We start from the raw sequence: 288,358 nt of genomic DNA on the forward strand, positions 1-288,358 counted from the left end.
AAGAAAAATAAATATGGGACTTTATTTATGGGAAAAGGAGTAAGGTTATGCTTTATTAAAATAAAAGACAACAAAAACAGTAGGGCCCTTGTTCTGTCTAGAAAACTATAGAATGCTAAAGAAAAGAGTATTAAGAAAAAAATGAGAGTTGTGTACTTAAGGAATGCTGTGGATGAGAACCATATAAAGTATTTCAATTCAGATACTGGGTTCGTTCATTTTCCAATTTACTAACTTATACTTTGTGTCCTGCTGTTCCAGTTAGAGAACTTAATAACAATCTGAGGTTTGGCTTGTTTTCCAAATACTGATGATGTAATTGCATTGATCCATAATCAATTTCTTTTAATGAGAAAATACGGATTTGTGAGAAAGCTGGCCAGAATGAAAGGTGAAGAAACTGACCCGTTTAGTAAGTGAAAAAGCTCCTTAGCCCTCATTAGACATAAGCCACTACCTTAGCAGACTTGAGTAAATGTCATCAAGTCACCAAAATGCCACGCAACAAGTAAAACAGTATATTCGCTAGAGCTACGTAGTAATCACGGCAACTCAGTCACAGTTTGCAAATTGAAAAATAAAAGACATTAATATAAATGTGTGGTAGAGACTACGATCACTGCTGATGAATCTTTTTTTTTTTAAGAGGATATATGCAATGCAAGGTGAAAAATGTGCAGCACTAATTATCAAGAAATCAAGAAACTGACAATTTCTTTGCACAGCCTTATTCATATTTTACAGTGGAGACCATGATGGCACGTGATCATTGATCTTGGTCATTCAGAGCTCAGCCCTCCGACCTAGCGCTGCTCTCCGCCACGTCTATATCAGAATTCTGAGAGGCACTGGCAGTTTATGCATTTTAGGCATACACCAAAAATCATATTATAATAAATATAAATGAATGAATATCAATATAATATTGACACCTTCATCAGCTCTCATTCTTTTCTTTTTTCTCAAGACAGAAAGTGGAGTATTTTTAGAGCCATGGCAATTTTAGAGTTGTTGCAAAATGCTGGTGAGCATGATAATACATATGAAGCTTTCATCAGTTTTGCTGAACGTACCAGCAATAGTGTCGTTGCTACTACCGATGATGTGAAAGGTATTGAAGTCGTTTTGCAATTATGGTGAGAGGGTAATGGGCACAGTCACTGTGTTACCTATTATCCTAGGACCCCTAGGGGAATGAGGAGCATGGGATCACAGAGTTCCTTGCCTTATGCTATTGAGGACATTGACTCAGATCTCACATAAGCAAAAAAGACAGGTGAGATAGTCCCAAAAGTACCTATGGTTAGGGTGGAATTAAAACAGAATTCTTCGATTGAGCCACTTTGTTTCAGAACGGATCTACAGGCTGTGAGTTTCCAGCTCCTTACTTTTAGAGGGGAAGCCCATTTTATATACAGTTTTACTCTAAAATGAAGCAGTTAAGCTTTTTTCTCAATTACATTTGAAATGTGTATTGTAATAGACCCAATACTCATCTAACTCCAGTATTTGAAAACACAGAAACGTTGCTCACTCAGCTTCAATGCACCATTATGAATAATTGTTTTCCCAACATGTTTCTGTGATGGCTAATGTTTGATATGCTATTCCTAAGTAAAATTTGTACAGAAATATTTGTATAATTCTACTTTCAGTCAACATATTTTATTCTAAATAAGATATAGTACTTGAGTTCATAATAATCGAGTTGGTGCTTTCACAGCCAGACTAGATTGTTAGTGGACACACAATAGTAACTAACTCTAACTTCTGACCATGAAGTTTTGAAAATAATTGACGGCTGTTGACAGTTCAGCTAAACTGCTTCCTAATGCTGCTGACTTGGCATCCATTTGGGGTTAGCCAAGTTGCCTCTGGGGACCTTGAACTGGCATTAACATTTCCCTCAAGTGTATGTCCTAGATAACAGCCCATAGAGTCACAAGGAAATACTAGTTGCCGCTATGACCCCCCCCCCCCCGACTGCCCTTGTGATAAATAATAGGCTCCCTTGTCTCCCAGGTCCTTCTCCTCACATGCCCTTAGATAAAACTGCTGGGAAGCGTACCAAAATCCTGCTCTTTTTAGCTTAGATTGACCAATCTGGCCTTAGCCAGGAACCCCAAAGTACTCCACCCTTGGGCCCTAGTAAAAGAATGTGCCTGAGTTTCTGTTCCACTCTCTCTGCCTGCACCGTGTGTTGACTTCCCCATGTGGTTCCTTGAGGCAGCCGTGTGCGTCCTCCAGAACCAGGGAGTAATAAATTCTATTTGCTTTCCCTTGGAGTCTTTTGTTGAATCACGCTCAGCACCCCACACACCATCTTTACTTAGTAAATGATAATTGAACAAAGTCACAACACAGTGGGAAGAAAAGCTGTTTTAGTGGATGGGAACTGAAATGAGTGTTGGAAGGAGGACTTTTCTATCGAATGTCATATTCATTCAGAAGTTTTTTTTTCTACTCAACAAATATGACATTCAATGAAGAAGTCTTCCTTCAACACTCATTTCAGCTCCCATCCATCAAAACAACTCTGCTTCCCACAACTCAAATGATATGACTGTACCTATGTGCATAATAAGAAATAGGGGCCCAGGGAAGTCAAATTATGGTTCAAGAGACAATATCAAAAATCACATACAACTGATGAATCACTGAACTCTACCTCTGAAATGAATAATACACTATATGTTAATTAATTGAATTTAAATAAAATAAAAATTTAAAAAATCACATAAATTACCAGTCCCATGAAGATTACAGAAAAGCAGCAAAATCAAAAGCATATGTTATGCTTATTTTTTACTTATGTTTATTTACTGTTTCTCGTATATACATATATATGTGTACACACGTGTATGTGTATGCAAATGTGTATGTGTATGCACAGAGTGCATGATGGTCTGGAATACACTCCATTCGGTAGAAACATGGAATTAATATGATAAAAGATCAGAAAAGTGAACCTAGGGCATAATTTATCTGGTTGTACCCTGGGCTTATTTCATATTTTAAAAAGTAGTTGACGATTCTATTGTAATGATTATCTGCCTAAACTACTTTACTTAATTGCGATAATAGCATGCCTCTGATGGAGAATAGGGCCTACAGGCTGTGACCACTGACAAGACAAAGTCTGCACCTCGGTGATAAGCAATCAGTAGGATTCATGCAAAATGTCTTTTTCCTTCATTTTACCTTATTTTAAACATTCTTTCTGCTTCAGAGAGAATGGTGGGATGTGTGAGCACAGTGATGCAGTGAAGGCTTTTATTGATCTTTTTAAAGCTGTGTCTATATTTAAACAATATCCTTTGATGCACATACTTTGATTCTTACAGAGAAACTAGTCTACGATATGATTTGTGAAAATCACACCAGAGTCACTGAATTTATTCTTCTCGGTTTTACGAATAACCCCGAGATGCAAGTTCCCCTCTTCATTTTGTTCCTCGTCATCTACACAGTCACTTTGTTGGGCAACTTCCTTATCATCACAGTCACCAGTGTGGATCCTGCTCTTCAAACACCCATGTACTTCTTTCTCCGAAACCTATCACTTCTTGAAGTCTGTTTTACCTTGGTCATGGTGCCGAAGATGCTGGTGGATCTCGTGTCTCCAAGGAAAACCATCTCTTTTGTAGGCTGTGGTATCCAGATGTACTTTTTCTTCTTCTTTGGCAGCTCTGAATGTTTTCTCCTGTCTATGATGGCGTATGATCGCTTCGTGGCCATTGGTAACCCTCTCCGTTATTCAGTCGTAATGAATAGGTCCCTATGCTTATGGATGGCTGTCGGCTCTTGGATGTCTGGTGTTCCTGTCTCAATGCTACAAACAGCTTGGTTGATGGCCCTTCCTTTCTGTGGACCAAATACCATAGACCATTTTTTTTGTGATGGTCCTCCAGTGCTGAAACTAGTCACTCAGGATACAACCATGTATGAAATGCAAGCACTTGCCTCCACACTACTATTTATCATGTTTCCCTTTTCCCTCATTTTGGTGTCCTACACCCGCATTATCATAACCATCCTGAGGATGTCCTCTGCTTCTGGTCGCCAGAAGGCCTTCTCCACTTGTTCATCACACCTCATTGTGGTCTCCCTTTTCTATGGAACAGCCAGCTTGACCTACCTACGGCCCAAATCCAACCAGTCCCCCGAGAGCAAGAAGCTAGTGTCATTGTCCTACACTGTCATCACTCCTATGTTAAATCCCATCATCTACAGCCTAAGGAACAATGAAGTGAAGGGGGCAGTCAAGAGGACGGTTTCCAGAAAAGTCTTGCAGAAGTTAGATGTGTTTTGAGTTCCATTGCGTAGTGTTTCTAAATGAAGTAGGGGCAGCAGAACCCATAGACGAAAGCTTAAAAGGAGTAGAAGATTTGCTCTGATTTTGTCAGTGTCACTTGCTGTGATGGGTGGATCTCAGTGTATCAGTCAGAGTCCCAGAGAGAGACAGATGGTACTCTTGGGATAATTGAGAGAATCTTTATGATAAGGGGGCTATTTACAAATTAGGGGGCAAGGCTAGATAATTGTCACACAGCTCATATGATGGAAATTCCACATGTCTTGATCCGAAGGGGCGAGGGGAAGAAGCATTACCTGGAACCTGGAGGATGCCACGACTATAAGTAAAAGCCACACAACAGGAGCTCTGTTCTTTAGCAGAAGAAGGCAGGCATCCCTGCCTTATTCTATTCTGACTCAAATCTGCTGTTGCCTGCTCTTCATCAAACCAAATCTGAGACAGAGGACAAGAATTTCTGTCAATGCGGTACATCAAGGCCAGCCCTGCGGGGCACAGATCAGAATAGAAAAGTTGTGAAACATAAATGGAAATATTCACCACAGACCCCTACATATTCTACAGCTAATATGATGCAAATATAATTTTGCAATGTGTTTTAAGTAACTTTCTAAAAGATGTATTGAAAAGTGGAGACTTGTAGTTGCCAAGAATTCATGGTGCAAATTCTTTATATAGGTTGCTGCTTTAAATGAAGTTATATAATAAGATTACCTTAGTATAAATGTTTCATAACATGGTTCTGGACTTCTTAGATCATTGGCTTAATCATCTATTAATTTTTATTTTATTTTTTAAAGATTATTTGAGGGGGGGAAGGAGGGAGAGAGAATCTCAAGCAGACTCCATGCTGAGGGCAAAGCCCGACAGGGGGCTCAATCTCATGACCGGGAAATCATGACCTGTGCCTAAACCAAGAGTCCCACGCTCAACTGACTGAGCTACCCAGGCTCCCCTATTAATTTTTATTAATAAGCTGTTACTTCTTAGAATTTAAACAAGAAATACTTGCTTGCCACTATAGTAAAAGCAAGAGTAGTGATAACAATAGCGACCACGATTTATCAAGGCACTGTCATTAATAAATGCCCTCGCGGGGTGCCTAGGTGGCTCAATCGGATGACTGTCATGATCCCAGGGTCCTTTGATCGAGTCCCATGTTGGGCTCCCTGCTTAGCGGGGAGTCTGCTTCTCCATCTCCATCTGCCCTCCCCCCACTCATGCTCTCTCTCTCTCTCTCTCTCAAATAAATAAATAAAATCTTTTAAAAAAATGCCCTTGCAACAACCCAACAAGTCTATTATACATGTATTTTTCATAAAAGATGAATTAGGATCAGAAAATTTAAGTATCTTGACAGGGAAAAGAGTTATTGAGAGGTAGCCACAAGAACTCAAATTCAGATCCTTCTGCATTCCAAATTCAATATGTTAACTTCTTAAAAATCCTAGGACATTTTCACCCTGATAAAGCACCACTTATACATGGGAATTTTGTCTTTAAGGCCATAAATGCCTTAAATCAACTAAGAGGACAAAATGAAATTGAGCCAAATATAATTTTAGAAAATTTCATATTTCCACCCTCATAAAGATATATTGCCTTTGAATATGCAATTTATACCCAGTAGTATCTGCTGCTCTAAGTCTTCTTTAGCCAATGTTTCTCTTAATTGTATAGATTTTTCTTTAAGCAGCAACTGCCCTCTATCATACTTGGTCAATACCTGAGAAAAATTCAAAATCATCACAAATTTGCAACTTGTGATGACTATTTTAATTTAATTGTGATTTCCTGAGGTTTGTATCCATTGAGCATAATGGGAGTTTGGGGTAGGAAATATCGGTACCTTTAAATCTTTCTCCTTCAATGGCCTTTTAATTGTTTAAGTTTAAGTCACATATTCCAAATTAATGTTGCTAAATTCAGTGACCATCTGGTAAGACTGTTGCAATGGTTATTTCTCTTTTCTTTTCTTCCCTTTTTTAAAAAATAGATCGATTTATTTATTTGAGAGAGAGAGAAAACGCAGTGGAGGGGTAAAGGGAGAGTGAGAAAATCTCAAGCAGACTCCCCACTGAGCATGGAGCCTGACATGGGGCTTGATCCCATGACCCTGAAATCATGACCTGAGCCGAAATCAAGAGGCAGGCACTTGACCAACTGAGCCCCTCAGGTGTCCCTGGTTTTCTACTATTTGAATGTGACTCATGAGTAGATTGTGAGATTGTAAAATCAGTTTAGTAGTGCATGTGTATGTGTTTAATAAGCTGGCATAATAAAATCTAGAATAGAATAACATAGCAGTTTATGAAAAGAGTTTATGGAAGCACCTGATACATAGTAAACACTATCTGAGTGTTTGATAGTATTGTTGTTGGAATAACAGAAAATAGAGATTGGGTCCCATATATGAAAGGGTATGCTTTACTTATGCATATATTATGTTTTGAGTGAAATGTAAAATTAATTTCTTCCTGTAAGATGCAAGCAAAAATTTTCATAAGGCATTCATTTATTGCATATCTTGTGTGATTTAAAATCCATGGCTTCTTCAGGGCATTTATAATACATTTATTATGTTTCATACAGTTTTATTAAATTTGATATATGCCACAGAACCACAAAGTCTCTGAAGAGACTTTTTTTAAGCTTGTCATCCTCAATTTACAAATTGATTTTTTCTTTAGAGTTCCAAAAGCTAATTAACAGAGTCATTGTTATATCTAAAGAGATGATTAAAAGGACTCAATTGGTGAGTTGTTCACCCCCCAAAATGCTAAAGTTTCATCACTAACAACAATTCCAGAGTTTTCTTTGGACAAATATTTTCATCACTTTTTTATGGTGATATTACTGACTTTCGGGTTTTTCTTAAGTTTACAATCCCATAGATCTCTTCAATATATATGCCCCCATATTGTTATTTAGGACCATTTCTGGAAATATTTCTTCCAAATGTCATAAGCTTGAGTGTCAGAGGATGTCTTCAAAACCCAAACCTGGTACCGCTGAAATAAGAACTGGTTAGATCAGTTACTTCACATGTTACCTAGTCCTGTCACATATATGAGAGCTGAGGTAAGAAGAGCAATCAACATGTTGATATTTCAGTGTAGCTTAAAGTCTATCTTTGTTTCATTTCAAGGGTGGTCAGGTCAAATTAGTGAATCCAATCCAATGTATAACATAGCTTTATATTATATTTAACACGTGGGAAATAACACTGTCCCAAGAGAGTTTTGATTTTGGTTAGGAGACAAACTTAAGAGCAATTAATAAAAATACAATTATATAATGAGGAGATAAAGCAAAATCCTCAATTGCCAAAATCAATGCTATAAAATGCACATACATGCACATTTATAAACTCTCAGTATAAAATAATACTGATAGTGCTGTGGATTTTCAGCTAGCAGAGTGATTAAAATGTACTTAAAAATGCTGATTCATTGTGGAGTGAAACCTACATACCTAGTAGTCAGAAAATCACTATTTTCAATTCAGGATCCAATACTCAATAACTATTTATCCCCCATGAACCATTATCTCTGCCACAGGCTTGTCGCAAAGTCATGCGAGTTTTCATTGCACTACTACAGTTCAGTATATTCAGAAAGGAGGGAACAGTGATGATTTACTGATCACTTAGCCTCTGGACTCCTCATTCTCTTAGGGAAGGCAAAAACCATTTCCCATGGAGAAAGTAAAGGCCAGTTATGTATTCTACCAGACTCCCTAAAAGCTAGTTTGTAGCTAAGCTCAACTAATCAGATTTTGAATTCAGATTTAAGCATGCAAAGAAATGGGGACAGTGGGGGTTCACGTGAGCCCAGTGGCTCCCAGTGTCCAGGGCAGCGGAGGCTGCAGTGGCAGTGGCGGTCCCCAGTGTCCAGTGCTGGTAGTGCAAGCATAACTGTGGTGTCCATGTTTTCATTGTGGCCACATCACTGTGTTTACACAACTAATCTGGATTTTCACTGTGGTCCTGACTGCTGCTAATTCTTACGTTTCCCTTCCCATTTTATATGCTGTATACTTCTCAACATCTTTTCAACATCTTTCCTGTGTAAATCACCAAAAGTCAGTTTCAGGTTTTTTTTGGTTTTCTTTGTTTTTATTTTAATGATAAAAAATATATCAAGTATGTCATTTGACTGAATTAATTTGTAAGTTCCATCAAAATGGCTTGCATAGAAGCATTATGAAAGGAACATTCTAAATCTAGAAGAAAAAATTACATATGCATATGTATATATGGTATTTATTGATATGTAGAGACAGGAACCTCTCTTCATCATAAATTAGATGGGAATAACCTTCTGTGTGTGTTTTAAGGCCATCTGGAGATGGTGCAGAAATAATTTTAAAACAGGCCTTTAGATGTGGCCTTCAAAACGATAATGATGGGCATCTGGGTGGCTCAGCTGGTTGAGTGTCTGCCTTCAGCTCAGGTCATGATCCCAGAGTCCTGGGATTGAGTCCTGCATCAGGCTCCCTGCTCAGCATGGAGTCGGCTTCTCTCTCTGTCCCTCTACCCCACTCCTGCTTGGGCTCTCCCTCCCCCCCCTCTTTCTCTCTTGCAAAAATAAATAAAATTTTTAAAAAACTATACTGATATTATTAATTTTTAGATTAGTTGGGTGTATTTTCTCTATCTACAACCATTGAAAATTTGTAGAGAAATGTTTGATAGAAAAAAATTGATATTTTGTTTAATCAGTTTTTTAATTTTAATGTGAACAAAAACCATATATGAATAAAGCAAATTCAAACATGTGGTAGAAAAAAAGTAATCTTACTTTTTAAAACCTAGATGCATATACGTCAAGTGGTATTTGATGCAGGAGCCAAGAATACTCGATGGGGAAAAGACAGTGATTTCAATAAATTGTGCTAGGAGAATTGGATATTCACAGGTAAAAGAATGAAACTAGACCCTTATCTTATACCACTCACAAAATTCAATCAGATTAAAGACTTAACTGTAAGACCTGAAACCATAAAACTCCTAGAAGAAAACAGGGAAAATGCTTCTTGACATGGGTCTTAGCAATGATTTTTGGGTATAACACCTTAGGCAAAAGCAACACAATAAAAAAAATAAATAAACAAGTGGGAGGGACTACATCAAGCTGAAAATCTTCTGCACAGCAAAAGAAACAATCAGCAAAATGCAAAACAACCTATGGAATGGGAGAATATATTTGCAAATTATAAACTTGATACAGGATTAGTAGCCAAAATATATAAGGAACTCATGCAACTCAATAGCCCAAATCCCCAAATAATCCAGTTTAAAAATGGGCAGATGACCTGAAGAGACATTTTTCCAAAGAATATATTCAGATGCCCAAGAGGTACAGGAAAAGGTGCCCAAAGCCACTAATCACTAGGGAAATGCAAATTAAAACCACAACGAAATTTCACCTTGGACTTGTTGGAGTGGCTATCATCAAAAAGACAAGCGATAACAAAAAGCGGGGAAGATGTGGAAAAAAGGGAACGCCTTTGCACTGTTGGTGGGAATATAAATTGCAACAGCCACTATGGAACATAGTATGAAGGTTCCTCAAAATAATTAAAGGGAGAACTACCACAGGTCCTAGCAATTCCACTACTGGGTATATATCCAAAGGAAACAGAATCACTGTGTCAGAGAGATATATGCACACCCACGTTCACCGCTGTATTATTTACAATGTAAAATATACTTACAACACACATATGCAATAGGTATTATTCAGCCATCAAAAAGAAGCAAATCCTGCCAGTTATGACAACACGGATGGATCCTGAGGTCATTCTAAGTAAAATAAGTCAGGCAGATAAAGACAAATGAGGTATGATCTCACTTATATGTGGAATCTAAAAAACACTCCTCGAAAAAGAGATCAGATTTGTGGTTACCAGGGGCAAGGTGTACAGGTAGGGAAGTTGGTCAAAAGGTATAGACTTCTAGTTACAAGATAAATAAGTACTGGGGCTGCAATGCACACAACATGACTACAGTTAATGCCACTCTATGGTAAACCTGAGAGTTGCTAAGAGAATAGATCCTGAAAGTTCTTATCACGGGGGAGATATTTTGTAACTATATGAGGTTATGGATGTTAACTAAACTTATGTGGTAATCATTTTGTAATAGACAGATGTCAAGACATTATACTGTGCACCTTAAGCTTATATGGTGCTGTACGTCAATTCTATCTCAATAAAATGGGAAAAAATAAAACTAGTGAAATCTGTAAATAAAATAAAAATAAAAACCTAGGTGCTATTTCTGGCTCTTTCATTAACTATCTTTTTGACCTTGGTCAAGAGAGAAACTCTTTGAGACAAACTTTGGTCATCTATAAAGGAGCAAGTAATAAAATTATATGAAACAAAAATTTGACAATAATAAATAGTAATGCACAGATTATAAATGGCAAAGTGGTTGGGAAATGGGTAGAAATTTTCATGAACTAATTTGCAAAAGAAGCTTAACTTTAAGTTGAAAAAAGAAGCCTGCCGGGGCACCTGGGTGGCTCAGTCGTTAAGCGTCTGCCTTTGGCTCAGGGCGTGATCCCAGCGTTATGGGATCGAGCCCCACATCAGGCTCCTCTGCTGGGAGCCTGCTTCTTCCTCTCCCACTCCCCCTGCCTGTGTTCCCTCTCTCGCTGGCTGTCTCTATCTGTCAAATAAATAAATAAAATCTTAAAAAAAAAGAAAAGAAAAAGAAGCCTGCCTTGTGTTTGGCAAAGGAACACAGAGAAAGGCAAAAAGAAAGGGAAGGAAGCTGTTTGCATGTTAATTGGCATTTTCTCTTTTTCTCATACACTTGTTTATAGATTGGGCTTTTATTTGTTTTTTTTTTTTTTTTAAATTACAGACATGTTTTTAATGATTATCGGCTATTTGATTTCTCTTCAGGACATTTCATACAACGTATATGAACACTGTTGTGAGTTGAATTGTGTCCTCCCAGAGATAAGTCAAACTCCTAATAGCAGATACGTGTGAATGTGACTGTATTTGGAAATAGGGCATTTTCACGTGTAATCAGTGAAGATAAGGTTACACTAGATTGGGGTGGGCCGTAAATCCAATAACTAGGGTCATTATTTAAGGAGAGATTCAGAGACACAAAGATACACAGATCCACAGGACTGACAGCCATGTCAAGATGGAGGCAGAAGCTGGAGAGATGTAGCCACAAGCCAGGAGTGCCGAAGATTGTGGGCCGGCACCAGAAGCCAGAAGAAAGGCATGCAACAGATTTTTCCTCAAAGCCACCAGACTTCTGGCCTCCTGAACTATGAAAGAATAAATTTCTGTTGTTTTAAGCCACTGGGTTGGGGTAATTTGTTATGGCAGCCCGAGGACACCAATACAGTCACCACAGCTTTCAGAGCGATTAAGCGCATTCTTACGAGCTGTGTGATGGATGGATAGGGAAATGGCCACGTCCTTTTAAATGTTACTCAGCAGCTCCACTCAGCAGGAAAATGTCTGTTTCTCATCCTTTGACTTTAGCGTAGCCAGTCCTGTGACTTGCTTTTGCAAAGAGATGTGACAGAGGAATGTTGTGCCAGTTCAGAGTGTAAGCATCAGGAAGCCAAGCATGCATCCTCTCTCCCTCTTGCACCCACACAATTCACAGGAGAACGAGCCAAGGCTAGTTTGCGGGAAGAGACACCTGTGGAAGCTGAGCTCATTCGTCCCTCCTGAAGCCATTCTAGAGGAGCTTACAGCTGGTTGATTCCCCAGGATGTGGGAGAACCCAGTCCCCATCAGCAGAACTGCCTAGCTGAACCACAGACTCAGGAACAGTAACACATGCTTGCTGTTTTAAGATGCTAAATTTTGGGGAGCTTTGTTATGTAGAAATGGCAAAGTGATAAAAGATGCATGACCAGATAATTCCTGGTTAAGGATCACATTTGTCAGATCTGTCTTGACTCTAACTAAATTGTTCCCACCATAAAGCACGGTGCAGAGAAGCTGTAAATGTTAACCCTGTGTTGTAACAGAGCCTACTTGCCTTTCTTGTTACCCGCTTGATTTATTGAACTCCCCCTGCTTTCATTGGTCTCTCTGAATATTAACTTCATCCTCAAAATTCCAATACTGTTTTCCATCTTTTCGTGGACTCTTTTACATGGTTTAGATTTCCCTTTACCTTCTGGATCATATCAATACATTGAGCTCAGCAAGAACTCTAGCTGCAGCTAGAAAATATTCCTAAGCACCCCATTAGCCCCCAGATACCACTACTCTCAGTATAGTCCTGATCAATTACCTTTTAGAAAATAAAGCATGCATTTAAACTCACTGGGGTTTATCAGAAAAGGGTGATTAAGAATAGCTATGAAAGAAAGAACAGCTATCAATAACATTTGTTATATGCTATATTTTAAAACTACAGAAAAAATGGTAATGCCATGATGTTGAGTATTTGTGGAAAATATGCAGAGGAAACAGAATATCTGAATATCTTTGTGCTTATAATGCTTAATTGGGGAAATTAGAGTGGCAGTTGGTAAAAATAGGCTGTTTATTCCTTCTTTGGAATAACACCCACATAGTTGCAAAGCTAAGACACCCTTTCCCAGTGAACTTATCTGCTATGTGAGAGCGTAGGGTGGGTTACAAGGCAAAGATTAAAAGGGGTTTGAGAACATTTTAGGGTTGGATGGGTATATTTATTTTCTTGATTGTGGTGAAGTTTTTATAGGTTTATGACATATCTCAAAACTTATCAAACTATATATTTTAACATGTAAATTCCTTATAAATCAATTATACCTCGATAGAACAGAATATCTAATTTAGACATCTAATCCGGCTTAAATGAATCCTCAACAAATATTTACTGAGCAAAGGTATCATGCTGTGGGTCCTTCTTGTAGGGAGTACACTTAAATATATATAAACACCCCGAGGTATCATAAAGAAACTGGTAGTTGCCAAACACTCCCACAGGCACATAGAGAAGCTAGTACATAAGGTCCCTCACTTACTGGAGCTTACAGTTGAGTGAGGATGCTAGACAATAAACACAAGAAAACAAAGAAATAACAAAATTTAAGCGTGGTATGAACAACAGGAGAATCTACTATGTATAAAGTATCAAGCCACTTAAAGGTTAGACAGTGATTGAGAGTGTTATCCTACGTACTATGATCAGGGAAGCTTCCCCTGAGGCATGCCCAAATCTGAGATCTCAGTGACCTGAGGGAGCTAGTCATGTGATGTTTGAAGAAAGAACATCACAGAAAGATGGAAAAGCCATGGCAAAGGCTTTGAGTTGACCATGGGCTTGCGTGACAAAGGAATAGCAAGATATCCATTCACATAAACCAAAATGAGTAAGAAAATTAGTGATAGATAAATTCTAAGAGCAATGGAATGGCAAGGAAGGCTTGGCAGGGGATTTCAATGCGCCTATATGCTCTTCGTTTCTTCTTTTTACCTGCTAATTTGATCTATGTTTGTTGGGACAGAAAGCCAGGCATTCCTGAGTATTTTGAAGCAGACAAATTCTGATGACCCAGGGACCATTTCCCAATGGGTCCTAAACCTTTATATGCTCTGATTTAGCCACAGAAGGAGCTCATTTGAAACTAAGGCAGAACCGATTCACCTGTTTGAGGTAGGAGAGGATTGGTAATGGCTGCATTAACTACAGATGTATAGTCTCTTTATTGTTTTGTCTGTTACTTTTCAGGTTTGTGTGTTGACACAACTGTGTACACTTTCTTTTTAAATAAAATTTTCATTGATCTAAGCAAATACAGATGTAAAATTCAAAATACGACAGTTTAGCATATATACAGATTTTCAGGCAGAAAATATTACACCATGCTCACAGAACAGAGCCTAAAGTAAATCAAATCGCACTTTCTTCTGTTTTTCCACGTTGCCCATTCCTTCTTGTCATGGATTCAATATTCTTAACTTTCTTCCTAAATGCTTCTTAAACTAGCAAAGAGGTTCACCACCGATGGAGGCAGAGGCTAAATATGAAAGTTATACACAATTCAGTGTAGAGATGATTTTACTTTAGGAGAATGTATTCATAATTGAAGTTATCCAGGGAAGATTGGGAAAGATTTTCCATATTCTTTTAACTACAAATAAATTTTTTTAAAGAAAAAAAGCATTGTCCTGGCAGTAAATCTTTTGAGTAAATATGTTTTTGCCAAATAAATCTTGTTTGGGTCACGTATTTATTATTTGATCATATGTACATAAGATTATGTATATATCACATTTGGTATATATATATATTACTTTTCTCGGAATAGCACTGATCTTTATTATAAAGATTATCATCTTTTATTTTGCTGAAAGCAATTTGGTTGATATAAATTTTTCTTATATAAAAACTCTCACTTTGTTCATCTTTTGTTTGGTAGATGATGTCACTTACGAATCTATAAATATTTTTACTCTCATTTTTGGACACTTGTTTATTCAGTAAAGTGTTTCTATCATGTGGGAGTCATTTACAAAGTTTTCATTTTATCAAAAAATGATGATTTAAACAATGGAAATTTCAGGATCTTAATGTTCTTTAGTGAATGCATTGCTTGAGTACTTTCCGAGTTACAATTTTCAGTCTTAATTAATAGCTAGGATCTCAAACTGAAAGACTGACATCAATATCTCTAAATTATCTGACATTAGCTATTTTCATGTAGAAACAGAATGTCATTAGCCGTTGTTCAAATCCCCGATTTATTTCAAGTAGTTGTGGCAATATTACAATGTAATGCGCTGTTTTGTCATAGTGGAAGAGGTGTGACCTAATATTTTTCTGCATATGAAATATTGTTGTAAAGCTCATTATTTGTGCATAATTTTTAATTTCCTACATTTATTTATCTGTATTCATTATAAAGTGGTCAGGATAATACATTCAGACATAGATAGCCATTATTTCAACTAACACTTAAATTTACATTCTTGGTGCATTAATCTAGTTCTCATTAACAAAACAGAATTTTTAATAACACTGGTAAGTGCATCGCATATGATGCTTTCTAAATATGGTAATATAGAGGTATTTGACAAAAGAGACAAATATCTACAAAAGCACAAATTGATTGAAGTTATGTTAGGAACCTTGAAATTTTCTAGATATAAATCTTCTAGACAATCAGCCTTCCTAAGTTGGCAAAACCGCTCTTCTGTTGTATTAAATACTTCTGGAGTTTTCACCTTGATAAGAATATATGATGGGTGATGATTGTTTACTTACCACTTTGGGAGTTTTCACCTTGCTAAGAATATATTATGTGTGACTATTACTAAGTTATTACATAGTGTAATATGAAAATATGTCAACATATGTAGTAAAACAGTTGTTAAAATGAAAAGAATTTTATAATTTTTTGAATAGAGAAAAGCATTCTTAGTAATATTTCTTTGTGTCTGATGATGAAAAATTCTGAAGAGCTGTATGTATAAGCTTACTTGGAACTTGTATTTGCATAAAAACCATAGCATTTAATAAAATAGGGCTATGAATCTAAAAAAGTCAAAAAATATTTTCCATTAAAATTTTTACCAAATCTGTATAATTTTCTGGCCTCTGTATGAAAGATATAGAGAAATAAGACTTATTCTTGTGGGTAATTTATTTATGTTAAAGCTGGGCAGATAAAGTGTACATATTTGATATAACTGGAAAATAATTGGACTTTATGACTAAGTGTTATATTGTGGTAAATTTTAATAAAGGAGAAACAATTAGGGTTGATTGAGATTGTTAGATACAACTGTATGAAGAGCTGAGCTTGAGCTGACATTTAAGGAACTGTAATTTGCTGATGGGCAGTTCCTACATACAGCAAGAAAGCACAATCAGGGAGATTATTTTGATTTAACTTTTGCCAAGTACTGACTAATGCATATATCTACATTAAATGGTGATAGCATTTATTGAACCCTTGCCATGACCAAAGAACTGTAAGTAATATGAATTCCTAGCACTTTACTAAGAATTAAGGGGAAGGGGCACCTGGGTGGCTGAGTTGGTTAAGGGTTTCCCTTTGGCTCCCGTGGTGATCCCAGGGTCCTGGGATGCAGCCCTGCCTCGGGCTCCCTGCTGAGCAGGGAGTCTGCTTCTCCCTCTCCCCCTGGTCCTGCTCTTTTCTCTCACTTGCTCACTCTCTCTGTCTCTCAAATAAATAAATTAAAAAAAAAAAAAAGAAAGAAAGAAAAAAAGATTGAAGGAAAAGTCATCAGGCTTGGGGCCAGGGCTCAGCTACCGCGAGGAGGGTGTGGGATGGGGGTGCGGGGAGGGCCGGGGCCAGAGCCAGCCATTGCCAGGTCAGTAGCTGAGCACATCCCTCCGGCAGAGCAGGGCTGCCTGCACCGTGGACCAGTGCGGCATCACCCCCTCCAAGACCCCGCTGGTGTTTCCCAGCCTTACCTTCTGGGGGCAGGTGGCATTTTATGCTGTGTGGGAGCCTAGGTCTTTATCCCTTGGGATGACCGGGACACTTCCTGGAAGACGTGTACACCCTCGTCCCCGCTGTAGTGATCCCCGCCGCAGGGGCCCTGCTGTTCCTTAGGGGCCTACTGGGCTGCTGCCCCACAGTCCGGGGAAGCCCGTGGGGACCTGCCCCGCTGGTCATCATCCTGCTCTTGGTTTGTGTCGCCGAAGTCGTCGTAGTGGGGTTGGGACACGTTACAGAGCAAAGGTGGAAAGTGAGGTGTTCGCCGCCTTCAGAAAGCGGGTAAGAGCTGCCGTGGACCCACCGGGTGCTGCGGGCCGGGCTACTGATGCCCTGCGGGGACTCACAACGCGTCAGACGGGGAAAGCACGCACTGGGTCAAAGAGACCAAACAGCAGAGTGCCCGTCTTCGCCGCTGCCCAGACACCACCGGCCACGGTCCTGGCCCGCGCTCTGACCTCGATGCGGGGGGCGCCAGGCTCCAGCTGTGCAGAAGCTCCAAGAAATCACGACGCCTGTTATCTGGGCCGCGGGCGCATTTGCAGCTGCTGGGCTGCTGGGAATGTCCTGTGCGTGTACCCTACTGTGCAGGAGGACTGGAGACCCTGCTGACGAGCTGCTCGTCCCCGGCGGAGCCTATGCGTAGTGGGAAACGCGAGCCTGAGCTCTTCAGTCTCGTGCTGACCTGCAAGGTGAATTGAGCAGGTCGACTGTGTGGGCGGCCTGAGTTCATTTCGTTACAGCACAGGCGTTGGACAAAGCAGCTTGGCTCTTCAATGAGCCCGCCTACTTCCCTCCCCACCTAGGACTTTCTTCTCTATTCTAGCTGACTCTCCATGTCCCAAGTTTTTAAGTATAGCAGTATATATTTAATTTCAGGACCATTTGCGGGTTGCATAGTGTGGGAGAATCAAAGGGGACCTATGCTGCTTCTGCTAAGTCCACGGAGTAAGGGGGCTGCTGCCAGAGTGTCACTGGGCCCTTTCAGTCTTCATGATGGACAACTCTGGGCCCAAGGTTTTTGGGGGAGGCAGGGGAAGCTGTGGTTAAAGTTAACACTAGATGGTGCCCCTTGTCAGGGTCCTTTTAAAAAACATATGCTGTAGTCCAATAAGATAGCAAATGCATAAAATTGCTAAGACAGATTTTAGAATCATTAAAAAAAAGAAATAAAGGAAAAATCGATCTAAGCTTAGAGCTTCACTAGGTACACAGAATTATTATTCAAAACGAGAAACCAAAATAAGAGAAAATATGAAACAGCAAAAAGAAGAAAACAACCAAGTTCAATTTTATTCCTATAGCTCATACCTTAATTTATGTTTGCTTTGTTGCCTAATAAATTGAGAGTTAAAAGCCTGATTTAAGAAATGTATTTCATCAAATAAAATTGACTCCCTAAGTTTGTTTTAGATTTGTCTATACACATAGGACGGCATCTAATACCTTAGAGGAAAATCAAAATAGATTAAGAAGGAAAAGATAAATGAATGAAAAAAACGGGGAAAGCAATTGACAATGTTCCAAGGAAGCAACACCTTTGTTAATTATCAAGTAAAATAAGAAAATGTGTTAATCGCTACATGTCATTATTATTTTCTGTCTGAATTTGTGTCTGAAGTCAATGACGGGAAACCGGACATCGGTGATAGAATTCATTCTTCTTGGACTGACAGATGATGCTGATCTCCAAGCTGTGCTTTTCCTTTTTCTGCTGCTAACTTACGTCTTAAGCATCCTGGGAAACGTGACCATCATCATTCTGACCCTGCTGGATTACCGCCTCCAGACGCCTATGTATTTCTTCCTCCGGAATTTTTCTTTTTTGGAAATATCTTTTACCTCTGTCTTTGTTCCCAAAATGCTGGTCAATATCGGAACTGGAGATAAGACTATCTCCTTTGCGGGGTGTTTCACTCAGTACTTTTTTGCCATCCTTCTGGGAGCCACTGAGTTTTATCTTTTAGCTGCCATGTCCTACGACCGCTACGCTGCCATTTGTAAACCCCTCCATTATATAACTTTAATGAGCAAGAGACTCTGCGTTCAACTTGTCCTGTGTTCCTGGTTCTCAGGATTTTTGGTTGTCATTGTGCCACATACGATGGCTCTCCAGCTGCCTTTCTGCGCATCCAATGTCATCAATCATTACTGCTGCGATTACACGGTACTGCTGCACCTGTCCTGCGCAGACACACGTTTCATAGAAATGATGGAGTTCATCTCTGTGGGAATTACCCTCATCTTCACCCTGGTGCTAGTGATTCTTTCCTACATGTACATCATCAGGACAATTCTGAGAATCCCCTCTGTTCAACAAAGAAAAAAAGCTTTTTCTACATGCTTCTCTCACATGATTGTGGTCTCACTTTCTTATGGAAGTTGTATCTTTATGTACATAAATCCTTCTGTTAAGGATGCAGAAACTTTTAATAAGGGAGTGGCTGTCCTAAATACCTCAGTTGCCCCTCTGCTGAACCCTTTCATCTATACTCTAAGGAACAAGCAAGTGAAAATAGCCTTCAAAGATATGGTCAGCAAGATTTCCAGAAGGTGAAACTAACTGAGGTTCGTAATAATAAATAATACGTAAATGTTTGGAACAGTGTAGATGTACATTATTATAGCATTAAAGTGTTTGTTATTATATATCGTCAATATTCCCAACTGAACACCAAAACAGTAAAACTGCTTGTTTAATGAAACCTATTTTGCCATCACTTTATTTCTTAAAATTTTACAGGCCTTGAGTGTGTGTATATGTGTGTGTCCTCTAACACTTTTGTGCTACTTTTCCTTATTTGTACCTCACTTTCAGGGAAAAGATTCGTGAGAAAGGCAGAATTGAGAATATGACTTCTAATAGTTTGTTTTTTACAATTCAGCTTTTCTTATTTTATCCACTGCCGGATGGTGTTCAATGTCTGTATTTGGTAACTGAATAACCAAATCTACACCCAGAGGAAATCTACTTTAGTTTGTTAAGAATAGCTTAAATACTGTATTACTGTATTAATATAAAGTTGCTTATTTACAAATTATATTATTCAGATTTAAATTTAGTGTTTCCACAATAATCACCACTGAAAACTTAGGCTACTCAATGTTTGAGAGAAAGAAAGTTCTGAAGAAGGGAAAATCAATATATGTTTGTTTTCAAATTGATTGCAAAATGGTTAATAATGATTTATACACACATTAAACTCTGAGTGAATCCAGGAAAGAGGTAAAGAGATGATTCAAATTTAAGTTAATTAGCAATATATCATTATAGCAAATTCATACAATTTAGTGTTGTTGCCTCGTCATTGTTCTGGTTCTCTTCTACAAGAATATGAAATAAAACTGTATGAACAGAATCTACGGTGTTAATAGTTTTGTAAGCCTTAATCATATTCTTTCTAAATTTCATACTAAACTTTAAATTTCTGTAATCTGATATTCTCCAGCAGGATGTCCATCAAAGCTGATATTTTGTGAACATTTCTTGTTCATATTAATTTTTCAAAAAACATGGGTGAGACTCATAGTATGGGTAATTTTAAAAATTAAAGAAGCCAAGAAAATTAAAAAATTATAGATGTTTTACTTTAATCTCTTCAATGTACAGATGAAGAAAACTGAGTCCTAGAGATATTAACAAACTTTTATTAAAGCATATAGTTAAGTTTGTGCTCTTGAATTATTTAGTCATCCATCTAATTATTCAGAATCTACTAATAGGAGAGATACTAAAAGAGTGCTCTGGGAAACCATGGAGGAGAAAGATGATTGAAAATGTAGAACTTGTTAGTTCATAATCACCTTGCCATAACTTCATCAGAAAAAATACCTAAATACCCGACACATAGCTGATGTTAACAAGTGAGTAAGTTAGATACTTTGTTAGTTATTTAGGTTGACAGGTAACGGACACATTAGTTCCCTTGATTAGTTGTTTTCCACATCATCAGTAGTACATCAATCATAGTCATCCAAAACATTAGGCCACATTTTGGCGGTTGCTCATTTCAAAAGACAGATCAAGCATTGATATGTAGCTGAACACTTATTTGACAGAGGTAATTACTTTTAAAACAGATAAAATTCCGTTAATCCCTGATTCAATTAAAATACAAAAGTAAATCAACCAACCAACCAACCAGAAATCTAGGAATATTATGCTGAAGTAGTTGAAATCTGCAAAAGATGGAAAAAAAAAAAAGTCAGTGTAGAGGAATCCTAGGACATCCCGGGTAATGCAAGGCAACAATAATTGAGTCTCTTAAATCAATTAGAATCTGAGTTGAGTTCAGGCTGGGTTGCAGGTTTTGTTGCTGTTTTGTTTTGTTTTCTTTTGTCTTGTTTCTTTATCTATTTTTACAATTTTATGGAGTTACAATGTATGCAAAATAAAGTGTATCCAATGAAGTTTATAACTTGAGATTTGATACATGTATACACCTGTGAAACCATTACCAAAATCAAGGTAATGAATTTCAAAAGTTTCTTTAGGCAGTCTGGCAATATATCTCTGGAGGCTTTTAATATTTCAACTTGGCTAGGCTGAACTATTTTTCTAGGATTTCCCTTCCCTGTCTCCTGTGTTGGTGGACCACCAGAGAGATTATTTGGGATATTTGGAGAATGGAGTAAAGCAGAAGCCACTTTGTAGCTCACCGGTTGTTGCTTATCTACTGGTTTATTTTGTTGGTGGGAGACACCTGGGTTTTCGCCTGGATTTTTTTTTCATTTTCTCCAACTCCAGGTCTGGTTATCTGTGTTTAGCTCCATGGCAAAGTGCCCAAGCTTTTATAGGACACCAGTAAACTCGAGCTCAGAGGATACAAGAGCCAACACAGATTTCAGTTCTTTTTCATGTGATTCTGCCCATGTTAGACACAGACTTTATGTTCATCAGAAAAATGAATTCAAAATGGAGGGTGGGCCTGTATGTACAAGGCAAATCTCTAAAACTCCTAAAAATAGTATAGAGAAAACCCTGATGACTTTGGGTTTAGCAATGATCTTTTAGATACAGTATCAAAGGCAGAATCTGTGAAAGAAATGGATAAAATGGACTTCATTAGAATTAACAACTTCTGTTCTGCAAAAGACATTGTCAAGAAAATGAGAGGACAAGCCACATTGGGAGACAATATTTGAGAAACACATTTAAATAGGTTGTCAACTCGAATACACAAAAACTCTTAGAATTCAACAACGTGAAAATGAACAAGGTTAAAAAGTGGGCCAAAGATCTTGACAGACACCTCTCCCATGATGATAGACAGGTGGCAGATCAGCACATGAAAAGATGACCCACATCATGTATAATCGGGGAAATGTAAATTAAAACAATAAGGAGAAATCACTGCACATGTATGAAGATGGCCAGTTCTGGAACATGACAACACCCAGTGCTGAGGATGTGGAACAACAGGAACTCCCATTTGTTGCTGGTAGAATGCAAAATGGTGCTGCAACTTTGGAAGACAGTTTGGTGGTTTCTTACAAAATTAAACACACTCTTCCCATACGACCCAGCAATCATCCATCTTGGTATTTACCCAAAGGAAATGGAAACATGTCTACACAAAACCTGCACACACATCCTTATAGTAGCTTTATTCATAATTGCCCAAACGTAGAGGAAGCTAAGATCCCATTTAGTAGGTCAATGGATAAACTGTGATATCTCTAGGAAATGACCTATCAAGCCATGAAAAGACATAGAGGAAACTTACGTGCATGTCACTGAGTGAAAAAGCCAATCTGAAAAAGCTACGTATTTTACGATTCCAACTATATAGCACTCTGGAAAAGGAAAAACTATGAACACAGTAAAATCAGTGGTTCTCAGGGTTTGAGGGGTGAGGAGTGATAAGTAGGCAGGGCACAGAGGATTTATATCTATATATTTATGTATCTATATATATATATATAATCAATATCTATATATTATTCATCTATATCATCTATCTACCTATGTATTTATGTCTATCAATCATTATACATTTGTACAAATCTATAGAATGTGCATTCACCAAGAGTTAACCATAATGCAAATTATTGACTTTGGGCAATTATGATATGTCGATGTAGGCTCATCAATTGTAACAAATGTAGCGCTCTGCTGGGGGATGTTGCAAATGGGGAAGTTTGTGCATGTATTGAGGTCCACGGGTATATGGGAAATCTCTGTACCTTCCTTTCAATTTTGTTGTAAACCTAAAACTGCTCTAAAATTAATGGCTTAAAAAATTATCCTCTTCTGGAAGAAATTTCTAGAAATATTTTGCCTGATGGTATTTGCATAAATATTAAGTAAAAACTTAATAGACCAAAAAATAGGGAGTAAAAGTTTTCTTTTTATTTCTCTGTCTTTCTACCTGATGACAAAGCCACCAAGGGCCAAGAGGTACATGGTGGGGTAGAGAGAAATTTAGAAGATAGGACAATTAGATAGACTCATCATGGTTATGAGAGTAGAAAATCCAACCTGAAATTCCAAGGGATGCTAGCTTTTATTATTATTGGTAACTTATTGGTATTCATATTCTCTCATTTTATTTCTTGGCTCTGCTTTTCTTTACCCTGGCTTCATAGTGAAGTAAATATGTTCTATTTAATGGATCTCTGAAAGTTCTGGGTTCATTTTTTATAGCTGTAATTATAACAGAAAAGAATATTCTCTCTAACATTTGCAAAAATTTATTGAATTGAGTTTTACTGAACTGATTTTGGTCTCATGCCCAACATTAATTGAGTTTTTGTTTGTAGAGAGAATATGATCATTTGTAAAGTCTGGGATAGAAGTGTAATCTTGCACTAATCAGGGAGTCCAAAGACCTGTTTGGCTAACTGTGGTTTCTGGACCCACATACTACTTATGGAAATCATTTTACCAAAAGGAAAAAGAAAAAAAAAAAAAAAGAAAAGGAAAGAAGAGAAGATTATTGAAATATATAGAGAAAGATGTGTGTGTGGGGGTGTGGGTGTGTGTGTATGAGTGTGTGTGTGAAAGAGAGAGAGAGAGAGAGCCAGAAGAAACAGCTAGAGAGAGGGGGAGATTATTTTGGGCATACAAAAGCAATTATCTATTTCAAGACAATTTGATTCTGTACCAGGCCATATGGTAAAACTATAAGAAACGTCCTCCAAGTACACAATTGCTATATTACAGAGCTTTCCAGATTTTTAAGTGGCATGTCACATATATAAGATGACAAAGCACTACAAAAAACTACAATACCAGGCAATGGAACCACCTTGAGAGTCTCTTACTTATTGCATCTCTACACTCAACCCCAAAACTGAAGCCATCACCATTTTGGTATACATGTAAACACTCTTTGCTACAAACTGATTGGGGAGTACTGGTACTGGATAGACATAGCCTCTGGGATCAAGCAGAAATGAATTTGAATTCTGTCTCTCTTACTAGCCATGTGCAGGTGTAACTTACTATACCTCTTTGAAGTGCATTTTTTTACAAGATAAAATCAGAATAATTTATTCTACAAGTTTTCTTTATTTTGTTTTTTAATCTGGAGTATACTTATTTTATACTTTCGTATTAGTTAAAAATATTTCAAAATAAAAAAAAACCCTGGTTATTATTATATTATAGATGCAGAGTCTAAGAAACACAGCTCCAAGACAAATAAGGAATAGCATGTAAAGCATCAAATGTGATCTCTCCAGGCTGCATTTTCTTCTTCTTCTTTTTTTTTTTTTGACCGTATCTTTGTTATTTATTTAAAGAGTAAATATAATAATTAATAATAATAATAAATTTCTCTTCTCATTTGTGCACGCTTAGCTCTGGCAATAGCTTTATTTTTTTATTATTATTATGTTCAGTTAGCCAACATATAGTACATCATTAGTTCTTGATGTAGTGTTCAATGATTCATTAGTTGCATATAACACCCATTGCTCATCACAATACGTGCCTTCCTTAATACCTATCACCCGGTTACCCCATCCTCCCAACCCGCTCCCTTCTGTAACCTTAAGTTTGTTTCCCAGAGTCCAGAGTCTCTCATGGTTTGTCTCCCTCTCTGCTTTCTTCCCATTCAGTTTTCCCTCCCTTCCCCCATGGTCTTCCATGCTATTCCTTATGTTCCACATATGAGGGAAACCATATGATAATTGTCTTTCTCTGCTTGGCTTATTTCCCTTAGCATAATCTCCTCCAGTTCCATCCATGTCAATGCAAATGGTAGGTATTCGTCTTTTTTGATGGTTAAGTAATATTCCATTGTATATATCATCACATCTTCTTTATCCATTCATCTGTTGAAGGACATCTCAGTACCTTCCACAGTATAGCTATTATGGCCATTGCTGCTATGAATATTGGGTGCATGTGCCCCTTCTTTTGACTACATCTGTATCTTTGGGGTAAATACCTAGTAGTGCAATTGCTGGGTCATAGGGTAGCTCTATTTTTAACCTTTTGAGAAACCTCCATATTGTTTTCCAAAGTGGCTCTACCAGCTTGCATTCCCACCAACAGTGTAAGAGGATTCCCCTTTCTCCATATCCTAACCAACATTTGTTGTTTCCTGTCTTGTTAATTTTTTCCATTCTAACTGGTTTAAGGTGGTATCTCATTGTGGTTTTGATTTGTATTTCCCTGACGGCTAGAGATGTTGAGCATTTTTTCATGTGTCTGTTGGCCATTTGTATGTCTTCTTTGGAGAAGTGTCTGTTCATGTCATCTGCCAATTTCTTGACTGGATTATTTGTTTTTGGGGTGTTGAGTTTCATAAATTCTTTGTAGATCTTGGATACCAGCCCTTTATCTGTAATGTCATTTGCAAATATCTTCTACGATTCCGTGGGTTGCCTCTTAGTTTCATTGACTGTTTCCTTTGCTGTGCAAAAGCTTTTTATCTTGATGAAGTCCCAAAATTTCATTTTTGCTTTTGTTTCCCTTGCCTTTAGAGACATGTCTTGAAAGAAGTCACTGTGGCCGATGTTGAAGAGGTTACTGCCTATGTTCTCCTCTAGGATTTTGGTGGATTCCTGTCTCACATTGAAGTCTTTCATTCATTATGAGTTTATCTTTGTGCATGCTGTAAGAGAATGGTCCAGCTTCATTGTTCTTCAAGTGGCTGTCCAATTTTCCCAGCACCATTTATTGAAGAGACTGTCTTTTTTCCATTGGATATTCTTTCCTGATTTGTCAAAGATTAGTTGACCATAGAGCTGAGGGTCCGTTTCTGGATTCCCTATTCTGTTCCATTGATCTATGTGTCTATTTTTGTGCCAGTACCATGCTGTCTTGATGATCACCGCTTTGTAATATAGCTTGAAGTCAGTGTGATGCCCCCAGCTTTGGTTTTCTTTTTCAACATTCCCCTGGCAATTTGGGGTCTTCTCTGGTTCCATACCAAATTTAGGATTGTTCCAGCTCTGTGACAAATGTCGATGTTACTTTGATAAGGATTGCAGTAAAAGTATAGATTGCTCTGGGCAGCATAGACATTTTAACAATGACCAATCCATGAGCATAGAATACTTTCCCATTTCTTTGCATCTTCCTCAATTTCTTTCATAAGTGTTCTGTAGACATTGACCATTGTTAGATTTTCTTGTTGGATAGACCCTTTAAGTATGGTATAGTGTCCCTCTACATCTCTTACTACAGTCTTTAGTTTAAAATCTAATTTGTCTGATATGAGGGTTGCTACCCCAGGTTTCTTTTGAGGTCCATTGTCATGGTAAATATTTCTCCATACCCTTACTTTCAATCTGGAGGTAGCTTTAGGGTCAAAATGGGTCTCTTGTAGACAGCATATGGATGGGTCCTGCTTTTTTTTTTTTTAATGATTTTTTATTATATTATGTTAGTCACCATACAGTACATCCCCAGTTTCCGATGTAAAGTTCGATGATTCATTAGCTGTGTATAACACCCAGTGCACCATGCAATATGTGCCCTCCTTACTACCCATCACCGGTCTATCCCATTCCCTCACCCCCCTCTCCTCTGAGGGGGTCCTGCTTTTTTTATCTAATCTGAAACATTGTTTCTTTTGTTGGGAACATTCAGCCCATTCACATTGATAGTAACTATTGAAAGATATGAATTTAGTGCCGTTTTATTACTTTTAAAGTCACTGCTTCAATAGATTGTCTCTGTTAATTTCTGGTCTATACTACTCTTGGGGTCTTTCTTCATTTATAGAATCCCCCTTAATATTTTTTGGAAGGCTGGCTTGGTGGTCACATATTCCTTCGGTTTCTGCCTGTCCTGGAAGCTCTTTTCCTCTCCATCCATTCTGAATGACAGCCGTGATGGGGATCAAATTCTTGGCTGCCTATTCTTCTCATTTAGTACCCTGAATATGTCTTGCCAGCCCTTGCTGGCTTGCCAGGTGTCTGTGGATAAGTCTGATTGTTCTGACGTTCTTCCCTGTCTATGTAAGAAATCTCTTCTCCCAGCTGCTCTCAGGATAGCTTTCATGGCTCTGAGATTTGCAAGTTTCACTATTATATATCAGGGTGTTGATCTATTTTTATTGATTTTGGGAGGGGACCTCTCTGCCCTTTGGACATGAGTGCTTGTTTCCTTCCCCAGATTAGGGAAGTTTTCAGCTACGATTTGGTCCAATATACCTTCTAGTCCTCTCTCCACCCTTTTGGGGATCCCACTAATTCTAACAGTGGAATGTTTCATGGCATCATTGATCTATTTTCATGGGCTACTAACTGCTTGCCCTATTTCCCTCAGTTTCCTTCCTTTCTATCAGCTTACCTTCTAGATCGCTGATTCAATCTTCTGCCTCATTTACCCTCACTGTGCGATTATCCAGTTTAGATTGCATCTCATTCATGGCATTTTTAAGTTCAGCCTGATTAGATCCCATTTATGCCTGTAGAGATACTATGTTGTCACTAATGCTTTTTTCAAGCCTTCATGATTGCTATCCTGAATTCTATTTCTGACACCTTGCTTACACCCACATCCATTAGTTCTGTGGCAGAGGACACTGTCTCTAGTTCTTTTCTTTGTCAAGGGTTCCTTCTCCTAGTCATTCTCTCGAGGGATGGTTGAACAAATGAACAGAATCCAAAATATCAACCAAGACCCAAGCAAAATGCACCCCAGAAAAAATCAGAAGTGGTAGGAAGCTACCACAGATATGCAAACAAAGCCAAGATGATCCAAAACAATAAAAAAAGGGGGGAACAGAGATTATAATTTCTCAGGGTGGACAAAGCAGGGAGATCTGCCTGCTCCTGATTGATTTTTGTTCTGTGTGTCAGAAGACACTATAATCCAAAATTACAATAAACCAGAACTTATATATATATCAAGATAAAATTGAATAGAGTGATAAATGGACTAGTATGGGGCATAAATCTATAAAATGTAGGTGTGAAAAAAATAAAAGTTAAAAAGCTACTTAAAAACATTACTTGGGAAATGACTGTACTTGAAATGGGAACAAGGTACAAAAAAAAAAAAAAAAAAGAAAAGAAAAGAAAGAAAAGAAAAGAAACAAAAAAGAAATGTAAAATTTCAGCCTGAAGTATAAATGAATCAGGAAGGAACACTAGGAGCTCCCTATATTATTTTCCCATGGTGCTGAAGTTTTACAGTCTTGTGGGAAATAACCTATGGTTCACCTGTTCTTCCAGTCTGTCTTCTGGGGGAGGGGCCTGCTGTTGGGCTTCTCAGGCATCTTTGCCTGGGTGTAGTTGCCCCACCCCTTGCCAGGGGGATGGGTTTGATGTGAGCTGGTCATCTGTTTGTTTGGCTTTTGTTCCCTGGTGGCTCTCTGCTTCTCTTTAGAGGGTCAGAGCAAATATGGCTGTGTGGGAATCTCTGGCCCAGAGTCACAAGGTAGCAGTCCCCTTTTCTCAATAAACCCTCCAGGTTAAACCTTCTCCACTTCTGTGTGTACCAAACTCCACAGACTCTCACTATTCATGCCTGCTGTAACTCTCCCAGGGGAATTCTGGGGACCCTGCAGCATCTCAAAGCTTTGTGACTTTGCAATTGCTAGTGGCCCTGGAGTTGGCTATACACCCTCTTCCTCAGCTCCCAGGTCATGGCTGGGTGTGGCCCCAGTGTTCTGAGAGCTGTTGCCCTGTCATGGGTACAAGTCATTCTATATCTCCCCTGGGGTATTAAACAGCCCACAACTTCTAGTCTTTTCATGGTGGTCAGGCAGAAAGTGGTTGCCCTATCAGCCTGGCTTGAGTTTTATGATGACTGGAGATGAGAGTCCCTTCTGGGCTCACTGACCATAACTGGTCTCCGTGCTCCATTGCGTGGGCACTTTATCAGTTCAGGCTCCCCCCATACTTTCTGAGTTTCCTGGAATCCTGAGACCACAGTGATCCACCTAGAATTCTGCCCTATTTATCCCTTCTGCCTTTTTCAGACAGGGATGTCTCTCACTGGAGCAGATTTCTAAGAGTCCTGATTTTGTGCTCTGGTGTTATATCACTTCCTGGTGGCCAGTTTATGGAGGCTCCCTCCCCTCTCCATTTATCCGATATTTCCCCCAAAGATTCAAAATGACTTTCAAAAAGTAGTCATTTTTCTGCTTGTAGAGATCCAGATAAATCTTCTTACAACGCAGGTTGAATTTGTGTGTGTTCAGCATGGTTTGATAGGTATCCAGCTAAATTTATGGGACCAGATGAAACAAGGTCCCCTTCTCTGCTGCCTTCTTCCCTAAACCCCACTGCATTTTATTCTTAATCAAAGTTATGTGATGGAGCACCAGGGTGGCTCAATAGGTTAAGTCTCTGATTCTTGATTTTGGCTTAGGTCATGATCTCAAGGTTGTGAGATCAAGCCCGGAGTCAGGCTCCACGCTCAGCATGGAACCTGCTTTCCTCTCTCGGCCTTTCCCCCTTCTTGGGCTCTGTCTCTCTCTCAAATAAATAAATGAATCTTTGAAAAAAGTTATGTGATTTAGCACATACATATGAGTCAACATTTATTTACATATTTACTTATATAACATAAAATGTAAAATAAAATAATATACAATATGATTTTTTATTACACTAGCATACTTTTTTTTCAATTCTCAAGACAAAGAAGTACATTGATATTTTAATTGCAACTTCCCACTTTTAAATATCGTTATTTAAAAACAATAGAGATTGTGTATCAGGACACAAAACGCCAGGTAAAGGTAAAATCCCAAAGAAGACATCGTATAATTGTTTTGAACTTTTCAAGATTTTACAGAAAATCAAATATAAGAACAAAATATACTACACAGATGTGGAAATAATTAAGTCTCCATGATCTAATACATAAAGTTGATTAAAATAATCTTTCAAATATTTGCTACATTTAAATGGAAGAAGAGGAGAAAGGGGTCAAATTTGAGAATTCTTACAATGGAACAGAAAAATAAAGTTTTAGTATTGAAAGGGAAGGCATTATTGAGAAACAAGAACTAATGTAACCATCATGACACTTCAGAAAGAAGTGAAAGGACAAATACGACTATATATTGGAGGCTGCAATAGTAAAATTGGGACCCAATCTAAGCACTTCCTTTGCAATTTTCCTTATTAACTTTCCTTATATATCTCATTATGATTCTATTTGAATAAAGACAGAACTCTTTGTAGCAAGTTCTTAAATGCTTGCTTTACCTGTTGGTTCCTTAGAGTATAAATGAAGGGGTTCAAAAGTGGAGCAACGGAAGTATTGAGAATTGCCACTCCCTTCATTAAGGATATCCTCTGCTTGACTGAGGGCTTCATGTACATGAAGATGCAGCTGCCATATGAGAGAGAGATGACAATCATGTGAGAAGAACAGGTGGAGAAAGCCTTTTTTCTCTGGTTGGCAGAAGGAATTTTTAGAATTGTCAGGGCAATATACATGTATGATAGAATCACTAATGCCAAAGTGACCAGCAGAGTCACCAAAGCTAAGATGAAGCTCATCATTTCCAACACGTGTGTATCGGTGCAGGAGATTTGCAAGAGGGGAGCAGTGTCACAATAGAAGTGATCAATGATATTGGAGCCACAGAAGTCCAGGCTTAAGCCTAAGATGAGTCCTGGAAAGATGATGAGGAAACCAGTGACCCAAGAGCTAAGGACTAGCTGGATACAGATTTTGCTGCTCATAATGGTTGTATAATGCAGGGGCTTGCAAATGGCAACATAACGATCATAGGACATGACAGCCAGGAGATAAAATTCGGATGCACCGAGAAGGAAGGCAAAAAATAACTGAGTTGCACAACAGTTATAGGAAATGGTTTTGTCACCGGTTGCCATGCTTACAAGCAATTTGGGGATGCAGACTGTTGTGTAAGAAATTTCTAAGAAAGAAAAATTTCGAAGAAAGAAATACATAGGGGTCTTTAGATGAGAATCCAGCAAAGTGAGGGTAATGATAACTAAGTTGCCTGAGATGCTGAGCAAGTAGGTTAGGAGTAGGAAGATAAATAGCACCATCTTCAATTTGGGGTCCTCTGTCAATCCTGCTAAGATAAACACTGTCACGGTTGTACGGTTTTCCATCGTGACCTCCTGATATGCTTCTGCTCTGGTAAAAATATCGAGGAAAAAAAATACGTATAGGTAGCAATGGTAAAATATGAAGATAACCACGTCAAAATACTAGTAATTGCTATTGATCGTACATACGAATGGGGCACTTTTTTGAAATGATTAAGGTAAGCTAAACTCTAACAAAAGCAGTTACTTTGCTTTCGAGGAAAGACAAATGTTTTCTACAAATCTGATGAAATAAAAGCTGTCTCATAAATCATCTTTATAGTCTGGCTTAGATTTATGGTAATGAGGTGAAGAAATGTGAAAACAATTATTTCCTCTTCTTTTCAGTATGTAAGCACTGAAATGTCCCAGTACTTATACTCAGCCTATTGACTATATAAATATCATTGCCTCAAGGAACTGACCGTGAGTGCAACAGAGAAATAAGATGACATATGAATGTTTAAGACGGCTGAAAACAGAAATCCGGCCTATGGTTTAAGATCACCCTGGAAGTAATCTGATGTAGCAGCTGTAGCTCTTCCGTGGCTGGGCCTGGGCCACACCTACTCAGCTACCAAACACTCTTTCTCGGTCCTATCTGAATTTTTTATTCCTATAAATCAGTGTAGTGTGTTTTGTCTCTATTCCATCTCTTCATTTCTTCACTTTTATCATCTCCTATGCTAATATTAAATTTATCTGATTGTATAGTAAAACTGACTGGAACTTCTTCGGCTTATAGTTCTGAAAACAGGAAGAGAATAGCACAGTGAAATGCAAAAGACAGTGAATAAGGATTCAGAGAAAGGGGAAATGAAATAGGGAAGAAAGAGAAGGAAGACAAAAGAAGTAGAAAAGAAGTAAGAGAGTAGGGGAAGACCATAAAGAGAAAAACTTACCATTAAGATCGGAGTTTTCTTCAGATGAGACAGTGACTGGTATTTAGTTTTTGGCTTCTTACCTGATGTGTAGAAATGAGTTACAGCAAAGCTGTAAGGAGAATACAGAGAAGAAACTCTAGCAAATTTTACCCTGATGATCGGTCACTTGGCAAGTGTTCAGACACTTGCAGGTAATACTGACTGCCCCCAAATAATATGGTAAGTCAAAAGCCGAGCCAATTCAAATGGATTGAAAATTATATAAGCTCTCATTTAAACTAAATGTCATGAAAACTCCTGGGCATAAACATTTCATCCCTTGAGGACGAGTTTCTTGTTTGATGACTTCATTATCAGTCATGCTTCTTTAAGGACTTCATTATGAATATGAAACACTTATTAAACATTTTTTTTTAGTTTCAGGGGTAGAAGTTAGTGATTCTTCAGCTGCATACAACACCCAGTGCTCATTACATCAAATGTCCTCCTTAATGCCCATCACCTAGTTACCCCATTCCCCTACCCATCTCCCCTCCAGGAATCCTCAGTTTGCTCCCTATAGTTTATAGTCTCTTATGGTTTGCCTCCAGAGTGGCTGCACCAGATTGCATTCTTCATGAACCTATAAAAATTGTTTACATTACCGCCAATGTAAACAATTGTTATAAGTTCATGGAGAATGCATTGTTGTATACTGAGGAGTCAAAGAAGTCAATGTCCCTGCCTATCGTGCTTTACCAATATATTGAAGAGACAGAATTTGTGAACGAATATAGCAAGGTACAATGTGCCATAAACTTAATGGTAGATGAGACTCATTCTTACTATGGGGCTTAGGGGTTGAGAGAGATTAATAAGAACGGACGCTTAAAAAACCCAACAAAGACGGATCCAAAGGTAAGCAGCGGAGAGGGACTAGGAAGTAGAGTACGGCATTTTAGGCAGGATAAACAGTGCGAAAAAAGTACACAAGAATGAAACTCATGAATTAATAAGAATTTATCGGGGAGAGTACAATAACAGTTTTCTCTAGGGATATTTAAGGTTCTAGAGATCCCGGCTATTAGTGCCGAAGTATAATAATATCTTCCTAGTACTTAACACACATTGTCCCAAGCCTAAGGGACAATTCCCGAGGCAACTAATTGTACTATAACGGCTCCTGTCATTTGGGTCAAAAACAAATCCATCACCCCCACAAGAATTTTATTCAAATCAGACCTAGTTTTTCTCCTGGTCCCCAACTCCCTAGATATACACTGGAACAGTGTATTATAATATGTTTAGCAAGCCAATTACTTTTATTTATGTTTACATTAAAAACTGCAAGAAAATTTTCCCTACCTTCAAAATCATGAACACATTTTTATTAAAAAATGGTGTCATTTAATAAATTAAATCAGATCCTCTGTAATTAAAATGAAATCAGAATATTTTAAATCTATTATTTTAAATAAAGTACTCAGAGTTTGAGAGATATTTATTTTAGTATATAGATTATAAATCACTCTGCAAAACACGAAAACTTACAAACTGTTATTCTTAAAGGTGTAGAAACAGAATTATACAGGCAAAGGATTTTGTTAGCTGATGTTCACATTTTTTATATTCCTGTTGCAGAATAAAGCACTTAGGTTTACTTTTTTTTCTTCTTCCCAGGCATCACACTGAAATGCATAATTCTTAAAATAAATTTTAACACTTGTGGACATTTCATGATTAGCTATTTCTAGCTCAAATCAACAATTTAAATTACCCAAGTATCTCTTTTATTCTTCATATTTAATATGTTTTTAGGTTAATACAGCACAGCACTAAAATTAGACAACTGTTATCCTATCAAATGATTATGGTTTATTTCCTGGGAATGCTCTAAACTGTGTGCTTATCTCTGCAAGGAATTCAACTCCAAAGGCAATATTTCCCTGAGGATCTTTGGCTTGTTCACTATATTAGAGATGCCAAAACAGACAGACTCCGTTCTATCTCCTTCAACTATGTTCTCAGGAGATTCTGTAGAATATATGCTATATTAACGCACCATGCACCCCCTTACCTTCGCTAATTTATTAATTCATTTATTCTTCCCTAGAATACCTACTTATTGTGTGCTTGAAATGTATCAAACACTCCTGTACGTCCAGGGCATGCATATGTCCTGAGAGCTCCCGTGCCCCCTTCTGCGATGAGAAGACCTGGCGACAGGTCTATGAAATCTATGAAGCGAGCTCTTACCAGACACCAAATCTGCTGGCACCCAGATCTTAGACTTTCTAGCCTCTAAAACTGAGAAATAAATGTTGTTCAAGGCACCCAGTTATGGTATTTTGTGACAGCAGTCTAGATAGACTAAGACAAAAATAAAAACAGAGAATTCATTGCCAACAGACTTGTCCCATAAAAAATGTTAAAGTTCTTAGGGAGAACACGAATGATATAGGTCAGAAATCTGATCTTCATCAAGAAAGTGAGAGTGCTGAGGAATGAACAAAGGGATAAGTACATTCAGGTGGATTTCCCACTAAATTGACTGACTTTCTGGTAACACCAACTGTCTATTAATTACCATTTATGAAAATTGATTACAAATCCAATGTTATTAGTATGTTTCTGTCTTTAACAAATGGCGATATTCTGAGACCCAAATTATATTATCTCTGACCACCTTCCTCCTTCACTCCCTATTTTCTTCTTTATTTCCATCATATCCTTTCCCACTTTCCTTTCTCCTTCTTTATGATTTCTTCCTTTCCTGCTTTAATCAACAGACAGTTTTAAGGGGAAACTTTATTGGACAAGATTGACAGTCGGGGTTACAGAAATTTACAGAATTCCTTCCATACTGGCAACTTGGACACGTGATAACTTTGAAGAATCAATGTTTTCAAAGTTCATACCTTTGAAAAATGACATAGATTTACAAAATCAAGAAACCAAGCTAACTCCAAGCATGACGAAATGCCTACACATCATAATCAAATTGCTACACACCAAAGACAATGAGAAAAATATGTGACCGGAGAAAAAGGGGGCATTACATACCATGAGTGTTAGAGGACAATGGCTTGAACAACTTCCGACTTCCTTTCATAAGCTAGGGAGGCCAGAAAACAGAGGGGAATCTTTATAGTGCTGAAAGAAAAACAAAAACAAAATAAAAAACAACCCAAAATGACAGCAACAAAAAACAATTGTAATTTAGAATTCTATACAGTGAAACTATCTTTCAAACATGAAAGGGAAATAAAGACATTTTCAAATAAAATAAAACTAAGAGCATTTTTCCGTAACACATCTGCACTATAAGAAATGCTGCAGGAAGTTCTTCAGCTGAAGAAAACGGACTCCAGCTGGAGCACTGGAGTTCCAGAGAAGAATTAGAAATACCAAACATTTTAAATATGGGGGTAAATATCAGAGACTAAATTTTTTCAATGAGCCTGAAATAAAATAAGAATTATTCACAAATAAATTTAAATATATGTATATTAAAAGAATTATTTTAAAATACTGTAACAAAAATGCTATTTAAAGTAAAAGTTCAGTGGGTGGGCTGAATAGCAGAAAGGTGATTATAAAACAAGAGAGTCAGTGAACTTAAAGATTACTAGAGACCACTCAATCTGAAAAACAAAAAAAGTAAATTTTATATAATTAATGAAAGAGACTCTGTGACCTGGGGACAGTATCAAAAGGCCTAACATATAAATATATGTAATTTGATAAAGAAAATGTGAGATATATATATAGAATATTATCCAACCAGAAAAAAGTGAAGTATCAATGCATGCTTCAGTGTGGATGAACCTTGATATCATGACCCTAAGTGAAAGAAGCCAGACATAAGAGGCCACAAACGGTATGATTCCACTTATATGAAATATCCAAAATTGGTAAATCCACAGAGATAGAAAACAGATTGGTATTTGCCAGAGGCGCAGGAAGAAGGGATGGGAAATGGCTGCGAAATGGGTACAGAGTTTTCTTTTGGGTGAGCAATGTTTGGAACTTAAATATGGGTGCTGGTTGCAGAACAACGGTGTGGATGGACTAAATGCCACTGAGCTATACACTTCAAAATGGTCGATTAAAAAAACTATGGCAGGGGCGCCTGGGTGGCTCAGTTGTTAAGCCTCTGCCTTCAGCTCAGGGCGTGATCCCAGCGTTCTGGGATCAAGCCCCACATCAGGCTCCTCCCCTGGGAGCCTGTTCCTTCCTCTCCCATTCCCCCTGCCTGTGTTCCGTCTCTCGCTGGCTGTCTCTGTCAAATAAATAAATAAAATCTTTAAAAAAAAAACCCAAAACAAACAAACAAAAAACTATGGCAATATCATCAAAAATATAATAAAAAGGTTAAGGAAAAAGAGTAGTAGAGAATTATATCATATAGTTAATGCAAATTGTGTTATTTTTCTGGACTTTATGATTTTAATAGCTTAATTAAACGTGTGACTGGTTATCATTGTCTTCGTCCTAAATAAATCTCATGTTTGTTCCTAATTCTGTGTTTATAAATATGCATTCATACTTTGGGGGTTGTTTTCTTAAAAGAGGGCACTACAATGTGAAGAAACTTAAATATCCTCAAACTCCAACCACACTTGGGAGTAGGAGAAAGATAGAATGCATCTCCATGTTGCCATATCGGAAACAAGCCTCCCCATACAATAGGTGTGCATCAGGCCTCGAAGACAATGAGTTCTGGTAAGGCTGGAAGGAAAAAGAGTCCAGAGACTGTTAGAGCCGAGAAAAAAGAAAACAAAAAGAGAGAGTTTGCTAAATATTTGAGTCTACTGAGGGTATAGCTGCACTTGGGGAGGCTACCTGAACAGAGAATACTGAAGAGTACAAAAATAGCTATGCAATTTTTAACAATTGGGGTATAGTTGACGTACGATATTATATTAGTTTTAGGTGTTCAACATGGTAATTTGACACTGAGATGCATTACTAAATGCTTACCACAATAAGTGTAGTTACCATCTACTAGGCAATTATTTTAGAGAAAATGAAGCCCAGTGGAAACAGAACATTGTTAAATAAAGAAACTAAATATAGGCCAAGATTTGGCTCAGATCAAAGAAAATTTTACACTGTCAAAATAATGTAAATTAGTACAAAAATCCAACTGATAATTGCAATAAAATTATTTGCAAAATTATATTAAAATTAAATATTAAAAAAGAGATGAGTGTAGGAGGGATAGGAAATGTAAGAATTTCAAATGCTCATCTTCCATATTTAGGCTAGTAACTAATTTCTAACTCAAAATATTAAGAATTAGTAATATATAAAATAGAGCAAGCAAACCTGTAAACAGCTGAGGGCTGTGGAGAATAGGAGTGAAGGTGCATGAGGGCTGGAGCAGGAGGCTGCTAATTTTCATTAATAAAATTCTAACATGCTTGACATTTTGAACTTTGAATATTGTACCTCTTTTTAAGATTTTTATTTATTTATTTGTCAGAGAGAGGGGGAGAGAGAGAGGCAAGCAGAGGGAGAAGCAGGCTCCTCACTGAGAAAGGAGCCCGATGCAGGACTCGATCCCAGGACCCTGGAATCATGACCTGAGCTGAAGGTAGATGCTTAATTGACTGAGGCACCCAGGTGTCCCAAATATGTATACCTTTAATAAAATAATAATAAATTTACTGAATTAATATTCTGAGCAATAATGAAGTCATCTGGTACACACACAATTCCTTCGGGTCATAATGAGTGGTTTTGGGGGCACTTTGTAATTTGTTTCTTTAAGACAAGGCAAGGAACTAAAGAGGAATTGAAGATCATTTTATTCAATTGGTAGTGACCCTTGCTTTATGATATAAAACTTAGATTTTTTTCTCTCATATTTCTTCTTTTTTTAAGTTAAGACTTTTACTATTATTACTATTATTATTATTATTATTATTTTAGGGCAGGTTTAGGTTCACAGTAAAATCAAGAGGGAAGTACAAGGATTTCCCAAAACATTTTCATCCACACGTGCATAGTCTCCTCCAGTATCAACAACCCCCACCAGAGTGATCCATTTGTTACAACTAATGAACTTATGCTGACTCAGCATAATCACCCAGAGTCCATAGTTTACATTACAGTTCCCTCCTGATGTACACTCTTTGGTTTCGGACAAATGTATGACATGTATCCATCATTACGGTATCACAGAGAGAATTTTTGTTGTCCTACAAATCCTATTTACATCTATTCATTCCTAACCCCTTTCTCTAACTCTTGGCAACCACTGGTCTTTTTACTATTCCCATAATTTTGCCTATCCAGAGTATCATATAGTTGGAATCATACAGTATGTACATTTTCATATTGGCTTCTTTCACTTAGTAATATGCATTTAAGATTTCCCCCGTGTCTTTTCATCGCTTGATAACTCATTGTTTTTTAACAGATATTTTTCTCATTTTAAAATATTTTATCTCATATTCAAATGCTTCCAGAGTTGCATAAGTTTGAATTATTAGTTTTCAGTGTCGATCTAAAAATTGGGAAGGATTATATCAGAATATTTTTATATAGATGACACCCTGAATTGAATATTTAAAAAATTAGCTCATCTTTATTCCCTCTCTCCACCAAATTTCTTCCAGGCTCATTTCCCAGGCTTTCTCTTATTATGCTACAACTTACTTAAAGACATTCTCTATTTCTTATTTCATCATGCTCAAAATTTCAGAATAACCATCAATCGATCTCATATCTAAATAACTCAATTTTTAAATTATTCAACACATTCAATTTCTAGTTATTTTGAGGGATACCCCAGATCCTAAGTCTATAGGGATGAAGTAATATAGCAGACAACTCTCTTCTCTGAAATGACTTAGAATTATCTAGGAGAACAGATGGATAAAAGAGAGAGTGAAAGAGAGAAGAAAGATATGTAAAAATTAATATTGATAGTGTTGTAAAGAACAAAAGACTGAGATAAAGACTATAAAGAAGGGAAAGGTCTCCTCACATATGGTCTTTTTTGAAAAATGACTTTGTGGAGATGACATTTAATTAGAGGCTTAGAATTTGGAGGTAGAGTGAGAGCATAGGTAGCGATAGAGGTGAAAAAGAGCTTGAGGAATGGAAAGAGAGTCAGTGTTACAACCGGTAACAGCAAATAAGGAAAGAGTGGAAGAGGATGAAGATGGGTGGAGGGGAACTATGCCAAGGATTCTTCCTGGCCACTCATTGTCTGCAATTCAATTAGGTTTTAGGGCATAATTTTAGCAAAGAAGTAGCATAACCTGAGTTAAATTTTAGAGAACACACTTTTATCTTCCTTACAGAAAATAGATTGGGTGAGGGAAGGAAGCAAAGATAATTTGAAGGCTTGCACAGGCTACTATTTAGAGGTGGAAGGCAGTGGTAGACTGGACAGAATGTTAGCAGCTGTAGCAGACACTATGTCTAATCACAAAATATTTCTTGCTGGACACACATCAAGACTAGACATCCTGGACATTTTGCATTTTGGTGTGTCTGTATAACGGGGTTCTTATAAATGGAAACTGAATGGAAATTAAGAAAATGACTTCCAGGCTTAGCAATAAAAATCTCCCACGTATTCACCAGTCTCTCTTCCTCTGTCTGCTGGCTGACTGTAGATAGATGTTGAAGAGGGCAGAGCCTTACAAGTCAATCTCTGAGTGATGGCGCAGAGTAGAGGAGGCACATCCCACCCTATAAAAAAACAAAATCTCTGCCATTTTTGCTGCATGTTTGACTTTAAATTTTCAGGAAATAACTTTCCATTGTATTAAATCTGGCAAAAAAAAAAAATCTGGTTCATTGAAAGTAGGAACAGTGGCTAAGCCTTGAGAGGGATAATGACCAGAAGAGGAACAAGGGAGGATTCTGTAGTTCTGGTAACATTCTGTTTCTTTAACTGAGCACTGCTTATGTGGGTATGTCGAGTTTGTGAAAAGTAACCAAGTTATACACTATGATAACTGCACATTCTGTACATACATTTCTACTTCATTGAAATAACTTTAAATATCTAACATGTACATTGCAATGATCTTACAGTTTATCTGTTATAGCAGATAGTACTAGCTTAAGTACTTAGCAGTAGAAATAAAGACAGGTAAAATGAATCGAAATAAAATTTGATGTAGCATCAACCAAATTTCCCGCAGACTGGATGTAGACATTTAGAGAGCAGGTGTAAACATTAGACTCCTATCATCTGTCTTGAGAAACTCACTTCCCTTCAGTCTAGATCTCTATGACTTTGATCCTTCCATGGTAATGTCACACACTTAATATTTCTGTTGTCAATGATGACATGTCTTGGCTTTCAGATCCTAAAACGAATTAAGTTCTTAAAGCTGCCCCTCAAGAGGATGGCCTTGAGTGCTTAACTTAGGAAACTATAATATAAGCCCCTTATTGAATCAGGATTGAAACTTTTGGTAATAATCCCCTTAAAGTCTTTTCTCCATATGGACTGGGGAGCTTCATTTTTTCTTGTGTGGAATGTATATCTGTTATGCATATGTAAGCTGTAAGTTCCAAAAACTCCTTATGCCTTACAACATATAGCTGCCTCAAAAAGAAGATTCTTTCTTGTTTTTACCTTGAGTTTATGGATTATAGAGTTTTCTGCACTTAATAAATAATTCATGTATTTTTAACATAGGTGTACAATGGTCTCCTGGGAAGTGCTTCCATCTTTTAAAAATTGTCTTGTTAGTTAATCCTCTTGAGATCAATGGCAGAGTACAGAAAAATGATTATAGTTCTTGCAACCTTAAAACTGCAGAAGAAGCAATTGTGCTTCTCCTGTAGGCCAGACACATCTCAAAGTAAGCAATGAGACTGAAATCTTTTTTTTACCTCTCCATTCTAAGTTTTTTTTTTAAGAATAATATTTATTTCATATGTAATACAAAACATGTCCTCCAAGTTTAATATAACATAAGTCAGAGATATGGCTCTTTAAAGAAAATAATAAGAAATGAAATTAGAGAAGTTTCTTGTCATGACGAAATTTTTGAGCTCACGCATGTTGAGTGTGAGATGCTGGGGTTAATGTATTTTGGCTGAGAAGGCAAAGATAAAAGTGTGTTAAAGTAATATAAAAAATATGATGGATATGCAACATTCAGAAATTGCCTCTGTTCTGGGACTCAAACCAAAAGAAGACAGTTGTGAATGAAGTTGCTAAAGACAGTAAGGTTTGGGAATTTTTAAAAAATTTAGTCATATTAACTTCATTGCATGAAGCGGGACAAAAACTTTGATTCATTTGTAAGCCATTAAAATTTATGGCATGAAGTTAGAACTTTTTTTTTTTTACAACTCAGTTGAGTTGTCTTAATAAGGAATCTTTGAACCTTCATTTTGTAGGAATCAGACTTTGAATAGGTATCCTTCATAGCTTTCAAATGAATCTCAGAAATGTATTTTATTAAACGAATGCGTTGTTTTCCTCAGATAATTATAATTACGTATGCCTTTAGTATACAATGTCAATGTGAATATTATAAAAATACAACACTGAAAAAATGAATTAGTACTAAACTTGAGAAATTTCCTCTTGTTGCATTCAATAGAATTTAAACATTTCATGAAATACCCGGTTTTCATATCCCAAAAGAATCTCCTCTCCCTTATGGATTAATTGCCAAAGTAGTTACAGAAGTCCCTGGCTTATAAAAATTGTCAGAAACAATGACTATTTTACTGCCATTCAGCAAGTATTTTATTTGGAGTTAAAAGAAAATAATGATGTCAAGTAGTTTACAATAGTTTTTTTTTTTTTTGCAATTTTGTAATTTAAGTATAGCCTGGGAGTATGCATGTATGAATTCACTTTTAACATTATAAGTTGGCACCCTGTATAATTCATCTTTTGCTGACTGATGTTTTCTTGTGCATTTGACCTTAAAAAATAGACCAACCTTAAAAAAGGAAAATAGACCAAACTTGGATTTTAAAAATCTGATTACTGAGTATATATGGTCCCTTAATTGCCAGAATGTAGACATTTTTAGAAAAAGGGTATATTAAGGCGTCAGGGGAAAGAGAGGAAAAAACATAAGAAAGGAATGAAGTAAAAGAGGGGAAAAAAGGAAAAAAAATCTTAGTCATATTGTAATTATTTATAACCATTGGAAATATCTGTACATTTTTTAACACCTGAACTGGACTGTATGAAATGTAATAGGTTTAAACTGCAATGTAACATATGACATGATATTCTTCCTAAGGAAAATATGGTCGTGCTTTAGAAAAATTTGGCGATAGACTTTTGAGATGATAAACATGAGGATGTAAGCATGGTCTGGGAAAAGACAGAAAAGAAGAATAAAAAATGAGAAGGTTAACATAATCCTGAATTTTAAGGTGCTAAGCATAAAACAAGAGAGTAAGAGAAGAGAAGGAGGAGGACATGAGTAAGGGAGAAAAGGCTACTATGGTAACAGAGGGAGCCATGCAAAGCAATGAAACTAAGACACACTACCAGGCATGAGTAGATAACATCTTTTTAAAATGGCTTTGTTTTCTAGAACCTCCTTTGTTACTGCAAAAACTGAATAAAGAATGCTAAACAACACAGTCATCATGCATGAGGATACACTTCCTATCTGCTTGGGTCCATATCAGAGGAAAGAGAATAACCAGGGTGAGTGAGACAAACGTACACCCAAGTCTTCAGGAAAAAGGGGAAAGCAGACCTAACGTGGTCATGAGGATTTCAATCCTGAGGAGTTTTCAGAAGTTTGGTGAAAGTACTGAATCCCCACTGTACACGGGCCTCAGACGTTTAGGTCAAGTTTATGTTTTTTAAAAGGCCAAGAGTCCTCAGCTGAAATCTGACTTACAGAATACTATCATAAGGAGTAATAAACAGAGAAAGAGATACATTTAGCAAAGGGGAATTGAGTCACCTGATGGTGGAAAATAACTTAGTGCAAACTAAATAGATTGGAGAAAATTGCAACTACAGATGATGCAAGTTAAAATATTATGACAATTTTTCTGTTTTTTTCTTTGTTTCTATTTTTATATGAATTTATAGGCCATATATTATCCTTTTGGAATGCCTGAATTTATGACACTTGAGAAATGAAAGTCCTAGAGTTGCACTGAGTTAGTGAGATTTTGAGTACAAATTAGAGGAGTGAATTTTGAGAGGCCGTTACTGCTGACTAGCAGAATACTGAAGGAGGTTGGGTGTCGAGAACAGCACGTATATGGACAATCTCGAACTAATAGGTATCTCATGCAGGCTTATACCCTTTACTTCTCATTTTTTCTTATTTTTTTTACTTTTTTATTATTATTCTGGTAGAAGTCAGCCATGAGAAACCACTCCACAGTAACAACCTTTATTCTTCTTGGACTGACCGATAACCCACATTTACAAGTGGTTGTTTTTCTTCTCCTTTTTTTCACCTACATGTTGAGTGTCAGTGGGAATCTAACCATAATCACCCTCACCCTCCTGGACGCGCATCTAAAGACACCCATGTATTTCTTCCTCCGAAGTTTCTCGTTTTTAGAAATCTCATTCACAACTGTCTGCATCCCCAGATTTCTTGTCAGTATGGCGACAGGTGATAAGACCATTTCTTACAACGGTTGTGCAACACAGCTGTTTTTTACTATTGTCTTGGGTTCAATTGAATTTTTTCTTCTGGCTGCCATGTCTTATGACTGCTATGTGACCATCTGCAAACCCCTGCATTACCTGACCATCATGAGTGACAGAGTCTGCAACTTGTTGGTCTTTGCTTCATGGTTGGCTGGTTTTATAGTAATTGTTCCACCACTCCTTGTGGGTCTCCAGCTAGATTTCTGTGCAGCCAACACTATAGACCATTTCTTCTGTGATTTTTCTCCTATATTACAGCTCTCTTGCACAGACACAGATGTAGTAGACTTAATGACATTTCTCTCAGCCATTTTGATCCTCCTGGTTACACTGGTATTAGTGGTTCTCTCCTATGCAAACATCATCAGGACTATCCTGAAGATACCTTCTTCTCAACAGAGGAAGAAAGCCTTTTCTACATGTTCTTCTCACATGGTGGTTGTGTCCATTTCGTATGGCAGCTGCATCTTCATGTATGTGAAACCCTCTGCTAAGGACAGAGTGTCTTTAAATAAAGGGATAGCCCTGCTCAGTACCTCTGTTGCCCCCATGTTGAATCCCTTCATTTACACACTGAGAAACAAACAAGTGCAAGATGCTTTTAAGCACATGATCAAAAAGATTGAGATTTTCTCAGCAAAGTGAACCATTTTAGTGATATTACTGAGGCTATGAGTGAAATAATTCAAGAAGGGTATAGTGTTTCACAGAACTCTTCAATGCTTGTATTCAAAATAATATTAACTATTTTTCTTGACATAATTTTCATGGTAGCCTGACTAATCTCCAAAGCCTAATTCTCTCCCTTACCTGTCCGGTTTTTGGGCTAATATAATTTCCTTTTTATTTGGTGCTTTTATCTCTTTCCTTTAAAAATCTCTCAGAGGAAGACAAAACTAGACTTTAATTTCTCCATGTTCCTTTCCACTGTTCTGGAGCTCAGAGAGTCAGTTTTACATATATTCTATATAGAGTTAATGCACCACCTAGATTTGTAAAACTTAGCTGAAAAGCACATATTTCTAGAAACCCACAAATTGTTACTGACTCAAGGCAAAATAAAAAATTGGAATTGACATCTAACTATTATAGAAATTGAATCACTAATCACCATGTCTTTAGATAATATGGAATTTTTTTGTTTCTATAAATAGAGGTCATGACAATCATTTCAAACATTTTCTAAATTTCTTTTGCTTATTATTATTATTCTTTATCATATACTCTACCAGTAAAAAAATTAAACACAAACAAAAACACTTGAATTTCACAGTGTATGTATATTTGTTTATAAATTATATATTCACTATAGTATAGAATAAACATATTAATAGAAAAATAGAAATTAAGCACGGACATTAGGAAAAAGAATCAATATATTTCATAACACAACTTTATGATATAAATTAATTTTAATATTAATGGTACAACTATTAGATTCAATTTGATGAAACATATATTATTATTTTTGCAAATATACGTTTATTATGTGATAAATTATATGAAGGTCTTATTCTAAGCCTATCTGATATTGGTACTTAGAAGGGTCTTCGTAGTTCAAAACCAATGTTTCCCAATGCATGCTGATCACATCAAAAGAAGTGAAAGTCACAATAGTTATTCTTCTGTCCTATTTGAATTTGTTTTTGATATTGAATTACTACTACTCTGCTCTATTGCTAATGTGCTGCCTAAACTTTTACTTTTATATAAATATTTTTAAAGTGCACAAAGTCTTTATTTGGAATATTTTAATAGACAATATAATAATTCTAAGTTTTCCAAATGGGTGGATGAGCATTTTCATAATTATTGACCTTATATAATCTTCAGTAACAAAAACCAAGGCAATAATTTCAAACGACCAATTCTAAATTTCTTTGGCTTATTACAGCTCTCTTTTGAAAACTGGTTACTTTTTCATAGACTGTTAAAATACAAGGCATGAAGGAGCACACATGATATGATGAGCCCTGGGTGTTTTATGCAATGGATGAATCATTGAACCCTACATCAGAAACTGATGATGTACTATATGTTGGCTAATTGAATTTAAATTAAAAAAATAAATAAAATACCATGTATTTTGGAACAGAATGGTAGAGCAATGTCTTCATGAAAGCATACTATTGATGGGTATTTGTTATCATACAAAAGAGAAAATTGGAATATGTCTATTTGTAAAATAAAATTGTATATTTCTCTTAATGTGTACTTAAAAAATACTTCACCTGAGAAGTTCTGATTCTCTGATACATTTTTAAAAAAGAAATCTTAACTTACCATTATATGCTTCCTCCATTCTCCTATCCTCCCTCCTCCCTCGACCCCTTCCTCCTTCGTCTTCTGACCCTTCAAATGTAAAAACCATTCTTAAATGAAGGCTGTACAAAAGCAGCCTGTGGGCTTGTTCTGCAGATTTTGGTTTGCTTGTCTATGGTCTAAATTATAGCAGAAGGCCAGAGATGGCCCTACAGCCAGAATGAAGGTCTGCTTTCTTATCTGTTTCAACCCACCTGTTATGTTCTATTAGTCCATAAAAGCACATTCAAAATTCAGTAACTCAGTCTTTAGTGCCAATATTGTTTTGATTTAAATCAATAAATGAGCCATAACTTAAAACACAGTTGCAATTGGTGTTACCCTTAATTCAGCCTGTGAATCTACTGTCACCCTCTAAAATTCATCTGGGGTAGGGCAGGCAAATATTTGAATTAAAGGGTATGTGGAATGGATCACCATTCCTGCATCATTTTTTAAGGTATCTGATGGTAGTACCAAGTACTGCAGCTTTGCCCGGGAAAGAGGCTTTGATTTATTATTTGTTAATGAGGGTGAACTCCATGGTTTTCTGCTTGGTCCTGAGTATATCTGTTTTAACAGTCTATTCAGGATGATTTTTCACCTGCAGTAGAATCACTGTAAACCAGACTAAGACATAACTGCCACTTATCAACAAAACTTTCTCCACCCCCGTTATCTTCCACTCTAGTAAGTGTATACCCTGACATTCTATCATCATTATAATTAAGATTAGCTCAGAGATGAGGTGAAACAATCCAGGAGAGTTCCAGATTTCACCCTCTTCAGTGGACTGTTTGCCTGACAGAACGATATATATCCTTTCAGGAAACCTGGAGGGAGAGTAAGACATTAATATCAATGCATGGCTCCTCTTCAAGGATAACTTCCTTCATGGGTTCTGGCTCTATGAACTCACTAAAGTCTTTAATTGGATAAGGAGCTCTAATACCAACCATCAGATGGCTGTACCATCCCTCCTTTCTCTCAACCTAGTGTTCTTTCAATTATATAGGTCAAATAGGAACCTAATGGATTGTCTATTTTAGCCTTAGGAGCGGCATGATGTCTTTTTCATGCTAACGCATATCATGCAATTTTGATAACCACTCTAACTTTACCAACTACTAAGGATCCACGCCCATCTTGCCAATGTCAGCTAAGTACTATGACATAGACTCTGCCTTCCCACGGTCCCATCATTTCCAGTGAACGAGGAAGCTCATTTTAATGACATTATCTCCCACTTCCATTTCAGACCAGCAATTACAATACCTTTCAATGCTGTTACTATCCCCCCATGAATCAATACCTTGTACAAAGAATTTTCTTCTGGATCTTCACCAGTCACAGAGTTAAGGGTTATATAAGCGGATTGCACATTAAAAAACTGTTCCATATTGCTGTCATTCTACATCTTTGGATTTAAATTTTTCTAATATTTCAACATTAATCAGGATAAATCATTCACAAATCCAAGTTGTTATCTAATTGAACAAAAATTGATAGCCATCATCAGAAGCTTGAACTCTTCCATTAAATCCACAATCACAACTCAGGTCTCATTCTGACCCATGATGTGCTTGTAAACTAGCTTTCTGAAAGTAAAAGCCTAATTTATAGCAAAAAAAAAAAATCAATCATTAAAAATATATCAATAAATTCACCCTTAGATAGAATTATATTTACTTTCTCTCTGGTATATCACCCTTAGAATCTATTGTCACATATATTCCCCCAGACTTTTGTCAATGTAAGTTGGTGAATTATTGCTATGGTCTTAATGTGTGCCCCGAAATTCGTATGTTGAAATTTTAACCTCCAAAGACGATGGTTTTAGTAAATAGTGCCTTTGGAAGGTGGTTAGGTTATGAGGGTTGAGCCCACTAACAGGATTAGTGCTTTTATAGAAATAACCCCAGAGAATTCTGTCTCCCTCTTTCCTCCACATAAGCCTAAAATGAGAACACAGCAAACTGGAAGAAGACCCTTACCTGATCCCAGTTTTCCGTGCTCCAGAACCGTGTGAAATATATTTCTTTGTTATATGACAAACTGTCTTCTGATATTTGTTATAGTAACCCGAATGGACTAGAACAATTACTACAATACTTTTTGGTAGGTAAGTTTTCTCTTGAGGTTCGAATGTTAGCCTCTCTACCACACTAGGCACGACTGTTTTGGTAGACTTGGTTCAAGAGGACACCTGGAATTCACTTTAAAGTTGGCTATCAGCTCTCTGGTCATTAGTATTTTAAATAAAGCAGCATCAAAGTTGTGCATAAGACATGAGGGGAAAGAAGAGGATAGCTTTTCCTGGCAGTGAATTCATGTGATTTCCATTTGGGACAATCAAAATATATCAAATATCCCAATGTACTCATTCTGATTTTCTCCTAACCCTGCCCCCTTAGTTCCAATCTATGAACTTTCACAAAAGATATCTGGTAAGGGTATAATTTCAACTGATGTTGCTATTTTTAACTCACTGCAAGATCAGAACCTATCTCTGGTGCCTATAACTAATAATGCTTTATGGCATACTTGAAAGTTTCTAAGAGAGTAAATCTTAAAAGGTCTCATCAAAAGAAAAAAATGTAACCATGTAGGGTGACAGATGGTAACTAGACTTATTGTGGTGCTGATTTTGCAGTGTATATAAATATCAAATCATGATGTTGTACACCTGAAACCACTAGTGTTACATGTCAATAACTCCTCTACTGAAAAAAAAAAAAAGATCAGAGTCTACCTTTGCTTTCTGCAACAACTGACATAAGGCTCTAAGAAATAATAAATTTCTTTAGGGTAGTCATGGGGAACTCCATGGTTTGCTGACTATAAAACAAGCTAAGAATTTAAAGCCACAAACTTGTCATTTTCTTTCTCTCTATATAGTTAGAAATAACTTTCCTGCCCTACAGCACTATAGAGACTATATTTCATGTGCTATCATTTTGCTCTGTATCATCTTCAGGTACTTTGAAAAAGATATCCTTTAATGCAAGCTTTTTCTTTCTTTCTTTCTTTCTTTCTTTCTTTCTTTCTTTCTTTCTTTCTTTCTTTCTTTCTTCTTTCTTTCTTTCTTTCTTTCTTTCTTTCTTTCTTTCTTACTTTTTTTTGAAAATTTTATTTATTTATTTGAGAGAGAGAGAAAGCACAGGCAGGGGGAGGGGGAGACGGAGAGGTAGAAGCAGACTCCCAGCTGAGCAGGGAGCCTGATGCAAGGCTCGATCCCAGGACCCTGGGTTCGTGACCTGAGCTAAAGGCAGACGCTTAACCAACGGAGCCACCCAGGTGCCCCAATACATGCTACTTTCTAAGTGATCATCTAAGTAACTCCTCAATACTTGATGCCATCTATTCTTGATATCTTCTTATGGTCATAGCACTGTCTTCAAACACTTCAAGGTCATAATTCAAAAAACCCTCCTTAAAAGGGTATTTCATGCAACTGCCTGTGCAGTCATGACTGTTGAGGGCCAATTTTCCATAGACTTTCTACATATCTTGTATTAGCTCTTGCTCTAGGTTACCTTTACAATTGTTTTTATATCATTCAGCCATAGAAATAGAGATAATTTCTCCTTCAAGGCAAGAAGGCAGATTTCTTCCTGAATAAAATTATGATAATGTCCTGTACTGTGGCACGATTGGGTGGGTTTGCTGGTAGCCTCTTTAAAATAGAGGGATTTTCCTAAGCTCAGGGTTTCTCAGTTGTGACACGTCCATGTGAGTCCTCTCTCCATAGACCTTGGTGGGGATTGGGAGGGAAGGAGAACTGTGGCAAACATGAGGTTTTTGCCACTGGCTATGCTGTGAGTAGTAATGCCTATTGTCTCTGATTCAGGAGTCTTGTGCTTTCTGCCAGAATCTATGAAACTGTGGCTGGCTGACCTATTATATCCTTCCCAGGTCTTGAAAGTTTTGTTGAAGAAGATAAATTGCTGGAAGAGATATAGCTTTCTGGAAGAGGAGGGGACAGGGGTCTTCCATGGGCAAGATTAGGAATATGAAAGATTCCTCATCCAATTGTAGATGTTCTTGCATAGGTGGTAAGGAAAGAGGTATGAGTCCCTAACCCTCCTACCTGTTAACGAGCCTGAGGGTCAGGAGGTAGGATTGAAACTAGCTACGATTAAGTGAAATTCAGCAGACTTAAAAGGCTATAAAGTGTATGATGATTGAGCTTATATGTTATTCTGGAAGAGGCAAACTTATAGAGAAAGTAAACAGACCAGTGATTGCCAGGACTTGGGAGCTGGAGGGCTGAGCAGTTGAAGCACAGTTGATCTTTTTAGGGTAGTAAAGCGATTGCATATGACACTATAAAGATGGGTATATCACTCTACAGTTGTCAAAACAAGTAGAAAGAATGTTGCAACACAAAGAATAACTCTAATTTGTGCAAATTAAAAATAAGTAAAAAAATCCAGGACCTTAAAATGGAACGCAGAAGGACTAACGATGATATGAATGTATGAAACAACTTCACTGAGGGGAACAGAGGAAATGTATTAACCTGTGTGTGGAAATGAGTGGATTAGTAAGACTCAAGTCATAAGCCCTGTACTCTAGTTGATAAAGTTGCTTCCTACTAAACATTTTTATTGGAATGGAATAATCAAGTCATCAGCACATGGTGGGAGCAATTGTTTCACTGTTGGAGTGATACATATAAGCAGGAGGACAAAGGTAGAATGGTTCATGTGATATTGGGTTAATGTTGAAGATATTAGTATGAATTCATGAGTATCTTAAAAAAGATACAGAAGGATACATATGCAAATGCATACTTGTGTTAATAGATCTTGGTAGGTATTCCCTTGTTCTGTCCACTGAGGGTATCCAGAAGAGACGCCCAGGACAAATTCCACTAACGTGAGATTCTAGAAAATGCCTGACAAGTACTTCTCAAAACTGTCTAGGTTATCAAAATAAGAAATGTCAAAGAAACTCTCACAGTCCACAGGAACGTAAGAGTACAAGTTTAATAAATTTAATGATATCACCCAATACATGTTATATCATTGCTTTAACAAACTCAAATCAGTTTGGTTTGTACACATTCTGGGTGGTAACATGGCCACAAGGGGTCTAGTACAGTCAAGCTTAATACTGGATAAATTTTATAAATTTTATAAAATTGTCCTTATCCCTCATGCACCTCACCCTTCTAGATGAAAGGTGTGAGTGTGAGTAGGGGATAACTGGAAACCAGATGAAATTACAGCTCTGGAATGGACTACTCAGATTTTGTGGAAGTGGAGAGAGAGAGAAAACCTGGTATCAGGCAAGAGGACACCTTAGACCTCAGAAGACTATTGATGATCTTTGTCACTAAGAACTGCCCTTGGAGCCTTCCTCCAGAAGACAAATACTCCAGTGCAAGAGCTTTAAATTTACTTGACTGTTAGGTATGCCATCCTCCTGTTCCATCCATAATCACATCTTCTTTATCCGTTCATCTACCAGTGGGTAACTTGGGTTGTGCTGCTTCCATAATTTGGTATGGTAAAAAGTGCTGCAGTGAACATAGGGGTACAAATATCCTTCCAAATTAGTGTTTTCATATTCTTTTAGTAAGTACCCAGTAGTGGAATTCCTGGATCATATGGTGGTTCTATTTTTAATTTTTTGTGGAATCTCCATAGTGTTTTCCACAGTGGCTGCACTGGTTTACATTCCCACTGACAGTGTACATGGTTTCCTTTTTCTCCACATCCTCACCAATATGTGTTCTTTCTTGTGCGTGTGTGGGTTTTTTTTTTTTTTTTTTGTCAGACAAAACACTTCCAAATGTCTTCCTCACTCCTATTTTAAGTCATATAGTGGAGCAGACAAATGTCATATGGCTGATGGCTTGAACAAACAGGACAGATTGGATTAAATGTACTTAAGCAGTCCCTCAGAAAACAAGTTATTGAACTGGGAGCCCTAAATCTTACCAGCCAGATGAAAGCTATGTTGGAGGTGTTACTAACCTGTAATCTGAATGATGAGGCTGCTAATCTCCAAAATTGTAAACTCTTTCTAGGAGACCTCAGGCACTCTTGGGTTTGACCTTGTGTGAGGGCTGGTCATTGGCTTGCATCCCTTTGGAGAACACTGTGACTGACATCTTGGGAGTGATGAAAGAGACCTGCAGATTGATCAGAGAGGTCAACAGAGGACCATACTTAGGTGAATTTGCAGCAGAAGCTGGGTTGGTTTAGAAAAGAGGGGTGGATTTGGTGGGAGGAAATTCTGAAACATTTCTACATGTTGTGGTAGCTTTTGTTCTGGACTCTCTATTCAAGAATATTTTTATAACAGATTTGGCAGAGTTTTCCCCTTAGCAGTATATTAAAGATACTGTTTTCCCATTCAGTTTCCCCTCCCTTTCCCTGTGGTCCTCCATGCTATTCCTTATGTTCCACATATGAGTGAAACCATCTGGCTATTGTCTTTCTCAGCTTGGCTTATTTCACTTAGAATAATTCCCTCCAGTTCCGTCCATATCATTGCACATGGTGGATATTCATCCTTTCTGAGAGCTGAGTAATATTCTATTGTATATATGGACCACATCTTTATCTATTCATCTGTTGAAGGGCATCTCCACAGTTTGGCTATTGCGGACATTGCTGCTGTGAACATTGGGGTGTATATGGCCCTTCTCTTCACTATGTCTGTATCTTTGGGGTAAATACTAGTGCTGGGTCATAAGGTAGCTCTATTTTTAGCTTTTTGAGGAACCTCCATACTGTTTTCCAAAGTGGCTGTACCAGACTGCATTCCCACCAACACTGTAAGAGGGATCCCCTTTCTCCACATCCTCTCCAACATTTGTTGTTTCCTCTCTTGTTAATTTTTGCCATTTCAACTGGTGTAGAGTGGTATCTCACTGTGGTTTTGATTGCTAACTGAACATAATAAAAAAAATACTGTATTCTAGTAGGGCAAAATTAGCCAGGTTTTTCTCTTTAAAAGACTAAGAATTTACTAATTTAGGGGTTCTTCAGCTTTAGATGTAGGTACACTGTGTAAACAACAATGTCCATTAGGGCCCTTCTCTGCAGAGAAGGGAACTGATGGGAACATGAAGCTCCTGCTTCCTGCTATATGATAAATAATAAAGTGTTCTGTCACTGACCCAATTGGCTACCTCTCTGTCAGCATCTATGAAATGATGGTGAGACGTGGTCACAACAAGTTGCAAGGAAGACTAGTTATGGACATAGACAAATATTCCATTAGTATAGAGGAAGTGGAGAGTGCGTGGGTGTTATGAAATATCAGTTTAGGGTCTATTAGATCATTTTGCAAAGACTTTTGGAGGAAAGACTAAATTCAGAACAGAAACAACATAGCATGTAGGACATAAACTGTTAGGTATTTCAGGTACAGTTTTTTTCTATAACAGGGTAATAAATTCTCCAACTAATACTGTCACTTGTTATTACCAACTAAAATAATCTTTTCTTTTTTGACTTCCAGTTTGTTATCTATGTATTTGGGATATCAAAACACATGTATGTGGAAGGGCAAACACAGATTAGGGACATCTATCCTGAAAGCTTTAGAAACATAGTAAAAGTAGTTTTGAAAAAAATATGTAATTTATTTTTTTAAGTATTTAGTGGCTGGGGAGAACTCCTGTATAATGTATAAATTTGTGACCCTTTGGGAATGGTGTTCTTGGATATCATATCTTCTGGGAACTGCTCATAACCTTTAGATATTTTCCTTTGGGGCCCAGAAAGCAGAAATACTCAAGGGAATCAAGTGTTGATGAATTTTATACGGCACTGTGAATAATACCAAGGAAAGCATTCAATACATGAATAAGTAAATTGTAGTAATGGGGAAATTTAATATACTACTCTAAGAATCTGGGGGAAAAGCTCTAAAACCATTTACAAAGTTGCTATAAATAGATAAAAAAACAATCATAGATCGTGGGGTAGAGGGAGATCCATTCAGAAAGGAATGGAATGTCAGTGTGTTTTGTTCAGCATGTTGATAAAAGAATTAAATATTAAAGCAGAGATACTTTGTCTGAACAAATCTGTTTAATATCTTCCAAAAGAGTGTTTGATTTTTAAGTGTTTTTGACAGATTGAGTTAGGACTCAAATGGATGAAAAGAATTGGTATGTCTAAAGTTTAAAAGCCATATTTCTTTTAGATATGTTTTTTTTTTAAAGATTTTATTTATTTATTTGACAGAGACAGCCAGCGAGAGAGGGAACACAAGCAGGGGGAGTGGGAGAGGAAGAAGCAGGCTCCCAGCGGAGGAGTCCGATGTGGGACTCAATCCCGGAACGCTGGGATCATGCCCTGAGCCGAAGGCAGACGCCTAAGGACTGCGTTACCCAGGCACCCCTCCTTTAGATATGTTTTAACCCATTTTATCTTATTTTTACATTATGGTATTAACCTTATTTTTTCTACCTTTAAATTGTGATGTAAGGGAAATCATGAAAAAAGACAATACAATGAAAATTTAGTATTAAAAAACATTACCTTTTAAAAATTTCACTAATATTCACAATATCTAACCTAGGTCTGACTTCTAATGGTTTTGTAATGTAACCTCGTTAATTTCTGTACAATGTGTGTTGGGGGGATGGTTGGTGTGTGTTATCTGTTGAAGTTGGACAAAGAAATAACCTGACATAATAAAACTGTGATTTAGGTGTTTTAGATATAGGCATTCCTACAGTTGTTGCCATCAGATTAACTTGTGTAAATGAAGAAAAATTTATAATTCATCGCTTCACAATTATGTGAATGTAAAAGGAATGTGGAGGAAAAACAACAGTCCTTTCTTCCATTCACTCAATTACTAACATGACTGACAACAGATCTTATTTTTTATCTTATAATCCTCCTATAAATGCCTCTAGGTATAACTGGAAACAAATTTTATTTGTACTTGTATGTTTATTTTTATTTATACGTCTTTGAAATAATAATATTATGTTTTAGAGATTGGAAATAATTATATTGATATTCTCCAAACAAAAAAACATTTTCTATCTGGGGCCCATTACTAAACCTTAGTTATTTTATGTGTTCGATAGAAGATACTGAGTAAAGAAATCTTCTTTAGAATCATTAATTTTAAAAAAAAGCACCATAAGTTGCCCTATAATCATTGGTAGGGATTGTATTTTTCAGAGGACAATTTAGGAAGAAATAGTCTTTCAAACTTAATCCTGATCTCCAATTTAATAGCTGTGCAAACCAGAATAATCTGTTTCACTTAATATATACCGTGTGTTGCAATAACTATAGTTATCTCTAGTTAATATTTATTTAATTACTTGTTAGCCAAATATTTGAATATCCTTATGATAGGGAAATACATGCCTTCTAAAATTTTGTCAACACTGTTTTGTGATTCACTGTTTGAAATTTACCAAATACTCTTCATCTCTTTTAGGCCATGCTAACCTCAAATTGTTCATCTTTCAGTCGTATTTTAGACAAAGAATAAAATGGTAAGTGTAGAGCACTGAAGTAGATGGAGAGAAACTTTATGGTAAACATTTTCTTATAATTTTTATTTACTAATACTAATTTACATATTATTAAATTTAAGATTATTACTACTTTTAAAGTTTTAATCTTTTTTTAATTTTTACTTACTAATTTACTTCTTTTAACTTTTTCCCTAAGCTCACTATTCTATTCTTTTTTTTTTTTTAAGATTTATTTATTTTTTTTTTTTTGAGAAAGAGAAAGATACAGAGAGCAGGGGAGAGGGCAGAGGGAGGGGGAGAGAAGCAGACTCCATGCTGAGCATGCAAAGCCTGATGACAATGACATGGGACTTGATCCCAGAATCCTGAGATCATGACCTGAGCCAAACTCAAGTCTGCCGCTTATCTGACTCAGGCACCCTTCACTATCCTAGTTCTAAAAATCATAGCATCTTTAGGTTTCCATTAAGTTTGTCTTTATATTTCTCCCTGCTCATGCAATTTCCTGAAACCATATTTATATATTTCTGCTTCAAAATCCATTACTCTCATTTTAATCATTTTTTCCATTCTCAGAATCATAGCTTTTAAAGGAAAACTGCACTTTTTTTATTACACACACCAACATTACCAGACTGTTCCTACTGGTTTTGGGGGGCATACAAAGTGGGAAGAGTTGGGATGGTAACCGAGATTGATGGAATAGAAAAACTACTAAGAACAGAAAATAAACTTATTCATGATAGTTCATATTTGCTTCTCTGAAATTGGATCTCGTTAGCTATGAAAGAAATGACAGACGAATCAGACATTTGAATTTGATTAGTTGAGTAAAACAGTAAGGTTATAGTAACCTGTTTATTGACGATGATAAGGTATGTGTGTATTTTATGTAAACCATTTTCTAATGTACTCTTAATGACAATAATCATTATTTTAAAGATTTTATTTATTTATTTGACAGAGAGAGACAGCCAGCGAGAGAGGGAACACAAGCAGGGGGAGTGGGAGAGGAAGAAGCAGGCGCCTAGCGGAGAAGCCTGATGTGGGACTCGATCCCAGAACGCCGGCATCAGGCCCTGAGCCCAAGGCAGACGCTTAACGACTGCACCACCCAGGTGCCGGGACAATAATCATTTTTGTTCCAGAGTGCAAACCTCTTAACTGAATAGAAAATAACATCCATTTTGACTCCTGCATAAAATCAAGAGAGAAGAAACATTTTTCCCTCCTTTAAAAGTCCCTCTAACTTCCTTCTGATAGTTCCTCTTAGATAAAAATAGTCAACAATTGCTATCATCACACAGGTAATTCTCGGGTAGAACCGCATTACAGATGAAATTTTCTGTGCAGATACTCTGGAAATACAAACCGTAGTTCGTCCTGGCGTATCCATCTTCGAAACCTGAATGAGCATTGTTATTCTACCTGAGATATCTTTTGCTGAACTTTACTTTAAACACTTAAATCACTCTTATTTTCCCCGTGGCATTATGAATTTCTTTCTTCCTTTCTTTTCTCTTAGACCTGGAACAGTCGAGGGCAGTAATGGGAAACCACACCCAAGCCATAGTGTTTATCCTGGCAGGTCTGACTGATGACCCACAGTTGAAAGTTGTGTTGTTGGTCTTCCTGCTTCTCACCTACTTGCTGAGCGTCACGGGCAATCTGACCATCATCACACTCACCCTGCTGGATACTCACCTCAAGACCCCCATGTATTTTTTCCTTCGGAATTTTCCCTTCTTAGAAATTTCCTTTACTACTACATGCATCCCCAAATTGTTGGTTACTATGGCAACTGGAGACAAAACCATTTCCTTTAATTGTTGTGCAGCTCAAGTGTTTTTTGTCTTCCTTCTTGGTGCATCTGAATTTTACTTGCTGGCCGCCATGTCCTATGACCGCTATGTGGCCATCTGTAAGCCCCTGCATTACACAACCGTCATGAACAGTAGGGTCTGCCTTCAACTTGTCTTCTGTTGTTGGCTTGCTGGATTCTTTACCATCTTTGTACCTCTCCTCTTAGGCATAAATCTTGACTTCTGTGCCTCCAAAATTGTTGATCATTTCTACTGTGATACCACTTCCCTGCTGCAGATCTCCTGCTCAGACACACGGCTTGTTGAGACCATGGGATTCATTTCTGCGTCGATGACACTCGTGGTCACGTTGGTAATGGTGATAATATCATATACCTATATTGCATTAACGATTCTAAAATTCCCTTCAGCTAATCAGAAGAAAAAGGCTTTTTCAACGTGTTCTTCTCACATGATTGTGATCTCCCTGTCTTATGGCAGCTGCATCTTCATGTATGTTAAGCCATCAGTCAAACAAAAAGTATCTTTTTCCAAGGGAATTGCAGTGCTCAGTACTTCTGTGGCTCCACTTCTGAATCCTTTCATCTACACTTTGAGGAACCAGCCAGTGCAGAAAACCTTCATGAATATGGTACACAGAGTTGTTTCTTTCTCAAGCAAATGAGTATTCTGTTGTATTTTACATAATGGAAATGAACAAAGGAACCCCTAATAATATCAATGTGTCCAGTAGTAGCTTCCAAGACACCCTTTCTTTGGGTTCCTTTTGTTTTGCTTTCATGTTTTTGATATTCGTCTTTATCTCTTCTCAAGCTTTATTTGCACAAAAATCTTTGTTCCAGAGAATTTAATTTTCTTTATGTCCTTCAAGAGATATTTTCTTCCTCTCACTTCCTTTACCTGTGAATATCTGAAAGAAATGGAGCTAAGCTTTTCAATCTGTCTCTGTTATCTTTGATTCTAGTCAAGAATATAAAGTATTTTATTTATTTTATATTTAATGTAGCATGCAATGTAAAGGCTATTACAATTCCTTATTTGTACTTAGTTACAACCTACTTAAAACTAATATTTATTTATCTTTTGTAATACTACTGAATTTTGCTACACTATTTAATGAAATGAAAAGATAACTGTGGCAGAGAATAACCATTAGTGTTGATGATCATATTAGAAAATACAGTTTATTTTTAGAAAGATCGTGGGGGCACCTGGATGGCTCAGTCAGTTAAGTGTCCATTCTTATTTCGACTCAAGTAATGATCTCATGAGTTGTGAGATCAGGCCCCATGTCAGGCTCCACACTTAGTGGGGAGTCTGCTTGAAGTTTCTCTCCCTCTGCCCCTTCCACACACTCTTGCTCTCTCATTCTCTCTTAGTTAAATAAATCTTTAAAAAAATAAAACTAAAAAAAGATTGTGCATTTGAGTATATTCCATTGAAACTAGTTGTTTAGTTTGTGTTAGAGAATTATGAGCAATTGCAAATATTTCTATTAAATGTGGGACAAATAACATACTAAGAATCATAAAAACTATTGAACATAGCTGCTTCATGAAGGGTAGAGCAGCATAATAACTTCAGCAAATGCCTAAGCTTGGTTTGGAAATCATCCTAATATGCACATCACCTTCAGATGATTTAATGAGTAAATGTGTTGAAGAAATTATAAATTATTAATCACGCACATTCCTGTATCATTTTGAAAGATGAAACTAAGGATAGCATTTTGTCTCTCTTCTATTTAGCTTTCCTATAATTGTGTTTCTTCCCATACATGGTATAGATTTAGAAAAGTATCATCTTATTTACTGAAGTTAATATCAAATGATAAGTAACTAGGTAGATTGATAGAGTTGGCAAAAAGTATGATAATGGTACAAAATAATAAATGAATGAGCTTTTTCTGTGTCGACTTTTCTAAAAGTCAAATTCAGAACCTGGATTAAAAATTAAATATGAAAGTATGGCATTAGAAAACGTGACTTAAAAATCTGTTGTTGAAGGAAGCTTTTGGAATTGGGTTATAGTTGACACTGACATTTAGAATGTACTTTAGTCATTTCTTTTTCTTTAATATCAACAGAAAGTATAAGTATAATGATTTGCATGTCCTGACTTTTTAAAATATTCATACAGTAAGGAGTCAAACTGAAAATAATCAGGTAAATTTACTTTTGGCAAATAGGAGCTATATACGTTCATAAAAAGAGAAGATCTCTGAGGATACGATAATCATAAGTTGATCTGGTAAATGATTTAGCTATCATTAATGCAGGGAAAAAATACTTGCTCGTGATAGATTCTGAAAAAGTGTCTTTCTTTGGTGTCAGCATTTTCTAAAAACTCACTTTGTCATAACGTTACAGTTTAGTAAGTTTAGCTGAATTATTTTTTATTTCAATTCTAGTTAGCATATAGAGTAAAATTGGTTTCCAGGATAGAAGTTAGTGAGCCATCACTTACATGTAACTCCCAGTGCTCATCACAAGTACCCTCCTTAATACCCATCACCCATTTAGCCCAGCCACCACCGACCTCCCTCAGTTTAACCATTTTTATTGTGCACTTTTGATAAGATTCATAGAAGAGAAATAACAATCGATCAGTGGAGATGAAGTTCATTTGGATTAGACAAACAGATGAGACATTGCTGCAAATTGTTATTTTCCTCTTTCTGTTTCTAAGGTGCCATGTTGAACACGATGGAGAATGTCACTCTGCCAAAACCTTACCTGAATATTTTAATGCATTCCTTCTGTCCAAATTGCTTCCTCTTGAAAATCTCATTCACGCTGATTTATATTCCTAAATTTCTGATAACTCCCATGACTGAAGACTAAATATTTTCCTAGAGCGTTGGTATAATTCAATCATTTTTTCTTCATCTTTTTGGGAGCTTCAGAATTGTGTGTTTGTATGTCCTATAACTACTCGATTGTGGTCTGCAACCCACTGCATCACCTGATCATTATGCCCAGAAAAATGTGCTACCAGCGTGTATCAAGTTGTACTCAGTTCGTGGGAACTAGATTCATCTCTTAACATACTTTGAGGCACAGCTCGAAGTTCATTTGATGTATTTGGATATTTACTTATTTCAGCAGGAAGTGCTCAGTACTATGCTGTATGTATAATCCCTAAAGAAGAACTCTCTGAGACGGAAAACAGAAAACACTAGCAAAAAACAATGAAGACAGAAGTCAAATCTGTAGAAGATAAATATAATTGAGATATCTCTAGTTAGATTCATCAGGGAAAAATAGAAGGCACAAATTACTGATTGATAAGATGACTTCACTAGAGATCCTACGGATCTGGAAAGAATAATGAGATATTATGAATCACTTTTTGGCAAAAATAGATCACTTATATGAAATGGATAAAATCCTTGTAAAGCAAAAACTTCCAAAGCAGCCAGAGAAATTTATAAACGGAGTACTCTATAGCAGCTAAAGTAAATGATTTGTAGTTAGAAATGCCCCCCCCCCAATCTAGGCTTAGATGGCTTCACTTAGGAATTATACCGAAAATTTCTAAAAATAACAACTATACACACGTTCTCCAAAACACTGAAGAAGGAAATACTCAATTCATCCGTAAGTCATCATTATCATGACACAAAAACACAGGCGATGCATTAAAAGAAAAAATAAATTCAGAAAATATTACTTATGAGTACATATATAGAAATTCTAAAACAATATATAAAAATTCAATCCAAAAACATGTAAAATGACAGTATACCAAAACTAAGAGTGGCTTATTTGTAAAATGCACTGTCCATTTAACATTAGAAACATACTGATAAAATCCTTAACATGCATACACAAAAGCTTCAAACAGTGTGAGGAAAAAATATAGAATTGAAAAGAGAAATAGATGAATCCACTATCATAGTTAGAAACTTCAACAACTCTATCCAAAATGGGCAGATGTAGCAGGCATAAAATTGGGAAGGACATAGCTGAACTCAACAACACCATCAACCAGCTCTATATAACTGACATAATAGACTATTTCAGCCAACAGCAGCTAAATACCTTTTCTTCCCAAGCTCACCAACACAGATCATATTCTGGGCCTTAAAAGACACTTAAAAAATTTTGAAGAATAGAACTGATACAATATCAGTTCCCAAACCATATGGTATTAAACTAGAAATCAGTAAAAAGGATGAATGAGAAATCCTAAATTATGTATAGATTAAATAACACTTCTAAATAACACATGGATCAAAGAAGAAATGTCAAGAGAAATTTAAAATTTATTTATTTTTTAAAATTATTTATTTATTTAATTTTTTTATTATGTTCAGTTACCCAACATATAGCACATCATTAGTTTTGATGTAGTGTTCAATGATTCATTAGTTGTGGAATAGCATGGAAGACCATAGGGGAAGGGAGGGAAAACTGAATGGAAAGAAATTTAAAAATTTTTAAATAAATGAAAATGAAGCAACACCTTATTAAAGTTTGTGGGATGCAGTGAAAGCAATGCTTACAGAAAAATTTATAGCATTATATGTATCTATTAGAAAAGAAGAAAAATCTATAATCAGCTACCTAAACTTTCTCTGTAGAATATGGACATTAAAAGGATAATAAGGAAGTCCTATGAACAATTCTGTGACCACAAATTTGATAACCTAAGTGAAAGTGACCATTCTTTGAAAGAAAAATTTGCCAAAACTTACATAAGAGTAATCCAAAAGGGTTTATATCTGTTAAAAATTCACTTAATAATTAATTACCTTCTAAAACAGATAGAATCAGGCATTCTATGTTCATAGTTTCTTAGACAGAATGCTATTAAGATACCACCCAAAACAATTTACAGATTTAGTTCAATCTCTGTCAAATTCCAATAGCAGTACTTTTTTCAAAAATGGAAAACAAAAAAGAAATTGGAAAAGCTGATTCCCAGATTCAAATAGAATTGCAAGGAAACCTGAATATCCAAAACCATCCTGAAAAAGAAGGAAAGAGTGAGAAGACTCACATTTCCCAATATTGAAGCACACTCTGAAGCCACAGTGATCAAAAATTGTGATATTGGCACTGGACAGATATATAGAAACATGGAATAAAGTGAAGAGTCCAGAAATAAGCCTATACATCTATCACTAATTTTCACTAGGGTATCAAGATCACTAGGGTATCAATGGAGAAAGAATAGCCTTTTTAACAAACAGTGCTGGCATAATGAGATAATCACATGTGAAAGAATAAAATTAGACCCCTACCCCACACTATACAAAAATCACCCCAAAGTACATCTATGACTTAGATGTAAAAGCAAACTATCCAAGTCTTTTAACAAGGGTGGATATATGACCTTGGATTTGAATTTGGCAACGGATTTTTAGATATGGTATGAGCAACAAAAGGATTAAATTGGGCTGCATCAAAATTGAATACTTTTGTTCATCTAAGGACATTATCAAGAAGTGAAAATACAATCTCCAGGAAGGGAGAAAAGATTTTCACATTGTATATCTTATAAGGTTCTAGTATCCAGAATATTTCGGAAAAAAGAACTATTAAAAATCAGCAACAACATAAAGGAATAACCCAATTAAAAATGTGCAAGGATTTGGGCGCTCCTGAGTGACTCGGTTGTTTAAGCAAATGACTCTTGGTTTCTGCTTGGGGCATGATCGCATGGGTCCTAGGATCAGCCCTGTGTCAGGCTCTACACTCAGTGAGGAGTCTGCTGGAAGATTCCTTTCCTCTAACCCTCCCCCAACTCGCACATTTGTGTGTGCAGGTGTACACACACACTCTCTCTCCCAACTACATAAACAAATCTTTAAAAAAATGTGCAAGGATTTGAATACAAATTTCTTGAAGTGTCCAACAAACACATGTAATGGCGCTCAATATCACTAGGCATTATGGAAATGCAAATCAGTACCATGATATACCACTTCAAACCCACTAGGATGGCTCTAATTTTTAAAATGTGGATGTAGAGTAATTGGAATGCTTTTATATTGTTAGTGAGAACATAAAATTGTGCAGTCACTACGGAAAACGGTTTGGCACTGATGTATGTGTTGTGTGTGGGCTAGAGATGTTTACGTAAACTTTGTGTTATGTTACAAGGTAAAGAGTCCACTGAAATCTGACTTACGGAACAGCAAATGCTATCACAAAGAGTAATAGAGAAATATAGGCTTTTAAAAAAGATTTTATTTATTTTTTTGACAGAGAAAGAGAACACAAGCAGGGGGAAAAGTAGAGGGAGAGGAAGCACGCTCCCCGCTGAGCGGGGATCCCGATGTGGGACTCGATCCCAGGACGCTGGGATCATGACCTGAGCCCAAGGCAAATGTTAAACCATCTGAGCCACCCAGGCGCCCCCAAATATAGGCTTTTTTGGTTTCTTTCTTTCTTTTTTTATGTGACTCTATTAATGCCATGTGTTATGCTTTTGTAAAACTAAGATTAAAAGAAAACAAATTCAGAGAGTTGGATAGACTTAGTGAAATTTTGACTAAAAATTATGAGTGAATTTTGAGAGGATATTACCGCTGACTAACAGAATATTAAAGGAGGTTGGGTGTCCATAGCAATGTGTTTATGAGGATATGAAGAGAGCAGGTATCTCTATAACCTTTCCTCTATAATTCTTTTATATTTTCCTCTTCTCCCCTTTTTCCTCCTTCTTCATAGAAGTCAGCTGTGAGAAACCACAGAACAGTGACCCCTTTTCTTCTTCTTGGGCTGCGCAATGATCCACAATTACAGGTGGCCCCTTTTCTTCTCTTTGTTTTTGTCTTTACCCACATGTGAGTGTCACTGGGAATCCAGCCATAATCACCCTCACCCCACTGGTCTCTCATCCAAAGACAATCACATATTTCTTCCTCCAAAATTTCTCGTTTTTAGAAATCTCATTCACCACTATCTGCATCCCCAAATTTCTTGTCAGCATGGCAACAGGGGATAAGGAAGTAGGAAAGCTGAAGGGACTCCATTTCAGAAAGGCCCCATCTCTGCTCTTCTCTGCGAGGCCCCGTTTACACGTGTTCCATACATCACCTCTGAACAAGCCAGAGATGCTATGTTCCCACCTCAGAGGGGAAGCAAGAAAGTTCATCATTCTCTGAGTTTTTTCCTAAGAAGAGACAGATTCCAGACAGGTTCCAGGACATTAGCTTCAAACGAACTTCTGCTGCCACCAGCATCCATACCCTTACCTTTGGTAATTTATAGAACAATACCTATTGTTCACCTGATACTCACTTTTCCCTGGACTCCTGGAGAAACATGCACCTTAGACCGTTTTCTAATATAAACCCCTGGTCCCAAAAAACAACCAAGAGACTCATTCTCCTTTTCCTTCCAAGGCTCCCAGACACTCCGTCTGCTATCTCTCACTTACGCTAGTCAATAAGCTCTGATTCTACTTGCTCTGGCTCACATTTGCTTTCTACCCAGTGTGAAGCCAAGGACCTCCTTGCTTGGTCCCGTGTGACCCTCCACTGGGTCCTCAGACCCTGTCTGCCCGCATCAATCAGACCATTTCTTGCAACAGCTGTGCAGCACAGCTCTTTTATACTGGCGTGGGTGCAATCAGATTTTTTTTCTGGTTCCTTGAGCAAATGTTTATCTTTGGACTAGTACTTCACAGACTCTGGGCACACTTCTTAAAGATCTCTGTAGTTAAACTCTTGGAATAGTGTGACCCTTACTAGTGATTAGAATGGATCAAATAAGTTTACTCATTTGATGATTGAAACAATAATCTTGTGCTCAGAAGTGTTGACCTTCCTAATTCTGAAGCTTTCAGAAAAAAATGGAAAATAGAATTATAACAGTAGAGCCTTAAAAACAATATTTTTAATGGTCTTAGAAGATTCTCAGAATCACTGAATGAAAGTAATACTAATCACACTTTCAGTAATAAATAAAATCAGCTTGTCAATTTAAAGCCAAATGAGAGTTCCCTGTTGTGATGTATTGCTCTAGAAATGCCAAAACCAAAGTTTTTTTTGCATATCAGATTCTAAAAACAGTCACCAACAGTTGAGGTCAGATGCATTTATACAGAGTTTATAAACAGATGGAAGTATTAACCTAATTACCATGAGCAAAAGGAGTGAGATAGATGAAAGATATGGTTCTATCGCTTCCCTAAGCCAAAATTAAGGGCGGATACACACAGGAAATGTAGCGTTCCTGGCTGGAAGTTTGCTGAATCTTTGAATATGGAGAGGCACACTATTGTTGCCAAAGGAAAAGAGTCTGTGCATCTTTTCTTCAGGTCAGAATTAATTAACATAATTTTGTTAGGTAGAAAACAAACTGGAATTGAGAGAAAGACTTTGGCAAGTAAACCTTATATCACGTAACGATTTAATTGACACTATGTTGCTATGGAAAATACTGAATTTATTTCATAATAATTTTAGATAACAGATGGGTAACATAGGGTATATTGGTTATATTCCAGATATAGGAATGAAAGGGGCATTTATACGTCTAGAAGACTAACAAGGTGATGCTTATACAAACGGTTCAAAATCACTAAAATACCAGGTTTAAGTCTAAAATACAATTCTGGTATACGAGTCCTTTTAACTTCTCTAGGCTTATTCCCTCTACCTTTATAACAGCATAGTATGAACGAGTAACACTGCATTCTTGAATTGTTCAATATCGACAATATCTTCTACTGAGTGCCAAAGAGTTCTAATAGCATATATTTAAGGAACTATGAGATGTGGGTTAAATTACTCCTCCTTTATATACGGAAATTCTGAGGTGCAAAAATTTCATGTATTCTGTGCAGTATTCCACGTTGCATTTGTAAGGAAACCTTTACGGAACCCAGGCTGAGTATCTCAAAAATCCTGTTTTAAGCATGAGGTATCCTAAGTCTCCAAATGCATGTGGTTATCTAATACCTCTCTGTTATTAGCATATATTGAGACCAAAGTCTTCTTTCCTGATGTATACTTTCAGCCTCAATATAATTATCACTATCCCCTAAAGTCATCTCACATCTCCATAATTACTTAGAAGCCACAGATATGCCCCATGATATTTTAATATCCCTTCATTACAACACTAATTATACACTATATATCAATACTGGAGTTATATGTCAGTCACCTTTAACCAATGCAATCTTCTTAAAGTTAAGGATTGAGCCCCTTGAAATGTCTGCAATAAGAAAGATACACTATGTATGTTCAATTAATTAGCAAATTTCATACAGCAAATTATACTTATAAAAGGCATGTTTTATTTAAAGTCATGGTTTCTAGAAGCTTCTATACAATAAAGAAATGTTATTTAAGGCTTGCAGTACAGACTTGAGAGAGTAAGTTATTGTAGCAGGGTGTTTTCATTTGGAGGAATAAAAACTAAGCATGGGACTGAACAGCAAGATTCTTCTAGAGACTGTCCTATATGACATAAGTAATGACATAGAAAAACATGATCAGAAGAAATGAATGAAACTTTTTTTGTTTTTATTGCAAGTTTGTGATTTGTAGTATTTATTACGATTGTTTTTTTGAAAAACACATCTTTTGTAACATATCCCAGAAAACTTCTTTCACCTGCTGGTTCCTTAGCGTATAAATGAAGGGATTTAGTAAAGGGACAATGGAGGTATACAGCAAAGCTACGCCTTTGGATGCACTCACCCTTTCCTTGGCAGATGGTTTAATATATATAAAGATGCAGCTTCCATAAGTCATGGAGACAACAATCATATGGGAAGAACAGGTGGAAAAAGCTTTGGTCCTTTGCTGTGCAGAAGGGAATTTCATAATGGTCTTCACAATGCAAGTGTAGGAGAGAATCACTAACACCAATGTGACCGCAAGTGTCACCACAGCAAGGATAAAAGACATCAATTCTATGACATGTGTATCTGTGCAGGATATCTGCAGGATAGGAGACGTTTCACACATAAAGTGATCAATTATTCTGGAAGCACAGAAATCCAGCTGGAGTCCCATGAGCAATGGAGGAAAGATGATCAGGAATCCCGTTAGCCAAGAGGAAAGTACAAGCTGATAGCACACTCTGCTGTTCATAATAATTGGGTAATGCAGGGGTTTACAGATGGCAGCATAGCGGTCATAGGACATGGCAGCCAGAAGGTAAAACTCTGTAACTCCCAGTAAAAGAGTAAAAAATAATTGAGCTGCACAATTATTATATGAGATGGTTTTTTCTCTAGTCACGATGGTTTTCAAGTATCTGGGAATACATACTGTTGTGAATATGATTTCTAAAAAGGAGAAATTACGGAGAAAGAAATACATTGGTGTCTTGAGGCGAGGATCCAGCAGAGTGAGGAGGATAATGATTAAGTTCCCCATGAGGCTCAACGTGTAATTAAGAAAGAGAAACACGAAAATCACAATTTGCAATTGTGGGTCATCTGTCAGTCCTAGCAGAATGAACTCCATTTCCATTGATTGGTTTTTCATTTCTCTTTTATGAGCTTTATCATATACACTTAAGAAAAGAAGAACAAAAGTTGAACGTATGTATGACTATAATATAATGTAGAGTGATAGAAATTAACCTATAAAAAATTAACCTATGAATATAAGTATATATAAAACTTAAACAAATATAAATAAGTCTAAGTGTATATAATTAACTTAAAGATATATAAATTTTATATAATTTAATAATAATATGTAAATATATGTGCTAAATAAATATATATACTAAATACGTATTTTAACTAAATATATATATTAACCCAAATACTTGCATATTTACCTAAAGCAGAAAAAGGTGTATATTCTCTAATTTATCCGTTTGCAAATGATTTCTCCAGTCTGAAAGTTTGTACACATAATTACATGCTAAAGACAACTCTAAATTCTTTACCAATCGTTAGTTCTCTTTTTTATAGTATTTCTCACAATGTTTTCTCTAGAACTTGAATATTTTCTTTGGTTAATAAGCATTTTTACCCATTCCTCCCGAGTGGACCCAACTCTGCATGCATAATCTAAATAAAAGAATGTGAGTCACCTTAGGGGCACCTGGGTGGCTCAGTTGGTTAAGCATCAGACTCTTGAGTTTGGCTCAGGTCATGATCTCAGGATCATGATGACATCAAACCCTGGGTCAGGCTCTGTGCTCAGCAGGAAGTCTGCTTGAGATAATCTCCTTCTCCCCCTGCCCCTTCCCCCATTCTCACTCTCTCTCTAAAATAAATAAATAAGTTTTAATTGAAGGAATATGTGTTATTTTAAATGTATTTTTTCTATCATTTTTATTCTACCTGTGCAAATATCCTAAGTTATTCTGTGTTTCAGAATGTGCATCAGGGGGATTTTCAAAACAAGAATTTACGTTTATATTACAATTCCTGTGATAGTTAATGACTAAAGCAGGGTGATTCCCATTAATCCGGTAAAGTGAAATTTTTTTCTGTACTCAGTGTACATAATTATTATTATCTATTTTTTGAACAGCTTTGCTATTCGTAAAAGGACAGTTGTTTCAGTATATATAACAATTATATCAAAACAAAACATGACAAAAACAGACAACATATTTTTAAGAAAAATTATTCTGTATTTCTTTTCAATTCAGCTTTTTGAGGTGTATTCCTAAATTTGTCTACATAATTTGGGTAACTTTTTTTTTAACTTTCCCAATATTCTTTGTAAAATTATTGAATACAACAGAAATTATTATAGGGAAGTAAAATCTGCCACCCCAAAATGAGTCTCTTTGGCATGAGGATGAATTTAAGCTGATTATTTTTGAGAAATGGAAGACTCAGAATGTTTTTCTTTTCACCTCCTCCTCAAATGTCTAAAAGAATTTAGATAAAGGACCTGATGCAAAAAGCCGCTATCACTGTGGATGACAACTACAGTGTAATATGAAGTAGGTTTGATAGAAAGGGAGGAACTTCGCAAAGTCTGCTTCTTAAAATTCTTCTGTAAGTCCCATTGTTTCTGGGTGGCCCAGCAAACCTTTGCTTCTCAAAGGTTTACTCTTTTTCATTTTCCTTTGAATTGTTGTCCTGTTTTTCAAAGTCCCAGACCCTCATATCCTTCTTCTTTGTTCAGAATGGCATTTAAGCCTCGATTGCCTGACTGCCTATGATTCTCATATTCTTATGGAGTCCCGCCATACGTACGGAATTAATTAGATTTTCCCCTAATCTGTCTCATGTCAATTTAATTCTTAAACCAGCCAAAAGAATCTTCAGTAGTACAGTAAAACTTTTCCTCCCCAACGTTCTATTACTACCAGTCCTTTCTAAGCATAAGAATCCGACTTATTTCTATGTTATATTTTTCCCTTTTATGTGAAACACGCTGGTCTACTTCATCGTATGAATTACCTGCAGACTTTAAAGGGAATGGTTAGCTAAAGCACTCCGTTATTTTTATTCTTTTGCATTTGGCTTCTAAATAATTGCTTTATGTTTATTAATTTTTTTAGGGGGGAAATAAAACTAAAATGTTCCATGCTTAATGTCATTTTCTGAAACAGATTTTAAGGAAGAGCTTTAATATTTTCCATGGCAATTGGAGACTTGCAGTCTTCAGCGACTAAGTGGTCACAACCGTTTATTGTAAAACTATGTTTATGTCCTTGTTATAATTCCCATCTTTGTTCTACTTCTGATTTGACAAGGTATGCTCCAGGAGTCAGTCATACAAGCTCTGATAGCATGTGGGTCCAACAGACTGTTCTAGAACTGTGCTATTTCAAATTGTAGAGAAGAGTTGCTCAGTATTTTTTCCACATCGCATTACCCAGGGCAATACTTAATTCATAAAAAGAATCAGAGAAAAGGAAAGTTAGATGCAACTATATATGAATAAAATAGATTGTAACATCTGTTATAACACAACCGTTAAATGACTGTATCATTAAAAAAAATCATAAACCGAAAATTTAGTAGTAAAGTTCAGCTCCCTGAATTACACTTGTGCATTTGACTGAAGTTCAGATTTTGAAGTCAAGTTAAAATTATAGTTGTCTCACCGTCCTGGATCTACTGTATCTAGTGTCCCCTTATGTGTACACGGCAGAGATGTATGTTAACATGATTAATCATGATTTCACTCTATCATATTTTATTATCTAACCTGGATATCTCTTATTAATGATTTTTGTTGGAGGGACCCCATACATACAGTGTTTCTGCAAAGACTTTCCACAACCCTCAAATTCATACTCACTTTGACGTTCGGAACTCAAGTATTAATAGTTTTAATGGATATCCATCTTCTCTTCCAGATGAGCTGCATTTTGTGAAAGTTTGCTGTTACAGTTGCTGTCCTTCAAAACCTCAAAATAGGTAGTTATACTTTAAAATAAAATAAGGTGAGGCGACTGAAAAAACTCAGGGCATCATCTGATGAAAGTCAAGCAACAGTTCCAAGAGAGATTTCATATTGCTCTCTATCCATTTATGAAATGCTGCAGTTTTAACATTTTCCCCTTTCTAGAGACTTAAGGATTCTATTGAAACAAAACAAAGGGGAAAAAAAACTTTTCTTTGGGGATCAGACTTCCAAAAGTACTAATGACTGGCAGTAAAAGACACCACTGTAATATACCGTTAACAAAAGCTGAAGTGAATGTATCCCAGAGGAGTATCATAAACGATTTAGAATAATGGATGAAATACTTAACAGGATTGTTAGCAGTTCACCATCGTGGGGCAACACCGAGAAATCCCAAGCTGGTTTATACAAGCCCAAGACACTGCCTTGCTTCCCATTAGCAACAGAAGCAGTTTTAGACTTTACCGTAAACCCTTTTACACTCTGACACCCGGTAGTGCATTTATTTACAGGTAACAATTAAGCATAATATTTTATCATATTAAAAGGTTGAGACCTAGGTTGGATGTTTGATGAAATTATTTTGATCCTTCGAGGGAACTGAAATTTAGCTATTAAATACATTTTATGTTAATGCCCAAATCTGGAGCTGATTCAATGTCCCTTTCCTGGTAAATAGTGTAAAAAATTGTAGCATATATATACAATGCAATAAATTATTCAAATACAAAAAAATAAAACACAATTGAATCTTTGAAATATACTAAGGGAACGAAGCCAGTTACAAGATCTACATATGCTGATACTATTTCTACAATTCTGAAAAACCCTGAACTATAATGGTAGAAGTATGACCAATGGTTTGAGGAGCTAATGGTGAGAGGACAATATAGACTACAAAGGTGGTGCGAGAAAACACTTAAATATTGGAAGTACTTTATATCTTGATTACAGTGGTGGTTTCCTGACACTATGTTTGTCAGAGGTCATTAAACTATATACCGCCCAAAAGGTGTCCTTTTTGTAGTTAAATTCTATCTCAGTAATCTAGCAAATATATTTGGATGTGACTTACCCCTTTTTTTATTGGGCTATTAATAAGATTACTTAGATGTGTGCTGTCCTATATGATAGCCACAGGCCACATGTGGATGTGTACATTTAAATTTAATGTAATAAATATTAAATTAAAAATTAAATATTCAGTTCCTCACTTGGTGGTCATGGGATGGGTTGCTGCTACTGTGTAAGATCTAAAATTACCAAAATTTACAGTAATTTAACATCCCAGGCTTCCTCTGGAAGTTACAAGCCTTCACAAGACTCTAGAGTTCTAAATTGAGTCCATCAGACAGATACTGCCAGTGAAAATGTTGTCTAGGTGGGGAGACAGAATCTGAGTGCTTCCCACTTTACCGTCTTCTGAATATTCCCTCAACGACCAACTCGTTTTTATGACAAGCTTGTAAACTCCAAGTACATAATCTACTTGACTGGAACAGATTCGTATCCAATGTCAATACACTCCCTTTTTTCCTACATTAATCAGTGTACCAGGTATCGGGTTTTAAATAACTATTCTCTAATAACTTTGAACACAATATATTGTAATGAAAGTATTCTACAAAAACTAAGGATGCACTGTATGGTGACTAACATAATATAATAAAAAATATTATTAAAAAAAGTATTCTAGTTTGTCAGATAAACTCTAATATTGATTTTTTTTATTAAAAGGAAATAAACTATATCCTTAACATATTAATTTGGTTTGGTGAAGTTTATTTTTTGTTGTTGTTTTGTTTCTTTGTTTGTTTTGTCTTATTTTACATCTGATTCATTGGGCTACAGGTACCCCTGAAAAAGAATTCCCTCTACTCATGTGAAAACAACCTCCCTGTTTTCTCACAGTCATACATTTGTCTAATTTCACATAATCTATTTAGAATTTGCAAAAAAAATGATAAATAAATGCCACTAAATAACTATTAGTTTTCAAGAAAATATGAAACAATATGACAGCCATAAATAGGCAATTTGAAAATCTTCATTTTCAATCCCAGCTCCAAACTACTAGCTCTACTGTAGCAGTGAAGTTAATTGATGATTAAAGCATTTTTTCCCTATTTGGCTAAAAGGAAATAGTAAGAGCATTTTTCTCTTACAGAGTTGTTTTAACTTTGATGAGATAATATTTGTACTGTGCATAGCACTTAGTAGTAGTCAATACATACTATAATTTGTCAATTTAATTATCAAGCTATGGAATATAAAACTAAAGAATCAGGGGCACCTGGGTGGCTCAGTCGTTAAGCGTCTGCCTTCGGCTCAGGGCGTGATCCTGGAGTTCTGGGATCGAGCCCCACGTCAGGCTCTTCTGCTGGGAGCCTGCTTCTTTCTCTCCCACTCCCCCTGCTTGTGTTCCCTCTCTCACTGGCTGTCTCTCTGTCAAATGGATAAATAAAATCTTAAAAAAAAATTAAAACTAAAGAATCAAACTTGTAGAATTACATAAACAAATTTAATACTATGAATCAGAATATATTATTTTTGAATAATTGACCTCTAAGAAAAATGATTATAAGAATTTTGAACTTTACTTCTGTCCATGATCCTGGTTACCAAATTAATCAACTCCCTCCCAGCATACTCATAAACATAAGTAACCAGACAAATGAGAATAATAAATCTGCTCGTGAGGAGATAGTGATGATAATGTAGCTGAAAGTGGTAGACTGATAATGGTTCCTGAAAATAATGAGACCTAATCCCTGGAACCTACATGTATTACCCAATTTTCAAAATGCTAAAAAAATAAAAAGTGTTTGCCAAAAAAAAGTCTTTGCCAATATGTTTAAGTTAAAGATCTTACATTGGAATAGAGAGATTATCCTTGATTAACCAAGTGGCGTTTAAAGGTAACTACACGTGTCCTTATTAAAAGAGAGGCAGAGAGATATTTGACCCAGACACCAGAGAAGGCAATCTAAACACAGACGCAGAGATTGGATAATGTGACTGCAAACCAGAGAAAGCCAGTAGCCTCTAGAAGTAGGTAGAGGCAAGGAATGGAGCCTCCCTAGTGCCTCTGGAAGAAGCCCAGCACTGCTGACACATTGATTTTGGCCCAGTGAAACTGACTTCAGATTTCAGGCCTCCAGAATTGTGAAAGAATGAGTTTTCATTGTTATCCACTTTGTCATAATTTGATAGAGTATCCACAGAAAACTAATACAATGTCCAGTAAAATAAAAGGCAATACATACCTAGTTATAGTAAAATAATAGTAATAAACGTCAAGCCTTGGGAACATAAAGAAGAGCTTGCACTTCCTACTAAATGGCAGTCAGATGTCCTTGAAGGAGCTTTCTGGTACGAAAAGCCTACAGATTCTGACACAAATTTAAAAAGAAAATGAAAAGATGAGTGGCTGAGCTCGTGGAAAAGTAAGTAAAATCTGCAATGTCTAGAAAGGAAGGAAGGGTGAACAAATCCTCAAACAGCTCATCGCAGGTAAGAGAGAGAAAACAAGTATTAGCCCAGGTACTGGATTTAAGCTGGACTTCATAGAACAGACTAACAAGACAGTTTAGTTTCCATGCACAGCGGATCGTTGTGTGGTTTGTAGACATACTGAGCCTGAACCAGGAAAAGCTATCTTTCTAAAAACACAAATAAGAAATAAAAATCTTCACCAAGGAAAGATAAGTGTGGACACTTGCCTCCTTGATTGAATATGACTGGAATAAGAAAAATACCTTCCTTTAGAATTTTTATTCTCATCCCTCCACTTAGACATATTTGCAAGTAGATTGCATACTCCCCCAGCATTTGAATACCACCAGCTCAAAATTTACTTCACAAAGATCCCAGGGATTAGCACCTAAATACACAGCAGCTACAAATTCTAATCCTCCTAGTAGAACTCAAATATACCTACAGGTGTCACTCTAAGAAATGTGACTTCACAATAAAATATCTCATAATATGTGCATGGCAGGACAACACAAGTAATCACAAGAAGAAATAATAAACTACTGAATAGACTCGAAAATTATAGAAGTGAATCACACAAAGTTTTTTAAAGAACTCATACTACTTTAAAGCAATAAAAGAGACTAAGGCACTTTTCTGTAGGGATAAGAGACTATTGAAGAAAAAGGTTTGGAAACATAGGACCTATTGAAATGAAAATTTAAATAACTGAAAAGCAATTTTATATATGGGTTAAACCACTAATTGATGTGTTCAACGAGTTAATGTGACAATAGGAAATAATTGTCAATGAATTGGTTTAAATACAGTGTAGAAAGGCAAGATAATATAAATAATAAAGAGTTCACAAAACATTGTATGTATGAGATGTTCTGACATTGATTTGATTTGATATCAAGAAGGAGAAATTACCTAGACTAGGGAAGACATTTCATTAAGAGGATGTGGCTCAAGAAGCTGGAAGTGCAGAACAGAAGGATTCTAAGCTCAACCTCATCCCATGAACACAACTAGGTAACACTGACATCATGTAAGTGATGCAGAAGGACCCAAGTCTGGCAGAATAAACTCCACAACTAAAGGTAGAGAAGAGGCCACATGGAAGAGAGGAGAAAGGGCAAAGACAGGTGGGCAATTAAACAGACCCTGGGACCCACAGGTGGGGAGAAAGGAAAGAAATAGACTATCACACTTGGGAGCCTTACAGAGGAGGAAAAAAACACCACATGGCTCTGAAAACCAGAAGGACCAAATATCATTAGTTCTTTCAACCTGGGGGACACAAAGCCTGAAATTTTAAAAATCAGTGGCTCAGTGGTGGGAGAGCATGGAAGACAGCGGAGAGCCAAGTCTCTGTCCTTACAAAGACAGCATAACTGGGGTGCCTCGGTGGCTCAGTCAGTTAAGCATCTGCCTTTGGCTCAGGTCATGATCCCAGGGTTTTGGGATCTGGACCCATGTCAGGCTCTGTGCTCAGAGGGAAGTCTACTTCTCCCTCTCCCTGTGTCTGCCACTCTGCCTGCTTGTACCTGCTCTCTCTCTCCCTCTCCTTCTCTCGCTGTCTCTGTCAAGTGAAAAAATGAAATCTTAAGGAAAGAAAGAAAGAAAGAAAGAAAGAAAGAAAGAAAGAAAGAAAGAAAAGAAAGAAAGGAAAAAGAGACAGCACAACAATCAGCCCTGCAGAGAAGTAACTCTTTGAAAAATGCCTGGGGTGGGGGCGAGTGAGGATGGTGGAGAAATACAGGGATCTGGGTTTCCCTCATCCCTGGAACACAGCAGTATTAAGCCCAGATCACTTGGTCACCCAGGAAATTGATCTGAGGATTGGAATTAGGATTTCCATGGTTGGAGGCAAATAGGATGACAGATGGTGGGTGAAGGGAAGCAAACTGGGGGAGAGGAAAGCTGCCATGCTACAGAGGGAGGGAACCATTTCCATGGGAAGAGAAAAGACAGAGAAGGAGAGAGGGGTTGAGAGAGTGCAGCTTTGGGTTCCCACAAGAAGAAAACTTGGGACCTGGGGGAACGAAGAGACACATATTTTTTGTAAACAGTTAAGTGTAGCTGAACTTTTGGAAGTGCTAGACTTTGCCCAGAGTAGAGCTGTAGCTTCCTGTCCTGGTGAGAAGGAAGGCCCTGGCCGTAGAGGGTGCACAAAGTGGTGCAGGGATCTCAGGGATTGGACTGGGAGAGACCGTTCCAATCATTAGAGTACATACATAGGGAAGGGGGTATATATCCTCTCCAAGGACAAAAGATGTTGTGAGTGTCAGCAAACAGCCTTTCACTGGCAAGGGACTAAGGCCTCTGCAGAGGGGCAGAAGGGGATATCCTGGTTGGTGCTTTTCAGGTGCCACAGCATAAAATCTGCACACCTCACAGGCATCAGACTGTTTTTCTGGGAGAAAGAGCAAGTACAAGTACATAACTAAAGAAAGCCAGTAATCCATGAGTGAAGAGAGGGCGAGAAAAAAGGAACAGAGGAGCACCACAAAAACAGAACCAAAACAGGTAACAAAATGCTAATAAGTGCAACCTATCAGTAATGACTTTGAATGTAAATGGACTACACTCTCCAATTAAAACAATTTGGGTAACAGAATTAATACAATGCAAGTCCCATCTATATGCTTCCCAAAAGAGACTCCTTTCAGACCTAAAGACACAAAAGACTTGTGCAGACTGAAATGGAAGGGATGGAGAAACATTCATCACGCAAATGGATGTGAAAAGAGTGTGGGGTAGCAATACTTATATCAGATAAAATAGACTTTAATACCAACACTGTAAAAGGAGGCAAAGGATACTAATGAATTATACCAGGAACAATCTGACAAGAAAATATAACAATTGTAAATATTTATGCACCCAACATGGGAGCACCCAAATGCATAAAGCAGTTAATAAACCTAAAGGAACTAATCAGTAGTAATACAATAATAGTAGGGGACTTTCACACCCTATTTACATCAATGGATTGATCATCCAGAGAAAGACAACAAGAGAACAGTAGCACTGATGACACATTGGACCAGATGAATTTAGCAGGTATATTCAGAATATCCCAACCTAAAACAGCAGAATACACATTCTTCTCAAGGGCACACTGACTACTCTCCATTAGACATCACAGGTTAGGACACAAAAGAAGTCTCAACAAATTCAAAAAGATCAAAGTCACACCATGCCCCTTTCTGACCACAATGCTATGAAACTAGAAATCAACCACAAGATAAACTTGGAAAGAACATAAATACATGAAGGTTAAATAACATACTACTGAACAATAAATAAAGATAGCACCCAGGAAATAAAAAAATACATGGAGACAGTGAAAAGAAAAACACAATGGTTTGAGGTGCAGCAAAGGTGGATCTAAGAGGGAAGTTTATAGCAACATAGGCCTACTCAGAAGCAAGAAAAATCTCAAACAACCTAACAGTCCATGTAAAGATACCAGAAAAAGAAGAATAAATAAAAGACAAAAACAGTGGAAGGAAGGAAATAATAAAGACAGAGAAAAGATAAACAACACAGAAACTAAAAAAGAAAAAGAAAAAAAAAAAAAGGAAAGGAAGAAATAGAAACCAGGAGCTATTTCCTTGAAAAGATCAATACAACTGATAAACCTTTAGCCAGACTTAGCAAAAAAACAGTACTCAAATGAACAGAATCACAAATTATGGAGGAGAAATAACAATTGACGCCACGGAAATTCAAAGAATTATAAGAGAATCATGTGAAAAATTATGTGCCAAAAAATTGGGTAACCTAAAAGAAATGGATAAATTCCTGGAAACATATAAAATACAAAAACTGAACAGGAAGAAGTATAAAATGTGTGCAAACCAATTACAAACAATGAAATTCAATCAATAATCAAAAAATTCCCAAAAAACAAAAGTCCACGACCAGATGTCTTCACAGTGAAATCCACCAAATATTTATAGAAGACTTAAGACCTATTCTTGTCAAACTTTTCGGAGATATAGATGAGGAAGGAAAGCTTAGAAATAATTCTGTGAGACTTACATTACTCTGGTGCCAACACCAGATAAACACACTACAAAACAGAAAACTACAGGCCAATATCTCTGATGAATATAGATGCAAAAATCCTCAACATCATATTAGCAAATCTAATGCAAAAATACGTTTAAAAAATCATTGACCACAATCAAGTGTGATTTATTCCTGAGATTCAAATGTGATTCAGTATTTTCAAAGTAATTGATGTTAAACATCACATCAACAAGAGAAAGGATGAAAATCAAATGATCATTTCAACAGAAGCAGAAAAACATTTGACTAAGTACAATATCTATTCATGATAAAACCCTCAACAAAATAGATGTAGAAGGAACATAACTCAACAAAATAAAGACCATACATGAAAAGCCCACAGCTGACATCATACTCAAAGGGGCAAAACTGAGAACTTTTCCCGTAAGGTCAGGACCAAGACAAGGCTGTCCACTCTCACCACTTTCATTCAACATACTACTAGAAGTCTTAGCCACAGCAATCAGACAAGAAAAAGGAATAAAAGTCATCTAAGTGATAAACAAAGAAGGAAAACTCACTACTTGCAGATGACAAGATACTGTCTAGAGAAATCCCTATAAATTCCACCCAAAAACTACTAGAACCAATAAATGAATTCACTAAGACCACAGGATACAAAATCAACAACATACAGAAATCTGTTGTATTTCTATACACCAGCATTGAAGCAACAGAAAGAGAAATTAGAAAACAATCCCAATTACAATTACAGCAAAAATAATAAAATGCCTAGGAACAAATCAAACCAAGGAGGTCAAAGACCTGACTCTGAGAACTGTAAAACACCAATGAAAGAAGTTGAAGATGACGCAACCAATGGCAATGTTCATGGGTTGGAAGAACAAATATTGTTAAAATGTTTATACTACCCAAAGCAATCTAATCATGTAATGCATTCCCTATCAAAATACTAACAGCATGTTTCACAAAACTAAAACGGACAACTCTAAAATTTGTTTTAGATAGGGATGCCACCAAAATCACAAACCCAAATAGTCAAAGCAAGTTGAATAAGAACAAAATTGGAGTTATCACAGTTCCAGACTTCAAGTTATATTACAAAGCTATACTAATCAAAACAGTATGGTACGGGCAGAAAAGTAAACACTTGGATCAATGGAACAGAATAAAAAGCCCAGAAATAAACCCATGGTACAATTACTCTTTGAGAATGGAGGCAAAAATATGCAGTAGGAAGACAGTCTTTTCCACCAATGGAGTTGGGAAAACTGGAAAGGAACATGCAAAAGAATGAAACTGGACCACTTTCTTATACCAAAGACAAAAATAACTTCAAAATGAATTAAAGACCTAAATGTGACACCTGAAGTCATAAAAATCCTAGAAGAGAGGATAGACAGTAATTTCTCTGACATTGGCTATAGCAACATTTTTCCTGATATGTTTCCTGAGGCAAGGAAACAAAAACAGAAATAAACTACTGGGACTTCATCAAAACAGAACAAAACAAAACAAAACAAAACAAAACAAAACAAACCAGTTCTGCCCAGAGAAAGAAAACAATCAATAAAACTAAAAGACAATCTACCAAAGGGGAGAAGATATTTGCAAATGCAGATCTGTTAAAGGGTTAGTATCCAAAGTATACACAGAACTTCTACAACTCAACACTTAAAGAAACAAACAATCCAATTAACAGATGGGAGAAGACATGAGCAGACTTTTCTCCAAAGCAGATAACCACATGGCATCAGACACATGAAAAGATGCTCAACATCACTCATCATTAGGCAAATGCGAATCAAAAGTACAATGAGATATCATCTCACTCCTGCCAGAATGGCTAAAGTCAAAAACTAAAGAAACAGTAAGTGTTGGTGAGGATGTGGAGAAAAAGGAACCCTTGTGCATTGCTGGTGGAAATGCAAACTGGTGCAGCTACTGTTGAAGACAGTGGGGAGGTTTCCTAAAAACTTAAAAATAGAGCTACCATATATGATCCATTAATTCCACTATTGGGCATTTACCCAAAGAATATGAAAACAGTAATCTGAAAAGATATGTGCACCCCTATGCTTTTGCAGCGCTATTTACAATGGCTAAAATGTAGAAGCAGCTCAAGTGTGCTTGGATAGAAGATGGATAAAGAAGATGTGATATACATATCATATATATATTTATAATACACATATCTATATATATAATGAAATATTACTTAGCCATAAGAAAGAATGAAATCTAGCCATTTGAATCAACATGGATGGATCTAGAGAGTAAAATGCAAAGCAAAATAAGTCAGAGACAGACAAATACCATTTGATTTTGCTCAGATTTGGAATTTAAGTAACAAAACAGTGGGGGGGGGGGAAGAGAGAGAGGAAAACCAAAAAACATACCTTAAGTATTGAGAACAAAGTAAGTGATGGTTACCATGGGGATGGGTGAAATAGGTGAAGGGGATTAAGATCACACTTACTTGAACAGTACTGTGTAATGTATAGAATTGATGAGTCACTATATTGCACACCTGACACTAATATAACACTGTATGTAGACTATACTGGATTTAAAATTTTTAAAAATATACTTAGAGTCAATTTAAACAGGAAAAAAAAGGAAAAAAGAGCTCTCAATCAATATTCTTAAAAGTTAAAGAAAGACTACAGAATTTTCCAACTTCAGGGAGACTAAAACATTAAGGTATGAAATTGACATGTAGTTTTTCTCTATAAAGAAATTTTTTACTCACTGATGAAACTTAAATGAAATTGGAGAAGCACATGTTAATAATGTACCAATGTTAATGCCCTGACACTAATGGTTATATCATCCTTATACAGAGGATATTCTTTTTTGTTATAAACACATCCTACGACATTGAATGGAGATGGATCATCAAAGGGTGCAGGAATAAAAGATCTTCATGGTTATTTGCTGGTTTTCTTCTTCATATTTTATATTGTTTCAAAATTTAAAAAGTAGTGAAACATTTAAGTACTGCCCTATACCTCCAATTTGGGGCATAGGTCACAAGTTAGTGAAATCCTAACATTGACTGAGGAAGCAAGAGAGACGTTTCCTTTTGGGCTAAACCCTCTTCATGTGTAGAAATGGTCATACTGTCCCGAGGCAGTGGAATATCTGAAATTCTTGTTGGCATTAAGTATAGGGTTTAAATTATTTCTAGTTCTCTTTTAGGAGGCTGTTTTGTTTTGCAGTTAAAGAAATTCGGTTTTGTGCTCACTGTAGTTTTTATTTCCTTTCTTTTTTGTTTGTTTTGGTTGTTGTTTTATTTTTCACATAACTGATATTCTTTTTTTTTTTTTTTTAGATTTTATTTATTTATTTGACAGAGAGAGAGACAGCCAGCGAGAGAGGGAACACAAGCAGGGGGAGTGGGAGAGGAAGAAGCAGGCTCTCAGCAGAGGAGTCCGATGCAGGGCTCGATCCCAGGACTCTGGGATCGAGCCCTGAGCCAAAGGCAGACGCTTAATAACTGATATTCTTGACATGAATCTCCAGGGGGCATTTCTTTTTCTTTACTTCTTCTTCTTTTTTTAAAATTAATCCCCTGTGTCTCTTATGAGCAAAGTGATAAAACTGTGCCTTTTGTTAATGTACAATTTGAAGCAAGAATTCTTTGTTACAAAATTTGGGTTCCTCTTATATGAGGGATTTCCCAATAGGTCTTCTCATTTACAGCATTACATTTTCATTTAGAATTTTTATGGAGACATTTATCTTCATCTTCATATATAAGAAAGAAGACAGAAAATGAATCTTACCCGGCCAAAAAGAAGATTCTAATTATTTGTAATGTTGGGTCCTGTCATTTTAATGAGTCTCAGTAGAAGTGAAAGTCATTAACTGATGCATCTAATTTCCAGAATGCATGTCTGGTTTTAGAGTCCTTCTGCAGAAAAGCTTTGGAATTAACTTTCCTCTTAAATTATTGAATTTTTTATAATGTTCTAAGAGGGAGAATATTCATCATTTATTTTTGACCCCTGTTTCTACCATATTCCCATAGGGGGAAATCATATGAATGTATCCTAGATATGGTAAGTCACTTAAAATTTGCAGTAAATATCTAGGTCATAAATGAAAGCATTCCCACAAGTAAAAGTCAGGTAATATCCACTGACTTTTGAACTGTCATTTACTTTTCTATTTTTCTGTACTTGTAATAGTCAAAGCTTCATGATTAAATGCAACTGATATGAGAAGACTGATATATTTGAAATGAACAAAAAATAATAAGTGAAATAAGGTAAAGGAACACTGGGGAAGTACTGCATTGGGACAAAATAATGGTATATATCAGAATATTTCAGTATAGAGAAAATATGTAACTGTCATTATTTCTATATTTCACAAATTTTTAAGTGTTTTAATGAGGTAAGAATTTTTGAAGAACATTACATATAGACATTGGTATTAATTTTCTGGATGTTATAATAAATTTTTCAATAATTTTTAAGCTATACATAGAAAATACCTTTCAGGTCAAACTTATGTTCTATTTACGACATTGAGACAGAATTCAGCTCATTTGGAAATGATCAGCTAAAATTTAAATGATCTTTCAAGTTCAAAAAGGAAAAAGAAAAAATTAAATTGTGTTGTTATCATAACTTTAAGTAGTTATGTATCTTTAAGTAGTTAAGTAGCTATGAAATTTTAAGTAGTTAAGTATCATAAAATTAAGAAGTGTTAAGTAGTTGTTGATATCATAGTATCATAACTGTTGCTTAAATGGAACCATCAGTTAGAGTGACCTAGGTTGATATACTTTTAACTATCATCTATCCTATTAAATTGGATCAATTTTTTAAACTTCTTTACATTTCTAATTACTTTTTTCTGTCTGTAGCTTTTGTAAAAATCCTCTTATTTGCAATTCTGAAATTGTTTTGCTGTGTATTTCATAAGACTCAAGTCTGAAATGAGGAATCAGTCAAGAGAGATCGAGTTCGTTCTCCTAGGATTGACTGACAACCCACAATTGCAAATTGTGATTTTCATATTTTTCTTTCTAAACTATGTGTTGAGTGTGACGGGGAACTTATCCATCATCCTTCTTACCTTGCTGGATCCCCGCCTCAAGACTCCCATGTATTTTTTCCTCCGAAATTTCTCTTTCTTGGAAGCTTCGTTGACAACAGTCTGTATTCCCAGATTCCTGATAAGCATTGTGACTAAAAACAAAATAATTTCCTACAATAGCTGTGCATCTCAGTTATTCTTTTTCCTCTTATTAGAAATTACAGAATTTTACCTACTGGCTGCCATGTCTTTGGACCGTTATGTAGCAATCTGCAAACCCCTACATTACCCCATCATTATGAACAACAAAGTGTGTTACCAACTTCTATTCAGTTCATGGACAGTTGGCTTTCTCCTTTCGTTTCCACCAGTGGCCTCTGGACTGACACTGGACTTCTGTGCTTCCAGAGTAATTGATCATTTCATGTGTGACACTTCCCCTGTGCTGCAGCTTTCCTGCACTGACACTCATTTCCTGGAATTGCTTTCCTTTGTCTTATCTCTTGTAAATCTCCTGGTCACGTTGCTGTTACTGATTCTTTCTTACACATATATTATCAAGACCATTCTAAAGATCCCCTCTGCTCAGAATAGAACAAAGGCTTTTTCTACTTGTTCTTCTCATATGATTGTAGTCTCCCTTACTTATGGGAGCTGTATCTTTAATTACATAAAGCCAACAGCAAAGGAAAGGGTGACTCTATCCAAAGGTGTAAGTGTTATTTATACCTCGGTTGCCCCTTTATTAAACCCTTTCATTTACACTCTCAGAAACCAGCAAGTGAAACAAGCCTTCAAGGACATACTCCAAAAGATTTTCTCTTTTTTCAAAAAATGAAGAAGAAACTTAATTTTAAAATCTTGGAGAAAAGAGTAAATAAAACCTTTGACTCATCTTAGAGTTTTCTTAATCTGTCCTTCAAGAAGTTCACCTCATAATATTTTTTTCAACTCACAATATTTTAACCAAACCCTTCAGCACAGAGCATCTTTTCCTTCCTACTTCTCTTTATGATCATAATTCCTTTCAGTGCTACAAGATGAGTCATCTATTAGGTTATCAACACAAACGTGAAGTTTCTTTTATTCTACAAAACATGGTACTGACCCCTCAAAAAATGATTTTAAATAGATATTCAGCATAAGAATATTATAGAATTATACACACATCAATATAGCAACATGCACTACCATGGGGACTCTAGGAAGGTCTTCAAATGTCACTCAAATGTTTTCAACAAGGCCAGAAAAAAGAGAGGCTTCAAGTCATAAAAAGCTCATATGTTGTAAAATGAAGCAGGACTTTATCTGGTAGGTCTATAGACCTGAGAATTTGGAGTGAATAAGAAGCACATAAACAGTTGGCTTGTCAAAAAACAAATCAGTGTTCTCATTCTTAAAATGTCTTTTCAATTTACTTGGAGTACAGTATAGAAACATGTATGGCAGGTGATACTAATGCAGGTGTTATTTACGAGAGTTTTCTTTTTTAATATAAAAAACCTATGTGAGCAGATTTTTATTTTATAGACATTGCTATGTTAAATGTATTGAGGATGGTTTTTGGGAGGTTGGAATCTGGGAGATAACTCAGAGGGCCAATATTTTAAGCTAAATGAGTTATTTGAGATTTGAAATGCAATAGTGTCAATGAATCTGAAGCTCCAGGAAGTGGTTCCAGAGATATTTAGGAAGACAAAGAGGAATGGTTGGACATTTGGTTATATGGGATCATTGAAAAACTATTTTAAAAAACGATTAGAGGCCCCCTTCGCCTTCCCTTCTGCCCACTCCTGCACGTGCTCACTCATACTTTTAATGCTTTTAAAGAAGGAAGTATTACTGGTATCCTGTCAGATAAAAATAAAAATAAAAATGGATCTACAAAGAAATTCATGAAATACAACAAGTTCCATATTGGATATGCTATGCTGTCAGAAAAATATGAGTGAAAAAATCCTTAAGGTATTTAATGCTGTCACTCCTACCCATGTGGCCCTTGGGAGAAAGTAATGTAAGCTCAGGTTTGTGTTCTGATTTATTTTACTAGTTTAGGCCAACACTGTTTTTTGTTTTTAAAGGTTTTATTTATTTATTTGAGAGACAGAGAGTGAGAGAGCAGCAGAAGAAGAGGGAGCCTGATGCGGGGCTTGATCCTAGGACCCTGGGATCACGACCTGAGCCAAAGGCAAATGCTTAACTGGCTGAGCCACCCAGACACCCCTTAAGCCAACACTGTTAATGGTCTTCTTTTTTCAGGCAATTACAAGGGAATAAGTTCATGTTATTATATTTCAACCATTCAAAGCTTTCCAATAAGCATTTTAAGAATTACTTGACCCTTATTAGAGTTAGTTTTTATTTTTCTCATTCTTTGGGTTGTCATTTCACTTTCCTGATAGTGTCCTTTGGTCACAAAACTTTTAATTTTGATGAAGTCAAGTTTTTCTATTTTTTAAAATTTTCTTGCTTGTGCTTCTGGTGTCATATTTAAAACATCATTGCTTAATCCAGAGTTGCAAAGATGATACCTGCTGTTTATTCTAAGAACTTCATAGTTTTATATCTTACATTTAGGTCTTTAGTTTCTATTGAGTTAATGTCTGTGTATGGTTTAAGGTAGAGATTAAACTCCACTTTTGCATAAAAATAGTTATGACAACATAATTTGTTGAAAAGCCTATTATTTCCTCATTGAATAATCTTGGCACCTGAGTTAAAAATCAATTGACCATACATGTATGGGTCTATTAGAGACTCCCCTTTCTATTCCTTTGAGCTATTGCTCAATGGCTGTGCCTGTATCACACTGTCTTTCTTGATCACTGTATCTTTGTATTAAGTTTTGAAATTGGAAAATATGACTGTTTCAACTTTGTTCCTCTTTTTCAATATTGTTTTGGCTATTCAGGGTCCCTTGCAATTCCATATGAATTTTAGAGTCAGATTGTTCATTTATGCAAAAAGAGCAGTTGAACATTTAACAAGGATTATTGGGAATTATTACCATCTTAATTAACAATATCGAGTCTACTATCAGATAATATGAGATGTCTTTTCATTTATTTAGGACTTCTTTAGTTTTTTTAAGCTTTGTTATTTTCTTGGATACAATGTTACACTTGGTTAAATTTACATAAAATAATTCCTACAACTGAATAATAAAAAAGAACAAACAATCAAAAAAATATAGGAAAAGGACTTAAAGGAGATAAAGAAACAGGAAAAAGCACATGAAAGATGCTCAAGAACAGTAGTATTTAGGAAAATGTAAGTCAAAACCACAGTGATATACCACGTTACAGCCACTGGGACAGTTATGTGTGTGTACGTGTGTGTGCCTGTGCGTGTGTGAGCACATATATGTTGGTTATATACATCACAAAAAATAGTAAGTGCTGTTGTACAGATAACAAGTCATGATGTACAGAATTAGGAACCCTCATACGCTGCTGGTGGGAACGTAAAATGTGCGGCCACTCGGAAAAGTTTGGCAGCTCATCAAGACGGTAAATATAGTTACCGTATAACCCAGACATTCTACTTCTAGGAATTGACAACATATGTTCACACAAAAACTTCAACACACATTTTCATAGACCCATCATGCATAAGAGTCAACAAGTAGAAACAACCTAAGTAATCTTCAAGTGAAGAATGGATCAACAAAATGTGGCACAGGTATATTTTATTCATTTTCATTTTATTGTGCTTTGCTTGGTCGCACTATGCATATACTGCATTCGTTACAAGTGAAGGTCTGTGGCAATCCTGCATCAAGCAAGTCTACTGGTGCCATTTTTCCAATAGCATTTGCTCATCTCTGTATTGCATTGTAGTAATTCTCACAAAATTTCAAGCTTTTTCATCATTATTATACTTGTTATGGTGATCTGTGATCGTGATCTTTGATGTTACAATTGCAATTGTTTTGGGACACATAAGCACTGCCCATATAAGACAGCAGCTATAATCAGCAAATGCTGTGTGTGTTCTGACTGCTCCCCTGACCAGCTGTTCCCCCTTCTCTCTCCTTCTCTTCTGGCCACTCTATTCCTTGACACACACCAATATTGAAATTAGGCTAAGTAATAACCCTAAAGTGGCCTGTAAGTGTTCAAGTAAAAGAAAGAATCACATGTTTCTCACTTTAAATCAAAAACTAGAAATGATTAGGCTTAATGAGGAAGGCATACAAAAAGCCAGGATAGGCCAAAACCTGGTTCTCTTGCAGTAGCTAGCCAAATTACAAATACAAAGAAAAAGTTCTTGAAGGAAATTAAAGTGCTACTTTTGTGAAAGACATGAGTGATAAGAAAGGGAAGCAGCCTTATTGCTGATAGGGAGAAATTTTTATTGGTCTGGGTAGAAGGTCAAATCAAGCACAAACTTCCCTTAAGCCAAAGCCTAAACCAGAGCAAGGCCCTAATTCTCCTCCATTCTATGAAGACTGAGAGAGGTGAGGAAGCTACAGAAAAAAAAATCTGAAGCAAGCAGAGATTGGTTCATGAGGTTTAAGGAAAGAGGCCAACTCCATCACACAAAAGTACAAGGTGAAGTAGCAAGGACTGATGGAGCCGCTGAAGTCAGTTATCCAGAAGATCTAGCTACGGTAATCAGTGAAGGTGGCTACACTAAACCACACATTTTCGGTGTAGATGAAGAAGACTTATAGTGGATGAAGATGCCATCTAGGACTTTTATAGCTACAGAAGAGTAGCCAATGCCTGGCTTCAAAGCTTCAAAGGCTAGACTGACTCTCTTGTTAAGGCTAAGGCAGCTAGTGGTTCTAAATTGAAGCCAATGCTCATTGCCCATTCTGAAAGACCTAGGCCTCTTAAAAATTACACTAAATCTTCTCTGCTGGAGCTCCATAAATGGAATAACAGAGCCTGGATGACAGCACATCTGTTCACATCATGGTTTATAAATATTTTAAGCTCACTGTTGAGATTACTGCTCAGCAAAAGATTCCTTCAAAATACTGTTGTTCATTGACAACAACCTGACCATTCAAGAACTCTTATGGAGATGTACAACACGATTAATGTTGTTTTCATGACTGCTAACACCACCATTCTGCAGCCCACGGATTAAGGGGTAATTCTGACTTGCAAGTCTTATAATTTAGGAAATATAATTCATAAGGCTAGAGATGCCATGGATACCGATTCCTCTGATGGATCTAAGCAAAGTAAATAAAAAATCTTCTAGAAAGGATTTACCACTCCAGACACCATTAAGAACATTTGTGATTCATAGGAAGGGGGTCAGAAAGTATCAACATGAACAGGAGTTTGGAAGTCATTGATTGCAACATACAGTGTTTATAAACATGATCAGTTATTGTTCTGTGCAGAAATAATTGAACCCCGGACTTTGGTCGAATTCACTTATAGTATACCAATAATATAATGAACTATATTAGAAATAATGAAAGAGTTAGGGAAGGAAAAGTTTGAGCACCAGATAGAATGTTGAGCAAACTAACAGCAATGATCTCATGCTGAAGCTCTGGAGAATGGTTCAAGAATGTTTAAGACATTGCTATGGATGCAGTGGTGGGTAGAGAGCCTGCTTACAGAGGGACCACAAAGTATTAGAAATGGCAGAGTGCAAAATCCAAACTTTAATGACATGTGCCTGGATTAAAAGTGCTGAGGTGACATAAGGAACTAATCCCAGGAATGCCAGGGTACTCTGAGGGTCCCCTGGGTCACAAGAAGAATGGGTGGCACTAAGGTGCTGCACTGTTCCCATGCATGGAGCCAAGAAACCAGCAGAGATTGCTGGTGCTGGCTTTTTGCTATAAACTGTGAATGCTGCGTGGTTGGGAGTCCATGTTCTTGGGATGAGCTGGTGAGCCTGGGAAGACCATCCCCCAGATGAACAGTGCTGGTCCTTCCTAGGGGCATCCCTGAAATTTGGAGTTTTGAAACTTGGTCATGGTTCTGATGGATAGAGGCTCAGACACAGGCAGAGGGAATGCAGAGTTCAGACAGAAACCAGGAAAAAATATAAGGTGATTGATGGCTTTTATGTGAGGGCTCACTGAAGACTAGGGGGTGCAAATTTTCAGCTCTGAGGCTAGAGATGAGGGTACAGCCATCTACATCCAACCATCATTGCTGAAAGTCTTCACGGTACGAAACAGCACCACCTAGTCGAGGCCACAGCCCCATACACCAAGCCCCATGTCCTGAGCCCTAGAGATGCATTTCCCCTAAAACAAGTCAGCCTGAGAATCAATGTAGCAGACCTGTCCCCCAGAAGACCAGCACAAAAAACTAGCTCACACCAAGTTTATTGACTATAGAGTGCAAAAAAGCTTTAGCTCTAGGGGAAATAGGCTTGAGCTTTTTAAAAAATTTTTTAACTTTAATTCTTTATTTCTTTTATTTTTATTACTTATTCATTTTTTCTTATATTTTCCAATTCATTTTTCATCTTTTATTAACTCTTTAAATATTTATATATAACCATTTCATATATAGATTTTATTTTTTGTCTACCTTTATCTTATTTTATTTTATTTTATGTTTTATTTTGGGATTTAGGTTCTTTTAACAAGCAGACCAAACCACAGCCAAAATCTAGTTTATTTGGGGTTTTCTTGTTTTATGCCTTTGTTTTTCTTGGTTTTGCGGGGTTTTTTTCTTTGTTTTTGTTTTTTGTTTCATTTTGTTTGTTCGTTTTAATTGTTCTTTTTCCTCTTTTCTTTTCTTGATAAAATGAGGAGACAGAGGAATTCAACTAAAAAGAAAGAACACGAGGTAGAACTCACACCCAGGGATTTAATCAATACAGACTAAATAAGATGTCTGAATTAGAATTGAAAACAATGATTATAAGGATATAAGCTGGGCTTGAAAAAAGCTCAGAAGACACTAGAGAGTCCCTAAATACAGAGATAAAAGAACTAAAATGTAGTCAGGCCAAAATTAAAAATAAAACAACCAAGATGTAAACACAAATGGAGGGCATGGAGGGGAGAATGGATGAAGTGGAGGAGCAAATCAGTGATACAGAAGATAGAATTATAGAAAATAATGAAGCCAAAAAGAAGAGGGAAAGAAAGGTAATGGACCATAAAGATAGACTTAGGGAATACAGCGACTTAGTGAAACATAATAACATTCATATCAGAGGAATCCCAGAAGACAAAGAGAGAGATAAATGGGGAGAAGGTTTTTTTGAGGAATTTATTGCTGAAAACGTCACTAATCTGGGGAAGGACAGAGACATCAAAATCCAAGAAGTACAGAGAACTTCCATTAAATTCAACAAAAGCCAGCCATCATTAAGGCATATCATAGTCAAATTCATGAAATACACAGATAAGGAAAGAAACCTGGAAACAACAAGGGAAAAAAGATCCTTATCCTACAAGGGGAGACAAATCAGGTTCTCAGTGGATCTGTTCACAGACATTTGGCAGGCCAGAAAAGAGTGAAAGGAAATATACAACGTGCTGAATGGGAAAAACCTGAAGCCAAGAATTCTTTATCCAGCAAGGCTGTCATTCAGAATAGGATAGGTAAAGAATTTTCCAGGCAAAAACTAAAGGTAGTCATAAAAACTAAACCAGCCTTGCAAGAAATTTTAAGAGGGACTCTTTGAATGGAGAAAAAAATACCAAAAGCAACAAAGACTAGAAAGGACTAAAAAACATCACCAGAAATACCAACTCTACAGGTAACACAACTGTATGAAATTCATAACTTTCAATAATCACTCTGAATATAAATGGACTAAATGCTCCAATCAAAAGACATACGGTACCAGAATGGATTAAAAAAAATCCATCTTTATGCTTCCTACAAGAGACTCATTTTAGACCTAAAGAAACCTGCAGATTGAAAGTGAGGAGATAGAGAACAATCTATGATGCAAATGGATGTCAAAAGGAAGCTGGAGTAGCCATACTTACATCAGACAAACTAGATCTTAAAATAAAGACTGTAATAATAGATGAAGAGGGCATTATACCAAAATTAAGAGTCTAAGTATCAAAAAGGTCTAACAATTGTAAATATTTTGCTCCCAGCTTGGGAGCACAAAATATATAAATTAATTAATAACAAACATAAAGAGCCTCATTGATGATAATACAAAAATAGTAGGAGACTTTAACACCCACTTACAACAAGGGATAGATCATCTAAGCAGCAAATCAACAAGAAAACAGTGACTTTGAATAACACACTGGACCAGATGGACTTAACAGATATATTCAGAACGTTTCATCCTAAAGCAGCAGAGTACACATTCTTCTCGAATGCACATAGAACATTCTCCAGAATAGATCACATACTTGCTGACAAATCAGCCTTCAACAAGTACAAAAAGATTGAGATCCTACCATGCATATTTTCAGACCACAGCACTGTGAAACTGGAAGTCAACCACAAGAAAAAATTTGGAAAGAACTCAATTACGTGGAAGTTAAAGAACATCCTAGAAAAAAATGAATGGGTCAACCAGGAAATAAAAGATGAATTTTAAAAATACACAGGGGTCACCTGGGTGACTCAGTCCATTGAGCATCCGACTGTGGATTTCATCTAAGATCATGATCTCAGGATCCTGGGATCAAGACCCAAGTCAGGCTCCATGCTCAGCAGGGAGTCTGCTTGAGGATTTCCTCCCTCTCACTCTGCCCCTGCCCCCCACTTGAAATAAATCTTAAAAAAAATACATGGAAGCAAATGAAATTGAAAGCACGACAGCCCAAACCCTTTAGGATGCAGCAAAAGCAGTCCTAACAGGGAAGTGTACTGCAATACAGGCCTATCTCAAGAAGCTAGAAAAGTCTCACGATGTCACCTTACACCTAAAGGAGCTAAAAAAAAGGAACAGCAAATAATGCCTAAAGGCAGCAGAAGGGAGATAATATAGATTAGAGCAGAAATAAATATATAAAAACAAACAAACAAACAAACAAGAAAGCCATGAAACTAAAGAGCTGGTTTTTTTGAAAGAATTGATAAAATTGATAAACTGCTAGCCAGACTTACCAAAAAGAAAAGAGAAAGGACCCAAATAGATATGAATGATAAAGGAGAGATCACAACCAACACCACAGAAATACAAACAATTATAAGAGAATACTATGAAAAAATATAGGCCAACAAACTGGGTATCCTGGAAGAAATGGACAAATTTGTGAAAGTGCACACACACACACACACACACACACACACACACACACACACACACACAATGGAATATGACTCAGCTATAAAAAGGATGAGATCTTGCCATTTACAGCAACTTTCATGAACATAGAGGATACTATGCGAAGTGAAATATGCCAGATAGAGAAAGACAAATACCAGATGCTTTCACTTATAGTAGAATCTAAAAACAAAATGAACAAGTAAACCAGCAAACAAAGCAGAAACAGACCCATCAATACAGAGAACAAATTGATGGTTGCGAGATGGGAGGTGTTGGGGCGATGAGCACAATGGGTGAAGAGGAATGGGAGGTATAGGCTTCTACTTATGGAATAAAAAGTCACAGGAATAAAAGTTACAGCATAGGGAATATAGTCAATGCTATTGTAAACCTGTTGTATGGTGACAGGTGGTATCTACTCTTATGGTGGGCATAGCACAATGTACAGGCTTGCTGAATTGCAATGCTGTACACCTGACACTAATGTAACATTGTGTGTCAGCAATACTCAATAAAAACAAGCAAAGTGTTATTGATGAATAAGTACAAGTGAATTGAGTTGCTAAATGGAACAGACTGTATGTGACTGTGAGCACCCTCAAGGAGAAGAAAAAGTAACATTATTAAAACAAGGAAATAAAACCACAGCCATCCTGGAATGGAGAAGGTGAGGGTGGATGGGGTGAAGTGAAATTGCAGAAAAGGGTCATATATTACTGTGCCTTGGCCTTGTTAAAATTAGGCACTTATATTGAGGGCACAAAGAAACTTTTCTTTTTCCTGAAAAATGAGACATATGAGTTTCTCAGACCCATTTTCTCTGAGCTAGAAACATTATTTGCAGGGGATACAATGGCATTGGTGCACTAAGTGACTCATTGTCCAAACTCTCATGTTATCTCTAGCCTAAAGATATAAGAGCAGTTGATTATTTATTTAAAAAAGCAACAAAAACAGACTCATATCTTACATAAGAATAAATTCTGGATGGATTAAAGAGGCAAATGAGAAGAACAAAACCATAGAAATAGTGAACATAAATGAATATTTACATGAATTTGAAGCATGTGTGGCAAGGTGCTCTAAGAAGAATAGGTTACCAAGAATTCTGGATACGATGTTTTTGAGTAGAAACACGTCATAAATTAGTTAAGGAGAGGTTCTGAAAACTTGACTCAACAAAAGAGATTCACAATGGGTTTATATCCAAATACATAGATATCTCCTACTAGTAAATGAGAAGACATAATCTCCTACAAAGCTGACTTGCTAGCTCAGGCCATGGCAGCCATAACAACAAATAGTTTCAAAGGACAGTGCTTCAATTGTGGAAGAAATAGGCATACTTGCACCCAATGCCTTCTTAAGAATAGAAATATGATGGGAAAAAACAATCGAAATAATTTCCCTAGTCTTTGTCCCCAGTGCAAAAAGGGGAATCATTGGGCTAGTCAGTGCCACTCTAAAGTTCACAAAGATGGTACTGCTCTACAGGGAAATGGGTTACGGGGCAAGCCCTCAGCCCCCAACCAAAAGGGGGCACCCCCAACCTCAATCTCGGACAATTTTAGATTTGTTACACGCTACACCGGGGAGCACTGAACTTGTTCTTCCATGTAGAGAAAACTTTTTATTGCTCCTAAATCAGACTCCTCAAAAGGTTCCTACAGGCTGTTTTGGCCCTTTGCCAAACAATACTGTAGGGCTAATTTTAGGATGATCTAGTTTGACTAAAGAAGGTGTTTTAGTTCTTACAGGAGGCATTGACTCAGATTATACTGGAGAAATCATGGTCTTAATGTCTTCAAATACCCCATATACATTTTTATTTTTTTTTATTTTTTGGGTTTTTTTGGTTATTTATTTATTTATTTATTTATTTTTATAATAATATTTTTTATTATATTATGTTAGTCACCATACAGTACATCTTTGGTTTTTGATGTAAAGTTCCATGATGCATTAGTTGCGTATAACACCCAGTGCACCATGCAATACGTGCCCTCCTTACTACCCATCACCGGTCTATCCCATTCCCCCACCCCCTCCCCTCTGAAGCCCTCAGTTTGTTTCTCAGAGTCCATAGTCTCTCATGCTTCGTTCTCCCTTCTGATTACCCCCCCCTTTCCTTATCCCTTTCTTCTCCTACCGATCTTCCTAGTTCTTATGTTCCAGGTGAGAGAAATCATATGATAATTGTTTTTCTCTGCTTGACTTATTTCACTTAGCATTATCTCCTCCAGTGCCATCCATGTTGCAGCAAATGTTGAGAAATCGTTCTTTCTGATGGCTGAGTAATATTCCGTTGCATATATGGACCACATCTTCTTAATCCAGTCATCTGTTGAAGGGCATCTCGGCTCCTTCCACGATTTAGCTATTGTGGACAATGCTGCTATGAACATTGGGGTGCATATGGCCCTTCTCTTCACTACGTCTGTATCTTTGGGGTAAATACCCAGTAGTGCAATGGCTGGATCATAGGGTAGCTCAATTTTTAACTTTTAAAGTGACCTCCACACTGTTTTCCAGAGTGGCTGTACCAACTTGCATTCCCACCAACAATGTAGGAGGGATCCCCTTTCTCCACATCCTCTCCAGCAATTGTTGTTTCCTGCCTTGTCAATTTTTGCCATTCTAACTGGCGTAAGGTGGTATCTTAGTGTGGTTTTGATTTGAATTTCCCTGACGGCTAATGATTTTGAACATTTTTTCATGTGTCTGTTAGCCATTTGTATGTCTTCATTGGAAAAGTGTCTGTTCATATCTTCTGCCGATTTTATGATTTGTTTATTTGTTTCTTGTGTATTGAGTTTGACAAGTACTTTGTAGATCTTGGATACCAGTCTTTTATCTGTAGTGTCATTTGCAAATATATTCTCCCATTCCGTGGGCTGCCTCTTAGTTTTTTTGACTGTTTCCTTGGCTGTGCAGAAGCTTTTTATCTTGATGAAGTCCCACAAGTTCATTTTTTCTTTTGATTCTCTTGCCTTTGGAGATGTGTTATGAAAAAGGTTGCTGTGGCCGATGTCGTAGAAGTTGCTGCCTATGCTCTCCTCTAGGATTTTGATGGATTCCTGTCCTACATCAAGGTCTTTCATCCATTTGGAGTTTATTTTTGTGTATGGTGTGAGAGAGTGGTCAAGTTTCATTCTTTTGCATGTAGCTGTCCAATTTTCCCAGCACCATTTATTGAAGAGACTGTCTTTTTCCCACTGGATGTTTTTTCCTGCTTTGTCAAAGATTAGTTGCCCAAAGAGCCGAGGGTCCATTTCTGGGCTCTCTATTCTGTTCCACTGGTCTATGTGTCTGTTTTTGTGCCAGTACCATGCTGTCTTTGTGATCACAGCTTTGTAGTACAGCTCGAAATCCGGCATTGTGATGCCCCCAGCTTTGTTTTTCCTTTTCAACAATTCCTTGGTGATTCAGGGCCTTTTCTGGTTCCACACAAATTTAAGGGCTGTTTGTTCCAGTTCTTTGAAAAATGTCATTGGTATTTTGATCAGGATAGCATTGAAAGTATAGATTGCTCTGGGTAGCATGGACATTTTAATTATGTTAATTCTTCTGATCCATGATCATGGAATATTTTTCCATCTTTTTATGTCTTCCTCAATGTCTTTCAAGAGTGATTTGTAGTGTCTAGAATATAGATCCTTTATGTCTCTGGTTAAGTTAATTCCAAGGTAACGTATGATTTTTGGTGCTATTGTAAATGGAATGGATTCCCTAATTTCTCTTTCTTCAGTCTCATTGTTTGTGTATAGAAATGCAACTGATTTCTGAGCATTGATTTTGTATCCCACCACTGAATTGCTCTATAACTTCTAGTAGTTTGGGGGTGGATTCTTTTGGGTTTTCCATATAGAGTATCATGTCATCTGCGAAGAGAGACAGTTTGACTTCTCCTTTGCTGATTTGGATACCTTTTATCCCTTTTTGTTGTCTGATTGCTGTTGCAAGGACTTCTAGTACTATGTTGAATAATAATGGCGAGAGTGGGCATCCTTGTCATGTTCCTGATCTTAAGGGAAAGGCTTCCAGCTTTTCCCCATTGAGAATAATATTTGCTGTAGACTTTTCATAGATGGTTTTTATGAGATTGAGGAATGTGCCCTCTATCCCTACACTCTGAAGGGTTTTAATCAGGAGAGGATGCTGTATTTTGTCAAATGCTTTTTCTGCATCTATTGAGAGAATCATATGATTTTTGGCTTTTTTCTTGTTGATATAATCTATCACACTGATAGATTTGCGAATGTTGAACCACCCTTGCATCCCAGGGATGAATCCCACTTGGTCATGATGGATAATCCTTTTAATGTACTGTTGGATCCTATTAGCTAGGATCATGTTGAGAATGTTGGTGTCCATATTCCTCAAGAATATTGGTCTGTAATTCTTCTTTTTGATGGGTCTTTGCCTGGTTTGGGGATCAAGGTAATATTGGCCTCATAGAATGAATTTGGTAGTTTTCCTTCTGTTTCTATTTTTTGAAACAGCTTTAGGAGAATAGGTATTATTTCTTCTTTGAATATTTGGAAGAATTCCCCGGGGAATCCATCAGGCCCTGGAGTTTTGTTTTTTGGAAGGTTTTTATTTTTATTTTATTTTTAAAAAAATATATTTTTTTATTTATTTAACAGAGATAGAGAGAGCCAGCAAGGGAGGGAACACAAGCAGGGGGAGTGGGAGAGGAAGAAGCAGGCTCATAGCAGAGGAGCCTGATGGGGGGCTCGATCCCATAACGCTGGGATCACACCCTGAGCTGAAGGCAGACGCCTAATGACTGTGCCACCCAGGCGCCCCTTTTGGAAGGTTTTTAATCATGGCTTCAATCTCTTCATAATTAATTGGTCTGTTTAAAAAATCAATTTCTTCCTGTTTCAGTCTTGGTAGTTTAGAGGTTTCTAGGAAGACCTCCATCTCTTCCAGGAGGAAGAGATGCTTACTTTATTGGCATAAAGCTGTTGATATAAGTTTCTAATCATCCTTCCTATTTCATTGGTGTTGGTTGTGACCTCTCCCTTTTCATTCATAATTTTATTAATTTGGGTCCTTTCTCTATTCTTTTGGATAAGTCTTCCCAGTGGCTTATCTATTTTATTTATTCTTTCAAAGAACCAGCTTCTAGTTCTGTTGATCTGCTCTACTGTGCTCCTGGTTTCTAATTCATTGATCTCTGCTCTAATCTAAACTGCTTTCTCATGCGAGGATTAGGTCTGTTCTTCTGTTGCTGTTCCAGTTTCTTGAGGTGAGAATATAAAAACTCCATTTTAGATTTTTCTTTTCTTTCTTTCTTTCTTTCTTTCTTTTTTTTTTTTTTTAAAGATTTTGTTTATTTATTTGACAGAGAGCCAGCGAGCGAGGGAATACAAGCAGGGGGAGTGGGAGAGGAAGAGGCAGGCTCCCAGTGGAGGAGCCTGATGTGGGGCTCGATCCCAGAATGCCGGGATTACGCCCGGAGCTGAAGGCAGCTGCCTAACAACTGCGCTACCCAGGCGCCCCTGCATTTTAGATTTTTCTATTCTTTTGAGTGATGCTTGGATGGCTATGTATTTTCCCCTTAGGACAGCCTTTGCAGTGTCCCATAGGTTTTGGACCATTGTGTTTTCATTCTTGTTGGTCTCCATAAATTGTTTAAATTGATTTTTGATTTCCTGGTTTATCAAATCATTCTTGAGCAGGATGGTTCTTAGTCTCCAAGTGTTTGAGTTTCTTCCAAATTTTTCCTTGTGATTGAGTTCCGATTTTAAAGCATTGTGGTCTGAGAATATGCAGGGAATAATTTCAGTCTTTTGGTACTGTTTTTTGACCCAGAACATGGTCTACTCTGGAGAAGGTTCCATGTGCATTAGAATAGAATGAGTATTCTTTTGTTCTGGGGTGTAGGGTTTTATATATATCTATGAGGTCCAACTCGTCTAGTATGGCATTCAAAGCTCTTGTTTCTTTGTTCATTTTCTGCTTAGGTGATCTATCTATTGCTGATAGTGGAGTGTTGAGGTCCCCTACTGTTAACGTATTTTATCTATATGTCTCTTTATTCTGGTTAAGAGTTGGCTTGTGTATCTTGCTGCTCCCCTGTTGGGGGCATATATATTTATAATTTTCATATCCACCTGTTGGATACATCCTTTAAGAATAATATAATGCCCTTCTGTATCTCTAACTAGTCTTTAGTTTAAAATCTAATTTGTCTGATATGAGAATTGCTACCCCAGCTTTCTTTTCAGGTCCATTGGCATGAAAGATGGTATTCCATCCCTTTACTTTCAGTCTGGATGTATCTTTAGGTTCAAAATGAGTCTCTTGTAGACAGCAAATGGATGGGTACTGTCTTTTTATCCAATCTGCAACCCTGTGGCATTTTTATGGGAGCATTTAGGCCATTTACATTGAGACTGATTATTGAGAGAGATGATTTTAATGATGCCATGTTGCCTGTAAAGTCTTTGTTTCTATAGATTGTGACTTTCTGTTCTGTATCACTCTTGGGGGCTTTTTACCTTTATAGAACCCCCCCTCTTAATATCTCATGAAGGGCTGGTTTTGTGGTTATGAAATTGGTCAGTGATTGGCGATTCTGGAAGATCTTTATCTCTCCATCAATTCTGAATGACAGCCTTGCTGGATAAAGGATCCTTAGCTGCATGTTTTTCTCTGAAAGAGCTTTAAAAAGGTCCCCCCCCCGCAACCCTTTCTCTCATTCCAGTTCTGTGTAGACAGGTCTGACATAATTCTAATACCTTTGCCTTGGTACGTGAGAGATTTCTTTGCCCTGGCCACTTTCAATACTGTATCCTTGGATCTAATATTTGCGAATTGCACTATGATGTGACGTGGCGTAGGTTTGTCATGGTTGAGCTTGGGAGGGGTTCTCTCTGCCTCTTGGACATGAATGCTTGTTTCCTTTGCTAGATTAGGGAAGTTTTCAGCTACAATCTGTTCAAATATCTCTTCTAGACCTCTTTTTTCCTCCACCCCCTCGGGGATGCCGATGAATCTGACATTGGAACGTTTCATTGAGTCAGTAATCTCCTGTAACCTACATTCTTGAGATTGGATTTTTTTGAGCCAAGTTTCTGTTTTAGCTTTCTTTTCTACCAACCCATCCTCTAATTCACTGATTCGTTCTTCTGCCTCATTTACCGTGGCTGTCAGAACATCTAGTTTTGACTGCATTTGATTCATAGCATTTTTAATTTCTGCCATATTCGCTCTCATTTCTGCCCTTAGAGATTCTATATTCTCATTATTATTTTCGTTAATATTTTTTTCAAGTCTACACATCATCTTGACTTTTGTTACTCTGAACTCCATTTCTGATAATTTGGTTATATCCATATCCCCATGTAAATTTTTAAAGGGAGACCGAATAGCGCAGTTACTATTGCTGCCATATATTGAGGGGAAATTTAAAAATCAAATGCGTGGTGACGCGGGCTTTGGAAGTTCCGGTTGGTCAGGAGTGTATTTGACTGAAAAAATTTTCAAAGAAAAACCGACCTGCTGTATAAAGATACAGGGAAAGTCCTTTCAGGGACTTATTTGATACTGGAGAGGATGTGTCCATTATTGGAACCGATAATTGGCCTAAGAAATGGCCTCAGGGCCCCGTGGCAATAACTTTTTCAGGTTTAGGACAAGCAGAAAATGTAAACCAAAGTCTTCATATTCTCCCATGCAAGGGGCCTGAGGGACAAAAAGTATATATTCAGCCATATATAATAGACATTACCATCAATCTATGGGGTCGAGATTTACTCCAACAATGGGAAGCATATATAATGATACCACCTCCTACAAAAGAGACGGACGCCAATCCACCTTTTTCATAGGGGCCACTGCTCGGCCTCCAATGGGTCCTCCAGAGCCAATCCCACTGATGTGGAAGGACGAATGCCCCATTTGTTTCGAGCAGTGGCCATTAAACAAAGAAAAATTACAGGCTCTGCAAAATTTGGTTTAAGAGCAGCTTCATATAAGGACACATAGAGGAATCCTTTAGTCCTTGGAATCGCCAGTTTTCATAATCAAAAAGAAATCTGGAAAATGGCATTTACTTACTGATTTAAGAGCGGTTAATGCAGCAATTCAACCTATGTGACCACTCCAACCAGGACTCCCTTCCCCCAATATGGTACCTCTTAATTGACCTCTTATTATTATTGATTTACGGGACTGCTTCTATACAATTCCACTTGCACAACAAGATTGTCCCCGCTTTGCTTTCATGATCCCTAGTGTTAATTTTACAGAACCTTCTAGGCGCTTTTAGTGGAAGGTGCTCCCACAGGGAATGCTTACCCACTGAGTCCCTAAAGAAGAACTCTCTGAGATGGAAAACAGAAAACACTAGCAAAAAACAGTGAAGACAGAAGTCAAATCTGTAGAAGGTAAATATAATTGAGATATCTCTAGTTAGATTCATCAGGGAAAAATAGAAAGCACAAATTACTGATTGATAAGATGACTTCACTAGAGATCCTATGGATATGGAAAGAATAATGAGATATTATGAATCGCTTTTTGGCAAAAATAGATCACTTATATGAAATGGATAAAATCCTTGTAAAACAAAAACTTCCAAAGCAGCCAGAGAAATTTATAAATGGAGTACTCTATAGCAGCTAAAGTAAATGATTTGTAGTTAGAAATGCCCCCCCCCCAATCTAGGTTTAGATGGCTTCGCTTAGGAATTATACCAAAAATTTCTAAAAATAACAACTATACACACATTCTCCAAAACACTGAAGAAGGAAATACTCAATTCATCCCTAAGTCATCATTATCATGACACAAATTGGGAAGGACATAGCTGAACTCAACAACACCATCAACCAGCTCTATATAACTGACATCTATAGACTATTTCAGCCAACAGCAGCTAAATACGTTTTCTTCCCAAGCTCACCAACACAGATTATATTCTGGGCCTTAAAAGACACTTAAAAAATTTTGAAGAATAGAACTGATACAATATCAGTTTCCAAACCCTATGGTATTAAACTAGAAATCAGTAAAAAGGATGAATGAGAAATCCTAAATTATGTGTAGATTAAATAACACTTCTAAATAACACATGGATCAAAGAAAAATGTCAAGAGAAATTTAAAATTCATTTATTTTTAAAAATTATTTATTTATTTATTTATTTTTTATCATGTTCAATTACCCAATATATAGCACATCATTAGTTTTGATGTAGTGTTCAATGATTCATTAGTTGTGGAATAGCATGGAAGACCATAGGGGAAGGGAGGGAAAATTGAATGGAAAGAAATTTAAAATTTTTTAAATAAATGAAAATGAAGCAACACCTTATTAAAGTTTGTGGGATGCAGTGAAAGCAATGCTTACAGAAAAATTTATAGCATTATATGTATCTATTAGAAAAGAAGAAAAATCTATAATCAGCTATCTAAATTTTCTCTGTAGAATATGGACATTAAAAGGATAGTAAGAAAGTCCTCTGAACAATTCTGTGACCACAAATTTGATAACCTAAATGAAAGTGACCATTCTCTGAAAGAAAAATTTGCCAAAACTTACATAAGAGTAATCCAAAAGGGTTTATATCTATTAAAAATTCACTTCTAAAACAGATAGCATCAGGCATTCTATGTTCATAGTTTCTTAGACAGAATGCTATTAAGATACCACCCAAAACAATTTACAGATTTAGTTCAATCTCTGTCAAATTCCAATAGCAGTACTTTTTTCAAAAATGGAAAACAAAAAAGAAATTGGAAAAGCTGATTCCCAGATTCAAATAGAATTGCAAGGAAACCTGAATATCCAAAACCATCCTGAAAAAGAAGGAAAGAGTGAGAAGACTCACATTTCCCAATATTGAAGCACACTCTGAAGCCACAGTGATCAAAAATTGTGATATTGGCACTGGACAGATATATAGAAACATGGAATAAAGTGAAGAGTCCAGAAATAAGCCTATACATCTATCACTAATTTTCACTAGGGTACCAAGATAATTCAATGGAGAAAGAATAGCCTTTTTAACAAACAGTGCTGGCATAATGAGATAATCACATGTGAAAGGATAAAATTAGACCCCTACCCCACACTATACAAAAATCACCCCAAAGTACATCTATGACTTAGATGTAAAAGCAAACTATCCAAGTCTTTTAACAAGGGTGGATATATGACCTTGGATTTGAATTTGGCAACGGATTTTTAGATATGGTATGAGCAACAAAAGGATTAAATTGGGCTGCATCAAAATTGAATACTTTTGTTCATCTAAGGACATTATCAAGAAGTGAAAATACAATCTCCAGGAAGGGAGAAAAGATTTTCACATTGTGTATCTTATAAGGTTCTAGTATCCAGAATATTTGAAAAAAAAAAAACTATTAAAAATCAGCAACAACATAAAGGAATAACCCAATTAAAAATGTGCAAGGATTTGGGCACTCCTGAGTGACTTGGTTGTTTAAGCATCTGACTCTTGGTTTCTGCTTGGGGCATGATCGCATGGGTCCTAGGATCAGCCCTGTGTCAGGCTCTACACTCAGTGAGGAGTCTGCTGGAAGATTCCTTTCCTCTAACCCTCCCCCAACTCGCACATTTGTGTGTGCAAGTGTACACACACACTCTCTCTCCCAACTAAATAAATAAATCTTTAAAAAAATGTGCAAGGATTTGAATACAAATTTCTTGAAATGTCCAACAAACACATGTAATGGCGCTCAATATCACTAGGCATTACGGAAATGCAAATCAGTACCATGATATACTACTTCAAACCCACTAGGATGGCTCTAATTTTTAAAATGTGGATGTAGAGTAATTGGAATGCTTTTATATTGTTAGTGAGAACATAAAATAGTGCAGTCACTACGGAAAACGGTTTGGCACTGATGTATGTGTTGTGTGTGGGCTAGAGATGTTTACGTAAACTTTGTGTTATGTTACAAGGTAAAGAGTCCACTGAAATCTGACTTACGGAATAGCAAATGCTATCACAAAGAGTAATAGAGAAATATAGGCTTTTAAAAAAGATTTTATTTATTTTTTTGACAGAGAAAGAGAACACAAGCAGGGGGAAAAGTAGAGGGAGAGGGAGAAGCACGCTCCCCGCTGAGCGGGGATCCCGATGTGGGACTCGATCCCAGGACGCTGGGATCATGACCTGAGCCGAAGGCAAATGTTAAACCATCTGAGCCACCCAGGCGCCCCCAAATATAGGCTTTTTTGGTTTCTTTCTTTCTTTTTTTATGTGACTCTATTAATGCCCTGTGTTATGCTTTTGTAAAACTAAGATTAAAAGAAAACAAATTCAGAGAGTTGGATAGAGTTAGTGAAATTTGACCAAAAAATATGAGTGAATTTTGAGAGGATATTACTGCCAACTAACAGAATATTAAAGGAGGTTGGGTGTCCATAGCAATGTGTTTATGAGGATATGAAGAGAGCAGGTATCTCTATAACCTTTCCTCTATAATTATTTTATTTTTTCCTCTTCTCCCCTTTTTCCTCCTTCTTCATAGAAGTCAGCTGTGAGAAACCACAGAACAGTGACCCCTTTTCTTCTTCTTGGGCTGCGCAATGATCCACAATTACAAGTGGCCCCTTTTCTTCTCTTTGTTTTTGTCTTTACCCACATGTGAGTGTCACTGGGAATCCAGCCACAATCACCCTCACCCCACTGGACTCTCGTCCAAAGACAATCACGTATTTCTTCCTCCAAAATTTCTTGTTTTTAGAAATCTCATTCACCACTATCTGCATCCCCAAATTTCTTGTCAGCATGGCAACAGGGATAAGGAAGTAGGAAAGCTGAAGGGACTCCATTTCAGAAAGGCCCCATCTCTGCTCTTCTCTGCGAGGCCCCGTTTACTCATGTTCCATACATCACCTCTGAACAAGCCAGAGATGCTATGTTCCCACCTCAGAGGGGAAGCAAGAAAGTTCATCATTCTCTGAGTTTTGTCCTAAGAAGAGACAGATTCCAGACAGGTCCCAGGACATTAGCTTCAAACGAACTTCTGCTCTCACCAGCATCCATACCCTTACCTTTGGTAATTTATAGAACAATGCCTATTGTTCACCTGATACTCACTTTTCCCTGGACTCCTGGAGAAACATGCACCCTAGACCATTTCTAATATAAACCCCTGGCCCCCAAAAATAACAAAGAGACTCACTCTCCTTTTCCTTCCAAGGCTCCCAGACACTCCGTCTGCTATCTCTCACTTACACTAGTCAATAAGCTCTGATTCTACTTGCTCTGGCTCACATTTGATTTCTACCCAGTGTGAAGCCAAGGACCTCCTTGGTTGGTCCCGTGTGACCCTCCACTGGGTCCTCAGACCCTGTCTGCCCGCATCAATCAGACCATTTATTGCAACAGCTGTGCAGCACAGCTCTTTTATACTGGCGTGGGTGCAATCAGAATTTTTCTTCTGGTTCCTTGAGCAAATGTTTATCTTTGGACTAGTACTTCACAGACTCTGGGCACACTTCTTAAAGATCTCTGTAGTTAAACTCTTCGAATAGTGTGACCCTTACTAGTGAATTGAAGGGTTCAAATAAATTTAGTCTTTTAATGATTGAAACAATAATCTTGTGTTCAGAAGTGTTGAACTTCCTAATTATGAAGCTTTCAGAAGAAATGGAAAATAAAATTATAACAGTAGAGCCTTAGAAAAAATATTTTTAATAGTCTTAGAAGATTCTCAGAATCATTGAAGGAAAGTAATACTAATCACACTTTCAGTAATAAATAAAAACAGCTTGTCAATTTAAAGCCAAATGAGAGTTCCCTGTTGTGATGTATTGCTCTAGAAATGCCAAAACCAAAGTTTTTTTAGTATATCAGATTCTAAAAACAGTCACCAACAGTTGACGTCAGATGCATTTATATGGGGTTTATAAACAGATGGAATTATTAACCTAATTACCATGAGCAAAAGGAGTGAGACAGATGAAAGATATGGTTCTATCGCTTCCCTAAGCCAAAATTAAGGGTGGATACACACAGGAAATGTAGCGTTCCTGGCTGGAAGTTTGCTGAATCTTTGAATATGGAGTTGCACGCTATTGTTGCCAAGGTGAAAGAGTCTGAGCATTTTCTCTTCAGGTCAAAATTAACATAATTCTGCTAGGTAGAAAACAAGCTGGAATTGAGAGAAAGATTTTGACAAACGAACCTTATATCAAGTAATGATTAGACACTATGTTGCTGTGAAAAACACTGAATTTATTTCATAACAATTTTTGAAAATGGATGGGTAACATAGGGTTTACTGGTTGTATTCCAGACATAGGAATGAAAGGAGCAGCAATTATAACTGTAAATTACATTTACAAGAATACCAAGGTGATTTTCACAGAACATTTCAACGTTACTAAAATACCAGGTGTAAGTCCAAAATACAGTTCTGGCAGACAGGTGCCTTCAACTTCTCTAGACTTGGTACCTCTACCTGTTTAACACCATATTAAGTACTAGTTGAACCACATTCTTGAATTGTTCAAAATAAGCAATATCTTTTACTGAGTGCTAAACAGTTCAGATAGCATATATTTAATGAACTATGAGATGTGGATGAAATTTCTCCTACTTTAGGGGCACCTGGGTGGCTTAGTCAGGGAAGCATCCAACTCTTGGTTTTGGCTCAGAATATGATCTCAAGGTCCTGAGATCAAGGCCCCCATCAGCTCCAGGCTCAGGGGGGAGTCCACTTCCCTTTCTCTCTGCCCCTCCCCTACTCTGCCACTTCCTTTCTCTCTGAAATAAATAAAACAAAATCTTTAAAAAAATTATCCTACTTTATATATGAAAATTCTGAGACACAAATATGTACTCTGTGCAATATTCCACATTGTATTTGTAAGGAAACCTTTACTAAACCCAGGCTGAATATCTCAAAAATTCCTGTTTTGAGCATTAGATATACTGATTGCTCAAATGCATGTGGTTATCTAATACTTCTGTGATATTTGCATATATTTATACCACAGTCTTCTTTCCTGATGTATATTTTTAGTCTCAATATTACTTTCTCCTAAAAGGCCTCCCAGAACTCCAAAATTTCTCAGAAGCTATACAATATGCCCCCAAATATTTTCATATCCCTTTATTACAACACTAATTATACACTATGTAGTAATATTAGAGTTATGTATTTGTCTCCTTTAAGTAAGGCAATCTTCTTAAATGTAAGGGTTGAGCACTTTGCAACGTCTGAATAAAGGGAGATACATACTAGATGTTTAATTACAAATTACATATACCAAATTATACTTATAAAAGGAATATTTTATTTAAAAGTCATGGTTTCTAGAAGCTAATATACAATAAAGACATATTATTTAAAGCTTATGGTACAGATTTGAGAGAGGGAGTTATTGCAGCAGGGTGTTTTCATTAGGAAGAATAAAATGGAAGGGTGGGACTTCGCCTCAAGACTCTTCAGGAGAGTTTCCTATATGAGATAAGTAATGAGGTGGAAAAACATGATCAGAAGAAATGAATGAGGGCACCTGGTGGTTCAGTCAATGGAGCATCTGCCTTTGGCTCAGGTCATGATCCTGGGCTCCCAGGTTCAAGCCCTGCATCAGGTTCCCTGGGGCCTGCTTCTCCCTCTCCCTCTGGCCCACACCCCGCTTGTGCTTCTCTTTCTATTTCAAATAAACAAATGTTAAAAAAAAGAAATGAATGAAACATTTTTTTGTTTTTACCACAAATTTGTGATTTGTAGTATTTATTACAATTGTCTTTTTGAAAAACACAGCATCTTTTGTAGCATATCCCAAAAGACTTCTTTCACCTGCTGGTTCCTTAAAGTATAAATGAAGGGATTTAGTAAAGGGGCAACTGAGGTATACAGCAAAGCTACGCCTTTGGATGCACTCACCCTTTCCTTGGCAGATGGTTTAATATACATAAAGATGCAGCTTCCATAAGTCATGGAGACAACAATCATATGGGAAGAACAGGTGGAAAAAGCTTTGGTCCTTTGCTGTGCAGAAGGGAATTTCATAATGGTCTTCACGATGCAAGTGTAGGAGAGAATCACTAACACCAATGTGACCGCAAGTGTCACCACAGCAAGGATAAAAGACATCAATTCTATGACATGTGTGTCTGTGCAGGATAGCTGCAGGATAGGAGACGTTTCACACATAAAGTGATCAATTATTCTGGAAGCACAGAAATCCAGCTGGAGTCCCATGAGCAATGGAGGAAAGATGATCAGGAATCCTGTTAGCCAAGAGGAAAGTACAAGCTGATAGCACACTCTGCTGGTCATGATAATTGGGTAATGCAGGGGTTTACAGATGGCAGCATAGCGGTCATAGGACATGGCAGCCAGAAGGTAAAACTCTGTAACTCCCAGTAAAAGAATAAAAAATAATTGAGCTGCACAATTATTATATGAGATGGTTTTTTCTCTAGTCACGATGGTTTTCAAGTATCTGGGAATACATACTGTTGTGAATATGATTTCTAAAAAGGAGAAATTACGGAGAAAGAAATACATTGGTGTCTTGAGGCGAGGATCCAGCAGAGTGAGGAGGATAATGATTAAGTTCCCCATGAGGCTCAATGTGTAATTAAGAAAGAGAAACACGAAAATCACAATTTGCAATTGTGGGTCATCTGTCAGTCCTAGCAGAATGAACTCTATTTCCACTGATTGGTTTTTCATTTCTCTTTTATGAATCTTAACAGATATACATAAGAGGTCAAAAAATTAAACATACACATCAATGTAATATATTGTAGTGTAATATAAATTAACCTATATATATACATTAACCTATGTATAAATAGATATAAAACCTAAACATATATAAATAAGCCTAAGTATATATAAATTAACTGAAATATATAGAAATTAACCAAAGTATATATAAACTAAATAAATATATAAACTAATTACATATTTTAACTTAACATACATATTAACCTAAATATTTACATATTTACCTAAAGCAGAGAAAGGTATATATTCTCTAATTTATCTGTTTGCAAATGATTTCTCCAGTCTGAAATTTGTGATGACACATAATGCGATGACAATTCTAAATTCTTTCTCATTCATTAATTCTCTTTGTTATAATATTTCTCACAATGTTTTCTCTGGAACTTGAATATTTTTTTGGTTAATAAGCATTTTTACCCCTTCCTCCTGAAAGGACTCAACTCTGCATGAATAATTTGAATGAAAGAATATAAGTTATTTTAAGTGTATTTTTCTATCTTTTTTATTCCACCCGTGCAAATACACTGCCTTGTTCTGTGTTTTAGAATGTGTATTAGGGAGATTTTCAAACCCAGGATTTACATTTATACATTTATATTACCATTCCTGTGATGACTAAGCAGGATTAATTTCCGTTAATTCGATAAAATGAAATTTTTTCTGCACCACGAGTGCACAACTATCATTATGAATTTTCTTCACTGGCTTTGCTATATTCAGATGGACAGTTGTTTTTCAGTATATATAACACACACAACAAAGCGAGACATGACAAAACAAACAACGTGCTTTAGAAAAAATATTCTGTGTTTTTTTAATCAACATTTTGAGGTGCATTCCTACATGTGTCTACATAAATTTGGGTCACTACTTTTTTTTTTTTTTTACTTTCTCCATATTCTTTATAAAATTACTGAATAATAATACTACAGAAATTATTATAGGGAAGTAAAATCTGCCACCCCAAAATGTGTCTCTTTGGCATGAGGATGAATTTAAGCTGATTATTTTTGAGAAATGGAAGACTCAGAATGTTCTTCTTTTTCGTCTCCTCCTCAAATGTCTAAAAGAATTTAGATAAAGGACCTGATGCAAAAAGCCGCTATCACTGTCGAGGGCAACTACAGTGTAATATGAAGTAGGTTTGATAGAAAGGGAGGAACTTCGCAAAGTCTGCTTCTTAAAATTCTTCCGTAAGTCCCATTGTTTCTGGGTGGCCCAGCAAACCTTTGCTTCTCAAAGGTTTACTCTTTTTCATTTTCCTTTGAATTGTTGTCCTTCTCTTTGAAGTCCCAGACCCCCCCCCCCCCAGGTCCTTCTTCTTTGCTCAGAATGGCATTTAAGCCTCGATTGCCTGACTGTGTATGATTCTCCTGTTCTTTCGGAGCCGCCCCATATGTATGCAATTAATTTCATTTTCTCCTGTTAATCTGTCTCATCTCTTAATACCATTAAATGACTGTACCATTAAAAAAATTGTAAGCCATAAAATTTAGTAGTCAATTTCAACTCCCTGAATTAGATTTGTGCCTTTGACTTAAGTTTAGATTTTGAAGTTAAGTTAAAATTATAGCTGCCTTACCTTCTTGGATCTATCGTATCTAGTGTCCCCTTATGTGTGCATTGGAAGAGATGTATGTTAATATGATTAATCATGATTTTACTCTCTTATCATCATATTTTATTATACTAGCTGGATATTTTCTATCAATGATTTTTGTGGGAGGGACCATGTACATATGGTACTTCTGTAAAGAATTTCCACATCCCTCAAATTAATACTCACTTTGACGTTTGGACCTCAAGTATTTATAATTTTAATGGACATCCATCTTCTTTTCCGGATAAGCTGCATTTTGTGAAAGTTTATTGTTGCAATTGCTGTCATTCAAAATAGGTACTTATACTTTAAAATAAAGTAAGATGAGGCAACTGAAAAAACTCAGGGCATCATCTGATGAAAGATAAGCAACTGTTCCAAGAGAGATTCTATGTTGCTCTGTGTCCATTTATACAATGCTGCATTTTTATCATTTTCTACTTAAGAAAGACTCAAGGGATCTATTGAAATAAAACAAAGGGGAAAAAAAAGCCAAACTCGTCCATAGGATCAAAGTTCCAAAAGTACTAATTACTGGCAATAAAAGACACCATTGTAATCTACCTTAAACAAAAGCAGACGTGAAAGTATCCCAGGGGAGTATCGTAAGTGATTTAGAATAATCGATGAAATATTTAACAGATCATCAGCAGTTCGTGGTCCTGGGGCAACACTGAAGAATCCCAAGCTGGTTTGTACACGCCCAAGACACGGCTTTCTTCCAATTAGCAACAGAAGCAATTTTAGACTTTACTGTAAACCATTTTACACTCTGGCACCCGGTAGTGTATTTGTTTAAGTAACAATTAAGCATAATATTTTATGTTATATTATGTTAAGCATAATATTAATACGTTGAGGCTTCAGTTGGATGTTTGATGAAATTATTTTGATCCTTCAAATGAACTGAATTTTAGCTATTAAATGCATTTTATGTTAACGCCCAAGCCTGGAGATGATCCAATGTCCATCATCTTATAAGTAGTTTAACAAATTATGGCATGTACATACAATAAATTAGTCAGATTAAAAAAACACACAATTGAATCTTAGAAATATTACACTAAGTGAAAGAAGCCAAATACAGTATCTACATACTCTTGATTCTCCTTCTGTAATTCTGAAAAACACAACTATAGGGATAGAAATCTGATCAATGGTTTTAGGGGCTGATGGTGAGAGATGATTGACTACAAAAGTGTCATGAGAAAACTGCAGGATAATGGAAATATTTTATATCTTGATTGTAATGGTGGTTGCATGACTATATATGTTTGTCAGAGTTCATCAAACTACATACTCAAAAGGTGACCTTTTTTGTAGCTAAATTCTATCTCAATAATCTAGCAAATATATTTGGATGTGACTTACCTCCTTTTTTATTAGACTACTAATAAGATTACTTAGACGTGTACTGTCCAATATGATAGCCACCAACCACAAGTGGATATATGCATTTAAATTTAAAGTAATAAATATTAAATTAAAAATTAAATATTCAGTTCCCCATTTGGGGGTCATGGGATGGGTCACTGTTACTGTCTAAGATCTATAATTACCAAAATTAACAGTAATTTATCATCCCAGCCTTCCTCTGGAAGTTACAAGCCTTCACAAGACTAGTCTAAAGTTCTAAATTGATTCCATCACAGCCACTGCCAGTGAAAATGTTGTCTAGGTGGGGAGACAGATTCTGGGTGTTTCCCTACTTCCCCATCTTCTGAAAATTCCCTCAAGGACCTACCCATTCTCATGACAAGCTTGTAAACTCCAAGTAAATAACATACTTGACTGGAAGAGATTCATATTTAAAGTCAATTTAATCCCTTTTTTCAACATTAATCAGTGTACCAGGTATCAGGTTTTAAATAACAATTCTCTAATAATTTTGAACACAATATACTGTAATGCAAGTATTACAATTTTTCAGATAAATGCTAATATTGATTTCTTTAACTAAAAGGAAATAAACTATATCCTTAACATATTGATTTGCTTTGGTGTGATTTTTTTTTTTTTTTGCCTTGTTTTACACCTGATTCATTGGACTACAGATACAGATGAAAAGGAATTCCCTCTAGTCTTGTAACAACAACTATAGTATTTTTATTGTCTTTTGTTCTTGTTTTCTGTTTCCTTTTCTTTTTGGATCAGGCTTTCCCCCCCACACACCTATTTTTTTTTTCTTCCTTTGACTTTTCCCAGGGTTTTTCAACAAGCAAATCAATGCATACCTAGGTAATGGCCAAAACACTCCCCACTCCAAGTAAGGAGGAAGTGTGCAGAAGACTGACCGGTGGGAAAGAGCAGCCAAGACACAACAGCAGAGTGCACACAGCATACACCAGAAATACTTCCTGAAGTGCCAGGCTCTGGACACTGTATGACCTCTTTTTAATTTAGCACTGCTCTGAGGTAACAACCTTTCATAACATGCAAAACACAGACATCTAGCCAAGATGACAAGATGGAGGAATTCTCCAGATATCACAGCCAGAGACTTGCTCAAAGCAGATAAAAGGCATATATGTGAACAAGAATGTAGATCAACAGTCAAAAGACTATTAGAAGGACTTGAAAAAAGCCTACAAGACATGAGAGAAACCCTAGCTGCAGAGATAGATCTAGAAACTAGTCAGGCTGAAATAAAAAATGCTGTAACAGAGATGCAAACAGACTTGATGTAATTGCTGTAAGAAGAAGCACAGGAGAACATAGGTGATATAGAAAATAAAATTATGGAAAATAATGAAGTTGAAAAGAAGAAGGAAAGAAAGCTATTTGACTGCTAAAGTAGACATAGGGAATTCAGGGATTCCATAAGCAAACTAATATCCCTATCATAGAAGGGCAGAAGGTAACAAAGACTAGAATGGGTAGAATGGAACAGAGACGATCTACAGGCACTAAATTATATATCTTTCATTAATTACTCTGAATGTGAATGGATTAAATGCTCCTATCAAAAGATATAGGGTATCAGAAGAGATTAAAAAACAACAACAACAACAAGACCCATTGGTATGCTGTTTACAGGAAAATCTCCTGGGAAACATATGGGAGGGAGTGTTATTTACTAATCTGAGAGCACGTCCTGGAGGGACAGAGACCCCTGGGAGACTCTCCAGAAGCAAAGGAATGGACTGGCCCTGTTTCTCTCCCCCCCCCCCCTCCAGCATAAACACAGGACCAGTGCAGTGCCTACATTACCTACAGAAACCTGTGCAGTGCCTACATTACCTAAATTGCTTACACTGTGCCCACCCTGCCCATCTTTCCATCTTCAGTGGATCTGCTCTTTTCAAACACAGTTGCCTCAGTCCTGATGCTGCAAACGCCCTTCCCCAGACTATCAGTGCAAACCCTGCCAACCCTGTATCTCTGGTTCTGTGCATGGGCCTCAGTCCCAGCAGTACTGGTGGCCCCCTCCCATGGAAGACTTGCACACACCTTGTTAGAACTGGGCAACCCACCCTCACCAACATGGTCCCAGTGGTGGTGACATGTCCCCTCTCACTGGCATGGAAACTTTCCAAGCATTGCACGCCCCGCTCCATCCAATGTGTTCTTGGCCAGAGCCCATTAAAACCAGGCACAAGCCTGGCAGTGTGCAAGCAGCCATAACAAGGGCCAGCACCACTTCAAAGTGCCCTGGAGTAAAGGGAAGGTAAGCACACACCACTCAGACTCAGCCCTAGCAGTGGGCTGGAGGAAGACAGCTGGACTGATTGCAGCCCCACCCACCACCAATGAAAGCTTCTTAGGGGACAACATAGGGAAAGGACCTTGCAATTGCCTCTGCATCTCTGGCAAATACCTGGTCTGACTAAAATCAGCCCAAGGCAGCCTCAGATTGACCCACTAACACCACAGGGACACAACACTGCCCACAAGAAGCAAAGAGAGCCACTAAGATGATTGGAATGAAGGAAAGTGGCCAACACACAACACAAGGTTCATGGAGCACAGATAGGAGGCACCCCTCAAGTGCCAGGTTCTGGGGAACAGGGGACAATCTTTTCCAGGGCATACAGGTTCTCTTCTTCATAAAGCTATTACTTTAAAAAGCAGGAGAAGTAGCTGACGTTCCTGTATGGAAACAGAGAGTAAGAAAAATGATGAGGCAGAGGAATACATCCCAGAGGAAAGACCAGAACAAAACTACAGCAAGAGACCTAAGTGAAATGGAGATAAATAATACACCTCATAGAGAAGTTAAATTATGATCATAAAGATACTTACTAGACTTGAGAAAAGAGTGGAGAACCTCAGTGAGACCCTTAACAAAAAGATTAAAAGGAAACAATCAGAGATGAAGAACAAAATAAGTGAAATTTAAAAACACTACATGGAATAAATAGCAGACTAGAGGTAGCACAACCAAAATTGGTGACCTGAAAGACAGAGTAATAGAAAATAATGAAGCTGAGCAGGTGAAAGGAAAAAAAAATTATGCAAAATGAGAAAAGACTTAGGAACTCAGTGACTCCATCAAGTGTAATCACATTTGCATTATAGGGATCTCAGAAGGAGAAGAGAGATAAGGGAGCAGAAAATTCATTTGAATAAATAATAGCTGAAAACTTCTTGATTCTGGGGTAGGAAACAGAAATCCACATCTGGGAGGCACAGAGATGCCCCAACAAAGTCAATCCAAGAAGGTCCACACCAAGATACATACTAATTAAAATTGTAAAAAGTAGTGATAAAGAAAGAATTTTAAACCAAACAAAGAAAAGAAGACAGTAATATACCAAAGAACCCCTATAAGGCAATCAGCTGATGATTCAGCAGAAATTTTGCAGGCCAGAAGAAAGTAAGCATGATATATTCAAGGACTAAAAGGGGGGAAAAAAAACCCCAAAAAACAAAACAAAACAAAAAACCCCTGCAGCCAAGAATATTCTATCTATCAAGGCTAACATTCAGAATAGAAGAAGAGATAGAGTTTCCAGACAAAAGTTAAAAGAGTTCATGACAACTAAACCAGCCCTCCAAGAAATGTTAAAGGGGACTCTGAGTGGAAAAGAAAGACCTTAAGTAAGAGGAAAATAGTAGAAAAAACAAAAAAGTAGTTAAAATAAGTATATCTGTAAAAATCAGTTGAGGAACTCACAAATGAAAGGATATAAAGTATGACACCACACACCTAAAACATGGGAGGGACAGGAGTTAAGAATGCGTTGAAATATAAGTGACCATCACTTAATACAGACTGCTATATGCAGAAGGTGTTATATACAAACCTAATGGTAACCACAAACCAAAAACCAGTAATAAGATAAGCAAGAAATAGTGAGGAAGGAATCCAAGTAGGTAACTAAAGAAAGCCAGCAGAACAAGAGAGAAGAGAGTAAGAGAAGAAAGGAACAGAGAAGAACTGCAAAAACAACCACAAAACAAGACACAAAATAGCAAGAAGTGCACACCTATCGATAATTACTATAAATGTAAATGGACTAAACTCTCCAATCAAAGATATAGGGTGATGGAGCGGATAAAAAATCAAGTCCCATCTGTATGTTGCCCTTCAGAGACTCAATTCAGACCTAAAGACACATGTAGATTGAACATGAGGGGATGGGGAAATATTATCATGCAAATGGATGTGCAAAGAAATCTAGGGTAGCAATGCTTATATCAGACAAAACAGACTTTAAAACAAAGACTGTAATGGGAGACAAAAGACACTATATAATTCTAAAGGGAACAATCCCACAAGAAACAATAACAATTATAAAGACCTATGCACACAGAATGGGAACTCTCATATATAAAGCAGTTAGTAAGAAACATAAAGGAATTAAATAACAGTAATACAATAATAGTAGGGGAATTCCACACTCTATTTATATCAATGGGTATATCATAGTGACAGAAAATCAACAAGGAAACAGTGGCTTTGATGACACATTGGACTACATGATTTTAACAGCAAAATGAAAAATAAAGGCCTTATATGAAAACCCACAGCTAATATCATACTCAATGGGGAAAAACTAAGAGCTTTTCCCCTAAAGTCAAGAACAAGACAAGGATGTCCACTCTCACCACATTAATTCTACACAGTACTAGATGTCCTGGTCACAGCAATCAGACCAAGAAAAGAATAAATGTCATGTAAATTGGTAAAGAAATAAAACTCACTATTTGCAGATGACGTGAAACTATATAGAGAAATCCTTAAAAACTCCACCAAAATACTACTAGAACTGATAAATGGATTTACTAAGATCACAGGCTATGAAATCAATGTACTGAAATCTGCTGTATTTCTATACACCAATAATGAAACAACAGGAAGAGAAATTAAGAAAACAATCCCATTTACAACTACACTAAAAATAAAATAGCTAGGAACAAACTTAACCAAGGAGGTGAAAGACTGTACTCAGAAAATAATAAAACACTGATGAAAGAAATTGAAGAGGAAATAAACAAATGGCAAGATAGTCCCTGCTCACGGGGTGGGAGAACAAGCATTGCTAAAATGTCTATACTACCCAAAGCATCTACTCATTTAAAGCAGTCTTTATCAAAATACTAACAGCATGTTTCACAAAACAAAACAAACAAAAAACCAAAAACTCTAAGTTTGTATGTAACCACAGAAAACCTAATAGCCAAAGGAATCTTGAAAAAGAACAAAATTGGAGTTATCACAATTCCAGACTTCAAAGAATGAAACTGGACCACTTTCTTATACCAAAGACAAAAATAACTTCAAAATGAATTAAAGACCTAAATGTGACACCTGAGGCCATAAAAATCCTAGAAGAGAGCACAGGCAGTAATTTCTCTGACATTGGCTATAGCACCATTTTTCCTGATACGTTTCCTGAGACACAGAAGCAAAAGTAAAAATAAACTACTGGGACTTCATCAAAATAAAAAGCTTTTGCCCAGAGAACGAATCAATCAACAAAACTAAAAGACAATCTACCAAAGGGGAGAAGATATTTACAAATGATATATCTGATAAAGGGTTATTATTCAAAGTATACACAGAACTTCTACAACTCAACACTTAAAAAACAAACAATCCAATTAACAAATGGGCAGAAAACAAAAGCAGACTTTTCTCCAAAGCAGATAACCACATGGCATCAGACACCTGAAAAGATGCTCAACATCACTCATCATTAAGCAAATGCAAACCCAAACTACAATGAGATATCATCTCACTCCTGCCAGAATGGCTAAAGTCAAGAACTAAGGAAACAGTAAGTGTTGGTGAGGATGTGGAGAAAAAGGAACCCTTGTGTATTGTTGGTGGAAATGCAAACTGGAGCAGCCACTGTTGAGGACAGTATGGAGGCTTCCTAAAAACTTAAAAATAGAGCTACCATATGATCCATTAATTGCACTACTGGGCATTTACCCAAAGACTATGAAAACAGTAATCTAAAAAGATATGCTCACCCCTATGCTTTTGAAGCACTATTTATACAATGGCTAAAATGTAGAAGCAGCTCAAGTGTGCTTGGATAGAAGATGGATAAAGAAGATGTGATATACACATCATATATATATTTATAATACACGTATCTATAATGAAATACTACTTAGCCATAAAAAATGAAATCTAGCCATTGAATCAACATGGATGGATCTAGAATGTATAACGCTAAGCAAAATAAGTCAGTCAGAGGACAAACACCATTTGATTTCACTCACATGTGGAATTTAAGGGAAAAAAAAAACAGTGAACAAAGGAAAAAAAGAAATACCAAAAAACTGACTCTTAATTAACAAGATCAAAGTAAGTGATGGTTACCTGAGGGGATGGGTGAAATAGATGAAGGGGATTAAGATCACACTTATCTTGAAGAGCACTGCGTAATGTATAGAATTGATGAATCACTATATTGCACACCTGAAACTAATATAATACTGTGTGTAGACTATACTGGATTTAAGATTTCTAAGAATGTACTTAGAGTCAACTTAAAGAAGAAAAAGAAGAGAAAAAGAAAAAAAAAAGAATTTTCAATCAATATTCTTGAAAATTAAGGAAAGACCACAGAATTTTCCTGCTTAAAGGAAACTAAAACATTATAGTAATTAAAATCACATGTAATTCTAAATTGTATTTTTTTCTCTATAGAGAAATTTTTACTCACTGGTGAAACTTAAACAGCACTGGAGAAGTTCCTGTTAGTAATGTACCAATGTCAGTGCCCTGACACTAACGGTTATATCATGATTATCTAGTAGACTGTTCTATTTTGTTATTAACACATACTACTATATGAATATCAGAGACAGAACATCACATGGTGCAGGAATAGAAGGTCTTTATGGTTATTTGTTGGTTTTCTTCTCTATATTTTATATTGTTTCAGAATTTAAAAAATAGTGAAACATTTAAGTACTGCCCTACACCTCCAATTTGGGGCATAGGTCACAAGTTAGTGAAATACTGCTATTAACCGAGGAAGCAAGAGAGACATTTCTTTTTGGGGTAAATCCTCTTAATGTGCAGAATTGATGATACTGTCCCAGGGCAGTGGGATATCTGAAATTCTTGTTGGCATTAAATTATTTCTTGCTCTCTTTTGAGGAATATCTGTTTTGTAGCTGTAGATATTCACTTTGTGCTTAAAGCAATTCACAGTAGTTTTTATTTCCTCCTTGCTCTGTTTTTTTGTTTTGTTTTGTTGTTTACATAACTGGTATTCCTCCTGACACAAATCTCAGGGGACATTTCTTTTTCTTTTCCCTTTTTTAAAAAATTTTAATTAATCCCCTGTGTCTTTTATGTGCAAAATGATAAAACTGTGCTTTTGTGTTAGTGCACAATTTGAAGCCAGAATTGCTTCCTTTCATAAGAGGGATTTCCCAAAATGCATTTTCATTTAGAGCATTACATTTTCATTTAGAATTTTTGTGGAAACAGTTACCTTCACTTTAATATATAAGACAGGAGGACAGAAAATGAATCTTGCCTGGAAGAAGATTCTAATTGAATTATTGTAATATCTGGGTCATCATTTTAATGAATCTGAGTGAAAGTGAAAGATATTAACAGATGCATATCATTTCCAGAATGCATATTATTTTTAGACTCTTTCTAGAGAAAAGCTTTGCAATTATCTTTCCTCTTAAATTATTGAATTTTTTATAATGTTATGAGAGAGAATATTCATAATTTATTTTTGACCCATTTCTATCATATTCCCATAGGCGGAAAATTATATCAGTGTCTCCTAGATATGGTAAGTCGCTTAGAGTTTGCAATAAGTATTTGGATCATAAATGAAAGCAATCCCTTAAGTAAAAGTCATGTAGTATCCACTGACTTTTGAACTGTCATATATTTTTCTATTTTTATGTAGACGCAATAGTCAAAACTTCAAGATTAAATGCAAAGAATATGAGAACACTGATGTATTTGAAACCAAAGAAAAATAATAAGTGAAATAATATAAAGAAACAATGGGGAATTACTGCAGCAGGGCAAAATAAATAATGGTATATATCACAAAATTTCAATCATAGAGAAATATATAACTCATTGTTTCTATATTTCACATATTTTTAAGTATTGTAATGGGCTAAGGATTTTTGAATAAACATTGCAAGTTGACATTGTTATCATTTTCTAGATGTTACAAGGACTTTTCAAAAAATTTTAAGCTATACATAGAAAATACATTTAAAGTCAAGCTTATGTTCTATTTAGAACATTTTAACAGATCTCAGCTCATTTGGAAATGATCAGCTAAAATTTACATTATCTTTCAAGTTCAAATAGAGAGAAAGAAAAAATTTAGTAGTGTTGTTAACATAGCTGTCACTTCAATAGAACAATAAGCTAAAGGCTGCCTAGGTTGATCTATGCTATAATTTTAAGTATCATACGTCTTGTTAAATTGGATCAACCTCTTAACTGGTTTACATTTTTTACTATGGTTTTTTTCTGTAGCTTTTTAAAAAATCCTCTTATTTCCACTTCTGGAGTTGTTTTCCTATGTCTGTCTAATAAGACTCAAGTCTGAAATGAGGAATCAGTCAAGAGAGATCGAGTTTGTTCTCCTAGGATTGACCGACGACCCACAACTGCAAATTGTGATTTTTATATTTCTCTTTCTAAACTATGTGTTGAGTGTGACGGGGAACTTATCCATCATCCTTCTTACCTTGCTGGATCCCCGCCTCAAGACTCCCATGTATTTTTTCCTCCGAAATTTCTCCTTCTTGGAAGCTTCATTGACAACAGTCTGTATTCCCAGATACCTGATAAGCATTGTGACTAAAAACAAAATAATTTCCTACAATAGCTGTGCATCTCAGTTATTCTTTTTCCTCTTATTAGAAATTACAGAATTTTACCTACTGGCTGCCATGTCTTTGGACCGTTATGTAGCAATCTGCAAACCCCTACATTACCCCATCATTATGAACAACAAAGTGTGTTACCAACTTCTATTCAGTTCATGGACAGTTGGCTTTCTCCTTTCGTTTCCACCAGTGGCCTGTGGACTGACACTGGACTTCTGTGCTTCCCGAGTAATTGATCATTTCATGTGTGACACTTCCCCTGTGCTGCAGCTTTCCTGCACTGACATTCATTTCCTGGAATTGCTTTCCTTTGTCTTATCTCTTGTAAATCTCCTGGTCACGTTGCTGTTACTGATTCTTTCTTACACATATATTATCAAGACCATTCTAAAGATCCCCTCTGCTCAGAAAAGAACAAAGGCTTTTTCTACTTGTTCTTCTCATATGATTGTAGTCTCCCTTACTTATGGGAGCTGTATCTTTAATTACATAAAGCCAACAGCAGAGGAAAGGGTGACTCTATCCAAAGGTGTAAGTGTTATTTATACCTCGGTTGCCCCTTTATTAAACCCTTTCATTTACACTCTCAGAAACCAGCAAGTGAAACAAGCCTTCAAGGACATACTCCAAAAGATTTTCTCTTTTTTCAAAAAATGAAGAAGAAACTTAATTTTAAAATCTTGGAGAAAAATGTAAATAAAAATTTTGACTCATCTTAAGTTTACTTGATCTGTTCTTCAAGTAGTTCACCTCATAATACTTTTTTCAACTCACAATATTTTAACCAAACCTTTCAGCACAGAGCATCTTTTCCTTCCTACTTCTCTTTATGATCATAATTCCTTTCAGTGCTACAAGATGAGTCATCTATTAGGTTATCAACACTAATGTGAAGTTTCTTTTATTCTACAAAACATGGTACTGACCTCCTGAAAAAAAACCCTGATTTTAAATAGATATAGAATAAGAATATAAGAATTTTACAGAAATATACAGACATCAATATTACAACATGCACTACCACTGGGACTCTAGGAAGCTCTTCAAATGTAAGTCAAGGAAGGAAACAAGGCAGGAAATGTAACAAGAAAGGAAAAAGGCAGGCTTCAAGTCATGAAAAGCTCACATGTTCTCAAACGGAGCAGGATTTCATCTGGTAGGTATATAAACCTGAAAATTTGGCGTGAATAAGAATCACACACTTGTTTGGCTTACTTAAAAACAAAGTCAAATTTCTCATTCCTAAAATGTCTTTTCAATATACCTGGAGTACTGTGTAGAAACATGGACTCTAGGTGATTTTAAAACAGGTGGTTTTGATGAGAGATTCCTGTTTTAATATAAAAACCTATGTGAACAGATTTTTATTTTATAGACATTGCTATGTCGAATGTATTGGGGATGGGTATTTGGATGTTGGAATCTGAGAGACAAGTTAGAGGGCTGATGTTTTAAACTAAATGAGTTATTTGACAGTTGAAATGCAGTAAATAGTGTGAATGAAGCTGAATCTCCCGGTGATGGTTCCAGAGATATTTAGGTATACAAACAGAGAGGAATGGTTGAACATTTATTTGGATATATGGGATACATGGGATAAATGGAAGAGATGTTAAAAAATGAGTTGGGTCTTCTTTCAACTTCCCTTCTGCCCACCCCTGCGTGGACTCACTCATGATTTTAATGTTATTAAAGAAGGGAGTATTAATGGTATCCTGTCAGACAAACACAAAAAAGTGAACCTGCAAAGAAATCCATGAAATATAATGAGTTCTATATTGGATATAATATGCCATCAGAGAAATACAGGTGGAAAAATCATTAGGGAAATTTAATGCAGTAATTCCTATCCATGTGGCTCTGAGAAGAAAGAAAAAATTAGGTTCAGGTTTGTATTCTGGTTTATTTTACTATTTTAAGCCAACACTGTTAACTATCTTCTTCCCAAGGCAATTACAAGGGAATGAGTTCATGTCATTATATTCAAGGCCCTCAAAGTCTTCCAATTAGCTATTTAAAAACTACTAGAACCTTATCACAAACCAATTTGTGCGTATTTTTCTCATTCTTTGGGTTGTCATTTCACTTTCCTGGTAGTGTCCTTTGGTTACAATATTTTTAATTTTGACAAAGTCAAGTTCTTCTATTTTTTATTTGGTTCCTTGTGGTTTTGGTGGCATATGTAAAAAAACCATTGTTTAATCCAAAATTGCAAAGATGTAAATGTACCCCATTTATTCTAAGAAATTTATAGTTTTATATCTTACATTTAGGTCTTTGGATTCTATTGAGTTAATGTGTGTGTATGGTTTGAGGTAAAGATTAAAATTACCATTTGCATGAAAATAGTCCTTTATCACAACATGATTTGTTGAAAAGTTTCCCCCATTGACTAACACCCTGGTTAAAAATCAATTGACCATAAATGCACGGGTCTACCATAGACTCTCAGTTCTAGTCCTTTGAGGTAGTGCTCAGTTGCTATGCCAGTATCACACTGTCCTGATCATTGTAGCTTTATATTAAGTTTTGAAATAGGAAAGTATGACTCTTTCAGTTTTGTTCCTCTTTTTCAATATTGTTCTGGCTATTTAGGATTCCTTGCAATTCCATATGAAATTTAGGATCAGATTGCTCATTTAAGCAAAAAGAGCAGCTGAAAATTTAATAAAGATTACATTGAATCTGTGGATCCATTTGGGAACTATTACCATCTTAATAAACAATGTCAAGTCTACTGGCCAAAATATAGGATGTCTTTATTTATTTAGGACATCTTTATTTTTAAGTTTTGGTATTTTCTTGGTAAAAGGGTTGTACTTCCTTGGTTGAATTTACATAAAATAACTACTACAACTGAACAATAAAAAAGACCAAACACTCAACAAAACATAGGCAAAGGACTGAAAGAAGATATACAAACAGGCAAAAAGCACATGAAAAGGTGCTCAAGAACAGTAGTATTTAGGAAAATGTAAGTCCAAACCACAGAGACATACCACGTTACAGCCACTGGGACAGTTATAAGATGTGTGTACGTGTGTCTGCTTGTGTGTGTGTACATATATATATCACAAAAAGTAACAGTGCTGTTGTACAGACAACAAGTGGTGATGTACAGAATTAGGAACCCTCATACGCTGCTGGTGGGAACGTAAAATGTGCGGCCACTCGGAAAAGTTTGGCAGCTCATCAAGAAGGCAAATATAAACTTGCCATATAACACAGACATTCTACTTCTAGGAATTGACAACATATGTTCACACAAAAACTTCGACACACATTTTGATAGACGCGTCATGCATAAGAGCCAAAAAGTGAAACAACCCAAATAACCGTCCAGTAATGAATGGAGAAACAACATGTGGTACAGGTAGATCTCATTTTATTGTCTTGCTTTGTTGCGTTTTGCATATACTGCATTTTTTCAACGTTGAAGGTCTGTGGCAATCCTGCATCAAGCAGGTCTACTGGTGCCATTTTTCCAACAGCATTTGCTCATATCTGTATCACATCGTGATAATTCTGACAATATTTCAAGCTTTTTCATCATTATTATATTTCTTATGATCATCTGTGATCCATGACCTTTGATGTGACTATTGTAATAGTTTTGGAACACCATAAACACCATATAAGACAGCAGATGTAATAAGAGTGTGTGTTACCTGCTGTGTGTGTTCTGACTGCTCCACTGACCAGCAGTTCCCCCCTCTCTCTCCCTCTCTTCTGGCCACTCTATTCCTTGACACACTGAGCTGGGAGCCTGACGCAGGGCTGGATCACTCAACCTTGAGATCATGAAATCTAGAGTCAGACCCTTAACTGAATGAGCCACTCAGGCACCCAAACATGAATCTGCTTTTTATTGTCATTTTAATCAATCTCAGCAATATTTAGCACAATTGACTGCTTTCTATTTAACATAATTTATTTGCCCTGGTTAAATGAGACATTATTATTTGGATTTCTCTGACCCCATCAGGAGCTCTTATTTCTTTTTTTTAAATTTAATTTAATTTTAAATTCCAGTGTAGTTAACACACAGTGTTATATTAGTTTGAGGTGTACAATGTAATGATTCAACACTTCCCCACCTCACCATTTGCTCACCACTATCCAATTCTTTTAACAAGGGTGATAATATGACCTTGGTTTTGGATTTGGCAATGGATTTTTAGACAGGGTATGAGCAACAAAAGGATTAAATTGGGCTGCATCAAAATTAAATAATTTTGTTCATCTAAGGACATTATCAAGAAGTGAAAATACAATCTCCTGGAAGGGAGAAAAGATCTTCACATTGTATATCTTATAAGGATCTAGTATCCAGAATATATGAAAACACTATTACAAATCAGCAACAACCACATAAAGGAATACCCCAATTAAAAATGGGCAAGGATTTGGGGACGCCTGGGTGCCTCAGTTGTTGAAGCGTCTGACTCTTGGTTTCGGCTCCAGTCATTATTTCATGGGTCCTGAGATCCAGCCTTGTTACAGGCTCCGTGTTCAGCGAGGGGTCTTCTTGTAGATTCTCTCCCTCTGTCCCACCCCCCACTCGTGCATGTGTGTGTGTGTGCAAGTGCACACATTTCTCTTCTCTCTCAAATAAATAAATAAATCTTTCAAAAAAATGTGCAAATATTTGAAGACAAATTCCTTAAAACGTCCAACAAGCACATGCAATGATGCTCAATATCATTAGTAATTATCTAAATGCAAATCAAAACCATGAGACACACTCCTAACCCGTAGGATGGCTTTATATTTATATATATATATATAGATGGATGTGGAGTAATTGAAACCTATTGATATTGTTAGTGGGGACGTAAAATTGTGTAGTCACTGTGGAAAATAGTTTGGCACTGTATGTGGGCCTAGATGTTTAGATCAAGTTTGCGTTTTTGTAAAAGGTAGAGAATCCATTGAAATCTGACTTACAGAATAACTAAGTCTATCATAAAGAGTAAGAAACAGAGAAATATGAGCTTTTTTGGCTTCTTTCTTTGTTTTTATTTTTATATGATTCTATTAATTTGATATGTTATCCTTTCGGAAAGCTTAGATTGAAAGAAAAGTTCAGACAATTTCATAGAGATAGTGAAATTTTGAGAAAAATTATATGAGTGAAGTTTTTGAGGATGTTACTACTGACTAAGAATATTGAAGGAGGTTGGGAGTGAGTAGCAATCTGTTTATGAGGATATTAAGATAATAGGTATCTCTATTGCCTTTCCTCATTAATTCTCATTTTTTCCCTCTCCTCCTTCTCCTATTACTCTTATTCTTCCTTCTTCATAGAAGTCAGCTGTGAGAAACCACAGAACAGTGACCCCTTTTCTTCTTCTTGGGCTGCGCAATGATCCACAATTACAGGTGGCCCCTTTTCTTCTCTTTGTTTTTGTCTTTACCCACATGTGAGTGTCACTGGGAATCCAGCCATAATCACCCTCACCCCACTGGACTCTCATCCAAAGACAATCACGTATTTCTTCCTCCAAAATTTCTCGTTTTTAGAAATCTCATTCACCACTATCTGCATCCCCAAATTTCTTGTCAGCATGGCAACAGGGATAAGGAAGTAGGAAAGCTGAAGGGACTCCATTTCAGAAAGGCCCCATCTCTGCTCTTCTCTGCGAGGCCCCGTTTACACGTGTTCCATACATCACCTCTGAACAAGCCAGAGATGCTATGTTCCCACCTCAGAGGGGAAGCAAGAAAGTTCATCATTCTCTGAGTTTTGTCCCAAGAAGAGACAGATTCCAGACAGGTCCCAGGACATTAGCTTCAAACGAACTTCTGTTGCCACCAGCATCCATACCCTTACCTTTGGTAATTTATAGAACAATACCTATTGTTCACCTGATACTCACTTTTCCCTGGACTCCTGGAGAAACATGCACCCTAGACCATTTCTAATATAAACCCCTGGCCCCAAAAAACAACAAAGAGACTCATTCTCCTTTTCCTTCCAAGGCTCCCAGACACTCCGTCTGCTATCTCTCACTTACGCTAGTCAATAAGCTCTGATTCTACTTGCTCTGGCTCACATTTGATTTCTACCCAGTGTGAAGCCAAGGACCTCCTTGGTTGGTCCCGTGTGACCCTCTACTGGGTCCTCAGACCCAGTCTGCCCACATCAATAAGACCATTTCTTGCAACATATGTGAGGCACGGCTATTTTATACTGGCGTGGGTGCAATCAGAATTTTTCTTCTGGTTCTTTGAGCAAATGTTTATCTTTGGACTAGTGCTTCACAGACTCTGGGCACACTTCTTAAAGATCTCTGTAGTTAAACTATTTGAATAATGTGACCTTTACTAGTGAATACAAGGGTTCAAATAAATTTACTCTTTTAATGATTGAAACAATAATCTTGTTTTCAGAAGTGTTGAAATTCCTAATTATGAAGCTTTCAGAAGAAATGAAAAATAGAATTATAACAGTAGAGCCTTAGAAACAATATTTTTAATAGTCTTAGAAGATTCTCAGAATTGTTGAAATTAATACTAATCATATTTTCAGTAATAAATAAATAAAAAAAGGTTGCCAATTTTAAGTTTAGTGAGAATTCCATGTTGCCCATGAATTCGTATAAAAATAGCAAAAACAAAATTCTTTAGTATATCAGTTTCTAAAAACAGTCTCCAATAACTGCAGTCAGATGTATTACATGGGCTTTATGAACAGATGGAGGTATTAACCTAATTACTAAGAACAAAGGAGTGAGATAGAAGAAAAATATGGTTCTATTGCTCCCCTAAGCCAAAATTAAGGGTGATACACAAAGGAAATGTAGCTTTCCTGGTTTGAATATGGAGAGGTACACTATTGTTGCCCAAGGGAAAGAGTCTGTGCATTTTCTATTCAGGTCAGAATTAATTAACATAATTTGCTAGGTAGAAAACAAACTGGAATTGAGAGAAAGATTTTGGCAAGTAACCTTATATCAGGTAATGACTTAATTGACAGTATGTTGCTATGGAAAACACTGAATTTATTTCACAATAATTTTATAAAATAGATGGGTCACATAGGATATATTGGTTTTATTCCAGACATAGGAATGAAAGGGGCATTTATAAGACTATAAGGCTAATAAGGTGAAGCTTATACAAACCTTTCAAAATCACTAAAATACCAGGTTTAAGTCCAAAATACAATTCCAGTATCCAAGTCCTTTCACGTCTCTAGGCTTATATCCTCTACCTTTATAACAGCATATTATGAACGAGTAACACTGCATTCTTGAATTGTTCAATATCAGCAAAATCTCTACTGAGTGCTAAAGAGTTCTAATAGCATATATTTAAGGAACTATGAGATGTGGGTTAAATTACTCCTCCTTTATTTTTTTTTATAATGATTTTTTATTATATTATGTTAGTCACCATACAGTACATCCCCGGTTTCCGATGTAAGGCTCGATGATTCATTAGTTGTGTATAACACCCAGTGCACCATGCAATACGTGCCCTCCTTACTACCCATCACCCGTCTATCCCATTCCCCCACCCCCCTCCCCTCTGAGGCCCTCAGTTTGTTTCTCATAGTCCATAGTCTCTCATGTTTCATTCCCCCTTCTGATTACCCCCCGTTTCTTTATCCCTTTCTTCCCCTACCGATCATTCTAGTTCTTATGTTCCATAGATGAGAGAAATCATATGATAGTTGTCTTTCTCTGCTTGACTTATTTCACTTAGCATTATCTCCTCCAGTGCCGTCCATGTTGTAGCAAATGTTGAGAACTCATTCTTTCTGATAGCTGAGTAATATCCCATTGTATATATGGACCACAACTTCTTAATCCAGTCATCTGTTGAAGGGCATCTCGGCTCCTTCCACGATTTAGCTATTGTGGACATTGCTGCTATGAACATTGGGGTGCATATGGCCCTTCTCTTCACTACGTCTGTATCTTTGGGGTAAACACCCAGTAGTGCAATGGCTGGATCATAGGGTAGCTCAATTTTTAACTTTTTAAGGGACCTCCACACTGTTTTCCAGAGTGGCTGTACCAACTTGCATTCCCACCAACAATGTAGGAAGGATCCCCTTTCTCCACATCCTCTCCAACAATTGTTGTTTCTTGCCTTGTCTATTTTTGCCATTCTAACTGGCGTAAGGTGGTATCTCAGTGTGGTTTTGATTTGAATTTCCTTGATGGCTAATGATTTTGAACATTTTTTCATGTGTCTGTTAGCCATTTGTATGTCTTCATTGGAAAAGTGTCTGTTCATATCTTCTGCCCATTTTTTGATGTGTTTATTTGTTTCTCGTGTATTGAGTTTGAGAAGTTCTTTGTAGATCTTGGATACCAGTCCTTTATCTGTAGTGTCATTTGCAAATATCTTCTCCCATTCCGTGGGCTGCCTCTTAGTTTTTCTGACTGTTTCCTTGGCTGTGCAGAAACTTTTAATCTTGATGAAGTCCCATAAATTCATTTTATCTTTTGTTTCTCTTGCCTTTGGGGATGTATCATGAAAAAGGTTGCTTTGGCCGATGTCGTAGAGGTTGCTGCCTATGTTCTCCTCTAGAATTTTGATGGATTCCTGTCTCACATCGAGGTCTTTCATCCATTTGGAGTTTATTTTTGTGTATGGTGTGAGATAGTGGTCAAGTTTTATTCTTTTGCATATAGCTGTCCAATTTTCCCAGCACCATTTATTGAAGAGACTGTCTTTTTCCCACCGGATGTTTTTTCCTGCTTTATCAAATATTAGCTGCCCAAAGAGCCGAGGGTCCATTTCTGGGCTCTCTATTCTGTTCCATTGGTCTATGTGTCTGTTTTTGTGCCAGTACCATGCTGTCTTTGTGATCACAGCTTTGTAGTACAGCTCAAAATCCGGCATTGTGATGTCCCCAGCTTTGTTTTTCCTTTTCAACAGTTCCTTGGAGATTCGGGGTCTTTTCTGGTTCCATACAAATTTAAGGACTATTTGTTCCAGTTCTTTGAAAAATGTCATCAGTATTTTGATCGGGATAGCATTGAAAGTGTAGATTGCTCTGGGTAGCATGGACATTTTAACTATGTTAATTCTTCTGATCCATGAGCATGGAATATCTTTCCATCTTTTTATGTCTTCCTCAATGTCTTTTAAGAGTGATTTATAGTTTCTAGAATAAAGGTCCTTTACGTCTCTGGTTAAGTTAATTCCAAGGTAATGTATGGTTTTTGGTGCTATTGTAAATGGGATGGATTCCCTGATTTCTCTTTCTTCGTTCTCGTTATTCGTGTACAGAAATGCAACTGATTTCTGAGCATTGATTTTGTATCCCGCCACGTTACTGAATTGCTCTATAACTTCTAATAGTTTGGGAGTGGCTTCTTTTGGGTTTTCCATATAGAGTATCATGTCGTCTGCGAAGAGAGACATTTTGACTTCTTCTTTGCCGATTTGAATACCTTTGATCCCTTTTTGTTGTCTGATTGCTGTTGCAAGGACTTCTAGTACTATGTTGAATAATAGTGGCGAGAGTGGGCATCCTTGTCGTGTTCCTGATCTTAAGGGAAAGGCTTCCAGCTTTTCCCCATTGAGAATAATATTTGCAGTAGGCTTTTCATAGATGGCTTTTATGAGATTGAGAAATGTACCTTCTATTCCTACACTCTGAAGGGTTTTAATCAGGAAAGGATGCTGTATTTTGTCAAATGCTTTTTCGGCATCGATTGAGAGGATCCTATGGTTCCTGAGTCTTTTCTTGTTGATATGATGTATCACGCTGATTGATTTGCGAATATTGAACCACGCTTGCATCCCAGGTATGAATCCCACTTGATCGTGGTGGATAATCCTTTTAATGCACTGTTGGATTCTATTAGCAAGTATCTTGTTGAGGATTTTGGCGTCCATATTCATTAGGGAAATCGGTCTGTAATTCTCCTTTTTGAGGGGGTCTTTGCCTGGTTTGGGGATCAAGGTAATATTGGCCTCATAGAATGAGTTTGGTAGCTTTCCTTCTGTTTCTATTTTTTGAAATAGCTTTAGGAGAATAGGTATTATTTCTTCTTTGAATGTTTGGTAGAATTCCCCAGGAAAACTGTCCGGGCCTGGAGTTTTGTTATTTGGAAGGTTGTTTATCACTGACTCAATTTCTTCATAATTAATTGGCCTGTTTAAGAAATCAATTTCTTCCTTTTTCAATCTTGGTAGTTTATAGGTTTCCAGGAAGGATTCCATCTCTTCCAGATTGCTTAGTTTATTGGCATATAGCTGTTGATAAAAATTTCTAATAATCCTTCCAATTTCAATGGTGTTCGTCGTGACCTCTCCTTTTTCATTCATAATTTTAATAATCTGGGTCCTTTCTCTTTTCTTTTGGATAAGTCTTTCCAGTGGTCTGTCAACTTTATTGATTCTCTCCAAGAACCAGCTTCTAGTCCTGTTGATCTGCTCTACTGTACTTCTGGTTTCTGCTTGATTGATTTCAGCTCTAATTTTGGTCAACTGCTTCCTCGTGCGTGGATTAGGCCTGTCCCTCTGTTGCTGTTCCAGCTTCTTGAGGTGAGAATATAAAAACTGCATTTTAGATTTTTCTATTCTTTTGAGTGAGGCTTGGATGGCTATGTATTTCCCCCTTAGGACTGCCTTTGCAGTATCCCATAGGTTTTGGACTGTTGTATTTTCATTCTCATTGGTCTCCATAAATTGTTTAATTTGATTTTTGATTTCCTGGTTTATCAAGTCATTCCTGAGCAGGATGGTTCTTAGTCTCCAAGTGTTTGAGTTTCTTCCAAATTTTTTCTTGTGGTTGAGTTCCAATTTCAGAGCATTGTGGTCTGAGAATATGCAGGGGATAATTTCAATCTTTTGGTATTGGCTGAGACCTGTTTTGTGTCCCAGAACATGGTCTATTCTTGAGAATGTTCCATGGGCATTAGAATAGAATGAGTATTCTTTGGTTCTGGGGTGTAGTGTTCTATATATATCTAAGAGGTCCAACTCGGCAAGTATGGCATTCAAAGCCTTTGATTCTTTGCTTAGTTTTTGCCAGGGTGTTCTGTCTATTTCTGAGAGTGGAGTGTTGAGTGTTGAGGTCCCCTACTATTAATGTATTTTTATCTATATGTCTCTTTATTCTGGTTAAGAGTTGGCTTGTGTATCTTGCTGCTCCCCTGTTGGGGGCATATATATTTATAATTGTCATATCCACTTGTTGAATACTTCCTTTAAGAATAATATAGTGCCCTTCTGCGTCTCTAACTATAGTCTGTAGTTTAAAATCCAGTTTATCTGATACGAGAATTGCTACCCCAGCTTTCTTTTGAGGTCCATTTGCGTGAAAGAAGGCATCTTTGGGTTCGAAATGAGTCTCTTGTAGACAGCAAATGGATGGGTCATTTCTTTTTATCCAATCTGCAACCCTGTGGTGTTTAAAGCAAGAATTTAAACCATTAATGTTAAGACGGAGTACTGAGAGATATGCTTTTAATGATGCCATGTTGTCAGTAAAGTCTTTGTTTGTATTGGCTGTGACTTTCTGTTCTGTATCACTCTTGGGGCCTTTTTACTTTTATAGAACCCCCCGTAATACTTCCTGTAGGGCTGGTTTCGTGGTTACGAAATTGGCTAGTGACTGTCAATTCTGAAATGTCTTTATTTCTCCATCAATTCTGAATGACAGCCTTGCTGGATAAAGGATCCTTGGCTGCATGTTTTTCTCTGAAAGAGCTTTAAAAATGCTCCCCCAACCCTTTCTCTCATTCCAGGTCTGTGTAGACAGGTCTGACGTAATTCTGATGCCTTTGCCTTGGTATGTGAGAAATTTCTTTGCCCTGGCCGCTTTCAATACTGTATCCTTGGACTAATATTTGCGAAATGCACTATGACGTGACGTGGCGTAGGTTTGTCGTGGTTGAGCTTGGGAGGGGTCCTCTCTGCCTCTTGGACACAAATTTTTGTTTCCCTTGCTAGATTAGGGAAGTTTTCAGCTACAATTTGTTCAAATATCTCTTCTAGACCTCTGTTTTTCTCCACCCCCTCGGGGATGCTGATGATTCTAACATTGGATCGTTTCGTTGAGTCAGTAATCTCCCGTAGCCAACATTCGTGGGCGTGGATTTTTTTAAGACCATCTTCTATTTTCATTTTTTCCTCTATTAACCCATCCTCCAATTCACTAACCCTTTCCTCTGCTTCTGTGACCCTGGCCGTCAGAGCCTCTAGTTTTGCCTGCATTTGGCTCATAGAATTTTTAATTTCTGTCAAATTCGCTCTCATTTCCGCCCTTAGGGATTCTATATTCTCAGTAACATTTTCCTTAATACTTTTTTCAAGTCTACTCATCATCTTGACCATTGTTACTCTGAATTCCATTTCTGATAATTTGGTTACATCCATATCCGTTACTTCTGTGGCAGAGGCCACAGACTCACTGTCTTTTCTTTGCTGAGGGGGGGGGCTTCTCCTTCTTGTCATTCTGATGAGGAGAGGTTGTGGGGTTGTCCAGAGCCCAAATTATTGACTGGGTCCCAGGCCGTGCCCCTTGTTTTATAGGGATCTTAGAGATGTGGGCTTCTTCTTTAAAGATTTTATTTATTTACTTATCTGAGAGAGGGAGACAGACAGTCAGCAAGAACAGAACAGAAGCAGGGGAGTGAGAGAGGAAGAAGCAGGCTCCCAGCGGAAGAGCCCGATGAGGGACTCCTTTCCGGAACGCTGGGATCACGCCCTAAGCCGGAGACAGGTACTCAATGACTGCGCCACCCAGGCGCCTCGGGTTGTGGGCTTCTTGATTTTTCAGCCTGCCTTCTGTGTTCTGGGGGAGGGGCCTGCCACGCCGATACTCAGGCAACCCTGTTTGGTTAGAGTCTCCGTGTCCCCTGCGAGGGGGGATGGGGATGGGCCCTCTCTGAGCCGGTATTTCCAGGCTTTTGTTCTCTGGCGGCTTTCCCTGGCGGCCGGCTATGCCTCTTCTGAGGGTCAGAGCAGCAGAGACTGCATTGTCACAGAACAGAGGGATTGTCGCCCGTTCTCCACTGATGTTCTGGCCACTTTAACTCTGTTACTGTTGGTGCTGCTCAACCCTGCAGCATCCCGGGATGTGCGCACCAACCTGGCGTCCCTGCCCTCACTTCCAGGGCCGGCGCGTCTCTGTCCTTTGTGTTTCTAATGCCGCCAGCCACCGGCCAACCCGCACGCTCCCGGGTCTCCCGGTCTCAGTCTATGCCCGGTGAGCACACCTGGATTCCGGAGTTTCGAGAGAAGCCTGGTGGCGCGCACACCCGGTTCAGGGTCTCATTCTGCTGTTTCGCGGGTGCCGACCGCGAGTCCGCCCGCTCCCCCGTGCAGGTGGCCCGCCAGCCGCCAGCCGCCCCGCGCGCGCTCCGGGAGTTCCCGGTCTCAGTCTGGATCCCGTGAGCACACCGGGATTCCGGTGTTCTGGGAGATGCCTGGTGGCTCGCGTTCACGGCTCACCAGTCTCAGTCCGCTCTCTCACGGGTGCCCTCCGTGAGTCCGCCCGCTCCCCCGTGCAGGTGGCTGCCGCTTCCCGGCGCCCAAACGCGGCGGCTCCCTCCCCCTTCCGTTTATCTTCCGATGTCTGTGCACGGTTTACAGCTCCCCTCTTGGTACCTCAATACTCAGCGCCTGAGATGTTCATTTGTATTGATCCAGATGTATCTTCCTGCGTCTCAGGCTGATTCCGTGGTTATTTAGGCTGGTCTGTTACCTATCCAGCTCGACTCAGGGGACCGGCTGAAAAAGGGGTCCCCTACTCCTCCACTATCTTAACTCCCTCCTACTCCTCCTTTATATACGGAAATTCTGAGGTGCAAAAATTTCATGTATTCTATGCAGTATTCCACGTTGCATTTGTAAGGAAACATTTACTGAACCCAGGCTGAGTATCTCAAAAATCCTGTTTTAAGCATGAGATATCCTAAATCTCCAAATGCATGTGGTTATCTAATACCTCTCTGTTATTAGCATATATTGAGACCATAGTCTTCTTTCCTGATATATACTTTCAGCTTCAATATAATTATCACTATCCCCTAAAAGTCATCTCACATCTCCAGAATTACTTAGAAGCTACAGAATATGCCCCATGATATTTTAATATCCCTTCATTACAACACTAATTATACACTATATATCAATACTGGAGTTATATGTCAGTCACCTTAAACCAATGCAATCTTCTTAAAGTTAAGGATTGAGCCCCTTGAAATGTCTGCAATAAGAAAGATACACAATTTTTGTTCAATTAATTAACAAATTTCATAGAGCAAATTATACTTATAAAAGGCGTGTTTTATTTAAAGTTATGGTTTCTAGAAGTTAATATATAATAAAGAAATGTTATTTAAGGCTTGCAGTACAGACTTGAGAGAGTAAGTTATTGTAGCAGGGTGTTTTCATTTGGAGGAATAAAAACTAAGGGTGGGACTGAACAGCAAGATTCTTCTAGAGACTGTCCTATATGACGTAAGTAATGACATAGAAAAACATGATCAGAAGAAATGAATGAAACATTTTTTTTTTACTGCAAGTTTGTGATTTGTAGTATTTATTACAATTGTTTTTTTGAAAAACACAATATCTTTTGTAGCATATCCCAAAAGACTTCTTTCACCTGCTGGTTCCTTAAAGTATAAATGAAGGGATTTAGTAAAGGGGCAACTGAGGTATACAGCAAAGCTACGCCTTTGGATGCACTCACCCTTTCCTTGGCAGATGGTTTAATATATACAAAGATGCAGCTCCCATAAGTCATGGAGACAACAATCATATGGGAAGAACAGGTGGAAAAAGCTTTGGTCCTTTGCTGTGCAGAAGGGAATTTCATAATGGTCTTCACGATGCAAGTGTAGGAGAGAATCACTAACACCAATGTGACTGCAAGTGTCACCACAGCAAGGATAAAAGACATCAATTCTATGACATGTGTGTCTGTGCAGGATAGCTGCAGGATAGGAGATGATTCACACATAAAGTGATCAATTATTCTGGAAGCACAGAAATCCAGCTGGAGTCCCATGAGCAATGGAGGAAAGATGATCAGGAATCCCGTTAGCCAAGAGGAAAGTACAAGCTGATAGCACACTCTGCTGGTCATGATAATTGGGTAATGCAGGGGTTTACAGATGGCAGCATAGCGGTCATAGGACATGGCAGCCAGAAGGTAAAACTCTGTAACTCCCAGTAAAAGAATAAAAAATAATTGAGCTGCACAATTATTATATGAGATGGTTTTTTCTCTAGTCACGATGGTTTTCAAGTATCTGGGAATACATACTGTTGTGAATATGATTTCTAAAAAGGAGAAATTACGGAGAAAGAAATACATTGGTGTCTTGAGGCGAGGATCCAGCAGAGTGAGGAGGATAATGATTAAGTTCCCCATGAGGCTCAACGTGTAATTAAGAAAGAGAAACACGAAAATCACAATTTGCAATTGTGGGTCATCTGTCAGTCCTAGCAGAATGAACTCTATTTCCACTGATTGGTTTTTCATTTCTCTTTTATGAGCTTTATCAAATACACTTAAGAAAAGAAGAACAAAAATTAAACATATGTATGACTATAATATAATGTAAATGATAGAAATTAACCTACATAAAATTAACCTATGAATATAAGTATATGTAAAACTTAAACATATATAAATAAGACTAAGTGTACATAAATTAACTTAAAGATATATAAAGTTTATATAATTAATTATATAAATATATAAGCTAAATGAACATATATACTAACTAAACACATATTTTAACTAAATATGTATATTAACTCAAATACTTACATACTTACCTAAAGCAGAAAAAGGTGTATATTCTCTAATTTATCCGTTTGCAAATGATTTCTCCAGTCTGAAAGTTTGTACACATAATTACATGCTAAAGACAACTCTAAATTCTTTACCAATCGTTAGTTCTCTTTTTTATAGTATTTCTCACAATGTTTTCTCTAGAACTTGAATATTTTCTTTGGTTAATAAGCATTTTTACCCATTCCTCCCGAGTGGACCCAACTCTGCATGCATAATCTAAATAAAAGAATGTGAGTCACCTTAGGGGCACCTGGGTGGCTCAGTTGGTTAAGCATCAGACTCTTGAGTTTGGCTCAGGTCATGATCTCAGTATCATGATGACATCAAACCCTGGGTCAGGCTCTGTGCTCAGCAGGAAGTCTGCTTGAGATTATCTCCCTCTCCCTCTGCCCCTTCCCCCATTCTCACTCTCTCTCTAAAATAAATAAATAAGTTTTAATTGAAGGAATATGTGTTATTTTAAATGTATTCTTTCTATCATTTTTATTCTACCTGTGCAAATATCCTAAGTTATTCTGTGTTTCAGAATGTGCATCAGGGGGATTTTCAAAGCCAGGATTTATGTTTATATTACAATTCCTGTGATAGTCAATGACTAAAGCAGGGTGATTCCAATTTGTCCGATAAAGTGCAATTTGTTTCTGTACTCAGTGTACACAAATATTATTATCAATTTTTTTGACCAGCTTTGCTATATGCAGAAGGACATCTGTTTTTCAGTATATATAACAAATACAACAAAGCAAACATGAAAAAAAAACATATTTTAAGAAAAAATATTCTGTATTTCTTTTCAATTCACCTTTTTGAGGTGTATTCCTACATGTGTCTATGTAATTTGGGTCACTTTTTTTTTTAACTTTCCCAATATTCTTTGTAAAATTATTGAATACTACAGAAATTATTATAGGGAAGTAAAATCTGCCACCCCAAAATGTGTCTCTTTGGCATGAGGATGAATTTTGGCTGATTATTTTTGAGAAATGGAAGACTCAGAATGTTTTTCTTTTCACCTCCTCCTCAAATGTCTAAAAGAATTTAGATAAAGGACCTGATGCAAAAAGCAGCTATCACTGTGGATGACAACTACAGTTTAATATGAAGTAGGTTTGATAGAAAGGGAGGAACTTCGCAAAGTCTGCTTCTTAAAATTCTTCTGTAAGTCCCATTGTTTCTGGGTGGCCCAGCAAACCTTTGCTTCTCAAAGGTTTACTCTCTTTCATTTTCCTTTGAATTGTTGTCCTGTTCTTCAAAGTCCCAGACCCCCACATCCTTCTTCTTTGTTCAGAATGGCATTTAAGCCTTGATTGCCTGATTGCCCATAATTCTCATATTCTTATGGTGTCCCGCTGTACATATGCAATTAATTTGATTTTCTCGTAATCTGTCTTATGTTAACTTAATTCTTAAACCAGCCAAAAGAATCTTCAGTAGTACAGTAAAACTTTTCCTCCCCAATGTTCTATTACTACCGGTCCTTTCTAAGCATAAGAATCCAACTTATTTCTATGTTATATTTTTCCCTTTTATGTGAAACATGCTGGTCTATTTCATTGTATGAATAACTTGCAGACTTTAAAGGAAATGGTTAGCTAAAGCACTGTTTGTTATTTTTATTCTTTTGCATTTGTCTTCTAAATAATTGCTCTATGTTTATTAATTTTTTTGGGGGAAAAATAAAACTAAGATGTTCCATGCTTAATGTCATTTTCTGAAACAGATTTTAAGGAAGAGCTTTAATATTTTCCATGGCAATTGGAGACTTGCAGTCTTCAGCGACTAAGTGGTCACAACCGTTTATTGTAAAACTATGTTTATGTCCTTGTTATAATTCCCATCTTTGTTCTACTTCTGATTTGACAAGGTATGCTCCAGGAGTCAGTCATACAAGCTCTGATAGCATGTGGGTCCAACAGACTGTTCTAGAACTGTGCTATTTCAAATTGTAGAGAAGAGTTGCTCAGTATTTTTTCCACATCGCATTATGCAGGGTAGTACTTAATTCATAAAGAGAATCAGAGAAAAGGAAAGATGCAACTATATATGAATAAAATAGATTGTAACATCTGTTATAACACAACCATTAAATGACTGTATCATTTAAAAAAACCGTAAACCGAAAATTTAGTAGTAAAATTCAGCTCCCTGAATTACACTTGTGCATTTGACTGAAGTTCAGATTTTGAAGTCAAGTTAAAATTATAGTTGTCTCACCATCCTGGATCTACTGTATCTAGTGTCCCCTTATGTGTACACGGCAGAGATGTACGTTAACATAATTAATATTGATTTTACTCTCTTATCATATTTTATTATCTAACCTGGATATCTCTTATCAATGACTTTTGTTGGAGGGACCCCGTACATACAGTGTTTCTGCAAAGACTTTCCACAACCCTCAAATTCATACTCACTTTGACGTTCGGAACTCAAGTATTAATAGTTTTAATGGATATCCATCTTCTCTTCCAGATAAGTTGCATTTTGTGAAAGTTTGCTGTTACGGTTGCTGTCATTCAAAACCTCAAAATAGGTAGTTATACTTTAAAATAAAATAAGGTGAGGCGACTGAAAAAACTCAGGGCATCATCTGATGAAAGTCAAGCAACAGTTCCAAGAGAGATTTCATATTGCTCTCTATCCATTTATGAAATGCTGCAGTTTTAACATTTTCCCCTTTCTAGAGACTTAAGGATTCTATTGAAACAAAACAAAGGGGAAAAAAACTTTTCTTTGGGGATCAGACTTCCAAAAGTACTAATGACTGGCAGTAAAAGACACCACTGTAATATACCGTTAACAAAAGCTGAAGTGAATGTATCCCAGAGGAGTATCATAAACGATTTAGAATAATGGATGAAATATTTAACAGGATTGTTAGCAGTTCACCATCGTGGGGCAACACCGAGAAATCCCAAGCTGGTTTATACAAGCCCAAGACACTGCCTTGCTTCCCATTAGCAACAGAAGCAATTTTATACTTTACCGTAAACCCTTTTACACTCTGGCACCTGGTAGTGCATTTATTTACCAGTAACAATTAAGCATAATATTTTATCATATTAAAAGGTTGAGACCTAGGTTGGATGTTTGATGAAATTATTTCGATCCTTCAAGGGAACTGAAATTTAGCTATTAAATACATTTTACGTTAATGCCCAAACCTGGAGCTGATCTAATTTCCATTACCTGGTAAATAGTGTAACAAATTGTAGCATATATATGCAATGCAATAAATAGGGCAAAAAATAAATAAATAAAACACAACTGAATCTCTAAGATATTATGCTAAGTGAAAGAAGCCAGTTACAATATCTACATATGCTGATTCTATTTCTGTAATTCTGAAAAACACTGAACTGTAAGGGTAGAAATCTGACCAATGGTTTCAGGAGCTAATGGTGAGAGGACAATTTTGACTACAAAAGTGGCACGAGAAAACACTTAAATTAATGGAAATATTTTATATCCCAGTTGTAGTGGTGTTTGCCTGACTATATATGTTTGTCAGAGTTCATCAAACTATACGCCCCTGAAAGGTGTCCTTTTTTGTAGTGAATTCTATCTCAGTAATCTAGCAAATATATTTGGATGTGACTTACCTCTTTTTTTATTGGACTACTAATAAGATTACTTAGATGTGTGCTGTCCGATATGCCACATGTGGATGTGTACATTTAAACTTAACGTAATAAATATTAAATTAAAAATTAAATATTCAGTTCCTCACTTGGGGTTCATGGGATGGGTTGCTGCTACTGTCTAAGACCTAAAATTACCAAAATTAACACTAATTTATCATGTCAGTCTTCCTCTGGAAGTATTAAGCCTTCACAAGACTAATTTGATTCCATCAGACAGATACTGCCAGTGAAAATGTTGTCTAGGTGGGGAGACAGATTCTGAGTGCTTCCCACTTTACCGTCTTCTGAAAATTCCCTCAATGACCAACTCGTTTTTATGACAAGCTTGTAAACTCCAAGTACATAATATACTTGACTGGAACAGATTCATCTCTAACGTCAATACACTCCCTTTTTTTCAACATATATCAGTGTACCGGGTATCAGGTATTAAATAACCATTCTCTAATGATTTTGAACATGATATATTGTAACGAAAGTCTTCTAGTTTTGCAGATAAACTCTAATATTGATTTCTTTTATTAAAAGGAAATAAACTATATCCTTAACATACTAATTTGGTTTGGTGAAGCTTATTTTTTGTTGTTGTTTTGTTTGTTTGTTTGTTTTTGTCTTATTTTACATCTGATTCATTGGGCTACAGGTACCCCTGAAAAGGAATTTCTCTAATCATGTGACAACAACCTCCCTGTTTTCTCACAGTCATACATTTGTCTAATTTCACATAATCTACTTAGAATTTGCAAAACGATAATAAATAAATGCCACTAAATAACTATTAGTTTTCAAGAAAATATGAAACAATATGACAGCCATGATGAATAGGCAATTTGAAAATCTTCATTTTCAATCCCAGCTCCAAACTACTAGCTCTACTGTAGCAGGAAAGTTAATTGATCATTCCACCATTTTTTTCCTACTTGACTAAAAAGAAATGGTAAGAGCATTTTTCTCTTACGGAGTTGTTTTAACTTTGATGAGATAATATTTGTACTGTGCATAGCACTTAGTAGTAGTCAATACATACTATAATTTGTCAATTTAATTATCAAGCTATGGAATATAAAACTAAAGAATCAAACTTGGAGAATTACATAAAACAAAGTTAATACCATGAATCAGGATATATTATTTTTAAATAATTAACCTCTGAAGAAAATGATCATAAGAAATTTGGACTTCACTTCTGTCTGTGGTCCTGGTCACCAAACTAATCAACTCCCTCCCAGCATACTCATAAACATAAGTAACCAGAATAATCAAATAATGAGAATAATAAATCTGCTCGTGAGGAGATAGTGATGATAATGTAGCTGAAAGTGGTAGACTGATAATGGTTCCCTAAAATAATGAGACCTAATCCGTGGAACCTGCATGAATTTCCCAATTTTCAAAATTCCAAAAAAAAAAAAAAGTCTTTGCCAAAAAAAAAGTCTTTGCCGATATGTTTAAGTTAAAGATCTTAAAATGGAATGGACAGATTATCCTGGATCATCCAAGTGGTGTTTAAATGTAACTACATGTGTCTTTATTGAAAGAGAGGCAGAGAGATATTTGGCCCAGACACCAGAGAAGGCAATCTAAACACAGACGCAGAGATTGGAAAATGTGACCGCAAGCCAGAGAAAGCCAGTAGCCTCCAGGAGTACGTAGAGGCAAGGAATGGAGCATCCGCGAGTGCCTCTGGAAGAAGCCCAGCACTGCCAACACATTGATTTTGGCCCAGTGAAACTGACTTCAGATTTCAGGCCTCCAGAATTGTGAAAGAATGAGTTTTCATTGTTATCCACTTGTCATAATTTGATAGAGTATCCACAGAAAACTAATACCACGTCCAGTAAAATTAAAGGCAATACATACCTAGTTATAGTAAAATAATAGTAATAAACGTCAAGCCTTGGGAACATAAAGAAGAGCTTGCACTTCCTACTAAATGGCAGTCAGATGTCCTTGAAAGAGCTTTCTGGTACGAAAAGCCTACAGATTCTGACACAAATTTAAAAAGAAAATGAAAAGATGAGTGGCTGAGCTTGTGGAAAAGTAAGTAAAATCTGCAATGTCTAGAAAAGAAGGAAGCGTGAACAAATCCTCAAACAGATCATCACAGGTAAGAGAGAGAAAACAAGTGTTGGTTCAGGTAACAGAATTTGCTATACTTCATAAAAAAGACTAACAAGACAGTTTAGTTTCCATGCACAGTGGATCGTTGTGTTGTTTGTAGATATACTGAGCCTGAACCAGGAAAAACCATCTTTCTCAAAACTCAAATCAGACATAAAAATCTTCACCAAGGAAAGATAAGTGTGGACACTTGCCTCCTTGATTGAATATAACTTGAGGAAGAAAAAAACCTTCCTTTAGAACTTTTATTCTCATCCCTCCACTTAGACATATTTGCAAGTAGATTGCATACTCCCCCAGCATTTGAATACCACCAGCTCAAAATTTACTTCACAGAGATCCCAGGGATTAGCACCTAAATACACAGCACCTACAAATTCTAATCCTCCTAGTAGAAGTCAAATATACACAGTTATCATTTTAAGGAATGCGACTTCACAATAAAATATCTCATAATATGTGCATGGCAGGACAACACAAGTAATCACAAGAAGAAATAATAAACTACTGAATAGACTCGAAAGTTATAGAAGTGAATCACACAAAGTTTATTAAAGAACTCATACACTTTAAAGCAATGAAAGAGACTAAGGCACTTTTCTGTAGGGATAAGAGACTATTTAAGAAAAAGTTTAAAAAATATACGACTTACTAAAATGAAAATTTAAATAATTGAAATGCAATTTTATATATGGGTTAAACCACTAATTGATGTGTTCAAGGAGTTAATGTGACAACAAGAAATAATTGTCAATGAATATTTTTAAATATGGTGTCAAAAGGCAAGGTAATATAAGTATCAAAGAGTTCACAAAACATTGTACATATGAGATTTTCTGACATATATTAGATTTGATATCAAGAAGGAGAAATTACCTAGACTAGGGAAGACATTTCATTAAGAGAAAGTGGCTCAAGAAGCTGGAAGTGCAGAACAGAAGGATTCTAAGCTCACCTCATCCCATGAACACAACTAGGTAACACTGACATCATGTAAGTGATTCAGAATGACCCCAAGTCTAGCAGAACAAATTCCACAACTAAAGGTAGAGAAGAGGCCACATGGAAGAGAGGAGAAAGGGCAAACACAGGTGGGGAGTTAAACAGACCCTGGGACCCACAGGTGGGGAGAAAGGAAAAAACAGACTATCACACTTGGGAGCCTTACAGAGGAAGAAAAAACCCATGTGGCTTTGAAAACCAGAGGGGGTGAATTTCAAGAGTTCTTACAACCTGGGGGACACAAAGCCTGAAATTTTAAAAATCAGTGGCTCAGTGATGGAAGAGCATGGAGGGCAATAGAGACCCTAGTTTCTGTCCTTAAAAAGCATAACTGGGGCACCTGGGTGGCTCAGTCAGTTAAGCATCTGCCTTTGACTCAGGTCATGATCCCAGGGTTCTGGGATCTGGACCCATGTCAGGCTCTGCGCTCAGATTGAAGTCTACTTCTCCCTCTCCCTGTGTCTGCCATTCTGCCTGCTTGTACCTGCTCTCTCTCTCCCTCTCCTTCTCTTCCTGTCTCTGTTAAGTGAAAAAAATGAAATTTGAAAGAAAGAAATAGAAAGATAGAAGAAAGAAAAAGAAAGAAGAAAAGAAAAGAAAAAAGAAAGAAAAGAAAAGAAAAGAAAAGAAAAGAGCAGGACAACCAGCCCTGCAGAGAAGTAACTGTTTGAAAAATGCCAGGGTGTGGGGGAGAGAGGAAGGTGGAGAAATACGGGGATCTGGGCTTTTCTCATCCCTGGAACACAGCTATATTGAGGCCAGATCACTTGGTCACCCAGGAAATCCATCTGAGGATTGAAATTAGGCTTTCCATGGTTGGAGGCAGATAGCAGGACAGATGGCAGGTGAAGGGAAGGGAGTTGGGCAAGAGAAAAGCTGCCATGGCTACAGAGGGAGGGAACCCTTTCCACGGGAAGAGAAAAGACAGAGAAAGAGAAAGGAGTTGAGAGAGTACATCATTGGGTTCCCACAAGAAGAAAAAATCTTGGTAACCACAGATTTGGGAGCTGGGGGAATGGAGTGGCCCATATTTTTTGTAAACAGTAAGTGTAGCTGAACTTTTGGAAGTGCTAGACTTTGCCCAGAGTAGAGCTGTAGCTTCCTGTCCTGGTGAGAAGGAAGGCCCTGGCCCTGGAGGGTGCACAAAGTGGTGCAGGGATCTCAGGGATTGGACTAGGAGAGCCCATTCCAATCATTGGAGTACATACATAGGGAAGAGGGTATATATCCTCTCCAAGGACAAAAGATGATGTGAGTGTCAGCAAACAGCCTTTCACTGGCAAGGGACTAAGGCCTCTGCAGAGGGGCAGAAGGGGGATAACCTGGTTGGTGCTTTTCAGGTGCCACAGCATAGAATCTGCACACCTCACAGGCATCAGACTGTTTTTCTGGGAGAAAGAGCAAGTACAAGTACATAACTAAAGAAAGCCAACAAACCATGAGTGAAGAAAGGAGAGAAAAAAGGAACAGAGGAGCACCACAAAAACAAAACCAAAACAGGTAACAAAATGCTAATAAGTGCAACCTATCAGTAATGACTTTGAATGCCAATGGACTAAACTCTCCAATCAAAACAAATTGTGTAACAGAGTGGATAAAAAGCAAGTTCCATCTATATGTTGCCCAAAAGAGACTCATTTCAGACCTAAAGAAATGAAAGACTTCTGTAGACTGAAATGGAAGGGATGGAGAAATATTCATCACGCAAATGGATGTGAAAAGAGTGTGGGGTAGCAATACTTATATCAGATAAAATAGACTTTAATACCAACACTGTAAAAGGAGGCAAAGGATACTAATGAATTATACTGGGAACAATCCAACAAGAAAATATAACAATTGTAAATATTTATGCACCCAACATGGGAGCACCCAAATATGTAAAGCAGTTAATAACAAACCTAAAGGAACTAATCAATAGTAATACAATAATAGTAGGGGACTTTCACACCCTATTTACATCAATGGATAGATCATCCAGACAGAAAATCAACAAGAAAACAATAGCACCGATGACACATTGGACCAGATGAATTTAGCAGGTATATTCAGAATATTCCAACTAATACTTCAGAATACACATTCTTTTCAAGTGCACACTGACTACTGTCCATTATAGATGACATGTTAGGCCACAAAAGAAGTCTCAACAATTTCAAAAAGATCAAAGTCATACCATGCCTCTTTTCTGACCACAATGCTTTGAAACTAGAAATCAACCACAAGAAAAACCTGGAAAGAACATCAATACATGGAGGTTAAATATCATGCTACTAAACAATAAATGGGTCAACCAAGATAGCACACAGGAAATCAAAAAATACATGGAGACAGTGAAAAGGAAAACACAACGATTTAAACCTTTGAGGTGCAGCAAAGGTGGATCTAAGAGGGAAGATCGTAGTAACATAGGGCCTACCTCAGAGTCAAGAAAAATCTCAAACAACCTAACATTCCTTGTAAAGAAACCAGAAAAAGAAGAATAAAACACAAAAACAGTGGAAGGAAGGAAATAATAAAGACAGAGAAGAGATAAACAACACAGAAACTAAAAAAGAAAAAAAAATGGAAAGGAAGAAATAGAATCCAGGAGCTATTTCCTTGAAAAGATCAATACAACTGATAAACCTTTAGCCAGACTCATCAAAAAAAGAGTACTCAAATGAACAAAATCACAAATGATAGAGAAGACATAACAACTGACACCATGGATATACAAAGAATTATAAGAGAATAATATGAAAAATTATGTGCCAAAAAATTCGGTACCCTAAAAGAAATGGATAAATTCCTGGAAACATATAAAATACAAAAACTGAATAGGAAGAAGTATAAAATTTGTGCAAACCAATTATAAACAATGAAATTCAATCAATAATCAAAAAAATTCCCAAAAAACAAAAGTCCAGGACCAGATGTCTTCACAGGTGAATTTGCCAAATATTTATAGAGGACTTAGGACCTATTCTTGTCAAACTTTTCCAAGATATAGATGAGGAAGGAAAGCTTAGAAATGATTCTGTGAGACTTACATTACTCTGATGCCAACACCAGATAAACACACTACAAAAGAGAAAACTACAGGCCAATATCTCTGATGAACATAGACGCAAAAATCCTGAACATCATATTAGCAAATCAAATGCAAAAATACATTAAAAAATCATTGACCACAATCAAGTGTGATTTATTCCTGAGATTCAAATGTGATTCAGTATTTTCAAAGTAATTGATGTTAAACATCACATCAACAACAGAAAGGATGAAAATCAAATGATCATTTCATCAGAAGCAGAAAAAGCATTTGACTAAGTACAGTGTCCATTCATGATAAAACCCTCAACAAAATAGATGTAGAAGGAACATACCTCAACAAAATAAAGGCCATATATGAAAAGCTCACAGCTGACATCATACTCAAAGGGGAAAACTGAGAGCTTTTCCCGTAAGGTAGGACCAGGACAAGGCTGTCCACTCTCACCACTTTCATTCAACATAGTTCTAGAAGTCTTAGCCACAGCAATCAGACAAGAAAAAGGAATAAAGGTTATCTAAGTGATAAACAAAGAAGGAAAACTCACTACTTGCAGATGACAAGATACTGTCTAGCGAAATCCCTCTAAACTCCACTAAAAAACTACTAGAACCGATAAATGAATTCACTAAGACCGCAGGATACAAAATCAACATACAGAAATCTGTTGTGTTTCTATACACCAACATTGAAGCAACAGAAAGAGAAATGAGAAAACAATCTCAGTTACAATTCCACTAAAATTAAGAAAATTCCTAGGAACAAACCGAACCAAGGAGGTCAAAGACCTGTACTCTGAAAACTGTAAAACACCAATGAAAGAAGTTGAAGATGACAGAACCAAACAGCAACATATTCCATGTTCATGGGTTGGAAGAACAAATATTGTTAAAATGTCTATACTACCCAAAGCAATCCAAACATGTAACGCAATCCCTATCAAAATACTAACAGCATGTTTCACAAAACTAAAACAAGCAACTCTAAAATTTGTTTTAGATAGGGATGCTACCAAAATCACAAACCCAAATAGTCAAAGAAAGTAGAATAAAAAATTGGAGTTATCACAATTCCAGACTTCAAGTTTTTTACAAAGCTATACTAATCAAAACAGTATGGTACGGGCAGAAAAGAAAACACTTGGATCAATGGAACAGAGTAAAAACCCCAGAAATAAACCCAGGATTCAAATATTGTTTGACAAAGGAGGCAAAAATATGCAGTAGGAAGATAGTCTTTTCCACCACCGGAGTTGGGAAAACTGGAAAGGAACATGCAGAAGAATGAAGCTGGACCACTTTCTTACAGCAAACACAAAAATAAATTCAAAATGGATTAAATACTTAAATGTGACAACTGAAGTCATAAAAATCCTAGAAGAGAGCACAGGCAGTAATTTCTCTGACATTGGCTATAGCAACATTTTTCCTGGTATGTTTCCTGAGGCAAGGAAACAAAAACAAAAATAAACTACTGGGACTTCATCAAAATAAAAAGCTTCTGCCCAGAAAAGGAAACAATCAACAAAACTAAAAGACAATATACCAAAGGGGAGAAGATATTTGTAAATGGAGATCTGATAAAGGGTTAGTATCCAAAGTATACACAGAACTTCTACAACTCATCAGTTAAGGAAACAAACAATCCAATTAACAGATGGGAGAAGACATGAGCAGACATTTTTCCAAGCAGATAACCACATGGCATCAGACACATGAGGATGCTCAACATCACTCATCATTAAGCAAATGCAAACCCAAACTACAATGAGATATCATCTCACTCCTGCCAGAATGGCTAAAGTCAATAACTAAAGAAACGGTAAGTGTTGGTGAGGATGTGGAGAAAAAGGAACCCGTGTGCATTGTTGGTGGAAATGCAAACTGGTGCAGCCATGGTGGAAAACAGTATGGAGGTTTCCTAAAAACTCAAAAATAGAGCTACCATATGATCCATTAATTCCACTACTGGGCATTTACCCAAAGTTAATTCACATTTACTTTTGATTTGAAAAGATATGCTCACCCCTATGCTTTTGCAGCGCTATTTACGACGGTGCAAATGTAGACGCAGCTCAAGTGTGCTTGGAAAGAAGATGGATAAAGAAGTCATGATATACACATCATATATATGCTTATAGTACACGTATCTATATATATAATGAAATATTACTTAGCCATAGAAAGAATGAAATCTAGCCATTTGAATCAACATGGATGGATCTAGAGAGTAAAATGCAAAGCAAAATAAGTCAGAGACAGACAAATACCATTTGATTTTGCTCAGATTTGGAATTTAGTAACAAAACCAGTGGGGGGAAAAAGAGAGAGAGGAAAACCAAAAATCGTACCTTAACTATTGAGAACAAAGTAAGTGATGGTTACCATGGGGATGGGTGAACTAGGTGAAGGGATTAAGATCACACTTACTTGAACAGTACTGTGTAATGTATAGAATTGATGAGTCACTATATTGCACACCTGACACTAATATAACACTGTATGTAGACTATACTGGATTTAAAAATTTTTTAAATATGCTTAGAGTCAATTTAATGAGAAAAAAAAGAAAAGGAAAAGGAAAAAAAGTTTTCAAACAATATTCTTGAAAGTTAAGGAAAGACTACAGAATTTTCCAACTTAAAGGAGACTAAAACATTATGGTAATTAAAATCACATGTAATTCTAAATTGTATTTTTTTCTCTATAGAGAAATTTTTACTCACTGGTGAAACTTAAACAGCACTGGAGAAGTTCCTGTTAGTAATGTACCAATGTCAGTGCCCTGACACTAACGGTTATATCATGATTATCTAGTAGACTGTTCTACTTTGTTATTAACACATACTACTATATGAATATCAGAGACGGAACATCACATGGTGCAGGAATAGAAGGTCTTCATGGTTATTTGTTGGTTTTCTTCTCTATATTTTATACTGTTTCAAAATTTAAAAAATAGTGAGATATTTAAGTACAGCCCTACACCTCCAATTTGGGGCATAGGTCACAGGTTAGTGACATTCTAACATTGACTGAGGAAGCAAGAGAGACGTTTCCTTTTGGGCTAAACCCTCTTCATGTGTAGAAATGGTCATACTGTCCCGGGGCAGTGGAATATCTGAAATTCTTGTTGGCATTAAGTACAGGGTTTAAATTATTTCTACTTCTCTATTAGGAGGCTATCCGTTTTGTTTTGCAGTTAAAGAAATTCAGTTTTGTGCTTAAAGCAATTCACTGTAGTTTTTATTTCCTTCCTTTTTTGTTTGTTTTGGTTGTTGTGTTATTTTTCACATAACTGATATTCCTGACATGAATCTCCAGGGGGCATTTCTTTTTCTTTACTTCTTCTTTTCTTTAAAATTAATCCCCTGTGTTTCTAATGAGCAAAGTGATAAATCTGTGCCTTTTGTTAACGCAGAATTCGAAGCAAGAATTCTTTGTTACAAAATTTGGGTTCCTCTCATATGAGGGATTTCCCAATACGTCTTTTCATTTACAGCATTACATTTTCATTTAGAATTTTTATGGAGACATCTACCTTCATCTTCATATGTAAGAAAAGAAAACAGAAAATGAATCTTACCTGGCCAAAAAGAAGATTCTAATTATTTGTAATGTCTGAGTCCTGTCATGTTAATGACTGTCAGTAGAAGTGAAAGTCATTAACTGATGCATCAATTTCCAGAATGCATATCTGGTTTTAGAGTCCTTCTGCAGAAAAGCTTTGGAATTAACTTTCCTCTTAAATTATTGAATTTTTTATAATGTTATGAGGGAGAATATTCATCATTTATTTTTGACCCCTGATTTGACCATATTCTCATAGAGGGAAAATTATATGAATGTATCCTAGATATGGTAAGTCACTTAAAATTTGCAATAAATATCTAGATCATAAATGAAAGCATTCCCACAAGTAAAAGTCAGGTAATATCCACTGACTTTTGAACTGTCAATTACTTTTCTATTTTTCTGTACATGTAATAGTCAAAGCTTCATGATTAAATGCAACTGATATGAGAAGACTGATATATTTGAAATGAACAAAAAATAATAAGTGAAATAAGGTAAAGGAACACTGGGGAAGTACTGCATTGGGACAAAATAGTGGTATATATATATATATGAATATTTCAATCATAAAGAAAATGTCTAACTATCATTAGTCCTATATTTCACAAATTTTTAAGTGTTTTAATGAGCTAAGAATTTTTGAAGAACATTACATATAGACATTGGTATTAATTTTCTGGACGTTATAAGAAATTTTTCAATAATTTTTAGGCTATACATAGAAAGTACATTTAAGGTCAAGCTTATGTTCTATTTACAACATTGAAACAGAATTCACCTCATTTGGAAAAAATTAGCTAAATTTTAAATGATCTCTCAAGTTCAAAAAGGGAAAAGGAAAAAATTAAGTAGTGTTGTTATCATAACCTTAAGTAGTTATGTATCTTTAAGTAGTTAAGTAGCTATGAAATTTTAAGTAGTTAAGTATCATAAAATTAAGAAGTGTTAACTAGTTGTTGATATCATAGTATCATAACTGTTGCTTAAATGAAACCATCAGTTAGAGTGACCTAGGTTGATATACTTTTAACTATCATCTATCCTATTAAATTGGATCAATTTTTTAAACTTCTTTACATTTCTAACTACTTCTTTTTTCTGTCTGTAGCTTTTGTAAAAATCCTCTTATTTGCAATTCTGAAATTGTTTTGCTGTGTATTTCATAAGACTCAAGTCTGAAATGAGGAATCAGTCAAGAGAGATCGAGTTCGTTCTCCTAGGATTGACTGACAACCCACAATTGCAAATTGTGATTTTCATATTTTTCTTTCTAAACTATGTGTTGAGTGTGACGGGGAACTTATCCATCATCCTTCTTACCTTGCTGGATCCCCGCCTCAAGACTCCCATGTATTTTTTCCTCCGAAATTTCTCTTTCTTGGAAGCTTCGTTGACAACAGTCTGTATTCCCAGATTCCTGATAAGCATTGTGACTAAAAACAAAATAATTTCCTACAATAGCTGTGCATCTCAGTTATTCTTTTTCCTCTTATTAGAAATTACAGAATTTTACCTACTGGCTGCCATGTCTTTGGACCGTTATGTAGCAATCTGCAAACCCCTACATTACCCCATCATTATGAACAACAAAGTGTGTTACCAACTTCTATTCAGTTCATGGACAGTTGGCTTTCTGCTTTCGTTTCCACCAGTGGCCTCTGGACTGACACTGGACTTCTGTGCTTCCAGAGTAATTGATCATTTCATGTGTGACACTTCCCCTGTGCTGCAGCTTTCCTGCACTGACACTCATTTCCTGGAATTGCTTTCCTTTGTCTTATCTCTTGTAAATCTCCTGGTCACGTTGCTGTTACTGATTCTTTCTTACACATATATTATCAAGACCATTCTAAAGATCCCCTCTGCTCAGAAAAGAACAAAGGCTTTTTCTACTTGTTCTTCTCATATGATTGTAGTTTCCCTTACTTATGGTAGCTTTATCTTTAATTACTTAAAGCCAACAGCAAAGGAAAGGGTGACTCTATCCAAAGGTGTAAGTGTTATTTATACCTCGGTTGCCCCTTTATTAAACCCTTTCATTTACACTCTCAGAAACCAGCAAGTGAAACAAGCCTTCAAGGACATACTCCAAAAGATTTTCTCTTTTTTTAAAAAAATGAAAATTTAATTTTATAATGATGGAGAAAAAAGTAAATAAAAATATTGACTCATAAGTTTCCTTAATCTGTCCTTCAAGAAGTTCACCTCATAATATTTTTTTCAACTCACAATATTTTAACCAAACCCTTCAGCACAGAGCATCTTTTCCTTTCCACTTCTCTTTATGATCATAATTCCTTTCAGTGCTACAAGATGAGTCATCTATTAGGTTATCAACAAAAATGTGAAAATTTTTGGACTCTACAAAACATGGTACTGACCCCCTCAAAAAATGATTTTAAATAGATATTCATCATAAGAATTTTATAGAATTATACAGACATCAATAAAACAACATGCACTACCACTGGGACTCTAGGAAGTTCTTCAAATGTCGTTCAAATGTTTTCAACAAGGCAAGAAAAAAAGGCAGGCTTCAAGTCATAAAAACCTGATATATTCTAAAATGTAGGAGGATGTTATTTGGTAGGTCTATTGAGCTGAAAATCTGGAGTGAGTAAGAATCACATACATGGTTGGCTTATTAAAAAACAAGTCAAAGCTCTCATTCTTAAAATGTCTTTTCAATTTACCTGGAGTCCAGTATAGAAACATGGATGGCAGGTGATTCTAATGCAGGTGGTACCTATGAGAGTTTTCTTTTTTAATATAAAAACCTATATGAGCAGGGTTTTACCTTATAACAATTGCTAGGTTAGATGTACTGAGAATAGGTTTTTGGATGTTGGAATCTGGGAGATTAATTAGAGGGCTAATATTTTAAACTAAAGGAGTTATTTGGGAGTTGAAATGCAATAGTGTCAATGAATTTGAAGCTCCAGGAAGTGGTTCCAGAGATATTTAGGAAAACAAAGAGCAATGGTTGGACATTTGGTTATATGGGATCATTGAAATAATATTAAAATAATTATTTGTGACTCCCTTCGCCTTCCCTTCTGCCCACTTCTGCACATATTCACTCATACTTTTAATGCTTTTAAAGAAGAGAGTGTTACTGGTATACTGTCAGATACAATAAATAAATAAATAAATAAATAAATAAATAAATAAATAAATAAATAATAAATATGGATCTCCAAAGAAATCCATGAAATATAATGAGTTCCATATTGCATATAATATGCCATCAGAGAAATATGAGTGACGAAATCATTAAGGTATTTTATGCTATAATCCTATCCATGTAGCCCTGAGAAGAAAACAATTTCAGCTCAGGTTTGTGTTCTGATTTATTTTACTATTTTAAGTCAACACTGTGTTTTTTTTTTTTTAAGATTTTATTTATTTATTTGAGAGAGAGGGAGTGAGAGTGCAGCAGAAGGAGAGGGAGAAGAAGATTCCCTGCTGAGCAGGGAGACAGATGCAGGGTCCTGGGATCATGACCTGAGTTTTATCAGCTAAGCCTTCCAGAGACCCCTTAAGTCAAAACTGTTAACCATGTCCTTTTCCAAGGCAATTACAAGGGAATAAGTTCAATTATTGTATTCAAGGCCCTCAAAACTTTCCAATAAGCACTTGAAAAATTACTTGACCCTTTTTAGATTTGGCTTGTTAGAATTTTTCTCATTCTTTGCATTGTCATTTCACTTTCCTGATAGTGTCCTTTGGTCACAAGACTTTTGATTTTATTGAAGTCAAATTTTTCTATTTTTTAAAGAATTTTCTTTGCATGTGCTTCTGGTGGCATATTTAGAACACCATTGCTTAATACAACGTTGCAAAGATGCATACCTGCTGTTTATTCTAAGAACTTTATAGTTTTATATCTTACATTTAGGTCTTTGGTTTCTATTGAGTTAATGTTTGTGTATTATTTGCTGTAGAGATTAAAGTCAACTTTTGCATAAAAATAGTTATCACAATATGATTTGTTGAAAGACTGTTTTTTCCCCATTGAATAATCATGGAATCCTTGTTAAAAATCAATTGATGATAAATGTACAGGTCTCTTATGGGACTCTCGGTTCTATTCTTTTGAGCTGTTGCTCCATTCATGTGCCAGTATCACACTGTCTTTCTTGATCACTGTATCTTTATATTAAGTTTTGAAATTGGAAAGTATGGCTGTTTCAACTTTGTTCCTCTTTTTCAATGTTGTTTTGGCTATTCAGGATCCCTTGCAATTACATATGAATTTTAGGATCACATTGTTCATTTATGCGAAAAAAGCAGTTGAAAATTTAATAAGGATTATATTGAATCTGTGGATCAGTTTGGGAACTATTACCATCTTAATAAACAATGTCAAGTCTACTATCAAATAACATGAAATGTCTTCTTATTTATTTAGGATTTCTTTATTTTTTTAAGTTCTGTTATTTTCTTGGATAGAATATTGTACCTCCATGGTTAAATTTACATAAAATAACTCCTAGAACTGAACAATAAAAAAGATCAACCAAAAAAGTATAGGCAAAGGGACCGATAGAAGATATGCAAACAGGAAAAAGCACATGAAAAGATGCTCAAGAACAGTAGTATTTAGGAAAATGTAAGTCCAAACCACAGTGACATACCACGTTACAGCCACAGGGACAGTTAAGTATGTGTATGTGCATGTGTGTGTGTCTGCCTGTGTGAGTACAGTTACATAGATCACAAAAAATAGTAAGTGCTGTTGTACAGATAACAAGTCATGATGTACAGAATTTGGAACCCTCATACGCTGTTGGTGGGAACGTAAAATGTGCAGCCACTCGGAAAAGTTTGGCAGCTCATCAAGATGGTAAATATAGAGTTACCATATAACCCAGACATTCTACTTCTAGGAATTGACAACATATGTTCACACAAAAACTTCAACACACATTTTCATAGACACACCATGCATAAGAGTCAAAAAGTAGAAACATCCCAATTAAACTTCTAGTGATGAATGGATCAACAAAATGTGGTACCCATATATTTTATTCATTTTCATTTTAATGTGCTTTGCTTGGTTGCACTATGCATAACTGTGTTCCTATAAGTTGAAGGGTTGTGACAATCCTACATCAAGCAAGTCTATTGGTGCCATATTTCCAATAGCATTTGCTCATCTCTGTATCACATTGTGGTAATTCTCGCAATATTTCAAGCTTTTTCATCATTATTATACTTGTTATGGTGATCTGTGATTGTGATCTTTGATGTTACAATTGTAATTGTTTTGGGACACCATAAGCACTGCCCATATAAGACAGCAGCTATAATCAGCAAATGCTGTGTGTGTTCTGACTGCTCCCCTGACCAGCTGTTCCCCCTTCTCTCTCCTTCTCTCCTGGCCTATTTCTTGACACACGCCAATATTGAAATTGGACTAAATAATGACCCGATAGGACCTGTAAGTGTACCAGGGAAAGGAAGAATCACACATTTTGCACTTTAAATAAAAAACTAGAAATGATTAAGCTTAATGAGGAAGGCATATAAAAAGCCAGATAGGCCAAAACCTGGTTCTTTTGTACCAGTTAGCCAAGTTGTGAATACAAAGAAAGAGTTTTGGGGCACACTGGGTGCTTAGTAGGCTAAGTATCCAACTCTTGGTTTCTGATCAGGTCATGATCTTGTGGTTGTGGGATTGAGCCCTGTGTCTGCCTCTCAGCTCAGTGTGGAGCCTGCTTCAGATTCGCTCTCCATCTCTCCCTCCTGCCCTCTCTCTCTCTCAAACAAATAAATAAATAATCTTTAGAAACAGAAAAAACAAAATGAAGAAAAAGCCTCGGAGGAAATTAAATGTGGTATTCCAGTGAACGTGCGAGTGGTAAGGAAGGGAAGCAGGCTTCTTGCCGACAGGGAGAAGGTTTATTCTACTGGATAGAAGATCAAATGAGCCACGATATTCCATTAAACCAAAGCCTAAACCAGAGCAAGGCCCTAATTCTCTTCCATTCAATGAAGCCTAAGAGAGGTGAGGAAGCTACAGGAAAAGTCAGAAGCAAGCAGAGGTTTGTTCATGAGGCTTAAGGAAAGCAGCCAACTCCATAACACAAAAGTACAGGTGAAGCAGCAAGGACTGATGGAGTAGCTGAAGTGAATTATCCAGAGAATGTGGACAAGATAATGAATGCAGGTGGCTACACTAAACAACAGATTTTCAGTGTAGATGAAGAAGACTTATAGTGGAAAAAGATGCCATCTTGGACTTTTATAGCTGGAGAAGAGTAGCCAATGCCTGGCTTCAAAGTTTCAAAGGCTAGGCTGACTTTCCTGTTAAGGCTAAGGCAGCTAGTGACTCTGAATTGGAGCCAATGCTCATTGCCCATTCTGAAAGACCTAGGCCTCCTAAGAATTATGCTAAATCTGCTCTGCTGGGGCTCCGTAAATGGAATAACAGAGCCTGGATGACAGCACCTCCGTTTACAACATGGTTTATAAATATTTTAAGCTCACTGTTGAGATTACTGCTCAGTAACAGGTTCTTTTCAAAATACTGTTGTTCATTGACAATGACCTGACCATTCAAGAACTCTGATGGAGATGTACAACACGATTAATGTTGTTTTTATGACTGCTAACACCACCATTCTGCAGCCCACGGATTAAGGGGTAATTCTGACTTTCAAGACATAATTTAGGAAATACAATTCATAAGACTAGAGATGCCATGGATACTGATTCCTCTGATGGATCTGGGGAAAATAAATAGAAAATTTTCTGGAAAGGGTTTACCATTCTAGATGCCATTAAGGACATTTTTTGATTTGTAAGAAGGGGTCAAAAAGTATCAACATGAATAGGAGTTTGGAAGAAGTTGAATGCAACATATAACATTTATAAATATTATCCATTTTTGTTTTGTGTAGAAATAATTGAACCCCAGACTTTGGTCAAATTCACTTATATTATACCAATGATAGTGACTCTTGAAAGAAATTCAAGGTATGATTTATTTAAAGCTGTCTTTGGGGATCTTTCCATATTTTAAGCCATTTATAAATTAAGAATTCCTGATACATTCTAGTTGTGTCAGTGTAAACAAATGTATTACGTATACCTTACATAAAAGCAAATGCAATCATTTTAATCCAACAAATTTGGACAACAATTGACAAAGCATATATAGAATATCTGCATCATACTTAGTAATCTCCTTGGCCTCTTCAGAGCCATTCCCTCTCGTCTCCATGCCTGCTATTGGATTCAGATATACACAGATGTCTCTTGGCCACATAAATTACTTTTGCTTTTTTTGGAATTTCTTATAAAAGGAATCACAAATTGTGAATGTTGAAGTCTGGTTTCTCTTGTTCAGACATATTTTAGAGATTTACCCATTTTATTGTGTACATCCTTAAGTTCTTTCTTTTTTGCTAATGCAATTTAGTCAAATCTAAATTTAGCATATTTGATTTAGCAGATGTAGAATCTCTGGCATCCTTTCATCTCAGCCAGCTTTCCCTCCTCAGTTCCCACATGTTGGCGTTCTTATTCTCTGAGAAATCTTTCCACAAGACTGAATCATTTGCTTTGGTCAGTGTAATAATCAAGTACACACCATATTCTGAAATGCCAGTCCCTAAAAGCCTGTATCCTCCCATAATGTCCTTCTGAAATAAGTGTCTGCCAAAGGAAAATTAATTGGGGGCAGGGAGGTCATTCCCCTATGCCTCGGTGACTCTACTGCTCCATTCCCATTCTCCATGGGAGTTGGGATTACAGAATTACAGGAATTGTCTTTCAAGGAAAGTAAGAAGGATACATGAAGAGGAACACTATTCCCCATTTTGTTGCTCTTTGGGCATCTCATCCTAACTGCTAATTAACATCTTCCACTCTCCTTTTTGATGGAGCATGTTGCAAGACTCAACCTACTTTTCTCCTTTGTGCTAGTAGCTCACTTGATCTTTTGGGGTTTATACCCACAAAGAGTTGCTGTGGAATAGTACACTGTCTTACTGCCTGTCTTTGCTAACCTCTCATGAATCAGCATATTTGGTTTAAGGCTATACTGCCACTTATATATGGAATCACAAAATGTTGTAATTATAAGAAATCATAAATTTGCAAATTCTTACAGCATGGATCCTATATTGGTCAGGGTTCAGGTGAAAGTAGGATTTCTGTAAGCACTCTGGAAAGAAAGGAGATAATGGAGGAATTATAGCTTTTAAAAATAATGAAAGAGATAGCTATGGAAGGAAAAGTTTGAATACCAGAGAGAATGTTGAGGAAACTAACACCAAAGATCTCATGTTGAAGCCTTGTGAGAATGCTTCAAGAAAGCTTAATGGAAAATCATAGCAACTCTCAGTTATTTCTGAGAAAGCATCTACCAATAGTCTTAGTAATAAAGTTGGTAGTTTTCAAATACTTTTGAAAATCCACCGTGAATCTAGCTTTCATTCACCAGCCTGGCTACAAACTGGAGAACAATGTCCTCTGCTTCCCTTCTGACTTCCAAATTTTGCACCAAGTCCTCTCACTGACAAGTCCTAAATTAGAAAAATAAAGGGAGGGGAACTCTCAGAAATAGCATCCCAGTTTCTCCACAGCACTGAGAACAACTGAGAAAGTATTATGTGATGTTGAGTTGGCAACAGACAGTTCAATGCAGATACTTTGAAAATAACCAAAGACGAGTCTCAGAAATAGCAAATTAGTGCTTTTTTCACTGGCTGTGCCCAAAGTGTAGTATCAGTATTGGGGGGCAACTTAGAAGAGATGAGATGCAGGGCCCCAGGGTGGCTCAGTCAGTTAAGTATCCAACTCTTGGTTTTAGCTCAGGTTATGATCCAATGCTTCCTGGGATTGATCCCCATGGGATCTGCCCTTAGTGGGGAGACCGCTCCAAGATTCTCCCCCTCTGCCCCTCCCCCCACCTATGCTCTTTCTTCCTCTTCCTTTCTAAATTAAATAAATAAATCTTCAAAAAGAAAAAAAAAAAAGAAGAGAAGAGATTCATTTTGCACCCTCTTGAGTTCAATTTACCCCCACTATGTAGGATACTATGTCCAGATCCTGACATTATGAATGCTTAAATGCATGTAATCCACTCATGTTATTTCCAATACCTTTGGCAACATGGTTGAAAATTACATTTTACAAAGTAGAATAGATGAGCTTCTCTTGAAAGAAAGAAGAAGAAAAGTGAAAAAAGTAGGATAATAAATTGTAATATTAATAAAGTAGTGTAATTCCCCATGAGGCTAGCAGAGCTCTAAATATTAAGCTCTAGAATGTCCCAAGGAGAATAAGACCACTGCAACAAGGTCTTGTAAAATAAATTATTTTTACTCAGGGAATACCAGATCCTAAAAGGAGAACAGTTCATTTATTCATTAATCAATCAATCAATTCTTTTTATTTGTATTTATTTATTTTTTGCTTTTTAAACTCTTTATTTAAATTCCAGTTAGTTAATTTACAGTGCAATATATTAGTTTCATGTGTACAACACACAGACTCAAAACTTCCATACAACACATGGTGCTTATCACACAACAAGTGCACTCTTTAATCCCCATCACAAAGTTTCACCCATCCACAACCCACCTGCCCTCTGGTAACCATTAGTTTGTTCTCTGTAGTTGAGAGTCTGTTTCTTGATTTGCCCGCTCTCTCTTTTTCCCCCTTGCTTGTTTGTTTTGTTTCTTAGATTCCACCTGTGAGTGAGATCATATGGTGTTTGTCTTTCTCTGACTGACTTTTTTCACTTAACATTGTATTCTCTCTGTAATTTGTCTGTTGTAGCTAATGCTGCTATAAACATCGAGGTGCATGTGTCCCTTTGAATTAGTATTTTTGCCTTCTTTGGTAAATACTTAGTACTGCAGTTGCTGGATCACAGGGTAGCTCTATTTTTAAATTTTGAGGAATCTCCATACTGTTTCCAGAGTGGCTGCACCACTCTGCATTCCCCATAAAAGTGCAAGAGGGATCCCTTTCTCCACATCCTTGTGAACACCTGTTATTTCTTTTATTATTGATTTTAGCCATTCTGACAGGTATGAAGTGATATCTCATTGTAGTTTCAACTTGCATTTCCTTAATGATGACTGACATTGAACTTCTTTTCATTTGTCTGTTAGCCATCTGGATGTCTTCTTTGGAAAAGTGTCTATTCAGTTTTTTTAATTAATTTATTTTTATTTTTATTTATTTATTTTTTAAAAGATTTTATTTATTTATTAGACAGAGAGAGACAGCTAGCGAGAGAGGGAACACAAGCAGGGGGAGTGGGAGAGGGAGAAGCAGGCTCATAGCGGAGGAGCCTGATGTGGGGCTCCATCCCAGAATGCCGGGATCACGCCCTGAGCCGAAGGCAGACGCTTAACTGCTGTGCCGCCCAGGCGCCCCTATTTTTATTTATTTTTTAATAATAATTTTTTAAATTATATTATGTTAGTCACCATACAGTACATCCCTAGTTTTTGATGTAAAGTTCCATGATTCATGACTTGCGTATAACACCCAGTGCACCATGCAATACATGCCCTCCTTAATACCCATCACCAGCCTATCCCATTCCCCCCCACCCCGAAGCCCTCAGTTTGTTTCCCAGAGTCCATAGTCTCTCATGGTTCATTCCCCCTTCTGTTTACCCCCCCTTCATTCTTCCCTTCCTTCTCCTATCGATCTTCCTACTTTTTATGTTCCATAAATGAGTGAAACCATGTGATAATTGTCTTTCTCTGCTTGACTTATTTCACTTAGCATTATCTCCTCCAGTCACGTCCATGTTGCAGCAAATGTTGAGAATTGATGTCTTCTGTCCATATTTTATTGGATTACTCACTTTCAGGAGGTTGAGTTTTATACATTTTTTATATATTTTGTATACTAACCCTCTATCAGATATGATATTTGCAAATATCTTCTTCCATTCAATAGATTGCCTTTAAGTTTTTTTTTTGACTGTTTCCTCTGTTGTGCAGAAGCTTTTTATTTTGGTGTAGTCCCAATACTTTATTTTTTCTTTTGTTTCCCTTGCCTCAGTAGATATATCTATAAAAAAGTTTCTATTGCCAAGTCAAAGAGCTTACTGCCTGTGCTAGCTTCTAGAACATTTATGGTTTCAGGTCTCACATTTAGGTCTTTAATCCATTTTGAATTTATTCTTGTGTGTTGTGTGAGAAAGTGGTCCAGTTTCATTGTTTTCATGTTGCTGTCCAACATAATTTGTTGAAGAGAATATCTTTTTCCTATTGGATATTCTTTCCTGCTTTGTCAAAGATTAGTTTGGCAATATATTTGTGGGTTCATTTCTGGGTTTTCTATTCTGTCCCATTGATCTGTGTGTCTATTTTTGTGCCAGTACCATACTTTTTTGTTCACTACCACTTGGTAATGGAACTTGAAGCCGAATTGTGATGCTTCAAGCCTTGCTTTTCTTTTCCAGGGTTGCTTTGGCTGTTCAGAGTCTCTTGTGGCTTCATACAAATTTTAGGATTGTTTGTTATACCTCTGTGAATGTTGTTGGTATTCCGATAAGGATTGCTTTAAATATGTAGATTGCTTTTGGTAGTATGGACATATTAACAATATTTGCTCTTCCAATCCATGAGTATAGAATGTTTTCCATTTGTTTTTTCATTTCTGTTATCAGTGTTTTATAATTTTCAGAAAATAGTTCTTTCATCTCTTTGGTTAGTTTTATTCCCAGGAGCCTTATAATTTTTGGAGCAATTATAACTGGGACTGATCCCTTGATCTCTCTTTCTGCTGCTTCATTATTGATATATAGAAATGCAACAGAATTTTGGACATTGATTTTTTTTTTTTTTTTTGATCTGAGACTTTACTGAATTTGTGTTATCAGTTCTAGGAAGTTTTTGGTGGAGTCTTTCACGTTTTCTACATAGAGTATCATGTAATCTGCGAATAGACAAGAAACTTTTACTTCTTCCTTTCAGATTTCAATTCCTTTTATTTCTCTTTGTTGTCTGATTCCTGTGGCCAGGACTTCCAGTACTCTGTTAAATAACAGTGGTGAGAGTGGACATCCTTTCTTGTTCCTGACTGTACAGGAAAAACTCTCAATCCGCCCCCCCCTTAGGATGATATTAGCTGTTGGTTTTTCATAAATGGCCTTTATTAAGTTGAAGTATGTTCCCTCTAAACCTCATTTGTTGAATTCAAGCTGAAGCTTAAATATCCACATTTGTAACATGAAACTTACTCTAGCAAGGATGACACTCATTAACAAGTAAAATACAATTACTACTATGAAGATGTAACACAGGGAATTACATAAGTTTGAGAAAACCAAGGAATCAAGAAGGCTTCATTAAAGAGTAAAACTTAACTAACATTAACAAAAACAAATGAATAAACAAACAGACAAAAAGCAGAAATAGACCATAAATCCAGACAACAAACATGTGGTTGCCAGAGGGGAGGGGGGTACAAAATGGCAGAAGAGGAGTGAGAGGTACAGGCTTCCAGTTATTGAATAAATGAGTCACAGGAATATGACCTATGGTGTAAGGAATATAGTCGCTGCTGTTGTAATAGCATTCTAAGGTACCAGATCATAGCTACACTTGTGGTGAACATAGCATAATGTATAAACTTGTCAATTCATTATGCTTTCCACCTGAAACTAATATAACAATGTAAATAATGTGACTAATAGTTATATGTCAGTTATACTCAATACAAAACAAACAAATAAATTAGTATTGATGAATGATTAGAAGTGAATTAGGATGCCAAAGAAACCACTTCCAGTAGGGAAAAGAACATATGTGAGAGTGAATGACTTTCATTCATGATTTCACTTAATCTTTACAATATCCTATGAGTTAAGAGTACTAGCGCTCTCATTTCATGAGTAGAGAAATTGATAGAAAGGTTGAATAGATTTTGTGAGTTGAATAAATTTTGCAACTTTACAAAGTTATTGGGTCTCTTTAACCTCAAAATCTAGGGACTGTGATTGGGTCTTTATGGTAATTCATTGTGTGAATTGTGGCTTCATTTTTGTCTCTCTGTTTATAAAATGTGGAAATGGTTTCTAACATCTGTGATGGCTAGGATGCAATGGAAAGTGTTTATCTTTGTTGTAGGAAGGAAATTTTGAAGTATCTATCAAAATGTGATGCTCATATATATATTTTATTCTAGTAGTTGCATGTATGCAAATGGATGCATAAAAATGGACTTAGCGTTTTAGGTAATGATGTGACATTGGTAGCAAGCTAATTCCCTGAATCTTAACAAATAATGAAATTATTAAATTATTCGAAGTTAAAAGGATGAGTCCCAGCTGTATAAGTTGACAAGGAATGATACCTATTACATATTGTTAACTGAAAAAAGAAAAAGAAAAATTGCCAAATATTTCTGTTGTAAAATTGCATTATTGTATTTAAAAAATTCGCTCTCCGAGTGTGTGAATTTGACTGTGTTTGTGAATGAAATTTCTGATAGAATATACTATAAATATTTAATGCTGGCTAATCTGGAGATTTGAGGGCAAATGGAGGATCAGTTAGAAACATAAGGGCCATTCCATCTGTCATTCCGTACCACTGTGCTGCGGTTAACGTGGAGCATGAAGTCAGCCCTAATGCCTGGCTTGCTAAAATGTAGCAAAGAGGCAGGCAAAGGCGGGGAAGTCCTCCAAGAAGGGTGTAGGCCTTTGGAATGCCCAGGCCTGCATGACCACTCTGCCTTTGGAATGCCGCGGGGAGTTGCCTTGGATACTTTCTCAGCGCAAACAATCGCCCTGTGATTTAAGAGGTAGGCATTGTCCCTTAGGCTATGTTTAGCAGAACTCGTAGAGCACGCCCAAATTAGCATGTCGCATCTCTCCCATAAACAGATCCTCCCAGTTTCAGTAAGACCCCGTGTCAACATCATGTGCGTGAGGAACAATGATAAAGGATTTGTGATTATCCTGAGGGACCAATAAAAGCGGGAACAAGGAAGAGCAAAGGGTCCTCGCCTCTGAGCGTTGACCCTGTTGCCTTGTCCTCTCTTTCACGAGGAAGTTTGGAGTCATCTTTCATCCGTCAGTACAGGGATTGCTGGCCATTCCCAGCACCACTGATTTTGATAATTGATTTTCTGACACTTATTTCTCATGGCATAAAGTCTATATAACTTAACACTAAAAAATTAAAAACTGGGTTTCAAATACCCTTCTGATTTTTTAAAATATTACAATTATTTCTTGATTCATTAATTCTTCTTTGTGCTGATAGGGATGTATACATGAATAAAACCCGAGTGCTACTCTCAATGAAGGGTTGGAGCTCATCTCTGTATTAAATGTACCCTAAAGGAATTGAGAATAAATTATCTCCTGAGTGAAGACTGAAATTTAGTTAAAACACTCTCAGGGTTACAATAGCAGCTTTTTAAAGTTTAGGTTAGAACAATGTTTATGTTTATATGGAAATATAAAAGAGATAAAGAAAAATTCCTTTACTTAAAGGAGAGGCTGTAGAAAACTTGTATGTAATCAAGCCTGCATTTTCTCTGTGTGAGCGGATTTTACCTAAGAGGGAAGAGTAACTCCTGACAAAAAGCCTCCAAAAGTAGCTTACGGAGGCATTGCCTCTCACATTTTAAGTAAATTAAGAAAATCTGGGATTATATTTCTGTCTGAAATTATTAGACATATCAGAAAGTAAGTATGTTCTGTATGTGTCAATAAATATATTTTTATCTTTCTCACATGCAAAATGTTATTTTTTGGTTTTGTTTTTAACATTTTATTTATTTATTTGTCAAAGAGAGAGAGAGCACAAGCAGGGGTGATGAGGGAATGAAGGCAACTGAGGACAAAGCAGAAACTGACACCCTGCCACCCCCCTCATGTATTCAACATTCCTAGGCACTCCTGGCTGCCCTAAAACTAAAGAAAGGAAAAAAACAAATGGTTAACTGACAGAGATCACAATCCTTCAAGACCTGAGTCTGTCAGTTGACACCTGTCCTAGTGATTTACAAGGAAGAAGCTTTCTTAACAATAGCCTAACTTCCAGAGACCCATAATTCAGTTTCCTGGAGCCCTAACACTACCATCCCCTCCATAAAATTGAGGGAGGCTGAGGCAGAAGGAAATGTAAATAAAATGGATTTCATTTAAACCTGAAGGCCATTGACAAGGACAAGTGGTAGGAGGAAAGTAACATTCTCCTGGGATCTCCCAACTGTCTTACTATTAACACCTTCTACAGGGATCAACAACGTTAACTTGACAATAGCAAGGCCTCCGGTGTCCTGCGAGTCTTCTTTAACATATGAAAGTGCTTTCTCAGCCTCCCCTTTTCCTCACCTCCCCCAACCATGGTGTATAATCAGCTGCCCCTCACAACGCAGGGCAGCAGCACTTTCTGCCCAGAGGTCCTGTCCCCGTGCTTTAATAAACCACCAATTTTGTACCAAAGGCGTTTCAAGAATTCTTTCTTGGTCATCGGCTTAGGACGCCACCCCACTGAACCTCACTATATTCCACGACCTCATCAGGGGGAGTAGCAGGCAGAGGGAGAAGCAGGCTCCCTGATGAGCAAGGAGCACAATGCAGGACTTGATACCAGGACCCTGGGATCATGACTTGAGCAGAAGGCAGACAATGACTGAGGCACCCAGTCGTCCCAAAAGGTTATTTTGTGGAATACATTGCAAGGATCCCCAAATTACCACTTTAACATATTTACTATTTCTATGCTTTGTTGAAGCTAGATCCTAATATTGTAATGAAAGAAAACTTATAAATGTACAAAAATAAAATTAAATACATTGAAAGGATAAAATGTAATTGTAAAAATAAAAATACAAAAAAAAAAAAAGAAGAAGAAGAAGCATTATAAACAGACGGGTGAACAGAGCAGGGCTATACAATATACCATGAGTGTACTTTAGTTTGGTAGAAGAAACTGCATCCCAAAATTGTAAGGAAAAAATATAAATATACATAAATAAATGCAATGAAAGGATAGAATTTACGTGTAAAAATGAAAATTAAAACTATTTTTTAAAAAAGTTGATAACATAAGAAATTGGTTGAACAGGAAAATACTAAAATTGAAAGACTAAAGAATCATGGGGAAAAAAACCATGAATTCTATATACTGTTCTCCCTAGCACTGTAGATTTGCAACTCCCTATGATCTGTAAACTTGGCCTTAGTCAGATATTTTTGCTGATTTTCTGGGGAAGGGTCTGCTGCACTGATTCTCCAGTGTCTTTGCTCCCTTGAGGGGGGTGTGCTGCACCACTTTTGCCAGGGCACCAGGTTAAGTAATCTGCTCTGATTGCTCCTGTAGGCTTCTGTTCCCTGAGGGCTTTCCCTGCCTCTTCAGGGGATGAGAATGAAAATTGCAGCCTCCCAGTCTCCAGTCCGGGAGTCAAAAGCAAGAGTCCCCACTCCTCAGTGCACGCTCAGGGAAAAGCAGTCAATCACTCTTGTCTCCCTGGTCTTCATCCACACTCCAGGCTCACCCACTGTGCAAATGCATTTCTATCTCAGGCACATAACCCCATTTCAAGTCTCCAAACCCTGGAAAAACCTGGTTCAATGGCCTGAGACCTTAGTGAGCAATCCCTATAAAAAACAAATAGAATTTTTCATAAGAACAAATAATCCTAAAATATGTATGGAACCAAAGAAGACCCCAAATAACGAAAGCAATCCTGAGAAAGAACAACTAAACTGGAGATATCCCAATCTCAGATTTCAAGTTATACTACAAATGTATAGTTATCAAAACTGTATGATTCTTGCACAAAGATAGACACATAGATCAATAGAACAGATTACAGAACCAAGAAAAACCTATGATCATACTGTCAATTAATCTATGAAAAGGAGATAAGAAAATACAATGGGAAAGAACACTATTTTCAATAAACAGTGCTACTGAAAATCATTTCTCTTGTGACTATTTCCCCATTTTACGACTCTCGTGCTCGGATACATGGCTTTTAGAGATGATTGGCTTTTACTTTGCGTTTGTTACTCTGCTCTTCACTTTGGCCTTGGTGATTCTTTCCTACCTGTGCATCCTTAGCACCATTCTGAAAACCCCGTCTGCTGGTCAGAGGAAAAAGGCTTTCTCCACGTGTTCCTCTCACTTGATTGTCATTTCCATCTCTTATGGGAGCTGTATATTCATGTACGTCAAGCCTTCAGCAAATGAAAGAGCATCACTGACCAAAGGAGTAGCTATTCTCAACACCTCAATTGCCCCCATGCTGAACCCTTTTATTTATACCCTGAGGAACCAGCAAGTAAAACAAGCTTTCAAAAACTTGCTTCATAAAGTACTGTTTTCTAGAAACAAATGAAAGTATGTATGAACACGAATGGATGTCATGGTGAAGACCCAACAAAGGACAAATAAAATTTCAACGTCTAGAGTGTCTTCCAATAGCCATCTCCCAGGTACTTGCAATGGTGTGTTCATTTCCTTAAGGTTTCTTTTAAACCAAAAAGTAACTTGTTGCATCTTTCTTTCAAACCCTCTTTGGGTTCCATTTCCTCATTGGTTTACAGTACCAAATAGAACATTAGTGGCTATAAACAAAAATCATTTTCCTGATTGTTCCAAATAATAAAAATACTTATTTTTACTGTAAAGACTTGAGTAAACATTCTTTTCATGGATTTATTCTTAAATCTTATGTTCTGTTACTAATATCACATTTTCTTTCTTTTTCTTACATTTCATTTTAAAGCTATAAAAAATATGAAATAAACTACCTAACAACCATATTTTGTGCACACCAGCTGCATATCTGCCCAGTTCTTCACATTCAGTTGTGTGTTTATTTTACAGCTTATAAATTATTTAAAAGTCACACAACTTTTTCTTTCTGGTTATGCTTAGGGCACGTGTTATGTCTTTTTTCTGTACTTCCCTTGTTTAACTATATTGTTATTATTTTTTAAAGATTTTAATTATTTATTTGAGAGAGAGAGAGAGCATGAGCAGGGGGAAGGGGAGGGTCAGACAGAGAGGGACAAGCAGACTCCCGGCTGAGTGGGGAGCCTGATACAGGGCTCAATTCCAGGACTCTAAGATCATCACCTGAGCTAAAGTCAGACACTTAACCAACTGAGCCACAAGACACCCCATATCTGTATTATTTGTGTAAATATGTAAGAGATGAAGATATAGGCAGTCACCATTACACCTATGCCACATGAGTGTTGGATAGGAATTTCATAAATAATAATATCTCTTCTATAGAGCATAATTATTCTGTGCCATATGCTCAACCATGTATGTCCTAAATAATATTGTTCTTAATCTTCACAGCTATATGGCAACATAGACTAATTATCTCTGTTCCAGGTGTGCAAAGTGATGCTTGGAAAGGCTGAGTAATTTGCCTGAGGTCTTGAGGTATAACAGCCAATATGATAACCTAGTTTTGAAAAACAAAACAAGGAGACAAAAAGTTGTGTTTATTTCATGCATATTTAAATCTGTGGGATCCTGAAAATATCTATAACCTTTACTTAGGACCTGTACAATTTTATTGGTGTTTTACACTCACATTATATCATTTGGGCATGATTATATTATTATAGTCTAGTCAGGGAAGGTACTAATTCCTAATATTATACTTGACATTTAAAGTAGAATTTTAATCAAATGAAACAAGAAACTCTTCAACTGCCACTGCTGGTGAGCAATAGAGTGGGACGGAAAAAATGTTTACAGTATAAGCAATATTATACTACTAAACATTCTTATGGAAGGCAGATTAAAAATATGGAGTAAAGAATGGAACCATATGATCATTGTCTTTCTCTGATTGACTTATTTCACATAGCAAAATACCCTCTAGTTCCATCCATGTCAATACAAATGGTAGGTAGTCATGCTTTTTGATGGCTCTTAACTCTGGGAAACAAACAGTCTTGTGGAAGGGGGGTGGATGGGAGGATGGGATAACTGGGTGATGGACACTAAGGAGGGCATGTGATGGGATGAGCCCTGGGTGTTATATGCAACTAATGAATCATTGAACATTACATCAATAACTAATGATGTATTACATGTTGGCTAATTGAATTTAAATTAAAAAAAGGATGGACTTGGTACTATGTAGCAGATAATTGGTTTTTAAAAAATGGCATGGGGTAGATATGCATTCAGTAGAGATATGCATTAGGAACTAGGTGTTTGGTTGTTAATCTCTGAAAAATAATGTTCAGGGAAGCAAACTTCACCTACAGTGGTTGTTTGCTTGTCTTTTTTTTTGTTTCCTGTCTCATTGGACACTGTCCCCCAAGCTTCCTTTTCAAATTCAAAACTAATCTGTACGATGTTTTATATTCCTTAGTGTTTTGTGTGCAGTCCTGCTCTGGCAGTTTTGAGTCACTGCATTATTCCCAGTGAGCCAGCAGCAGAGAGAACACATCAAACAATAAGTAGCTTATGCTACATAAAATCTGTGTAGAAACCATACCAGACAGTTTTAAAACACTTTCTGATATTTTTTTCTTCTTCATATATTTGTTCCTTTCTCACTCTGTACTCAAAGAAACATATTCCCTCTAGGTAAAATGGAAAATTTAAGACAAAAACATTAACAGTAGAAAGCAAAACGGTTCACTGAGAGGAAATGTGTCCAGGACGGCGGAGTTTCCCTGGATACAATGTCAACTGCTAATATTTTTTTATGTTCCAGCCATTCTGTGTGTTAGTGAGTCTGTATGAAAATCAGAGGTAAGTCAGACATATGGAAGGCAACGGAGTCCTCCAAACTGTATCATTGCTTCAGAACTTATCAGCTCAACTTTTAATTAGATTAAATAGGGCTATTGGAGTTCTATTATGCAACTAGATATAGATTTCTGTATGTTTTGTCTTATTACATCAGTTTATTCATTCTCTATTAAATGAAAAGCAGGAAATTACCATCTCTGTGCCTGTGTTTCTAATTGAATATAGGCTAGGTAGTACTTTCTTTAAGAGAATAGACTTTAATTTTAGGTAGTCCCTGATTATATTGAACTCGTAATAGCTATATGAATATATCTAAGGTACAATACCAAACGACCCTAGTTCTTCATTTGGAAATGAAGATAAAGTTCCATAGGTGTGTCATAAAGGCTAAATGAGATAGAATGTATAAATCCTTAGTATGTCATTGGAATAAATAATGACTTTCCTTAATCACAGTTACTATGAATATTCTCCCAAAGTTGGAAATCAATTCCAACTAAAAGAAGATAAATAAACCAGCTCTTCTTAAAGCATATTTAGTGCCACATGCTTTATACAGCACATTCATTTATATTATTTCAATTAATTTCCAAATTTCATGTCCATGTGTACACAGAAGTTAAAGAAATTAAGTACTATCCAAAGTCACAAATCCATTAAGCGGCCCATTTGTATTTTTAACCCATGTTTCTTTAACAGCAGAGCCCATATACTTTCTGCAACAGCAATTTACTGTAGAGTGTCATATGTAAGAAATTAATAGTTTTGATACCATGATCTTATTATGAATTTATGTACTTTTCATTTTTTCTTTGATTATTGATGACTAAATAAAGAACTGAAAGTTTGAGGGTAGGAGTTGGTATTTGCCGTAAACTGCTACAGATACAATCCTTCCACCAACTCAATGGGTTCTCCACAGAAGTCTTTTTCATTCAGGCCAAGAGACACTCTTGAACAGAAAACCTGTGTCATGGCCCAAAGCCCAGAAGGATTTAACAGTGCCCAAGGAAATTTAGAGTAATTATGAAGCCACACTAGATGTTTCCCACAACATTGAATTAAAAAGCTTTCATTTCCCCTAATAGATTAGTCTAAACCCTAAACAACTACTTACACACCCAAAGTAGAAAGAAACAGAGTGATGTGATTAATAAAGCACATTAGTTGGAAGATACGATTTGCGAAGTCCCTCCCATGATCTCTAATGAGATTTAACTGAAGAAGAGTGAATTTATTAAACATAGAAATAGTTGAAACAATTAGACTCTCAAAGTTATTGCATTACTAAGGGAGATGTCCATCCAGTGTGACTAAGACATTAACAACAACAACAAAAACAACAACAAGAGCAACAACAAAAACGAAGTGAACCAAAAATAAATGGAGTCAGTTTAAGGCTCTTATCTCAGTCTCTGAAAGGAACACCGTTTTGGTCCTTAGAGCGCAACAGGCCCTTTTATATAGAGTCCTTTTCTCAATTTGGGCACCAAAGAAGTCATCAGTATCTAGTTTATCTAAGGGTCACTGTTAATACTAACTTGATGGTAACAGTTTTAAAAGGGCATGACATAGTGGTATTCTCAGAATGAAACCTTGAAGGTACTTTGTGACCATCTTACTTAACCAATATGGAGTATTATTGTTACTTTCATTTTGAACAGCTCAAAGAGTATGTCTCAGGGGTTCTCAGAAGGGGTTCTTGATTTTGATGAAATGGGTGGACGATAATTTAAGTTTAACCTAAATCATGTTCTTCTAGGGGAAAGATGGATCTGCATTCAGAAATAACAAGATGAGCTAAATGCTTAGAGATATCCTTCATACTCTGCTTGAGTACATCCTTGGGATGGCTTCAGGCTTGAGGAATCATATGCACCTTGTAAAACATTGAGGTTTTTTCTCCGCAAAACTGGTGAGTGAATGGATGAATGAATGAATGAATGAATAACAACCATCAGGCTTACATGATGTTGGTAAATGAACACAGTCCACTGATTTTCATTAACATTTTTACACAAATAGTGTAGTATACCTCCCCCAAGTCTGTGATATTGGATCGTCTTTATGTGACAGTTTCTTTAAGTATGTTCTCTGGTCCTACAAAACTGACCTATCAGTACTCAGTTTCAGTGATGTTCATATGAACCCTTCCTATCTATTAATACCTTCCTTCATAGCTCTTCATACATTCCCTCAAAGGTTTAATCAGTAGTCAAAATATGTAAGTCAGTCATGGTATTATTTTTCAGATAAGTCTTAAAATTGATAGGAAATGTAAGAGGAAGAAAAAATATGCAAAATATTGAAATACAGCACATTGGCACATTAATACCTATGGAAGAGTAATAATATAGGTTTTTTAACCTGGATCTACAATGCCAATAAAATAGTGCAGAAATTTTAATCTTGACATTTAAATCAAATATTGCCTATTTATTGAAAATGTATTTTGAGGCTTCCAGGTGTTATGAAAAAGTGAAATGAGTCTTCAATGAAAAGGAAACCCTGATGAAGGCAGAGTGATGCTGCTGAGCAGAATAATCTTAGTTAAAAGAGTGAATTCTAAAGAAATTTAATGAAAGTAATTTTAATATAATGGTTTATGAAGTTTTGTTGAATTACATATCAAAAAAATTAGGCTTCTTTTATATGTCCTGTGTCACAATTTACTCAATATGGGGAATTTAGGCCCAGTGAATAGATACATTTTGAAAAGTAGGTAAACTAAGAAAACACATCTTGTAAAACAAAGATTCAACCTACGTACTATTCAGTCAGGAATTGGGAATACAATAGAGAACTCCACTGGATGGGTGTTTGTGATACAAGAACAAACTCAACATAAGTTAATTATTAATTAATAGACAAGTGTTTATTATAAGCCTCCTAGGATTCTTCCAGGCACTGGACTGTGTTGCAAAGGTTTGAAGGTCGGACTCTGTCCTAACTTTCAGACATTCACGCATAGTGGAGGAGATCACAGGAGATTTCAGCACAGATGTGTAGTGGGCTGGGAAGAATCAGTCGAACACTTTACGGGACTCACACAAAGGGCATTAAACCTAGTGTTGTGGGAACAAGAAGGTGCTTTGGTGTATCACTGAAATCTGCTACCCACAAGGCTACTTGCATACAGATTTTCTATTTAAGGCACGTTTCACAATCATTGTCAGAAAGGTCACTCTTACTACGGAGGAGCAGAGAAACACAGTGGATATTGGTAGCCTTTGGTAGTGATGTTGAAGTGCTACAAATATCCAACAGGCCTCAAATGTGGTGACCTTATCTTAGCTGAATGAGAGCAGAGAACTGTTGAGGGACAGAGGGTGTGACGGAGGGCAGGAAGCAGATACACCATGGTGGGGAGAGGTCACCACGTCAAAGTGGAAAATCAAAGCTAAGATTCACTTGCCCAGAGCCTCCTAGATACTATACAACCAGATGATCCCACCTCACTTTTTTGTTATTGTTATTGTTCCTACGTGATTTTCTTGCTGTTACTTTATTCATTACTACTAATTTTAGACAAAGCTTTTAATACAGGACACCATGTTAATCCCAAAGGTTTTCACCAAGGGATTTCTCCATTGAGCAATCCTTACATAGCTTTTATAAAATGCTAAGCATTTTTCTAAATGTTTCACATATTAGTTCATTTAATACTCACAATAACTTTATAAGAAAGTCCTGTACACAGAGGAATAAACTCTTTATGTAAGAAATACAGACAGATTACATGGTTTCACACCTAGTGAGTAGCTTGGATTCAATCTAGACTTCCTCACTCTTCCTTATGGAAATAACTATGGTAATATCATTTAATATATTTTTTTAAAAGAGAAATTAAAGCTTACTACTTCAAAACCACATACAAATAAAGAAATTAAACTATTTACCTGAATTTTCTTGGGGAAAGTTTACCTAACTCTTTAACTGAGGGGAATTCTTCAATAATCATAGTAACAATTACTATTTTAAATAGAATAAGAAATCATTTGTATAGGATTACAGGTCATAGTAATTACATACAGGCTGAAACATCATAAACTATGGTCAGGGATTCAGATGGAATCAAACTCAGTTCTAAACTCTCCAGCTTAAATTATTTCCTGCCTCTTTCTCCCCTCTGTCTCTACCATGTAAGGTTGCTGGTGGTGATGACTCTAGCATATCTGACCCATGAGGTAGTAGGAGGAGTTGGAAAAGCTGAGTATTAAAGTTGATCAGTGGTTAATGACAAAACACGTAAACGTCATTAAAAAACACAGGATGTTTCCCATTTCTGAGGATTCTTAATGAAATTAAGCTTTAACTTACAGACAATGGGAAACTAGTAAACACTTGGAGCGAGAGCACAAAGGTGGTCTTCACTGGGAAGAAACCTTATGTGCACATCCTTGAATATAACAAGTGTTATTTGGAGTCAGAAAAGCCTGTGGAAAATCCCTGCTCTAGCCGTTCAAGCTTTGTGATATAGAATGTTTTCAAACGTGTCTAAACTGGAGATTTCACCTGTAGAAGAGAGGAAAATAATGGATCATTGTTATTATCAGTTCATGTAAATTCTCGCCTGTAGATGAAAACACATAGTATTTTTGCCGAATTCTGGCTCCACACTTGGACCTTACTAATCCTCTATTCGAGTTTCTTCCTTGCGTTTTCTCCTAGAGGTCTGGCAGGAGAACAACAAATAAGCAGCTGAAGAATGAGAAACCACACAGAACTACGAGAGTTCATCCTCCTGGGCTTGTCAGATGACCCACAGCTTCAGAGGGTGATCTTCATCTTTCTCTTCATCACCTACACGCTCAGCATCACGGGGAACCTGACCATTATCACCCTTACCCTGCTGGATCCTCACCTCCAGACCCCCATGTATTTCTTCCTCAGAAACTTCTCCTTGCTAGAGGTTTCATTCACAACTGTCAGCATGCCCAAGTTCCTGGGCACCCTGATTACAGGAGATAAAACCATTTCCTTTAATGATTGCATGGCTCAGTTCTTTTTTTTCATTCTGTTGGGAGTCACTGAATTTTACCTTCTGGCTGCCATGTCCTATGACCGTTACATTGCCATCTGCAAACCTCTGCATTACATGACCATCATGAATCCCAGAGTCTGCATACTCCTTGTCTTCTCTTCATGGCTGATTTCATTCTTAATCATATTCCCATCACTCATGCTGTTCATACAGCTTCATTACTGTAAGTCCAATGTTATAGACCATTTTACCTGTGATTATTTCTCCTTACTACACCTTTCTTGTTCAGACACAAAATTCCTAGAGATAGTGGGGTTTTCCTGTGCTGTGTTTACTTTAATGTTCACGTTGGCATTAATAATTCTGTCCTATGTATATATCATCAGAACAATTGTGAGGCTTCCTTCTGCCAGTCAGAGGACAAAGGCCTTTTCCACATGTTCATCCCACATGATTGTCATCTCCATCTCCTATGGCAGCTGCATTTTCATGTACATTAATCCAGCAGCAAAAGAGAGAGTGTCTCTGAGCAAGGGAGTTGCTGTGCTGAACACCTCAGTAGCCCCCATGCTGAACCCCTGTATTTATAGCCTAAGTCCATTTTGATTTTTTGAACTATCTTAAGTAGAATAGGTATGAATTCCTCTTTATATGTTTGGTAGAATTCTCCTGGGAAGCCATCTGACCCTGGATTCTTGTTTTTTTGGGAGATTTTTGATTACTGCTTCAATTTCCTTGCTGGTTATGGATATGTTCAGGTTTTCTATTTCTTCCTGTTTCGGTTTTGGTAGTTTATGCACTTATAAGAATGCATCTGTTCTTTCAGATTGCCTAATTTATTGGCATAGAGTTGCTCATAACATGTTCTTATACTTGTTTGTATTTTTTCATTGTTGGTTGTGATCTCTCTATTTTCATTCATGATTTTACTTATTTGGGTCCTCTCTCTTTTCTTTTGATAGTCTGATCAGGCATTTATCAATCTTATTAAGTCTTTCAAAGAACCAGCTCCTACTTTTGTTGATCTCTCCTACTGTTTTTTTTGGTTTCTATTTCTATGTTTTCTGCTGTAATCTTAATTAATTATCTTCTCCTCCTGGGTTTAAGCTTTATTTGTTGTTCTTTATCCAGCTCCTCAAGATGTAAGGTTCAGTTGTACATTTGAGACCTTTCTCGTTTCTTGAGAAAGGCTTGTATTACTAGATACTTCCCTCATAGGATCACCTGTGATACATCCCAAAGGTTTTCAACAGTTGTGTTTTCATTTTCATTAGTTTCCACAAAGTTTTTAACTCATCTTTAATTCTTAGTTGACCATTCATTCCTTACTAGGCTGCTCTTTAGCGTCCATGTATTTCAGTTCTTTCCAACTTTCCTCTTGTGATTGAGTTCAAGTTTCAAAGCATTGTGGTCTGAAAATATGCAGGGAATGATCCCAGTCTTTTGGTACCAGTTATGACCTGACTTGTGACCAGTATGTAATCTCTTCTGGATGATGTTCCATGTACACTCAAGAAGAATGTGTATTCTGTTGCTTTACGATGAAATGCTGTGACTATATCTGTGAAGTCCATCTGGTGCACTGTGTCATTCAAAGCCCTTGTTCCCTTACTGATCTTCTGCTAGATGATCTGTCCATTTCAGGAGTGGTGTCTTAAAGTCCTCTATGATTATTGTATTATTATCAATATGTTCTATACTTTGGTTATTAATTGGCTTATATAATTGGCTGCTCCTATGTTAAGGGGCATAGGTATTTACGAGTGTTAGATCTTCTCGTTGGATAGACCCTTTAAATATGATATGTCCTTGTTCATCTCTTATTACATTCTTTGGATTAAAATCTAATTTGTCAGATATAAGGATTACTATCCCAGTATTCTTTTGATGTCCGTTAGCACGATAAATGTTTTTCCACCCCCTCACTTTAAATCTGGATGTGTCTTTGGGTCTAAAATGAGTCCCTTGAAGACAGCATAACCATGGTCTTTGTTTTTAATCCAATCTGATACCCTGTGTCTTTTGATTGGGGTATTTATCCCATTTACATTCAGAGAAACTATTGAAAGATATGGATTTAGTGCCATTGTATTACCAGTAAACTCACTGTTTCTGAATATTCTCTCTGTTCCTTTCTGGTCTGTGCTATGTCTGGTCTCTCTCTTCACTTATACGATCCCCTTTAATATTTCTTGCAGTGCTAATTAGTGGTCACAAATTCTTTTAGTTTCTGTTTATCCTGGAAGCTTTTTAATCTCTCCTGTTTTGAATGACATCTTTGCTGGATAAAGTATTCTTGGCTAAATATTTTTCTCATTTAGCACCCTGAATATATCATGGAGTCCTTTCTGGTCTGTCACTCTGTGGATAAGTCTGCTGCCAGTCTAATGTTTCTACCCTTGTAGGTTACAAACCTCTTGTCCCTAGCTGCTTTCAGGATTTTTTTCTTTGTCTCTGAGATTTGTAAGTTTCACTATCATATGTCAAGGTGTTAACCTATTTTTATTGATTTCTCAGGGGTTCTCTGTGCCTCCTGGACTTGAATGCTTGCTTCCTTCTCCTGATTAGGGAAATCCTTCACCATAGTTTCCTGCCATATACCTTCTGCCCCTATCTCTTTCCTCTTCTTCTGAGGTTCCATTATTGTAATATTGTTTCACCGGTGGTATCGTTTCTCTCTCAAATTGTCCCCTCGTGATCCAGTAGTTGTTTCTCTCTCTTTTCTCAGCTTCTTTATTTGCCATCATTTTGTCTTCTGTATCACTAATTCTCTCTTTTGCCTCATTTATCCTAGTAGTTAGAGTCTACATTTTTTATTGCATCTCATTAATAGCCTTTTGCACTTTGACTGGGTTAGATTTTAGCTCTTTATTGCTCCAGGAAGGGATCTCTAGTGTCTCTGATGCTTTTTTTTCAAGCCCAGGTAGTATCTTTATCATCTTATTGTGAACTCTAGTTCTGACATCTTACTTATAGCAATACTGAATAGGTCACTGGCAGTCAGTACTGCTTCGTGTTCCCTTTTTTGAGGTGAGTTTTTCTGTCCTGTTATTCTGTCCTGGGAAGAATAGATGAATGAAAGAACAAAATACTAAAATGGCATTACCGACCCCAGGGAAATATGCACTAAACAAATCAGGAGAGACCTGAAACTGAAAATATAAAATAAAATTATTTTTTAAAAATTAAGAAAGAAAGAAAGAAAGAAAGAAAGAAAGAAAGAAAGAAAGAAAGAATATAACTAGACAGGTGAACAAAACAGAGCAATACACAGGATCCTGTGTATATTTTGGTCTGTTAGAAAACTAGATCCTGGGGGCACCTGGGTGGCTCAGTCAGTTAAGCATCTGCCTTTGGCTCGGGTCATGATCTCAGTGTCCTGAGATCAAGTCCTGTGTAGGGCTCCCCACTCATTTTGAAGCCTGCTTCTCCCTCTCCTTCTACCTGCTGCTCCCCCTGCTTGTGTTCTCTGTGTCAAATAAATAAATGAAATCTTAAAAAAAAGAAAAGAAAGCTAGATCCTAATATTGTAATGAAAGAAAACTTATAAATGTACAAAAATAAAATTAAATAAATTGAAAGGATAAAATGTAACTGTAAAAATCAAAATAAAAAGACAAAAAAAAAAAAAAGAAGCATTATAAACAGGTGAACAGAGCAGGGCTATACAATATACCATGAGTGTATTTTTGTTTGTTAGAAGAAACTACATCCCAAAATTGTAGGGAAAAAAAAAAAATATATATATATATATACATGAATAAATGCAATGAAAGGATATAATTTAAGTGTAAAAATGAAAATTAAAACTATTTTTTAAAAAAGAGTTGATAACGTAAGAAATTGGTTGAACAGGAAAATACTAAAATTGAAAGACTAAAGAATCACGGGGAAAAAAACCATGAATTCTATATACTGTTCTCCCTAGCAATGGAGATTTGCAACTCCCTATGATCTGTAACTCGGTCTTAGTCAGATATTTTTGCTGATTTTCTGAGGAAGGGTCTGCTGCACTGATTCTCCAGTGTCTTTGCTCCCTTGAGGGGGGTGTGCTGCACCACCCTTGCCAGGGCACCAGGTTAAGTAATCTGCTCTGATTGCTCCCATGGCTTCTGTTCCCTGAGGGCTTTCCCTGCCTCTTCAGAGGATGAGAATGAAAATTGCAGCCTTCCAGTCTCCAGTTTGGGAGCCAAAGGCAAGTGTACGCTCAGGGAAAAGAAGTCAATCACTCCTGTCTCCTGGTCTCCATCCACACTCCGGGCTCACCCAAACTGTGAGAATGCGTTTCTATCTCAGGCACATAACTGCATTTCGAGTCTCCAAACCCTGGAAACTCCTATGTTTTGCACCCATGCCACTCCTTCCAGGGTGGAAGGGAAGGGGGGGGTCTCACCACAGTTCTGCCAATTCCTGGGCCTCTGCTTGGAGAGCAGTCACCCAAACATACTGTGGTTCAGAGTATATGGCAACCCTGAGCTGAGAGCCTATTCCTGGGCTCACTGATTGCCAGCTTCTCTGCTCCAAAGTCTGGGAACTCTGCCACACTCAGACACCCCTGGTCTTCCTGTGACCCCAGGGATCCTGCCACCACACTGTGTCACCTGGCATTCCACCCCGTTTCACCACTTGAGCACCTTTCACACAGGGATGGCCCTCAATGGAGTAGACTTCGAAGAGTTCTGACTTTATGCTCTGCCATATCGTTTTCTGGTAGCCAGCTGACAAAGGATCCCTCCCCCCATTGTTCATCAACCCATAGATCACCTCAGACTCACTTCTCTGCACCTCCTACCTTGCAGAATTTGGTCTCTATTTGTAGAGTTGCAGCTATTCTTTTCTTAGATCTCTGGTGGAGTTCACAAGTGTTTAGAATGATCTGAAAGCTATCTAGCTGAATTCCTTGGGCCAGACAAAACTAAATTCTCTTACTCATCCACCATCTTGGACTACCTACAATACATTACTGTTAACTGAAGGCAAAATATAGCATAGAAAACAATGTTCTTCAACAATATTCATCTTCAACATCCTTGCTACTTATTTATCATGCAGAACTGAACTCCTACCAGCTAACAGCAATTTCCAGTTGCCCAACCTGCTCTGTCCCAAGGCAACCACTTTTCTACTCTCTGTTTCCATGAGTTAGACTAGTTATAACACCTTATATAAGTAGAATTATGCAATTCTTGTTCTTCTGTGACTGACTTATTTCACTTAACCTAAAGTCCCCCAGCCTCATCAATGCTGTCACGTATCTTTAAAAAAAGAAAGAGAGAGAGGGAAATGAACAACCATACAATGATCAGAGTTTGCCCTGTTGAGCTTTTCTGATGATCATTATCTTCTGGTTGTGATTTTACCTTTTTTATTTATCACGTACATATTACATGTCGCTGGCAACCTGGCTATCGTTACTTTAACCTTGGCAGACTTCTATCTACAGATGATTATGTGTTTCTTAGTTTGAACTTCTCTATCTTAGAAATCTCATTTACAAATATATGTATTGGTAGATTTTTGGGGATAATCATCACCAAGGATAAAATCCTTTCTCATAACAATTGTATAGTCCAACAATTTTTCTTTACCTTCATGGAGGTGAATGAGTTTCCCATTCTAATTGCCATGTCTCTTGACCACTATGCTGCCATTTTCAAAACCCTTCATTACACCACCATGATAAACAGGAAACTATGCATCCTGTTTGTGCTCTATGCATGGCTGGGCAGGTTCCTGACCATTTCCCCACTCCTTATGTTTCTGCTCCAGCTGGATAGTTATGCGTCCAATGTCATGGATAGCTTTGCCTGTGCCTGTCTTTTGCTTGTTCAACTATCTTCTCAGATACATGGTTCCTAGAAGTAATCGGTTTTTACTGTGTTTTGGTTACTTTGCTATTTACTTTGGCATTTGTGATTTTATCCTAATATACATCACACCTGTCAGTGAGAGAAGAAAAGGTTTACTCCACCTATATTTCTCGCATCATTGTCATTGCCATTTCCATATATGCTAATTACTCAGCAGGGGAAAAAAAAAGGCTTCATTGAGTAAAGAAGTAGCTATTCTCAATAACTCCATTTCCACCATTCTGAACTCCTTCATTTACCCCCCAAGGAACCAGAAAGACACAAATCTTCAAAGGCTTGGTCCTTGAAGTACTGTTTCATACAAACAAATCAAAGTTCTGATTAATATGAACTAACTTTATTGTGAAGACTTAACAAGAGAAAAACAAAATTTTAAACTTCTAATCTGCTATCTTCCTCCATCCATGTCACAGCTACACAAAATGCTGAGCTTATTTGCTAAACATTCTTTATATCATGAAAGTAGCTGAGTTGTGTCCTCCTTTAAAGTATCAGTAGGTTCCATGTAGGTGATTTAAAATTATGAATACAGAACCAGTGGTTATGGAACATAAATAATTTTGCTTAGTACTATAAATAATAAAAATATTTTATCAAAAACACTAATTCCAAAAGGATATATGCACCCCCACACTTTTTGCAGCATTATTCACAGTAGTCAAGACATGGAAGCAGCCCAACTATATGTTGAGAGATGAATAAAGAAGGAAGAAGTGAGATATATATATATATATATATATATATAAAATCTCAATGGAATATTACTCATCTATAAAAAAAAATGAGATCTTGCCATTTACAACATCGATAGATATAGAGGATATTATGCCAAATGAAATATGTCAGATAGAGTAAGACAAATAGCATATGCTTTCATCTATGGGGATATCTGAAAAGCACAATGAACAAGTAAACCAGCAAACAAAGCAGAAACAGACCCATCAACACACAGAACCAATACAGAGAACATATATTAGGACAAAATCACAAATGCCAGATGGGAGGTGTTGGGGCGATGGGTAAAATGGGTGAAGAGGAATGGGAGGTACAGGCTTCTTGTTATGGAATAAATAAGTCACAGGAATAAAGGTACAGCAGAGGGAATGTAGACAATGCTATTGTAATCCTGTTGTATGGTGACAGATGGTAGCTACTCTTATGGTAAACATAGCACAGTGTATGTGTATGCTGAATTACAATGTTGTACACCTGAAACTAAGGGGAAAGACCGTATGTGACTGTGAATGCCCTAAAGGAGAAGAAAAAGTAAGATTATTAAAACAAATAAGGAAATAAAACCACAGGTATTCTGGAATGGAAAAATGAGGGTAAACGGGGTGAGGTAAAATTGCAGAATGGGGTCAAATAGTACTGTGTCTTGGCCCTGTTAAAATTAGTACCCTTATATTGAGGGTACTAAGAAACTTTTTAAAATTTTCTTGGAAAATGAGAAGTAAGAGTTTCTCAGGCCCATGTTCTCTGAGCTAGAAATGTTACTTATGGGGGAGACCATGACATTAGTGCACTAAATGACTGAATATCCAAACTCTCATGTTTTCTCTAGCCTAATGATATTAGAGCACTTGATCATTTATTTAATAAACAACAAAAACAGATTCTTATCTTTCATAAGAATAAATTCTGGATGGATTAAAGAAGCAAATGGGAAGAGCAAAACCGTAGAAAGAGTGAACGTTAATGAATATTTACATGATCTTAAAGTTTGTGTGGAAAGGTGCTCTAAGAAGAATACGCCACCAAGAATTCACTATACAATTTTTTCAGTGGACGCAACTCATAAATTAATTAAGGAGAGGACATAAAAACTTGGTACAAAAAAAGAAACTCACCATGGGTTTATATTTCCTACTGGTAAATAAGACATAACCCCTAAAAGTGAACATGAGATAAATATAGACATTTCATGGATGAGAAATAGAATTTTTAAAAATATTCGATCTCTCTAAAGTATTACGCTTACTGAAATAAGTGTGTCAGAGAAAGACAAATACCATATGATTTCAACTCATAAGTGGAACTTAAGAAACAAAACAAATGTGCAAAGGGGAAAAAAAAGAGAGAGGCAAACCAAGAAGAGACTCTTAAACTATAGAGAACAAACTGATGGCTACTAAAGGAGAGGTGGGTAGGGGGAAGGATGAAATAGGTCATGCAGATGAAGGGAAACACTCCTTGGAATGAGCACCAGGTGTTGTAGGGAAGTTTTGAGTCACTATACTGTACACCTGAAACTAACACTACACTATGCTAACCGACTGGAATTTAAATAAAAAGTAAAAAAAAAAAAAAGATGTAAATGATTAAAACTGTAGAAGCATATGGGGATTTTGCTGTGGTTTAGTCATTGAAATTCCACTGTTTATTATCTTTCTTTCAAGCAACATCTTCTTTTATCACATTATAGGTGTCTGTAAACTTAAGTGTAGACACATATGGGAATAGCCTTGTGCTTGAGTCATGGAAGCCACACCGTGTATAATCATTCTTTCAAGTAACATGTCTTTCATTAAGATATAAGTGTGTGTAAACTTAAGTGTAGAAGCATATGGAGATTGACTTATGCTTAACTCACTGAAATGACACTGTTTGATCCATCTTTCAAGTAAAATCTTCTTTCATTAAATACATGTGTTTGTAAACATATGTGTAGAAGCATGTGGAATAGCCCTGTGCTTAACTCACTAAAACTGCATTAGGTACCAAAAAAATATTCAACCTTTCTCATAACTGGAGAATATAAAATTTAAAAGAGTAAACATTTATCTACTAAAAACCTCCTATATCCTAACTGGTCTATAAGCACTTTCATTCATTATCTCCTTTAATCTTCAGGGTATACTAGGAATTAAGACTATTAGTCTTCTCATTTTATGAGTAGAAAAATTGATGCTCAGAAAGGTTAAATAAGTTTTGCACTATGAGAAACAAACTGAGGGCCTCAGAGGGGAGGTGGGGGTGGGGGAATGGGATAGACTGGTGATGGGTAGTAAGGAGGGCACGTATTGCATGGTGCACTGGGTGTTATACACAACTAATGAATCATCGAGCCTTATATCGGAAACCGGGGATGTACTGTATGGTGACTAACATAATATAATAAAAAATCAATAAAACAAAACAAAAAAAAGTTTTGCAAGTTTGCAGACATACTGGGTCTCTTTAACCTCAACACCTGGGCACTGCAATCTGGTCTTTATGAGACCGTCTTTATTAAGTGAATTGTGGTTTCATTTTGTCTTTCCATTTGTAAAATATGTAAATGATTTCTAATATCTGTGATTGTTAGCTTGTAATGGTGTTTATTCTTGTCTGTGGGAGGGAAATTTTGAAATAGCTATCAAAATTTATTACTCACATAAATGTTCTACCCGTACTTGTATATATGCAAAGGAATGCATACAAATGGACTTAGCCTTGTAGCTAATGATGTGATATTGGTAGCAACCTGATTTCCTAAAGCTTAACCGACAATGCAACTGCTAAACTCTATACAAGTCTCCTCTGTTATTCTATGCAGTTTATTAAATTAAATTAAATTAAAAATTTAAATTAAATTAAATTAAAAATGAAAAGCTTAAGTTTCAAATATTCTGATTTTTCAAGATATTAATATACATCTTTGATAGGCGAAGATGCTGTGGTGGGAAGACCCTGAGCACACCTCCTCCACAGAACACACCAAATTACACCTATTAGTAGCACAATTCCTCCTGAAGAAGAACTGAGGGCTGACTGAACAACTTCTGAACAACCAAAGACAAAGACAAAGGCAAGAGCACAGAATAAACATGGAGACACAGTAACAAAGGGAGCCCTCACCCCCTTGTTGGGAACATAAGTGGGGAGGGATAGTACTGAGGGACTGGGAATAGATTCCTCTGTCCTTGGCACAGAAGAAAAAGCTGCAGTTGCAGGGACCCTGTCTCCTACCCATCCTAAAAGTCCAGACTGGACTAGAATCCCAGTCCAGTGGCCTGAGACGTCAGTGAGCAATCCCTATCAAAATACCAATAGAATTTTTCACAAGAACAAATAATCCTAAAATGTGTATGGAACCAAAGAAGACCCCGAATAGCCAAAGTAATCCTGAAAAAGAACAACTAAGCTGGAGGTATCCCAATCTCAGATTTCAAATTATACTACAAATTTATAGAATCAAAACAGTATGGTACTTGCACAAAGATAGACACATAGATCAATAGAACAGACTACAGACCCAAGAAATAAACCTATGATCATACTGTCAATTAATTTAGGAAAAGGAGATAAGAAAATACGATAGGAAAGAACACTATTTTCAAAAAACAGTGCTAGTAAAACTGGGGGCTTACCTGTAAAAAAAATGAAACTGGCCACTTTCCAGCACAGTGTACTCAAATTAAAAAATAAAAATAAAAAAATAAACTCAATGAATTAAAAGACTAAATGTGCATTCTGGAACTATAAATAATCCCAGAAAAAAAATCACAGGCAGTAATCTCTCTAACATTGACTATAGCACAATTTTCTAGAGATGTCCCCTAAGGCAAAGGTAACCAGAGCAAAAATAAACTATTGGGATTACAGCAAAATAAATAGTTGTTGCACAACAAATTAAAACCGTCAACAAAACAGTAAGTCTACCTACTGAATGGGAGAAGATATTTGCAAGCAATGTATCTGATAAGCGGTTCATTCCAAAATACATAAAGAACTTAGGAAATTCAACAGCAAAACCAAACAATCTGATTAAAAAATGGGCAGATGACCTGAACAGACATTTCTCCAAAGGCATATAGATGGCCAACAGACACTTGACAAGATGCTCAACATCATGAATCAACAGGGAAATGCAAATCAAAACCACACTGAGTTGTTACCTTACACCAGTTCGAATGGCTAAAATCAAAATGACAAAAAATAACACATGTTGAGAAGATGTGTAGAAAAAGGACCCTACATGCACTGCTGGTGAGCATGTAAACAGTTACACCCACTAGAAAACATTATAGAGGCTCCTCAGAAAATTTAGAATAGAAATACTTGAGGACCCAATGATTTTATTATTGGGTATTTACCACCCACTGAAAAACCACCAATTTGAATAATACACACATCCATATGCTTATTTACATTATTTTCAATTATTTACAATAGCCAAGATATGAAGACAACTTAAGTGTCTGACAATAGATGAATGGGTAGGGAAGAGGTGATGTATGTATCATTATGTGTGTGTGTATATATAATATATACACAGCCATAAAAAGGGTGAGATCCTGCCATTTGAGACATTGTGGATAGACATAGAATTATCATAAGTGAAATAGCTCAGCCTGAGAAAGAAAAACACCATATGATTCTGTTCATAAGTGGCTTCTTTAAAAAAATTTATAAACAAGCAAAAAGCAGAATCAGACCTGTAAATATGGAGAACAAACTGATGGTTGCCAGAGGAGAGGTGGGTGGGGAGTTCGGTAAAACTGGTGAAGGGGAGAGGGAGATACAGTTTTCAGTTATGGAATGAGTAAGTCATGAGAGTAAAACACATAACAGAAGGAATACAATCAATGATATTGGAATACCAATGTAAGGGGACAGATGGTAGTTACACTTGTGGTGAACATAGCACAGTGTATAAACTTGTCAAATCACCAAGTTGTACACCTGAAACTAATGTAACATCGTGTGTCAACTATACTCACATTTAAAAAAATAATAACTTAAAAAAGAAAGCATAGGTAGGTTTGTTGAGCACAGAGCAGGCATTTTCAAGGGAATAATGAGATCCACAATTGGTCACATGGAGTGTGGACAGTAAGCAGGTTGGGGCTGAGAGTTGACAAGATAAGGATTCCTAGACAGGCTTTTAGATCTGGCAGAGGATTGAATGGTTTTTGGAAGAAGGTGGGCAATAGCCTAACGCTGAAGTCTGAAAATGTTTTTGGGTTTGTTTGGGTTTTTTTACAACAAATTTGGTAACTGTTTCGGACATTTTCATTTCAGAGCTCTATTTTCACTTTAATACTAAAAATAAACAAAAAATAAATAAATTGTTTATTCGTTCTACTTTATAAAGGTGGAAATGTACAAATTAATAAAGCCTGGGTGCTACCTTCAGTGAAGGGTCCACTACTATGCAGCTCAGCCCTATATTTAACCAGTCCCAAAGGACCTCAGGATAAATTACCTCCTGAGTGTAGACTGAGTTCCACGGGACTATCAGGAAAAATAAGTACAGACGAAGGGAAACCAGGTTGATTGGGCTGCTGGTAGGTACCCTTTGGCTTTTAGGTCACTATATTGCTAGCTGTCTGGGAAGATGCATGTCATGGCTCCACTATACTTCTTAGGTTATCTCTCCTGTTCCTTTCTTCACTCTGGTCTCTCCAGGATTTACACAATGACCAGAGAAGGTAAAATTGTTTTGTCTCTGGCTAGTATTCATTCAATCTTCATCTTATCCAGGGAGATGTGAAATGTTTTACCTTCCAGGCAGAGGGTTTTATTCCCTGGAAATCTCTTAAAGAACTCAGAGGCTTACAAGAGTACTTCTTGAAGTCAGGTCAGAACAAGGTTTCTGGTTATCTGGAAAGATAAAAAGCTTGCATGCAATCAAGCCTGCATTTTCTCAGCATGAGAGGCTTTTACGTAACAGAGGCAAGGATGAACTCATGACAAAAACCTCCTGAAGTAGATTATGAGTGCACTGCCTCTCACACTTTAGGTAAACTGAGAAAATCTGGGGTTATATTTATGACTTGAATCATTAGACGTATCCAAAAGTCAGTATGTTCCATACTTGTCAATGAATGTGTTCATCTTTCTCCTATTCCAGAGGTTATTTTGTTGAAATAAATTTTGGGGATCCCCAAGTTATCACATTAGTGTATTTACAATTACTAATTTTATAATTCAATGTTTTCAGTCAATGTTCAAAATACAGTAACAATTTTTGCTTTTTGATCTGCCAATTTTGCCAATATATTATAGGAAATATGTGTCTAATTCCTAAAGGAAGAAAATGCTGATTGTCAGGAAAAAAGTAAAAGAAAAAAATAAAAGAAAAAATGACACAATACAGGCTTGACACTTTCTACTACAGACTTGCGCAGATCACCCCTACAGAAAAAATAATCCAGCAAATATTATCAAGAACTTACAGCATAGATAAAATGGCGGTTGGTAAGAATAAAGAGAGAACATGATGGATAAAAGTTATGTAGATTACATTTTAATAATTTGTGGTTTCTGTAAAGTAAATTGTACAGAGAATTGTATTGATTCTACTTATTTATTCTTCTGGGAAAACAGACAAGGAAGTATTTTGTCATCAAAAAGTTCCCTTATGAATTCCCCTTGTTCTCAGACAAATTTGGAGAGCAAAAAGACAAAATGAACATAGTTTAAAAAGAAAAAAACATAACAGAAAAGTAAGTCAATTGTTACTTAAATAAGGAACATGAAGATGATATAAATGGATCAGTAAGTACGCAGTAAAAACTGTTATTTATATGGCTTCATCTATGTATTAAATTGTTTCTCTGGCTTCTGTTTTCTTTCCCACAAGTAAAGAACTTTACTCTTATTTACGACCAAGGTGATTCTAGCCTTATATTTCTAAGACAGGAAACACAAGTATTTCTTCTGGTCACATTTAAAAGAATAAATATTAAAAATAACGGTGATCATAGCTCAGGAACTGTGGCTGAGTCTTTAGCTCCCACCAAAATCTTGGAAGACAATAAAATTTGAAAATCTCATCAAAATTAAAACTTAAGACATTTCAGTCCTAAGAGCACACAATTCTGGAAAATGGAAGACATTGTCTCCATACCTAAATTACAGACATGATAACTATTGTTGCAGAAACATATTTCCCTTGCCTCTGGAGACATATCTAGAAAAATGTTGCTATGGCCAATTTCAGAGAGATTACTTCCTGTTCTCTCTTCTAGGGTTTTTATGCTTTCAGGTCTCACACTTAGGTCTTTAATCCATTTTGAGTTTAGTTTTGAGTATGGTGTAAGAGAGTGGTGTAGTTTCTTCTGTATGTAGCTGACCAGATTACAATACAATTTGTTGAAGAGACTGCTTTTTTCCGTTGGATACTCTTTCTTCCTTTATGGAATCAAGAAACTCTTTTTTTTTTTTAATTTTTTATTATGTTATGTTAGTCACCATACAGTGCATCATTAGTTTTTGATGCAGTGTTCCATGATTCATTGTTTGCTTATAACACCCAGTGCTCCTTGCAATACCTAGCCCAATCCCCCACCCCCCTCCCTCTGAAACCCTCAGTTTGCTTCCCAAAGTCCATAGTCTGTCATGGTTCATTCCCCCTTGTGTTTACCCCCCCCTTCATTTTTCCCTTCCTTTCCCTACCTATCTCCCTGCTAGTCCTTATGTTCCATAAATGAGTGAAACCATATGATAATTGTCTTTCTCTGCTTGACTTATTTCACTTAGCATAATGTCCTCCAGTCCTGTCCATGTTGCTACAAATGTTGGGTCATCGTTCTTTCTGATGGTTGAGTAATATTCCATTGTATATATGGACCGCAACTTCTTTATCTATTCGTCTGTTGAAGGGCATCTCGGCTCCTTCCACAGTTAACTATTGTGGACGATGCTGCTATGAACATTGGCGTGCATATGGCCCTTCTCTTCACTATGTCTGTATCTTTGGGGTAAATACCCAATAGTGCAATTGCTGGGTCATGGGGTAGATCTATTTTTAACTTTAAGGGACCTCCACACTGTTTTCCAAAGTGGCTGTACCAATTTACATTCCCACCAACAGTGTAAGAGGGATCCCCTTTCTCCACACCCTCTCCAACATGTGTTGTTTCTTGCTTTGTCAATTTTTGCCATTCTAACTGGCGTAAGGTGGTATCTCAAGGTGGTTTTGATTTGAATTTCCCTGATGGCTAATGATTTTGAACATTTTTTCATGTGTCTGTTAGCCATTTGTATGTCTTCCTTGAAAAAGTGTCTGTTCATATCTTCTGCCCATTTTTTGATTTGATTATTTGTTTTCCTGTATTGAGTATGAGAAGTTCTTTATAGATCTCAAATACCAGCCTTTTATCTGTAGTTTCATTTGCAAATATCTTCTCCCATTCTGTGGGTTGCTCTTAGTTTTTTTTGACTGTTTCCTTGGCTGTGCAGAAACTTTTTATCCTGATGAAGTCCCAAAAGTTCATTACTTCTTTTGCCAAGAAACTATAGAGAACAAACTGATGATTAACAGAGGGCAGGTGGGTGGGGTATGGGGGAAATAAGGGATGGGGATTAAGGTGTGCCCGTGTCCTGATGGGCACTGGGTGATGTATGCAATTGCTGAGTCACTATATTGTACAACTGAAAAGAATATAACAGTGTGTGTTAACTATATGTGGATTAAAATAAAAATAAATAAAAATTAAGAGGTACATTGCACACATAGACAATATCGTAACAGGTACAGGTTTTATATAAAGTCACTCATGCAGGAACTTTTAACGTAGACCTGTGAATATGGTTTTCCTTTTCAAGAGAGGATGTGTAAATATTTGTGCTTTAACAGGCTGAGTGGATATTGCAAATTGCACACAGGAGAAAAGTTCCAAGTCTTCATTTCACAGGAGCTAATAATAAGAACATTTAAATCTTTAAATCTTCAATTCCTTTACTCTTCACATACTCTTTCTTTTTGTTTTGTTTCTCAACAGTAGAACTTGCTTAAAGAAAATAAAAAGCAGCATGAGAAACCATACAATGATTACAGAGTTCGTTCTCTTGGGCATCTCAGACGACCCACAGCTTCAGGTTGTAATCTTTATCTTTTTATTTATGGCTTATGTATTAAGTGTCACTGGAAACCTAACCATCATCATCCTCACCCTGATAGACCGTCATCTCAAGACTCCTATGTATTACTTCCTGCAGAATTTCTCCTTCTTAGAAATTACATTCACCAGTGTCTCTATCCCCAGATTTTTGGGGGCAATCATTACGAATGTCAAGACCATTTCCTATAACAATTGCTTAGCTCAACTATTTTTTTTCATCTTCATGGGTGTTTCTGAATTTTTTCTTCTCACTGCCATGTCTTTTGATCGTTATGTTGCCATCTGCAAGCCTCTTCATTACACCACCATCATGAGCAAGAAAATCTGCACCCTGCTTGTCTTTGGGTCCTGGCTGGGAGGATTTCTTACCATTTTCCCACCACTCATGCTCATCCTTCAGCTAGATTTCTGTGCTTCCAATGTAATTGATCATTTCTCTTGTGACTATTTCCCCATTTTACAACTCTCGTGCTCGGATACATGGCTTTTAGAGATGATTGGCTTTTACTATACCTTTGTTACTCTGCTCTTCACTTTGGCCTTAGTGATTCTTTCCTACCTGTGCATCCTTAGCACCATTCTGAGAACCCCGTCTGCTAGTCAGAGGAAAAAGGCTTTCTCCACGTGTTCCTCTCACTTGATTGTCATTTCCATCTCTTATGGGAGCTGTATATTCATGTACGTCAAGCCTTCAGCAAATGAAAGAGCATCACTGACCAAAGGAGTAGCTATTCTCAACACCTCAATTGCCCCCATGCTGAACCCTTTTATATATACCCTGAGGAACCAGCAAGTAAAACAAGCTTTCAAAAACTTGCTTCATAAAGTACTGTTTTCTAGAAACAAATGAAAGTATGTATGAACATGAATGGATGTCATGGTGAAGATCCAACAAAGGACAAATAAAATTTCAATGTCTAGAGTATCTTCCAGTGTCCATCTCCCAGGTACTTGCTATGTTGTGCTCATTTCCTTAAGCTTTCTCTTAAACCAGAAGTAATTATGTTGTGTCTTGCTTTCAAACCCTCCTTAGGTTCCATTTCCTCATTGGTTTATGGTACCAAATAGAGCGTTAGTGGCTATACAACAAAAATCATTTTCCTGATTATTCCAAATAATAAAGATACTTATTTTTACTGTAGACTTGAGTAAACACTCTTTTCATGGATTTATTCTAAAATCTTATGTTCTGTTACTAATATTACATTCTTTTCTTTTTCTTACATGTTTGTTCTTAAAGCTATAAAAAGTATGAAATACATTATCTAACAACCATATTTTGTGCACACCAGCTGCATATCTGTCCAGTTCTTCCCACGCAGCTGAGTGTTTATTTTACAGCTTATGAATTATTTAAAAGTCACACATCTTTTGCTTTCTAGTTATGCTTAGGGCACGTGTTGTGTCTTTTTTATGCAATTCCTTTGTTTGACTATATTGCTATTATTTTTTAAAGATTTTATTTATTTGAGAGAGAGAAACCGGGAGCAGGAGGTTGTGGAGGGGCCAAGGGAGAGGGACAAGCAGACTCCCTGCTGAGTGGGGAACCTGATTTGGGGCTCAATTCCAGGACCCTGAGATCATGTCCCGAACTGAAGTCAGATGAACAACTGAGCCACAAGACACCCCATATCTGTATTATTTGTTTAAATATGTAAGAAATGAAGATATAGGCAGTCACCATTACACCTATGCCACATGAGTGTTGGATAGGAATTTCATAAATAATAATATCTCTTCTATAGAGCATAATTATTCTGTGCCATATGCTCAACCATGTATGTCCTAAATAATATTGTTCTTAATCTTCACAGCTATATGGCAACATAGACTAATTATCTCTGTTCCAGGTGTGCAAAGTGATGCTTGGAAAGGCTGAGTAATTTGCCTGAGGTCTTGAGGTATAACAGCCAATATGATAACCTAGTTTTGAAAAACAAAACAAGGAGACAAAAAGTTGTGTTTATTTCATGCATATTTAAATCTGTGGGATCCTGAAAATATCTATAACCTTTACTTAGGACCTGTACAATTTTATTGGTGTTTTACACTCACATTATATCATTTGGGCATGATTATATTATTATAGTCTAGTCAGGGAAGGTACTAATTCCTAATATTATACTTGACATTTAAAGTAGAATTTTAATCAAATGAAACAAGAAACTCTTCAACTGCCACTGCTGGTGAGCAATAGAGTGGGACGGAAAAAATGTTTACAGTATAAGCAATATTATACTACCAAACATTCTTATGGAAGGCAGATTAAAAATATGGAGTAAAGAATGGAACCATATGATCATTGTCTTTCTCTGATTGACTTATTTCACATAGCAAAATACCCTCTAGTTCCATCCATGTCAATACAAATGGTAGGTAGTCATGCTTTTTGATGGCTCTTAACTCTGGGAAACAAACAGGCTTGTGGAAGGGGGGTGGATGGGAGGATGGGGTAACTGGGTGACGGACATTAAGAAGGGAACGTGATGGGATGAGCCCTGGGTGTTATATGCAACTAATGAATCATTGAACATTACCTCAAAAACTAATGATATACTATATGTTGGCTAATTGAATTTAAATTAAAAAAAGAATGGACTTAGTACTATGTAGCAGATAATTGGTTTTTAAAAAATGGCATGGGGTAGATATGCATTCAGTAGAGATATGCATTAGGAACTAGGTGTTTGGTTGTTAATCTCTGAAAAATAATGTTCAGGGAAGCAAACTTCACCTACTGTGGTTGTTTGCTTGTCTTTTTTTTTTTTTCCTGTCTCATTGGACACTGTCCCCCAAGCTTCCTTTTCAAATTCAAAACTAATCTGTACGATGTTTTATATTCCTTAGTGTTTTGTGTGCAGTCCTGCTCTGGCAGTTTCGAGTCACTGCATTATTCCCAGTGAGCCAGCAGCAGAGAGAACACATCAAACAATAAGTAGCTTATGCTACATAAAATCTGTGTAGAAACCATACCAGACAGTTTTAAAACACTTTCTGATATTTTTTTCTTCTTCATATATTTGTTCCTTTCTCACTCTGTACTCAAAGAAACATATTCCCTCTAGGTAAAATGGAAAATTTAAGACAAAAACATTAACAGTACAAAGCAAAATGGTTCACTGAAAGGAAACATGTCCAGGACTGCGAGGTTTCCCTGGATAGAACAATGTCAACTGCTAATATTTTTTTATGTTCCAGCCATTCTGTGTGTTAGTGACCTGTATGAAAATCAGAGGTAAGTCAGACATATGGAAGGCAACGGAGTCCTCCAAACTGTATCATTGCTTCAAAACTTATCAGCTGAACTTTTAATTAGATTAAATAGGGCTATTGGAGTTCTATTATGCAACTGGATATAGATGTATGTATGTTTTGTTTTATTACAATTTATTCATTCTCTATTAAATGAAAAGCAGGAAATTACCATCTCTGTGCCTGTGTTTCTAATTGAATATAGGCTAGGTAGTACTTTCTTTAAGAGAATAGACTTTAATTTTAGGTAGTCCCTGGTTACATTGAACACTTGTTAACTATACAAATATATATAAGGTAGAAAACCACACTACCCTAGTTCTTCATTTGGAAATGAAGATAAAGTTCCATCGGTGTGTCATAAAGGCTAAATGAGATAGAATATATCAATCCTTAGTATGTCATTGAAATAAATAATGCCTTTCCTTAATCACAGATACTATGAATATTCTCCCCAAAGTTGGAAAACATTTCCAACTAAAAGAAGATAAATAAACCAGCTCTTCTTAAAGCATATTTAGTGCCTGTGGTTTATACAGCACTTTCATTTATATTATTTCAATTAATTCCCAAAATGCCCTTGAAATTTCATGTCCATGATAAACAGAGAAAACCGATACTTAAAGAAAATAAGTGCCAATCAAAATCACAAATCCATTTAATGGCCCATTTGTATTTTTAACCCATGTTTCTCTAATTGCAGAGCCCATATACTTTCTGCAACAGCAATTTACTGTAGAGTGTCATAAGTAAGAAATTAATAATGTCTCAATACCATGGTCTTTTTATGAGTTTATGTACTTTTCCTTTTTTCTGTGATTATTGATGACTAAATGAAGAGCAGAGCAGTGGTGTTTTCAGAATGAAATCTGGAAGGTACTTTGTGGCCATCTTATTTAACAAATACGAAGTATTATTGTTACTTTCATTTTGAACAGCTCAAAGAGTATGTCTCAGGGGTTCTCAGAAGGGGTTCTTGGTTTTGATGAAATGGGTGGACGATAATTTAAGTTTAACCTAAATCATGTTCTTCCAGGGGAAAGATGGATCTGCATTCAGAAATAACAAGATGAGCTAAATGCTTAGAGATATACTTCATACTCTGCTTGAGTACATCCTTGGATGGCTTCGGGCTTGAGGAATCATATGCACCTTGTAAAACATTGAGGTTTTTTCTCCCCAAAAGCTGCTGAATGAATGAATGAATGAATGAATGAATGAATAACATCCATCAGGCTTACATGATGTTGGTAAATGAATACAGTCCACTGATTTTCATTAACAGTTTTACACAAATAGTGTAGTATACCTCCCCCAAGTCTGTGATATTGGATTGTCTTTTCTCACAGTTTCTTTAAGTATTTTCTCTGGTCCTACAAAACTGACCTATCAGAACTCAGTTTCAGTGATGTTCATATGGACCCTTCCTATCTATTAATACCTTCCTTCATAGCTCTTCATACATTCCCTCAAAGGTTTAGTCAGTAGCTAAAATATGTAAATCTGTCATGGTATTATTTTTCAGAACATTCTTACAATTGATAGGAAATCTAAGCGGAAAAAGAATATGCAAAAAAAATTGAAATAAGGGTAAAAATACAGTTCATTGGCACATTATTACCCATGGAAAAATAATAATATACTTCTTTTTAACCTGGATCAACAATGCCAATAAAATAATGCAGAAATTTCAGTCTTGAGATTTAGAACAAATGCTGTCTATTTATTGAGCCTGTATTTTGAGACTTCCCGGTGTTATGAAAAGCTAGTGCTTTCAACAAAAGACAAACCCTGATGATGGAAGAATAATGCTGCTGAGCAGAATAGAGTTAGTTAAAAGAATGAAAGCTAAAGAAAATCAATGAAAGGAATTTTAAAATAATGTTTTATGAAGTTTTTTTGAATTATATATAAAAAAATTGGCTCCTTTCATATGTCCTTTGCCATAATTTACTCGATATGGGGAATTTAGGCCCAGTGAATAGATACATTTTGAAAAGTAGGTAAACTAAGAAAACACATCTTGTAAAACAAAGATACAACCTACATATTATGCAACCAAGAATTGGGAATACAATACAGAACTTCACTGGATGGATGTCTGTGATGTAAGAACAAACTCAAAATGAATGAATTAATTAATTAGACAAGTGTTTATTATAGTTTCCTAGGACTCTCCCAAGCGCTGGACTGTGTTGCAAAGGTTTGAAGGTCAGACTCTGTCCTAACTTTCAGACATTCACGCATAGTGGAGGAGATCACAGGAGATTTCAGCACAGATGTGTAGTGGGCTGGGAAGAATCAGTCGAACACTTTACGGGACTCACACAAAGGGCATTAAACCTAGTGTTGTGGGAACAAGAAGGTGCTTTGGTGTATCACTGAAATCTGCTACCCACAAGGCTACTTGCATACAGATTTTCTATTTAAGGCACGTTTCACAATCATTGTCAGAAAGGTCACTCTTACTACGGAGGAGCAGAGAAACACAGTGGATATTGGTAGCCTTTGGTAGTGATGTTGAAGTGCTACAAATATCCAACAGGCCTCAAATGTGGTGACCTTATCTTAGCTGAATGAGAGCAGAGAACTGTTGAGGGACAGAGGGTGTGACGGAGGGCAGGAAGCAGATACACCATGGTGGGGAGAGGTCACCACGTCAAAGTGGAAAATCAAAGCTAAGATTCACTTGCCCAGAGCCTCCTAGATACTATACAACCAGATGATCCCACCTCACTTTTTTGTTATTGTTATTGTTCCTACGTGATTTTCTTGCTGTTACTTTATTCATTACTACTAATTTTAGACAAAGCTTTTATACAGGACACCATATTAATCCCAAAGGTTTTCACCAAGGGATTTCTCCATTGAGCAATCCTTATATAGCTTTTATAAAATGCTAAGCATTTTTCTAAATGTTTCACATATTAGTTCATTTAATACTCACAATAACTTTATAAGAAAGGCCTGTATACAGAGGAATAAACTGTGTTTATAGAAGAAACAGAGACAGATTACACGGTTTCACACCTAGTAAGTGGTTTGGATTCAAACCTAGATATCCTCACTCTTCCTTATGGAAATAACTATGGTAATATCACTTAATATTTTTTTTAAAAGAGAAATTAAAACTTACTACTTCAAAACCACATACAAGTAAAGAAATTAAACTATTTGCCTGTGTTTTCTTGGTGAATGTTTACCTAACTCTTTAACTGAGGGAAGTGCTTCAATAATAATAGTAATAATTATTATTTTAAATAGAAAGAGAAGTCATTTGTATAGGATTACAGGTCATAGTAATTAGATACAGGCTGAAACATCATAAACTATGGTCAGAGATTCAGATGTGATCAAATTCAGTTCTTTTCTTTTTTTTTTTTAAGATTTTATTTATTTATTAGACAGAGATAGAGACAGCCAGTGAGAGAGGGAGCACAAGCAGGGGGAGTGGGAGAGGAAGAAGCAGGCTCATAGCGGAGGAGCCTGATGTGGGGCTAGATCCCACAACTCCGGGATGACGCCCTGAGCCAAAGGCAGACGCCTAACGACTGCGCCACCCAGGCGCCCCTCAAACTCAGTTCTAAGCTCTCCAGCTTAAATTATTTCCTGCCTCTTTCTCCCCTCTGTCTCTACCATGTAAGGTTGCTGGCGGTGATGACTCTAGCATATCTGACCCATGAGGTAGTAGGAGGAGTTGGAAAAGCTGAGTATTAAAGTTGATCAGTGGCTAATGACAAAACACGTAAATGTCATTAAAAAACACAGGATCTTTCCCAGTTTGAGGATTCTCAATGTAATTAAGCTTTAACTTACAGACAATGGGAAAATGGTAAACACTTGGAGCAAGAGCACAAAGGTGGTCTTCCCTGGAAAGAAAACTCATGCGCACATCCTTCAAAGTTAACAGGTGTTGTTTGGAGTCAGAAAAGCCTGGGGAAAATCCCTGCTCTAGCTCTTTAAGCTCTGTGATATAGAATGTTTTCAAACTTGTCTAAACTGGAGATTTCACCTGTAGAAGACAGGAAATTAATGGATCATTGTTATTATCAGTTCATGTAAATTCTCGCCTGTAGAAGAAAACATGTAGTATTTCTGCCAAATTCTGGCATCACACTTGGACCTTTTATTCGAGTTTGTTCCTTGCGTTTTCTCCTAGAGGTCTGGCAGGAGAACAACAAATAAGCAGCTGAAGAATGAGAAACCACACAGAACTACGAGAGTTCATCCTCCTGGGCTTGTCAGATGACCCACAGCTTCAGGGGGTGATCTTCGTCTTTCTGTTCATCACCTACATGCTCAGCATCACGGGGAACCTGACCATTATCACCCTTACCCTGCTGGATCCTCACCTCCAGACCCCCATGTATTTCTTCCTCAGAAACTTCTCCTTGCTAGAGGTTTCATTCACAACTGTCAGCATACCCAAGTTCCTGGGCACCCTGATTACAGGAGATAAAACCATTTCCTTTAATGATTGCATGGCTCAGTTCTTTTTTTTCATTCTGTTGGGAGTCACTGAATTTTACCTTCTGGCTGCCATGTCCTATGACCGTTACATTGCCATCTGCAAACCTCTGCATTACATGACCATCATGAATCCCAGAGTCTGCATACTCCTTGTCTTCTCTTCATGGCTGATTTCATTCTTAATCATATTCCCTGCGCTCATCTTGCTCTTAAACCTTAATTACTGTAAGTCTAATATTATTGACCATTTCACCTGCGATTATTTTCCCCTGCTACAACTTTCTTGTTCAGACACAAAGTTCCTAGAGATACTGGGGTTTTCCTGTGCTGTGTTTACTTTAATGTTCACTTTGGCATTAATAATTCTGTCCTACGTATATATCATCAGAACGATTGTGAGGCTTCCTTCTACCAGTCAGAGGACAAAGGCCTTTTCCACATGTTCATCCCACATGATTGTCATCTCCATCTCCTATGGCAGCTGCATTTTCATGTACATTAAACCCTCAGCAAAAGACAGAGTGTCTCTGAGCAAGGGAGTTGCTGTGCTGAACACCTCAGTAGCCCCCATGCTGAACCCCTTTATTTACAGCCTAAGGAACCAGCAAGTCAAGCGAGCCTTCATGGACAGGGCAAGGAAGATTGTATGTTTCTCAAGCAAATGAAATGCTATGGTGTCACAAATTAGACACACATATTGCATGGCAATTTAAAATACACAAATATGAGATCTGAGCAACTTCTTCAAATTAAAATGGCCTTTTTGTAATCCTTATTCATTCTTTCTTTCTACCTGTTTACAAGCATATTTAATATATTCCCTATTCAATTGAAATAACATCATGTGCCTTACTGGTTCCCGTTCTTCTGAACCCATTGTTAGTTACAACTTCTTGAACAATAATTATTTTAATTCGGAAAGTTGTACTTTGAGTTTTGTTTAGGAAAACAACTATCACCTGAAATGGAGGGGTTGTTGTATAAATATTGTTATGATATTTTCCTTATTCTATACAGACAACATAATTTTGTGATTTTCATTGATTATGGTCAGAAATCCCTTCCCCATCTTGCAGTTCCGCTAGGGAAAAAACAAAAAAAACCCTTCAAGTGTCATATGATTTTTTGAAAAATGTGAATGCTTTTATTTAAAAACCAAAAGATATTGCTCATGTAATAGAGTATGTCCATAAAATTTGCCTATTGCTAAAAAATCATAGATCTTTAGGAACACAAAGAGACCTCCATATTTCCAAATCCCATAATGTGATGTGTGTTTGTGTGTGCGTGTGTGAGAATGTGAAAGAAGATTATGGATATAATAAAGTATTCTAAATAATATTAAACCACTATATAGTAAAAGAAAATATACTATAATCCTAATTATAGGATTCCTAATGATCTCTATGCAGTATATTCAACTGAGAAATACAGCGCAGGAGTTGTTGAGAAAAAAAATAAAATAAGTGACAGAAATTGAAGGGGACTCAAAATGCAAGAGAAAACTTATGAATGGTTTCTCAATTTCATCTTATCTGAAGTATAATTGGGATATTAAGGCAAATAGTTGATAAACAGGGTTTTTATAACCTCTCAACATATATTTCCCCATTGGCAAATCAGGTGTCAGATAAATCTGCATATGTAATGTACTATAGGGATGGAAATGAATCTGTCAAACACATACTGTAATTAGTTATCAATAAAAAGCAGTGATTATGATTAATATTAGTCTCTACAGGTAACTGCTATAGTTGTGAATAAGTACAAATTATATTTTCCTCCCCCGTACTCATGCTCCTCTGTTGTTTCTTAAATTCCACATATGAGTGACATCCTATGATAATTGTCTTTCTTTGATTGATTTATTTAGCTTAGCATGATACTCTCTAGCTCCAACCACGTCATTGCAAATGGCAAGATTTCAATTTTTTGACGCTGAGTAGTATTCTGTAGTATATATGTACTACATCTTCTTTATCCATTCATCTGTCAATGGACATCTGAGCTCTCTCCATAGTTGGTTATTGTGAACATTGCTGCTATAAACACTGGGGTGCAGGTGCCTATTTAGATCACTACATTTGTATCTTTGGAGTAAATGCCTAGTACTGAAATTGCTGGGTGGTAGGGTAGCTCTATTTTTAAAATTTTGAGGAACTTCCATACTGTTTCCCAGAGTGGCTATACCAGCTTGCATTCACACCAAGAGTGTAAGAGGGTTCCCCTTTCTCAGCATCCTTGTCAACAACTGTTGTTTCCTGAGTGATTAGTTTTAGCCATTCTTTTTTTCTTTTTATAATAATTTTTTATTATGTTATGTTAATCACAATACAGTACATCCCTAGTTTTTGATGTAATGGTCCATGAGTCATTACTAGCGTATAACACCCAGTGCACCATGCAATATGTGCCCTCCTTAATGCCCATCACTGGCCTATTCCAATCCCCCCCTCCCCTCTGAAGCCCTCAGTTTGTTTCCCAGAGCCCACAGTCTCTCATGGTTCATTCCCCCTTCTGATTACCCCCACTTCATTCTTCCCTTCCTTCTCCTACCAATCTTCCTATTTTTTATGTTCCATAAATGAGTGAAACCATATGATAATTGTCTTTCTCTGCTTGACTTATTTCACTTAGCATTATCTCCAGTGCCATCCATGTTGCAGCAAATGTTGAGAAATCGTTCTTTTTGATGGCTGAGTAATATTCCATTGTATACATGGACCACATCTTCTTAATCCAGTCATCTGTTGAAGGGCATCTCGGCTCCTTCCATGATTTAGCTATTCTGCACAATGCTGCTATGAACATTGGGGTGCATATAGCCCTTCTCTTCACTACGTCTGTATCTTTGGGGTAAATACCCAGTAGTGCAATGACTGGATCATAGGGTAGCTCAATTTTTAACTTTTTAAGGGACCTCCACACTGTTTTCCAGAGTGGCTATACCAACTTGCATTCCCACCAACAATGTAGGAGGGATCCCCTTTCTCCACATCCTCTCCAGCAATTGTTGTTTCCTGCCTTGTCAATTTTTGCCATTCTAACTGGCGTAAGGTGGTATGTCAACGTGGTTTTGATTTGAATTTCCCTGATGGCTAATGGTTTTGAACATTTTTTCATGTGTCTGTTAGCCATTTGTATGTCTTCATTGGAAAAGTGTCTGTTCATATCTCCTGCCCATTTTTTGATTTGATTATTTGTTTTCCATGTATTGAGTTTCAGAAGTTCTTTGTAGATCTTGGATACTAATCTTTTATCTATAGTCATTTGCAAATATCTTCTCCCATTCCATGGGCTGCCTCTTAGTTTTTTTGACTGTTTCCTTGGCTGTGCAGAAGATTTTTATCTTGATTAAGTCCCACAAGTTCATTTTTTCTTTTGTTTCTCTTGCCTTTGGAGATGTCATGAAAAAATTGCTGTGACCAATGTCAAAGAGGTTGCAGCCTATGTTCTCCTCTAGGATTTTGATGGATTCCTGTCTCACATCGAGGTCTTTCATCCATTTGGAGTTTATCTTTGTGTATGGTGTGAGAAAGTGGTCAAGTTTCATTCTTTTGCATGTAGCTGTCCAATTTTCCCATTTATTGAAGAGACTATCTTTTTTCCACTGGATGTTTTTTCCTGCTTTGTCAAAGATCAGTTGCCCAAAGAGCCAAGGGTCCATTTCTGGGTTCTCTATTCTATTCCATTGGTCTATCTATGTGTCTGTTTTTGTGCCAGTACCATGCTGTCTTTGTGATCACAGCTTTGTAGTATAGCTTGAAATCCAGCATTGTGATGCCCCCAGCTTTGTTTTTCCAGAAGCACAGTAGAGCAGATCAACAGAACTAGAAGTTGGTTCTTTGAAAGAATAAATAAGATTGATAAGCCACTGGCCAGACTTATTCAAAAGAATAGAGAAAGGACCCAAATTAATAAAATTATGAATGAAAGGGGAGAGGTCACACCAACACCAATGAAATAGGAAGGATCATTAGAAACTTTTATCAACAACTTTTAGCCAATAAATTAAACAACCTGGGAGAAATGGATGCCTTCCTGGAAACCTATAAACTACCAAGACTGAGACAGGAAAAAATTGATTATTTTAACAGATTGATTAATTAGGAAGAGATTGAAGCAGTGATCAAAAACCTCCCCAAAAAGAAGAGTCCAGGGCCTGATGGATTCCCCAGGGAATTCTACCAAATATTCAAAGAAGAAATAATACCTATTCTCCTGAAGCTGTTTCAAAAAATAGAAATAGAAGGAAAACTACCAAACTCATTCTATGAGGCCAGTAGTACCTTGATCCCCAAACCAGGCAAAGACCCCATCAAAAAGGAGAATTACAGACCGATATCCCTGATGAATATGGACGCCAAAATTCTCAACAAGATCCTTGCTAATAGAATCCAACAGTACATTAAAAGGATTATCCATCATGACCAAGTGGGATTCATCCCTGGGATGCAAGGGTGGTTCAACATTCGCAAATTGATCAATGTGATCTTGTGTCTCTTGCCCATTTGTATTTCTTCTTTGCAGAAATGTCTGTTCATGTCTTCTGCCCATTTCTTGATTGGATTATTTGTTCTTTGGGTGTTGAGTTTGATAAGTTCTTCATAGATTTTGGATAATAGCCCTTTAACTGATATGTCATTTGCAAATAACTTCTCCCATCCTGAAGGTTGTGTTTTGGTTTTGTCAACAGTTTCCTTTGCTGTGCAGAAGCTTTCTATCTTGATGAAGTCCCAATAGTTCATTCTTGCCTTTGTTTCCCTTGTCTTTGAAGACATGTCTAGCAAGTAGTTGTGGCTGAGGTCACAGAGCTTGCTGTCTCTGTTCTTCCCTAGGATTTTCATGGATTCCTGTCTCACATTTAGCTCTTTCATCCATTTTGAGTCTATTTTTGTGTATGGTGTAAGGAAATGGTCCAGTTTCATTCTTCTACATCTGGCTGTCCAATTATTCCAACACCATTTGTTGAAAAGACTGTCTTTTTGCCACTGGATATTCTTTCCTGCTTTGTTGAAGATTAGCTGACCATAGAGCTGAGGGTCAATTTCTGGGTTCTCTATTCTGTTCCATTAATCTATATATCTGTTTTTGTGCCAGTCTTGATGATACCATCTTGATGATTACAGATTTGTAATACAGCTTGAAGTCCAGGATTGTCATGCCACTTGCTTTGGTTTCCTTTTACAACATTCCTTGGGCTACTCAGGGACTTTTCTGGTTCCATACAAATTTTAGGATTATTTGGTCCAGCTCTGTGAAAAAAGTTGATGGTATTTTGATAGGGATTGCATTGAATGTATAGAATGCTCTAGGTGGAATAGACATTCTAACAATATTTATTCTTCTAATCCATGAGCACGGAGCATTATTCCATTTCTTTGTGTCTCCCTCAATTTCTTTCATGAGTGTCCTACAGTTCTCTGAGTACAGACCCTTTGCCTCTTTGTTTAGGTTTATTCCTAGGTATCTTATGGTTCTTGGTGCAATTGTAAATGGTACTGACTCCTTAATTTCTCTTTCTTCTGTCTCATTGTTAGTGTATAGAAATGCAACCGATTTCTGTCCATTGACTTTATATCCCGCCATGTTGCTGAATTCCTGTTTGAGTTCTAGTAATTTGGGGGTGGAGTCTTTGGGTTTTCCACATAAAATATCATGTCATCTTTGAAGAGTGAGAGTTTGACTTCTTTGATGATTCGGATTCCCTTTATTTCCTTTTGTTGTCCAATTGCTGAGGCTAGTACTTCTAGCACTACATTGAAAACAGTGGTGAGAGTGGACATCCCTAACATGTTCCTGACCATACGGGCAAAGCTCTCAGTTTTTCCCCATTGAGAATGATATTTGCCTGGGCTTTTCATATACAGCTTTTATGATATGGAGGTATGTTCCCTCTATCCCTACACTGAAGAGTTTTAATCAAGAAAGGATGCTTACTTTGTCAAATGCTTTTTCCGCATCTGTTAAGAGGATCATATAGTTCTTGTCCTTTCTTTTATTAATTTAGTGTATCATGTTGACTGATTTGTGGATGTTGAACCACCCTTGCAGTCCAGGAATAAATCCCCCTTGGTTGTGGTGATTTATCATTTTAATGTACTTTTGGATCCTTTTGGCAGATCCTAGTGGTTGGACCCTAACGTACTGTTGGATCTTGGTGAGAATTATTGCATCCATGTTCATCAGGGGTATTGGTCTGTAATTCTCCTTTTTGGTCTTTGTCCGCTTTTGGGATCAAGGTAATGCTGGCCTCATAGAAAGAGGTTGGAAGTCTTCCTTCTATTTTGATTTTTTGAAACAGCTTCAGTAGAATAGGTATTAATTCCTCTTCATATGTTTGGTAGAATTCCCCTGGGAGGCCATCTGGCCCTGGATTCTTGTTTTTTGGGAGATTTTTTATTACTGCTTCAATTTCCTTGCTGGTTATAGGTCCGTTCAGGTTTTCTATTTCTTCCTGTTTCAGTTTTTGCAGTTTGTACATTTCTAGGAATGCATCCATTTCTTTCAGATTGCCTAATTTGTTGGCGTACAGTTGTCCATAATATGTTCTTATAATTGTTTGTATTTCTTCAGTGTTGATTGTGATCTCTCCTCTTTCATTCATGATTTTATATATTTGGGTCCTTTCTCTTTTCTTTTGATAAGTCTGGCCAGGGATTTAGCAATCTTATTAATTCTTTCAAAGAACCAGTTCCTAGTTTCGTTGATCTATTCTACTGTTATTTGGTTTCTATTTAATTGACTTCTGATGTAATCTTTATTAATTCCCTTCTCCTCCTGGGTTTAGGCTTTATTGCTATTCTTTCCCCACCTCCTTTATGTGTAAGGTTAGGTTGTTTATTTGAGTCCTTTCTTGTTTCTTGAGAAAGATTTGAATTGCTATATACTTCCATCTTAGGACCACCTTTGCAGCATCCCAAAGGTTTTCAACAGTTGTGTTTTCATTTTCATTAGTTTCCACAAATTTTTTTAATTCTTCTTTAATTTCTTGGTTGACCCATTCATTCTTTAGTAGGCTGCTCTTTAGCCTCCATGTATTTCAGTTCTTTCCAAATTTCCTTTTGTGATTGAGTTCTAGTTTCAAAGCATTGTGGTCTGAAAATATGCAGGGAATGATCCCAATCTTTTGGTAGTGGTTGAGACCTGATTTGTGACCCCGTATATGATCTATTCTGGAGAATGTTCCATGTGCACTCAGTGTGTGTACTGAGTGTGAATGTGTATTCTGTTGCTTTTGGATGGAATGTTCTGAATATATTTGTGAAGTCCATGTGGTGCAGTGTGTCATTCAAAGCCTTTGTTTCCTCATTGATCTTCTGCTAGATGATCTGTCCGTTTCAGTGAGTGGGGTATTAAAGTCCCTTTGATTACTGTGTTATTATCAATATGTTTCTAAACTTTGGTTATTAATTGGCTTACATGTTTGGCTCTTCCCATGTTAGGGGCATAAATATTTACAAGTGTTAGATCTTCTTGTTGGATAGACCCTTTAAGTATGATATGATGTCCTTCTTCATCTCTTATTACAGTCTTTGGATTAAAATCAAATTTTCAGATATAAGGATTGCTATCCCAGGATTCTTTCAATGACTATTAGCATGATAAATGGTTTTTCACCCTTCACTTTCAATCTGGACGTGTCTTTGGGGCTAAAATTAGTCAGACAGCATATGGGTGGGTCTTGCTTTTTTATCCAATCTGATACCCTGTGTCTTTTGACTAGGGTATTTATCCCATTTACATTCAGAGTAACTATTGAAAGATATGAATTTAGTGTCTTTGTATTACCAGTAAAGTCACTGTTTCTGAATATTGCCGCTGTTCCTTTCTGGTCTATGTTACTTTTGGTCTCTCTCTTTGCTTATAGGATCCCCTTTAATATTTCTTGCAGGGTTGGTTTAGTGATCAGAAATTCTTTTAGGCTACGTTTGTTCTGGAAGATTTTATCTCTCCTATTTTGAATGATGTGTTTGCTGGATGAAGTATTCTTGGCTGCATATTTTTCTCATTTAGCACCCTGAATATATCATGACAGTCCTTTCTGGCCTGTCAGGTCTCTGTGGATAGACCTTCTGCCAGTCTAATGTTTCTACCTTTGTATGTTATGGACCTCTTGTCCCAAGCCGTTTTCAGGATTTTCTCTGTCTCTGAGATTTGCAAGTTTCACTATTACTTGTCAAGGTGTTGACCTATTTTTATTGATTTTGAGAGGGTTCTCTGTGCCTCCTGGATTTGAATGCCTGTTTCCTCCTCCAGATTAAGGAGGTTCTCCACTATAATTTCCTCCAAATTACCTTCTGCCCCTCTCTCTTTCCTCTTCTTCTGGGATCCCAGTTATCCTAATATTGTTTCACTGATGGTATCACTTATTTCTCCAATTTTCACCTCCTGATCTAGTAATTGTTTATCTCTCTTTTCTCAGCTTCTTTATTCTCCATTGTTTTGTCTTCTATATCACTCATTCTCTCTTCTGCCTCATTTATCCTAGCAGTTAGAGTCTCCATTTTTTATTGCATTTCATTAATAGCCTTTTGGACTTCAATTGGATTAGATTTTAGTTCTTTTATTTCTCTAGAAAGGGATTCTTGCGTGTCTTTCATGCATTTTTTTTCAAGCCCAGCTAGTATCTTTGTAGTCATTTTTCTGAACTCTAGTTCTGATATTTTACTTATATCCATGCTGATTAGGTCCTTGCCTCTTGTTCTCTTTTTTGAGGTGAGTTTTTTCATCCTGTCAATGTCCAGAGAAAAATAGATGGATGAGATAACAAAATACTAAAATGGCAGCAACAACCCCAGAGATATATACACTAATCAAATCAGAAGAGACCAGAAACTGAAAAAAAATAAAATAGAATATTTTTTAGAAAAAATTTTAAAATGTTAAAAAACAAATAAACAACAAAAAAGAGAATATAATCAGATAGGTCAACAGAACAGAGCAATACATTGGATCCTGTGTGTATTTTAGTCTGTTTTTTAGTATTTTAGTCTGTTTTTTTTAGAAAAATAGATCCTAAAATTGTAAAGAAAGAAAAACCTATATATGTAGAAAAAAAAAATTAAATACATTGAAATGACAGAATGTAACTATAAAAATGAAAATTAAAAGGCCAAAAAAAAAAAAAAAAAAAAGGAAGCCATATAAACAGACAAGCTAACAGAACAGAGCCTTACACTATATCCTGAGTATTTTTTGGTCTGTTTTTTAGAAGAAACTACAATCCAAAATTGTAAGGAAAGAAAAACTTATGTACATACAAAAATAAAATTAAATATAATGGAAGGATACAATGTAAGTGTAAAAATGAAAATTTAAAAATATTTTTTGAAAAGACTTGATAAAATAAGAAATTGGATGAAAAGGGAAGGAGAGAAAAAAATTAAAATTCAAAGACTAAAGAGTCATGGGGAAAAAGCCATAAATTCTATATACTGTGTTCCCTTAGTACCAGAGTTTTGTAGTTATCGATGATCTATAAATTTGGTCTTAGCCAGATGTTCTTGCTGATCTTCCTGGACAAGGAGGGACCTGTTGCATTGATTCTCCTGTGTCTTTGCCACAGGTGGAAATGCAGGGCCCTTGCCAAGGGGACAAGCTAAGTCATCTGCTCTGGATTTCTCTACGTGGCTTTTGTTTTCTCAAGGCTTTACCCGCTGCTTTAGAGGATGAGAATGAAAATTGTGGGTTCCCTGTCTCCAGCCCCAGAGCTGAAAGCTTGGGGCTCTACTCCTCAGTTCACCCTAAAGGAAAAGTGGTCAATCACTCCTGTCTCCCTGGTCTCCTTTCGAACGCTGGGCTCACCCAGCCTGTGACTGAACATTTCTATCTCAGGCATATGACCCTGTTTTGAGTCTCCAAACCCTGCAGACTCTTGCAGTTCCCACACATGCCACTCCCTCCGGGAGAGGAAGGGGGATCTCACCTTAGTTCTGCCTCTCCCTGGGCCCCTACTCGGAGAGCAGTTGGTGACCATGCTGTGGTTCACAGTATACAGCAACCCCAACATGAGAACCCACTCCTAGGCTCACTGATTGCAGCTGGCTTCCCTGTTCTAATGCCTGGGACCTTTGCCACAATCAGGCACCCCTGGTCTTTCTGTGACCCTGGGGACACTGAGACCACACTGTCCGACCTAGGATTTCGCCCCACATCACCACCTGAGCGCCTATCAGGCAGGATGTCCCTCAATGGAACAGGTTTCTAAAAGTTCTGAATTTATGCTCTCTTCTATATTGCTTTCTGGTAGCCAGCTGAGGATGGCTCCCTCCCCCCATGGGTCTATCCACCATCTTGGACTATCTACAATATAGTACTGTTAACTTGAGGCAAAATGTAGTACAGAAAACAATGTTTTTCAACAATATTCATCTTCAACATCTTCATTACTTATTTATCATACAGAACTGAACTCCTACCAGCTAAGAACAATTCTCCATTACCCACCGTGCTCTATCCCAAGGCAGCCACTTTTCTACTCTCCATTTCCATGAGTTAAACTAATTATAACACCTCATATAAGTGGGATTATGCAATTTTTATTCTTCTGTGACTGACTTATTTCAGTTAACCTAAAGTCCCCCAGACTCATCAATGCTGTCACATATCTTAAAAAAAGAAAAAAGAGAGAGAGGGAGATGAACAACCATACAATGATCAGAGTTTGTCCTGCTGAGCCTTTCTGATGATTCTTATCTTCTGGTTGTGATTTTACCTTTTTTATTTATCACATACATATTACGTGTCACTGGCAACCTGGCTATCATTACTCTAACCTTGGTAGATTTCCATCTACAGACGCCTCCCCAAGTGTTTCTTAGTTTGAACTTCTCTATCTTAGAAATCTCATTTACAACTGAATGTATTGGTAGATTTTGGGGGATAATCATCACCAAGGATAAAATCCTTTCTCATAACAATTGTATAGTCCAACAATTTTTCCACACTTTCATGGAGTTCAATGAATTTCCCATTCTAATTGCCATGTCTCTTGACCACTATGTTGCCATTTGCAAACCCCTTCATTACACCACCATCATAAACAGGAACCTGTGCATCTTGTTTGTGCTCTATGCATGGCTGGGCAGATTCCTGACCTTTTCTCCACACCTTATGCTTCTGCTCCAGCCAGATAAGTGTGCATCCAATGTCATGGATAACTTTGCCTGTGCCTGTCTTTTGCTTGTTCAACTATCTTCTCAGATACAAGGTTCCTAGAAGTAATCGGTTTTTACTTTGTTTTGGTTACTTTGCTATTTACTTTGGCATTTGTGATTTTATCCTAATATACATCCCATCTGCCAGTGAAAGAAAAGTTTTACTCCACTTATAGTTTTCACATGATTGTCATTGCCATTTCCATATATGTTAATTACCCAGCAGTGGGGGGAGGGTCTTCTTTGACTAAAGAAGTAGCTATTCTCAATAACTCTGTTGGCCCCATGCTAAACTCCTTCATTTACCCCCCAAGGAACCAGAAAAACACAAACCTCCAAAGATTTGGTCCTTAAAGTACTATCTCATACAAACAAATCAAAGTGCTGATTAATATGAATTAATGTTATCTTGAATATTGAACAAGAGAAAAATGAAATTTTAAATTTCTAATCTGCTATCTTCCTCCATCCATGTCACAGCTACAGGGAATACTGAGCTCATTTGTTAAGCATTCTTTATATCATGAAAGTGGCTGAGTTGTGTCCTCCTTTAATGTATCAGTAGGTTCCATGTAAGTGATTTATAATTGTGAATACAAAACCAGTGGTTATGGAACATAAAGTGTTTTGCTTAGTATTATAAATAGTAAAAATATTGTCAAAAACACTAATTCCAAAAGATATATGCACCCCCACATTTTTTGCAGCATTATTCACAGTAGTGAAGATATGGAAGCAGCCCGAGTGTATGTTGAGAGATGAATAGAGAAAGAAGTGGTATACACACACACACACACACACACACACACACACACACATATATATATATATATAATGGAATATTATTCAGTTATAAAAAGAAAGGATGAGATCTTGCCATTTACAAGCATCAAGGGACAGAGGATACTATGCCAAGTGAAATATGCCAGATAGAGAGAGACAAATATCATATGCTTTCACTTACATGTAGAATCTAAAAAGCAAAATGAACAAGTAAACCAACAAACAAAGCAGAAACAGACCCATCAATACAGAGAATGTATATTAGGACAAAATCACAAATGCCAGATAGGAGTTGTTGGGGCAATGGGCACAATGGGTGAAGAGGAGTGGGAGGTACAGTCTTCTAGTTATGGAATAAAAAGTCACAGGAATAAAAGGTACAGCAGAGGGAATGTAGTCAATGCTACTGTAATCCTGTTGTATGATTACAGATGGTAGCTACCCTTATAGTGGGCATAGCACAATGTATAGGCTTGCTGAATTGCAATGTCATACACCTGAAAGTAATTTAACATTGTGTGTCACCAATACTCAAATAAAAACAAACAAGCAAATAAGGCATCATTGATGAATGAGTACAAATGAATTGAGGTGCCGAAGGGAGAAGACCATATGTGACTGTGAACACCTTAATGGAGAATAAAATGTAAGATTATTAAAACAAATAAGAAAATAAAACCACAGCTATTCTGGAATGGAGAAGGTGAGGGTGGATGGGGTGAAGTGAGTCTGAAATTGCAGAAAGGGGTCAAATATTACTGTGACTTGGCCCTGTTAAAATTAGACTCTTACATTGAGGGTACTAAGAAATCTTTTTTATTTTTTCCTGAAAAATGAGAAGAGTTTCTCAGACCCTTGTTCTCTGAGCTAGAAACATTACTTACGGGGGATACCTTGACATTGGTGCACTAAGTAACTCACTGTCCAAACTCTCATGTTGTCTCTAGCCTGATGATATTAGAGGAGTTGATCATTTATTTAAAAAGCAACAAAAACAGATTCATATTTTACATGTGAATAAACTCTGGTTGGATTAAAAAGGCAAATAGGAAGAGCAAAACCATAGAAATAGTGAACATAAACGAATATTTACATGAGTTTGAAATATGTGTGGCAAGGTGCTCTAAGAAGAATAGGTCACTAAGAATTCTGGATACATTTTTTTTTTTTTAGTGGAAACACATCATAAATAAGTTAAGGAGAGGTTCTGAAAACTTGGTGCAAAAAAAGAAATTCACCATGGGTTTATATCCAAATACATATCTCCCACTAGTAAATAAGACATAACCCCCAAAAAGTGAACATGAGATAAATATAGACATTTCATGGATGAGAAATAGAATTTTTAAAAATGTTCAATCTCTCTAAAGTATTATGCTTACTGAAATAAGTGTGTCAGAGAAAGACAAATACCATATGATTTCAATTCACAAGTGGAATTTAAGAAACAAATGTGCAAATGTAAACAAAATATAGAGAGAAAAACCAAGAAAGAGACTCTTAAACTATAGAGAACAAACTGATGGCTATTAAAGGAGAGGTGGGTAGGGGGAAGGATGAAATAGGTCATGCAGATGAAGGGAAACACTCCTTGGAATGAGCACCAGGTGTTGTAGGGAAGTTTTGAGTCACTATACTGTACACCTGAAACTAACACTACACTGTATGCTAACTAACTGGAATTTAAATAAAAAGTTTAAAAAAAGATGTAAAAGTGATTATAAACTTAAGTCTAGAAGCATACGGGGATTTTGCTGTGCCTTAGTCATAGAAACTCCACTGTTTATAATCTTTCTTTCAAGCAACATCTTTTTATTATGCTATAAGTGTCTGTAAACTTAAGTGTAGACACATACGGGAATAGCCCTGTACTTGAGTCATTGAAACTACACTATGTATAATCATTCTTTCAAGTAACATGTCTTTCATTAAGATATAAGTGTGTGTAATATTGCATGGTGCACTGGGTGTAATACGCAAATAATGAATCGTGGAACATTGCATCAAAAACTGGGGATGTATTGTACGGTGACTAATATAACAAAATAAAAATTATTAAAAAAATATGTGTGTGTGTAAACTTAAGTGTAGAAGCACATGGAGATTGCCTTATGCTTAAGTCATTGAAATGACACTCTGATCCATCTTTCAAGTAAAATCTTCTTTCATTAAAATATATGTTTGTAAACACATATATAGGACCATGTGGAATAGTCCTGTGCTTAACTAACTAAAACTACATTAGGTACAAAAAAATTTTCAACCTTGGGGGTGCCCAGGTGCCTCAGTCAGTTAAGCATCTGCTTTCAGCTCAGATCGTGATCCCAGGGTACTGGGATCGATCCCCACCTCTGACTCCTTACTCAGTGGGAGTCTGCTTCTCTCTCTCCTCCCCACTGGTGCTCTCTCTCACTATCTCTGTTTCTCTCTCAAAAAAATAAATAAATAATATTTTTTAAAAAATTTAATATTTAAAAAATATTATTCTCTAATAATTAGGGAATATAAAATTAAAAGAGTAAGCATTTCTCTACTAAGAACTTCCTTTATCCTAACTAGTCTGTAAGCACTTTCATTCATTCTTTCATTTAATCTTTAGGATATCCTAGGAGTTAAGACTATTAGTCTTCTCATTTTATGTGTAGAGTAATTGATGCTGAGAAAGGTTAAATAAGTTTTGCAAGTGTACAAAGATATTGGATCTCTTTATCCTCAACACCTGGGCACTGTGATCTAGTCTTTATGAGACTGTCTTTAAGTGAATTGTGGCTTCATTTGTCTTTCCATTTGTAAAATATGTAAATGATTTCTAATATCTGTGATTGTTAGCTTGTAATGGTATTTATTCTTGTCTGTGGGAGGGAAATTTTGAAATAGCTATCAAAATTTATTACTCACATAAATGTTCTACCCGTACTTGTATATACGCAAAGGAATGCATACAAATGGACTTAACCTTGTAGCTAATGATGTGATATTGGTAGCAACCTGATTTCCTAAAGCTTAACTGACAATGAAATTGTTAAATTATATACAAGTCTCCTCTGGTATTCTATGCAATTCACTCATAATTAAAAATGAAATAGAAATAAAATTTCAAATACTCTTCTGAGTTTTCAAGACATTAAAATGCTTCTTTGATAGAAGATGGTGTGGTGGGAAGACCCTGAAGACACCTCCTCCACAGAACACACCAAATTACACCTATTAGTAGCACAGTTCTTCCTGAAGAAGAACTGAGGGCTGACTGAACAGCTTCTGAACAACCAAAGACAAAGACAAAGGCAAGAGCACAGAATAAACAGGGAGACACAGTAACAAAGGGAGCCCCCACCCCTTTACTGGGAACATAAGTGGGGAGGGATAGTACTGAGGGACTGGGAATAGATTCCTCTGTCCTGGGGCAGGAAAAAAAAAAAAAAAGCTGCAGTTTAAAGAAACCAAAGAGCTGCAGGGACACTGTCTCCCATCTACCCTAAAAGCCCAGACTGGACTAGGGTCCACATCCAGTGGCCTGAGACCCCAGTAAGCAATCCCTATCAAAATACCAACAGAATTTTTCACAAGAACAGATAATTCTAAAATGTGTATGGAACCACAGAAGATCCCAGTAGCCAAAGCAATCCTGAGAAAGAACAAAGCTGGAGGCATCCCAATCCCAGATTTCAAGATATACTACAAAGGCATAATAATCAAAACAGTATGGTACAAAAGTAGACACATAGATCAATAGATCAATACAACAGACTACAGACCCAGGAAATAAACCTATGATCATAGGTTCAATTAATCTATGAAAAGGAGATAAGAAAATATAATGGGGAAAGAACAGTATTTTCAATAAACAGTGCTGGACAGTTACATGTAAAACAATGAAACTGGTCACTTTCCAACACCACGTACTCAAAAAAAAAAAAAAACCCAAAAAACAAAAACAAAACAAACAAAAAACCCCTCAAAATGGATTAAAAACCTAAATGTGAGACCTGGAACCATAAATAATCCTAGAAAATCACAGGTAGTAATTTCTCTGACATTGACTATAGCAATAATTTTCTAGATATATCCCCTAAGGCGAGGGAAAGAAAAGCAAAAATAAATGATTGGGACTACAGCAAAATAAAAAGTTGTTGCTCAACAAATGAAACTGTCAACAAAACAATAAGTCTACCTACTGAATGGGAGAAGATATTTGCAAACAATATATCTGATAAGGGGTTAATTCCAAAATACATAAAGAACTTATGCAACTCAACACCAAAAACACCAATCTGTCTAAAAACTGGGCGGAGGACCTGAATAGACATTTCCCCAACATATAAATGGCCAGCAGGCACATGAAAAGATGCTCAACACCATGAATCCACAGGCGAATGCAAATTAAATTCACACTGAGATGTTGCCTTTTACCAGTTAGAATGGCTAGAACCAAAATGACAAAAAAACACATGTTGACAAGATGTGGAGAAAAAGGATCCCACATGCACTGTTGGTGAGAATGTAAACTGTTACACCCACTGTAGGAATCATTATGGAGTTTCCTCAGAAAATTAAGAAAAGAAATAACTTATCTAACATAACATAATAAAAAATTAAAAAAAATATTTTATGACCCAATGATTTTATTATTATTTACCAACCCCCCAAAACCCACCAATTTCAATAATATACACACCCCCATGTTTATTGAAACATTATTTAGAATAGCCAAGATATGGGACAACCTAAGTGTCTGTCAATAGATGAATGGAGAGGGAAGAGGTGATATAGACAGATAGATGATAGATAGATAGATAAAGATATAGATATAGACAGATATAGATATAGATATCATGTGTGTATATTTATATATATAAATGAGGTGATATATATATAGTGTGTGTATATTGTGTGTCTGTGTTTGTGTGTATATATGTTTAGACATACATATATATATACACACACATGTATACATATATATATATACACATACATATAATGGAATAATATGCAGCTATAAAAAAGGATGAGATCCTGCATTTGAGACAACATGGATGGACATAAAAGGTGTTATCATAAGTGAAATAGTTCAGACTGAGAAAGACAAATACTATATGATTCTCTTCATAGTGGCTTCTTTAAAAAAATGAATAAACAGTGTGCCTGGGTGGTTCAGTCAGTTAAGCGTCTGCCTTCAGCTCAGGTCATGTTCTCAGGGTCCTGGGATCGAGGCCCACATCAGACTCCCTGCTCAGCGAGGAATCTGCTTCTCCCTTTCTCCTTCCCCTGCTCATGCTCGCCCTTGCTATCTCTCTCTCTCAAATAAATAAATAAAATATTTTAATAAATAAATAAATAAACAAACAACAAAAGGCAGAATCAGACCTGTAAATATGGAGAACAAACTGATGGTTGCCAGAGGAGAGGTGGGTGGGGAGTTCGGTAAAACTGGTGAAGGGGAGAGGGAGATACAGTTTTCAGTTATGGAATGAGTAAGTCATGAGAGTAAAACACATAACAGAAGGAATACAATCAATGATATTGGAATACCAATGTAAGGGGACAGATGGTAGTTACACTTGTGGTGAACATAGCACAGTGTATAAACTTGTCAAATCACCAAGTTGTACACCTGAAACTAATGTAACATCGTGTGTCAACTATACTCACATTTAAAAAAATAATAACTTAAAAAAGAAAGCATAGGTAGGTTTGTTGAGCACAGAGCAGGCATTTTCAAGGGAATAATGAGATCCACAATTGGTCACATGGAGTGTGGACAGTAAGCAGGTTGGGGCTGAGAGTTGACAAGATAAGGATTCCTAGACAGGCTTTTAGATCTGGCAGAGGATTGAATGGTTTTTGGAAGAAGGTGGGCAATAGCCTAACGCTGAAGTCTGAAAATGTTTTTGGGTTTGTTTGGGTTTTTTTACAACAAATTTGGTAACTGTTTCGGACATTTTCATTTCAGAGCTCTATTTTCACTTTAATACTAAAAATAAACAAAAAATAAATAAATTGTTTATTCGTTCTACTTTATAAAGGTGGAAATGTACAAATTAATAAAGCCTGGGTGCTACCTTCAGTGAAGGGTCCACTACTATGCAGCTCAGCCCTATATTTAACCAGTCCCAAAGGACCTCAGGATAAATTACCTCCTGAGTGTAGACTGAGTTCCACGGGACTATCAGGAAAAATAAGTACAGACGAAGGGAAACCAGGTTGATTGGGCTGCTGGTAGGTACCCTTTGGCTTTTAGGTCACTATATTGCTAGCTGTCTGGGAAGATGCATGTCATGGCTCCACTATACTTCTTAGGTTATCTCTCCTGTTCCTTTCTTCACTCTGGTCTCTCCAGGATTTACACAATGACCAGAGAAGGTAAAATTGTTTTGTCTCTGGCTAGTATTCATTCAATCTTCATCTTATCCAGGGAGATGTGAAATGTTTTACCTTCCAGGCAGAGGGTTTTATTCCCTGGAAATCTCTTAAAGAACTCAGAGGCTTACAAGAGTACTTCTTGAAGTCAGGTCAGAACAAGGTTTCTGGTTATCTGGAAAGATAAAAAGCTTGCATGCAATCAAGCCTGCATTTTCTCAGCATGAGAGGCTTTTACATAACAGAGGCAAGGATGAACTCATGACAAAAACCTCCTGAAGTAGATTATGAGTGCACTGCCTCTCACACTTTAGGTAAACTGAGAAAATCTGGGGTTATATTTATGACTTGAATCATTAGACGTATCCAAAAGTCAGTATGTTCCATACTTGTCAATGAATGTGTTCATCTTTCTCCTATTCCAGAGGTTATTTTGTTGAAATAAATTTTGGGGATCCCCAAGTTATCACATTAGTGTATTTACAATTACTAATTTTATAAATTAATATTTCAGTTATTGTTCAAAATACAGTAACAATCTCTGCCTTTTGATCTGCCAATTTTGCTGGTGTCTTATAATAAATATGTGTCTATTCCTAAAGGAAGAGAATGTTGATTGTCAGGAAAAAATGAAAGAAAAATAGGCAGAATATGAGCTAGACACTTATCTCCATAGGAAGAAAATAATACAGCAAATATTACTGAGAACTTATAGATAAAATGCTGGTTGCTAAGAATAAGACAGAACATGATGGATAAAAGTCATATAGATTACACTTTTTATCATGAAAAGACTTTATTTTACATCTTTCTGCATTGAGCATTTCTCCAAAATCAAATTCACTGAATTTACTAAAAAAGAAACCTGTTCCATTCCCCCTTCTGATGCATGAGAGACTATGGACTCTGACAAACAAACTGAGGGCTTCAGAGGGGAGGTGAGTGGGGGAATGGGATAGACTGGTGATGGGTAGTAAGGAGGGCACGTATTGCATGGTGCACTGGGTGTTATATGCAAATAATGAATCATCGAACTTTACATCAGAAACCAGGGATGTACTGTATGGTGACTAACATAATATATATATATATAAAAAGAAAGAAAGAAAGAAAGAAACCTGTTCATTTTAGTTAACTTTTTAAAATTGAAACAGAATGAGCTTCATTTTTAAAATTTTTTTATTATTATGTTCAGTTAGCCAACATATTTTTTTAAACATTTTATTTATTTATTTATTTATCTGACAGAGAGAGAGAGGGAGAGAGAGCACAAGCAGGGGGAGCTGGAGGCAGAGGGAGAAACAGGTTCCCCACAGAGCAGGGAGGCTGATGCAGGGCTCCATCCCAGGACCCTGGGATGAAGGCAGATGCTTAACTGACTGAGCCACCAGGCGCCCCATATAGATTACATTTTACTAATTTGGGGTTTCTATAAAGTAAATATCACAGAGAATTTTATTGATTCTACTTATTTAGTCTTCTGGAAAGAAGAGAATGAGATATTCTGTGATCAAATAATTCCCTTATGAACTCTTCCTGTCCTCGGACAAATTTGGAGAGTAAAAAGACAAAGTGAGTATAGTTTAAAAAGAAAAAAAAAACAGAAAAGTAAGTCAATTGTTAATTAAATAAGGAACATGAAGATGCTATAAATGGATCAGTATGCAATAAAAATTGTTATTTATATGGCTTCATCTATGTATTAAATAATATCTCTGGCTTCTGTTTTCTTTCCCATAAGAGCTTTACTCTTATTTACAACCAAGGCAATTCTAGTCTTATATTTCTAAGACATGAAACACATTTATTTCTTCTGGTCACATTTAAAAGAATATATATTAAGAATAACAATAATCATAGCTCTTCTTAAGCTCAGGAATTTTGACTGGGTCATCAGCTTCCACCAAAATCTTAGAAGACAATGAAGTTTGTAAATAGCAGTCAAAGTTAAAACTCAGAATTAGGCATTTCAGTCCTAAGAGCACACAATCTTGGAACTGGGAAACAATGTCTCAATATCTAAATTACAGATGTTGATAACTATTACTGCAGAAACCAATTTTCCTCTCCTCTGGAGACATATCTAGAAAAATGTTGCTATGGCCAATTTCAGAGTAATTACTGCCTGTTCGCTCTTCTAGAGTTTTTATGCTTTCAGGTCTCACATTTAGGTCTTTAATTCATTTTGAGTTTAGTTTTGTATATGGTGTAAGAGTGGTGTAGTTTCATTCTTCTGCATGTAGCTGACCAGTTTACCCAACACCATTTGTTGAAGAGACTGTCTTTTTCCCATTGGATATTCTTTCCTCCTTATAGAACCAAGAAACTCTTAACTGCAGTTCAATTCCTCTACTCTTCACATACTCTTTCTTTTTGTCTTGTTTCTCAACAGTAGAGTTGCTTAAAGAAAATAAAAAGCAGCATGAGAAACCATACAATGATTACAGAGTTCATTCTCTTGGGCATCTCAGACGACCCACAGCTTCAGGTTGTAATCTTTATCTTTTTATTTATGGCTTATGTATTAAGTGTCACTGGAAACCTAACCATCATCATCCTCACCCTGATAGACCATCATCTCAAGACTCCTATGTATTACTTCCTGCAGAATTTCTCCTTCTTAGAAATTACATTCACCAGTGTCTCTATCCCCAGATTTTTGGGGGCAATCATTACGAATGTCAAGACCATTTCCTATAACAATTGCTTAGCTCAACTATTTTTCTTCATCTTCATGGGTGTTTCTGAATTTTTTCTTCTCACTGCCATGTCTTTTGATCGTTACGTTGCCATCTGCAAGCCTCTTCATTACACCACCATCATGAGCAAGAAAATCTGCACCCTGCTTGTCTTTGGGTCCTGGCTGGGAGGATTTCTTACCATTTTCCCACCACTCATGCTCATCCTTCAGCTAGATTTCTGTGCTTCCAATGTAATTGATCATTTCTCTTGTGACTATTTCCCCATTTTACAACTCTCGTGCTCGGATACATGGCTTTTAGAGATGATTGGCTTTTACTTTGCGTTTGTTACTCTGCTCTTCACTTTGGCCTTAGTGATTCTTTCCTACCTGTGCATCCTTAGCACCATTCTGAGAACCCCGTCTGCTAGTCAGAGGAAAAAGGCTTTCTCCACGTGTTCCTCTCACTTGATTGTCATTTCCATCTCTTATGGGAGCTGTATATTCATGTACGTCAAGCCTTCAGCAAATGAAAGAGCATCACTGACCAAAGGAGTAGCTATTCTCAACACCTCAATTGCCCCCATGCTGAACCCTTTTATTTATACCCTGAGGAACCAGCAAGTAAAACAAGCTCTCAGAAACTTGCTTCATAAAGTACTGTTTTCTAGAAACAAATGAAAGTATGTATGAACATGAATGGATGTCATGGTGAAGACCCAACAAAGGACAAATAAAATTTCAACGTCTAGAGTGTCTTCCAATAGCCATCTCCCAGGTACTTGCAAGGCTGAGCACTTTAATTTTTCTCTTAAACCCGAAGTAACTATGTTGTGTCTTTCTTTCAAACCATCTATGGGTTCCATTTTCTCATTGATTTACAATACTATATAGAAAGGCAGTGGCTATAAAACATATATCATTTGGCTGATTCTGAATAATAAAAATATTGTGTACGGTAGTAGCTAATCTTACTCTTAAATTTGATTTTCTGTTACTGATATCACAGTTTCTTTCTTAAAGTTATAAAAAATAAAATATATTATCTGAAACAATGATATTTGTTGCATACTGTGCAGTATTTGTCCAATTCTTCCCTTTCAGCTATAGGCTTGTTTATTTTATTGCTTGTAAATTATTTGAAGGTCATATGTCTTCTATTTTCTAGCTATGCTTAAGGTGTATGTTATGTCTTATTTTATATATTCTCCTTGTTTATCTGTATTATATTTAAAAATATGAGATAGATGAGTATTTAGGCAGTCACTGTTACACTCATGCCACCTGGAAGTTTAATAGAAATTTCACAAATAATAATATCTCTTCTGTAGAGAGCATTTATTCTATGCCACATACTCAACTAGGTATGTCCTAAATCATATCATGTTTAGTTTTCACAGCTATATAGCAAATTAGAGTGATTAACTCTTTTTTACAAATGTGTAAATTGAAAGGTTGAGTAATTTGCCTGAAGTCTTGAGTTATAATAGCCAATGTGATAACCTGAATTGAAAAATGAAAACTTTTTTTGCTCTATTTATACATTTTCTGAACTCTTATGGACCTGCATATTTTGCTTAGCTTTTACTAAGGACCTGCACAATTATATTGATGTTTTATACTCACATTATATCATTTGGAGATGATTATATTATTATAGTCTAGTCAGGGAAGGTACCAATTCCTAATATTATACTTGGCGTATACACCAGAACATTAATCAATCAAAACAAGAACTTCCTCAACTGCCATTGCTGGTGAGCAACGGAGTGAGAAGGAAAAAAGTGTAAAGTACTAGCAGTATTAGAGTACCAAAAATTCTTCTTGGAAGGCAGATTAAAGTTAATGGAGACAATGAATGACTTAGTACACTGTGGTAGATTACCAGGTTTTAAAAATGACTCTACCAAAGACACCTTTAGTAGAGTTCTAAAGTATGAATGGAGCTATTTGGTTGGTAATCTGTGTCAGTCTGTTTCTCAAGAGAAGCAAATCACACTTAGAATGGTTGTTTGCTCGTTATTTTTTCTGTTTCATGGACACTGTCCCCCAAGCTTCCTTGTCAAATCTCAATTCTAATGTGTATTATGTTTTCTATTCCTTAGTGTTTTGTGTGCAGTCCTGTTCTGGCAATTTTGATTCACTGAATTATTCCCTGTGAGCCAGCAGCAGAGAGAACAAATAAATTACGTAGCTCATGCTACATAAAATCTGTGTAGAAATCATACCAGACAGTTTTAACACACCTTCTGATATTTTCTCTCTTTCATACATTGGATCCTGTCTCACTCTCTATACTCAAGATTAAATGGGAAATTGAGGACAGAAACATTAACTGTTGAAAGTGAAGGGGTTCACTGAGAGGTAATGTGTTCAGGAATGCTGCTTTTCCTGGATTACAACAACGGCAACTGCTACTATTTTTTATGTCCTGGCCATTCTGCGTGTTAGCGAGCCTGTATGAAAATCAGAGGTAAGTGGGATATATAGAAGGCAATGGACTCTCCCAAACTGTATCATTGCTTCATTATTTTCAGCTCAACTTTTAATCAGATTAAAAAGGATATATTGGAATTTCATATTTTGACTGGATTTATTTTTAAAAATGTAAAGGGATCTTAGTATATTTTGTTTTATTTTATCAATTTATTCATTCTCTATTAAACAAAAGGAAGAAACTATCATATCTGTGCCCTTGTTTCTAATTGAATATTGGTTATGTAGTACTTTCTTTAAGAGAACAGACTTTAATTTTAGGTAGTCTCTGATTATATTGAACACGTGTTAGCTATACAAATATATCTAAGGTACAAAAACACATTACCCAAGTGCTTCATTTGGAAATAAAGATAAAGTTCCATCGGTGTGTCATAAAAGCTAAATGAGATAGAATATAAAAGTCCTTAATATTTCATTTGAATAAATAACGCCTTTGTACAATCACAGTCACTATGAATATTCTGCCCAAAGTTGGAAAACAATTCCAACTAAATGAAAATAGATAAACCAGCACTTCTTAAAGTATATTTAGTGCCACATGGATTATACAGCACTTTCATTTATATTATTTCAATTAATTCCCAAAACTCCTTGAAATTTCATGTGCATGGTAAACAGAGAAAACTGATGCTTAGGAAAATTAAGTACCATCCAAAGTCACAAATCCATTAAGCGGCCCATTTGTATTTTTAACCCACGTTTCTCTAACTGCAGAGCCCATATACTTTCTGCAATAGCAATTTACTATAGAGTGTCATAAGTAAGAAATTAATAGTGTTTTGATGTCATGATCTTATTATGAGTTTATGTACTTTTCCTTTTTTCTTTGATTATTGATGACTAAATAAAAAACAGAGCAGTGGTGTTTTCAGAATGAAATCTTGAAGGTACTTTGTGGCCATCTTATTTAACAAATACGAAGTATTATTGTTACTTTCATTTTGAACAGCTCAAAGAGTATGTCTCAGGGGTTCTCAGAAGGGGTTCTTGGTTTTGATGAAATGGGTGGACGATAATTTAAGTTTAACCTAAATCATGTTCTTCCAGGGGAAAGATGGATCTGCATTCAGAAATAACAAGATGAGCTAAATGCTTAGAGATATCCTTCATACTCTGCTTGAGTACATCCTTGGGATGGCTTCGGGCTTGAGGAATCATATGCACCTTGTAAAACATTGAGGTTTTTTCTCCCCAAAAGCTGCTGAACGAATGAATGAATAACATCCATCCATCAGGCTTGGCTGATGTTGGTAAATGAATACAGTCCACTGATTTTCATTAACATTTTTACACAGTATAGTATACCTCCCCCAAGTCTATGATATTGGATTGTCTCTTGGTAGACATTCTTTAATCCTATATTCATCAATCCTAGAAAATTGGCCTTTAAGTACTCCTTTTCAGTATTCTCACATGAATCTATATAAATTAATACCTTCCTTCACAGTTCTTCATACATTCCCTCAAAGGTTTAATCAGTAGCCAAAATGTGTAATTCAGTTAAGTCATTATTTTTCAGAAAGTGTTAAAATTGGTAGGAAAGTTAAGAAAATAAAGAATATGCAAAAAGTTGAAATAAGGTTAAAAATGCAGTGCATTGGCACATTATTACCTTTGGAAGAGTAATGATATACCTTTTTTAAACTAAGATCTCCAAAGCCAGCAAATTTGGTGCAGAAATTTCAATTTGGGGATTGAATTGAAATTAAATTCAAATGAAACCAAATATTGTCTATTTTATGAGAATGCATATTGAGGCTTCCAGATGTTATGAAAAACTAGTGCTTCCTAGGAAAAACCCTGATGAAGGAAGAGTATTGTTACTGAGCAGGAATAAAGTTAATTAAATGAATGAATTCTAAAGAAATTTAATGAAACCAATTTTGAAATAATGTTTTATGAAGTTTTAAAAATTATATATCAAAAAATTTGGGTTTCATGTAGATGTCTTTTCTTATAAATTTACTCCATATGGGGAATTTAGGCCCAGTAGATAAATACATCTCGAAAAGCAGGTAAAGTAGGAAAACACATCTTGTAAAACAAAGACACAACCTAAGTAATATGCAGCCAGGAATTGGGAATACAGTAGAGAACTTCACCTGATTGGTGCAAGATGCAAGAACAAACCCAAAATGAATGAATTAATTAATTAGATAAGTGTTTATTTTAAGCCTCCTAGGACTCTTCAGGCACTGGGCCAGGTTGCAAAGGCTCTGAAGGTCGGACTCTGTCCTAACTTTCAGACTTCCACAATGTAGCGGATGAGTTTACAAGAGATTTCAGCACAGATGTTTGTGGGCTAGGAAACATGAATCGAAGAGTCATAAAATCTTGCCTGTAGATGAAAACACATAGTATTTCTGCCAAATTCTGGCTCCACACTTGGACCTTTGCTAATCCTCACTTCAGGTTTGTTCCTTGTGTTTTCTCCTAGAGGTCTGGCAGGAGAACAACAGATAAGCAGCTGAAGAATGAGAAACCACACAGAAGTAACAGAGTTCATCCTCCTGGGATTGTCAGATGACCCACAGCTTCAGGGGGTGATCTTCATCTTTCTCTTCATCACCTACACCCTCAGCATCATGGGGAACCTGACCATTATCACCCTTACCCTGCTGGATCCTCACCTCCAGACCCCCATGTATTTCTTCCTCAGAAACTTCTCCTTGCTAGAGGTTTCATTCACAACTGTCAGCATACCCAAGTTCCTGGGCACCCTGATTACAGGAGATAAAACCATTTCCTTCAATGATTGCATGGCTCAGTTCTTTTTTTTCATTCTGTTGGGAGTCACTGAATTTTACCTTCTGGCTGCCATGTCCTATGACCGTTACATTGCCATCTGCAAACCTCTGCATTACATGACCATCATGAATCCCAGAGTCTGCATACTCCTTGTCTTCTCTTCATGGCTGATTTCATTCTTAATTGTATTCCCTGCACTCATCTTGCTCTTAAACCTTAATTACTGTAAGTCTAATATTATTGACCATTTCACCTGTGATTATTTTCCCCTGCTACAACTTTCTTGTTCAGACACAAGGTTCCTAGAGATACTGGGGTTTTCCTGGTCTCTGTTTACTTTAATGTTCACCTTGGTAATAATAATTCTGTCCTACGTATATATCATCAGAACGATTGTGAGGTTTCCTTCTGCTAGTCAGAGGACAAAGGCCTTTTCCACATGTTCATCCCACATGATTGTCATCTCCATCTCCTATGGCAGCTGCATTTTCATGTATATTAAACCCTCAGCAAAAGACAGAGTGTCTCTGAGCAAGGGAGTTGCTGTGCTGAACACCTCAGTAGCCCCCATGCTGAACCCCTTTATTTACAGCCTAAGGAACCAGCAAGTCAAGCAAGCCTTCATGGACAGGGCAAGGAAGATTGTATATTTCTCAAGCAAATGAAATGCTATGGTGTCACAAATTAGACACACACATATTGCATGGCAATTTAAAATACACAAACATGAGATCTGAGCAACTTCTTCAAATTAAAATGCTCTTTCTGTCATCCTTATTCATTCTTTCTTTCTAACAGGTTACAAGCAGAATTAATATATTTCTCATTTGGTTGAAATAACTTCATATGTCCTTCTTGCTCCTGTTCTCTGAACCCTTGGTTAGCTGCAACTTCTTGATCATTAGTTGTTTTAACTTGTAAAGTTATACTTTGCATTTTGTTTAGGAAAATAACTATCACCTGGAATAGAGGAGACCTGTAAATATTGTTGTGATATTTTCCTTACTCTATGCAGAAAATATAATTTTGTGATTTTCATTGATCTTTGTTCAGAAATCCCTTCACCGTCTTGCAGTTTCTCTAGGGAAAAAAATTCTTGAAATGCCATATGATTTAATGAAAAACTTGAAATCTTTCATTTAAAAACCAAGACACATTGCTCACTAAGTAGGGTGTGTTCATACAATGTATCTATTGGTTAAAAAAAAAGCATAGCTATTTAACATATATACTTTCGTAGGCATGGTGCTAAATACATCTCCATATTTCCAAATCACATTATGACTCGAAGATATAGGTAGATGTACAAGTAGATGCATATATACATACATATGTATACACATACTGTAGAAAGTAGTGAGGAAATAGTGTCTTAGATATGTAGAATAAGTTTAACTTCTCTAATTCCATGGAATGTATGCTTCATTTTCTGACTATGCTGAAATATATATGTATAGCTCCTTTTCTAGTTTTGGACTAGTTTGAAACTGGGCGTGTGTCTAAATTATTTGATGCCTAAAGAACAAAATCATTTAAGTTTTGTAGAAAATAAAAACTTCATAACAGAACAAAATTTTCCATTTCATATAAAATTAGAATTTCACCTGTTAACATAGTCTTTCACTCATTCTACTTAAGGTATTAAGTGCCTAAAGTATTTTGGAAAGATGTATGTGTATGTAAGTGTGTGTGAGAGAGAAAATGAAAGAAGATTATGGATACAATAAAGTATTCTAAATAATATAAACCACTTTTTAGTAATAGAAAATATACTATAATCCTAATTAGTGCTGCACTAATCCTAATGATTTCTGTGCAAAACATTCAACTGAGAAATAAAGTACAGGAGTTGTTGAGAAAAAAATAAAATAAGTAATAGAAAATTGAAGGGCATTCAAAATGTAAGAGAAAACTTACGACTTCTCAATTTCATCCTATTGAAGTATAATTTGTATGTGAAAGAAGGCAAATGTTTGACAAAGTTAGGGTTTCTATAACATCTCAACATACTTCCCCATTGGTAAATCAGGTGTCAGATAAATCTGTCATATATGATGTACCATAGGGATAGAAATGAACCTGTCAAGTACATAGCATAATTAGCTATCAATAAATAGTAGTGATTATTATTAATATTGGTCTCTGTAGCTAACTGCTATCATTGTGAATAAGTACAAATTATATTTATAAAGTGGTAAGAACACTTAACTCGAGATCTACCCACTTGTATTTTTAAGGGCACAATACAGTATTGTTAAGTGTAGACAGAATGTAGTACAGCAAACAATGTTCTTCAATGCAACAATGTTCTTCAATGTTCATCTGCAACATCTTGAGAACTTATTCATCTTACAGAACTGAACTTTATACCAGCTAACAGCAACTCCCCATTGCCCACCCGCTCCTTCCTAAGACAGCCACCGTTCTACTCTCCATTTCCGTGAGATAGACTGATTTAACATCTCACATAAGTGGAATCATGCATTTGTTTGTCCTTCTGCTTGTTTCACTTAGGGTAATATCTTTAAAAGAAATAAAAATGGAAGAGAAAGAAATAAACCACCATGATGATCAGAGTTCATCCTGTTGAGCCTTCCTGATGATCCTGAATTCTGATTGTGATTTTACTCTTTCTATTTACCACATACATGTTAAGTGTGAATGGAAACTTATCATCACCCTCACTTGGGTGGGCTTTCATCTATAGACGCCTATGTATTTCTTAGCTAGAACTTCTCTTTCTTAGAAATCTCATTTACAGTTACATGTATTCCTTGATTTCTGGGGGTAATTATCACCAGGGATTATATCATTTCCTATAACAGTTGTGCACCCCAACTACTCTTTATTTTCATGGGGTAACTGAATTTCAAATTCTAATTGCCATGTTCTTTGATCACTATGTTGCCATTTGCAAGCCCCTTCATTATACAACCATCATGAACAGGAAACTCTGTAACCTGTTTATGTTATGTGCATTGCTGTGCAGGGTTCTGACCATTTCCCACCATTTACACTCCTCACCCAGCTGGATTACTGTGTTTCCAATGTCATTGAACACTTTGCATGTGGCTATCTTTCTTTTTTGCATCTCATTCAGATACATGGCTCCTTGTAGTAATTGGCTTTGCTTTGTTTCAGTTACTTTGTGCTTACTTCGGCATTGGTGATTTTGTCCTACATATAAATCACATTGCTAGTCAGAGGGAAAAAATGTTTTTCTCTACTTGCTCTACTCACATGATTGCCATTTCTATTTCCATATATGTTAATTCTTCTGCCAAAAAAAAAAAAAAAAGAAAAAAGAAAAGAAAAGAAAAGAAAAGAAAAGAAAAGAAAAGAAAAAAGGCATCATTGACAAGAGAAGTAGCTATTCTCAGTAATTCTGTTGCCCTCAGGCTGAACACTTTTATTTACACCTAAGGGACCAGAAAGTACACAAACCTTCAAAGATTTGGTCCTCGAAGTACTGTTTCATACAAACAAATCAAAGTTTTGGGTAGTATGAATGAATGTTCTCATGAAGATTCAATAAAAGAAAATGAAATTTAAACTAATTTGTACTATCTTTCTATATCCATATCACAGACACAGGAAATGCTGAGCTCATTTGCTAAAAACACTCTTGATAACATGGATGTGGCTGAGTTGTGTCTTCCTTTAAAACTATCTGTAGGTTCCATGTCAGTGATTTGTGATTATGAATATAAAACCAGTAGTTATGGAACATAAATCATTTTGCTGACTATTCTGATTAATCAAAATGTTTGATCAAAAACACTAATCCCAAAAGATATATGAACCCCTGTGTTTTTTGCCACATTATTCACAATAGCCAAGATATGGAAGCAATCCATGTGTACATTGATAGATGAAAGGATAAAGATGTGGTGATATATATATATATATATATACATACACACACACACATATAATGGAATATTACTCAGCCATAAAAAAGGATAAGATCCTACCATTAGCAACAATATGGATTGGCCTAGAGGGTGTTTCACTAGATGAAACAGGTCAGACAGAGGAAGACAGATACCATATGATTTAACTTATATTTGGAATCTCAAAAACAAAGCAATGAATAAACCAGCAAACAAAACAAAAACAGATCCATAAATACAGAGAACAAACCAATGGTTGTCAGAAGGAAGGGGTAGGGATATGGGCAAAATGTGTGAAAGGGAGTAAAATGTACAGACTTTCAATAATGGAATAAATAAGTCACCGAAATAGAAGGTACAGCCTCAGGAATATAGCCAATGCTATTGTAATAGCTCTGGATGGTGACAGATGGCAGCTGCACTCGCGGTGAGCACAGCATAATGTATGGACTTCTTGAAATGCTAGGTTGTACAACTGAAACTAATGTAACACTGCGTATCGACTAAACTTCAGTAACAAATGTTTTATACTGTAATTATTTAAGTCAATACTGTTTCAATTTATTTTAAATATCTCTTCTCTTATTGATATAAAATTATTTTTCCTTTTTAAAGTTACCTGCATCATGAAATAAATATCTAGCAGCACCATTGTTTTTGCATACTATCTGTAGTGTCTGTCCAATTCTTCCCATTTGGTTAATAAACTTGGGTGCATTATGTTACCACTTACAAATTATTTGAAGGTCATGTATCCTATGTTTTCTAGATATGAAGTCATGTGTTATGTCTTGTTTTATAAACTTTTCTTATTTGCTGCATTATTTTTCATAAAAGTATAACATAAATATTTAGGCAGCCCCTAACTCTTTATTTTTTTATTTTTCTTAAACAGTTATTTATTATTTATTTATTTATTTATTTATTTATTTATTTATTTATTTATTTATTTTAGAGAGAGAGAGAGAGGGCATGTGAGGGTGGGGAGAGGAGCAGAGGGAGAGGGCATGCTGCCAGCTCTGGGCATGGAGCCTGACACAGCTTGAACTCAAGACCCTGAGATCATGACCCAAGCCGAAATCAAGAGCTGACCGCTTAACCGACTGAGCCACCCAGGCCACCCCAAGGCAGCCACTAATTCTTATGCCACCTAAAAGTTTGATAGGAATTTCATAAATAACAACTCTTCTATAGAGAGCATGTATTTTGTGTCATATGAAAAACAAGGTATGTTCTACACCATATCATATTTAATCTTCACAGCTATATGACAAATTAGACATGATTATCCCTTTTTACCAATGTGTAAATTGATGCTTAGAAATGTTGGATGATTTGCCTAAGGTCTTGAGCTATAACAGCCAATATCATAGCCTAATTTGAAAAAAAAAAAAAACAAAACTAAGAAAAACTTGTGTTTGCTCTCTTTTATATATATTTGAAACTCTGTAAGGACTTGCAAATTTTGCACAGCTTTTACTATAATAAGCACAATTTTACTGGTGTTTTACTCACCTTATCTTATCTGCACATAATTATATTATTATAATCTAATCAGGGAGGGTACTAACTCTTAATATAATACTTGACATATAAGTTAGAACTTTAGTCAGTCAAAACAAGAAACTCTTCAGCTGTCATTGCTGGTGAGCAATAGGGTAAACAGGAAAAACGATATTACGTGTAATGTACTAACAGTATTATAGGTACCAAAATTTCTCACTAGGAGGCAGATTAATAATAATGGAATCAAGAAATGGACTTAGTACAATGTGATAGATTACCAGTTTTAAAAAATGTCATGGCGTAAAGATGCATTTAGTTGAGATCTATGTTAGGAATTAAAATATTTGGTAGCTTATCTCTGTTTGAAAAATAATGTCAAGGAAAACAAACTTCATACTTAGTGTGGTTGTCTCCTTGTTGGAATTTTTCTTTTCATATCACATTGGACACTGTCCCCCAGGATTTCCTTTCTAAAGTCAGTGCTTTATATGTTAGTAGTTTATGTACATTCCTATTCTGACAATTTTGATTCACTGAATTATTCCCCTTGAGTGAGTGGCAGAGAGAATAGACAGTAGTAAGTACTTGTACAAGTTAAATCTGTGTAGAAGCCATGCCAAAGAGTTTTAAAACACTTTCTGATATTTTTCTCTCTTTTATATATTTGATTCTTTCTTACTCTCTACAGTTAAAAAACTATATTCCCCTTGGAAAAAATGGGAAGGATAAGACAAAATGTCAGTACTAGAAAATATACTTGTTCTACGGCAAAGGGAAGGCTATCAGAAATGCTGGCTCCTCTAGATGACAATGATGGAATTTGTTAACATTTTACTATTCCACTCATTCTGTGTTTGCAAACCTGTATGAAAAGCAGAATTAAGTCAGGCATATAGAAGGTAGTGAAAGTCTCTCAAACCTTATCATTGGTTCATTATTTAGCTCAACTTTTAATCAGATTAAATGGCATGTATTGAGGTTATAATTTGCAATTGTTTATATCAGAAAGTATAAAAAAAGGATAGTATTTTTTTTTATTATATCAATGTAGTCACTCACAGTTAAAGACAGGAAGTTAGTATGTCCCCATCTGTGTGTTTCCAATTGAATATAGGCTATGTGGTATTCTGTTTAAGAGAACAGACTTCAATTTCACATTATATTTGACACTTGCTAGCTATATGAATTTATGTAAGGTACATAGCCACTCTGAGCCTCAGTTCTTCATTTTGGAACAAAGATAATAAAGTCTACTAACTACGTTATAAGAACTAAATGAGATAAATAAAAAAATCCTTAAATATTACTGAAATAAATAATGATTTTGTTAAACCACAACAGTGAACAACCTTCCCAAAGTTAGGAATTAATTCCAACTAAAAGAAAAGTAAAATAAATAAAACAGCTATTCGTATGTCCTAGTAAGTACCACATAAATTACAGAGCATGAGGTTTTGAGTTGATATTCAGCATAAACCCCTACAGACACTTGTGTTACTACTTCTGAAAATACTATTAAATGTGATTTGGTGATCTTTTTTTCCTTTGGGTTGTTTCTATATACAATTGTATGAATTTCAAAAAAAGTCTGCTCATCTTCGTTGAAATGAAGAAATATAAAAAATTCAGATTGAGTCAGGGAAATGGTCATCTAAATTAATTATGAAGAAAAGTAAAAGACAACTCCAATAAAACAATTCTTCCAACCACTCAGTGGGATCAACCGTGGAGATTTTGTTTCATGCAGACAGATGGAAAGTTTCACAAGAACTCTAGTTAATTTGTCAAGAATGAATGAGTAGTGCCAGAAGTGTATTTCAATGCAATTATGAAGCTGAGCTAGATATTGCCCAAAATGCTAATTAAATTCTTTTCCTTTTCTCTAATATATTAAGTGAGCATGAGTAATTACTTTATTGAATATTTCAATAAAGGAAAAAGAAACAGGGTAACAATCAGAAAAGCAAACTGTTTTGGAGACACTCTCTGAACATATTTTTAAAATGGCTTTTAATAAGGTTTAACTAAAGAATAGATAAGTCAGTAAATAAATAAGACAAAAAAACTAGACTTTCAAAATCATTGCATTACTAAGGGAGACTTCCACCCAGCACAATAGATATCATTTTTATTTTAATTTTTTTTATTTAAAACACCTGAGGGGGGCGCGTGGGTGGCACAGCGGTTAAGCGGCTGCCTTCGGCTCAGGGCGTGATCCCAGCGTTACGGGATCGAGCCCCACATCAGGCTCCTCTGCTATGAGCCTGCTTCTTTCTCTCCCACTCCCCCTGCTTGTGTTCCCTCTCTCGCTGGCTGTCTCTATCTCTGTCGAATAAAATAAATAAAATCTTTAAAAAAAAAAAAAAAACACCTGAAATAAAGTGGAACCAGTCAAAAGGTCCTCTCTCAGACTGTCAAAGGAACATCATTTGAGACTTAAATTTCATGTACTTTTTAAAATAGAGTCCTTTTTCTAACCTTGAGCATCAATGAAATTGCCAATGACTAGTCTGTCATTAGATCACCTTGACTTGACAGTAAAGATTTTAGAAGGATAAGACATCAACATGTTTTAAAAACAAAAGCCTTGAAGATGTTTTCTAGCCTTTTTATTTAGTCACTATTCAGTATTGTTTTTAAATTTCAATCTTAAATGGCTCAGTAAATCTGCCTCAGGAATCCTTAGAAGGCAAGTCAGAATTCATTGTTTGAAAGGAGTGGAAGGAAATGTGTATTTTAGCAGCATAAGCCATGACACTGAACTGGAATAAATATAATTAAATATAATTTAGTTGCTGAGATAAGCAAATGGAGCAGAATTATTCCAAGAGATCTTAAGTGCTGTAATTGAACTGTACATCCAAATGGGATTTAATCTAAGGGCAAAAAGAATAGCTAAAAAAATGTTTAAATTGTTCCTAGGTAGGAATCATGTTGTGGATGGTAGTGGTGTCACTGTTATTCTAATGCTGTTGTATGTGCAGTGTGAGGAAAAGAAGCAAATGAGGATTAATGTGATATTACGATCTTATCTAATTCTATTCATAGCCAGGGCACTCATCATGAGATAAAGAAAATATACATGTATAAAAGGTATAAGGGGTTTCATAAAACTAGTGTAGTCTTAAAATTAAATGATACATTGAAATTATACTCACAGGCATTTTACTTGGAAAAAAAAATACGTGTTTGCTGGCCCTGTCCACTGAAAATACCTAGAACGGATGATGGAACTCATAGTAATTATCACAGCTAGTGCCCAGTTTCTTACCTTGATTCACCATTTCCTAAGCAATATAAGGAGGCCTCTTTGGAGAAATGACTCAGTCCAGTTGTAACACAGAAAAGTGTAGCATGAGCCTGGAAACACTTGTCCTACAAGACGGGAAGGAAACAATCAAAGAGGAAAAGTGTACTCTCCAAAGAGCAGGGTCTGCCCCCTGGCTAAAGCACTCCAAAGAGACAGTGATGCCAATTTCAATCTCCCTTGAAATATGTATGTCAATCACTAATGTGACCTACGACAAACACAAAATCTATAAAGCCATGTCCTCCTAAAGATACCGACAAAAAGATCCTAGAGAACCAACTCTGACTACTGAACAGAAACAAAGCAGGCATGCATCTGGGCTTCTTCCTATAAACTGTAACAGTAAATAAGCAAATGGTAAACGACAGATTAAGAACATAACCATTTGCAGCACAGAATGAATTAAAGGATCCTGCCATTGACCAACAATAGCTGCTAAGAATAAAAATAGAAGACAACTAAACATGTATCTCCTGCTGACAGTTGCAAAAAAAATTCCCAAACCTAAATTTTTGCAAAAAAAAAGTTCCCCAACCTACCCCTGGATTAAGCATCTAAATCCAAACAGCAATTACAGGAAGCCGTCGGAATGAGCATGCGGCCAAGTGAGCACTGCTGCGCATGCGCCCTCCATGACTGTGAGGGAGTTTCTTGTTGCTTGTTAGTAGGGCTTTTAGGGTAAAAACATGACACCATTTCATTCTTGCAACAAAACTGATCTATAGGATTACGATATTATGTAGTTAACAGTTGCTGAGATGTTCTCACCACAAAAAAGAAAGGGTAAATATGTAAGTGATAGATGTGTTGACTAACCCTATCATGGTAATCATTTCACACTACACAAGTGTATAAAATCAACACACTGTACCCTTCAAACTTACACAATGTTCTCTGTCAATTATATCTCAATAAAGCTGAAAATAAGATAAATCAAGTGGACAAGGGTATCACTCCCTATGATATAAAGCCACATCTGCCAGCATGCTCTTTTACTGGGTGCTCCTGTAACTCCTGTAACTGGGTGCTCCTGTAATATAAATACAGTATATACAGTCATAAATTTGAGTTATGCCTACCTTTTCCTTCCCTTTTTCACCACACTCTGTTCTTTTTTTTTTTCTTTTAAAGATTTTATTTATTTATTTGACAGAGAGAGAGACAGCCAGCAAGAGAGGGAACACAAGCAGGGGGAGACAACACTCTGTTCTAATTCCCCTCTTCCGGTAAGTAATTTCCAAAAAATCTTGCATTCCAACTGTGATTTACTTCTGTATTGGTAACTATGTCATTATCTGAGCATACCAACTGACAATTGTACTTTTATGTTAAGTGTATGTGTTGTTATTTTATTTAGATATATTACACTTATTTAATATTAACTAGTTATGATATAATATGTATTATTAGTTTATATAATTATAGAATACATGTATGCCTTATTATTAACTGATTACATGTAATATAATTTTTATTATCAAAATATTTGCGAAACTTAAAAAATGACGTTAAAGACAATAATAATTCACTATCCAGAATTTCAAATAAACAAAATATTTGTATCTGGTGATATTTTTCATGAGAATATTAAAGATATGACAAGTATATATAAAGGCCAAGTTGAAAAATTAGATGGGCAAATTGACACTGCAATTAAATATTGCTATTTGTACTGAGGGTTAAATTAATGTGTGTATTGGCATTTTTAAAAAATGTGTCCATAAGATGTGCCTTATAATAGTTATTATTTAACTTAGAATTAGGAAATAAACTTGCTTCTCAATGCTTCAACACCAACAAAGCCTAAGGATAAATAACAAAAAGGATATATTTAGAAAAATTTATATTTCCAGATGATTAAATATAGATTAGATTGTGAGTTTATTTTTATAAGACAGCAGGTTTCACAACAGTTTTAATTACTCATAAAATATTAAGAAATTGTGATTAATGGAAGTAATTATCTTGTAGAAGTCAACATTTTAGGTCCTCTGTGGGATACAAAGATGAACACAACCATTCTCCAAGGAGATTCATTACAGAGAAGAGTTAAAAGGCCACTGAGAAATGCAAGGATGTTTTCCAGAAATTGCTCATGGTCTATAATATAGCACAGATCCGTCCTGGACTTGTCCTTTTTCCCAGGAGATCAATGAACAACTTTCTTTTGAGGTTAAAATAAGTAGACTTGGAAAATTTGAGCTATAAGTGCAAGGGAGGAAAGCCAATCTAGTTTAAGAATCTGCACTCATACCCAATGGTGTTCTATCCCTCTCAGTCCTTCCTTCAAACAGTACTTTCTTAAGTTTTTAGATCAACGCTATTGACGAGGACTATCGTATTATTTCCACATTTTTTAAGGTTTCTGACATTTCATTTTTATTTCCTGAACTGTTTCCTTTGAACCATCAAAGGAAATCCAATCTAATCTAATCAAATTTGGTTAGAGTGAACTTTGCCGGAGTCTGGCACAGAAGCAATGATTTGCATTCTATTCGTCACAGCACAAATTTGACTATTTAAAATATAAAGGAGGTAACCGTCATAAATTTAACAATCAAAATCTACAGCACAGGACATCCAGCACAGCTAGGAATTACCTGAATGTGTTAGCACAAATAGAAGACATTTTCCTATATGTTTCTGAAATATCCTTATGGATCACTGCTCTCATGTAAAAGATAAGTGTGAGGCAGAATTACAAGAGAATCATTTTTTTTTCCTAAAGCTAATATCTCAGAAAGAAGGGACTGGGCAACAATCTGGGTGACAGAGCTGCTAAAATCCGAGGCAAGTATTTACTTTCCCAATTTGTGCTTCAGTATAAAATTAAAAAAAGACGCATGTCCCTTTAAGCTCAAAAATAAGAATATTTTTGTATGTACATTTCTAGCAAGCCACAGAAGATATGAAACATTAGTGATTTTCATGGAATTACAAGAAAAAACAAATGAGTAAGTAAGTATGTTCTCTACTTGTTAAATAATATAATAAGGCTATTAACTCTCTCATAGAGTAAATATGTATATAATATTCTACTATTTAATATGTATACAGCATTCTCATGCTATCCTGAAAATTACACCCCTAAAGATTAATATATAAAATAAAATTAGTAATTAAATTAAATAATTAATGATGATTTTTTTTGCTAAGAAAATCGTTAATTGATTTCTTATGTCATAAGATGTACTTCAGTCTTCTTTCACTTTTACTTTGTGATGGAATTAAGAGCAATTATTTCTGTTTTTAGGTGGTGGTATAACTAGTAAATAGATAACAAAAGAAAGAAAAACGCATATTTTTAAAAATTTTCAAACAATATGTAATGATTTACATAAGTTGGACAAAGCAAGAAGTACTGACTTTATTTACCATTTCTCAATAATGTGAGTTATTGTGTGAAGATTAACAAACTTCTGCTACATTTCAAATAAGAAAACTAGTAAATAAAGCAAAGCTCACAATTATGTATTACAACCAAATGCCAACAAGAGGCTCAAAAGAAAATAAGATCAGCATGGACTACAGCATATATTTTACAACTGTATCAGCGATGGTGACCTTGGTCATCATGAATTACACATTTCATGTCCCCCCTTTAATGCTCTTGCCATCTAGATATCTTTAAAGAAGAAACAGGAGAGAGAGAAGGGGAGGAGGAGAGAGAGAACATGAGAAATGAACCACACAGTGATCTGCTTTGCTTGGGTTGCTTTGCTCTTCACTTTGGCATTGGTGATTTTATCCTACATGTATATTGTCAGAACGATTTTGAGAACCCCGTCTGCCAGTCAGAGAAAAAAGGCTTTCTCCATGTGTTCCTCTCATATGATTGCCATTTCCATTTCTTATGGAAGCTGTATATTTATGTATGCTAATCCCTCTGCAAAAGAAAGGGCATCATTGACAAAAGGAGTAGCTATTCTCAATACCTCTGTTGCCCCCATGCTGAACCCCTTCATTTATACTCTGAGAAACCAGCAAGTAAAACAAGCCTTCAAAGATGTGGTCCATAAAGTAGTATTTTCTTCAAGTAAATGAAACATTTCTTCTGGGGGAGAAAAAAAAGGACACTCTAAAGAGTAACTAGGTAAAATCCTGAAATTTCTAAATCTCTGTATCAGTATGCTTCTTCCTATAGTCTCTTATATGCACATTATAGTTAATTAAATATTTTCCCAGCTCATTTCTTCCACTTCCATACCCAAGTTTCTCCAATGCATTGCTTATTGACTTCTTTTAAAATATGGTAAACTTTATTTCTCCTGCAAAATTTTGTGGAAATGAAATGTATTTCTATAAGACATTCTCTATAGCACAATGTGGAAAATAGTATTAATTTTGTTAATAAATTCCCTAAAAGGTGCACACGGTTTCAAAATTAGTGTGTGATTTCTTGTGTGTTTTCAAGTAGTTCATTGGTGATCTCTTAACATTTAAAAATCTACACTTCCTATACTATTGTATATTAAATTCAGTTCTTAAAAGCAGTAAGTAGCTGTGATTTGCACTTTAAATGTAGAGCTTTATATTTTGTGATATTTAGTGCATATAACTAGGTAAATATTGATCATGTTACTGAGTACTATTTATAGAATTTCCATGCTCTCCATCATTTTTAAAAAAAATATTTATACTTGGGGCACCTGGGTGGCTCAGTCATTTAAGCATCTGCCATCGGCTCAGGTTCTGATCCCAGGGTCCTGGCATGGAGTCCTACGTCAGGCTCCTTGCTCAGCGGGGATTCTGCTTCTCCCGCTCTTTCTGACTGTGTCTCTGCCCACTTGTGGTATCTTTCTCTCACTTTTTCTGTCAAATAAATAAGCAAAATCTTTAAAAATATATTTATACTTGGTAAAGATTTGAAACAAATGCAGAAAAACTAACACATATGCCACTTCTCTAATTCATTGAGCACCATATGACAGTTGTTCTGAATAATTTGTCAGACGTGCCTATATGTCTCTAGACTACGCTAATAAAGATATTGTTTTCTGATTGGAGCATTTTTCTGTTTCTTCATGTTCCTTGAACCTCTGTGTTGATACATATGCATTTGAAAAAAAAAAAAAACCCATCTCTCACAGTCTTGTAAACCTGAATTTTTGCAGAGGAAGACCCTCACCATTCAGCCCAGCTTCAGTCCACAAAATTCTGGGGGCCTCTCAAAACTTTTCCAAGGATGTGTCTTCTCAGACTTCCATGGGGATATTCCCAATTAAAAGATTTTGCCCTTTTTCTTATTTTGTTGGAGTTTGTAATCCCTTGCTCGCTCTGTTTCTCTCTGTGTTAACTCCGGCCCTTGAAGTCACATCCTCCCATCCAGATCCTTCTTGTCCTCAGCAGCCTACAATCACCTAGAGTATGTCAAGTGCCCTCAGTTAACAAACGTTTTTATTTTACCTTCACTATTCTTTCTATAATGCTCTTCCTTACTCTATGTAGATCTGACTTTGTGACCTATATTATTATCCTTTTTCTTAAAGCATTTCTTCTAACAATTTCCTTCAAGCCTGGATACTGACAACACATACATTTAATTTCTGTTTGTCCAAGGAATTCTTTATTTCTTCAGGATTGTTTTTATTTTTGTTAGTGGCGGTGGTTGTTTTTGTTTGTTTGTTTGTTATGGGTTTTTTTGGATTGTAACTCTCTCCGTTTTCCTCTTCTGTTCTTGCATTCCGTCTACTTTATCCACTAGAGTCCTTGTGGTATTAAACATATTTGTTTCAAATTTCCAGTCTTATCATTTTAACACCTCTGCCATGCCTGGTTCTGAATCATTCTCCGCCTCTTCAGATTGTTTTTTGCCTTCGTTATGCTTGTACTGTTTTCTTGACACCCAGTCACGATGCACTGGGTAAAAAGAACCAGAGCAAGCAGACCTTTAGAAATGTGATGGTCAGGCATGGGGGGAGGGGAAGCATTCTGCGGTCCTGTGGTTAGGGCTCAGGCTCTCAGTGAGCCTAGGCCTCTGGGCTGTGAACTTCATAAGTGTTTCTCAGTCCCCCCCCCCCCCCACTTAAGTAGAACAGGAAGGTTAGAGTGGGCTGGAGTTGGGTATTTCTCTTCTGCTACGTGGAAGGCTAGAGGATACTGGAGTTGGGTATTTCCTTGTCCGGGGTCCGTTAAGCTCTATAGTGTCCCAGCAGGTCAGGCTCTGGTCGCTAGATTTCTGTGAGGGCTGGCTCTCTTAAGAACACAACACTCTCATGCATTTCAAAATGGTCCTTTTTCCTCTTCTCCTGAAGAAGCACGAGGTGATTTTTCTGACATTCCCCGTCTGAATCTGGTTGAGCTCTTGGAAATAAATCTCACAATATGGCAGGATCCTCATATATCTTGGTTCCCCCAGAGCTTTCAAGTCTCTGAGTTTCCTCACTGAGCCTCCACAAATCGTCACTTACATTTCAGGTTTTCCTACTCCCACTGGACCCAATGGCAGTTTCTGCTCATGAGCTCCCTTAAACCTTCACTCCTTGATTTTATCTGTCTGATTTTCAGTCTTGAGGGCAGTGATTTGCTTGGTCTCAGGATCCAAAATTAGTTGATTTTTCAGGCTGTTCAACTCTTTTCTTGTTGTTAGACCCAAGTGGTGACTTGTGGCTTCTTACATGCAGAACTGGAAACTGAAGGTATCCTATGTCTGAGAACATTATTCTTCTGTTTAATCTCCCATTTCTATATGTTCTTTGCATGCATATTGATTTCTCTCAAGCTACTCCTCAACAGAGACAGACAACTCCACATATTATGTTTTATTTAATTCATTAAAAATTTGCAGTGTTAAACCTATTTTAGAAAGGAAGAAAGAAAAGCCTTTAAGAATTTCCCAATCTTACTTGAATAAATAACAAATCTTGAATTTGAACCTATCTCTCCTAGATATCAAATCCCATTAAAAAAAAAATCCTTGTTCTTATTGCCTTCCACTGATATTCTTGTATATAACAGGCACTTATATATCAAGCTAAAAATACTCTTTGGAAGTTTTAAGCCCCGAAAGTAACAAATTTATGTATATAGGAGACCTTCAATTGAAATTAAAGATAGCTGTTAAAATAGCTTTTTTATAGATATGCTGGTTATACTCATTAGCTGTGATACGAACAAGTTGATCATCACCCTCCAATCACTTTGATCACATAATTTATTACATACTGTGGTTGAATCAGAGTAATTTAGAATATCTAACAAGCAAAGAATCACTATTTTGGAACAACTTTTGGTGAATGTGTGAATCAACAGAAAAGTCAGAAAACGTTGAAAGTATACTTTTATATAATTTCATGTTCGAAAAATGATTAAAAAATAATGGGATCAATAGTATATATTACTTGATATAATGGATAAATTTGCTGATTAAAAAATGGCTTGGTGTACTAAAAAAAGTTCTGAACTGAGAGACATGTTACTTTATAACTTTCAGAACATTTTCTCTCATTGGCTTGACCTTGATTTTTGTAATTGTGTGGAAATGGAAATCTTATCTATTTTGATTCCATTTTATCCCCACTGTTTTGTATACTATTTAAAGATAGCAGATCCTTGAAAGATACTTGTTGAGGGAAAAAAAATAGTGATTGATTCAACAGACTGCTTTTTTTGTCATTTCTAAAATATGACAGAAAGAAATCAGAGTGGTAAAATCCTGCCAAGTTCCTAGATTTTATGTTTCCATTAATTACAGTGTTAAACCCAGCACATCTTTCAAATGGAAAGGGACCTTCTGGATAGTGGATACTTCTCAAAATTACCACCATTACTATGATGGGAGAATTACTTTAAGTGATTCTTGGAAAAGACTGAAGAGTTCGATGAGTATTTAATCCATAGTTTTTCAAGTCTTTCAAAGGGAATCACTGAGCACTGCACTCTACCCCATTCTTTTTGTTGTTCTACATTTAGTGTTTTTGAATAATTTATTTGATACCTACTAGCTTGGAGAGCCACTTTTATGGAGACATTTTAGTATATGATTAAAATGTAGTGTTTTCGTATAAGATTAAGTTGCCCCAGTATTTTGCTCAGCAAAAAAAGAAGTGGGAGCATCTTGAGAGAAATCCTGATTTAGGAAATTCAGGAAACCTCTCCCAAAGTTTTGCACGTTTAGTTATTTTCTCATTTAAATCATATGCAAAATATTCCATATGCTTCTGGCTTACTTCTTATGCCTTTCTCTCTCTTTGGGCATTATCCCAAAAGTTTCCTGTTCTAATATTGGTGCAACTGTTGATAACATTTGTATAATCCTCAGTGTATTTTCCTCTAGGCCCTGGTTGGCACATTTGATTCACTGGAGTGTTTGCTGTGAGACCTGGGCATATACGGTCAATAAAACATGTGCCTTATGCAGGGGAAAATCCATATAGAATCTTGGTCCAGGAAGACCCAAAGTAACTCCCAATCTGAGGTCTCCTCACTATTTTTGCTCTCATAGCTGCAATGGAAAATGTGTAATAGAATATTAGCTGCAGAAATAAAGTAACTCCAACCTATTGAGAAAGACTGATTTTAAAAATACAGAATCTATTAACCGAAAACTGAAATAGTTGTCAATTTGTGTGTTTTTTTAATCATTTCAACCAGCTGATGCAGTCATTTGTGTGACAAATAGAGGTAAGATTGTAAAGTTGAAGCCAACGAAAAATTTCTTTTTCTTAGCACTGATTCATTAATACATACCTCAACTTTTCATCAGAATACGTAGAATAATTTGGGTTTGTTATGTCATCTGTCTTTATCAAAGATTATGAAAAATGAGCATGTTACATTTCCTGTTTGTCATAATAATTTATTCCTCTATTAATTTTCAGAGGAGTTTGGTCTCTGAATTTGATCTTCCTCATCGAATGCAGGTTTAATAAGTAGTACAAGCTCCCGTTTCAGGCAGAAAGAGTTGGGAATTCCGAGTCTACTACGAACTAATGTCTGACGTCTGACCTTGTTTATGATACTTCACCTCTTTCATGGCACTTTCTTCACAGTAACGGAGGGAACTCACACTGAGTCAATGAGTTAAGTGTGTACAGTCTTTCATTGTCTCTTAAATGAACACCCTCAAAAGTGGTGTCTGGGGTTTAAAGTGGGGCTGTATTCCTCAAATATGTTCATTGATTTTATTTTTGAGAAAATAAAGATAATAATCACCACTGTCAGGGACTACATTTTATACAAATTTTGTATAATTTAATTTTATGTTTTTTAAATTAGCCCTCATGATTATTCCATGAAATATTATTCCCATTTTTTAAGTGAGGGAAAAACTAAAATTCAGAGAAATTAAGTAACTTGTCCAAAGTCACAATACTATAATGTGACTGAGTTGCATTTTTAATCCATTTCTTTTTGAAGGCAAAGCCCACAATTTGCCCCAATAATATCATTCATTATAAATAAATATTAAGTTCTGATGCCATATGTTTTTTTAAGAATTCCTTTCCTTTCTTAAGTTAAAAATTATCCTCAAATATACATACCTAGTTAACAAACTGAGATAATCAGGGTATAAGTAGAATATCTCTATGAAAACCTACAGACTTTGAGAGTAATTTCTGTGATTACTGCTTTTCCTTCATTATTCCTATTCATATTGGTTGGTGCTTTGATCTGACTGGGGATTCAAACTCCCCCTTTCTATATGGAAAAAAACAAGGTAATTTTTTTTTTTCATACGACTCAGGGAAACAGGATTCTGAACCAATTTTAGGAATACTTTGAGGCATTACTAAAGTAATAATCTGAAAAAAATCTAATTTGGTTCTTCATGAGACTTTTTTGTATTCAGTCACCATGAAGTTCTGACATGACATTAGTTGTCAGCAAACACAGTCAGGAATGGAGGGAATCATTCCAGAAAAAAAAAAAAAATAGTGGTTGTTACAAAACAAACTGTTACTCAAGATACCACATTAAACCAATATCTTGTTCTCTTCTTTTACAAATTAGCCTAACATATAAACCTAACACCAAGAAAAAGAGTGTCAAGTGGGAGAGAAAGATAGAGAATTGGAAAACTGTGTACTGATGTAGTGGGTGCAAATTTCCTTGAATATATGTGTTCACAACTTTCTTTAAGGAGTTTTAATGTAAGAAGAGAGGATTTAGCACACAGAATTAAAGAATTCTCTCTCTTTAAGAAGAGAGAATGCAGAATGATAAAATGAATTTCCAATTATATTGTGGAACCATGAGCTTTTTCTACTTCTTCTGATTATTACAAAAATAAAGAAAACAATCTCTTCATCTTTAGTAGGCCTTTAACAATTATTTCTTTAAATTGGACAATCTGGAGAATGCTATTGTTCTTTTTTCAAAATTTATATGAATGGCAGAGGTGTCCTAAAACTCATTTCCAGTTATTTTATTTAACACAATAGCAAGTAGCTGTTTATAGAATACATTAATTTTCACCTGCAATGAATGGCACACTTGATTCAACAATTAGAAATCCAGGATGGAGTAGAATTCATTGAAAAGAAAGGAACAAATGGGACTACAAGCTTGTGAGCGTAAGTGTCACGTGACCGGGTAAAAGAAACGTGGATAAGTAGTTAGGGAGGGAAGCTTGAAATGATGTTTTAGAGTCTTGGATATATTTTTCATCACTCTACCAAAAACATCACACAAGTAACTTACAGGTCAAAGAGTGTACACACGGTATTAATTACAGAGGGTTGTTCACTGAGAACAGTGACTTTTATGATTGAAACATCCATCATACGCTTGACTTGCCGTAAGTTTGTTTACAAAATACGTCATGCTGATGTCTGTTTCTCTTGTGAGTGCTCTTCAGCCTGTTTCCTCCAGTCTCTGAGAAATAGCAAAAGAAATGTTCATTTCTTGTGAATCTCACATGCTTTCTCAGTAACATCAGCACTCTCCATCTCAGTTGGAATTTGCCTTAAATAATCAACAGCAATATTTTTTGCTAAACAGTGAAGTGAGTGAAAAGAGAACTCAGGCATATAAGGGGAAAAAAGAGCAAGAAATTTCACAGTATTATGATGCATTCTATACCAATAATCAAGAATTCTACATCTTGAAACTAAATATCCTATTAGAAAACTTCTCTCATGACACTAAATTGACACTTCACTATTTAATGAGAATACACAGAATGAGGGATATGATAACAGACTGGTTTGATTTATTGAGGAAAATTCAGCTTCACTTTAAAATGCATTGTATTATTATTGTTATTGTTATTCAGGAAAAGAATATAAAGAGATTTCATATGCTGTTTCTTCGTATACTCCAAGGTGTTGACAAAATAAACCTTCTATAACTGAATGTTCATGTAGATAAAAGGAAAAATATAAAACTATAATATGGGATAGAAAGCAGAATTCCGAGATGCCCTTCAACAGATGACTGGATTAAGAAGTTGTGGTCCATATATACAATGGAATATTACTCAGCCATCAGAAAGAACAATTTCTCAACATTTGCTGCAACATGGACGGCACTGGAGGAGATAATGCTAAGTGAAATAAGTCAAGCAGAGAAAGACAATTATCATATGGTTTCTCTCATCTATGGAACATAAGAACTAGGAAGATCAGTAGGAGAAGAAAGGGATAAAGAAAGGGGGTAATCAGAAGAGGGAATGAAGCATGAGAGACTATGGACTCTGAGAAACAATCTGAGGGCTTCATAGGGGAGGGGGTGCAGGAATGGGATAGACTGGTGATGGGTAGTAAGGAAGATATGTATTGCATGGTGCACTGGGTGTTATACGCAACTAATGAATCATGGAACTTTACATCAAAAACCAGGGATGTACTGTACGGTGACTAACATAATATAATAAGAAAATATTATTATAAGAAAAAAAGAAAAAAGAAAGCAGAATTCATGTATAAAGAGTAATACTAACATTTAAATAGAAGAAACCCTGAAGGAAAAAAATGTTCTGTAAAACAATTTTAGATATAAATACATTGGTTTCCTTAGTCCATGAATATGTAGATCCAATCTACTAAATTGCTACCCTGCCTTCTCTCAACTCTGTACACTCTAAAGTCTGAGGACATCGTGTCGAAGAATTCATTAACTGTGGCTTCAGATGAGGCATAGGAGGTCGGAAAGAAGAATGTGAACCAGAGTGAAAACTTGGGAATTTTGTCACAATGTTAAAAACTGAACTTCAGTGACTTTCAAATTTCGGTCACATCCCCATTTGAGTGACCTTTCTCCAAACACGTCGTCTTTTCTATGTTATAGTACCAAGTAATAATACAGGGACTTAGATGACAGAAATGAAATGAGACAATTGGTGGTTGGAAGAAGGACAAAGATTTTCCCAATGGGAAGGGAACCCTTCAGGGAATTAATTTTAAGAATCGATAGGCAGCATTTCTACTCCAGTTATCAAACATTCAGAAAAACCAAGGTTAAAATTCCTGTTCTTTTCATGCCAGGTACATAATGTAAAAAATCTTTTTAGATTCAGATCCCAATCTGTGAAAAGGATTTTATGAAGAAACATTCCATGTAAAACACAGAGTGTGGCAGATGGTAAAAACTTACTTTAAAATGTATTACCTACTTTTATTAAATTGTCTTAAAGATCTCCTAAATATTAAAATAAATTAAACTAAATTAAATTAGTTTACTTCCAGAGACAAATTCCAGCACTACCCATATGCAATCCCCCTTCTCTAACCCTTCTGTTTGTGTTTTCTTCTCTAGTTTACACAAGAGAAGAAAAAAATGAGAAACCACACAGAACTACGAGAGTTTATCCTCCTGGGGTTGTCAGATGACCCACAGCTTCAGGGGGTGATCTTCATCTTTCTCTTCATCACCTACATGCTCAGCATCACGGGGAACCTGACCATTATCACCCTTACCCTGCTGGATCCTCACCTCCAGACCCCCATGTATTTCTTCCTCAGAAACTTCTCCTTGCTAGAGGTTTCATTCACAACTGTCAGCATACCCAAGTTCCTGGGCACCCTGATTACAGGAGATAAAACCATTTCCTTTAATGATTGCATGGCTCAGTTCTTTTTTTTCATTCTGTTGGGAGTCACTGAATTTTACCTCCTGGCTGCCATGTCCTATGACCGTTACATTGCCATCTGCAAACCTCTGCATTACATGACCATCATGAATCCCAGAGTCTGCATACTCCTTGTCTTTGCTTCTTGGCTGGCTTCATTCTTAATCATATTCCCATCACTCATGCTATTCATACAGCTTGATTACTGTAAGTCCAATGTTATAGACCATTTCACCTGTGATTATTTCCCCTTACTACACCTTTCTTGTTCAGACACAAAATTCCTAGAGGTAGTGGGGTTTTCCTGTGCTGTGTTTACTTTAATGTTCACCTTGGTAATAATAATTCTGTCCTACGTATATATCATCAGAACGATTGTGAGGCTTCCTTCTGCCAGTCAGAGGACAAAGGCCTTTTCCACATGTTCATCCCACATGATTGTCATCTCCATCTCCTATGGCAGCTGCATCTTCATGTACATTAATCCAGCAGCAAAAGAGAGAGTGTCTCTGAGCAAGGGAGTTGCTGTGCTGAACACCTCAGTAGCCCCCATGCTGAACCCCTTTATTTACAGCCTAAGGAACCAGCAAGTCAAGCGAGCCTTCATGGACAGGGCAAGGAAGATTGTATTTTTCTAAAGCAAATGAAAAAAAAAATAAAAGTGTTGTCATAAATTAGAGGCATGATCAAAACAAGTAAACAAAAAACAGGGCCCCTCAAACGTCTATGAATATCCACATAGTCTCACTGGAGTTTTATTTCATTGCTTATGTTTCCATTGCCAGCAGTATACTGAGGATATTTGAATATATGCTCGTTTCTATTTAAACTCCAATCCCTTTCTCATGCCTTGAGCTAGTCTTTCCACCTGTAACTATGAGACTAGCCTCATTTCCTTCTTCTGAATATTTTTGAATTCAAATTTTTCACAATAAAACTTAGAAAATCAAAGAAAGGCAAAAAGACACTCCAAGATCAATGAGTTAAAACTGTTTTATGATTTCACCAGGAAACACTCTTTCAAGGAATTCAGAAAATAATGTCATGTTAAAATTATTGTGAATTTACTATGAAAAAACTGTAAATGTAACTTAGTCTTATTGGAATATTACAGGCACTGTCCTCTCCATTTGATAGCACACGTAGTAGCTATGTAAAAAATGTGTAACTAAAAAAAATAATGTAATTACTTCTTTTGAGAAGTCTCAAAGTATTTCTCAAATACCCAGTTTAAAACTTCCCGTGCCATATAATTTATCAATTTAAAATACAATTATGAAGACACACTTATTTAAGGGAAACTTGAGGTAGCCCCTCTTTCTAGCAACTCCATAATGAACATATAAGCCATATCAGTTCTTTAAAAAAGCCTGAAAAAATAAATAGTCCTAGATACCAGATATAAGTCCATTTACTGAGTCATAGTAGTGTATTTAAAAGCTTGATGTTAAACCGTACTTTTTGATAATCGATACCTAAGAGTTATACCTTTTCTGGCTATTTTGATATAATAGCTTACACATACAATTCTTTTAAGTGCAAGTGATGCAAAACCTTCTTTGTTTCATAATATACTTTGATCATAGAAAAATGATTTTAACAAAATCGGTTACAAGCTCGCTATCCTTGCGTTTATTCAGTGCTACCCTGCAGGTTCTATCCAGGACACTAGCAGGACAAGCACATTTAGTAGCATTGGAAAGGAAGAAACAAATAAATCTTTCTTTGCAAAGAACATGATTTTCCTCCTAAGGCCTTAGTGCATTTACACGAGATGGTTCTTGAACCCGACACACTCCTGTCCCAGATATCCACATGTCGCCTCAATAAGGCCTCCCCCAATGACACCACATAAAATTATAGTAGCTCCCCACTTCCAAGGTTTTCCAGTTTTCTCTTCCTTTACAAAATAGTTGTTAATTTATAAAAGACCCTATAATTTACGAATCAATCATGCTCATTGCTTATTATCTGTATTCTGGCACATCCCTCACCCCAGGAGAGAAGGGATCTCTGTCTCTCCGCAGACAAATGCTGTGGTCCCAGCAGCAGGGCGTAGGGCCTGCCCACACCCTTCGCGAGAGCCACTGGTGCTTGTGTCTTCCCAATTCTGCATTCAGAAAGCCCACGTCAGGAGCTCGAAACCTGCCACGTGAGGACCTCACATCTTAGAACAGGATCAGCTCTTACACATCAGCCCCTCACCTCCACCCTCTGAGACGCAGTTCTTAGACATTTACCAGAAGTCACTAATCCTTCTCATTTAGAACCTGCATCTGCCATGTAGTAGGTATTCGATAACTATTTTCTGAATACATAAATAAGTTGAATAAGTTAAAATGGTTCCAGTGTCCTAGCAACCAGAGCACTGACTAAATATTTTACCCAACATACACACGTATAATAATGTATATAACACTGTGTTAGCTTTTAAAAGTGTTCAAGTAAAATGTGCATTCTATCATAACTAGACATTTTGTATGACAAAGAAATAATTGAATATTTTCTAAGGCGTTTGGTGTTCACTTTCCTCTTTTATTTTACGTTAGCCTTTTGACAACTATGCAAAAATCAACTTATTGGATGTGTATTGACTTTTCATGAAGTTAATGAGAACACTTCTTGTTAAGGTTTGCATATGGAGCTTCCTAACGGTAGGAATTCCCGTGATGCAAATGCTCATTTTTTTCACACAGAAAAATTCTTGTAACTATTTGGGCTACACCTAGTAATATATGAGGTCCAATATTACCTGTCAATCAATACACTTCTGGGATTAGAAATTCGACTTATAGGATAATAGCTCAATTAAATGATGGTAGTCAGTTAATGGGAGCCTAACCAGATGTCTTGCGGAGGGGCTTACCTATAAAGGGTGATAATATGTCATTGAAAAAAATACGTAATATGTACTGGAATTATTCAGTAATATGATGCCAGTTCTAGTTTTAGGGAAAGCCTTAAAATATTTGGATCTCTAAACCATGTGATTTCATAAATTCTACTTTTTTATTTTGAACATGTTACAGAAAACCATTATTTGTAATTAAAGTCCATCTTCCTCTCTCTGAAGCGAGTGAAACCTGGTAGATTGAACAATGTTTCATTGACCTAAAACATAGTCACTCATCAAACTCAGAATACATGGAGATAATTGACACATTATTAAAAAGCAGATGTCCTTCTAGCTTGTGGATAGGAAGGTAACAGATGTAATCAGTATCCATTTAAAGTAAATTATTTGGAGCCCTAGAGAAAAGCTAGAGAGCTGTTAGGAACTAGGAAGAAAACAGTAAAGGTAGACAGGGTGAAAGAGTGATCAAGGAGGAAAGAGACCATCCAGCATCTAGGTATTTGAGAAAAGAAATGGAGAAGAAACATGTCTAATAGGATATTTTATGAAGTGCAGTGCTTCATGAGATAGAAATTCATTCCCTTTTCCTGTAAGTAAGTCACTAAAGATCGCATTGCTCACAAATACACAAGTGGTGGACACCACTTTAACTTCTCTCTGTCTCAGACTCTTTCTTTACCTGAATAATAATAGCACTGACCTCAGAGGGTTTTCTATTGTCTGCTTGTTTGAAAAAATGAGATAATTTTATAGTCAGTGCCTGGTAATCAATAAAAGCTCTGAATGAAATATGAAAAGAATCACTATTTAGATACAAAACTAAAGGCAAAGGAATAGAATTTTCATAAGGAGAAAATCAGTTCCACTATCTCTATGGAAATATCTTGGATAAATATTTTCAATGCCTATTTTAATGTGTGTCAGTTATAAATTCAAACAGTTCAGTTCTATGTATTGTCCTATGTGTGAGGTAGTGGTTCATTCATCCTTTCCCACTTCTTGCTTTTGTCCCACTTTCAAATACTCTCAACTTCCAATCTTGTAAATAATCTGCCCCCCCGTAATAATAATAATAATCTGCACTGCTGGCATTTAATGCACCCATGTTTTACGTCCGCATTTATAACTGTGAAGAAAATAAAGATACATTATTAAATATAAAGTTATATTACATATATGTGTACATATGGTATCTATATGTACTTCTATACTATATTATTCCTCTAGTAATAAAAATGACATCTTTCATTGAAGGAAATGTGGAAATAAATTCAAAATATCCAATGCTAGGTTTCCAGATACTTATTTTATTTATTTATAAATATTCTCCATATAGAAGATATCATGTGCACAAATATAAACACCTGTTCAATGGAAGTAAACAACATGGTGAAGAAAGTAGTCAAAAGGCAATAAAAGCCACATTAGGGAGGGCTTGGGAATGGCTTCCTTAAATTCAAAGGGCCAATCTAGGTATGAACCTTCTCATCAGTCTTTAATAGGTTGTCCATTTCAGAAGTCGATCATATCATACTAGAAATCCATAGCAGTGTTTTCCATCTTTTCATCCTGGTAAAGAATTCTTCTCTAGGTTGCCAAAATTCAAGGGATATAAGCAGCATTGTCCACAATAGCTAAATTGTGGAAGGAGCCGAGATGCCCTCCAACAGATGACTGGATTAAGACGTTGTGGTCCATATATACAATGGAATATTACTCAGCCATCAGAAAGAACGATTACACAACGCTTGCAACAACATGGACGGGACTGCAGGAGATTATGCTAAGTGAAATAAGTCAAGCAGAGAAAGACAACTATCATATGGTTTCACTCATTTATGGAACATAAGAAATAGGAAGACCGGTAGGAGAAGGAAGGGAAGAATGAAGGGGGGTAGAGAAGGGGGAATAAACCATGAGAGACTGTGGGCTCTGGGAAACAAACTGAGGGTATTAAGAAGAGTGAAATTCTAAATCAAGCTTTTCACACACTCAGTATCACGTTGTTTGTATATTTGTCTATTTACCTCATTTTGCTTTTTATACCTTTTCATCAATATTTATAAAAATGATTCGCCTGTATCTTTAATGATTATTCTCCTTGGAACCCTATTTACTTTATGAATTACCCTGGGCCAACAAAAAGACACAGATAAAATAAGTCCAGTTCCATTGCTTTGGCATCCATAGGGAAGAACATTTCATATTTTCTGTTTTTCAAAGCAGCATTTGCAGGAAAATATAGCAGTCCCCGAACCTACGGAAAATACTACTTACATTTTATAGAATTACAAAATATTGGTTTTAAATGTTTGCATGAATAGAAAGAAAAATGATTTAATAAATAAGTGTTTTGTATTATATGAAAAGAGCCAAACGGAAGAGTACTAGTCAACTCAGGCGTAACTGAATTTGTACTAGGAGTCTGAGTGAGAGATGAAAAGCAAGAATGAGTTGTAATAAATAAAGTGTTGTCAGAATTTCATAGTATCAGGAATGAAGGACATTGTGAGTCAAAGAGAAGTATAACCCTAAGAACCATGAAAAAGTTAAATCAACACAATTGTTTTGAGAGCACAATAGAAACCAAATGTTTTGCTAACTTGATTTACCAGCTCTGAAATTGTGTAAATGTTTAAGCAAATCAGATGATAACATTTGAGACTAAATCATCAAGAAGAATCAGGAAGTAAGTAAATATTTTTTCTTCAGTATAATATATGTATCTTCATTTTATTCAAATGTTTTAAAAAATCATGTTCATATGTACATTTATGGGTTTACAACTCTTTCGATATTAAAAATTAAATAATCGCTTACTACCAATAGACTATTAATGAAATCCTAAAGCAGGAACACAGAAATAAATCTTGAATTGTTCGTTTTTTTCTAATGTGAAATTGTATTCTGTTACAGAGACAGGATTATTTATTAAGTTCCCTATTGGAAAGAATATCTGCTTCCCAGTTAATGCTATTTTGACCAACTACTTGTTCATTTTCCATAGCAGTATTGTAAGAAAAAAAAGAAAAGAGAAGGAAAGGATTGTGCATTGTATGAATTAAACTATTTCTAGGCAATTATTTAATTTAGGAATAGAAGGTTACTTTCTTGTCTTTCTGGCCTTTTTATCAGTTAAGCAAAAAAAAAAAAAAGATAAGAGAGTGATAGCATCAACCAACCCTTAGGAAATTAATTTATGAGAGAATGCCAACAAGACATTCCCATAGAGAAACATGCACATTCTACAGTGAGATGATTACTGTGGTGGTTTCCTAAACTATGTAGGTCTCCAGATATATAATGTGGAGGTAGGCCTAAATAACCCCAGTGAGATTTCAAATGCTATATTTAAATTATCCATAATCCAGATTAGTTTTTATAACATTGAGAAAAAAGAAAACTATCAATTAGAATATTTTCATGTTTTTATAAAAGGACCTAATATTCTAAAGAATAATTAATATCTTAAAGAAACATTAGAATAAATAGCTTCTGCTTAAATGTTAGCACAAGTTTTTTGGTTTTTTTTTTTTTTAACCCATGGCCCACAACAGTGTATTTTCAACAGAAAGAAATCAGTATTTAACTTCAAATAATATGTATTATTTGAATGTGAGGTCCAAAAGAAATTGGAGAGAGTTGTTGAAGGAAAACATTTGTTTTTGGATTTCATAAATTATTCATCGCCATGGATATTTGTAAGATTCTATTCTCTAACCTCAATCCTGTTTTCACTTTTGTATGTCCTATAGGGAAACACTCATTTTCCATTCTAAAGGGGGGAAGAAAAGATCGGCAATGAAAAACCACACAGTACCCACAGAATTCATTTTTCTAGGGCTATCAGATGACCCAGAGCTTCAGATTATGATTTTTCTCTTCTTAATTATCACATATATGTTAAGTATCACTGGAAATTTAACTATCATCACTCTCACCTTGGTTGACTCCCATCTACAGACCCCTATGTATTTCTTCCTCAGGAACTTCTCTGTATTAGAAATATCCTTTACAACTGTCTGTATTCCTAGATTTCTGGGCACAATTATCACCAGAGACAAAACTATTTCATACAATCATTGTACAGCTCAGTTGTTTTTCTTCATCTTCATGGGAATAACTGAGTTTTATCTTCTAACTGCCATGTCCTATGACCGCTACGTAGCTGTCTGTAAGCCCTTGCATTATACAACCATCATGAACAAAAGAGTCTGCATTTTACTTGTCTTTTGTGCTTGGCTGGCAGGATTCTTAAATATCTTCCCACCAGTTATTCTTTTTCTCCAGTTAGATTACTGTGGCTCCAAAGTCATTGATCACTTTGCTTGTGACTACTTTCCGCTCTTGCAATTATCTTGCTCAGACACACGGCTCCTAGAAGTGATTGGTTTTTACTCCGCAATAGTGATTCTGCTTTTCACCTTGGCATTAATAATTCTATCTTACATGTTCATCATTAGAACAATTCTGAAACTGCCCTCTGCCAGTCAGAGAAAAAAGGCATTTTCTACATGTTCCTCACACATGATTGTCATTTCCATCTCTTATGGAAGCTGCATATTCATGTATGCCAACCCTTCCGCAAAAGAAAAGGCATCATTGACCAAAGGAGTGGCTATTCTGAATACTTCTGTCGCTCCTATGATGAATCCATTTATATATACCCTGAGGAACCAGCAAGTAAAGCAAGCCTTTAAGGATACTATACAAAAGGTTATGTTTTTCTCTAGTAAATGAAAGTATGAGTAGCATTGAAAGAATGAAGTTCTTGTAAATACTATTATTCACACTTCCTCAAAACTCCCTTTCCTTTACAAGAGTTATGGATTTTCCCCTTTTTTCCCATTCCCATATTAAAATTCCGCAATCATTGAACTCAACAAATTTGACAAACCAAATATTATTCCAGAATTTTCTGTAAATGCTAGTGTTTTATTCAAATGTATTTTTTCATAAGAATTTTTTTTATTATGTTATGTTAGTCACCATACAGTACATCATTAGTTTTTGATGTAAAGTTCGATGATTCATTAGTTGCGTATAACACCCAGTGCATCATTAGTTTTTGATGTAGTGTTCCATGATTCATTGTTTGCCCATAAACACCCAGTGCTCCATGCAATATGTGCCCTTCTTAATATCACCAGGCTAACCCACATGCCCTCTCCACTCCCCTCTAAAACCCTCGGTTTGTTTCCTGGAATCCGTAGTCTCTCCTGGCTCCTCTCCCCCTCTGATTTCCCACCCCTTCATTTTTCCCTTCCTTCTCCTAATGTTCTCCATGCTATTCCTTATGCTCCACATGTAAGTGAAACCATCTGATAATTGTCTTTCTCTCCTTGACTTATTTCACTCAGCATACTCCCCCCAATTCCATCCATGTCGATTCAAATGTATTTGGATGAAGTAATACCTTCGGCTTAATGAGTATGATTTTGAATGGTAGTGGTTTGCCTTTGAAGAGACACTGGGCATTTAGTTTGATGGAAAGCGCGTCAGGATAGGTGAGGATTTCTGAACTTTTCATTCTTACCCAGTAACAGGAATGAATGTTATTAGAAAATTTTTATTCTATTTGTCATTTCCATGAAATTGAATAAGCACAATCACTAGGGGACCGGGAATAAAATATAAATATCTACTTAAATATTTTGAAAGATTAGAAACTCATACATATTAAAAATATTTATACTATTTATAATAATTATGATGCTAATGAGGAGGAAGAGAAGGAAGGTAGACGGAGGAGAAGATAACATAAAATTTTCCATCAATTCCTACATTCTAGATCTATTGTTTTCTTTGTATTGACTCGTTTAATCCTGCCAACAACTTTATGGGGTGCTATTAATTACTAACCTCTCTTAGCCAGACGTGTTTTTCTTTAGGTAGATCAAATACCTCCAAAAATTAAAAATAGGCAGAGAACAGACAATGTAAAATACATCAAATGTATCAAATGGATGAAACTATGATGAACCAGTGGAAGTGCACCTTTCTGGAGAACTGAGCGGTATTTGTGGCATCTAGAGCCGACTTCAGGGTTTTAGGAAGTATGGAAGAGAACTAACACCTACGGATAATGTTCTACACACTCTACTTTGTATTAAGCAAATCACATGCACTATTTATTTTACAAAATCTCTGAGAAAGTGAACACTATTACTTCTAATTTATAGGTGAATGAACACAATGAAATTGAGGCTGAAAGTTCAATGTACAGTGGCGCCTGGGTGGCTCAGTCTTAAGCGTCTGCCTAATGCTCAGGGTATGATCCAGCCTGGCATCGGCTCCCTGCTCAGCCAGAAGCCTGCTTCTCCCTCTCCCTCTGCCCTTGCTTGTGTTCCCTCTCTTGCTGTCTCTCCCTCTGTCAAATAAATAAATAAAATCTTAAAAAAAAAAAAAAAAGAAGAGAAAGAAAGTTCAACGTACAGTGATTGCAGCTTTCAGAAATGGGAGGTCAACCACTTTTCTTCCACCTCAAAACCCAGACTAGTTGGGTTATGTTCCTCTTCACACTGGCTTTCATTTGTAATAATTTACGAAAAAAAGCTCATGTTTAATACTAGAATTGTTACATTAAAGGACTTTCTAAAGTGTAATGAACTCATAGAGGCTATTCTTACTATGGCAGGCTTTGGGGAGAGAGTGATGAAGAAGGAGGATTCTTGCTCTAAATGATCTCAGATTCTGGTGGGGAGAAAAACACTATGTAACTAACACTAAATTTGACAAATATAGCAACTTGGGCATGAGTAGCCTATAGGCCAGGTGATGTTATCATTGTCAAAGAAAATGTCAGTTTTCCTGCCTCTTCTCTTAGCACAATTATGGTCAGTTTCACAATAATTGCTAGACGTTGGTTCTTTTTAACCCTCAAGTCACATGCATAAGACAAACCTTGTTTGCTTTGCCTGTCATCCTCGTTTTAGCTTTTATTTTATTTCTTGGTCATTACCATATATGTTTTTTAAAAAGTCACATGACTTCCTCAGTAAAAAGGGGTTTTGGGAATAGCATTATGATACTCTCCAAGACTCTCCAGGAAGGTTCCCTTTACCCTCGAACTGCAGTGTGAATCATACATTCATCTCACACTCAGTTTAACCTGTTACCACTCCACATCTAATACTCTCTCAGATCTATTTCAAAGACTTTATATCAGTGACCACAGTCTAGATTTCTAAGACTTTTACAGGCATTTATCACTTTACATTAGGAAACACTGATATATATATTTGTCACATTAAATCCATGCACAAACAAAGCAAACTAAAAGAAAAACCAGTAATAATACTTACTACCTCTGTGTGCATATTGACATCTTACTATAAGCAGAATAGGAAACTCACAATTATAAATTTCTTCCTCATTCTTCTGGTGAAAATCATTCAGATGTTATTTGTAAAAAGACTACCAAAGCAAGTGCACTGCAGGCATTCACTAGCCATTTGGATAATAGAAGAGACCATCTCCACCTTACAAGATTTCAAGCAACAGATTAAAAAGGTAGACATCTAGCTATGGAATTAATCTTTCGGAAATCCATATACCTGGGGCCATATGAATATAAAATATGGGATTGCTCACAACATTTGCAGTAATGCAGTAAGAATTCCAAGTAAGAATAAGAAATGTAATTAAACGGATACTCTGGGCAAACAGAATAATGATTGCAATTAACACAGTCGTAAAAGGGAGAGAAGTGAATGGCAATTGTGTGGAAAGCAACAGAAAGCAACAAGTAGCCCTTACTTCTCTTTTCTGCTTTCCATGAGAAGCTAATTTTATTGATTCAATTTATTATGTACAGAAGAAATTATGCTATAAAACCAATACTCACGTCCCTCATGTGAACATTATATATTTTTTTCTTTTTCTTAGTGGTAGCACTAGGGTTTATTAAGGTGTGTCTTAGTACAGGTGCTGGGGCTTGCCCACAGGCGCTTTTGATGTATAAAGCCCAGACCTTCTGCCAATTCTTCTTGAGCAATGATACCAGGAAACTGACAGCTACGTGGACGTCGTACACAAGCTCATCGTCTGCCATCTTCATGCGCCAACCACCACTGCCAGACATACCGCCTTCTTCATCTGGAATTGGATGGTGGACTTCACTTCACCCACTTTGGCCCCCAGTTCTCATTGTGGGTCAGCATGGAGGGAACTTGCCAGCCTTACTCAGGCCTGGACCCAAACCTTGTGGGATCTGCTTGATCAGAGATTCTGAAGCCAAAAAGCATCACACTTCTTGAACAGCTTCTTGAAATTTTTTTCTTGTTGAGTTTCTTCTATGTCTCGGTGTCCATGTGGGGAATATCCACGACCTTGGCCTCCTCAGAGTGCTGCTGGTCCCCCAAACTTTGGGGCAGGGAGTGGACTGAAGCCTGATGGTGCCAGAGAAGCACTTGTCCCTCTGAGGGTGGTAGTTCTTCAAGCTGGTCTGCAGCTCCACCATCTCCAAAACCTTCTGGCGCTGGCACTGGTTCCCCTGCAGGACTTCCCACACCACCAGTGCAGGGTGTCACTTGGAGACTTTGCTGCTCATGGTGCCTCAGGCCACAATAACCAGATGAAAGAGCAATACTATATGTTTTAAACTGTGTTAAACAATTTACCTACCCCCCTTAAGATAGTAGCAATCCCTTTAAGTGGGTATGCTTTTCTCCTCCTCTTAAAGAATAAGACAGATAGGCATAGGAAACAAATGATGTCTATATGGCCAATATACATTGGAACAGTGATTCAGCTCAAAGCTATGCCCCCTCCCCATGAAACCATTATACCAATTACTGGGGGAGGTGAGAAATCTTGCAATACAAGCATATACAAGGAAATCTTAGAATTTCAGAATAGGATGCCATTTCTTTCACAAAAGTACTTTCTTTCACAAGAGTCCTAACTAAGCCCATCTAAACTGCCAGGCTTGGCTTATGGGGATTTCTCTCAAAATAACATAGCTCGGAAAATTAAAAATTCAGAAGACAATGACTCCTTTGCAATTAAACTTAAATCCTTAACTTAAATGCAGAAAATTACTTTCGCTAAAGAAACTCAGAATCCCTAACTCTTCCACTGGTAATCTCAGATGTGACATATACCTGTATGATAATATCATCTCTCATCGGCAAGAGTCTCTGTCATTTTTGGATTGAGCACTGAGTTACCCACAACAACTGCAGGCATAACCATAGAATATGGTTTGGCAATTGATTCTCTCACTTACAGATATTACTTAGTCATTTTCCATCAGTATGATACCAGTCACAGTAAACCTTTGTATTCTTAAATAATCAGAGCTTTTTGGCGTTTATCAGGCCCTACCTCTCTCTCTGATGGTAGATCAATGCTAAAGTCTTCAAACTCAGATTGCCCTTTTTGGTCCATCTATACAATCGGATGTGTATCGCTATAGTTTACGGTCATATAGGATCACATGAGCCTCATGGTACAGTATGCTTATCAATGTGATTAGAAATTTTCATAATATACTGAAATTTCATATTTCTTGACTATATTAACAGATTATGAGCATTTTGTGAGGAAAGGGAATACTTTGTTCATTATTGCCTACCAAAGGACTTATTATAGTGCGGTCATTTACTAAAATATTTGTTAAATTAATCAACAAAAGACGAAAGTCTCATAATTCCTATTCCTATCTAAACTATTATTATCCCCTGCCTTGAAATTATCATTGCTCTGCTCTGGTATCTTATTTGAATAAGTTTCTGTGACTGGGTTTTCTTGAAATTATCATTGCTCTGCTCTGGTATCTTATTTGAATAAGTTTCTGTGACTGGGTTTTCTAGGACCCCTTGTTTTTCAGAAGCATAGGCAGAAAGTGCTATAACCCTTCAACAATAGCAGCACCTCTTAACCTCCTTACTCAACAGACAGAAACTCTCTCTTCTTTCTAGGTCTACCTCCCAGGATCTCCACTGTGGAAACATACAGGGCAAAATTCTATCTTTTAATCATTAAGAAACCAGATGGAACCATACGATTAGACTCCCATGGGTATCACACTTTTAATGTTTTCTTAACTTGAGATGTTTTCATACAGACAATACTAAAAAATCATAACGGGACTCAACAATATTATTTACTTAGCACATATCAATGGTTTTCTTGATACAGATCCCTTCAGGTCTCAGAAGCAGCTCATATACTCCATCGTTCATTCTGTTAAATCCCCGGAAACACATTTCCATTTGTGCAGCCTTGGAAAAATTAGCTAAACTCTCAATAAGTCACTTCCTGATATAGAAATTAAGGAGAATAATAGGAATTTCCTCAGGGGGGTAGTTGTAAATATTTATTTAAACAAGGTTAACAAACATGCCTTGTACCTTCCAGGGCTTAATAAATTGAAACTATTATTATTATCTTAAATAATGTCAGTTTTAATTCAATGTCATACAGCCAGCCACATGCAATTTACTCATAAATAATTTGGTTTTATGCATCACAGCAGTGTCTATAGGACAACTGTCCTTGCATATGGTATGTTATGTGGTACTCCCTCATCTATAAATTGTGGATGACTATAATGTTTACTTGATTTTTTATGTGAATAATTTAGACTTACTCTTTTGCATATCACTACTCTACTAGTGTTTTATTGTGAACTTTGCATCCTCCAAATTCCATCAAACATGTCTATTTATATGCAAGGGCTGCAAAGGCTGCATTTTCAGTTGTCCTTGAAGCTAAGATTCTAAATGTAATTTTAGTTCTGCCAAACAGATACATTCATAAAAGATACAAACTTCAAACACTGTTATCGTTTTAAGCATCTATATTACTGGTGTAGATCATAGCAGGTTCAAATGACCCTAAATTTTGTAGCAGTAACACTAGATTACTGAGGAGGAGTTCTCATGGGAATTTTGTGAAGCCTCTTTGAGATCGTTCCAAGAAGCTCATCCTAAAATCTGCCTTCAGGGATGCCTGGGTGGCTCAGTTGGTTAAGCATCTGCTTTAGGCTCGGGTCATGATCCCACAGTCCTGAGATTGTTTCCCTTCCCGCATCTTTCTCCTTGCTCAGTGGGGAACTTGCTTCCCCCTAGGCCTGTGGCTTCCCCTGCTTGTGCTTTCTTTCTTTCTCAGACAAATAAATAAAATATTTTTTAAAAAATCTGCCTTCAGCTCTCTAGATAATTCCTTGAACCATACATTACTTGATACTAAATAGATTTATTTTTAATTAGCTACCATAAATCCTGCTCTCTGCAACCGCGGTTGATATACAGAGAACAGATCTCAGTAACGGACTCTCAAAGCAGTAGGAATCAGGAACCAATTCACCTGGTTTGGTCTGAAATCAGCAATGATTCCACTACACAATGAAACAGTGGTAGTCTACATGGACACATTTATAAGACAGAGTTATCTAGAATTAAATGCCTTCTGAAAGCAAGGTTAAGTAAAACTGAACAATGAATACAAGGCTTGTGTAGGAGCTGGCTGTTTCCAAATGCATCTGACAGCTTAAACAAAGAAAATGTAACTTTAAAGTTTCAATTATCTTGTAACTGAAGAGATGACATAGCCAGTATTAAATCTCTATATTACAGGCTCCTTAATTATCAAGCTGATTTAATTCACAACCTCTTCACATGTCTTATGTGAATGCTAAGACCCTGACTGGGGAAAAAATAGGAACTGATCATTGGAATAAAGGCATCTCTGTGGATTCAGACAACTTGGTACCTGAATGTGAAAGCACCACCTAGACTCCCTTGCCAACAGAAGGAACCATCTTTATCTTGTTCTGCTTCATGAAACTGACCATGCGTCATTTAGAACCTCTATAGTTAACCACACGTGAAGGAATTAGTTTTAAATTTTCCCTTATGTGTATAGTCACCATTCCTAGACTATTTTCTGACCTATAATATGTATCAGAATCTAGCCTTACCAGGAGATGGTAAGCAAGTACAAACTCAGGAAAAGGCATAATTACATTGAAAAATTTTACCTGTTTTTGATCATTTATCTTAACATAAATATGGGAACTTATGTTTGGATGGATTCTCATGGCATATGTCCAGGAGAGAAGAAACATAATTTTACATTCTGCTGAATTTATTGAAATGAGTGCATCTATCAGAAATTCTGGGTTTGCTAAGCCACCTTGAATAGATAGAATTTCCAGTGGATTCAAAGGTGATTACCGAACTGATGCTTGCAAGTTAACTTATAACAAAGAAGCTGAAATACCATAAATTCCTTAATATAAAGTTTACAATCAATAGATTGATCATACAGTTTGGAAAGCATTCAGCATGTTTAAGCTATTCATTGGCCTCCAAATTCTATTCCCCAAGATACCAAGAGTTGAAACAAATACAATGATTTTCTCTTTTTTAAAAAACTGAGGAAAGGAGCACCTGGGTGGCTCAGTCAGCTGAGCATCTGAATCTTGATTTCAGCTCTGGTCATGATCTCAGGATCGTGAGATCGAGCCCCGTGTCGGGCTACACACTCAGAGGGAGTCTGCTTGAGGATTCTCTTTCTCTCCCTCTGCCCCTCCCCTGCTCGTGCTCTCTCTCTCTCTCTGTCTTCCTCTCTAAAATAAATAAAATCTTAAAAAACAAAACGAGGAAAAATGGAAGAGGAGATAATGACTAACGTGGGAGGTACTACTTGTGAAGGGTCTGTTGAGCATCCCCACTAATGTCTCCCTTAAGTCTTCAAATGATGAAAGCATGTTCTTATATGACGTCCAAGCATGTCTAGATTGGCAATAAAAATGATAATTGACAAAAATTGACCTCACTATGGGAGATTCATCATGAAAATCTAGGACAGAAATAAATGGCTAGCCCCCTGAGATAATTGAATTTGTTATTCAATAACAACAACAGCAGCAACCACAATAATCATAATGTCTTATTATGAAAGCCTGACTTGAATTATGATGAATCAAGAAGAAAGTGTTCTGTTACAATTTAAGAAAGACCCTGCAGTTTCACAACATACATATAATGAATTTCATGGTCAATTTACAATGGCTAGTTACCAGAAGAAGAAAAAACTAAACCTGGTTGATAGATAATTCTGCATCATATAATATAATTGCAATAAATAATCTACTGATTAAATGAATCCCATTCAGGAATAGCCCTAAATCATAATTAGGATAGAATGTTTTTTCTGGTAGAATAAATTCACGTGGTATATTTCATTGTCCTTGTTTCCAAGAGCTTACAGCTAGTCACATGTAAGATTTTATACTGTTTCATGAACATTAGTTAATGATATGTTGGGTAGCAAGAGGCTTAGAAAGAAATATTGGAATATCAATAACAAAGAGAGTTAGGAAATAGTACTTGAATGAGACTCTCATAGTGGAACAAGAATATTTAGGTGTTTGTGTGCCATGTGACTTTCAACAAATACTCATCTGAAAAGGAGATTTACAATAATCAAGAGGAAAAGATGATCCATTTTATGAAAGCCATTCACTTTTCTTGAAACATTTACTTAAATATTTAATTACTGAGTTAATGAAAAATACGGCCAATGATTAAATTTTATGTATAAGTTCCTTCGATGTCAAACCTGCCAAGATCACAGTTGAACTTTTGATATAGCTCGTATGCTAGAGGAACAACTAGCCACCTGACAGAAAATTGATAAGTTTACACCCCTGTCTTCATTGGTGCTACAATTTGTACTCACTGGAAGAACAACTTTTTCTGAATATGTGTTTGCTTTTGCTTCCCACAAGGCTTCTTCCCACAATCCCATCTGTAGGGTACTAATTATTTTATCCTGAGTCACAATGACCTAAATAAAATTGGTTCTGAAAATGAAACTTATTTGAGAGTAAAAGAAGTGAGGCAGCGACACTGATATATCTTACTAGGTACTGCATCATCCAGAAAGGACAAAAACGAACGTGGCTGTGATGATAAATTTTGGTCATTCTTGAGAAACATGAGTATTAACCCAGTAACTGGGGTTGGTGGAAAATGTCTAGGTGCCAAGTATCCCATCCCCTTACTAGCATCACCATTTAAGTGGTAATTTAAAATGGAACATACATGAGAGATACAGCAAGCATTCATGTAGGCAAAACATTTCGTTCCTCAAAAAACATTTGATTTCCTTCCTGACTGAAGGAAAAAATATATATATAATATATGCAAAATATGTAATAGGTAAAGGATATGTATTGAGAGTATATAAAGAAGTCCCAAAATACAACAATAAGAAAACAAAATTTAAACAATGGATAATCATCTGAACACAGATGTTATCAAAGTTAATATACAAATGTCAAGTAAGCATAGTCAAGGGTACGCAACTTCTTGGTCATCAGAAAAATTAATTAAAAACCCAATGGACACCTGCCTGGCTCAGTTTGTACAGCATGGGACTCTTGATCACAGGGTCATAAGTTTGATCCCCACATGTGTGTAGAGATAACTAAAATAAATAAATGAATGAGTGAATGAATGAATGAATGAATGAATAAAACCCCAATGGGATACTGCTACGTATCTATCAGAATGAATAAAATAAAAGTTTTTAAAAGACAATATCAAGTACTTGAGGCAAAACCACAGAAACTTCTACAAATTACTAATGTGATACAAAGCACTGCAGTCACTTTAGAAAGCCGTTTAATAGTCACTTATAATGTTAAACATACAATTTTTGAAAAGTCTATCCCTCTTTGAATTATTTTACTCAAGTGAAATGAAATCTCTCCACACAAAACATCTTTATTCATTACCATCATAAATTGGAGACCACCCACATGTTCTTCAGTATGTGAATGAATACACTAACTGTGGGGTAGGCACCTAAAGGAACACTACTTGGACTAGACGGGAACCACATACTCATTTACCCATCAACATGGGTGGAACATGACTCCATTTTACTCAGTGAAAAAATCCCAATCCAAAGGCTGCACCTTCTATGGCTCTACTTGTGTGATGTTCTGGAATGGCAAATATCAGGACAGGAAATAATCAGTCATTGTCAAGTTTGAGAGAGACAAAGGGTTGACAAGCAAGGGACAACGTGAGGGATGTGAGATGACATACCCATACTGTGTGGTTCTGTGGGGTGGACACATGACTCCATGAAATATAAACACCTATATAGCAAAGGAAGAAACATTTGTTACTCTGTGAGGCCTCTCCTGAAAGTGCTAAGTTAGCATCTTTACTGCATGATGAAGGTATGGAAGAGACAGAAAGCAGATACATTTGTAGATTCATGAGATGAAAGAGATTAAAAAAAATAAAGGCATAATGACAGCATTGTTGGAAGCCTGACAGCCAAAGAAATTTATGGTCATGTTGCCCATTGTTAGGACATGTTAAACTCTACAGAGCTAGCACTGTTGGCTCATGTTTTTCATGATTTTCGAAGACTGACCTGATGCACATTCTTGGGTTATCTTTGCAGGATTTAAACCCCTTTGAGTGCTCAGATACCAGACCAACTAAAGCCAGAGGAGCAAGGATGCTGACCCTTGTCAGCCCTTGGGATTTCAATCAACAAAGTCACTTTAAGATGACTTTTGCCCCAAATCCATGCTGAATTGCCCATTGTGCAAGCCCCTGGATAAATATGTATACACCCTTAGTTTAAAACCTCCCAGTGTGCTGTTCAAAGAGTCACTACTTTAGGAAATACCCCAGGTGTTTACAGATTGCAAGTAAAGCCCTTCCTTTCCTATTCTTTAACTTGCTTGTGTTTTTTTGGCTCAACATTCACCAAGAAGCAAACCCAGTTTTGGGTAACAAAAACCACAATAATAATTCTGTAGCAAGATCACTATATAATGATAAAATTAGGAAAATATCATTTAAGACATCTTTTTTTTTTTTCTGATTTGGGGAGAAGCCCTTAAGATGTGCTAAGAAGCATTGCTTTGTTTACAACAGGAGCAGGCGAGCCACACAAGCAGAAAAGAGTTTATTAAGATGCCATCTATAAATTTGACTCATCTTTTTCACCTGTCTTTTGTTTATTTATAATTTTATATATATTCATTTTATCCATTTTCGTTTATTCATTTTTTTCATTTCATTTTCAACATTATAAAATGAAGGCAAATACTAGATATTCATATTTTTTAACTGTGCATACTGGATAACTAGCTGATGAATAGCACCACTTCAATCACTGGGGGGAAATATGGTCTCAGGTGTGAATTCAAAAGTAAACTAAGACTAAAATACAAACAAGTCTTATCATGAGTAAACTGATATGGTATGCCACAGGTTTAACACAATCTTCAATCTTTGATGGATTTGCCTTTAATGCATAACAGATTGTTATTTCTTTATTTAAAAGGTTATTCTTAATTTAACAGATTTATTACTTATGTTCTGTCAATCTTTATACATGTTCCTACAATCTATTATTGAAAATATTGATATAAAAGTAGATTCTGCTAAAAAGTTTGAAAGTAAATAAGTTGCTATGCTCACTGGAGATTTGTTATTGTTTAAAATTATTATTAGAGGTATCTGTTTGGGGGCGCCTGGGTAGCTCAGTTGGTTAAGCCTCTGCCTTCAGCTCAGGTCATGGTCCCAGGGTCCTGAGATCCAGCCCCTCATTGGGCTTCCTGCTCAGCGGGGATCCTGCTTCTCTCTCTCTCCCTCTGCCCCTTCCCCTGCTTGTTCTCTCTTTCTCTCTCTCTTTGAATAAAATCTTAAAAAAAAAAAAAAAAAGAAGTATCTGTTTGGGTTCTGTACTGCTTTGCGTAGTACCCTTCAAAATTCGTGTCTACCTGGAACCTATAGATATGACCTTATCTGGAAATAGGATCGTCACAGAGATAACTGAAGGGGAGCAGAATAACACCCCCAAAATATGCCTTTTTGGCACAGGATTATTTTGAGCTGGTTATTCTTAAAAAATAACAAAGGGAAAGGTCAGAAAACTGGGAAGTTACTTTTTTGTAAGACACTTATTTTTATATAAGGAAACTCCATTTGTAAGGGTGTCTCACTCTCTGTACTGGGAAGTGGAGGATGATCAAATCTCTAGAAACTCTTATCAAAGGAGAAGGTGGCAACTCAGATCTGCATAACAACCATACCCTCATTCACTGTGCTTTGCCTGATAACTTTCTATAACTGGCTGTCTCTCCACCCTACCACATCTTCCTTTGGCTTTAACTGAAGATATTATGTAAGGTGGTGGCCTTGGGCCATTTTGGGGTGTCACTCAGTTTTCCTGGTCTCTCCCATGTGTCCTGGAGGTATACATGCTATTAAACTTCTGTTTATTTTTCTCCTGCTAATCTGTCTTTTATTACAGCATGGTCTCAGCCAAGAACCTGAAAAAGTAGAGGGAAAATATCCTTCCACCCCTACATAACCAAGTAAAGATGAGGTCTTATACATTAAAGCAATTTTCCAGGTCTCTGGATCTGATAACAGTTTCCCCATAAAGTATAATTTTAAGTAATATTTTGGCCAACACATAAACATCATACGAATGTTATCATGATGATGTTTGTATTGAAATATGAGCATATTTATGACACATTATTCAAGTTCTTGACTTTTATCATGAATAGATTAATATACTTTGAGTTTAAAATAGCTGCTCTGCTTTAACAGTCCTTCAGTGTGCACTCAGTATTCCTTAGTCATATACCTTGAATAGCTTCATGTCTCAAAAAAAACACAGCAATATCTTAAAATCTTTCTTCAGAAAGTGCCTTGCATTTTAAGATCATCAAATAATCCCAATTTCCACTGAATTTAAACTATTTATATGACTTATGGAACTCTGAGATTAAATAGCAACTAACTATAGGTCTCAAATGATGAATGTAAAGGGAATATTAGAGATGTATTTCCAGATCAATACAGGGAGAAATAAAATGATGCATGGGATGAGGGAAATATTGCTTGTACTGGACATGAGAAAAGGAATCTGAGATTTCTAAAATAACGTAGAATTCTCACCCTTTGCTGTAAGAAGTGAAAATTATGCACACAGCTGTCTCTAGCATCTGTGTGCTCAGAACCTAAGCTTGAGCTCAACACACAATAAGCATCTAAAAAATAATTATTGAATGAATAAATGGTAATGATTCTAATCATGGTCAGGTTTTCTATGTCATCATTCAGTGGAAAGATATAAAACCTTAAAAACAAGCCTTATATTTCTTATGGTGTAGAATGATAGAGACCTCAGCCCCAGTCTAAATCATCACAGTGAATTCTTAATATTTTCCCTAAGATTGGAGAAAAACCCACTGTTCACAACTTAAATCTATTGCCACTGAGAAACTGCTAATCTCTTACTCTATTAAATTTGTAAAGTTATGGATTAGTATAAAAATTTAAATCCTTATATATATTTTTCTGCTCTGATTTCAGGCCACTAATCACCAAAATATTCTATTCTAAATTGTGTACTAATTTGGACTACAGCTTAATGCTGGTGTCTTGAGAACACTAATCTTCATGGTACCTTTTGTTTATTCATTCAGCTAATCCTCCTGAGTCCATTGTGAATGGAACAGATAATATTATGGCTAGCCTGAATAACATGATTAAAATCGTATCATCTTGCCCACCAAACTTGGGAAGACATTATATTGGACTTCATTTCAACTATAACATTTCATTTCAAATATCAAGTTACACCTCTAAAAGTAGCAATAGGTAGGATACCTTGGGACCTCAGATCCTTAGAGAAATTTGGGTTGATGTATGCCCTTTTTGAAAAATTGGAGAGGAGTTCTTGGAATTATTCTTTATTATCAATATTTTGAGTATTTGGTTGCAAATATAAGATGGCAGAGAAGAAAGAAAGTGTAAAGACTTTTGAAAAATCTCAAAGTACTTGTGTTTAAACAAATTAAAGAAGCCATTAGAAATGACATTGTCTAAACCAGCCATATATACCATAAAAGTAAGTATGTCTTTAATGGTTTTAGGAATATATTTTTGCTTTAATAGAGTAAATGTATGCTTTATACAAGTAATCTCAATTATTCACAATCTTATATATGAATAAATTTAAGCCACACAATTTATATGAAATATACAAATGAAGACATTTTAAAAACTGCTACAATTTAAGAATTTCACACAACATTTTTGTTCATTCATAAATATTTTGTGATTGTTAGGATTACATGAAGAACACAAAATTGTGTTCTTATCTAAATATCTTTTAATAATTATTTTTAATATAATCAATATTAGGACACCATGTAATCATTTTTGTATAAGATTCAAAATAATTTATTTCATGTGTCTTGACACTGAGCAGATCTACTTTATGCTTTAGTTTTGCACGATGTGAATTTTATAGAGTGAAGGTTATCATCCATCAGATAGAGGCAGAGGCCAAAAAAAATGCATATCTTAGGACCACAAAAAGGACAGATGGTGGAAAGTAGGAATAATTCTGTTCCGGCAATTTGTAGGTAAAGAATTTAATAAGTTCATTAATACATTAAGTTAGTTGGCTAATTGTGAGTAAATATTATTTCTTTTGAAAGCTCTGAAACCTCTGAAAGATATAGAAAACAAGTGAGACACTACAGACTTAGCCAGTCTGTCTGGACAGTTAAGCATTTCTTAAAATGATCTTAGATAACAGCACTTCTAAAGCTTTTATGGAAAGTAAGAACTTCAAACAGGAAAAAAATTAAATCCTGTAAAGCATCAAGAGTTGCATTAAAGCCAAAAATAAAAAAGAAGAGTAATAAGAAGTACACTTTGCCTCCCAAAAGCTTACCTTGAATGTTGAACTAGTCCTTTTGTCTCCCTCAAGAAAAGAATAGGCAATATTATGGAAGTGCTAAATCATTTTAGAATTAAGTAAGAACACTTATAGTTTGCAAAAATAAAATTAAGTCTTAAGTAAAAGTATTGCTTTATGTATCAGAGAGCAGACTCAGGTAGAGAGTAAATACAAATATATTTAAGAAGAATATATATATATAAATTCTTTTAAAAGATTTGTTTGTTTATTTTAGAGAGAGAGAGAGAGAGCATAGAGGGGGGGAGGGCCAGAGGGAGAGGAAGAGAGTCTTAAGCAGACACCTCATTGTGCATTCCTCAAAACCGAGACCACGACCTGAGCCAAAACCAAGAGTCAGACACTCAACTGACTGGGCCACGCAGGCACCCCAAGAAGAATATATTTACAATCTTAGAAAAGACCATTACGACAGATTCATAATTAAAATTAAAATTATAATTATGGAAGAGACATTGGAATTAGATTGGGGCTACCCTCCCATCCATTAAATATTTCTGTATACTGTTATCAGGTACACATTACTCTACCAGGTGGGCAAATGGTCTCTGTAGATTGTAAAAGGTTGAATGGGAGAAGGAAACAGACATGTTTATTCAAAATAGAAATGTTAAAAATTATATGAAGAAGAAAGCAACCAAAAATACCTTCAAAATATGGCAATATGCTAGAGTAAGCTCTGAGCCTTAGATTTTCATCTCGCAGGTTTTGTTCTCTTTTTTTCCCCTTGTTTTCAGGATTATATCATGTTAAGTACATTTTCACGTGTCTGTTGGTCATCTGTACATCTTCTTTGGGAAAATCACCTATTCAGATTCTCTGCCCAGTTTTTATTTGGATTATTTGGGCTTTTTGATGTTGAGTTGTATCATTTCTTTATATATTTGGATATTAACTCCATATTGGATATATCATTTGTAAATATCTTCTCTCATTCAGTAGGTAACCTTTTAATTCTGTTAATGGTTTCCTTCATTGTGCAAAAAGTTTTTTATTTTGGTGTAGTCCCAATAGATTGTTTATTTGTTTATTGTCAATATATTTTATTAACAAAATATTTGAATAGCACATTTTATATCCTTGTGGCCCTTTCTTCTTGCTGTTTTCTGCTTCTTCACAGGTTTACATATAATTGGATTATAGTGCCTCGGCAGACATTTATCTCAGGTAAAAATAATATAACATTGACAAATGAAAATTCTAAGACTGCCGTTTCCTCACTGCCATTCTCTGCATTTATACACCTCTCTGACATTTAATTTTTTTAAATCATTTCCCAAGGCTACCTAATTAAAATTATTCAAGTAAACTTTAGAATATACTCCTCAGGAACATCTCTCTCCAGAGACGTTTTAATTGTTTCCCTGTTAAGAATCTCCTGTGACTATTTTGAGGGGGAGAAAAAAACAGATAAAACCAGTCTGTTTTGGTAGCAATAGTTAGAAAACCAACTTTTCCCACTGGAAGGTAAGAAAAAGTTTGGTTTTTGTTGTTGTTGTTGTTTTTAATTACAACCCATCTTTATTTTACAGAAGTTACCGGGAGCCGGGTAAAATGTTATATTAGTGGATCTTCCTAGAATCTATGGTTAGGATATTGTTATTTTCATGGAAATTTTGGAAAATAAGAGATACTAAATGGCTACTCTTGGATTGTGCAATATGGGATAGTTCCTTACATTTCAAGGATTTTCTCTCTCACAAATTTTTATTCATTCCTATGCAGCTCACTTCTTTCCTGTAGCTGTTGTTCCTTTTTTATCATATTAATTAGCAAGTATTCATAAAGCAACAGATAATCTGAATATGTATTTTAACTATGGAAGGAATTGCTGGAAAAACATACAAAGTTCTAAGTGCTGTGCTTTTAAAAATTCCCAACACTTTATTAATATCTTGTTAAGTGTGTGAACCTTAGATGAATAAGCCATTCATGTAAAGTATTTGTGTGTGTGTGTGTGTGTGTGTGTGTAATTTCACACACTGTATTAGTGTATGGCCAAGTTTACTTACCAGAGCACACAGTGGAAGGACCTGAAAACCTTAATAAATTGAATGACTAGGCTCTGTGCTTTATACATGTTTTCAGTTTTGATACCTAAAAACAGATTCTGTAATCCTCTATTTCTGTAGAAAATTGATATGGAGTATCACATAAAATGATTGAGAAGGGTTAAAAATAATTTTCTAACCTTAAGCATCAGGGTAACTATTAAAATGTTTAGAATAATAGAATTTTCCATGTAGAGGGGATTATAGATATATTCTCCTGCAGGGGTAGCAAATAAAAGAGACATGCCACTAACCGCCCTTTCCCACAGCTATAGCAAATCATTGCAAATAAGTTCTAATATTACTTAGGCCTCGAAGAGTGAGGATCTGACCTCAGAATCCTTCTCAACTTGCTGCCAATACCATAAGAGTTGACCTATGAGCTGAGATTCATTTGTACCCCTGATAAAGTAAACTTTCTCACTTGTGAGATGAAGATAGTGAAACCCAGAAAGGGAAGGGAATTCTCCAAGGTGACTCAGTGAGTCAGAACAAATTGAGATCTACATCCCAGTTCAGTTAATTTTCCATACGCCAAGCTGCCTACCTGCTTGGTCCTTTCCTGGTCATGGTTCCTAAACTAATTTATGCTTTCTAAACAAAGCATGCATGCCAAAAACTAGGAGCACTTTAAGGGAGCACATACAATATCAAACCCAGAAAGGAGAGTCATGGTATGTTTATTCCCCCAAGATGAGAAACCGCATCCCTCCCTAATCACCATAAAATGTTTTCTGACAGCCAATCCTCATCCTAAACTAATCACACACATCCTTCTTGCGTCTCAGCCTTATTCTCAATCCCCTGATATGCACTCTTTGGCAGGTATCCAGAAATGACTTTTGCTGAAAGTCTTCAGGACCCTGACACTCCTGCTTACTGTTGCTTATACCTCAAGGTTGTCCAGATAAATCCAGGGGCTGCCTGGGGGTGCACAAATGCTTTAGTGCTTCCTCCCTCTTCCCTGTAGTACAGCTGTTTGTAAGAGCTTCCCAGAGGAAAATGCCAAAGGGCCCCCTTTTCGGAACTGTGGTAAGAACACATAACATGAGATCTACTCTCTTAAATTTTTAAGTGCACAATACGGTATTGCCAACTGTAGGCACGGTGTTACACAGCAGATGTCCTCCCCACTGCCCCTGGCAACCACCATTCCACTCTCTGTTTCTATGATTTTGACTGGTCTAGGTACCTCATTATAAGTGGAATTATACAGTATTTGTTCTTTTCTGTCTGGCTTATGAAAATTAGCATAATATCTTCAAGGATCATTGATACTGTGTTTTATGTATCTAATTTCCTTCCCTTTTACTTCTGCATACTGTTACATTGTATGTGTACACCACATTTCTTTATCCATTCACCTATCAATGGACACTGAGGTTGCTACCATACCTTGGCTATTGTAAATAAGGCTGCAATAAACATATCTCTTTGAGTTTCTGATTTCAATTATTGTGGGTATACCTCCAGAACTGGATTTGCAAGATTATATGGCAATGCTGTGTTTAGTTACATATAAAAATATATTAAAAAAATGCATCCAAGGGTGGGGGGGCAGGGGCATTTACTCTCTACCACGCTGGTAAGGGTTGAAAGTATGCATCTTTTGCATGCTGAGTTTGTGTCAAAATAACCCTTCTTATTAAAGTGTTATACATAAACACCACTACTCCAGAGAAATATGTAAATATGTATGAACATTTTAAGTATGAAAAATTATGATCAGTAACTCCTTTTGTGGAAACTTAACACTCAAAAGGTAATAGGACGACAATGCTGAAATGTATATGTGTGTTCTACGCATTCTAATATTACTTGTACCAGGAAAAGATTTTTCAAATTATTTATTTATTTATTTATTTATTTATTTATTTATTTATTTATATTTATTTATTTATGAGAGCAGGGAAGTGGTAGAGGGAGAGAATCTTCAAGCAGACTCCCTGCTGACAGGGGGCTCAATCCCATGACCCATGAGATCACAACTTGAGTGGAAACCAAGAGTCCAACACAACAGAATAAGCCACCCAGCCGCCCCCTGGGAAAATTTTAAAATGCTCAGTAAAGAGGGATTTGATTCCTCATGGCATATCCATAAACTGAAACCATATTCAGCCATTGAAATTGACACTGGTAATGTTTATGCTAATATCAACTGGTTAACTATTGCTTAAAATGAAGATTTCCTAATTAGGTATAAAATGCTTAAAATTAAATATATCACATGAAACAACTCCTTTAAATTGAAAATATCCATGTTGTCACTTTTGTTAAATTATACTTGTCTCTACAATAACGATAAAGTCTCTAATAATCCAATTATTAACTAAATATCTGTTTTTGAAGTACCATTATTGGTTATACAAAAGTAATTTAAATATCCTAGTTTTCATTTATGTAGTATGTTTTAACAGGAAGATACTATTTCAAAGAAGTTTTTTTAGTGTTATATTTATTCACAGTAGAATGAACTGTGCCTAATTTGCTCATTAACAAAGAATAGCTTTGGTGCACATTATATAATAAAATATATCTTGGGTTTTACACTAACATGTTGAAAATAACATAGAAGTGTAAAGGTGAAATCTGAGTTGCTTCTAATTTTATATTTAAACTGGTTATTTATCTATTTTTATTTTCTTTTAAGTAGGCTCCACACCAAGCATGGACCCCAACACGGGGCTTAAGCTCACGACCCTGAGCTCGAGACTTGAAGTGATATCAAGAGTCAGACACTTAAGTGACTGAGCCACCCAGATGCCCCTATATGTAAACTGTTTAGCTCAACTAAAAGAAATATTCTCTAAGGAAATTTTAGTTGGAATGATATATCTCAAAAGTCTTCAATAATTCTAAAATTATTTTATAAGCAATGGAACTAAGTGCTTTTCCTCGATAGTCTCTACTAGTTTGCCTTTCATACCATAAACTGATTCCCCACAGTGTTAAAAACGATAACAGAGGTCGTAGGAATATGAACGTTAGAAAATGTTGGGGTTTTTTTGTGAAGGTTCACTCCTCCCCCAAATACCTGGTCATCATCCTGCTGGCTCATTTACTTAGACTTCTCCTGGGACACAGGTCCTATAATAAACCAATTAAATACACTCACCAAAGTTGATCTTGTGCATGATTTGTCAGTACCCTATTACTATTTTCCCAAAAGTCATTAAGAATTTATCGCAAAGGATGTTTTCCAAAGTAAAAAGATATATCTGTAGCAAAGCACATTAAAGGTGCTCGGTTTACTTTTTTCCTCAGGAAAATAAATGGAAATGGCCCTCTGTGAAATATCAGAATAGCTTATCAAAAAATAATTCTAAGTTGTTTTCCTTTATGAATTTATCTGAAGATTTGCTAGTAAGATGGCAGGTGGGATATTTCAGGATTCCAGATTTGGGACAATGGTGGGGAAAAACATGTTCCATTAAATATTTTGAGATGAAACATCGGGTTTCTATGGGAAATTTACAGCTTTGTGGGAAGACAGGGAAAACAGTTATTTCTCCATGAAGCATTAGCCTACCCCTTGTCTTTTGATTTAACATAATTGGGTACATTAGTTTGCATTCAATATTTCACACTGACCATCAATCTTTTGATAATATGTAAGTATTCTCAGTTTATTTATCTTTGTATGTTTTAGCTTTATATATATCTTTAAATGTTTCAGCTTATATTTTATTCACTACGTACCAGAGATTAGCCTTTGGTGTGTTTCTCTCTCTCAATATATAGAATATATTACCATATGTGTGTGTGTGTGTGTGTGTGTGTGTGTGTGTGTGTGTGTGTGTATTCAATAGTTCAATAAATTAAAATGTAAAAATATTTTAAATGGTAATTTTTACCAATTAACTGAAATATGTGGAACATGACATACTTTCCTTAATATTGATATGTTTATACTTTAGAAAGATTTGATGGATATTCCTGGTGTGGGTGTCCAAGATAGTTCTAAATATATATGTAAGGTGTTTGCTGAACTTCATTAACAATATTTTGTGAACATATTTTTTGATGTTCAACTATTAACTAGATTTTTAAAAGTTATTTTATTAGGAATATTGAAATAATAAAGTGAAAATCACTAAGTTAATTAAGTTTTTATATAAAGATACCTTTCTTTAAAATTTTAATTCCAATATAGTTAACATATAGTGCCATATTATTTCCATGTATACAATACAGTGATCCAGCCGTTCCATACATCAGCCAGTGCTCATCGTAACAAGTGCACTCCTTAATACCCATCATCTGTTTCACCCATCTTCCCTTCCACCTCCCCTCTGGTAACCATCAGATTGTTCTCTGTAGTTAACAGTCTGTTTCTTGATTTAGAAAGACACCATTTTTTTTAAAGAATCAAGAATAAAGATAGGCATTGAAAGGCTCAATTTCTATCTGGAAATAGAATGTATAATAGCTTGAAAAAATATGGGTACTACTTACATAAACTATTGTTTAATACAAATAAAAGTTCATAATGCAACATTAGAATGACTTGGTCTCTGAATTTTTACAATGAAAACAGCAAAAAAAAAAAAAAACTAATAGAGTAGTATTCACTACTTCCCAAAAAGAACACTTAGAATTTTTTTTTCACTAATTTTCATCAGCGGTAGGAATTTTATGCTCAGAAAAGATGACATAAGAAAAACATAATGTCCTCTATATTTTAGGGGGGAAAAAGTGAAGCATGAGAATAACTCATGTTCAATCAATATAGTTCCCATGTAACATTTGTAAAAATGGAGGTGCATATAGCAAAGAATCAGAGGACATTATTCAGAGGAATAAGACTGATTTTAAACACAGAAGATATGCCTATAAGATATATAATAGAACTGGAGAAAATGAGGAATGTATTTATAGAAGGTAAAAATTTTAAAAATTTAAAGCCCCAGGTACTTTTTGTGAAAATACAATCATTTTTTATTTTTTATTTTTTAATTTTTTTACAATCATTATTTTAAAAAATAGGGGCAGATATTTAGGTTTGTCTAAATGATTTATTATTGCCTGTATTGATTTTGCCAGTAAGATTTGTGAAAAAATCAACCACCAGAAATGAAAAATAGAACATCAGTGACCGATTTCATCCTCCTGGGTCTGACTGATAATCCAGAAATACAGGTTGTAATTTTCTTCTTCCTATTTCTCACATATGTACTGAGTGTTACTGGAAATCTCACCATCATCATTCTTACCTTGCTGGATTCCCACCTGAAGACCCCCATGTATTTTTTCCTCAGAAATTTCTCCTTCTTAGAAATTTCATTTACTTCTGTCTGTAATCCTAGATTTTTGATCAGCATCCTAACTGGAGACAAATCTATTTCCTACAATGCTTGTGCAGCTCAGCTATTTTTCTTTATCTTTCTTGGCTCGACAGAATTTTTTCTTCTGGCCTGTATGTCCTGTGATCGTTATGTGGCGATCTGCAAGCCTCTACATTATACAAGCATCATGAGTAACAAGATCTGCTACCAGCTTGTAGTCAGCTCTTGGCTGGCTGGTTTCTTGGTCATCTTCCCAGCACTGGCCATGGGCCTGCAGCTGGATTTCTGTGACTCCAATGTCATTGACCACTTCACCTGTGATTCTGCTCCTTTACTGCAAATCTCTTGCACAGACACAAGTACTCTAGAGCTCATGAGCTTTGTTTTGTCTGTGCTTACTCTTATGTCCACTTTGACGTTAGTAATTCTCTCCTACTCTTACATCCTTAGAACAATTCTGAAAACCCCTTCAGCTCAACAAAGAAAAAAGGCCTTCTCAACCTGCTCCTCCCATATGATAGTTGTTTCTATCGGAAGCTCCATCTTCATGTATGTGAAACCATCGGCAAAGGAAGGGGTTGCTTTGACAAAAGGTGTAGCTATGCTCAACACCTCTGTTGCCCCTATGCTGAATCCATTTATTTACACTTTAAGAAATCAGCAGGTGAAACAAGCACTTAAGGATGTTGTGAGAAAGATACTTTCTTCAAAAACATTGCTCTGACCATAATTTATAAGTAAAATATTGTGAAAATTAAAAGCAGGAAAGCACATTGAAGTGGCCTTGGCATGCTAGAAGAGGAAGCTGAAAGGGGGTAGCCATACCACTCAGTGTCAATTACAGGAAGAACTGTCAATTCCAGACCTCACCAGCAGAATGGAGGGCAGAAAAGAATCATTATTTACAGGCCCCAACAGGGAACATTGCATCTCCTACGATAAATCGACTACCCCTGCAACTCAGCCAATGAGAAATAATCATCACCCTAAATTCTTGCTATTCTCCAACGAACTTTTGTTCAAAACAACTTCTAGATTCCACCTTCTTCTCCACAAAGTAACATTCTTCTTTGTCGGATCTGCCTATAGCTTTCATGAACCAAACTGTAATTCTCATTCATTATTCCCAAATAAACTCATTTTTTTCTGGTAAAATAACCGACTGTTTTGTTTTTAAGGTTAACACTATACACACGACACTTTTCCCAGAGAACCAATAGATAATTCATTGTTTTATTTCTTCTCTCTCCTTACTTTTATCAATTCTCAGGAATACAATTATTTATGTTATTTGGATGCAATGTTCTTACATGAACATCCTTATATGAATTTAAGCACAAAATCATTACAGAATGATTTGTAGTATTTTCCCACAATATAACACAAAGAAATGACTAAATCACTTCTTACATAAATGTATGTGCTTCAAATATAGTGTTGATATTTATCACTGCATAATCTATTCAAACAGCATATGGCATTAGTATTTTTAGTTATTAAATTATATATACATATGATTGTACCTACATATGTATGTACTTACATACGTGTGTGTGTGTGTGTGTGTGTGTGTGTGTGTATGTGTGTGTGTGTTTGCAAGTATATACACACTATTTGGAGTTTTTTTAAGATTTTTTTTTATGTATTCACTTGAGACAGAGAGAGACAGAGGGAGAGCATGAGCAGGGGAGAGAGGCAGAAGCAGACTCCCCTCTGAGCCAGGAACCAGACACAGGGCTCGATTCCAGGACCTGGAGATCATAACCTGAGCTGAAGGCAGACACTTAACCATATGAGCCACCCAGATGCATATATATACTGTTTTAATGATTTTTTAAAAATGATCCATAGAAGAAACTTACAGGATAGAGGGATAGCAGATATACAAACAAACATTAAATTAAAAGTCAAACAATGTAGAGTAGGGGGGCATTATTTCTTATGTTGATCATGAAATTCAATTCACAATTTACTTACTTCCAATATAAAACAGAAAACTTGAATTACATGTTTGTCATTATGACAGCAAAGCAATAAGAGCTAGAGTAACCCTTTAGCAGTTTTTTTCTTTTGTCTTTAAAGCAATTTATTGTATGAGCACTTAAATAATAATCAATTAATAAGCTATGCCATTAAGAACAAATTTCATGAGTGAAGAACTTTTCTAATTGGAGGTATTACTTAAAGGAAAGGCAATAGCATGTAATCATCTTCCTATAAAACATTTTGCAGACAACTAGCATCATTTCGCTTGGTAATGAAGCTCTCTAGGGACCTTTAACCAAGACTGTGGTTTATAATTATATAACCATACAATATCTTAGCCAATAGTATTGTTTTTTTCTCTAAGTTGTCTCAGTCTAATTTTGATAAGATTCACCTATTGTAGCATGTGGAATTATATTGTGGCCTAATGCACATAAAAAATAAACCATCTCTTCTTGCTTAAAAATGAGAGTAAAACAGTTTTTAGGCAAGTAAAATACCATCCAATTTATATTAGTCATCTTCACTTGGCCTATTTGGTTGTATGGAAAGCACACATAACTGAAGATGCAGGGGCCCTTACAAGATAAAGACCACCTAAGGATGCATATCAACACTCTTTAAACAGTGGCATCCTTCTGGTGAAGGGTCAACTGTTTGACTTGTCCAAGTGACATATTTGATCAGATTTGGACACTACCATTTGTAATCACAACAGAGTCAAATATATAGATAGCACAATATAAATTTAATCACTTAAAAATTGTTACTAGTGTCTGGGATTGTCAGGTGCCTTATGGGAAGGAGCCACACTCTTAGCATCAGCATACTAAGATGCTGAGAAAATCAGGGTGATATAGATAATAAATATCATTGTTCTTTTTCCTTTTTTTTATTTCTTTTTCCCTTGACATCAAGATATGTGATGAATCATCCTTTCACCTAATAGCATCTGTGACAAGTTTAAGTGCTGTAGACCAAAAGTATTTCTCCTAGAATACACCAAGTCATACTGCCGAGTTCTGACTTTGGATATTTTGTGTGTGTTTTTACGATATGCTTAACTCCCTTTAAATGACTTGTACCAACTTTATTTAACCACTCAGTGTCTTGGTTTATTAACTGTCACACTGGGTGAATAATCCATGTCATATTTTTTATTTGATTGATTTTTAATTTGCTTGACAAGGATAAATTAGGTCATTTAAAGTGTTTATTTCAGGAGCCCAATAAATATTTGGTATTATTTTATCATACGATCTTTTTTAGAAAACGCCATCCCTGGATTTAAAGAACCTGACTCTTCCTCTCTTTTCTCTTGTTTTGTTTTCATTCCCAAGTTTACCAATAACTACTTGTCTTCTGTAATTAACTGTTGATAGTATTTTGTTCTCTCATTCTCTATATACCCCCTTTTAAAACTTTATCACAGAGTTCCATACTGCATTCTGAGATAATGACATCTAAACCAATGATTAACCCACTCCTATCATGCAGCCAAGGCCTCAATATCTGACTTCCTAATTTGTGCCGTGTCTAAATGGTTTGAGTAGTGGATTTACTCAAACATTGTTTGGCCTACAACCTCAAAAAAGTATGCTAAGAAAAACAACATCTTTGCTACATAACATCATCTAAGATGTAATTGTCCCAGTGATAAACCTGATATGGAGATTGCCCCCATAAGCCATCTCTTCTATAGAGCATGTCTGGAACTGACAACATGTAAGCATCCCATCTACATTTCTACATGGATATCTGACATCAAAATCAGGGTCCAAAAAATGAAAGTATCCTCTTCTCCTTCCTACAAGCAGAGGTCAGTGGCACCTAAAAATCCTATTCTGACCAGCTGTAATGAGGAACCTCCCTTCACCTTGATGTGAAAGTGGCCAAGTAGGGGACCCACATCTAGCAGTAACAAGGCTGAGTACTTGCCTTCCACTGCTGGACCAGTCCCAGAGGAAGCCAGCTACAACAGAAAGCCTAAGTAAGATCCAGAGACTTAACGTAATAACAAATCTGTCCAGATTTCAATAAAAAAATCACCTGTAATACTAGTAACCAGGGAAATCATAAATTAAATGAAAAAAGACAATCAATCGAAATCAACACTGCAATGAAAGAGGTGTTAGAATTACCTAATAAGTATTTTAAAGCAACTATCGTAGAAGTACTTCAACGAACAATTATAAAGGCACTTGCAGAAAAGAAAAATTAGAAAGTCAGAAAGAAAGAAAGAAAGAAAGAAAGAAAGAACCCCAGCAAAGAATAAAAGACATAAAGAACAAGCAACTGGAAATTTTATGACTGAAAAAAATTATTGAAATTAAAAAATATTTGAGAAGGTTTAAATTTTTAAAAAATTGAGTTGGATTTATTTGAACATTTTATGAAAACAACAAATGGGAATGCAATAAATTAAAAGTATTAATCAGACGAAGGAAAAGAAGTGCCTTAAAGATTTTTTTCTGGTGATGCTAAAACTGAAATTACTCCAAAGATGGACATAGAAAATTTGAGGAAGTTCTGATAAGATGGTGAGCAAATACTGACAGCTGTCTTCCTTCCCAAACAATTCATGAAGCTCTCACAAAAGGAAAAAGTGTGAAGATCTGAAGATATAAGGTAGAAAAAACAAAGATGTCTAGAAAGACTGAGGTGGGGTGAGCTGGTGTGAAGAAAAGCCAGGGGGCACCTGGGTGGCTCAGTCAGTTAGGCGTCTGCGTTTGGCTCAGGTCATGATCCCAGAGTCCTGGGATTGCGCCCCGCATGGGGCTCCCTGCTCAAGGGGAAGCTGCTTCTCCCTCTCCCTCTGCCTGCCACTCCCCTTGCTTGTGTGCTCTCTCTCTGTGTAAAATGAATAAATAAAATCGTTTAAAAAAAAAAAAGAAAAGAAAGGAAAAAGAAAAGCCAGGTAGGCACAGAGAAGAATATGCATGATAGATTTAGTTATAGAAACAAATTCAACTGACGAGCTCAATATAAGAATGGAAGCCACAGAGAAAAGATTCAGTGAACTTGACAAAAGAACAACATACATTTACAATCTGAATTAGGAAGAAAATAAACTGAATATTAATAAGCATAACAACAATAAACAGAGCCTGAGGGACCCCTGGGACAGTAACGAAAGTTCTAATATTCTTGTCATCCTCATCTCTGAAGGAAAGGAGAAAGAGGGGGGGCAGAAAAATTATATGAAAACTCTAAAATGAAAATACAAAATATCAAAAAATTTGGGACAGTACAGAAGTGGTGCAGAGAGAAGAGTTTATAGCATGAAATACTTATATTAGAAAACAGGAAAAATGGGGAAGCAGGTGGGGGATGGGCTAAACAGGTGATGGGTATTGAGGAGGGCACTTGTTATGATGAGCACTGGGTGTTATATGGAAGTGAGGAATCACTAAATTCTACTCCTGAAACCAATATTACACTATATGTTAACTAATGGGAATTTAAGTAAAAACTTGAAACATTTGAGTACATACATACACAATTTAAAGTATAATATGTACATAAAAAAAGAAAACAGGAAAAGTCTTGAATCAATAATCTAAGCTCTCTGGTTCAATATAGAAAAGAGGAGTAAATAAGCTCAAAGCAGGCAGAAAGAAAGAAAGAATAAAGAGAAAGGCAGAAATACAATAAATCAAAACCAGAAAAACAATAGAGAAAATCAATGAAACAAAAAAGTTGTCATTTTGTAAAGATCAATAAAATTGGCAAGCATCTAGTAAGAATGAAAGATAGAAAAATAAAAGAAAGGCTCAAATCACCACTATCAGAATGAAAGAAGGTATATCACTAGAGACAATGCAGACATCAACGTGATAATATGGGAATATTATGGACAAATCTATGCACACAAATTTGACAGACACAATAGACCAATTCTTCAAAAAACACAAGCTGCCATAGCTTATCCAATAAGAAATCAATAATTTTAATATTTTTGTAATTATTAGGTAAATTGAACTCATAATTAAAAATAAAACAAAACTTCCCCAAAAATATCTAGGCCCAAATGTCTTCACTGGAGATTTATCAAAGTGTTCCTACTCCTTGAACACACAGTATGTTAAAAATGTTTGCTCAGTGTGTTTTTTCTTCATTTTTATTTATCTCTGCTTTCAAGTTCTACAACTGTCCACATAATGGCTTCAGGCTTCAATGTTTTCGAACCTCAGGCCTCGTTAATTTGTTTTTATTTTGTCAGTATGCGTAAGCAGTGGTCAGTGGCATATTATTCATTTGTTTTGTGAATTTTCACAGCCATATAAGTAAGCTGTGAGAAAAATGATTTATTCTGTTAATGGAAAACTGTGAAATAAAAAGAGCAACAAGTTAAAAAGGCATTACATTACTGAACCTAACTTCTGTTACCCTTTATCTTACTGTGTTCTTCCTTCAGGATTCTGAAAAACATACCATTTCTCCATAATCTCTTCAATATCATGTCATTTGTCACAAGCAACATATGAGTGTGAATTTCAGAAGACAGAGTACAGTTTCACCCAGAGAAGGATAAGAAAGTCAACTAATAGGTTAAGAAAGTAGCATCTAATTATACTGGAAATTCAGCTTTCTCTAAGAATAAAGTAAAAGAAAAGTTGAATTAAATAAATATGTATTCTATTTCTGACAGTGCTGGACTAAGTGGTTTATATCAACATGTATACTCTGAATTAAAAGAAAGATGGAAAAATATATTTAAAGTACAGTTAAATAATTGGAACACTATCAATATTGTTCCTCAGATTAAGGCTGTCATCATTTAAGGCTAGTTTTCCACTGGGACATCTGCTGATACTGGAATTCAACAACAAGAAAATGCACAACTCAATTAAACAACGAACAAAAATCTGAACCACACTTCACCAAAAGTGATACACAGATGGCATAAAAGCACATAAAAAGATGTTCAATATCATACATCGCTAAGGAATTGGAAATTAAAACAACAATGGGGTGTTGCTAAAAGCCTATGAAAAAGGAGAAAATCCAAACATTGACAATACCAAATGCTGGTAAGGATGTGTATCAACAGAAAACCTCATTTATTGCTGGTACAAATGCAAAATAGTACAGTCCCTTTGGAAAGAGCTTGGCAATTTCTTAGAAAACAAAACACACTCTTACCCATACAGTCCAGCAATTGTACTCCTTAGTACTTACCCAAATGACTGAAAACTTACATCCACACAAAACTGTACACACTAATGTTTATAGCAGCTTTATTTATTATTGCCGAAACATGGAAGCAACTAAGATATCTTTCACTAGGTGAACTGATAAAGTGTGGTACATCTAGACAATGGAGTATTTATCACCACTAAAAAGAAATGAGCTATCATGGAGAAGCCTTAAGCACATATTACTAAGTGAAAGAGGACAATCTGAAAAGGCTGCATACAGAAGGATTCCAACTACGTGACATTCTGGAAAAGGCAAACTATGGATATAGCAAAAGAAATCAGAGGTTGCCAGGGGCTAGGAGAGAGAGGAAGGAAGCAATGAACTGGCAGATCGTAGGGGATTTTTATGCCAGCGAAATTATTCTTATGATATTACAGTGCTGCATACATGTCATTATACATTCGTCACAACTCACAGAATGTACAGCACAAATATGAACTCTGGAATTCAGCTGCTTAAAAAAAGATAATAATCTGTATTCCCCCAACTAAGCATACACAATTTTGAACAGGTTTTTTTTTAAGCATTATGTTTCCTTACAAGGGACACATCTAAAATATGTGCACAGATTTCAAATAAAAGCATGGAAGATATACATAGTACAAACACTGAAAAAAGAAAGCTTATATACCTATGTTAATAATAAGGGCATGTATCCTACACGATCAAATTAAAAAATCACTAAAGATAAAGATTTCATAATGACAAAACTTTCACAGTTAATGTAATTGCTAGATAGAATTGATAGAATCAAAATAAACACAACAAAATCATTAGAACTTTCAAGAGAAATAGACAAATCCACAGTGAGTATTTGAACAAACTACTCTCAGGAACTGATAAAATAGACAATAATAAATGTGTAAAGAATATAAAATATATCTTTAGTCATAAAACACCTGGCAAGTATAATATGCAAATCTGAACTGACATATAAAATACTACATTCAACTACTCCAGAATTAGTATTTTATGCAAGTAGTTATAGAAAATTTGCTGAGAATAGCCATATATTGAGCCATGAAATAGATACTAAATATTACAAAGGAGTGAAATAACCGACAGGATAAATTCTGAACAGAAGAGTAATAAAGAAGAAAAAAACTACTGAAATCACCATACATTTTGGAAATTATGAAATAGTATCTAAATATGACTTTGGTCAAAGAATAAATCACAACAAATATAAGAAGGAAAGTTTTATGTCGCACAAAGATATGAAGTAACAAAATTGTGGAGTAAATATAAAGTGATTAGCAGCATACTGAGATCCAAATGCATTAGAAAATAAATTATAAAACCTTGAAATCAATGATCTAAGCATTAATCCAAAGAAGTTTTTAAAAGCATGACATAATACCTAAATTGGAAAGAAGAAAGTAATAAATATTAAAGCAGATATTATAGAAATAGAGAAAAAGCAAATAGAGACTGAGCAAAAAATTTTTTAAAAACCTGCAATGCCAAAAGAGGAATGTCTAAATGGACTAATGAGATCATTAAATCTCTCCCAAGGGTGACCAAAAAAAATAAGAGAGGAATTCAATCATTATATTAGGAAATAGAGTGCACATAACTACACATAATACAGGCATCAAACTAAAATAATTATAATTTTGCCAATAAACTTGTAAATAGTGTTGAAATTTCCACACACACACACAAAAAAAAACAAAACCTACCACAACTGGTACAACAAAAAACATTAAATCTGAATATTCATATATTGATTACAAATTTTGAATCTCCAACTAAAAATCATCTAATAAAACTTCCAGAACATAATGGTATCATTGAAGTATTTAGTAAATATTTAAGAAATGTATACCAGTTCTACACAGACATTTCCAGGGCATAGTTCAAGGAATATCTACACATTGTAAAAAATGAGAATAGCATAATCTTTTTTTTATTTAAAGATTTCATTTATTTATTTGACAGAGACAGCCAGCGAGAGAGGGAACACAGCAGGGGAGTGGGAGAGGAAGAAGCAGGCTCCCAGCGGGAGAGCCTGACGTGGGGCTAGATCCCAGAACACTGGGATCATGCCCTGAGCCGAAGGCAGACGCTTAACGACTGAGCCACCCAGGCGCCCCTAGAATAGCATAATCTTGATACAATAGTTGATGATGACATTATAAGGGGCCCTCAGTGGCTGAACCCAAAATCAAATCCACAGAATAGGAGCTCGTGCATGCAGTGTATCCTGGTCAGCCTCCTCAGACAAACAGCAGGATGAAGAGGACAAACAAAAACTATGTGGCCCTTGAATTCATCTATTAGGGATAAAGAGGAGTTTGACCAAAAGTGGACAAACAGGAGGTTTCTAAGGAACAGGTAATGTTCTGTTCCTTAACCTAGCTTGTGGATGCCTCTACAATGATACATTATTTTGTATGCATGGTAGATTTTTTAAAAATAAGTCTTATTTAAAACTTCTGCTATAATACAACTCTATGGTATTGTAAATCCCACTGGTGAATCCATGAAAAAATTATTATAATATAGTCATAATATGATTATATGTTTGAAAAATCTAAGAAAATCATCTGTTAGGAAAGATGACTCGTTATAAGATATATTTATTAAGATCAAGTCCTTTCTCAATGCAAAAATATTAGATATATTACATATATGAATGTATTAACATTAGTTAAAAAAAGATAAGATAAAGAGATGAAAAGAAAATTTAAAAATATCTAGGACTAAACCTTTTTGAAGTTGCACAATAGTATATGCATGATATGATTCATTCTTATTACTTAAAATCCAACAAATATGGGGCACCTGGGTGGCTCAGCTGTTAAGCATCTGCCTTCGGCTCAGGTCAGGATCCCAGGACCCTGGGACTGAGCCCGGCATCCGACTACCTGCTCAGCGGGAGGCCTGCTTCTCCCTCTCCCACTCCCCTTGCTTGTGTTCCCTCTCTCGTTGTCTCTCTCTGTCAAAAAAATAAATAAAATCTTTAAAAAAATAAATAAAATCCAACATATAAAATTATAGCTTTCATAAGTCTTAAACTCACTGTTTATCCTCTTTCTATTCCCCAGACCAAAAATTTGAATACTTATTGGCATGATAAGAACCTATTCCAGGGTGCCTGAGTGGCTAAGTTGGCTAAGCGTCTGCCTTTGACTCTGGTCATGATCCCAGGGTCTTGGGAATGAGCCCTGGGTCAGGCACCCTGTCCATGGGGGAGTCTCCTTCTCCCTCTGCCCCTCATCTCCAATTCCTGCATGTGTTTGTGCAGTCTCTCTCTCTCAAATAAATAAATAAAATCTTAAAAAAAGAACATATTCATATAATATATTGTTTTCCATAACATAAATCCTAATAATAAATAAAATTTTATTGTGTGAAAAATATTAAAAAGAAGAATAATTTTAAAAACAAATTCTTGCCTTAATTAAAATAAAAATGAAAATTAGGGAAAGAATCAGAGAGGGAGACAAACCATGAGAGACCATGGACTCCAGGAAACAAACTGAGGTTTTCGGGGGGCGGGGGGGGGGAATGGGATACCCGGGTGATCAGTATTAAGGAGGGCATGCGTTGTGATGAGCACTGGGTGTTATACACAACTATTGAATCATTGAACACTACATCAAAAACTAATGATGTACTATATGGTGGCTAACAGAACATAATAAAAAAAGAGAAAGAAAAAAGGAAGAAAGAGAAGAAAATTAGGGAAAGAAAGACATAGAAGCAATGCTGGTATAATAAAAAGTAATAATAAAGAGAGATTAGCTTTATTTATTCAAGCATTTTGCAACAAGGGTCTTTTCTCCTTCCTTCAATGTAGGAGCTTTCCTTCTTAATCATGACACATGTATTAATCATGAGCCCTGATCTACCATCATCAAACCGTAACTCCTAAAGCAACTAATATGAAACCATACAAGCTTTTTCCAGATCTCTAAACAGTCATCTCATCTCCAAACTACTGTAATTTCTTTTTTTTTTTTTTTATTAATAATGATTTTTTATTATATTATGTTAGTCACCATATAGTACATCCCCGGTTTTCGATGTAAGGCTCGATGATTCATTAGTTGTGTATAACACCCAGTGCACCATGCAATATGTGCCCTCCTTACTACCCATCACCGGTCTATCCCATTCCCCCACCCCCCTCCCCTCTGTAGCCCTCAGTTTGTTTCTCATAGTCCATAGTCTCTCATGTTTCATTCCCCCTTCTGATTACCCCCCCTTTCTTTATCCCTTTCTTCCCCTACTGATCATTCTAGTTCTTATGTTCCATAGATGAGAGAAATCATATGATAGTTGTCTTTCTCTGCTTGACTTATTTCACTTAGCATTATCTCCTCCAGTGCCGTCCATGTTGTAGCAAATGTTGAGAACTCATTCTTTCTGATTGCTGAGTAATATTCCATTGTATATATGGACCACAACTTCTTAATCCAGTCATCTGTTGCAGGGCATCTCGGCTCCTTCCACGATTTAGCTATTGTGGACATTGCTGCTATGAACATTGGGGTGCATATGGCCCTTCTCTTCACTACGTCTGTATCTTTGGGGTAAACACCCAGTAGTGCAATGGCTGGATCATAGGGTAGCTCAATTTTTAACTTTTTAAGGGACCTCCACACGGTTTTCCAGAGTGGCTGTACCAACTTGCATTCCCACCAACAATGTAGGAGGGATCCCCTTTCTCCACATCCTCTCCAACAATTGTTGTTTCTTGCCTTGTCTATTTTTGCCATTCTAACTGGCGTAAGGTGGTATCTCAGTGTGGTTTTGATTTGAATTTCCTTGATGGCTAATGATTTTGAACATTTTTTCATGTGTCTGTTAGCCATTTGTATGTCTTCATTGGAAAAGTGTCTGTTCATATCTTCTGCCCATTTTTTGATTTGTTTATTTGTTTCTCGTGTATTGAGTTTGAGAAGTTCTTTGTAGATCTTGGATACCAGTCCTTTATCTGTAGTGTCATTTGCAAATATATTCTCCCATTCCGTGGGCTGCCTCTTAGTTTTTCTGACTGTTTCCTTGGATGTGCAGAAACTTTTAATCTTGATGAAGTCCCATAAATTCATTTTATCTTTTGTTTCTCTTGCCTTTGGGGATGTGTCATGAAAAAGGTTGCTTTGGCTGATGTCGTAGAGGTTGCTGCCTATGTTCTCCTCTAGAATTTTGATGGATTCCTGTCTCACATCGAGGTCTTTCATCCATTTGGAGTTTATTTTTGTGTATGGTGTGAGATAGTGGTCAAGTTTCATTCTTTTGCATGTAGCTGTCCAATTTTCCCAGCACCATTTATTGAAGAGACTGTCTTTTTCCCACCGGATGTTTTTTCCTGCTTTATCAAATATTAGTTGCCCAAAGAGCTGAGGGTCCATTTCTGGGCTCTCTATTCTGTTCCATTGGTCTATGTGTCTGTTTTTGTGCCAGTACCATGCTGTCTTTGTGATCACAGCTTTGTAGTACAGCTCGAAATCCGGCATTGTGATGCCCCCAGCTTTGTTTTTCCTTTTCAACAGTTCCTTGGAGATTCGGGGTCTTTTCTGTTTCCATACAAATTTAAGGACTATTTGTTCCAGTTCTTTGAAAAACGTTCTCGGTATTTTGATCGGGATAGCATTGAAAGTGTAGATTGCTCTGGGTAGCATGGACATTTTAACTATGTTAATTCTTCCGATCCATGAGCATGGAATATCTTTCCATCTTTTTATGTCTTCCTCAATGTCTTTCAAGAGTGATTTATAGTTTCTAGAATATAGGTCCTTTACGTCTCTGGTTAAGTTAATTCCAAGGTAACGTATGGTTTTTGGTGCTATTGTAAATGGGATGGATTCCCTGATTTCTCTTTCTTCGTTCTCGTTATTCGTGTACAGAAATGCAACTGATTTCTGAGCATTGATTTTGTATCCCGCCACGTTACTGAATTGCTCTATAACTTCTAATAGTTTGGGAGTGGCTTCTTTTGGGTTTTC

At 36.3% G+C, this 288,358-nt stretch overlaps 19 protein-coding genes and 3 pseudogenes across 19 annotated transcripts; 17 read left to right on the forward strand and 5 right to left on the reverse strand.

The window, feature by feature from the left end:
* The first annotated feature begins 3,361 nt into the window (after positions 1–3,361).
* On the forward strand, positions 3,362–4,312 carry OR10A7 (olfactory receptor family 10 subfamily A member 7). Its single transcript, XM_045800755.1, has one exon. The coding sequence runs from the start codon at positions 3,362–3,364 to the stop codon at positions 4,310–4,312; it is 951 nt and encodes a 316-aa protein (XP_045656711.1).
* Positions 4,313–18,388: 14,076 nt separating this feature from the next.
* Positions 18,389–19,321, forward strand: LOC123794553 (olfactory receptor 2AP1-like). Its single transcript, XM_045800719.1, has one exon. The coding sequence runs from the start codon at positions 18,389–18,391 to the stop codon at positions 19,319–19,321; it is 933 nt and encodes a 310-aa protein (XP_045656675.1).
* Positions 19,322–30,333: 11,012 nt separating this feature from the next.
* On the reverse strand, positions 30,334–31,278 carry LOC123794594 (olfactory receptor 6C76-like). Its single transcript, XM_045800754.2, has one exon. It carries the CDS (start codon positions 31,267–31,269, stop codon positions 30,334–30,336), a length of 936 nt encoding a protein of 311 aa, XP_045656710.1. The 5' UTR covers positions 31,270–31,278.
* Positions 31,279–43,446: 12,168 nt separating this feature from the next.
* On the forward strand, positions 43,447–44,385 carry LOC123797164 (olfactory receptor 6C74). The gene has a single exon (XM_045804927.2). It carries the CDS (start codon positions 43,447–43,449, stop codon positions 44,383–44,385), a length of 939 nt encoding a protein of 312 aa, XP_045660883.2.
* Positions 44,386–57,058: 12,673 nt separating this feature from the next.
* On the forward strand, positions 57,059–57,997 carry LOC123797162 (olfactory receptor 6C74-like). The gene has a single exon (XM_045804925.2). It carries the CDS (start codon positions 57,059–57,061, stop codon positions 57,995–57,997), a length of 939 nt encoding a protein of 312 aa, XP_045660881.2.
* Positions 57,998–66,071: 8,074 nt separating this feature from the next.
* On the reverse strand, positions 66,072–67,792 carry LOC123797161 (olfactory receptor 6C6-like). The gene is made up of 2 exons (XM_045804924.2): positions 66,876–67,792; positions 66,072–66,102 (listed from the first exon to the last, which is right to left on the reverse strand). Exons 1-2 carry the CDS (start codon positions 67,790–67,792, stop codon positions 66,072–66,074), a joined length of 948 nt encoding a protein of 315 aa, XP_045660880.2.
* Positions 67,793–83,102: 15,310 nt separating this feature from the next.
* On the forward strand, positions 83,103–84,041 carry LOC123797163 (olfactory receptor 6C6-like). Its single transcript, XM_045804926.2, has one exon. The coding sequence runs from the start codon at positions 83,103–83,105 to the stop codon at positions 84,039–84,041; it is 939 nt and encodes a 312-aa protein (XP_045660882.2).
* A 23,080-nt stretch (positions 84,042–107,121) lies between these two features.
* Positions 107,122–108,078, reverse strand: LOC123778901 (olfactory receptor 6C6). The gene has a single exon (XM_045776556.2). It carries the CDS (start codon positions 108,064–108,066, stop codon positions 107,122–107,124), a length of 945 nt encoding a protein of 314 aa, XP_045632512.2. The 5' UTR covers positions 108,067–108,078.
* Positions 108,079–119,725: 11,647 nt separating this feature from the next.
* On the forward strand, positions 119,726–120,664 carry LOC123778908 (olfactory receptor 6C6-like). The gene has a single exon (XM_045776564.2). It carries the CDS (start codon positions 119,726–119,728, stop codon positions 120,662–120,664), a length of 939 nt encoding a protein of 312 aa, XP_045632520.2.
* Positions 120,665–134,528: 13,864 nt separating this feature from the next.
* Positions 134,529–145,299, reverse strand: LOC123778898 (olfactory receptor 6C6-like). The gene is made up of 2 exons (XM_045776554.2): positions 145,269–145,299; positions 134,529–135,493 (listed from the first exon to the last, which is right to left on the reverse strand). The coding sequence occupies exon 2, from the start codon at positions 135,471–135,473 to the stop codon at positions 134,529–134,531; it is 945 nt and encodes a 314-aa protein (XP_045632510.2). The 5' UTR covers positions 135,474–135,493; positions 145,269–145,299.
* A 5,048-nt stretch (positions 145,300–150,347) lies between these two features.
* LOC123778892 (olfactory receptor 6C6-like) lies at positions 150,348–166,507 on the forward strand. The gene is made up of 2 exons (XM_045776547.2): positions 150,348–151,049; positions 166,271–166,507. Exons 1-2 carry the CDS (start codon positions 150,348–150,350, stop codon positions 166,505–166,507), a joined length of 939 nt encoding a protein of 312 aa, XP_045632503.2.
* A 7,101-nt stretch (positions 166,508–173,608) lies between these two features.
* LOC123778889 (olfactory receptor 6C1-like) lies at positions 173,609–174,490 on the forward strand. The gene has a single exon (XM_045776544.2). It carries the CDS (start codon positions 173,609–173,611, stop codon positions 174,488–174,490), a length of 882 nt encoding a protein of 293 aa, XP_045632500.1.
* Positions 174,491–189,498: 15,008 nt separating this feature from the next.
* Positions 189,499–190,437, forward strand: LOC123778893 (olfactory receptor 6C3-like). The gene has a single exon (XM_045776549.2). It carries the CDS (start codon positions 189,499–189,501, stop codon positions 190,435–190,437), a length of 939 nt encoding a protein of 312 aa, XP_045632505.1.
* Positions 190,438–197,035: 6,598 nt separating this feature from the next.
* LOC123778891 (olfactory receptor 6C1) lies at positions 197,036–197,974 on the forward strand. Its single transcript, XM_045776546.1, has one exon. It carries the CDS (start codon positions 197,036–197,038, stop codon positions 197,972–197,974), a length of 939 nt encoding a protein of 312 aa, XP_045632502.1.
* Positions 197,975–207,949: 9,975 nt separating this feature from the next.
* On the forward strand, positions 207,950–208,822 carry LOC123778887 (olfactory receptor 6C3-like; annotated as a pseudogene).
* A 9,208-nt stretch (positions 208,823–218,030) lies between these two features.
* Positions 218,031–218,969, forward strand: LOC123778903 (olfactory receptor 6C3-like). The gene has a single exon (XM_045776558.2). It carries the CDS (start codon positions 218,031–218,033, stop codon positions 218,967–218,969), a length of 939 nt encoding a protein of 312 aa, XP_045632514.2.
* Positions 218,970–223,261: 4,292 nt separating this feature from the next.
* Positions 223,262–224,200, forward strand: LOC123778897 (olfactory receptor 6C1-like). Its single transcript, XM_045776553.2, has one exon. The coding sequence runs from the start codon at positions 223,262–223,264 to the stop codon at positions 224,198–224,200; it is 939 nt and encodes a 312-aa protein (XP_045632509.2).
* Positions 224,201–225,608: 1,408 nt separating this feature from the next.
* On the forward strand, positions 225,609–236,288 carry LOC123778886 (olfactory receptor 6C3-like; annotated as a pseudogene).
* Positions 236,289–244,961: 8,673 nt separating this feature from the next.
* On the forward strand, positions 244,962–245,891 carry LOC123778899 (olfactory receptor 6C1-like). Its single transcript, XM_045776555.2, has one exon. It carries the CDS (start codon positions 244,962–244,964, stop codon positions 245,889–245,891), a length of 930 nt encoding a protein of 309 aa, XP_045632511.1.
* Positions 245,892–251,899: 6,008 nt separating this feature from the next.
* LOC123778896 (olfactory receptor 6C3-like) lies at positions 251,900–252,847 on the forward strand. Its single transcript, XM_045776552.2, has one exon. It carries the CDS (start codon positions 251,909–251,911, stop codon positions 252,845–252,847), a length of 939 nt encoding a protein of 312 aa, XP_045632508.2. The 5' UTR covers positions 251,900–251,908.
* A 3,177-nt stretch (positions 252,848–256,024) lies between these two features.
* On the reverse strand, positions 256,025–256,658 carry LOC123778885 (large ribosomal subunit protein uL1 pseudogene; annotated as a pseudogene).
* Positions 256,659–275,001: 18,343 nt separating this feature from the next.
* LOC123778894 (olfactory receptor 6C76) lies at positions 275,002–275,937 on the forward strand. Its single transcript, XM_045776550.2, has one exon. It carries the CDS (start codon positions 275,002–275,004, stop codon positions 275,935–275,937), a length of 936 nt encoding a protein of 311 aa, XP_045632506.2.
* The last annotated feature ends 12,421 nt before the right edge of the window (positions 275,938–288,358 follow it).

The sequence above is a fragment of the Ursus americanus genome, chromosome 25, assembly GCF_024610735.1.
Source record: "Ursus americanus isolate L20-20 chromosome 25, mUrsAme1.1.p, whole genome shotgun sequence".
NCBI classification, from domain to species: domain Eukaryota; kingdom Metazoa; phylum Chordata; class Mammalia; order Carnivora; family Ursidae; genus Ursus; species Ursus americanus.

Coding starts and splice junctions, on each gene's coding strand:
- OR10A7 (XM_045800755.1), top strand. CDS start 3,362: ATGATTTGTGAAAATCACACCAGAGTCACTGAATTTATTCTTCTCGGT.
- LOC123794553 (XM_045800719.1), top strand. CDS start 18,389: ATGACGGGAAACCGGACATCGGTGATAGAATTCATTCTTCTTGGACTG.
- LOC123794594 (XM_045800754.2), bottom strand. CDS start 31,269: ATGGAAAACCGTACAACCGTGACAGTGTTTATCTTAGCAGGATTGACA.
- LOC123797164 (XM_045804927.2), top strand. CDS start 43,447: ATGAGAAACCACTCCACAGTAACAACCTTTATTCTTCTTGGACTGACC.
- LOC123797162 (XM_045804925.2), top strand. CDS start 57,059: ATGGGAAACCACACCCAAGCCATAGTGTTTATCCTGGCAGGTCTGACT.
- LOC123797161 (XM_045804924.2), bottom strand. CDS start 67,792: ATGAAAAACCAATCAATGGAAATGGAGTTCATTCTGCTAGGACTGACA. Junction 66,103..66,875: donor TGGGATATGTTACAAAAGAT/GTGTTTTTCAAA, acceptor TTTGCACCTCAG/AATTTCCGTATATAAAGGAG.
- LOC123797163 (XM_045804926.2), top strand. CDS start 83,103: ATGAGGAATCAGTCAAGAGAGATCGAGTTCGTTCTCCTAGGATTGACT.
- LOC123778901 (XM_045776556.2), bottom strand. CDS start 108,066: ATGAAAAACCAATCAGTGGAAATAGAGTTCATTCTGCTAGGACTGACA.
- LOC123778908 (XM_045776564.2), top strand. CDS start 119,726: ATGAGGAATCAGTCAAGAGAGATCGAGTTTGTTCTCCTAGGATTGACC.
- LOC123778898 (XM_045776554.2), bottom strand. CDS start 135,473: ATGAAAAACCAATCAGTGGAAATAGAGTTCATTCTGCTAGGACTGACA.
- LOC123778892 (XM_045776547.2), top strand. CDS start 150,348: ATGAGGAATCAGTCAAGAGAGATCGAGTTCGTTCTCCTAGGATTGACT. Junction 151,050..166,270: donor CTGCTCAGAAAAGAACAAAG/GCTTTTTCTACT, acceptor CAGAGGAAAAAG/GCTTTCTCCACGTGTTCCTC.
- LOC123778889 (XM_045776544.2), top strand. CDS start 173,609: ATGAGAAACCACACAGAACTACGAGAGTTCATCCTCCTGGGCTTGTCA.
- LOC123778893 (XM_045776549.2), top strand. CDS start 189,499: ATGAGAAACCATACAATGATTACAGAGTTCGTTCTCTTGGGCATCTCA.
- LOC123778891 (XM_045776546.1), top strand. CDS start 197,036: ATGAGAAACCACACAGAACTACGAGAGTTCATCCTCCTGGGCTTGTCA.
- LOC123778903 (XM_045776558.2), top strand. CDS start 218,031: ATGAGAAACCATACAATGATTACAGAGTTCATTCTCTTGGGCATCTCA.
- LOC123778897 (XM_045776553.2), top strand. CDS start 223,262: ATGAGAAACCACACAGAAGTAACAGAGTTCATCCTCCTGGGATTGTCA.
- LOC123778899 (XM_045776555.2), top strand. CDS start 244,962: ATGAGAAACCACACAGAACTACGAGAGTTTATCCTCCTGGGGTTGTCA.
- LOC123778896 (XM_045776552.2), top strand. CDS start 251,909: ATGAAAAACCACACAGTACCCACAGAATTCATTTTTCTAGGGCTATCA.
- LOC123778894 (XM_045776550.2), top strand. CDS start 275,002: ATGAAAAATAGAACATCAGTGACCGATTTCATCCTCCTGGGTCTGACT.